Genomic DNA, 256,797 nt, shown 5'->3' with positions numbered 1-256,797 from the left:
AAGCACCTGATTGTTCACTGTGGGAACACAATGCTGGACTAGATAGACCTTTCATCTGATTAGCACAGCGATTCTTAGGTTCTGCATGGAAAGCTGAAGTTTTTGGGGCTTTTTAATTAAGAAAAAGAAAGGGGTGGGAGGATGATGGAGGTTTATAAACTTATGGAAGGTAGACAGAGAATGGGTAGAGATAAAACATTTCACCCCCTGTCATAAAACTAGAACTTGGAGTCACCCAATGAAACTGGGCAGCCATAAATTCAGGACAAACAAAAGAAAGTATTTCCTCACATAATACATAGTTAACTTATACAGTGGTAGCTGGTGCCCATTGTGGCTGGCAGGGCAGAGCGCAGGGCATCTAAAAGTAGGCAGAGCTAAGGGCTCACAGTAGGTGGATCGGGGGTTGCAGCAAGCAGAGACAACAGATCAAGGGCTTCTCCACACAGAGGTTTTTTTATCCCAAAATTTTCCCCAGGCTTCTGCTTCTGGATTCATTGTGGGATTAAGCTCGGCCCTTTTCATGTGTTTCCCTTCACCTCCCCTTTCCCCCCTTTATCTGCGAGTTCTATATGTTTCATTATACAGCCACTAGATGGAGCTGTTGTTACAGTGCCACTTCCTCTTTACACTAGGGATGGCGGAGAATTCCGCCACGGATTTCAGTGAGGCCGAATGCACTGGCATTTGGCCCCCCGAAACCCATGGTGGAATGGCCTCCCCCCCCGCCACCCCGCGGAATCCCCCCAGAATGAAACTTACCTGGGACTCCGGTGGCGGCGGCTCCAGCGGCGGCTAGTCTTTCAGCCGGCTGCTGCGGCTGCCATTTGCGTCCTGCCAAGCTGCCATGATAGGCTACGTAAGTATTTACGTAGCCTATCATGGCAAATAGCAGGGACGCAAACGGCAGCCGCTACGCCGTTTGCGCTGCTACTCTTTCTGTGATAGGCTACGTAAATACTTACGTAGCTTATCACAGTAAAGGCAGCCACCATTTACGTGGCTGCCTTTACCGTGATAGGCTATGTAAATACTTACATAGCCTATCAGGGCAGCCTGGCAGGATGCAAATGGCGGCCGCTCTTTGCGTCCGCAGCAGCCCGGCTGCGGCCAGAACTCCGGCTGCGGCCGGCCCTGACCAATGGCTCAGCGGAGCCGGCCAGGGAGGATTCCGGGGGGAGGGATGGAACGCCTCCCCCCCCCCCCCCGCAAATCACACCTGCGAAAAGGTAAGTGACTTTCGTACATCCCTATTTTACACGGACAAATTCAACCAGATTCAAAGAACTTCTTTTTGTTAGCTCATTATTTCCATTTCAAATTAAGCTGTGGAAATGGTTGGAAACCATGGGAGAGGTGCTGGAGGTTAATGATGTCATGAAAAGGGCCCGCAAACTTCTGTAGGTAACCAATCTCAGTCACAGGATAAAAGTCCCATGTGGAGAAGCCCTTAATTTTCTCCCCAACCTCCTCACTCATACAGATTCTAAGGATATGGAAGCAATGAATTATAGTTAAATAGCCTCTAACTAAATAATACTGTTTTTCCTTGGTTTGGAAGTATTGGGTGCTGTCACACTTTGTCTTGTGCTAGGAGAGAAGGTGTGTGTCTTTGACCCCTCTCCCCCTCAACAGCCACCCCGATCCTCAAGTTAGCCACCCACTCCTTGAATGAGGAGTTTGTCTCCAGAGCTTCCAGAAGTGTAGCTTGTCCAGTCCTTGAAATGAAGCTTGTCAGCAAAACTTAGCCTTGAAAAATGTGTTTGGAGTCAAAAGGGGGGGAAAAGGGGGGCAGTGGGGGGGTAGTTGGAGCAGCCCCCTTGGTTCTATGCAGGGTGAAAAGCTGTGTGGCCTCCACCATCCCTTCTTGCTACCCCAATCCTCCAATTTGGGACACCACTCCTTAGCTTTCCTACAAAACGTTCAGCCCTGGAAAAGGGAGAAGAGGAACACAACAATAGCCATTGCACAGAAAAAGGAAACTGAAGCAAATGACTTTAAGATCATGAGTGAAAACTGGGCAGGGGGGGAGTCCACAGTGAAACACAACAGCACTCCTTTGAAACCATTTTTTTCTACTCCAGCAACAATCCTCATTGCACACAAATAGGGAAGCTGAGGCAAGTGAGTTTAGCATCATGAGTTCAAAGCTGGTGGGTGTGGAGAACAACAAGGAATTGGACTGAAAGAGGCAAGATTCTGTGTCTCCCCCCCCCCACCTGCCCAAACATCCTATAGGGCCGCTGAAGTACGTTGTGGTGATAGCCACTGGTTTAACTGGCTTTAAAGGGTTACTAGACAAATTCACAGAAGATAAGGCTATCAGTTACTACTGGGTATGATGCCTCTGTCCTATCTCCATGTTCAGAAGCAATTTACCTCTGCAAACTAAATGCTGAGGCCCAGGACTGCCCAGAGGGCATATGGGGCCTGAGACAGATGTTGGGGCAGTAGTAGGCCCCCAACAAAGACTCATGCATGTGTGGGGCACTGGCGAACAATTGGTAAAGTACATTAGTATGCACATGAACTGAGTTGGGGTGAGGGACACCTGCCTTTCAGGGCCTGGGGCAAATTGCCCCAGTTGGTTATCCCCCCTTTTAGAGCAGCCCTACTGAAGACAAAATGGGGAATAGGGCTCTTGCCTTCATGTCCTGCTTGCAGGCTTCCCAGAGGCATCTGGCTGGCCACTGTGCTGGACTGGGTGGTCTGGTCCACCAGGGCTCTCTTTAAGTCCTTCAATAAAATAGTCACAAGATTCCATCATGCTCTCATGGGACGAAAAGAACTCAGACAGGGCTGTGCAGACAGGAGCCCATTTATCCTTAAGAGTTGGGAGGCAAAGGGGAGTGGAAGGGAGCACTTTTAATCTCCCGTCTGATGGTAATTGGTCTCACGAAGGTGATTTTTTGCCTGGGGACTGCAGAGCTGAAGGGAAGCACACTAGCCTCTGCCATCATTGGCCAGGGGATCAAGGGCCACTGGGGTGTTGCATCCCCTTTCTCCCAGGAAGAACATAGCTTCCCGGGAAGGGCCATAGCTCAGCATTAGAGCACCTGCTTTGCAGGCAGAAAGCCCCAGGTTTGATATCTGGCATCTCCAGGTAGGGCAGGAAAACCCATGCCTGAAACCCTGGAGAGCAATTGCTGCCTGTCAGTGTTGGCAATACTGGGCTAGATGGACCAAGGGTCTGAGTCAGTAAAAGGCAGTTTCCTATGTTCCTAACATCACTGCAAGTGGGAGACCAATTTGTCCCTGTCTGTCAAGAAGAGAAAGAGCAGCTGCAAGAAGCTTGTTTTCCCCCTCCCTGCCAGAAAGAACACTCAGCTCTATCCTCCAGTTGTCCTGTGACTGCAGAGGAGAAGGGCAGCACACTTGGGCCCCATCAACCAAGGGCCGCTGGGTTGTCTGGTTTTTGTGTTTGTGTGCATTATTACAATCTGCTGGAAGCCACCTTAAGGCTCATTTGACCAAAAGGTGTGATATAGATCTTCTGAAATGGGGATGCACAACTTCACTGCATCCCATGCCCTGGAGACAGCCTTCTCTCCACCCCCCCCCCACCCCCCATGATCCTAATTCCTTACTGGTAGTAGTGTTGGGAAAAGAGCCATCTGTATCAGGATGACTGGGAGAAAGTATGGAGAGGAGGCCTTGGTCCCTAGCATTTGGTATTTAGAGGTAAACTGCTTCTGAAAATGGAGGATTGCTGGGGGAATGGATGGACAGAAGGCCCTTCACTCCCCCCACCCCCCAACGATCCTGATTCAGATTGCTAGACATGGACTGGTAGCCAGTGCAGATGGAAAAGTACTAGCATAATATGATCATATTGTCCAGGCCCCATTAAAAATCTTGCTGCCCTGTTTGGACCAGCTAAAGTTTCCAACTGTTTTCAAAGGCAGCCCCACATAGAACGCACTGTAGTGACCCAGATGAGAGGTTACCAGAGCATGGACAACTGCAGCTAGGCTATCACTGTCCAGATAAGGACGTAGTTGGTATATCAGCTTAAGATGATAAAAGATGCTCCATGCCACCAAAGCCACCTGTGCCTGTAGTGACAATGCTGGATCAAGAGACCCCCCCAGCTATGAACCTGATCCTTTAGGAGGAATGCAACCCCATCCAGAACAGGTTGAACATCCCAGGCAGATGAACCACCCACTAACAATATCTCCGTCTTGTCTGGACTGAGTCTCAGTTTATTGGCCCTCATCCAATCCATTACCGTGCTCAAGCACTGATTCAGAACAGCCACTGCCTAACCTGGATTTGATGAAAAGGAGAGATAAGAGCTGGGTGTCATCCACATATCGATGTTGATGACACCTCACCCCACCCCTCTGGATAACCTCTCCCAGTGGTTTCATTTAGATGTTGAACAGCATGGGAGATAAAACAGAGCCCCGTGGAACCCCACAGCATAGCTGCCAAAGCACAGAGTAATAATCCCCCAGCACCACTTTCTGGAATCAACCATCCAAGTCAGAGCAGAACCACTGCAATGTAGTGCCTCCTGTTCACAACCCACATCACCTATCCAGAAGGATACCATGGTCAATGGTATCAAAAGCTGCTGAGATGTCCAACAGGGTCACACTCCCCCTGTCCCTTGCTCAGCAGGGTGACCAAGGCAGTTCCGTTCCAAAACCAGGCCTGAAGCCCAATTGAAATGGGTCTAGATAATGGGTCTAGATAGTCAGTTTCATTCAACAATGCCTGGAGTTGACCAGCAAACACCGACTCAAGTACCTTGCCCAGGAAGGGAATGTTGGATACTGGCCTATAGTTGTTAACATCATCTGGGTCCAGGTTAGACATTTTCAGGCGTGGCCTAATCACCATCTCCTTTAAAGAGGCTGGAACACTCCCTCTCTCAAGGAGGAATTTACCATCTTCTGGACCCAGCCAGACATCTGCTCCCTATTAGATGTAATAAGCCATGAAGGGTAAGGGTCAAGCACACAGGTGGTTGACCAGACTTGGCCAAGAACCTTGTGTGCATCCTCGGGTCTCAGTAACTGAAACTCATCCAATAAAACTGGACCAGACGGTGTTCTGGACACCTCTACTAATGGAATTGCACTAATCGTGGAGTCCAATTTGTGATGAATCTGAGCAACTTTTTCTTCAAAGTGCCGTGCAAACTCTTCACAAGGTACTACTGAGGGACCCACCATTTCTCCCCCCGACCCAGAGTGTAGCAGGCCATGGACCACTCAGAAAAGCTCTTCTGGACAACACTAAGAAGATGCAATGGTGGTAGAAAAGAGCTCTGTTTTTGCCATCATCACCACCACAGAGTAGGCTCGATAATGAGCTCTTACCTGTGTTCAGTCAGACTTGGCATGGGTTTTCCTCCACCTGTGTTCTAGCTGTCTCCCTTCTTGCTTCATTGCCCTCAGCTCAGGTGTAGCTCACAGAGCTGGCTGGTCTATGCTCAGAGGGAGAGGGTGCTTGGGCGCAACTGTGTCAACTGCCCGAGTCATCTCTTCATTCCATGGAGTGCCCTGGGCTTTGACAGGAGCCGCAGCTCTGTCAGCAGGAAAATCCCCCAGGACCCCCTGGAATCCATTGGAATCTATTAGCCACAGTGGGCAGTTTTAGTAGGTCTCCCACAGTTTTAATAGGTCTCCCAGCCTTGCAGAGGGGAAAGGCTCCTGAGAGTCTAAACCTCAAGAGGTAATGATCTGACCATGACCATAGGACAGAGGTTAATTCCCACACTTTCAGATCACCATCCTCCCACCCCATTGAGAAGGAAGATCTAAAATTATCAGGCTTAAAACAAATACAAGGAGCAGGAAGTAAAAATAAAATAAATAGCAACAAAGAGCAACGATATGAACAAATGCATATTGATTGATTGATTTAAAATGGATTCCTCTTTTAAAAGCACACGCCACACTTCACCTTCCTTCCTTCCTGCTTGCGATTTATAAATTGCCCTATGGCAGAAGCTCTCAGGGCGATGTACATAATAAAGGCAGGACCAATAAAACTAGTGATAAAACCAATAATAAAACACATTAAAAAGAATCATTTTAAAAGCAGCAAAAAATGCCGGTATTTAAGACATAAATAATTGAGCAGCTAAAATCAGAAAAGTTGTGGAAATCATGTGGAAGAATCTAGATTATTTGGATAACCCTGTGAGCCATTTCAGCGGCTGAGGCTAAAAGGTCATTATACAGATAGGATGAGATCCAAACAACTGTTCAGCTAGTTACATGCAGAGGCTTTATGCTTGTGTTTCTGGAACGTCAGCTATGCCACACAGCAAGCACTTTTGAAACTAAAGGAACTTCCCATAAAAGCTTGTGATACAGCCTGGGAGTCTGCTGCTCAAAGAAGAAAAAAGGGGGGGAAATCCCACTAAATAAGCCCAAGGCCTTGAGCATGCCTGATGTAGTTCTTTGGATCCTGGCCACTCTTGCTTAATTTTGGAGCATGTGAAATCTTGCCAGTGAAATTGGGCTTGGGGGCTAAGCTCTTGTAAGCTCTCATTTATAGTACATAATAATAATGCACAGATCAGCTCAATCCATGCTAACGTCATTTTAATGGGCCCATCATAACGTGGAAGCTCACTGTACCATTTGCTCACTTTACACTGCAGTTTCCATAGAATCAAGGGATGGGTGATTTCCCAGTTCTTAGAGCAGCCTTCCCCAAGCTGGTGTACTCCAGATGTGTTGGATTACAACTCCCAGTATGGGGATGTTGGGAATTGTAGTCCAACATATTTGGAGGGCACCAGCCTAGGGAAGACATTAAATGGTTTTTCTGGATTTGGCCCACTGAACTAGCAAGACTGATGTCTGCTGGTTCTGATTGGCCAACATCTCATCCCCAAAGTTAAACAACGTGAATTGCAAGTTTTCCTTCTTCCCGAAGGTGGCACCCGCTGGAGCAGGACTCTAGCAGAATGTTGGCTGAGGAGTGTGGGAAACATTTATTGCCACACCCGGTTTATTGTCACACAGAAGCATCCCACCCTTATTTGGGGTAGAGCGTAGGGGAAAAAAGCACCCATACAGATACGGCGGTTCACCAGTTATCTGCCAGAAAGTTGTTGGAATGGAGCAAGAGTAAAATAAACACATGCCCAGGCTGTATTGCTCAGAATTGCATCAGTGCCACTTGGACTGCTTCAGAAACTCCTGCTTCCTGTGTGCCCAGTTACAGCTTTTTGGATGTTAATGAATCCAATACCTACCTAATAGGCCAGCTTTGCTTTTGTTATTTCGGGGCAAACAACTCTGACCACCTTCTTGGCCAGAACACAGGTAGTGTGTTTTCCAAAGACGTGTGGCATAGTTACGCAACAGGAATCGTAAGTGACACAGGCCGTGGGCATTTGATGGGTGCCTGAGCAGGAGGGCCCATTGCAAAGCTGGGTCTGTACTGCCTGCTCCCTGCCTGGGTGGACTAGAAACGAAGCAGCTCAAGGCATGTGTGTGCATGCTTGCTCTGCATATAGTCTGCAGTAGACACTAGACTGGCATAGGCTCATACTTAGGACTTGACTTGAACCACATTCCACCCCCAACCCCCACCCCTGTCCCTTATAATAGGGTTGGGCTTGTTAGTCTAGGGCAGGCTTCCCCAACCTGGTGCTCTCCAGATGTTTTGGACTTCAACTCCCATCAGCCTCAGCCAGCATGGCCAATGGTCAGGAATGCTGGGAGTTGTAGCCCAAAGCAGTTGGAGGGCGTCACATTGGGGAAGGCTGGCATAAAGTTTAGCTGTGGTATAATGCCTAGGGTTGCCAGCTCTTGAAATCAAGGAGTTGTTAAACCCCTAGGGGCATGTTTCTCTCTTTGGGTGTGAGGGGTCCTGGGTTTATTTCCCAGACAAACCCATGCACTAGCTGAAACAGGGGGGCACACCTTTAGAAAAACGAGTCGACTGCTACTTGTGCAACAGGACTTCGCTATCTCTACTCCCCCGCAACACTCCCATGCCCCCCATAATCTACTATATAGGGTCCTCCAAACCTCCAGAGCAGATTATAGGGGGGCACAGGAAACTGCAAGGGGGAGGGGGAATCTGTTCTGCTGGTTGACAGTCGCCATTGGATACAACCCAGAAGATCCCAGGTTTGATTCTTGGCATCTCCATGTACAGCTGGGAAAAATTCCTGCCTGAAACTCAGGACAACCATTGCCAGACTGAGCTGGAAGGACCAATAGTCTTATCTGGTGCAAGGCAGCTGCCTCATTCCCAACACTGAGTTCATCTTTCTCGCTGCCACTGCATGCAGCGAGAAATGTTTTGATTTGGCTCCCCATCACGACTCCACAGTTCTCTCTTGGTTCATCACAGCCACATTCGGACACCCCCTCCTCCATTCTCATCATCCACGCAAAGTTAGGATGTTATTTCATTTGCCCCCATCTCATTTACAACGGACCTCTAGTGCCATTGAATTAACCATTCAGTTTTTACAGTGTAAATTTGCAGCTGTTCTCACCTTGCTTCACCATCCCCAGAGCAACCCCCCTGCCCGGCCCCAACCCGTCAAAGTCAGGAGCAGACCAGAGAACAATGTCTGCCTCAGGAGATCAGGGTTATTCCTGCCACACAAATCTTCGAAGAGGCAGCTGGGTTGATGGCTGTTAATTGAATCATGGGGTGCAATCCACAAAGGGCGGCTCCCAGACTGCCCATCCCCAAGTCCAAATTATGCAGATGCTGAGCAGCACTCCTCCCAATTCGCCGCTTACTTCACTCCATGGCAAGAACTGCCCATGTGTAGGATGGCCATGTGTCCCTACTTAACAGAAGATAGTCCTCTATTTGAAGGGCCGCCCACTCCAAATTCATTTCAAAGATAAAGAACCAGTACCATTTTCCACAATGTTTTTCAACTTCCCTGGATATCCTTATTTAAGGGCCTTCAAGGATGACAAAGACATCGACATGGACTTGTCTTCCTCCTTTGTTCTTTGATCAGCTGCCTGTTGCAACGTGATCTACTCCCCTCATCATTCGAGAGCCAGTCTCTGCACTTTTACTTTGTTTTAGCCTTCCTTGTGGAGCCTCACATTCTTTTTCATGACTAATTGGCGCCCCAGCCACTGGGCCAGTTTACAAGCTCCTGCTCTGCGGATCTGCAATCACCCTTTGGATATGGGCAATTAAAGAGTATAAGGAGATGAAACAGCATTTGCTATGTTTAATGAGTATAGAGACACATCTGTGAATGCAGTTGTAGTAAAACAAGAAAACCAGAGCACTGGCAGCTTAAGTGATGACCTGTCATTACAAATGCTAGGGAAGCTGCATATACTATGCAGTGTGAACAGTGTTATTCAGTTAGCCCAGCTTTCCCAACCTGCTGGCATCCACATATTTTGGACTACAACTCCTAGCATTCCTGATGGAAGTTGGAGTTCAACAACATCTGAAGGGCACAAGGTTGCCCAGTCCTACCATAAAAGATATGTGCTAGGTTCGCACAACGCGCTAACCCACACTCAGTGGTTGAGTACAGGTTGTCGTTGAACTATGGATTAGCATGTTGGCTGAACCCAGGACATTTTCTGCAGGGTGGCTTATTTTTCTCAAACAAGCTACCTTGAGAACCCATGGCTCCTTGCTAGGCTGCTCAGGGTGGTTAACAAGCCACCCTGCAGAAAATGTCCTGGGTTCAGATAACACGCTAACGCAAGTTCAACAAACAACCCACAACTCAACAACCCACACTCAACCACTGAGTATGGGTTAGTGTGTTGTGTGAACAGCCCCAATGGCTGCAACCTCCCAGCTACATAGGAGCCTAGTTTGCACGATCACTGCAGTACGTGGTGGCTTACTGGGATTGCAGCATGTGCTGGTAGCCATTTTGAATATTCACGCTGCAGCGGGCAGTCACCATAGCTTATTATGACACCTGAACCTGGGGAACATGGGCTGTTTTAGAGTTGCGGGTGGTTTGTAAACCATGCCAATAAACTACCCTCACTGGGGTTGGACATCACAATAAGCCAAAGCCCCCACCCACTGCAGCTTAAATATTCAAAATGGCCACCAGCATGTGCTGCAACCCACTGTGGCTTCAGTAAGCCACGGTGGGCTGCAGTGATTGTGCAAACTGAGCCGCTGTGTCCAATGGAGTCAAGTTGCTGATATGTGCTCTACCAGCTTTAATTTCAAGTAGCAGTCAAAGTGCAAAGCTAATGGAGGATGAACTGTACACTTTCATGTTCGTTCTTGTTTTTGTTGTTGTTGTACTCTGTTAACGTGTATTTTTATATGTACAACTTATTTTAAAATGGAAATGCAAAGCTTACAGAACTAGGTATGTTGGTGGGAACAAAAGTTCTGAAATTCCACTCAAGCTATAGGAATTTATTTAAGTCATGTCATTTTGGCCAAGATCAGAAACACTTAACATACCCAGGCTCTACTTCAGATGAGTCTGACCAACCTCACTTCACAGGCAAATCCTGTTCTGTGGTTCGCTGCCTATTCTAAGGTGTGAAGAGCACAGCGGTTGAGCCAAAGACACCCACGCACACTGCACCAGCTTTTACTGACAGAAAGCCAATAAATGCAAGACAATTGTGGAGAGAAAAGGGACCACGGTTCTAGTTAACAGAATATAGAGAAGAAAAAACTTATTTTAGAAATCTAGAACATGTGATGCAACCATGACATACAAGCTTGTAAGAACATAGCTTTCATTCATAACCCATTACAGCTTTCCCCAAAACAACAATGTCAGTAAAGCACACTACTAGAAAATAATCTGAAACACAAAAATCCATGAGTTTATAATTGCAGGACACTCACAAGAAACAAGAAACAAAAAACAAAACACTGAACTAATACATAACCATAAATAAGGATATTAAATAAAAAATAGCATACAAAGATGTAAATATCAAACTTGACAGAACAATAATCTGTGAATCTTGGTATAAATGTAGCTCTTGAACATTACAGGATCCCAGTGTAATCCCATTTTGCAGTGATCGCTTCTTCAGAAATTAAACTGAAAAACTGTGAAAAGTAACATATAACCCATACCAGGTTAAACACTTATTTTTTGTTTCTTTTGAGTGTCCCCACAATTGCAAACTCACCTTTTTTTGTGATTCAGATTGTTTTCCAGTTGCGTGCTTTATTAGCATTGTCATGTTTGAGTTTTGTACAGCTGGTGCCTTATTTTGTTGTCCATTTCAGCTTTCTACTAACAGCGTGCACGCGCGCTCTCTCTGACACAAACACACCAGGAGGCAGGAGCGATCCCATCCTTCCTCTTCCAAGTCTTATACTTTTACCCCCAAAGCCAAGCTTTATTATATTGTCCATTTTAATCAGTGATTGGTCCCTATACTTCTTGTGTCCCTGCCTGTCCTCAGCCGTTTATACCCTCCCGCCCCCACGTTGCCAAGTAGCCATTGTATGTTCGTACTCAAAGCCCCAACCAGCTTCATTGGTTATATTCTTGTACTTTTGTCTAAATCCCCTCCCATCTCTGTACTTTCCTGAGTTCCTTTGTTGTAACTTTTCCAGACCACTCTGCATGCATGCTAACCTAAGCTCCACTATTGTTATGTTGCTGCAGGGCTTTATTCCCTCTGACCTATGCCAAATCCACCACCCTCTCAAAAGCAACATATGCAGCTTTTACATACCTTTAGATTCCTACAAAGGTACCCCCCAGGTGACAATGCAAATAAACTGTGAAACAGTAAGAGCTCAAGCCTGCTGGATGACTCCACAGAAGGGCAAAGTATTAATAAGCTTTATGCCCCTCAAAGAAACAAGCTGAGATAGCAAACCTTTTTTTAAATGGTGGGAAATGTAATCTTTTTGACATGTCTTTGAGATGAATATATAATGTATTACTTCATATATGAGCTAGTTCTAAAATAGAGATCATGCATGAGGTGAGATGGGAAAAGATGCTCATGCTGAATAAGCAAAGGTGGAGAAAGATTTCATTTTTGCTCAAAGAGCAGTTCTTAGGTGCTTGAAGGCCGCACCCTGATCCCTGGAAAGGCTGCTGAGCCAGCCAGTGGAAAGAATAGCTTATAGTTAACTAGCATTCAAGGTCTGAGTAAGACCTATGCTCTTTGAGTCAGTGAATCAGAACTTTGGACTCTCACTTCTTCCTTCTACTTTCTTGTGGTTCAGACTGGAATCCAATCCAATTTTTCTTCTTGATGTTAACTTTCCTATTACTCCCTTTACTTGGTATCTGCCTTTTCTACATCTTTTGGCTATTTTTGTAAAAGTTAATTTTTTTTTATAGACACACTCATCTAAGTGCTTGCATTCTAGTGGTCAGTACAGCATTACTGTAGGACTGTACTTGGTAAGTAGCTTTACCAGTGGGCCACTTAGTGGGGAGGGGGGAGGAAGTGGCATCCCAGCCATGGGTGTGTGTGTGTGTGTGTGTGTGTGTGTGTGAGAGAGAGCGAGAGACAGAGACAGACAGACACTGCCTCCTTGGCTTGTTCACATGGTCCTGCTGTCCTCTCTCTAATCGCTTCTGAGAAATCCAGCAGAATGACAGGGAGGCGAAGGGTTCAAGCCACCTACCCCAGACAAGTAATCGCTAATAATTATTGTAGGAATGCATTTTAATACTTTCTTCTGCTCCATTCTGTTGAGTACTTGCTTTACACGCAGTGGATCTCTGCATCTTAAAACTGGGTTGCAATTTCACACAAAAAATATTGTAGAAAGGAGGTCTCATTTCAATCATTTTCACTGTCAGCTACGACATTAGTGTGCCCTCTACTGGATGAATCCATTCAAAAGGTTGGTACTTGCGGCTAACTTTCAGAGTCAGTAGAAAAAAATAAAAAGTGCAACAAATGCCCAATCATTGTGGGGCATCCAACTGTTTACCTACAAGGAAGTGCTTCTGATCCAAGGAAATGGAAATTTCCTAGAACTTCACTTACTAATATATAATTGCCCAGAAAATGCAATTATTTCCATAACTCAGAGGTACTTTCCAGATATTTTGGACTACAACTCTCATCAACCCCAGCCAGGATTGCCAATGATCAGGGATTGTGGGAGTTGTAGTCCAAAACATTTGGAGGGCACCCTAACTGGCACAGCTGGTAGGGTATTCACCCTCTCATAAACTAGAGCACTCCACCATCCATCCAGTCTTTTAAAAAGGGGATGGGAGCAAGGGAAATGTAGACCAGCACAACACCCTCCCCTGCAAATTCCCCCCCACCAACAGAACCCTCCAATCTATTACTTGCAGATGCACCATGCTTTTGCCTTTGAATCAGAACCATTTCCACAACACGCTAACACAGGGTGGGGGGGTTGCTGCTTTCAAATGATCACCTGTATAAGTAAACCCCCCCTTTCCTCCAAATTAGGGGTGAGGAAGCTGTGGTCCTCCAGATGTTGTTGGACTCCAATTCCCATCATTCATGCTGGCTGGGGATGATGGGGCCTGGAGTCCAATAATATCTGGAGGGCCAGAGCTTTCCCACCCCTGCTCTAAATTGTTGGGATTAAGCCTCACATTCCACAATCTCACTGTAACTTGGCCTCTTTCCCCCCTAACCCTGCATTGTAAGCCAGGTATCCCACTGAACATCACTCTGCATCCACCCCACCCTGCAGCAGGATAGAGGAGACTTCAAGTTTAGTCACCATCCCATTTTTACATCCTTGTTCCTTTGAGCAATCTCTTTTCACAGCAGGTTGGAGAGAAGCTGTAAAGATACATAGCCTGCAGGTGGCACAGCAAGCACACACACAACAGAACACTCCATTTCATTTGCAAGGGAATTTCCTTCAGGCCAATATGTCCAAGTTACTCTTGTAGGGCAGGGATGGGGAACTGATGGTCCATGAGCCAGATGCAGTCCACATCCCCCCTTGTTCCCTGAAGCTGATAGGCCTGAAAAAAAAAAAATCCCACTGGAGCCAGTAGAAGGCGTTTTACAAGCCTAATTGCGGGGCGGTGGGGGGAAGATGGGAATGTGTGGATGAAAGAGTGTGGATGGGGTGCAAGGCCCTTGGAAGCTTACCCACAGGAAGGAATGCAGCCCTTGGGGTGAAAAGATCACTATCCATTGTAGATGATGGGGGATGTTCACCATATTATATCCTTACTTCCTTCTCCAGGCACAGGTTGTATCCAGTGGTGCTGTTCCATCAGTGGGAGGGAATCATGGGCAGAACAGATTTCCTCCTCTTGCCAGCAGGCCCCCACATCTGCTCCAGAGGGCTGGGGGACCCTCTGGAGAAGATTTGGGGCATACACTGCGGTAGCACAGGACAGGGAAGTCTGGCACATGACCAGACTTCCACTCGTGTGAGGGTTGGATCCAACTTACATAGAAGTCCAACAAAAATGAATAACCACCACCACATCCTACCCTCCTCTTACTATACAGCAATCTTCCCTTTGCAAACCTTGGTAGATGACAGGGTTCGTGCTGTGGCCTCCTCTGAGATAATGTCAGAATGCCGAAGCCAGGCAGGAGCAAGCTTGTTCACTGCACTAGGGATTGCCTTGAATTCCGCATCTTCTAGTCCTAACAAGATCACCTCCACAACCAGCTCTGTAATATCTCAAAAAGCTGAATTGAAGGTCAAGTCTATGTCCTGTTTCCTGTCATGAAAGGGCATATTAAAGTTTAATTTAATAAGAGCAAACAAGCCATTTTCATTGCCAGCTGATATTTAGAGTCATGATGAAAAGGGGGAGGAAAATATGAGTAAAGAAATTATCATGCCTGGACTCAAATGGAAGAGGATGAAAAGAAAGTGTCTGCATGCAGCCCCTACAGCAGTGCTGTGGGGGAATACCTCAAGAACCACCTTATTCCAGATGAACCTGCCCAAGCCCTGCTGTCTATCCCATCATTAAAAAGACTTTAAAAAGTAGGTACAAGTTCCTTTTTGGTGGTGGCACTGAAGCTCTGAAATGCACTCCCCGTGGAATGTCTGGTTTCCCACTATTCAAATAGGCTTTCAATGTATAGCGATCTGCTGTTTTAAACACTGTATTTACAGTAAAAATAGCCTGATACTGCTGTCTTATAGTTTCAACCATAGATTTTGTGACTGCATTTCTGATGGTTTCACTATTCTAATCTACTTTTTAACTTGTTTTTTGTAAGCTGCTTTGAGTATAATACAGAAGAAAGATACAAATAGAATAGTAAGTGTCTCTCCTTCTAGAAATGCAAACAGAAAGTAGTGAGTGAACAGCACAGAACTCCCCCCGGTTAACTGTGTATTTGAGCCAGGGGAACATTTGGCTATTGTGTTGGGAGGTACTTTATATAAAGGATGAACTAGAGACGTAAAGGATCCTAAGCAGAGCCACTGTAAGTCTTGAAAGTCTTTACCACAAAAGGAAAACTTCCTGTTCATACCAATTCCAATACTTTCATTCTTGCCGCAATCCAGTTTCTTAGCTTTATGTCAGGCACATTATTCACACACACAAAAACCAAACAGAGGCCACTAACAAGATCATCCTTGGCTGATATGAACTCGGGTCCAAATCCAACACTGCCCCTCTTGGCTTTTCTTGCCCCCCTCCCAATTCAATAGGATAATGCATGTTAGGAAAATCAGGTTATTTATCCAGTCATTATACAGAGTTATGCCTAACTTCAGGTAAGCCCACAGCAATCCCACTGAGTAGCTGAATAAAAGAAGACTGATTCCATCTTGTGCCTGCACTTTATTATATGCAGAATGACAGCGAATGTCAGAAAACCACAACAACATGGAGGTACAAGGTAGTGAGCAGGCCCAAAGGCTACATACCCACCTTGGCACAACTGAGCAGCGTAATTTATACAAGCACTTTAATAAATACATAATAAACCATAAAAAGACAAGCAGCAATGACTGATTTTGGGATAATGTGGCACATTGAAAGTACTGGAAATGCCAATATTATCCCATAGATCAAGCACACCACAGCAAGGTGGGGTGGGGGGACCAAGGTTCATCCCACCCCTAGGATAAGTGGTGTATCCTATTCAGGCACAGACAGGAGCAAAATGATTTGATTGGCTGAGCCAGTGAAACAGTCGGGGGGGGGGGAGTCATTATGTTCCTGCCTCTATACAGAGGCAGGAATGTTTGGAAGCTGTTATCACTACAGGACTACCAAGACGAAGTGACAGCCAGTTTAGAACACCATGGCACAAAAATAGTTCTACGCAGTTTATTTTGTTGCTGCTTCAGCAGTCCCATATTCCAAAATTAAACTGGATTGATAAAAATTATGTTACCTGAGAAAGTTCTCAAGACAGAAAAAAACATTCCTTCATATTTAATTCACAGTTAGAGTTGTACATACTGTAGGTTTGCCCTCTTTAAGTTCCTTTTGACAAGCCACATGACAATTTTGTCCTGCACAATACAGCCCGATGGAGTAATTCCTGTGGATGAATATACCAAACAGTGGAAGGATGGGTCATATACGTAGCATGCATCAAAAACCCAGCCTCAGCAAAATTCCATTTTGGGCAAGCTGTATAGTTATGATGAACACCCGCTTACATATACACCCAAAGGAATTATCCCAAAGGGCCATTCTGTGGAGGCACAATGTTATTTCTCAACTGACCTCTGATGTTCCCTTTTTCACAGCAGGAGTTCTGTGTCAAGAAGCCCAAAACTGGCATGGAATGGCAGTGGCAGTAGGAGATATAAATAACACTGGCACAAATGTTGCCTCATTTAAGCTAGGGAACAATCACCACAACAAGCACATCACTGTGCTTCAAAACAAAGCAGGAGACAACAGTAAAAAGGCCACTGCTGGCAACAGTAAAAGAAAAATAATTTAAATAAATAACCGCATCATGCCAAGAGGTGGGGGAGAAATAAATACTGGTTTGGCCTGTAAATACCCCACACTTTTACATAAGATTCCCTGTTCCCTTGCAGCTGGCTAAAATAAAACAAAGAGCTCAAAGAATGAATGGGGAACTAACACCCCATTTGACCAAACACTGGAACGTGATGAGCCTGGAAACAAGGAGAGAGGGAGACAGGAGTAGGAAAGGATGGCAGTCTGGAATGTGACTAGGACTTCTGCCCACCCACATTTCCCTTTACTCATCCAGGCCTGGTATCAAGTCTCCAATACTGTCCACATAGTAGTGAGGCACCAGGTCTTTTGCAGCTGGGCTGTCGCTGGCCATGTACGCCTGTGCCTCCTCGAGGTGCGAGACGCCTGTCAGGGTCAAGACCGTATCAAGGCCACAGTTCTTGCCAAACAGGATGTCTGTCTCCAGTCGGTCACCCACCATGAGCATGCGGGATGGATCCACACCAAAGCGCTCCACAATGCACTCAAACATGTATGTGTTTGGCTTCCCAATTACCATTGCCTTGCGCCCAGATGCTGTTTCAACTGCAGCAGTGAGACTCCCTGTCCCTGAGAGAGAAAAGACACACATGTACAAGTCAAAAGATAGTTCTCCAGTAAGATAGGCCATCTTGACACAGGGCATAGCCTACTCAATAATGAGATCAAGCTGCACTGGCCTGCTGAAGGTTGAGCAAAAGAGCCACTACTAATTCTCACTGAGGTGGCAATCCTGTGCTTGGCTCTACCAGTTCAGATGGGGACTCACATGATTAAATGTTCCTCTATACCAAAAAATCCCCCTCTCCGTCTAACAAACTATATGTCAGGGAGAGGGGTTCTAGTCTAGACTTATCCCCAAAGTGATAGCTTTCTAGATGGAGAGAGACCTTTTTTGTATGGAGGAGCATTCAATCTACACCTGCAAGTTCCCACCTGCAGCCAGTCAGGTAAGACTAGACACACTGCCAGCTTATTAAGAACATGGTTCTAGTCAGGGGATCAAAGCATGAACCAGATCCAGGATGATAGAACCCTGAGGTGGCTCTAAGGTCTTGATGAACAGAGGATCCCACCCCCCTCCCAGCTTTTCAGGGATTGACCCAACTGAACATACTGCATGCTTGCACTTTATTCCATTGTGTCACGTAACTTGTTCTAAATTTATCGTTTATCTTGTTTAGCTGTATGATCTCTAGTTAACTTCTCTTTGATTTATTAAAACTGCCACAAAGTGATGTGCAAACTGAGGTAAACTGGTCAAGTTTGGGGCACTGAGCTTAATAGCGGAGATTTCCAAAGAAAGAATGAATAACTATGTCAGCTGCCTCAGGAGTGTGGAATCAGGATGTCTGGGAATAGAAACACTGATTTCAAGTACTACAGCATATGTAGTACTTTGCCAGTTCTTTTACACACCATAAAAGGTTCCAGGCTTTGGACAGATACGTTGGGGGTTCCCTAGGAACCCAAAGTCAACCTCATAAAGACCAGAGAGGAGTTTGCTTCTGTTATCAGTATGGCTGTGGTCAGAGTTTGATGTCCAGGGCAAGGCAAGTGGATGGTCACTAATACTGGTTTGAGGAACTGCATGGCTGACTAACCCACAGTACTCAATCAAGACTAGTGCAAGGTTTCTACTTGCAGGCCACCTTATCAAGAGTCCAGATACAGGTAGTACCATACTACTGTAGTGCCCAAATACTTAACCAGCAACCTGAACTACCTTATTCAGGGGACTACCAAAAAGGTTTGAATATCTGGGCTGTGCCAAGGCTAATATTTTAGCATCTAATGAGCAGTACCTAGGAATGAGCTGTAGGAACATGGGTGTTTGACAACTGACAACATAATGTACCAAGAGTTCCTCCCATAGGGTAATACCATCACTATACCCAGGATATTCCTAAGAAGCTTCACAAAGTATAAAACAGATGCCAGTAACTGGACAAAAGAACAGCATCCCTGCAGTGCGCGGGGGGGGGGGGGGGATTCTTTAATCTTTCCAAAAACCTTCTTCAGTCTCCCGTCCCACCCTTATGGCCTCACAGTGTTGGCTAGTTAGACTTGGGTTCAAACCCTAGCTCAATTCACCAAGTGTCTTCAAGCAAGCCATAGTTTGGTCATCTATAATGAGAATACCAGAGCGAGATAGAATACCAGAGCGAGATGAAATACCCTTCAACTTGCACCTCAGGAACATGGCAAACTAAATACAAAAAATAAAGTAACCCCCAGGTGGTTTGAGGAGCCCAAAGAACCTATTGCCCCACTTCTAAGCACAATTACCTAGATTCTCTGGGTGCTTGCTTCCAATTATGAGTACTTAACATCTGAACCTGGGACACAGAATACCACTTTGCCTCCTTTTCCTTCCACCCCTAATTAAGCCCAGGAAGTAGAGACATCCGATTTCACTACGGTTGGATTCTGTGTCCTTTTGGCCTAAAAGCCCCCTCTCCAAACCCAGCCATTTGGGGGGGGGTGCGGGGGGAGAACAGGACTATAATTCCTTCGCGTGAGGAAACGGGCCCTCTGCTTACGCTCAGAAGCACTCTCCTCACTTAAGGCATAGAGGCCGCAGAACTGAGCCCCGCTTTTCCTGGGGGCGTCCCGCCGCCCCTCACTCACTCACCCGGCGTGCGCTGCCCATTGCTAAGCGGATGCCAAGGGTCGGGGTCGGTGGCCACGAGCAGGCACTGCGGGTCGCGCAGGTAGGCGCAGGCCTCGGAGAGCTTGGCGAAGGTGAACTGGTCGTCGTAGCCGACGACGACGGCGCGCACCGGGAGCGTCCCCAGGCCAGGCGGCTCTTCGCCGCCGTCCTCGCCGCCGCCGCCGCCGTCGTCCTCGCCGGCCAGGCGCAGCCCGGCGTCCCGCAGCTCCCCGCGCAGCCCTTCCCCGCCCAGCACGAAGACGCGGCCCGGGGCGGCGGGCGGCGAGTCGCCGGCACCGGCTTCCCCGCCCAGGAGACGCTGGCGGAGGTAGAGCGCGGAGCAGAGCGCGGAGCTGAAGACCTGCTCGCCGCGCACGCCGCGGAAGCCCAGGCGGGAGAAGCGGCGCTCCAGCTCCGCCACGGAGCGGCGGCTGTTGTTGGAGACGAAGAGCGCGGCCTTCCCGTTCTGGCTGAGGCGCTCCAGCAGCTCCGGCGCGCCGGGCACCGCCCGCTCCCCGGTCCACAGCACCCCGTCGCAGTCGAAGAGGACCCCCTGCGCCTCCCCCAGCACCTCGCGCAGGGAGGCGCCGCTCAACCGCCTGCAGCTCGCCATGCTGCGGCCGCACTCGCCCCCCCGCCCGTCTTCTCCGCGGCAGCCAATCGGAAGCACGCCGCGGCCTTGAAGGACTGAAGGAGAGCGCAGGGGGCGCGGCCGCAGGGCGCCAATCGCGGCGCCCGGCGCCCGGATGCGTCGACGCGTCCGAGCGAAGCCGGAGGGGGCGAGGCGCGGCCACCAACCAGAAGACGAGAGTAGCTATGAGTGGCGTGGCGGGGCGTGGCGGGGCGGGGGGCGGAGACGGATAGCGCCCGCCCATGGTGACTGAAGGCAGGACTGTGTAGCCTTGGCAACTCGTTGGAGCGGTGGCGGCGGGGAGAGGAAAGAATACAGATGTGCGTTCACAGCAAGGCCTCTAGAAGCGCGCTGGTTCGGCTTTCTAAGCGGGTGGGAGGGGCCAAAGGTAGGAAGAGGAAGTCAGCGCGGCACTGGAAAGCCCGCCCCTGCGGTCTTCGCCTATTGACAGAAAGAAAGCAAACTCGGAGGCGGGCCAAAGCAGAGTGACACTTATCGTAAACCTATCAAATAGAAGAATGAAGGCGCGATAGAGCTGGTAACCCGTAATACATGGCGGATGTGACTCAGGGTGTTTTTAACCTGAAAGGAGGAGGAAAGCGAGACTAAAATGGCAAGACGGGCGGTGACTATAGAGCCAAGTAGTAAACAAACGAACTAGGTGGGTAGGCGGGCGGAATGTAGCCTCACCCCTAATGTGTTGTGGTTACCTCAGAGTGGCAATGCAGTTATAAGACTACCGTTGGCCTCTGCACGAGGTGTCCAACTGATGCTTGTGCGCGTGTTAAGTCTTAACCAGAGTTACTCCATGTTTGTTCACAGGCTCACCCTGTTTTGGCTCCGACAGTCTGTATGCAGCAGATTGCAGCCTGCCAGCAGCCTGTTCCGGGAGTTGCTCCCCAGGGAAGTGCAGCCCGCAGCCTGTGCGACGAGCTGATTGTACTTGGTGCAGTGTCAACAGCTGACACAGTCACCCTACCCAAGGAGGGAACGTCCAGCTTCGTTCCAGATAACAGAATGTGTGCATGCCTCCAGGTAATGTGTCTAGTACAACATGCTAGAGCTCTGCCTATGTGTGATGTATTTGCCCATATAAAAGTCTGCCCCACTGAATGTTCAGGGCTCTCTGCCCCTTTGCTGACAGTGCCTCCGAGTCTTGTAATAAAGGCGCTAGATGCAGAATTCTTACCCATGTCTAGTGGTTTCATTGGGCCTCCGGCTAGGCATCGAACCAGGAGCATGTTCCGCTCATGTTACAGGCAGGCGGGAGAAAGAATAAAGGACTGTGAAAAAGACCTACGATGGTTTCAGAATGAGAAAGGAGGCGGGCCAAAAACGGTCAATAGTCAATGAATGCCTTGCTCCCTCACAAAGTGGTGGCTTCTCGGCCACCACAGCAGGCGAAGGATGTGTTTGGCGGCGGTTGTGGATCGCAGAAGGTGGCATATGGCGGGGTCCTTCAAAACTGCTCTCCCTCTTTCGCCTTCTACAGGTGGAACAGACGACTGAAATCCTAGTCACCCTTACCCGGGAGTAGGAGGAAGCCCCACTTCTGAGCTTACGTGCACTAAGACAGCCTTTCCCCAATAGGGTGCCCTCCAGCTGTAGTGGACTACAACTCCCAGCATCCTCCAGCCAGTATGGCCGAAGATCCGGAGTGCTGGCGCCATAGTCCAAAACATCTGGAGAGCTCCAGGTTGAGGAAAGCTGCACTAGGATGGCACCGCAGATAGCTGTACCCTGCACTGCAGAGCCTGCACTGAGCAGTGGGTTGGACTAGATGACCTCTGAGACCCCTTCCAACTCTATGATTCTATGGAAAGGTCCCACCAGAAGTTTAGGGTGCTGGAATATCTAATGGAAAGAGTGTTCCAACCCTGGATTATCACAGCCAGCCACAACACACAGGATGATGACAAGGACTAGTTTCCACAATGGGATAATTCCTTTATTAGGATCAACCAGAATGTCACACAATACTGAGCAAGCTTTTGGAGACATTTTGGTTAGTCATAGGACGCTTCAGTATGGATGGCTCTTAGCACTACGAATCAAAAGGCATTATACAGCTTTCCTGTTTTCCCCTCCTGGAATGGATTTTCTGTGGTAAGAAAAAAAGATGAGGTGTGTCCAGATGAGGCTTTTATCGTGCAATTGCCCTGCCTCATTCATGGCATTTTAGACAGCGTCCAAACGTTGTCTTCTATTTGTAACCCTCCCATGCTTTCCCACCACTTCTGTCTTTTTCTTACCATGGAAAGGTTAAATCTAAACATGAGGTGCTTCCAGACAGAGGGTTCTTGGCATTAACAATCAGAAGGCACTGTAACTGCTATTCCATCTTTTTTTCATTAACAGATTTTCCGCAGTAGGAAAAAAGATGGAAGAACCAGTGGGAAAACATGGGAAGGGTCTGAGTGGAAGAAATCGTGACACCCTGTAAAATTCTGTGAATGAGGCAGAGCCATGAATAGTTTACACAAGACCTTTTGACTGGTAGCGTTAGAAGCCCTCCATCTGCGAGCACCCAATCACTGATGTAGATTTGAGAGAGTTCTTTGAAGGTCCAAATCTGTGTTTTGCCTGCTGTGTGTGCTAGAAATTCCACCAGTTTAGTGGGTAGGCTCAGAAGCAAAAAAGCAGCTGTGTGTGTTGAGGGTTGTTAGATTTTGCAACTTACAGTACCCGCACCAGTATGAATCTATCCTGATCTGTCCACTTATAAATAAATTCTTTTTTACAGAGTCGTCATTGTAAGACTGATGTTCTTTTCTCCACAGTTGACCCACAAAGTCTATCCTTTTCTCTGCTTGGTGAATAGGAGAAGAAAAATTGTTCCCACTTTTCCACAAGTGTTAATTTGATTTGCATTGTAAGATTCTATGCTACCATATTCCAGAGATATAATGGGGAACAGGGCTCAACCATCATTTTGGGGGGTTCAGTACAAACTTATAACACAGTCACCCACTCATACCATGATACCATCTCCTATATACAATTTCATATTTTAGTTTTTTGTTTAACCTCCTTACTGTTCTGGCTGCTTGATTTGTATTTCTAGACAGACATGGCGGTATGGTGGGTATGGGTATACTTACTAGACAGTTACAAAAATTTTGGGCACCTAAATCCTACCAGCACCACAAGCTCCTACTGTCCCAGGGATCAATATCCCAGACTATAATGGACTTTTTATCACTTCCACCAGCCACCCCTTCCTCCTGCCTTATGCGTAAAGAACTCTGGGACTGGTAGTTCTTGACAGAGCATGTTACATAGGAAAGCACAAATCTTTCTGTATCTCAAAGTACAAGTCCTAGTTTAAGTGCACAAACACTTGTCTGTTCTACAGAACAGCTTGTAGTACTACTACACCTCAGCTAGTAGTAACTCACTGTTTGTAGTGTTTTTTCTATCCTAACACTGCTTTTGATTAAACTCCAGCATATCTGGCTAAACGATATACAAATAGAGGGAAATAGGTTTTCATAAATATCCTAAGATATGATCTCCAATTTAGTCACAATATTTCGCCCATAGTAATAGGGTTGAAGCCTGGGACGTCCACCCCCTACCCCATATTTCTGGGTCTGCCCCTGGTACAGTGTACCCTCTCCCTCTCCCCCCACCCCGCTTCCCATGCATGGGCTGTGATGGGAATCATACAATCCAATACACTCATTTCTTCACACAGGTTGATACAGCATTTACACCATAGTGGGAGACTCCACACTGCCAATATTTGGTGATACAAAATAAACTCTTTATGTATACAGATACTATTAGAAAGAGGAATGCTGCAAAGTCCTAAAGGGAAAAAACAGTACCTATGAAGTTGTATCTGGTGAAGAGGAGTTTGATCCAAGAAAGCCTATGCCACAATATATTTATTAGGTTTTAAGATGCCAAACAACACTTGTTGTTTTCCAGGGGGTTTCTCCAGAACAATCCAAGAGCTAAATTAGATGTAAGCAAAGCAGATGTGTTCTTAAAAAATGAAGAAACATACTCTTCCTCACATTAGCCATAAATATGACCCTTCATTTAAGAAATAATTTTGCAGTTACGTATAAAAATATCCCTCCACCCCAAGGATATTAATGTCAAGGGATTCTTAGGGCATATGTGCATAGCAATTGCATGCTCTCTTTCAAAGAATCCTGGCAATTGTACTTCTTTGGGCTACTACACATCTCTTTCAAAGTATTCTTACGAAAATGTAAGTTACATAAGGGACATTCCTTTGTGTTGACAGCAGTCCATTATCCCTCATCTATGAACTCACGGTTGATTCAAATATATATGTGTATTTGATGACTTGCATGCATGAATGTGATGGATGTGTGAGGTCCAGTTAAGATTGTCATATCATGTCAAACACAATGTTTTTGAGCTAGTCAGTTCATGCATCCAGTTCAAGAAACAATGTCTAGGCTGTCCATAGCATAAACCGTAACTAGAGTCCAACCCCAAAAAGGACTCCTGTACTTTTAAGAGCTGCATAGAAGGGAAGTCCACCAAGGATAGCTTCTATTGTCACTCCAGCAGCCTTCCCCCAAACTGGTGCCCTCCAGTTACTTTGGACTACAACTCCCAGCATTTCTGACCACTGGCCATGCTGATGGGCTGATGGGAGTTGAAGTATAAACCTTCTGGAGGGCACCAGGTTGAGGAAGACTGCACTGCAGTGCTATGATGGGGAAAGCTGTCCCTGACAGTATTTTCCCTTCTATGCAATTCTTCAAGGTACAAAATGGAATGCCGTCTCTTACCAACCATAACTTGCTGCCTTTTAAGACTGATTGAGTTAATGCAGGATGTAGTGCACAACTGAAATAAAGAGGCTGCAAAAATGTGGTTGTCTTCCTTTCTTCCCTGTTAGCATTTACTCAGATCCTGAATTTCAGAAGCATCCCCAGCATCTCGTGATTAAAAACAAAACAAAAGCACTAGCCATGAAAAGCAGAATGGAATGGTAGACTGAAAGGTAGAATTCTGGACTGTACCACATCAGACAGCAGATGGAGTAGCAGAATTCTATATCTACACCTATTACAGAAGGTGTAGGGTTAGCTCTGCTCTGATTGCTCCTTGGGAAAGGAAGTATCAAGAAGAACAGAATGCAAAGGAGAAGAGTCATTCCTCATGATCAGGTAAAAGGGTGATGAGAAGAAGAGGGACGAGGAAGAAGAAAGTTGCTTTTGAGGTCGCGGACATGAGTCCTGGTTTCCAGTCCCAAACAGTGACAGTCAGGGTGCACCTATGTCCCAACAAGAGCTGCTAGGCATGTGTGAATGGATCCAGCATTATACCAGATCTTACACCTTCTCCTTAAAAATCTGCAGGCAGAAACAATGCCACTATAACTCAGTCATTCTCCAGGGTCTCAGCTTTCAGATCAGGTGTGGATGGAGAGCTGCTGCTTCCCACGGAGGGTGGCTCATCGGACTCTGTTGCCACAGGGGTGGAATCTTTGGACACTTCTATACTGCCGTCACCAGGAGGAGGTTCTTCAGCTGCAGCAGCTGCCTCATTGCCCAGAGTTTCTGGAGGCAGCTTTGGGGACGGCAGAGCACTGCGACTGTGACGCCTGGCTGGCTGGGGTGGAAGTGGTGGCGGCACAGAGGGAGCTCTCATGGTTCCTCCTACTGTTCTTCGAGGCAGGGCTTTAGGGGCAGAGGGAGACTTGGGGGCAGGCAGCTGGGTTTGAAGGCGCACAGGTGGCGGGGTCCGAGGCTGGACTAGGGGTGGAGGCACTGTGGGCCGGGGTGGAGCAACCCGCTTTGCTGCAAAGCAAAACAGTGAAACAAAATCCAGGTTTTGAGAAACATTTCTCTTTGTGGATATCAATAATTATCTATATGGCCCTCAATTCTGCACCATGCCCTTTTCTCTCCCCTGCCCCCCAATGCTAATCCCCAAGTGTATTTCCATAACGCCACTAAAATGTCACTTCTGCAGCTCCACTCCCCCCCCATCCCCTGCAAAGTGATGCTTGGGGCCTTTCCATACAATCAGTTTATAATGCGGGTTCCAAGCAAGAGAGCCACCCACATGTAAAGGCAACATGAATCCAGAGGCACAGGGCACTTCCACTCTAGGGCCTTTTAGAACTACACAAAACAATGCTTTTCTCCAACCCTCTGGAAGTGGAATTATAACTGTGGTTCTTCTACACAGTGAGGTCTTTGCCCACAACCCCTCTCCATGTTACAAATGCATAAATCAGGGTGGCAAACCTTTCTTGGCCGGGGAGCTAAATTCGAATTTGGGAAGGGTCTCAGTGGCCATATTCCCACAGTAGGCGAGGCTAAGGGCATAGGGTGTGGGGCCAAGGATACAGTAGGAGGGCCAAAGCAAAGTGGGCAGGGCCCGATGTAATTCTTACCACTGTGGACATTTTCCGACCAAGAAGAAAAAGCATAGCTCAATTCTATGCATGTCTGCTCAAGAGTAAACCCCAGGGCAACAACTTTCAGGCATACAAAGCACAGCTCAACTCTACATATGTCTACTCAGAAGTAAGCCACAGAAATTGACTTTTAAAACACAAGCCTGTCTCCTTACAGGGCTGGTTTAAATACCTTTAACTGTTAAAGGTATTTAAAGAGCAGGATATTTAAAGTTTAAAAGGTAAAGGCGTCCCCAGCCAGTCATGTCCGACTCTAGGGGGTGGTGCTCATCTCCATTTCTAAGCCCAAGAGCCAGCGCTGTGGGCATGACTGAACACCGAGGTGCACGGAACACTGTTACCTTTCCCGCCAAAGCGGTACCTATTTATCTACTTGCAATTTCTTGCTTTCGAATTGCTAGGTTGGCAGGAGCTGGGACTGAAGATGGGAGCTCACTCCGTCACGCAGCACTCAGGTCTTGAACTGCTGTCCTGCTGACCTTCTGGTCTGCAGTTCAGCATCTTAACCACTAAGCCACCACAGTCCCACTTAAAGTTTAAGTACCCTTAAAAGAGCAGGGTATTAAATTTTAAATGCCCTTAAATCTCTTCTTATCTCAGATCAGCGGAGTTTCCTGCACAGGGCACAAGGGAGGAGCAAGGCCTGTAGAAGACACTCACAGGCCAGATGAGGAACCCAGCAGGCCAGGGGTTCCCCATCTCTGGCATAAATGGACAACAGAATACTGGTGGCCCTATCAGGTATGTTACTGGTGGGCAGTACCCCACCCTGTTGTGTTTCCTTTGTTTTGTAAAGACGTGCACAAGCACCACTACACAGTGTAGCTCCTCACAATTAAAACAAGAAAAGAAAAAAAAGAATAGAAAGCCACACATAGTCACAGTTGGAGTAGGCCCATTGAAATCAATGGAACTTAAGTTAGTCATGACTAATTTGTCTCAATGATTTCAATGGGTCTACTCTATGTACAATTCAGTCTGGATCTAACACATTGGGCTTTTCTACAAGAGGCTAAAAAAACTCTAAAAAAAAAATCTCTAAAAAACTTGCCAAAAGTGCTGCTTGCACACAGAAATGAAACTGGAAGGTCACAACATTGTCTAAGGAACCCATAAACAACTGTGAGTAGGGAATGACAAGTGCACAATAAACGCCTCTCGTGTAGAAAAGCTCAGTGTCACTAGTCATGTCACTACCTGTTTGACAGAATACCCTTCTGCAGAAAGCAAGATAGTGCTATGCAAGTCTACACATGAAAGGATTGTGCTGCAATCCCATCTGGAGCCCCCACCCCATCACCATTTGTGGAAGGACAATGTTGTGACCTTCCAGTTTCATTTCTGCGTGCAAGGCTGCAAGCAGCACTTTTGGCGAGTTTTTTAGAGAGGGGAAAGGGGGGGTATTTCCGAAAGTGAAAGAAAATGCTGTTTCCACTTGTGCATTTATGTTATTCCACTATATCACAGTGCCACCTAGAGGTTACGTAGGGAAAAAGCGGGAAAAGAAATGCTCCTTGTGTAGTGCTCGTATCTCAATTCTGCGATGAAACTGAAAGTAGATGTAGCAGATTAACAGCCTCATGTAGAAAAGCCCAATGTGTTAGATCCAGACTAAGTCATACATAGAGCAGGGGTGGGGGGACACAGAAGGACAATGGGGGAAAAATATACTAGTATGCAGTGGTGGGAAGCAATATCTGGATTCTGCAGAACTGAGCGAGCAGATGGTATAAATTCCAGAGAAAATGGCTAATGTGGAAGCATCCAGAAGAGTAAGACTTACCTTTCCGTGAGGTGGCATCATCAGCAGGAACAGGGGTAGGCAAGGAGACTGCTGTTTCAGTAGATGGTTGGGCCACCTTTGAGGAGAGTATTCCTGGGGTCACCTCAGGATTTTTCCTGTCACTGGGGGGAAAGGCTTGTCAGCTATTTATATTCCTGTCTGTCGGCCCTGAAAAGGTACACGCCAGCAACTAGCCTACAAAGATCTGATAGATATATGGTCTTTCCACACAGGGTGGCCACTTGCATCTCCTGTTTTTTGGCAATACACATCACCAAAAAGGACAAAAGAGGACAGATTTGCATAGAATTTGCATGTGCTAATTTATATGTATCAATGCCAATTTAGAAATAAGTACTATAATTTAAATAGAAATATAATACAGCTCATCATAGTGAGAAGACTGTGACCAAGAGACTTGTGTGCCTCCTCAGACCACTGCCCTGGTGCTAACTATTGATGGGAAACTTCAAGGCCCCTGCTCTCCCTTCTTAAGGCTCTTTATCTTTATGCTGCCCTTCAAAGAGAGGACACCTCCAAAGAGAGGACTGTCCTCTGTAAAGTAGGACACATGGCCACCTTAGTTCCACACTCTGCTCCCCCTGCCTCCCTGGAAGGTCATCATGGCAAGGGGGAGATCAGCCTGGCAGATCCGTCAGCCAATGAAGGAGCAGCTACAGGGAGCTTACTCCCCACACCCCCTCCCCCAGAAAGAACACTCTGCTCCAACAGTTGGCCTTGGACTGCAGAATGAAGGGCAGCACACTCTAACCTTATCCCAGGGGTCCCCAACCTTTTTGGACCCGTGGGCACATTTGGGAAACCACTGTGGGCACCCCCACAAAATGGCTCCAACGGTGGATGTGGCTAGTTATATAATGGCTGCTGTGGGGGCCTGGCTAGCCAAAAGTGAGCTAAGGAGGTTGCAGGGAGAGAAATAGTGAGGCTACAGGCTGGGCGGGAGGGGGAAATAGCCAGGCAAAGGGGTAGAGGGGAGAGAAAGAGCAAGGCCAGTGGCTAGAAAGGGACAGAAAGAAGACCTCCCTAACATTTTCCAAGGTTTTTCTTAAAACCATTTTTTTAAGGGGGCAAGGAGGGGAGAGCTTTGTGGGTGCCATGTTGCCACATCAGGGACCCCTGCCTTATCCATTGGCCAAGGGAACAAGGGACACTTGGAGCCTGCTCCCCCTGCCTACCAGGAAGATCAAGAGGGGAGACCAACTTGGCCTCACAAATCAGCCAGAGAAGGAGCAGCGGCAGGGAGCTTGTCTGGCTCCTCATTGCCAGAAAGAACACTGATGGTGCTTCCAGACAGAATTAGTGCTAACAAGGAGAAGGCTTGTGAGGGCCCTTGACATAGTGCCCTCTGTCCCCCCCCTCTGATTGGCACTGTGTAACCCCCACTCCAATTGGCCTGCCCCTCCCCAGTCAGGACCACCATTCAAGATTTCCCACAATGCCCCAGAGACACGCTACACTGAGCGCTCTGCAACATTGTGGGAAATTTTAAATGGAGCTTTTAGCCATATACCAAAGGTACCCAAAGCAGGCATCGGTGTTGGTGGGCCCTGCCGGGCTGGTGGTCCCCCAGCTGCTGCCTAAGTTACCCCTGGAAAGCAGGAATGGCACTTGAATTTTCCCTGTTTGGTGCAAGTTGAAAGAAAGAACCTGATTGATGGGTACCGTATATGTGATTCAAGACTGTTCGACATTATCAGAATTCATAGAGGGGCAAGCACTTCCAAACAAAACTTGATTTTGCAGCTTTTTAATGGTAAATGGGGTTGTATTTGGCATGCTAGAAGAGGAGGGGGGAATCCTGAATTTTCAGGAAACATTCTTGAAGATTGGTATTGAGGTGGTAGTCAGACATATACGATACAACCTTCTGAGATGGCTGGCACCACACTTTAAGTGCCAGGAGGGATAGGACAAGTGTAGCATGGGGTGGACAGCTGCAGCATTCCACCCCAGCCTATCAAATTTCCTTGTGTGTTTGTGTGTTACTGTACCAGATCTTAGGAGCTTTTTTTGTTTCTGCATTCTGAAATGATATCAAATATTCAACACAAACTGTTGAAAATCGAAGGATTTTCTTTGGCCACAAAATAAAAGGCGCTTGCATATAATGGCGTTTTAGATTGTACGCTTCTTGGGATAGGGATTTGACTTCTCCCTGTCAAATCCTTTCTTTCTAGTGCTCCATGTACATCGATGGTGATATATAAATAACAACAAATACTACTACTACTACTAATGGAAAAATCTATCTCGCTCTTCCAGGTAAAACTGTGCCAAGGCAACCACAACACATGCTTGCACTTACCAATCCCCCAGCAATGGTGAAGTAGGTTCAGGAGGGAGAAGCGAAGTGGGTTCTTCTGCTGTGGGGACTTCTCCTTCTTTGATGTCTAGCGGGGGAGTGAACAGGCCGGAGATATTGAAGTCAATATCTTAAAAAAAGAAAAAAGAAAAAAAATGAACGAGACAATCTGAAAGGCTGAAACCATACCCATTATGAGATTTTGAAGTCCTCCCTTGTAGCCAAAGATTCAAGTTTGGGTCCTTTCTGTCTCTATAACTCATTCTCTGTACAAACTCTATGATCCATGAGTGTCAAGTCATCTAAAGCCAAGAAGAGTCCTTTCCAATTGACAGAAGCAGGCAAAGTTAAACTGCCTCACCTCACACAGGGCCAACAGACATCAGCTGCCCCGTGGGAAGGAACATCAGATGTGGGCTCATACTCAAATGGAGCTGGTTGTATTGTTCAGTTTTGGTTTTCTGAGCATGTGGTTCTTGGTGTGTTGTATTTTATAAATATTGTAAGCCACTTTGAGGACTCTAGTCAAAAAGTGGGGTATAAATATACAAAACAAATGAATAAATTTCATTCATTCATTCACTCATTCATTCCTGTACTGCCCAGTAGCCGAAGCCCTGTGGGCAGTTCACAAAAATTACAAACCAGAAATACAAATACAAGTTAATAAAACATAATATAACATCCTTAACATACAAAATACATAAATATAGTAAATAAACTGGGTGGTTAGATAAACATGTGAACCCATAAAGGCCTTCTTAGTGGCAGCCCCAACTTTATGGGGGTGAAGAAGACAAGCATAATGGACTTCCGGTTAGAACCAATGGCGCTCTGTGGGAGCTTTCTCAAACAACTTTTTAAAATGTTGAAAAACCTTTTAATTCCCCCCTGGAATTAAAAGGGGGGGGCAAGGCAACATCTGGATAATATCTTGGAGAAAAGTACCCCCCTCGAGATAGTGGGGGGACTGGATTCCAGGATTATCTCTCCAGAGCTTTACCAATGCAAAAAACTGTACTGAGACTCCTATTTCATAGGAGAAAACAGGGCTGACGTGTTCCTTAACAATATATGCTTAGGAAATATCAACAACTTCTGAAGGATGATTTAAGAAATGTTAACAATATTTGAGAACATCTGAGGACCTGCAAGATCTGTTTGAGAGAAACATGTCTGTGCCGAGGAGAAGAATGGAGCTGGCATCAACTTCCCCTGCACACCCTGTGTCAAAAGTTTCGAGAACAGAAGATATAGGGGAATTATTTACTCTGATAAAGACTTTATCTTTGCAATTTACGGAGCAAGCCAAAAGACTGGATTTAATCCAAAATTCCATCACCGCCTTGCAAGGAGCTGTCGATTTAATTAATGCGTCATGGCAAAAAATGGAGACGAAAATTAGTGAGCTAGAAGACCGAGTGGCAGGAAATGAAACTACGACACAAATTTGTTTTAAAAATGCCTCTGATAGAATTTCTCAACTGGAGGCCTTCACGAGGAGATTCAATGTACGTATTATTGGGATTAAAAATCTGTCTAATGATGTAAAATTGCCTATTTTTGTGGATAAACTTTTGCATGAGATACTCCCTATCCCATCTGATTGTTTACTTGATATTGAGCAGGCATTTCATGTGCCAAATGCTAAAGGGACTGATTACATGATCATAGTCCAATTTGCAAAACTCTCCACAAAGAATTATATCCTGTGTTTGGCAAGAGAGGGTAGAAGCCTTTCCTGGAAACAAGATAAAGTTATGTTATTTCCAGACTACATCAAAGAGGTGGCGAATAAAAGAAGGCAATTTATCAAAGCAAAAATATGGCAAAACAAATGAACTTACAATATTACTTAAAATATCCTGCTACACTTTGTATTGTGTCTGAAGGTCAGATGAAGAAGTTTCTAAATCATGAAATGGCGGAGGCATGGCTGAACGTAAAAATGCGTGAGAATTCTGTTACAACCCCATGACCTGGAATCTTTAAACAAGCTTTGTTAACTGCTTGTGTTTTGTCTACATGATCCAGGCGAGGTCAGAAGATAAATGATTATACATATATTCGTTTATTCTCTTTTATCTTTTTTTTTCTTGCTTTTCTTTATATTTTTTATTTCAAAATAGATATGGTATGCTGTATTTAAATTTATTGTTTGAGGGTAATTGTGCACATGCTTTTATATATAAAATATATTACTGATGGTTGAAGGTTTATTTTAAGTTTTATTATTATATAACACCATATTTCTTTTAATTAGTATTATTATTATTACTATTACTATAGGCTACTGGGAATGAACTGTAGACCTGTTTCTTTGATATAAGATTGATGATATGATATTGAAATGTAAGGTTGTTTATTAAACTGTAAGATTGTTAAGGTTATAGATATAGTTTTTAAAATAAAATGGCATTGGAGGTCAGGGGGTATTGGAGTTTAAACTTAATTCTTTAAAGGGGAGGGAGAGGGGGAGGGAGGGGGAGGGGAAAAGAATCTTCTTTTTTCTTCACTTCTTTTCCTCCTCCCTTTTCCTTTTTTCTTTTCCTTTTTCCTTCTCTTTTTGTTATTGTGGTGTCCTCATCAGAACAGTCTATTGTTGGGAAATTGTAGTAATGATCAGGTTGTTGGTAATTTTGGTATTGTTTATTTCATTTATAAAGATAAAATAAATAAAAATATATTCAAAAAAAGAAGAAGACAAGCATAATATGAAATGAGAACTCACAGCAGGTACCTCAGCCTTGCTACAAGCACAGCTTTCTCTTGGCTTCATCACAATTTCACTGGCAGATGTAGATATGAGCAACCAACGTGGTGCAAGCTCTCAGTTTCTCCCCTCATCTCATGCTCCAGGCAGATTGCTCAACATTTTTTTGTAAGTACTCCTCCCTCCGAAGTCTACAAAAGCTAATGCCACAATAAGTCTGTTGGTCTTTAGGTCTTCACAACATTCTATCCACTAATTCATTGCCTTATTAATTAAAAATAACAACAAGAACAGAAACGGCTTTTAAAATGCAAAACTTTCTTGGGGATGTATATCATAGATCCATTTCAGTCTAGCTTTAAGCCCGGATTTGGAACAGAAGCTGGTTTGGTCACCTCTGGGGATAACCTGTGCTGGGAGAGGGGCAGAGGAGTGCAACCCTGTTGGTTCTCTTGGACCTCTCAGTGGCTTTTGATACCAACGACCATGGTATCCTTGGGCTGTCTGAGTTGGGATGTGGGGGCACTGTATTGTAGTGGTTCTGTTCCTATTTTGATGACCAACCCCAGAAGATGGTGCTGGGGGATAATTGCTTTGCCCCATGGCAATTGTGCTATGGAGTTCCTCAGGGCTCCCCATGTTTTTCAACATTTACATGAAACAACTGGGAGAGGTTATCTGGGATGTGTGCTGAGATGTCACAAATATGTGAATGACACCCAGCTCTACCTCTTCTTTTCATCTAATGCAGGTGAGGCAGGTAATGTTCTGAACTACACCTGGACAGGGTAATGGACTGGTAGAGGGCCAATAAACTGAGGGCTTCATCACATGGAGCTTTTATCCTGCGATTGAGATTGCTCTTTCATGGAAGTCTGCGGGCTTTTTTTTTTACCCTCCTGCACTAAATGCCCCTTGTTCCATTTTTAAATAGAACGCAGATAATGAGCTATCAAATTACCCCGTTGTGTTCCGCGTCGGTTTCCTCCGTGCAAAGAGGAGAAGCGGCAAGAAGAGAAGCAAGATCAATAAAAGATAATGGAAGACTCAGATACGGGGAGAAGAGGGGCGGGGGAAAGGAAGGGCGTGTAAAGGGAGTCAGTGGTGATCCTGCATTTAAAAAGGAAGCAGAAAGCCCCGTTTTAAATGAAGGATTTTAGGCTGGTGTAGAAATGCTCGGAGACTCAATCCAGACAAGACGGAGATACTTGCTATGGGTAGTTTGTCCCGTTAAGTGACATTCAGCCTGTTCTGGAGGGGGATGCACTCCACCCAAAGGAGCAGGTTTGTAGCTTGGGAGTGCTCTTAGAGCCTTCATTGTCATTAGAGGGATAGGTGGCCTCAGTGGCTCAGAATGCCTTTTATTAGCTTAGGCTGATATAGCAACTATGGCCCTAGGTGGACAGAAATAGCTTTGTAACATTTATTCATGCTCTGGCAACACCCTACTTAGATTATTGCAACGTGTTATACATGGGCCTGCCTTTGAAAATGGTCCAGAAATTTCGTAAGTTCAAAACTAGGCAGCTAGACTGCTAACTGGGACTGGTTGACATGATCATATTATGCCAGTACTTCTCCATCTGCACTGGCTGCCAGTCTGTTTCTGGGCCCATTTCAAAGTGCTGGATTTAATCTTTAAAGCCCTAAACAGCTTGGACGCAGATCACCTGAAGGAATTTCTCCTCCAATATTTACATACCTGGACATTATCATTTGAGGTCCTCCTCCAGCTGCCCCACCAAATAAAGCAAGGTGGGTGGCTAGTAGAGAGAGGGCCTTTTCAGTGGTGGCACTGTTTGTGGAATGTTCTCTCCAGAGAGGCTCTCCGGGCACCTACATTATGGGCTTCTTAGCAACAGGTGAAGACCTTTTAACTCTACCAGGCATTTTAAGAACTGCTTTTAGCGTTTTTAGTACTCTATTCTGCTGCTGGTTTTAACCTGGTTTTATGATATAATGGTTTTATTCTTTGCTGCTGTTTTTATTTTTGTTTTATTCTGTGCTGTTTTTATTTTTTGTTTTAATATTTCTACTGTATGTTTTGAATGTTTTGTACACCATCCAGATAACTTTGGTTATTGGGGTATAGTATGTAAGTAAGTAAGTAAGTAAGTAAGTAAGTAAGTAAATAAATAAGATAAGAACAGGCTCAACAGCACCATCCATAGTAAGCTTCTAGTGTAACGCTGCAACACTTTTTTTTTTCAGACTCAGCCCTGAAGTGGAAAGACACATTTGGATGGAATGCCATGAAGGCACTTTCTGCGTATTTTACTAAGGGTGCAATCCTATGTATGCTTAGACAGAGAAAAGGCCTACAACTCCCAGCATGCTCCAGCATTGCTGGCTGGGGCATGCTGGGAGTTGTAGGTCTTTTCTCTGTCTAAGCATACATAGGATTGTGCCCTAAACAGTCTTTAAGGTGCCACAAGACTCTTTGTTGTTTTTGCTATAACAGGTCCTCCTTTGGAAATTGTGACAATTCAATGAAGTTATGATTCCTATGCAGTTCTTGGTACTACCTCTAATGTAAGTCCTTCTCCAAGGACAGTTTTTCAAACAGCTTTTCGGCTGTACAACTTTAAAAAAAAATCCACCTCTGTGCAGCATCTTGCTTTTAAGATGCTTCACAAATAACAAAAGATCACCACGAACCTTGATAAGAGTGTTAAGATATTATTTTCTGCTGCTCTCATTCTGCCCCTGGATAATAAGAGCCTTAACTACTGTCGTTTACATATGGATTGCAATCCCTGTTCCTTGATAATGAAACTTGAAAACAAGAGAAAGAGAACTCTATGGGATATTGCAGCACATCATTACTCATCAGAGCACACACAGGCTTTTCCACAGTCAGTGCTGGTTCCAGGTTTTTGAGGGTCGGTGGCAAGACACCCTCAATATCCCTCCTCCCTCAGCAAGTCTACCTTCTCATTGCCATTGTCACCAGCTACGATTGCTCCTCATCTTCTTTCTCATTATTGCTACCATTTGCTTGTCTGACTGGCAGAGAGTCTGTGAGCAAGTAGGCCGTGGCATCTACTGCTCCTCCTTCTCACCATCTCTGTTGTCTGGGCTGAAGTGGGAGGCAGGTGAACAAGCAGGCTGCAGTGGTAGAGAGGAGGAGCAACTCTAGGGAGCTCTTGCCAGTGGGCCCCTGCTGGAGTGTGGGCCCTTGGCAGGTGCCTGATCATGCCTACCTTTGATGCTGGCCCTGTCACAGTAACTATGGCCACAAAGAACCTTTTCCTATTCCCAGTCATACCAGCATAGCTCTAATTGAGTTGCTCTCAGTCCCACTAGGCAAGGTCAAATATTTCAGGCCAACAAATACCTCCTGGGAAGAGGATCTCAGCATTTTGTATCAGGGGTTCCACAACTCCCACAACTTGGATGGAGGAAACAGAAGCCATGTCTAACTGCACCTGGCACCTGGTTAAGAGAAGCCAACATGAACAATGTTAAGCAAATGATGAAGCCAACATCCCACATGGTCTGTTTGTCCTAAGTTCTCCTCTACGGTTTCGTCACTGACATACTTTGCCAATTAGTCACAATGCATAAAACTGCACAGAAATGAGAATTTAATCCATTGTAGGGTTTTCCATTAGAGAGAGTGCACCCAGTGGAATTCTGCATTCCACATATAAGAGACTTTTTAGTGTTCAGATCTGACAACCCTGCTGGAGGTGGAGGAAAGATACTAGGGTACAACTGTAGATAGCTTTGTACTGCCCTGTCCTTTCCCCCATTCTTCCCTGTTCTTGCATATAGACATCTATCTTTCCTCCCCTTTTGACCTAATTATCTCAAATACTTTTGCATATAAATATTTGCAGATAAGCACACACACACCCCGCCCTGACCACATTCATTACATTATTCATGTGCCAGTGTTTTAAGAAACTGCAGAGCTGGGGATTATATGTTATAAGAGAGTCATGTTAATTCATGTGAATAACTTTATATGGTACTAAACTGACTCTGCTCCTTGGTTCAGTGTAGTAATGGCAGGTTACTGCAAGAGGCAGAGATGCAGAGAGCCAGAATGCTGCCTTCTCCTTCACAACAGAACAAAATGGCTGCCACATACCCAGGCTTCAGGAAGTAACATCTCTCAAGTGGCTTCTGCTTTCTGAATTTTTATGGTTTTCAGGGGAAGGAGAAACTCAGCAGCTGAGCCAATAGGGTGGCCATGTGTCCTATTTTGCAGAAGACACTCCTCTCTTCAAAGGGCTGCCAGAGGACTGTCCTCTTTTTGAAGATCTGTCTAGTCCAAGTGCAGTATAAAGATAAAGATCCATCAGAAGGAAGAGCTGGGTCTTACAGTTGCCCATCAGCAGCACCTGGACAGCAGACTGAGCAAGGCACACAGGTCACCTGGTCACAATCTTCTACACTGTGGTGAGATGTGCTGTATTTCTATTTAAATTATCATTATTATTTCTAAATTTGCATCTATACATATAAATGAGCATATGCACATTTTATGCAAATCAATGTCTTCTTTTGGGGGGTGACGCAGGTCTTCTTCTTTAGTGATTCACAAGTGGCCACACTATGAGCCAATCTGGAGCAAGGAGCTGACAGCAATATTCTATCCTGAGGATCAAAAGAGACATTACTGTATCTAGAAGGTACATCTTTTTTATTTTTACTCTGGAGCAGGCACAGGGGCCTCAATCCAGATCTTAAAAGCCTCCCTACCCCCTATGCTGGGGCTCTGAACCAGATCTGGCCCCCTGCACTTGTTGTTGTTGTTCAGTCGTTCAGTCATGTCCGACTCTTCGTGACCCCATGGACCATAGCACGCCAGGCCTTCCTATCCTGTGCTTTCTCCCGGAGTGTGCTCAAGTCCATATTCATTGCATCGGTGATGCTATCTAGCCATCTCATCCTCTGCCGTCCCCTTCTCCTTTTGCCTTCAGTCTTTCCCAGCATCAGGGTCTTTTCCAGTGACTTTTCTCTTCGCATTAGGTGGCCAAAATATTTGAGCTTCAGCTTCAGTATCTGTCCTTCCAATGAGCAGTCAGGGTTGATTTCCTTTAGGATGGACTGATTTGACCTCCTTGCAGTCCAGGGGACTTGTAAGAGTCTTCTCCAGCACCACAGTTCGAAAGCATCGATTCTTCGGCGCTCAGCCTTCCTTATAGTCCAGCTCTCACAGCCATACATTACTACTGGGAAAATAATAGCTTTGATTATACGAACCTTTGTCGGCAAGGTGATGTCTCTGCTTCTTACTATGCTGTCTAGGTTTGCCATAGCTTTCCTCCCAAGGAGCAAGCGTCTTTTAATTTCATGGCTACAGTCACCGTTTGCAGTGATCTTGGAGCCCAAGAAAGTAAAATCTGTCACTGCTTCCATTTCTTCCCCTTCCATATGCCAGGAAGTGATGGGGCCAGATGCCATGATTTTAGTTTTTTTAATGTTGAGTTTCAAACCAGCTTTTGCACTCTCCTCTTTCACCCTCAACAACAGGCTCTTTAGATCCTCTTCGCTTTCTGCCATTAGGGTGGTATCGTCTGTGTATCTGAGGTTGTTGATAATTCTCCCGGCAATCTTAATTCCGACCTGTGATTCATCCAACCCAGCATTTCTCATGATGTACTCTGCATATAAATAAAATAAGCAGGGCGACAATATACAGCCTTGTCATACTCCTTTCCCAATTTTGAACCAATCGGTTGTTCCATGTCCGGTTCTTACTGTTGCTTCTTGACCCTCGTACAGGTTTCTCAGGAGACAGGTAAGGTGGTCTGGTACTCCCATCCCTTTAAGAATTTGCCACAGTTTGTTGTGATCCACACAATCAAAGGCTTTAGCGTAGTCAATGAAGCAGAAATAGATGTTTTTCTGGAATTTTCTTGCTTTCTCCATGATCCAGCGAATGTTGGCGATCTGATCTCTAGTTCCTCTGCCTCTTCGAAACCCTGCTTGTACTTCCGGTAATTCTCGGTTCACATACTGCTGAAGTCTAGCTTGTAGGATTTTGAGCATAACCTTGCTGGCATGTGAAATGAGCACAATTGTACGGTAGTTTGAGCACTCTTTGGCATTGCCCTTCTTTGGAATTGGAATGTAAACTGACCTTTTCCAGTCTTGTGGCCATTGTTGAGTGTTCCAAATTTGTTGGCATATTGAGTGCAGCATTTTAACAGCATCATCTTTTAGGATCTTAAATAGCTCAGCTGTAATACTGTCATCTCCGCTAGTTTTGTTGTTACTAATGCTTCCTAGGGCCCACTTGACTTCACTCTCTAGGATGTCCGGCTCAAGTTCCATGACCGCACTATCATGGCTATCAGGGACATTAAGATCTTTCCTGTATAATTCTTCTGTGTATTCTTTCCACCTCTTCTTAATCTCATCTGCTTCTGTTAGGTCCCTGCCTTCTTTGTCCTTTATCATGCCCATCTTTGCACAAAACATTCCCTTGAGATCTCCAATTTTCTTGAAGAGATCTCTAGTCTTTTCCATGCTATTGTTTTCCTCGATTTCTTTGCATTGTTCATTTAAGAAGGCCTTCTTGTTTTCTTGCTATTCTCTGGAACTCTGCATTCAGTTGGGTATATCTTCCCCTTTCTCCCTTGCTTTTCGCTTCCCTTCTTTCCTCAGCTACTTGTAAAGCCTCATCAGACAGCCAATTTGCTTTCTTGCATTTCTTTTTCTTTGGGATGGATTTCGTTGCTGCCTCCTGAACAATGTTACGGACCTCCGTCCATAGTTCCTCAGGCACTCTGTCTATCAGGTCTAATCCCTGAAATCTATTCCTCACCTCCACTGTATATTCATAAGGGATATGATTTAGGCCATACCTGAATGGTTTGGTGGTTTTCCCTACGTTCTTCAATTTAAGCTGAAATTTTGTGATAAGAAGCTCACGATCTGAGCCACAGTCAGCTCCAGGTCTTGTTTTGACTCACTGTATAGAGCTTCTCCATCTTTGGCTGCAAAGGACATAATCAATCTGATTTCGATATTGACCATCTGGTGATGTCCATGTGTAGAGTCGCCTCTTGTGCTGTTGGAAAAGAGTGTTTGCTATGATCAGCGTGTTCTCTTGGCAAAACTCTATTAGCCTTTGTCCTGCTTCATTTTGTACACCAAGGCCATGCTTGCCTGTTATCCCGGTGATTTCTTGACTTCCTACTTTAGCATTCCAATCCCCTATGATGAAGAGGACATCTTTTTTTGGTGTTAGTTCTAGAAGGTGTTGTAGGTCTTCATTGAACCGATCAACCTCAGCTTCTTCGGCATCAGTGGTTGGGGCATAGACTTGAATTACTGTGATGTTGAATGGTTTGCCTTGGATTCGTACTGAGATCATTCTATCGTTTTTGAGATTGTACCGCAGTACTGCTTTTCCCACCCTTTTGTTGACTATGAGTGCTACTCCATTTCTTCTAAGGGATTCTTGCCCACAGTAGTAGATACGATGGTCACCTGAATTAAATTCGCCCATGCTTGTCCATTTTAGTTCACTGATTCCCAAGATGTCGATGTTCAATCTTGCCATCTCGTGTTTGACCACCTCCAGCTTACCTTGATTCATTGATCTTACATTCCAGGTTCCTAAACAATATTGTTCTTTACAGCATCGGATTTTCTTTTCACCACCAGACACATCTACAGCTGAGTGTCCTTTTGGCTTTGGCCCATCCGCTTCACTCTTTCTGGCGCTACTTGGAAATTCCCTCTGCTCTTTCCCAGTAGTATATTGGACACCTTCCAACCTGAGGGGCTCATCTTCTGGCATCATATCTTTTAGCCTTGTGATACATTCCATAGGGTTTTCTTGGCAAGAATACCGGAGTGGGTTGCCATTTCCTTCTCCAGTGGACCACATTTTGTCAGAACTCTCCGCCATGACCTGTCTGTCTTGGGTGGCCCTGCACGGCATAGCTTATGGCTTCACTGAGTTACGCAAGCCTCTTCACCACAACAAGGCAGTGATCCATGAAGGGGCCCCTGCGCTTACTCTAAAATAAAAATGAAAAGGTGTAGCTGCTAGATCCCGATTTAACATAATGTCTCTTCTGGCCCCAAGACAGAATGTGAAGGGAGATCTAGTTAGTGCAACAGGAGGTGGTAGGAAAAGGCTATCCATGGCTACTGGTCATGAGGCTACGTATATGTTACCTCCAGTACCAGAGGCAGTATGGCTTTGAATACCAGTTGCTAGGGAACATGAGCAGGAGGGTGCCATTGCACTCATGTCCTGCACATGGGCTTCCCATTGGGGCATCTGGTTGGCCACGGTGGGTATAGAATATGCTGAACTAGATAGGCTTTTGGTTTGATCCAGCATGGTGCTTCTTACAAGAGAATTAAATTCAGGGATGTTTTAGGGCATGGTGGGCAACTTGTGGCCCTCCCGGTGTTTTGGCCTACAATTCCCATCATCCCTCATCACTGGCTACGGTGGCTAGGGATGATGGGAGTTCTAGGGCAAAACATCTGGAGGGCCCCAAGTTGCCCACCCCTGTAAATTTAGGAATTAGATCTTTAAGATTCAAGGAGGAACCAGTCTTTGAGCGGTATGCTGCACCATCCCCAAACAGAGTGCAGCCATGATGTATGCATATTTCTAGAATTGACATTTACTTAAAAATATGTGAAAGAAATAGAGGACATGGTCTCCCAGGCACTTTATACATTACCCATCAGTCTGTTGGGGCCACAGCAGGTTAGGCCCTAGGACAATGGCAATGTTGCTAGGAGTCATTTTATTCACTTCCTGATGTTCAGCCAGCTTGGCTAAAAACCGGATCAGATACCTGTTAGGAAAGTGTAATTAGTACAACCAGGGAAAGGTTAACTTGATTTTCTTGCAGGGCTCCTGTGCCACTGCTGCATGCCAAACAGAAAATGATATGGCAAATGACAACACTGGGATAAGCACGACCTAGTTCAGTCTTCCCCAACCCAAAGTCCTCCAGATGTGTTGGGCTGCGACTCCTGCAATTCTGAGCCTGCAATTATGGGAGTTGCAGTCCAATATCTGGAGGGTGCCAGACTGGGGAAGACTGACCCAGTTTATTTATTTATTTGCTTTTATGCATGTATTTATTTGAATATTTATAAGCTGCCCTTCTGGACCCAAGTGGTGAACAAAAGAGAAACATAGGGCTTCTTCACATGGAGCTTTTATCCTGCTAATGAGATTGCTCAGTCACGGATCCTTTTCATGACGTCATCAACCTCCAGGGCACATCTAGAGGCATTTCCTGGTTATTCCATCACAAAAGGATCCAGAAATAATGATTTAAGTCAGATTGTTATGGAGCAGTTTCATTGATCTCTATGGAACCTTGAAAATTAAAACTTCCCCTCTCAGCAATCACACGGTCACTGTGTGGGAGCCGACTGTAAATGCGGAAACGATCCACAATGGGAGGACTGTCAGGCTTTTTTCTTTCTTTTTTTTAGGGCAAAGGCAGCCTCAGAGACACCCAATAATATAATATTGTTACAACATTATAGTAAAACTTTTAAAATTAAAACTTATTCTTTAAAGTCTTAAATACTGATAGGTGTGCCACACCTCATGTTGTTGTAGTTGTCCTTAGGGAGACGGTTGCAAGTGTCCCTGAGGTACTCCAGTCGAGTCTCTGGCTCTTTGAGGCTGAAAAGGAAGAATGTGGAAAAAGAGGGGGTTATTCCCCTTTAAGGAGAGGGGAGAAGGCCAAAGCAGTTTCAGAAGGAAAGGGCATTCCCCCACTAGGATAGTCTTTCCCAAGCTGGTGCCCTCCAGATGTGTTGGCCTACAACTCCCATCATCCTCAGCCAGCATGGCCATTGGGAGCAGTGGTGTTGGGGGAAGGGTGTTCAACCATTTTTCTGTGCCATTTTCCTCATCAATCCACTCTCCATGTCTAGGGGGGGAGCCGTGCTGTGGCCAAACGGACAGAGTTTTCTCCAGTGGGGCAAATAGCAGCTTTTGGTGGGGATGGGGTTTTAGGGTGCAATGCTATGCATGTTTAGACAGAAAAAAGCCCTACAAGTCCCAGCATTCCCCAGCCATCTATGCTGGGGGATACTGGGAGTTGTAGGACTTTTTCTGTCTAAAACATGCATCGGATTGTACCCTAAGATTGGGAAAATAGTTAACGGGTTAAAAAAAAACCACACCCCTAGTGCTCTAATCAAATCTGGGACCATGCCTCAGCCCCTACTGTAAAGCATAAACAGAAATGTTGCAAGATCCAGTGTAGTTATCCTGCATATCATGTAGTTTGGCCCTCAGAAGTCAGTTTCACTTTGTTCAAAGGGGCTTACTCCCAGGTAAATGTGCACAGAACTGAAGCCTTAAGCCAAGTACGTAGCGCCCATTTTTAAAAACCCAGTTGGAAGGTGGACTCATCCTTCTTAACAGCCTTATACCTTGTTCACTTATGAGAACATTTGCCCCTCTGCAGCACAGTGCAGGCCGACCTGTGCAAATTTAATTTCCAGTGTGGTTTGCAACTGGTTCTAGTTGTTGCCAGCATAGGCAACAATACAGGGCATTTGCTAGTTATATTAAGCTCATCTTAGCATTGAGATGAAACCATAACGAGTGTAACCTGTAAGAAGAACACCTGTCTCTCTAGTTCTAACTTACCTGGCAACTTTGAGCCAATCATCATAGAGTTCAAAGGTCATCAGAGGCTGGGGCAGTTCTCGCAGGTAACATTTGAGGGCACCTGAGAGTGGAAGCAAACAGACATGGATTCAGAGATGGATCACACATGCTTAGTCAGAGAGAGAGAGAGAGAGAGAGAGAGAGAGAGACTGAGTCATGCTGCTATTTCTAAACCAGCCCTCCAGATGTGTTGCTGTACAACTCCCAGCATCTCCCAGTCAGCATGGCTGGCTGGCAGATGCGGGGAGTTGTACTCCAACACATCTGGAAGGCACCAGGTTGAGGAAGGCGGTTCTAAACTTTTCAGTCCCTACCTGCCACAGCATGAGGGTCTGTATAGAATTCATCCAGCATGCTTGAGCCAAGGGCAAGACTATACTTCAGTTTCTTCAGCACTGACGCTCCAGCTGCCAACCGGAAGAGCCCCTAGAGAGTGGAAAGGAGAACAGGGGTGAGGCCAGGAGATCTGTGGCAAAGGAAAGACTGGGCAGAGTGGGCGGCACCTCCTACCTCTTCCTGCATCCCCGATGTGAGCAGCATCATGACACAGGCTTCAATGGGGAGAGCAATCTCCCGCCCAGAAGCCTTCAGATGAGTCTCCAGCGGCATCCCATACACCCCGGGCACGGCTGCATCTCTTGGGAATGGGGAGTCTGGAAAACAGGAGGAAGGAGGGGAAGGAACCAAGCATGAGGAACAAGCAATCAATATGTGGCTTTTGTTAGTAGGAGCCAATGGTGCAGCTACTGCCCACACATGACTACCCAGAGAGTGGCAGCTGACGCGGGCATCAGGGTGGCAGAAGCAAATTCCATTTTATTCCTGTAGTCGGGATTTAAGTGGGTTTAAAATGCAAAACTGCATACACTCAGAGTCTTTCTTTTTTATCAGGACTGTCCAACTTTTGTTTTTGTGTTAACATTATCAGGAACATAGAAGCAGTGGTAAAACATGGAATGGCAGTGGGGGAGGAGGGGGAAGGAGATAAATGCTCATTGTGCGCTTCACAGCTGAATATACACAGCTTAAGGGCCCCCTCCATAAGATCATTAAGCCCATGGTCTAAAATTACCTAGCCGCACCACAGGTAAGCTGCATGGGAGACACACACAAGCCATTCCTCCTCAGCCATCATGGGGTGCCATCTTTCAGGGCAACTGCCAAGCCAGGCTTTCTACACTACAGGATCCATAAGCAGAGGTGTTGCCAGGCAATGTTTAATTGGGGCCTAATCTTTCCATTGGTGTCAATGCAAGGTGTCTTTCCTAAGCTAACCACCATGAGAAGGGGGCATTTTGGGGGGCCAGAGTGCACAGAGGAAAGAGGGTAACCTTTCCCTCCTTAACTGTGATCCCCATGGAAATTCCCCCCCCCCCAATAGCTAACCTGAGGAAAAATATCTCATTGGCACCAGTGGAAAGATTATTTCCTAAGCTTAGTTGCCTTGTGTGGGGGCGGGGGTGTTGCAGCATGAGGTAAGTCTATCCCCAGCTGCAATCCTCTTTGAAAATTGCCCCCACTCCCCAGCATGGCAGTTAAGCTGAGAAAAAAAACCCTTTCCATTCACACCAATGGACACTTATGTCTGTGGGGAATAGATACAGGGCCATCGGAAACCGATTCTGGGCCTGGGCCTAGCAACACCCGTGCCCACAAGTCCTCCTGTCTCACATGTTTTAAGCCCTTTCCAGTGCTGCACCATGGAGTGACAAAGGCTGCTGCCTTCCCATACGAAGCTGCTATCAACAGTGCAATCATATCTGAATCACCAACACCATTAGCCAAAAGAGAAGACAGCAGCATCCTTGGCAATGGAGGCTGGTGGCTCCGATGTCAGTGGGGCAGGGAATCCGCCCCAGGTTTCAGTCAGAACCAGTCAGAACTCTAAAGGAGCCATCCAAGGTGCTTTGCACCGTGAATAGCTCCTCTAGAGTTCTGACTGGAAACCTGGAACGGATTCACTGCCCCACTGACATCGGAGCCACCAGCGTCCACTGATCCTTGGGGTAATCACATGTTCATCTCACAACAAGCTGTAAGGCAGGATAGGCTGAGGACTGGGTGTCTGCTCCAAGGTCACCCAATGACCCTTTTAGGGTTGAGTGAGAACTTGATCCTGGGTGTCTTAGGTCCAAGTCCAATATTTCACTGGCTTGTAAGAGTCTATTTCAGGGACATGACCACACATCGTTCTGCAGGATCAACCCTCTTTGGATCCTAGGTGAATGAGAGACCCCTCATTGTGCTGTGTACATACCCACAGTATGTCACCCCCCCCCCCAAGAAGCTGCATCCAATGCCAGCTTCCATCATGTGAAGACAGTGTACAATATTCACATTTATTCTAGCTTTGCCTCTACAGTTCAAGATTACAGAGCTGTGGCTGTTCTTCAAAGTCATGCAAAAATCTATGATCTGTCACAGGTACCCAAAAATCTTCAAAAGAAGAAAAGCAAATCTCTAGACCTCATGGTCAAAGAGAGATGTTCCCCAACATGCAGGGGTACAACAGTGTCTGCAGGAGAAGACTACAGAACTCGCGGGCAGAGATTTGTACTTTGCATGCTACCTGCGCCCTTCCCATCTTCCTTATGCCGTTACCAAGGCTTCCTCATTCATGACAAATGCCCCACATAGAAGGGCAGTTTTGTCTAAGTGACAGCAGGTGATCCACCTGTAATGCACCGTGCACACAAGTGGTGTAGTGGAGACACGGCTCACAGAGACACCACACCGGCACGTTTCTGTTAGCAGACGTGCTGAAATCTGCCCTCCCAAGAATTCCCTGTTCCTTCTGAATGTAGCTACAATCCCCACAGTAGCTGGGGCTGGGGGTGCGGGATGAATTTTCCCAACAACAAATACATTGTTCCCTGTTGTAATGCAAAGTACCTTGCAGTGGTTTGGTCTTGAATGGACAATCAAGAACCATGAGCTTTACAAAAGATCTGCTCCTGGTGGATATAAAATTATTAGAAATGGTTTGTTCCTATGAATCAATGCATCTGCCTGGACTCTCCTCGGGGGTGTGGCTATGGGAATGGTCATGATGAATGCCTGCACTTCAAAATCTATCACTACACACAGCGCAATACAACGCCCATCCATGAAATATGATGACGTACATACTGGAGGAGATAGAAGACACCTCCAGCAAAGCAAGAACAATTGGACTATTGCCAATACACACTGCACTTGTAAGTCCTTCCACTCCCATCCCCAAATTCTGCACTGACACAACAGGAACCAACTCATCCCCAAGGTGCCACATCAAAAGTTGCAGCTTAGCTTGTACCTGGCTGGTTGTGAGTCTCCTTCAGCTCTGCCAAGGTAGCAGCCAGAGAGCCCAGAGACTTCTGGTGGTATTCGGCTTGATTTTCCAGCAACTGCCAGATAGAAAGTGTATAATTGTATTCATTCATTCATTCATTCATTCATTCATTCATTTCTATAGCACCCTATAGCTGAAGCTCTCTTTATTTATGCTTTATTTATCAGCTTTATTCTGATTGGTGTTTTTTCTCACCTGCAAGTCCCATCAACCCCAAGAGAGTGGGTCATCTTCAGGAGGTATGGCATGAGATCAAAGAGGGATTAGATGGATGGTTATGAGGATGGCTCTTTTCCAAGTAGCGGCAGATGGCAGGGGAAAGGCCTTAACGGAAGACCAAAAACCAGCCCAATCCAGCCCCCTAGGGTTTCCCCAATGGCTACCCACCCTTCCCCTGACCCCACCCCTTTTCCCCAACCACTAATCATTTGATTAGGGACTTTTCTGCTGTCCCCCCTTTCTAAACGGTTAAAATGCATACCCTAATGCTTACTTACTGGCAGTCTGGCAGTAACAGCGTTAAGCTACAATCAGTGGAGGCTGGTGGCTCCAATGTCAGTGGGGCAGTGAATCTGCTCCGAGTTTCAGCCAGAACAAGTCAGAACTCCTTGGATAGCTCCTCTAGAGTTCTGACTGGTTCTGACTGAAACCTGGAGTGGATTTACTGACCTACTGACAGTGGAGCCACCAGACTCCACTGGCTGCAATATGCTGATATTTTTTGTACTTTGGGGCCTGTCCCTTTTGCTTTCACGCCCCATGCAACCCCCCAAATGCTTCACTGAAAATTAATTTGGTCCTTGGGCTAAAAGAGGTCCAACAAGGTTCGAGATAAACTCTAGTTAAATAAGGGAAAGGAAGGAAAGGTTCCTCCTGTGCAAGCACCAGGTCATTGCTGACCCCTGGAGGGACACCGCTTGCGCTGGCGTTTTCATGGCAGACTGTAGCGGGGTGGTTTGCCATTGCCTTCCCCAGTCGTGACTACCTTTCCCCCAGCAAGCTGGGTACTCATTTTACCGACCTTGGAAGGATGGAGGGCTGAGTCGACCTGAGCCGGCTACCCGAGACCCGGCTTCCGCTGGGATCGAACTCAGGTCGTGGGGAGAGTTTCGGCTGCAATACTGCCGCCTACCACTCTGCGCCGCATGAGGCTCTGGTTAAATAAGACAATGGTGTATATACACAGTTTCACGTGTAAGGATAATGCTAAAGGAAGAACAGAGATAAGCAAATTGACTTACCTTGATAAAGTACTTGGCATAGCTCTCCTCCTTGGTTGAGAAGTGATATAGATCTGCCATGTACTCATCCTAGAGGACATAATGTGGGAGTGTTATACTTTCCTCCTGTCATAATGAACTAAGCCTAGAAATTTCTTGCCCCCTCTGTGTTGCATGAACCTCACAGTGGAGGCTGGTGGCTCCAATTTCAGTGGGGCTGTAAATACATTCAGGGTTTCAGTCAGAGCCAGCCAGAACACTAAGGGAGCTATCCAAGTCTCTGAACCCTACCCCCAACATAGGTTCAGCACCTAAGATAGCTCCTTTAGAGTTCTGGCTGGTTATGTCTATAACCCAGAATAGATTCACACCCCCACCAAAATCAGAGCCACCAGCCTCCACTGGAAACAGCCTATAATTTATCATCATCATAATCATCATGATCATCATTGACTCTGTTATATCTCCCACCACATAGAATGGTTAGGTTGGTGTTGTATGTCCCACTACCTAGAATGGCTAGGTTGGTGGGTACAGGGCCTTTTCAGTAGCAGCACCCTAACTGTGGAATGTCCTCCTAAGAGAGGCAAGATTGGCGCCTTCCTTTTTCTGCTTTAGACAGGCAGTAAAGACTGTTCTGATCCATTGGGCTTGTAATACTGTATGATGTTTTGACACACTTCAATTTTGATGCTGCTCTCAAATTTTACTGTATGGTTTTTGCTCCTGTGTTTCTTAGTGTTGTGGTCAGTTTATTGATATTTTTATTGTACATTGTCCTGGGCACCTGCTAGGGGGCAAATGCAATTTATACATTAAATAAATAAATAAATAAATAAATAAATAAATAAGAGTAACTACGTTCCATCCCATTATGACATATTTAGATGGTGGCCTATTACCTTTATATAGCTAGGGATGGGAGAAGCAGGGATGTTCGAGCTCACTGAAATTTTCTGAACTTTACTTCACTTGGCTCATTCCCATTTTAGTTTGCAGCCTGTTTTTCAGTTCATTCGAATGGAAAAACTTTGCATTTCTGTGTGGATTTTTCAAAAGTGTGCACTGTTCCCTGCATTGACTAAAGCATAAAAATGGATTTTTAATGTGCATTTCAAAGTGCACGTTTTAAAAAATGTGCATTTTTCAAATGCAATCGCAAGTTTGAGAATGCGCAAACACTTTTGGAAAAAAGGCACTCCTGTTCGTGTTTGGGGTTCGCCACGTTCAGATGAATTGTGAAATGACATTTTTATACAACCCAAGATACAGCAGCGTGAATCTCAGGACATGCATACGCTGCCAGTGGCAGCCAAGGAAGTCTTAGGCTGCACATACACATCCTACTCCAACATAGTAGCATTGCAAGGTCCTTGGTACCGTCTGAAGTAGGAATATAGCATGATGCAGGATACCTTGCACTGACATACCTCCAGATCTCGTGCAGCATCTGGGAGGACAAGCCCATCAGCAACTGTCCTGCTTAGCAATTTGGACCTCACCTGTGGCTTCCAAACAGCAATCCACAGCACAGTATAGATGGTACAAGGCTGGTTGCGCATCACTGAAGAGTCACGGCAAAACTGATCCAGGGATTTGCATGGCCATGTCTACACCAACACTCTTGTCATGGTTCTTTCCATTTCACTTCTTACCATTTCTCCATTAAACTTCTTAGTTTCTCCCTCACCTTCACCCCAGTCTTAGTGCATTTCCCATACAAATGTGCTTCCCTTTCCAGAGCTGGGAAGGGAAATTTTTATTTTAATCTCCAGGAAAACAGCTTCAACCTACACCTACCTTACTCTGCTCAACCCTCCTCCTCATTTCTTCTTCCTCCTCCTTCAGATTTTCCAGCTTGATGGCGGCCGATGACCCTGCTGGACCAGCACCAGTACTGACGGTGTTACTGGAATTCTTGGCAGCTTGGTTCAGACTTCAGATTTCCGAAGAAGGGCCAAAGGTGAGGATTGATGGCATCCAAACATTAGGAAGCAATGTATTAGACAAGAGACTGATTACATGTCCGATACACACCATGCTTTCTTAACAACAAGTTTTCTACTGTCACGTGGCGAGCTATCGAGGTTGGTGGCGCCCCATATGTAAGCAGCTGTCTCCATATGCACATTTTGCTACGTGTGTATGTGGAATGGGAAAACCAAGCATGAGCTAACCCAGTGAGAGGCGGCATGGTGAAGTGGTTATAGCAGTCTCCCTCCATCCTGGTGCCCTCCAGATGTTTTGGACTTCAACTCCCATCAGTGCCAGACAGCATGGGCAATGGTCAAGAATGCTGGGAGTTGCTGTCCAAAACATTTGGAGGGCACCAGGTTGGGGAAGGCTGGGTTAGAGCATTGGACTAGGATTGGGGAGACCCAGGTTCAAATCTCTTCTTGGCCATGCAGCTCACTGGGTGGCCTTAAGCTAGCTGCCACCTCTCAGATTAACTTACCTCACAGGGTTGTTGTGAGGATAAAAGGGAGGGTGGGAAGAACCATGTATGCTGCCCTGAGAGCCTCTAATGAAGGGCAGGATAAAAATTAAATAAATAACGAGTAGGGCTGGCATGATGAGTAGGCATGGTTGGACACATTGAGAGTGTCTTGCCAGTGGCCCTCCAAAACCTGGAGCCAGCACTGACAATGAGTATCAGGGTTGGACCATGGCAGGGGTTCCCTTATCACTTAGATCATTCCAACCCAAGAACCTAAATACAAGGCAGAAGTGGGGTGTGAGCTCCAAAACACAAAAGGGCTCTTTGGACCCCAAATAAAGATGGTGCTGAAGGGCAGCCCTGTGCTTTGCAGCATACCAGCCGCCCAGTAATTTTTTATTTTTTTAAAAAATTCTTATGAAATAAAAGAAAAATCAGGAGGGGCAAAGAGTCTGGCAGGCACCTAGAGAGGTGTTTGCATGTTTATTTATACTTTTACGTAGTATTTATCTCTTTATGCATTATTTATATTTTTCCTGCATATTTTTATGAGTGTTTATATTTTGTTAGGCAGTGAAAACAGACAGTAATAAAGCATAGCATGTGCTGTGGTGCTGACTCACACACACACAAAACAAGACTATTATTTGACACACAGCTAAATAGGCAGGTAGGTGAAGACAAGAGACATGTACAATGGATCCAGTATATTTCAGTTCAATTTCCAGAATGATCTAGTACTGAAAGAGTGTGAGGCCTCCCCACTTCTTCTCTTGGTAGAGTTTACCCTGTCCTTCTCTCTTCGGGTTCGCTTGCTTTTAGAGAGAGGATGACTAAAACAAAGTCACAAGCTTCATCAGTTGGCCCTGGGCAGAACCATCTGCATCAGCCTACGATCCTCCAGCCCCCTACAAACACTGACTCAGCGTTTCTCTGCCTTGAATAGCAGAGAGTGTTTAGAGCCGAGCTGATGTAACAGAAAACAGCTTCGCAAACACAGGATGGACCTGAGCAAGGGCTGCATTTCAAGGACTCTGAGCCATTTCTTCTCACATGCAAAAGCAGCCAGTTCCCCATCTAGATCCCTTTTTGGAAGATTCATCAAGCTCCCCCAAGCTCTCCCCTTCCCTCACAGCCCTCTCTCAGTACCGGCTTTTGATGGCATTCCAATCCAGAATATGTTTCTGAAGATTCTTCTTGTGTTTCAGGATGATGGGCAGTTCCTCCTGAAAGAGATTAGAATGGGGCAGTTAGGCCTGTCCACATTAGCCTTTTTGTCCATTACTCTAATGCCCCACTCACTTGTAATCCGCACAGCAACAGCCAGCCTGTTATATCCCCAGGATTTCTGGCTTTTTTATTCCATCTTTTTCCTGACCTGATTTGTGATTTTCTCTCTCTCCTGCGCAGTTGCTGTGCCAGTGTTTGTGGTATGGACGACTAACACGCTATGGTCACACTTGAACAGTGGAAGAGGTTTTAAGTGTACAGAACCAGTTTAACAACCTTTCTGCCCCACCTTTGACAGGGGGGATATGGCGCTGTGGGAAGGAAATAGGCGACTTTCCCTTCATTCATCCCTGACTTTTCTCCACTTGACCAGAAAGTCAGCCATGAAAAAAAAGAAGCAATTATTTTCAATGTGGACCTACACATCAATGCAGCTGTGAACTGTGCTGCCTTTTAAACGTTCTATAAATGCGCATCTGCATAGCTGAGCAAAATTTTGCAGAAGGCTCTTTTAATTAACACTTCATACTTTTTTCTGGGTCTGGTGCAAGCAGCACTAGCAAAGAATGAGGAGATTTTGTATCTTTGGGACATTTGGGGGAACACAAGATTCAAGAGGAATTATGTGCTCGTCACCATGATGACTCCTTCAAGATGACAAATCGTCAGCCATGGTCACAAATGCACTACAGTGAAGTGTCACCCTAAAACTGGGGTGGAGAACCCATGGGCCTCCAGATGGACTCCAACTCCCAGCAGCCACAGCCAGCAAGACCAATAGTCAGACATGTTGGGAGTTGTAGTCCAACACCTGGTGGGGCTACAGGTTCCCCCACCCCTGCTCTCAAACAAACTATATGTGGTTGGAATATCAGCATGTTGTGAAACACAACTCCACATGTGAGAGAGACACAGGTACCCGCCTATATGGTGTAGAGCTCCAGCAGCAGAGGTACTAGAGACAGTCTCTAGTTCTGGTACCCATCCCTGGTAAATCATTCTCACAACAACACCCATAAAATGCTCTGCACATCTGTGCAGGTGCACAGGTGTCAACCTGAGAGAGGAACAAAAGAGCACCTCACACCCCAAAACAAAACCATTTCTCATGCACCACCTATTGTAAACACTGCTGTGTGGCACAGAATTGCACAATGTCGACAGGGTATACAGCACCCCTGTACAGGTGTGCATTTGTCAACCTGAGATGGAAAAAGAGCGGCCAGGTGATAGGCCAGATGGGCAATCAAGAAATTTAATAAATAAATACATTTAATAAATAAAAAGGGTTGTACCCAAGAACAGCCCACATGAACTAAAAAAACCCATCACCCACTTCTCATGCACCATCCACTCTAAACATTGCTGTGTGGAAACAGAGTGGCGGTTTTATTTTTAACAAATAGCAGCATAGCGATGCACCAGAGGTTCTTGTGCGGGCAGCTCCTTGCTCCAGCAGCTCTTGCCAATTTGTTAGAAAAGACAGTTATTTCTGTTACCTATGGCATTCTGAGGGGAAAAATAGGAAAGCCCATGTGGTGTAATGGTTAGACTGTTGGACTGGGACTCAGGAGATCTAGGTTCAAGCCCTCACTCTGCCATGAAGCTCACTAGGTGACTTTGGCCAGTCACTGACTCTCAGTCTAACCTACACCCCAGGGTAGTTGTGAGGATAAAATGGAGAGAAGGGGGATCATGCAAGCCACCTTAAGTTCCTTGGAGGAAAAAAAGACAGGATATAAATGTAGTAAATAAATAAATAAAGGAGGAGAGAAGGAACACTCAGAACAAGCAGAAAAGAGAAGTGGAGAGGAGAAAAGTGGAGAGAAATGAAGGATACCTCACTCAGTCTATTCAAGGGTTGTAGGACATCTCGCTCAAGGGCTATTTCAGACTCAGCAAGGATCTTTGCTAGCATGTTCTGAATGAAGCAGCTCATTTCTAGAGCTCTCCTGTAAGCAAAGAAGGAAAGAAAGAGTTATGGCAGTGTATTTAACCTGAGTTAATCCCTTTCTGTTGGCGTGGAAGGTGAGGAGTGTGACTCCTCAGTGAGCTCCCTACAGCCAGGGGCAAAAAGTTAAATTCCCCCTCCTGCTGCTGTGGTCCTGATCTTCATCCCCACAGCAGCAGATATTTACGAAATAAAAAGTGATTGATCACTGGCCCACCTAGTTTCACCCAGATTCTGAATCACTGCACTCGGACATATAGAATACACTAAGGGCCAAAACAGACACTACTTTGAATTGGTATCTAACAGCTGCACCTTCCACCACCTCCATTTTACTGTAGAGTAGGCACAGGATCTGGATCCTACCATGGGGGGGGTAGGGGGGCTTTTAAGTTCTGTATCATGGGCCCTGGGACTACTCTAGAGTAAAAATATGAGCGAGACATAGCCGCTAGATATGGATTTAAAGACATGTCAGTTTTGACCCACACACAGAAGGTTTAATGCAGTCATCAAGGTCTGATCCACGACCCTTTCGAGAAACTCACTTCCCAGGTGGCACGTCATGTGAACGGCAGGTAGGCACACCAGACATTGGTAAACCACACAGGGACTGCACCTATCCACCTAAGATCCACCTATGTGATGTGTTTGTTTGTTTATTTATTTATTTATTAATCGGATCAGGTTTTTAAAATCACCTTGACTCTTGTAAATGAGGTTTCTGATTTAAAATGCGATGGTGATTTTGCAAACCATCCTGGCAAAATAAGTATAGAGATGGCAGCCGTCATGCGAGCCTCAATGCTAGCAAGCTGGGGATGTACCCAATGTTAGTCCTACTGAGAATTGACTAGGGGTAGGCAACATGGTGGCTGCAGGCACGAGTGTGCCCTTGGACACCTTTCTTGGCATCCAACATGATGCCCTATCCCTCCCACTTTTTAAAATAAGCACATTTTTTTACTGGTAGCTGAGACTGAAAACTGTGGGTTCGAAGGAGTTGTTTAGTTTGTTGAGGTTCAGAACCCACCTCTGCCTTGTACTTAAGCCTTTGGACAGGTTACTTGCCCTTTGTCTCACCTTCCATGGCAGCCATTTTGTTGTGGTGCCCAGGACAGTTTCCTCAAATTGCCAAATGTGCCCATGGGCCCAAAAAGGTTGCCTACCCCCGGAATTGACCCGTTGAAATGAATGGGACTTAAGGTAGACCAACACTGCAAACAACGCATTGGATACAATTCCTGGAAAGTATATTGCCTGCTTATGATCTACAGATGAACATTTTCTATGCAGGCTCCTTAATTCATGAAACACAGTGATTCTTACCCAAGGCTGGAATCGGTGTCTAGTTCCTTGAAGCTTTCAGCCATAGTGATGGACAGTGCCATCAAGGGCAGCTTTTTCTGCAGAAAAATCAGAAAATGAGAAGAGACAATGAGCAGACAAGGCAAATCCCCAGCCTTTTCCTGAAACAGAGTGAAGCCCAGCTCTGAAACAACACCTGCCAATATCTCTGACTACAGTATTTTTCACCTACATGATGGGATCTTCTGGTTGAGGCAGAACTTTCTGCTCTCACTATTGGCATTAGAATCATTAGTAACTATGGGCTTTCTACATGAGTCTGTTAATTTGCTACATCTACTTTTGGGATCATTGCAGAATTGAGATCCAAGCACTACACAAGGAATGTTTCCTTTCCTGTTTTTCCATTACATAACTTCTAGGTGGCATCGTAGTATAGTGGAATAGTGCAAAAACACAAGTGGAAAAAACATTTTCTTTTGTTTTAACAAATAATACCCCATTTTCCCTGCTCTAACTTGCCGAAAGTGCTGTTTACAATCAGAAGTGAAACTGGAGGGTCACGATATTGTCTAAACAACCTGTAAAAAATGATGAGTAAGGAATGACATGCGCACAATAAATGCCTTGTGTAGAAAAGCTGTATAACAACTGGTGAGACACAATAAACAGAGATGGACTTGACTTCTCCCCACTTATCATTACTGTAGTATTAGCTCAGCTGGCAATGGAAGCTTGTATAAACATACATAACTTTTATAAACATAAACATAATTGTATAAACATAACAGAGGAAGGAGCCTTTTTCCTAATTCATAACTGCAGCGGCTTCCTCTAGTCCTATTTACATGTCAGGGGAGTAGTGAAATTGACTAGACTACAAAAGTACTTGATCTGGTCTAGTCAATTTCATTTCTGAGGGAAGCTTTTGAGATGTCCTTGAATGTGATAGAGATAGGAGCAGGCACAATCCAAAGAAAAGTGGAATTTAAAAAAATAAATAAAATGTTCTTGAAGTGCTGGCTATTGTGTGGAAGCAGGAAGTTTTGATTTGTATCCAAAGGACTACATAACAAATAGTGGGTATCCATCCCCTGCAAGCGGGTGAATGCAAGGAAAAAGAGAAGGGCCCATTGAAAGCATTTTTCCTGAGGGCCATCTAAAAGCTGGAACCAGTACTGGGCACAGACTTACATGGGAAAAAACTACCCAACCGTGGAGGGGACAACAGATGACAGTTCACAGAATGTGTTGCTGATAGTACCAGTCTTTTGTGCCAGTTATCAGTAACAGATTGCAGATTACAGAACATCCAAGTATCTCTATATACCTATAGAGATTATGTTGTCCACCTTATGTCCATCCCTGGACCAGATCCAAGAGGATCATCCCATTCCCTAACTGGAATGCTAACTGATTACAATCTGCAAGAGATTTGAAACCTCAAGACTAAGAACACAAGACACCTGGCCTCACTGCTTCTTTAACATTTTAGAGAAGCTTCTCCACCTATCTACAGGGGCAAATGAACAAAACACACACACTAGCACAGGGGCAGGACAGACCTTGGACTGAAGGGCCAAACTCAATGTTATGTGAGACCTCCATGATTAGAGAGCCAGTCTGGTGTAGTGGCTAGAGTGTTGGACTGGGACTCAGGAGATCCGAGTTCTGGTCCCCACTTGGCCATGAAGCTCACTTTGGGCCAGTCACTGACTCTCAACCTAACCAACCTCACAGGGTTGTTATGAGGATAAAATGGAGAGGGGGAGGAGGAAGATCATGTATGCTGCCTTGGGCTCCTTGGAGGAAAGGCAGGATATAAATGTAACAAATACATCAAGAAACATGTAACCAATAAATAAATACATAAAATTACAACTCCCCCTGGTTTTCTCTCTCTCTTAAAAAGCAGCTGGGAGGGAGGGAATTTGGATATGGGATGTGGCACAGCAGGGAGAGAGATCTAACCCTTTGCCCTCATGCTGCAGTCCCAATCCAAATTGCCATCCAAAATCGCAATTAGATGTAGAGGAGTGAAATTTAACAGGCACAAATTGTGTCCATAGGGTTTTTCCAGCAGCTTCTTGGGGTATGTGGGTGATTTGGACAGAGGAATTGGCTCAGGGCAAAGGATGAGATCCATCCACATTGCCCATTTTAGAAAGAAGAAAAATGTGGGGAGTTCCAGCCACATGCATGGTCATGAAAGAAGGAAGGAAACGAGGCAAAATCCCTGACATACCACCCGTTTGTCCATGTCTGCTCCGTACGGCCCCTGGAGGCAAGCCACAAGCCTCTTGTGCACATTGTGTGCTGCTCGCTTGGCTGGCTCAATTCTCTGTTCAATCTAGTGGGGAGGGGGGAGGAGAGAGAGTTAAAAACAATACAGTGAAAGAAAACAAGGACATGCATTCCCCACACATCCATTCGTGTTCAGAAGGTGTTTTCTTTCTCCCCAAGAACTCCTGTTGTGCCGCAGAAGGAAACGTTTGGTGCTGCTCACCATCTCCCATGAGATTCTGTGCAGAATTCGTTGGTAGAAGGAACAGAATGTGGGTTTCTGAAAATCTCATTGTTTGTAACACAGATGTGGCGCTCGCTCAAGAATGCAAAGCGCATAGACAAGGGTCTCCACCCCATCCTGAGGTGCTGCTCTGTCACATTCAGTTTCCCCAGGTCCACAGCAACTACATGATTCATTTAAGTCAGAGATGTTGAACCTCTTTCAGCCTGAGGGATGAATTCAGTTCCAGAGTAGCTGGGGGGGGGGGAGAGACTGCATTCCTGTGGATGGGGGGGGCCAAGGCAAAAGGGGGCAGGGTCAAAATAGCCCCAACCCCAGCATAGTTTAGCTTAAAGCTCTCACTGCCAGTAATGAAGCCTTTGGAGAGGCATTTCAATCTTTTAGAATGGGTGGGGGGAACCGTGCAAAGCCGGGAAGGCACGAAACAATAGCCTGTCATGGGAAAGGGGGTGGGACTAGAAGAAGGGGACATGGCCAGGTGGGGAACTCTGGAGGACTGCATTGGGACTCCAGGTGGGCAGGATTTGGCCCACAGGCTCAGGTTCAGTTCTTCCGATTCAAGTAAAGAGACCCGATCTACACACACGTACAGTGCATGTGTAGATCAGGTTCCTCTTCAGAAATGAAAGGGCAAGCTTACGAGCGCAATCCTATGCATGTTTAGACAGAAATAAGTCCTAGAACTCCCAGCATGCCCCAGCCAGCATAGCTGGCTGCAGAATGCTGAAAGTTTTAGGACTTTTTTCTGGCTGGCCGGGGAATGCTGGGAGTTGTTGGCTTATTTTTCCTGTCTAAACATGCATAGGATTGCACCTTAACCATGTGAAACTCTGTGGATCAAGGGGAAATGTCTTTCAACAGTCCCCCTCAAACCAAGCTTTTATGCCGTGTATGAAACTTTTTTCATAGCCACTAGAAATGCCCTTTCCTGCCCACAAATCTCTTCTGCCCCTCCATTGCCTACCCCATTCCTATAAAGTCTTTGTCAAAATATTCTGAATTCCACAAAACCCCAAACAGCTGCTTCAGAGTAAAGCAGTGGTAGCCCACAACCCTTGGGGAACATGCGCTGGTCCAGTGTACATGGCAAGACATGTTTAACTCCAGCATCCACCATGGGCTGATTTTGCTTCTGGTCTACCACACTGAGGTATAGATTCAGATGGCAGTACAGTGCTGGAAAGGCAGCCCTAAGTGTAGCCTTGGCTTTATATGCCATAGCTGGGCCCACAGACCCTTCCACTCCTGCCTAGGCCTGCCACAACCCCCTGTGAACCTGGGCCAGTTCTGGCACCATGCTGCAGATCCGCCACCTGTGGCTTAAAGCAGCCTTCCCCAACCTAGTGCTCTCCATTTGCATTGGATTGCAACTCCCATCATCCCCAGTGGCCACACTGGCTGGGGATAATGAGAGTTCTCATCCAACACATCTAAAGTGCATGAGGTTGGGGAAGGCTGGATTAAAGCACGGAAAAAAACAATGCAAATGTATGCAAGCAGGTTTATTTGGGCACACCTTTCTTCTATGTCATTGTATGTGCATTAGCAGCCTGCAGTATTCGCAGGCTTAGGTGATGGAAAAAGGAGAGCAGATTTTGTGGTGCAGAATTTGGGGAGGGTTTGGAGGGTGGTGGAGGGGAAGTGAAGCCATCAGTTCAGAATCAGTGTGATCGTGGTTTTCAGGTCTGTCCCTAGCTCTCAGTTATTACTCTAGTGCTTGAGATCTCCTGGGAACCTCCCACTTCCAACTGTAATAGAGTCTGTTGCTCTTATGAAGCTTGAAACTCTCACTACAATATCTGGCTCATTCTAGGGAGAAGGTGAATCCAATCCAAAGCTGTCCTGTGACTCAGACATGAGCAGAGAGAAAACAAATTACATACTAAGACAAGAGACGCTTTCTTTCCACGCCTGCAGGTACAGGTAAGCACATGCCTGCAGATCAGACCCACGCCTCACCTGTAGCAAGTCTTCAGTCAAATATTCAGCTGTTTCTTGGGTTCTAGGGAAGAAGGAGCAAGGGAGGAAAGAGTCATAGATACACACCATACATATGCATTATATTATTAGCACCTTCATTTGTGGCTGCAGCAAGTGGGGAGGGATTCAGAACAAAGCTAATTCAAAGTAATAGATTATGATTTGGGGTGTCAAGCCCCATTTCTTTTATCTTTGTAGGATTAGGCATAACTCTGTGGCCAAATTATGTGCTGCATTATATTAGAATTTTATATTTTGCCACTCTTAAACACATCAGCACTGAAGAGTAAGAATGAGAGCGAGTGTGGTGTAGTGGCTGGAGTGTTGGACTGGGAGTTCGGAGATCTGGGTTCTAGTCCCCACTCAGCCAAGGAAGCTCACTAGGTGACTTTGGGCCAGTCACAGACTCTCAGCCCAACCTACCTCACAGGGTTGTTGTTGTGAGGATAAAATGGAGAGGAGGAGGATTGTGTACGCCGCCTTGGGTTCCTTGCAAGAGGAAAAAGGCAGGATATAAATATAATAAATAAAAAAATAAAAAAATAAGAGTTTATGTCTGTCTATTACTTGCATATGTTATTTATCACATTTGTATCCTGCCTTTCTTCTGAGGAGCTGAAGGCAAGTTATGCGTTAGGTATCCTATTTTATCCCCACCGCATCCCTGAAAAAAAGATAATTATTGGCCCAACAGCATCTAGTGAGGTTTGTGGTTGAGTGGGGATCTGAACTCAGTGCTTCACTTTTGAAACCCAACACTCTGTCCACTACCTGTTTATTATGTACACATTTATTTTACAAATATATGTAAATAACCTTGTAGTTATGGCTTTCACAATGTAATACATCTAACCCAGGGCTCCCCAATCATTTTGGGTCAGTGGGCACATCTGAAATTTCGAGAGAGTGTTGTGGTTACAAAATGGCTGCCATGGTGGGGGATGGACAGACTTGGTCATTTATAGAATGGTTACTGTGGTGGGCATGCCAAGTCACAAAACACTGATTTCCCAGAAGGCAAACTGGTGAGACTACAAGAAAAGTAGCTTACCCATGAACCTAAGTACAAGGCAGACGTGGGAGCTGAGCTCCAAAACACAAAACCACCCTGTTGAACCCAAATAAAGATAGGGCTGGGGGATAACACTTTGCAGCATGGCAACCTCCCAGTTAAAATAATGGTAAAAAATCTGAATAAAAATAAAAATGGAAGGAGCAGAGAGCCCAATGTACACTAAAAGAGGTATCTGCAGATACGTTAGTGCCCATGGGCACCACACTGGAGAACCCAGAAGAAAATGTAAATACACACACACCTATATCTATATCATGTCATTAGTCTCCTCATGAAAAGGAGTTTTTTCCCTGCTAGAACACTGTCACCATTGTCTGTTAAGTAGTTTAAAAAGATGAATGGTAACGACGGATCATGATTTGATTGCATATGACCTATGACAAGAGAAAGTATTCCCAAATAAATACTGGAGCATTTAGCACAAAGCGCATATACTCATATAATGCAATAGATTAGATGCAATTAGCAAAAGCACCAGAGATTCTTGCAGCCAGACCCAAAGTGCTTCCAGACAGATGGTGCTTACTGCTAATTTTCCGCTGGAAGCTATGAATGGAATTGCAATCGACTTTCCACACTATTAGGGGATATGGTGCATTTTCTGTCTATACATTCTACTATGTTCTGTCCATACTGATGCTCTTAGTGATACTCTTGTCCTTTTTTCTTTCTTTTTTTAAAGAGTCATGGTTTTGATATGGGTGCTAACTTATCACAGGTTAGCATACTTCCCCTATACCTTTTGCACTGGGTGATATTTAATTACATTAAATAAGGGAATGCCTCTTAAATGACTGTTATCATGCACACACACGCGCACACGGAAAACCATTCCAAGTCACCACCGTTTTAACAAGGTGGTAAATGGTTCTGATTGGATAGGTCTTTTTTAAATGATTTTTTGAAATTAGCATTGTAGGGATATAGAGCTATACACCTATAAAGCTAATTAAAAACAAATAAACTTTTCTGGTCACCACCATTAACTACCTTGGAAAGTGGGTTTTTCATCATTTTTTTAAAATTCTATACATTGCATTATAGCAGGGGTAGGGAACCATAATGGGCCAAATCCCCCCCCCCCCCGATCTCCCTGTTGACTAGATGATGTCAGCGGGAACTGGGGGTGGCCCTGATGTCAACAGGTCCCTGGCTGAAGCGCCCTCTGGAGCTCCTCCAGCCAGCGCTTGGTGCTTCAGTTGGGGAGCCAGCTTTGGTCCTCCTTCGCCTTCCTCCTTGGGACTCAAGATGGCTCCTGGAAATGCTAGCTGAGCGCACAGTTAGCTTTGCTCCACCTCCGCCTTCCCCACACAGGGGAGGCAGAGCAAAGTGCTCTCAGCCAGTGTTTCCAGAAGGTGACTGAGTCCCAAACTCACAACTCAGACAGCTGCTGAAAGCAGCGGCTGAGAGCACTCCTCCTGCCTCCTCTCCCTTCCGAGGGGCAGGGCTTCAAGGGTTCTCAGGGGCTGGGTGGGCTGGTGCGGCAGGCCAAATTGGCTTGCGGTTCGGAGGTGACCCATCCCTGCATTATGGGGTTAAAGCGCTATAACACTCTTTCACTTTACTGGCATTTTACTGTTATTTTAGGTTTATTTTTAAAAATATATACAGCCAGAAAAAGTTTTAGCATGAGTTAAAAGAACGATTGAAATAAATAAATAAACGGATGAGAAAAATGGTGTGCATCACAAAGATACCGGTTGTTTGCTGAGCTTCGATAGGTCCCCGCCAATGGCAAAACCACATGATGAAGAGTAGCGCTAAGGGCTAAGAGATTGCGTTACTCTTCCATCATTCTCAAGAACTTGGACTTCCTCTGGTAATTGGAAAAAAGAGAGAATTGGAAGAAGCACTGGGAAAACATGGGAGGATTGTGAATGGATGTTTACATTGTGTGGACCCCTCCCCACCCGTGCAAAATATGAGTGGATGTTCCACAATCAATCCCCATCTGGAAGCAGTCCCAGGAACATGACAGGCGCTCCGCACTGCCACCATGGAAGTTTGCCAAAAGAGGGAGCCACTGGCTTACTCGCTGCGCTCTTTACGGCCGGTGAGGGCAAGCCTGCAGATGACAAGAGAGGGTGAGGGCATTGCTAGGCCTAGGTCCATGGGCCTCACATCTATTTCCCAGGGACAAGACCGGAAGCTATTTTGCTGCCTGAAGTGCAGAACAAGATGGCGCCCTCTCCCATTCCATGTACAAAAGCTGACTAGACTGGTGATTAAAGGTTTCTGCAACACTAGTGATGGGACAATATCCTCTACAACATTGGAAGGCAGCAGACTCGCTTAGGGGGCGCAGGGCAGGCTGTGTGACACACAGCTCTCTCCTCTTAACACCTTGCTGCCGCCTCTCAGTATCTGCCGCCTGAGGCAACTGCCCCACCCTGCCTAATGGTAGGGCCGTCCCTGCCCAGGGCCCAGTTCTATTCCACAGAGCTCTGAGTGCCCATCAGTGACAACGGAAGGTTTTCTCCTCCTCACCTTAATTGCCATGCAGGGGGCAATTTTCAAGGAAGTTTACACCTGAAGGGTTTTTTTTACTCCCTACATGCTGCAACACACACACACACACACACACACACACACACACACACCATTTTCCCCTCTGCATGGGAATTAAGCTTAGGAAAAAAAACTTTTCCCATTAGTTTGGGATGGTGTGGGGTCAGGGCACAAATTAACTGAAGAATTTATTTTATTTGAGATGTTTGGATGAGAAGTTAATTGGCTACCTTTGCCTCCTGTGAAATTTAAATAAATCCTAGTAGTTATCTCTAAGTGGGCATACACAGATATAAATGAGCATATGCAGATTTTATGCAGATTCGTATGGGTTGGGCCCTGGATCTTTTAAATGCCTCTCAGGGCCCCTGAGGGAGGGCAAAGGAGTTCCACCCAGGCCCTCATTCTGAGCAACTTCCATGTGTATCAACCATTTGTTAAGAGGCCTCAGACAGCTTGCTCTAGATTCTGCCATTGTCTGAAGTATGGTGGGGGGGTTATGCGGGACAGACTCCCCCACTATGGCATCCTCTGTGGAAGAAAATTCCATGAGCCATTAATCAGGCTCAGATTTGCTCTGAACCCGCGTTTCACTAACCTTGCCTGTATCAACGTACAGTAAACAAAAGCAAGCAGACACCAGGCTTTTATCCTGCGATTGAGATCACTCCTTCATGGAAGTTTGCGGGCTCTTTACATGACGCCCTAAATTCCCCTTGTTCTATTTTAAATAGATCGCAGATAATGAGCTATCAAATTACTCCCCCATTGTGTTCCGCTTCAGTTTCCTCCGTGAAAAGAGTTAAAGTGGCAAGAAGAGGAGTGATATCAATGAAAGATAACGGAAGACTCAGATATGGGGAGAAGGAGGGGGAAGCGCATATAACGGGAGTTAGTTGTGATCCTGCATTTAAAACGCAGAAAGCCCCGTTTTAAATGCAGGATTTTAGGCTGGTGTAGAAATGCCCTAAGAGTCTGGGTGAAAGGAATTGTTGGAGTAAGAGGGGAAAATTCCAAGCCCCAAGCTTCAATGCCACCTGACAAGCCAAGATAAATCCTGAGCAGTAAGAACTGCTTATCACACTGACAACTGAAGCTTATTGTTTTGTTATGTGGCAGTTACAAACAGAAGTCTTATATAACTTGTCCCGCCTCTGTAATGTTCTGTATCCAATCAGTGTTAGCCAAAGTTGTACCTTGTCATACATTGTATAAAAGCTTTATTTGAAATGTAAACAAGGAGAACCTCCTTACAAGAATTTTGGAGGAATCTCCACATACATATGCTTTCTTTTCTGTCCTGTGTTTTCGTTGAATAAAGATGTGAATACTCAGAATAAGCAGTTACGTTTTCTTTGACACGTCCAGATGTACAACTCTAAAGTACAACTCCCATCACCCTCAGACAGTGTGCCTGTTGGGTGCACAGGCCACGGTGATGGGAGCTGTGCTTTCCAGATGTGTTGGCCTACCAGGTTGGGGGAGGTTGACTTGGGATACCTGTCCTTTTCTACAGTAGTGCCAAGCCCTGGCACTCCCTCCTAGGAGGAAGTTGGTTCCACTTCCACCCCTTTGCTGTTGGTCTTCTGGTGACAGGTGAAGGCTGATGTAGTTTTGGAGGGCATTAGGAGCCTCTGAGTGTAGAAGGGATTTCTCTCTTAGTTGGGAGCTGAGCTTCTCCTCTCTTTGCTGGTTTTAGCTTTGCTGTTTATTTGATTATTTAAGTGTGCAGTCCTATTAATTGTACCCTCAGTGATCAGAAGCCCCTGAACACAGGCTTCCGATTATCCAGTGCAGGGCGGGAGGAGGGGTGGAGGCGATCTTCACCTCCCCAGCCTCCCGCCCTGCATATTTTGCTAGGGGGAGGGAAGGACGCTGGTGGAGGCTCAGGATAAGTCATAACCTCGTGTCTCCAGTCTCCTCCCCTCCCTGCCACCCAAACACCCCCCTTTTCCCCTCTCCAAGGTCGACTTTCTGACCTTGGAGGGCAGCTGGCTCAGTTCTTTCCGCACTGGCTGCGAGGGGCTGGGGAGGGGGTTCGGGTCTTTGACTCCCTCTTTGGAGGTGGGAGTGCTGTCTCCAGCCTTGGAGGGGAGAATCCCCAATATCCTGTGGCCCCTCAGGCAATGTCTAGGAGCCGTAGGATTGCACCCTAAGCATGTCACTCTTCATTGCTGCAATTCTTGTATTGCCTTCTAATCATTGTTAGCTGTCTTTAAGGGCCACTGGCACAAAAGGCAGGACAGAAATATTTTAAATAAGTTCAAACAAAAATTCATCTTTTGAGTAAAGAGCAAGCTGTAATCAATTTGCACTGTCCCTACCTGCTTCTCAGCTGCCTGGCTTGCCAGCTCATCTGTTTGTCGGACTCACTGCCCTGATCAGTGAGGCCTTCACAGAAAGGTTGGCTAATCCAAGTGGTTACACACAAAAGCACCACAGAATAGAAATGGAGTAACTTTAAAGCCATTGCCTCAAGTGCAGTCTATTCAACATCATCAGTCAATAGTAGGACAGCTCCTTACACATCAACCCACACACTCACCCCCCCCACCAAAAGGGGAGGGGAGGAAATGTAGCACAAAAAAAGAGGACAAGAGAGGCTGCATGCTTGCATAAAACTTGCACATGCTAATTTACATGTATAAATGCAGATGTGGAAATAATTACTAGAATTTACGTAGAAATACAATACATCTCTCCATAATGGGGAAGAATGTGATGAGGTGATCTATGGACCTGCTGCTCCGTCTGCTGTCCAGTGCTCATCCTTAATGGGTATCATTGACTTCCAGGCTTCTGCTCTCCTTTCTTAGGGTTCTTTACCTTTAAACTGGAGTCTGGATCAGACAGCCTTTCAGACAGAGGCAGGCTGGGGAACCTCCAGCCTGCAAGCTTCTTCTGCTGTTATCTCCCATCAGCGATGGGAGGTAAGGGGATATTTAAAGACCTTCAAATAGCCTCACCTCCAGTCGCTGGACTGAGCTATGTACTCGCAGGCATGGCCATGGTTGCACTGGGGCTTACTCCTGAGTAGTATGTTTTGCACACTTGGTGAGAAAATGTCCAAATTGCTAATTACATGGAGCCCCGCCCACTTCACCTTTGGCCCTGCCCACCTCTGGAATTCTGCCACCAAGAGCTTCTCAGAAATGGAATTTGGCCCTTGAGCTGAAAGATGTTCATCACCCCTGAAACAGGGGACACCTTCAAATAGAGGGCTGCCCTCTGTAAAATAGGACACACAGGCACCCTATCTCAACCTAATCTTTCCTGCAGCTCAGGTTCTTCTCCTTTCAGGGACAGGGCTGCCCCCAGAGAGGAGGTTAGGTGAAGATGATCAGTCATCAGCAGAGGAGTAGTGTGTGTGGCTCAGCTAAGAGAGGCTGAACTCCAGGATAAAGTTAAGGGGGACGAAGTTGCCCAAGGCAATGGGACAGTTTGCTAAGGAGGCAAAACCTCCCAGTGCTTCAGGTTTACAAGGCCCTTCCTTCGTATCATCAGAACTGGTCAGCCCTGAACGGGCAGCAGAGAAAGTCATTTCTGCAGGTTGTAAACTGGATATTAAACTCATGCTCCTTCTTGCCCCTTTCAATTTATGAGACAACTGCAATTCTAAAACATTTTATGTTCATTCTATCTTCCATATGAAGTGGTGGTATTCTGAAAACTGTTATTTCAAACCACATGGAGGTGGGAAGGTACGTGAGTGCAAATTGATGCACGGCGGGGCAAAGAAATAAAAATAAATCTTCATTCATGCATTGGTGGGGGTCTCAGCTGGCAGCAACTAGCCAAGAAAGAAATCTTGAGGTTATGGTGAAGAGCTCATTAAAAATGTCGAGCCAGTGTGAGACGAGTAACTCATTCTCACTCCATCCGACTAGAATGTTTCTCAAACTTGAATGGGTGTATCTGAGATTCACCTGATCAAGAGAGAATACAGTGGCTTTAAGGACAGACCACACTCAGTGACAAATTTGTTTATCTTTATCGAGTGTTTTGGGCTTCAAAGAATGAATATATGGGCAGTGGTCCCTGAAACTTCTCTCAGATTTGACAACACAAATTTGGTACCAAAGAATATATATTTATTGCCCAAACAGTCTAAGAGAATAACATGCTTTTGCTATGATAAGGCAGATCAAACATCCCTAAATATACACAAGTTATATTCATTGAAAGTATACTGCAAATAGTAGCAAGCATATTGTTAACACAGTAAAATCTTAGCTCCTGTCAGTCTAACAGTTAATATCAGAATTTCATGTTTACCTAAATGGAAGGCATGGTGGCAAAGTCAGCCTAAGCACGGATGGCAGGTTTCTCGTTCTCCCAAACAAATCAAACCCTTGTCTTTTATAGTCCACATGATGTTGATGACCTCATCCTCAGTTTTGGACCTAGCCATACCACTATTTCCCTTTGTCCCAATGTAGCCATTGATACCAGTAACACCTAGATGACAGTAACTAGATGACAGACACTAGTAACAGCTAGATGTGGCAGCTTCCCTTCATTTCCAAGAAGACATTCCAATCCATTACTCATGGTTGCCTCACAACACACAGAACGAATCACACTGACACAATACAATAAATTATTATCAGTTTCACTTGATATAACACATTCTGCTACAAGTGGGCGGCAGCTATGAACAGGGCAAATTCCATGCTAGGGAACATTAGGGAAAATAAAACTGCCAATCTCATGATGCCTTTATACAGATCTGTGGTGCAACCACACTTGGGATTCTGTGTACGACCCTGGCTGCCCCATCTCAAAAAAGAAATTGCAGATCTGGAAAAGGTGTAGAAAGGGCAACCAAACAATCAGGGGGTTGGAGCAACTTCTCTACAAGGAAAGGCTGAGCAATTGTTAGGTTAACTCTTGAGTTGTTTAACCTATAAACAACCCAGGGTTTCTGGGTTCACATTGCACAAAACAACCTAGGAATGAGGCATTCCTAGGTTGTTAATTGAAAGTGGAAACAATAAGTGCACGGGAGGCAGCATGCTTGGTACTTCACTCATGCCCAGCAATTCCTGGGTTAAACAATGTGTAAACAACGCAACCCCAAGACGGACAGGTCATGGCAGAGAGTTCTGACAAAATGTGGTCCACTGGAGAAGGAAATGGCAACCCACTCCAGTATTCTTGCCAAGAAAACCCCATGGAACGTATCACAAGGCTAAAAGATATGACGCCGGAAGATGAGACTGAATTTAATTCAGGTGACCATCGTATCTACTACTGTGGGCAAGAATCCCTTGGAAGAAATGGAGTAGCACTCATAGTCAACAAAAGGGTGGGAAAAGCAGTACTGGGGTACAATCTTAAAAATGATAGAATGATCTCAGTACGAATCCAAGGCAAACCATTCAACATCACAGTAATTCAAGTCTATGCCCCAACCACTGAGGCCAAAGAAGCTGAGGTTGATGGGTTCTATGAAGACCTACAACACCTTCTAGAACTAACACCAAGAAAAGATATCCTCTTCATCATAGGGGATTGGAATGCTAAAGTAGGAAGTCAAGAAATCACTGGGATAACAGGCAGGCATGGCCTTGGTGTACAAAATGAAGCAGGACAAAAGCTAATAGAGTTTTGCCAGGAGAACACGCTGATCATAGCAAACACTCTTTTCCAACAGCACAAGAGGCGACTCTACACATGGACGTCACCAGATGGTCAATACTGAAATCAGATTGATTATGTCCTTTGCAGTCAAAGATGGAGAAGCTCTATACAGTCAGTAAAAACAAGACCTGGAGCTGACTGTGGCTCAGATCATGAACTTCTTGTTGCAAAATTTCAGCTTAAATTGAAGAACGTAGGGAAAACCACTAAACTGTTCAGGTATGACCTAAATCATATCCCTTATGAATATACAGTGGAGGTGAGGAATAGATTTAAGGGATTAGACCTGATAGACAGAGTGCCTGAGGAACTATGGACGGAGGTCCGTAACATTGTTCAGGAGGCAGCAACGAAATCCATCCCAAAGAAAAAGAAATGCAAGAAAGCAAAGTGGCTGTCTGATGAGGCTTTACAAGTAGCTGAGGAAAGAAGGGAAGCGAAAAGCAAGGGAGAAAGGGGAAGATCTATCCAACTGAATGCAGAGTTCCAGAGAATAGCAAGGAGAGACAAGAAGGCCTTCTTAAATGAACAATGCAAAGAAATCAAGGAAAACAACAGAATGGGAAAGACTAGAGATCTCTTCAAGAAAATTGGAGATCTCAAGGGAACGTTTTGTGCAAAGACGGGCATGATAAAGGACAAAGAAGGCAGGGACCTAACAGAAGCAGATGAGATTAAGAAGAGATGGAAAGAATATACAGAAGAATGATACAGGAAAGATCTGAATGTCCCTGATAGCCATGATAGTGCGGTCACTGAACTTGAGCCGGACATCCTCGAGAGTGAAGTCAAGTGGGCCCTACGAAGCATTAGTAACAACAAAGCTAGCGGAGATGACAGTCTTCCATCTGAGCTATTTAAAATCCTAAAAGATGATGCTGTTAAAGTGCTGCATTCAATATGCCAACAAATTTGGAACACTCAACAATGGCCGCAAGACTGGAAAAGGTCAGTTTACATTCCAATTCCAAAGAAGGGCAACGCCAAAGAGTGTTTAAACTACCTCACAATTGCGCTCATTTCACATGCCAGCAAGGTGATGCTCAAAATCCTACAAGCTAGGCTTCAGCAGTATGCGAACCGAGAACTACCGGAAGTACAAGCTGGGTTTCAAAGAGGCAGAGGAACTAGAGATCAAATCGCCAACATTCGCTGGATCATGGAGAAAGCAAGAGAATTCCAGAAAAACGTCTATTTCTGCTTCATTGACTACGCTAAAGCCTTTGATTGTGTGGATCACAACAAACTGTGGCAAATTCTGAAAGAGATGGGAGTACCAGACCACCTTACCTGTCTCCTGAGAAACCTGTACGAGGGTCAAGAAGCAACAGGAAGAACCAGACATGGAACAACCGAGTGGTTCAAAATTGGGAAAGGAGTACGACAAGGCTGCATATTGTCACCCTGCTTATTTAACTTATATGCAGAGTACATCCTGAGAAACGCTGGGTTGGATGAATCACAGGTCGGAATTAAGATTGCCAGGTGAATTATCAACAACCTCAGATATGCAGACGATACCACCCTAATGGCAGAAAGTGAAGAGGATCTAAAGAGCCTGTTGTTGAGGGTGAAAGAGGAGAGTGCAAAAGCTGGTTTGAAACTCAACATTAAAAAAACTAAGATCATGGCATCTGGCCCCATCACTTCCTGGCATATAGAAGGGGAAGAAATGGAAGCAGTGACAGATTTTACTTTCTTGGGCTCCAAGATCACCGCAGACGGTGACTGTAGCCATGAAATTAAAAGACGCTTGCTCCTTGGGAGGAAAGCTATGGCAAACCTAGACGCATAGTAAGAAGCAGAGACATCACCTTGCCGACAAAGGCCCGTCTAATCAAAGCTATGGTTTTCCCAGTAGTAATGTATGGCTGTGAGAGCTGGACTATAAGGAAGGCTGAGCGCCGAAGAATTGATGCTTTCGAACTGTGGTGCTGGAGAAGACTCTTACGAGTCCCCTGACTGCAAGGAGGTCAAATCAGTCAATCCTAAAGGAAATCAACCCTGAGTGCTCATTGGAAGGACAGATACTGAAGCTGAAGCTCAAATATTTTGGCCACCTAATGCGAAGAGAAAACTCTCTGGAAAAGACCCTGATGCTGGGAAAGACTGAAGGCAAAAGGAGAAGGGGACGACAGAGGATGAGATGGCTAGATAGCATCACCAATGCAATGAATATGGACTTGAGCACACTCCGGGATAGAGCGCAGGACAGGAAGGCCTGGTGTGCTATGGTCCATGGGGTCACAAAGAGTTGGACACGACTGAACGACTGAACAACAACAACAACAAACAACGCATGATATGTGAACCGGGTTGCATTGTGTGAACCCAGCTGCTCTAACAAACCATGGTTTGTTAACCATGAACAACCCAGAAAGAGAACTTGTAGTTTGTTGCTGGGTTATGAACTCTGAGTTATGCAAACCCAGAACTCTGGGTTGTTCAGCCAGCCTAGAGTGGCAGCAGGCAAGAGTGGTAAAAAAACAAACCCAGCCACTCTATGTGCCAGTATCACAGCCCTGCAAAGACATTTGGGATACAGGGAGGGAGCAGGCTAAGGTGGGGGGAAACAACCCAGGGATTGAGACAAAGGAACCATGGCTTGTTCAACTGTCTGCCAGACAAACTCTAGGTAAGGCAATAAACCATAGGTTAAATGAACCATGCCCGCCTCTTCTACTTTACAGCAGAGTCCACAATTAGCTCTTTTATAGGTTGTGCAGTGTAATGTGTAAGCCTGGACCACTGGGTTGCTTAGGGGCTACAAACCATGGGTTAATCACTGGGTTGTTTAGCCCCGAAACAACCCAGTGGTCCGGGCTCACATGTCACGCTGCAAACCTGGACCACAACCTGCAAAGGAGCTGATTGTGGGTTGTGCTGTAAAGCGGAAGAGGCAGGCGAGGTACAGGCAGTGTGTCCCCGACAACCCACTGGTTTTTAAACCAATGGGTTGCCGTTACTTGTGAACCAGGTCATTGTCTTCTTCTGCCTTCCTCTGATAAAAAAGGAATTAAGGGCTTGGTTCTGGTAGCTTGTCACCAGACTTATATGTACACTGCATTTTAAAAGGTCAAAATTCTACACCAGTGCAATGCAAACTCTGCAGCAGGAAAGGTCTATAACTGTATAGAGCCCACAAATTAAACATATTGAATATATTTGCTGATTTGGCTAGCCAAAAGAAGAGGGTGAGAGCTAGGTAGAAAAATGAAGCCCAACCCTGCAAATTCCACTCAGCCTTCCCCTCTGTTGCTCCTACAATTGTGAACCCTTTGTAGCCTTAAGGACTAGAAACACACATTTGCTTTTTATTTAATCCTGAAAATGGAGATTGCGAGGATTTCTGAATTCAGCATCCAAGAACAAATTGTGCTTCAGAGTACAATTTCAGAATCTGCAGCCCCTCCTTTACTCCTTGCTGTTAAAAACCACCAATTTTTTTTTCTGAGTAATGGAAAACACTTATGTCTGCACTTTTTTCTTCTTCCTGTTGCTGTTTTCATTCAATTCATTCACTTCAAAATATTTTACAAGGTCTCTGGAGTTGTGTGCTGCTCACCATAAACTGTGTAGTAGAGACCTAAACACTCTTTTGCCATGTTCAATATTTGGCCCAGTGAGTGCCCAAATAGAACTAAACTCTTACCATATAGCTGATCTCTTTAAGTATTCAAAGCACATCATGCACATTCTTTCAATAAGAGCGTAATCTTATGCACATTTAGACAGAAAAAATCCCCCCAGCATTCTCCAGCCTAGGGAATGCTGAGAGCTGTAGGCTTTTTTCTGTCTCAAAATGCATAGGATTGCACCCTAAAACTTATAAACTACCATCCTGTAAGCTGGGTCAATACTATACCCTGATATTGGAGAGGAGGGGCTGAGGCAGAGAAAGTGTTTGACTAAGTCTCCCAAACGAGTTCATGGCAGAGGAGAAAATTGAATTGGGGGCTTCCTGGTTAACAGCTGTCACCTCTGCACTATGCTAAGTTGTGCCTGGTTAGCATTTCAGGAAAAAAACAGGAGGAGAGGCTGTGGAAAAGGGCTGAGACAGCTGAGTCCACACTGCAGTTCAAAGCACAGGAGTTCTTATAAATGCGGCTGTAACACTCTTGTGCAGCTATGGGAGGCCCAGTTCACATGTCACAATTTGGCCCTGGTTTGGTCATCACGAACAGGCTTCAAACTTGAGTGCAGGCCCAGTGTGAGCATATGGCAGCTTCAGGAAGCTGCCGGGACTCCAGAGCTTCAGCACAGTCTATCACAACTTCTGCCCTGGGCCTCCTTTTGAAACTATTACCCCTGTCTCCCCACCCCAGCACTCTAATCAGCTGGATCTGGAAGCTGCCATTTAAATTTCCCAAAATGCCCCCAGAGCAAAACTATTTGGGGGGAATTGTGGGAAATTAAAGTAGCAGCTGATAGACCCAGCAACCCACACTAAACACTGCTGCCACCAGGAAAGCCCAACTGAAGCCCACTAGCCAGAGTGCCCCTGCAAATTTGGAACTGGCCCTTCCCAAGTGCTCCCTCCTCCTCTTTCTCCTCCCTTCATGCACTAGCATTCCCTATGGTTGGCTGTGACTACAGTTTGAACTGGGTTTTAAATTTTGGTTTGGAGGAAAATTATAGTTTACAATAATCACAGTGCATCCAATTTGGATTTCACAGCAAACTACAGTTATTGTAAACCAGGAAATTAAGTGTGTATGTGTGGGAATTCGAATGTATGAGAAGGGGAGGAGGAAAAAGGTGGAGTGCACAAGCCTGTGGCCGTGATGTCTCTGAACTTATTGGCCACAACGAGGGACACACGAGCCTATAGAGTGCAATGTCTGAACTGAGCTATGTGGAAAGCAGCTATAGCTGTCAAAACAGTAAAAGAGAAAGTATATGTGGACAAAACAAACATTCAATCCATTGTCCCCCCCCCCCAACAAAAGAAACCTTCCATCTGGATGCATCCTAAGGGGATGACTGTCAGGGTGGAAACTGAGCCCAGAGAGCCCCAGAGCAGTTCTGATTCTGAGGAGGAACAGCAATCTGTGGGAGTGGAGCCAGCTCATCCCTCACAGGCTCAGCACCTGGCAGAGATTCCTCCTGCTGGCATTCCAGAGCTGGTTGGTGACCCAGGTAGTGAGGGAGTGCAGGAGGGGGGCTTCTTAGATGCTTGACGCAGATGCAAAGACCAACGTGCGATGGAGGGCGCGGAAAGGAGGCGTAGCGCCCGTTTGGCGCGCAAGCAACGGCCGCCTCCCATGGACCCAAGGGAAAGAGGGAGGATCTCTCCCTAGCCCGTAAGTTCTGGGTCTTCAAGTAACTCTTTCAAACAGGGATCAACTGCCTGCCTGCCTGCCTGCCTGAAGCTTAGGCCACACTGCTGTTCCTTGCTTTAGCCACTGGTGATTAGCATCTGAGAGAGTCATTAAGTTGTAATGGGATTAAAGCCTTGATAAGAATTCCCTTTTGTCTGTGTCTTGAGTTGGCTAAGGCCGCCAAGGTGTTCCTGACTATGACTGGCTTTGCATGACACAACAACTCACCATGGGCAGCCAGCTATGGTGGGTTGTCGTATCATTTGAACCCAGTGCGTTCTCTGCAGGGTGGCTTAATTTTTGAGAACAAGCCACCCCGAGATCCCATGGCTTATATCTATACTACAAACCTGTATCGGGTTTATACCAGTTTGACTATCAAGGCCTTCTTCAAAGAACTGAGGGAACTGTAGTTTGGTGAGGGTAATGAGCCTTGTGTTAGAGATCCCTAGCTCCCCTCATACAACTGTGGTTCCCAAGTTTCCTGGGGAGAGGGAATGCCTGTTAAATATTGCTCACTTCTTTAGCCTGTCTTTCGTGCAAGGAGCGCAAGGCAGTATACATGATTCTCCCTCATTTTATCCACACAAGCCTGTGAGGTAGGTTAGGCTCAGGGACAGTGACTGACCCAAAGTCACCCAGTGAGCTTCACAGCTGAGTGGGGATTTGAGCCCGGCTCTCCCCAGTTTGAGCCCAACACTCTCTCTTACTACTTTGTAAGTCTGCAGGGTAGAGAAACATGTAATAATGTTAAGCAATGGAACCAATTACCCAGGGAGGTGGTGGGCTCTCCCACACCGGAGGCATTCAAGATGAGGCTGGACAGCCATCTGTCAGGGATGCTCTGACTTGGATTCCTGCATTGAGCAGGGGGTTGAACTCGATGGCCTTATAGGCCCCTTCCAACCCTACTATTCTATGAATCTATGAAGCAATGGCAGAGCCAGATTAGCAGAAGGACCAGAGGATGTGAAGAGAAGAGCAGGCCTTTATTTTCAGCGGGGTAGCCATGTGAGCCAGTTGCAGGAAAAAACAAAGGGTTGTGGCACCTTGAAAACTAACAAATTACTGTCTCTCTGCTATGTAAGAACAGGAAACCATTAACTGAGAGAAGGAACTCCTCTGATAATAGCGGGTATGGGGGGTGGGGGAAGAGAACAGAAGGAACAGTTGTAGCAATAGATGTAGCAAGTGATGCTAAGAACAGCTTTAGATCTGGAATATACCACTTGTGAATGTTGTTATAGGGGTTGGAAAATAGAAGAGAGACCTATACTTTTTATAGCTCTTTCAGTTGTCGTTGTTTTAAAGTGAGGTATATTCAACAATGATTCGAATTTAATGATAAAAATCCACACCCTGAAATTTTTGTTAGGGTTATTTTTGCTTATAGTCCAGGAGTACAACTACACAGAGATGTTACCTGGGATTTTCCAAGGCTCCAGTGTTAAAAAACTAAATTCTCACCCATCGGCACTGGCCATATTCAATAAGTACAGCTATTCCCAGCATGGAGAGGACCATGTTGTGCCTGCCTGCTGTGTAGCTGTTAAAGATGAGGAGTCTGCCAGAAAAAAAGAGGTGGCAACCCCAATTCAGCACCACAAACCTGATTGAATTCATAGGGATTCAAACCCAGACTTTGAAGAGCTAAGCTAAGATAGATCTTGCTTTATTCATTCAGGTCCCCCTCACCCCCGCAATCTCAAGTTCTTTCCATCCTGTTTATGAAGAAATTTGCACATTTTGCCAAGTTCTCATAAAAAAATTGAACCGAATGAAATTCTTGCTCACCTTTATGGATGTGCGATGCTGGGAATTCTATTCCATTTAAGCCTGATGGGATTCCACAGTGTTTCCATTTGGGTAAGCGGCGGTGTACTGTAGCAGATTTTTTTTTCTGATTCTGGAAATGTTTTGTGCATTTTTTCCCAGGTCCCTCAATTTGTGCAAATAGTAATTTGCACAAATTAAATCCTTTTTTGAGAGGTGAGATCTTGAAATTTGTGCAAATGGATAATTCTAAAAAATATTTTTAAATTGGTGATCTTGCACAAGTGTGCACAATTGCAAGTCTGCCTATAGCCCAGCAGAGGCATATTCCCCTCTTGTAAATATCCTTGTCAGTTTCATTCTCTCCACACACTCCTTCCTTTAACACTGCAGAACCATATTCCCTACTTGTCAAAGAACTTGTCAATCCCCCCCCCCCCCAACTTCGCTTGGGAAGCAGTGAAGTGGAGGATGAAATTGACAAGGGACAAACTGGAAAAATCCATTGAGATTTCACCCCCAAACACAATTCTCATACATCCCTACCCACCCTACACCTGGAACTTACTTTTGAGCAGACATACTGCTAAAAATATGTGTATTGAACTGTTAATAACTGCTTATCTCAGCTTTATCCAACCTGGCGCCCCCCAGATGTGTTGGCCTACAACTAGCAGCATACCCCAACCAGCAGAGCTGGGAGTAGCTCCATTTAAATAAATGGGACTTAAAGACATCGGATACAACCCAATGTGAAAAGTTAGTCATGACTTCATTGGGAATTAAGTGGAACTATGCCTGGATCCAACCCACTGTGTTCACTTTGGGGGCTAGTACTCCCTCTTCCCTTCCCTCCCTAATACACAAAAGGGTTAACATTGAAAGCACATTCTGTTTGGTGTAGCTTTTTCCATGAAGCAATTTATTTAAATGTCACTCGTGAAAATGGCTTAGGTGAGCCACTGCCACTCTGGGAAAGTTCCTCCTCACCCATCCTGGGGTAAGATGAGTAACACCAGCCTCCTGACACATCACAAAAACGAGACAGGGAAGACGGGAAAAGCAGCTCTGGGACACCCAAGACATCAGCCCAGCCCTGCTGCTGATGTCATCCTCAGGTTTCAAAAGGAGAGCAGGTAGGGGATAAAGTAGACTCAGCCAGGGAGAAAGCAGTAAAGTTTTAGAAACAGGAAAGGAATTTTCACTCAAAGAGGGACTCTCTCCCTCCATTGGACCATTCTTTAGACTGTCTGGCGGAGCGTGTTTTTTTCTTGCCACTGGAAGACCAGCGTTCAAATCCCATCCAGCTATGGACTTGCTGGGTGGTCTCAGAGCAACCAGAAGGCACAAGAAGAGGGAGCCAAACCTCAAGCTCATACCAAATTAAAAGGCTTATTCTTCCAAAAAAGGATTCACCTTACAGGGCTGTTCTGAAAGATAACAATAACTGCACATGGAAACACCTTGGAACACTCTAAAGCAGCCTATTCTAACCTGGCACTCTCCAGATGTGTCAACTACCACTCCCATAATCCCCAGCCAACCTGGCCACTTGTAGTCCAACACATCTGGAGTTCCAGATTCCAGGTTGGGGAAGGCTACTTTAGGGCACTATATAAAAGCTTATTATATCCCCCCCCAAGAATATTTACACTTCTTTGAGCAAAGATGATAACATTAACATCATCCCATTCTTGTTCTTCTCTGCCTTACAGGTTTCCCCCCTCCATTTTAAACGTTTGGCTAAAATGAAAACAACAACTGATCCCTTTCTTATGAAGCCATAGGTGGCAGGATTAAATCTTGGTGGTGCCACATCTTGCATCCTCAATGCCCAATTTAGAGGCCTGCAAAATGTCCAGGTTTTAAAAATCTCGGATGTACTTGCTCTCCAACACCCCCACCCCAAGAGGGCTGTTTTTAACTATCAGCCTTCCATTAACACCAGTCCTTTAATGGCCCAAGGGAGTGACTAAACAGCCAGTTTGTATGACCTCTGCTTTTCTAAAAAATCAGGGCTGTATGAATTGCTGCAATTCCATACAACCACAGAACGTATTGAACACAGAGCTCACCTGAGAACCTCTGCTTTCATTTAAAGGAAAGAGCAAGTTTCTATCCCTCATCATCGTTAAAAACAGGCTTAAAATGTATAATCTCAAAAACAAGAGGGCTTGCTGAATTTAGCCAGAATGATGATGGGTATTACTATTTTTCTTCATATTTGTATCCCACCCCTCCTCTGTGGAGCTCAGGGTGGCGCACATAGACACGATAATAAAGTGAGGCAACCCACAAGCCCAGAGTGCACATCTCCCCCAAGGTCACTCAGCAAGCGAATGTGGCTGAGCAAGGACTTGAATTCAGATCTCCTCAGCTGAAATCCAACACTCTAACCATTACACCAGCATCCTGGTGTTTTGGACTACGAATCCCAACATTTCTGATCATTGACTGAGCTTGCTGGGGCCAATGGGAGCTGAAGTCCAAAATATTTGGAGGGCACTAGTTTGGGGAAGGTGACACTACATCATGTTGGATAAGGGTTTTAGTACCCTGCATAGCTTCCTTGCACTCACTTCTTACAGAGGTAGAATAAAATGATGCGCAATAGTAAAATTGCAGCATTTTGATTTTAAGAACACCGCAGAGTATACACAGTTCTTACGGACACAGTGTTTGCCCCAGGTGCAAAGCAGTGTAAAAGCACTGAACTACTATGGTCTCCTCAATGCTTGGATAGTCTAGGACCATACATGTCTCCCACACATCTGCCTCCTGAGATGATACCAACAACCAGATTATCAAGGGTCTACAGGCACAGGCTGCTCAATGACCATCTGTTACCCCAGCCTTCCCCAAACCCGGGGCCCTCCAGATGTCTTGGACTTCAACTCCCATCAGCCCCAAACAACATGACCAATGATCAGGGATGCAGGGAGTTGTCATCCAAAACATCTGGAGGGCACCAGGATGGGGAAAAGTCTGTGCTACATGGCCACCTAGTCTGCTATTGGTGGCCTGGTGAGGTTTGTTGTGGAAGTGGTGGCCCTTAACTCGGTGGAAGGTCCAGCCAATGGCCCAACTGTACAGCAGCTGCTTAAAAGCCTGCTATGCTATGGCTCTCATAGCATGGGAAGGTGGCCATCTGTAGGCCACTCTGATACTTGGATGCAGGGGTGGGGTGGGGTGGGGATCGACTCACCACCTGGCTGGAGGCTCCAGGTGAGAACCTCACAGTGCATTTAGAGCTGTCCCAGTGGCAAGTTTCAAAGGAGCTACCACCCCGCTTAGACATCACCTAAACCCAGATGATGATTTTGTGAACATTCCGAGATGCTGCGAACACCCAAGGGGAGAGTTAAGTGGCAAGTCCCACAAATTTGGCCAAGAGGCTAGTCCTTACCGTCCACCGATGCTAGGGTAACTGAGCTGCTGCCGCATCCGGTTGAACTGTCTCTTCATCATCTTGAAGGAAATATGAAATAATCCCACTGCAATGGCCAAGCCAGCAGCTTTCCCCCCCTCCCTCGTCTCAGCACACCATTGGTTGCTCCCTCCTCCTCCACTTCTACAGCAGACTTGTCCCTGTCACTTCCCTGTCATTTTCTAGCCTGCCCTCTTATTCCCCCCCCACCCTCCCTCTCTTTTTGTGGCTTCACTCCTCTCCTCCCATTTCTACTTCCTTCTTTACTTCTCACTGATTGCCTCCGTTTCCCCTTGCACTGATGTCCTTCACTCCATCTGGTTTCTACTCCTAAGTTCCCAGCTTCACAACCCCCTGCTCCTTCTCCCTGTCTTTCTCTCTCTCTCTCTCTCTCTCTCTCTCTCTCTCTCTCTCTCACGCCTCTGCCACTACCTTTCTCCGCCTCTGCCACTACCTTTCTCCGATGATGATCAGGTAAGATCTGCTGCTGCTTCTCTCAATTCCTGTCACCACCCATAAAAACAAAAGGAGTATAAATAACTTCAGCCAAGCCTTAAAGGGGAAATATTATTACAACAAACATGCAACAAGGCAGAACAAGCTCACGCTGCAAGAGCTGATGCTGTAGTACTTCCTACTTTCTCTCTGTGTGCTACGCTCGACAGCATGGGGGGTTGTGACACTTTAATATAGCTTGAGGTTTGGGTGAGGAAAACCGTTGACTGATAAGTATCACAGCAGATGAGGATGGAAACATAGTTTGTTCAGCAGAATCCCAAATGGGGTCTCCCATTGGACCAACCATAATTACTGGTAAGAGAAAGTAAGCAGTTTTTTCAAGAGCTTGGACCTCTTCCTTAGGCAGTAAAGTTTGTGGCTTCTGAAAACTCCTACAGTTCTGGGCACCACCACACAATACACCAGCCTTCTCCAACCTGGTGCCCTCCAGATGTTGCTGGACTACAACTCACAGCATCCCTGACCATGGGCCAGTCTGCCTGGGGCTGATGGGGAGGACACCAGGTTGGGAAAGGGTGAAATATACAGTGATAAAGACTAGCACCCTGCCCTCTACCGAAATCTCAAATTGCATCCTGCCCACTACAGACCAGCCTCCAAGCCTGTGCATCCCCTGCTTAAAGAACAAGGGGGGAAAGCCACATCAAAGCAAAACTCTACACCAAAGAAATGCAGTGCAAGCTGTATTAGTTCTTTAGCAAGGTGCATTTCCCCCCTCACTTGCCCACTGATTCATCCTATTCAGCCTTCACTTTGGCTTCTGAGATTTCACCATGCACACTGCTTTCTGTTCTCTTCTATCAGCCACAAGGACTAGAAACTTGCTTTTGTGTGTGTGTTCTTTAAAAAGCTTTGAATATACCACACATCGCATCAAATTCAGCACTTGCCTGCATGATGTGCATGTGGAATTGTGTAGATCTATATAATTTCATCAACCTCTATGCTCTTCCATGTCCATTTTCCAGTCCTACAAATGCTAAGCTAGAACGACCAATGGTGAGACCCAGTATAAGGCAGCTTCCTAGATTCCTATGAATTAGATTTCTCCTACCTTTCCGACTGTTACTCAGTCCTGAGTTCAGTAGCTTTTCTATCTCCCAACTGTTCCATTCCATATGCAGCATTATAAGTATGTGTTGAAAGATTCTCCCTCATATATACTAGAATTCAGGGTCATCTAATAACAAAGTTGACTAGCAGTACATTCATAGCAGACTAAAGAAACAAACTTGGTCTTATAGGCCCCTTCCAATCCTACTATTCTATGAAACCTAATCACACAATGCATCAGTAACTCATGAAATTCACTGTTACAAGATGTGGTAATGGCTACTATCCAAGATAGGTTTTAAGACATTACAGAAATTTAGGGATAGGTCTGTCAGAAGCAATTCACCACGGCAGCTAAATGTAACCTCAGGCACAGAGGCAGTGTACTGGGCATGAAGAACAGCAAGTGGCCACCTCCTTCTTGCCCTGCTTATAGCCTTTCCAACAGCCACCATGGATCATCTGCCTCAAAACAAAACTTTCCTGTTCTTCAAAAGACCCAAAACTTGCCATGTTGGCCATAAGAAAAATCCCAAGATCTGTATTAGGGTAATACCTTTATTTAGGCCGACTCAAAGGTCACCACAAACGTGCTAGCTTTTGAAAGCGTGCAGGGTTTTGGTGACCTTTGAGCTGTTCTCTGATAGCACCTCTGACTATGCCTTTTCACTGGAGGCAGTTCGCATGTTCCACTGCGAGTCCGAATGATAACTTTAGTGTATGTTACGATACAGAGTCATGTGCACTCATGCCTGAATCAGCCCACGGTGTTACTCTTCTAAAACGTGCAGTTACCTTCCTAGATGCCTGATGTGCACCCCAGAGGGAACCGACTGACCGTGCTGCTCCCCCACTCCCTCCTGTCCATCTGTTGTAGGCAGTCTCCCAATTACTAGCCATTTGCAATTTGCTTGCGATACAGAAACCACACAGGCAAAGAATTATAGGAGGCACAGGTCACACTGTATTGAGAAGTGGGAGAACTGAAGTGAAAGTAAGGCAAGGAAGTGGTCAGGATATATTCATGAAGAGATAACTTCTATAGCTGAAAATGATAAAGGAGGAAAGAGCTTTTATTTCACGAAATGGGTCTTGGTCCCATTTAAAGGTGTTTTGGATTGCATTATGACTGCAAGAGAAGGGTGGGGCATACATTTTGTAAATAAATAAATGGCACCCTAAGAATTCCACACCCAAAGTTCTCAAACCAGATTATACACATGAATACAGTATTTAAGCATTTGTATAACTCCAACTGCAGGTATTGCATCACCGTCTCTTCTGGGACAATTTTAAACTTTTGGCATAACCTGATGCAGTGATGGACAGCTTGGTGAGGGCACATCACTCTGTGAGAAATTTTGAAAAGGAGGAAGTGGCAAGTCACTGCTCCTCCCAGCCCAAGGCAGGCTGAGCAAAAGCAGCTTCTGGGTCCTAATGCTTGGTCCTCTAGAGAAATTCTGCCCCCAAAATAAATAAATCTGTGATCAGTACATTGCACAATCCTCTGAGATCTGACAAAGCGTCTCTATAGCAGTTGGGATCTCAGATTTTTAAGACTCGCTGCAAACATACATATAGCACAAAGCTGACGAGCTCATTTGTTCATTACAGAGACAAGGTCAGTGGTGAAACTTGGATGCAAATAGATTGCTGATGCTAATTCATTACCAGGGTAGATTTTTTGGATTACAACTGACATAATCCCAGACCAACCTAAGTATTCCTTTCCATGTGGAGGAGCCACGCTGGTCATTTTCAGCTCCCTTTTTGTAACCCACCACCCCTTTTCCACTAAGACACCCATTCCTAGCCTTCAGTTGTGTTGGCCATGCTGGTGGGGATAGTGGGAGTTGTAGTCCAACACATCTGGAGGGCACCAGGCTGGGGAAGGTTGTGCTAAGGTACAGGGATGTCTTCTCTTACCGCAGAGCACCCAAACTGACAACAGTTAAGCCCATATGACTGCAAGGTGCACTGCAGGGTATGGAACATGAAAGCTCGCTATAGACTGCAGCAGAGTTTGGACTCTTTATGAAAGGAGAGAATTCTGAAGACAGGCATCACAGCTTCTAATCAGGGGAAGGAAAGAATATCAAGTCCGCAAAGAAGGCATCGACCTGGCCTCCAGCTGCCACTACACACCACAAGCAGCTACATTTTCACCACTCCCACCCCTGCTGGGCCGGGCCACTGCTGAATCCAGTTTTGCATCACATAGCAGCGATTGCTGCAAAGGCCCCTGCAAACAGGAGTGGGAAGCGGGGAGAAGAGGAAGTGTGAGCTATTAATGTGCACACAACAGACCTAGCCGCAAAAGACAAGGCCACACTCACATCAAGCCTGGCTGCCTGCAGCAGCAAAAAGAGGTTTCCCAGGGTTAATACCTTGGTTAGCATTTGTAGCAACCCCATGCCCCCACCAATTTAGAAATACTTTGCCCTGGCTGGTGTACATAGCATCCCACCACCATCACCCTACATGAAGTGGGGGGTGAGGGGGGTACGACTGTGGTTGGCATAGTCACATCTTAAAAGCACACTGGAAGTTCCTGGCACAGAAACAGGAATTGAGAGAGAGGAACAGAAGCCAGGATAACTGGAAATGGCTGTTGTTGGTCTTATTCCTCCACTAAGCCAAAAGGTTTGCAGAGAAACGCTGCAGAGGAAATGGTCTATTTCCCATTTGGGAGACGAACAGAGTTAGTACTTGGGGGTTACCCGGTATGCCTGTATGGGGGTTACCTGGTATGGGGGTTACCCAATTTTCATTTCAGTCACCCTCCAGCATGGATTTTGAAGTAGGCCATTTACAGGTGTGGAACTATGGCCAGAGCTGCTGCATATTCCATGATTACATTGTACAACTCCAGAAATGGGTACGGGGTATAGATTTCAGCATCTTGAGAATCTCAGTGTTTGGTTATTTTAAACAGCTTTCTCGCCCTAATGACTCAATCATGCAGGCGATGGCACCAAAGCAGAGGGCAAAATGTCAGTCCCCTCGTTGCCAAAACTAGCGGAGACAGTAAAAATTATGCAAAAAATGAGCAAATCTGCATAATACACGTGGACCATAAAATTCATCTCATTAGCACAAATTAAACATTTTTGATTTTTTAAAAGCACAGAGTATGCATAGTACTGCTTGTGCCTGCGATTGTGATGATCAAGGCAGGTTACTGAGCCCATACTGGTTAGGATGTGAACATTGGTCTTCTTGGTCCAAAACAAAGAGATCACTGAGCCATCTCAGTTGCAGAGGAAGCTTGTATGTTACCAGCTGAGGAAAGACAGAGGTGTACACATCAGAGATAGGTAAGGCACAACAGTACAACTTGACATAGGGTCCTCCAGCCCTTTCATTCGGTCCCAATGTTTAAGATGCACTTCAGGGAAGAATTTTTTTTTTATTTCCCATTAATACAGCAGATTTCACACAGTCTATTTTAAAGTCCTTTGTCGTGTGCTGAACTTGCACCCAAATATATATACAAGTCTGTTTCAAGAACCAAACCGAACCAAACCTACAGAAAGGAGGCAAAGATCACCCTGAAAGAGAGGCCAGAAAATAAAAGCATCCAGTCACAGCAGAACCCCGCATGAGAAAGGCCTTCCCACCAAGAACAGCCCATCCCTGTCTGAAGCAAGTGCGCAACCCACCGGGGTAAAACACCATTCTCCACCACAATCCCACCCGCTGTTTTTGTCAAGAAAGCTTAATTCCACCTCCCATGGAGCATCCCATCAAGAAACTAGTCAAGCCCTTACTCCCAGTAAGGGAGTATTTCCATGGGTACTTTCCTCATGGGAATAAATCAGACAGACAGTCATATGGACTGCATGCTTCCTGGGCCAGAGCCTGTGAGCACACCACTCTGTGAGTGGGAGAAGAGGAGGAGCTACGGCTGGGAATGAGTTGTGGGGAGAGATATAGTTACGGCAACCTTTCCCCCCTCAAGACCCTCCTCCCGGCACTGTATCTTGATGGGCCACAGAGACTGAGCTGCTGGAATGCACAGTACTGAGTGGTATAGGAGCTTCGTGTACAAATCAGTGAACACAGTTCAGGAAGTGGACCTCTTGTCTGTCTGCATACAGCCTTGTGGTACCGTCAGTTTCCTTCCCCATCAGAAAGAGAAAGCATGGGGTGGAACAGTCTCAAGACGTCCACTGCAACCGCCCTCTTGCGACTGCACAATAAGGCTGCAGCACGAATCCTTCTCATGTAAGGCATATTAGACCAGGCACACTACCTGCCTTCTGTGCTCATCCCATCAGTTCAGCCAGGCTCAACAAGCATGATGAGCATTAGCCCATGCCCATCCTCCAGCCCTGGGGCAATCAACCAACTACCCAACTACCCTGTAATCTCAAGGCTGTTTTGCTCATGGAGTCATGAATGGGCCAACTAGGTCTCCTGTGACCAGTCATAGGACAATAATCAAGCCTTGAGGAAAGGGAGCAAGGGGTATTGCTCCACGTATCAACCTAGTAACAACCTCTCAGGTCTGTCGGTTTGCTTGTGAAGAGTGTGGAGTGGCAACAGAGCTGAAGAGTGGGAAGGTATAAGGTCCAATATAACCTTAGCAGGAGGGAGTGGGGGTAAAGAAGATCCAAAGAGTCTATTCCCTGGAGTTGGGTTTCTCAGAGCAGCATCAGCTGATCATGGCCACCATTCCATGGAAGGAAAAGCAGAGCTGGAAGAGCAAGATGAGGGGATAGGGGCTCAGAGACCAAGTTAGAAGAACAGAGAGCAACTCACTCAATCATTCCTGCCCCACCAACCCCAAGACAGGCATCCCCCCTCTCCTCTGCCTGCCATCCTCCACCCCACAGCATATTGCTGACTGCTAGCATTCCAGTCTGAGAGCAGAGTTTGAGCGCTAGCCAGCCCTAGGAAGGCTCTTGTCCTAGGGGAGGCAGAATCTTTAGAAGTCTGACACAGCATCCCCACCGCAGCACTAGAGGTTTCCCCATGATTCTGGAGGGGGGAACTGGTCCACGTCACCCATCTCATTGTAGGTTTGATCTGCCATGGTGAAGGTCAGCTTGTATCGTAGTCTCACTTTCTCCTGGTCAGAGGGAAAGATGCACAACAGGTAAGGGGTGGGGAGGAGAGGATGAGATTTCCTTCTCATGGGTGGCTGATTACAAATAAAGGGGTGAGGAGGCAAAAGGGATTGTGGGGCACTAGCAGTTCTGGGAAAGGGACACCAGTAGGGTAAGAATCAGACCACCCTACTATCTACAGAGGTGCTGTTACCTTCTGTGGGTTAGCAAGCAGAAGGACTTGGGTGATTGCCGTGGGGGGCACAATTGGGTTGAATGCTGGGAGTTCTGTCCCCGATGGTGGCTGCAGCTTCACTTTCATCACCTGCAGAAATGAAAGCATATTGGAACGATTCAATGACTTCGCTATTAAGACTGCAAACCGGAGGATCTCAAGAACCTGCTTCTAAGCAGACAGCAAGATCCATCTGGTTAAGAGTGCCTTCCAGGCTTTTTCTTTTTCCTGGATGAGGAGGACTGATATACAAACTAAAGCAGCAGCAGTGAACCACTGACTTGTGGATGAATTTTATTAATGCCGCTCTCAAATAGCTCCCCTAGAGTCTGAACCTTGATTAACGTAATAACTAGCTGTTGGATACTTGGGTTTATAATTCTAAGAATCCTGCCTCCTTTGCAGCCTTGAGAAGCCATTTCGCTCCTGGCCTTTGAAACAGTGGACAGCAGGGAATGCGAAACCAACCAATACTGTGACTCAGCCTTCCCCAGTATAGTGCCCTCCAGATGTACTGGGATAATAGTTATATTCCAACACACCTGAAGGGCATCAGGTTTGGGAAGTTTGCTGTTCCTGATTTTTGAATAGTTCACCAAACGTAGTTTAGGGGGCAGGGCCCTCACAATCGGTGTGCCAAGGACAGAGTTGGCCTTCCTAGCACAGCTGCTGATACACAAAGGAGTACATGCCATTTGGGATCAGCAGTGAATGACACCCCCCTCCCGCGATCAACATATGAATATAAGAAGCTGTGTTATCCAGAATCAGGCTGCTGGTCCCCCTAGCTCAGGTGCATCTACTCTAACGGGCAGTGGTTCTCCATGGTCTCAAGCAGAATTTGTTCTTAACCCTGCTGTCTTTTAACTGGAAACTCCAGTTCCTTTTAACTGAGACTCTTGGGATTCAACCTGGGGCCTTCTGAATGCAAAGCTTGTTCTCTGCCACCAAGCTGTAGCCCTTCCCCATCTCAAGCTGTCCAACTGGAAGCATGAGGCCTGGAAGGAGGGAGCAGAGGTCATGGTCCAGGGATACTGGCAAGTCACTCTTAGAAAAGGTAACTGACCTGCTATCTCCCTCCACCTGCTCAATGCAGCTAAAGCAGCTGACCAGAGATCTACTGTGTTAGAAAATATTTTGCCTGAGTAAAAAGCATTAGGAACCCAGCTCCTTTGAGGGGTGGGGAAGAACATTATTCTCATTTGTCCCACCATGAAAACATTACCTTGGGGACAGCAGACTGAAAGATGATGTTCTTAATGGGCAAGGGGGCTGTGCTGAGCATGGAGATGACCACCACCAGCACATCAGGCCGGTCAGGTAGGGAGTCCTTGGCAAAGTGGAAGAGGACACGGAAACCATGCTGATCGTACACAGTCACCGGGAGGATGTTGCCTGGATTGAAGCAGCACCAAGGAGGTAGCACAAAACAGAAGAGGATTGGTTCCTTCCACAGAGGCAGTCAGTCACCCATTGACTAAATGCAAGCACATGCAGCATTCTACCCTTGCCCCTCCAGAGCCCAAACAAACTCAGAACTCCTTATAACTTCATCTCCACGTTTAACACCACTTAAGTCAATGCTCCACTCCGTCTCAGATACTCAAGGCTGGTAACAACAGATTTAAGAAACACACACACACACACACGACGTGCTATTACATTTCAACTCAAATAGAGAAAAGGAATCAATAATCCCTTCCCCTCAACATCCTCTTCCCAGCTTAACCTTAGCCTACAAAAGCCAGGGCAAATTAAAAGCACCTTACAACATGGGAAGATGACATTAAGCTTATGCTATTTTCAAGGATAAGGACTTCACCACATGTGGGCAACTACTGCGATTACTTCTCTTCTCTCTACAGCTTTGTCATTTGAATTTAGTACAACGATGGTACCCTTAAAGTACTCTTGGCTCTTATCGCTGATTGGGATGGAGACACATGGAAGTCTCTTTAGATATGCAATCTTCCCTACTGGTCCACCACAGACCCACCCTGATCCAACAACTCGCTGTGAGGCAGGACCATCAATCCGCCAAGACTGTCCCATCTCAGTCAAGATCACACCCTTCCACAAATTGGAAAAAAGGTGCTTGTAAAGTGAATGGCTCCAAATTACTTGAGCAACAGCACCAAGCAAGATGCTTCAGGGTAAGGCCATCCCCCAACCCTCTGCCCAAACTCACTTGGTTTGATAGATTCCAGAGGCACAGTGACATTCGTCAGTGAGATTTCCCGCGGGGAGGTTGAAGCAGGGAAACCTGCTGGAGGAACTGTGGCTCCAGAAGGTGTTGGCAGCCCTCGAGGGACGACGATGGGTGCTGGATGCTCCGATGACAGGGGTAAAGTGGTAGGAGGGTTTGAAGGGAGTGCCGGGAAGAGGGGCGGGGTGTTGCTGGTGCTCACAGACGGGCTAGAAGTGCTCTTGTTTTGGAGGTCGCGCAATGTCAACCGAGGTGGGGGCTGCTTCTCCCTGCAAGGTGGGCAAAAGAGACATGGACTATCAAAGAGAAGGAGCAGGAAGCCTCGCCTCCACCTCGCCCAGACGCGACTCCATCCTTGGAGTCCCTCCCTGCCCTTCCCCACCTTGCTTCCTACCATCTGACTTGCAGAGACTCTGGGGGAAGGGACTGTTGCAACAGGGTCTTGCCCAGCAGGTCCAGGTCATCCATTCCGCTAGAGGCCACAGGAGGCGCCGCTGCAGGCAGCCCAGCATCAGCTTTCCCCACTGGGGCTGGTGGCACCGAGGGGATGGCGACTTCAGGGCTGTCAGAGGACTGCAGTGAAAGACAGGAGAAAGGAGCAATGCAACGAAGAGCAGCCAACCCAGCCAGCAATCAAGCACCCCTCCACCCTGCCTGGATCCAGCTCCAGCCAAGGGTCCCCTCCCTCCTGCTACCGACTCTTACTGCTGAGGCCATCAGAGGCAGGGAAAAGGGACGGAAACAGCAGCCCTTCCACTGTGTCTATGACCTGCTGAAGTTTGCAGCTAAGAATCTAGTACCTTAATTGGCTTTTTCCTCCTCCCTCCCAATCCCCTTTCCTTTTGTGTCATGTTTTTTTAGATTGTAAGCCAGTGGGTAGGATGCGTCTTTAGAAATATCTTTGTAAGCTGCCTTGGGAGCCCTTTTGGCTAAAGCACAGGATAAAAATGTTAGAAATAAGTAAATAAATAGAGCCATCGGCAGGGAGATAGCATTATCACCATGCAAGACACAGGATACAGTAAAATCCACAGCCATTTCACATATGTTGATGGCACCTGCAAACTACCACAATTCTTCCAGGTGCATCCTGATGAGAGTCCATACATTTCTGCATGTAGAACAGGCTTGCATGGGGCCCACATTGTGTGCACAACGCAAGGAATGATGTGGGTTTTACTTCTCCTCCTGAGTTACAGGGTCTGGCACTAAAGCATGGACCTAAAAGGGGATCCCATACAGCTCTACCAACGACACAGCAGACAGAGATCAATGAACATTCCAGAAAAATGAGGGCTCCACCTCTTCCCCACAGCAATAAATTCCCACTGGCCTTCAAATATTTCAGATGCATTCCACCTGACAGAGACCTAGCTTTCCCACGGTTATGCTTGTAAGGAAAGATGGTGCCTCATGTTGTTTGGGTCCTTTGTTCTCCACGCCAAGAGAACGGGGTCTCCCCTTCCTCCCACAAGACTGTTGGAGGAAAAAGGGAGGCTTGCTTCACCTGCAATGAAGCTTTACTCTGATCTGACCATAGCCTCAGTCACCCTACACCCATTTCCCCCAACTGAAGATCCAACACTCTGGAGTTCAAGTAGATGCTGAGAACTATCCCATGTGTCACAGGATTTCATCATAGAAGTCACTTTCACATGGAAACTGCACACAACCCCCAGAGACGGCCACACAGGATCATCATCATCATGTGCATGTGTGTGCATGCGCGTTTTCAACTTGCCAGAATGTGCACACTGAGCAGATCATCAGTTGTGATAATCTACATTAGGGGTGGGCAACTACTGGAGGTCTGGGGGCTGTTTTTGCCCTTGGATCCCACCCTGGGCCACAGTCTGCAGGGTCCCCTCCCCCCAAAGGAAAAAAGTGCCTAAGCCTCCAGTTTGCTGAGGAAATTCCACAGCAAACTGCTCTGTAATGCTACAGAGAGCAACAATGGTTAAAAGCAGCTTGTTTCCAAACTAAATTTAACCCTTTGGGCGCCTTGTTGCATCAGAAGAACTAAATTTAGTTTGCAAATAATCTAGATTTGGCCATTTGGGCACTCCATAGCTGCTATGGATGCCATTTTTTTTAAATGAAGAAAATATTTTGGGGGTGCAGCATGGGCTGCACATTGCCTAGCCCTGACCTATGTGCATGTTTCACAGACAAATTCAACGAAAAAAAATGAATCCAGTTTGTCAGAGCCCTTACATTTTACCTGTCTTTCTCCTGGCGGTCTTTCTGCCATTCCCAGTATTAATCATTACAACACCACACAAGTCTGAAGATTACAGCCTCAGCTGAAACCCTTCCCCTGTCTCCAGGCCCAAAGGTTTTAGACTATTGTGCTCACGTCCTGCTTGTGGGCTTCCCATAGGCAACTGGCTGGCCTTTGTGGGGACACAATGCTAGACTTTCTGAATGTCAAACAGAATGCCAGCCCTTGGTCGGATCCAGCGGAGCTCTTCTTATGTTCTTAGACTGTCTCAAGCAATAGCATTCTCATACCTTTCACATAACCAAGCCCCTTACCTGGAAATTGTTCCAGCCACTGTTATCTGTACCCTGGGCTGTGGGAGTTGCTGGGTCATTAAGCCCTAGAGAGGGGAATAGTAAGAGCATACATGAGGTGACATGATTCCAGGGCACAAGGAACCCAAGCAAGCTCTGACAAGGGTAGGCATGATTGGAAACCGCAACTTGCAACTCTGCCAGTACGTAAAAAGCATAGAAATTGGATAAGAGAGAAGAAAGCCCCAAACCTCCTCTCCCACCAGGTTTATTCATTCTAATTTTAATCAAGTTCTCCATCCTGCTGATGTGCTGGGAAAGATCCATGGGATTTTTCAAAGGATTCATGTGCTCAGGCCTTGAGAGAAAACAAATTCAGACTCATGGCAGGACAGTGAACCTACAGCCTCCACATGCACACATTCCAGAACCATTTATCTACAATATCCTTAGATCTATACTCCTATAAAACCAGGATGCAAATGTCTGTTCCCACATAAACATATTCTAAATATGTGAGGGGAAAATCTATTATTTTAATTCAATTTAATCATTTTGATTATGCTTATGAGAAGCTGACTGGTGTATATTTATCTGCATTGAATAATCTTGTACATGTGTCTTAAATTGGAAGTCCAAAGATCTTTTTGTTTTAGTCACTCTGTTTGTGGAGAACATCTCAATGCTTTGCCAAGAAAGAAACATTTGTTAGAATGTATTTCTTCTCAGTATCTCAAAAATATTAAGGAAACACATATCCACTTGGCCAGAGTCCACACAGTAGGAGCTCCAAAGCATTCAGAGTTAAAATCCAGTAGTGTGCCACGACTGCAGAATACAATCTACAGAGTCTTGCAGACAGCTACTATCCCTTTAAATAGTGGTCGTTTATGAAGTAAGGTTCTATTCAAATGCTACTTCCTTGGACACAGAAGTTATTCCTGTACCTACAAACAAAGGAACACTGACTGTGTGAGCTACTAATATATAAGTCTGTGCCACTAACAGGCTGTCCAAATCTGGAATTTCTATACAGATGCAGAATTGCAGACTGAACCTCCACAGAACTGCAGACTCACAGTATGTTTTTCCTACATGAATAACTGCTGCATCTACAAAAAAGTCAGGTCTGAATTTCCCAAAATACTCTGAGATGACTGGTAGGTAGGTATATTGATGTTTAGGATACAGCAGCAGCAGCAAGGCCATATTATGCCACACACTAATCTCTTTTATTGCAAATACAGGAGGATTATTTTGGCAGCAACTTATTTCCAATAATTCAGGCAGCCCTAAAAAGAGACAAGCCCACCAACAGCGTTCAGGAACTTGAATAAAACTTGCAGATCAACCCAGAATTGATCTACCCCCAGAACAGAGGCTACGTCAGGAGAGGAAATGTATTTATTTATTACATTTCCATCCCACCTTTTTTCCTCTTTAAGGAACCCAAGGCGGTATACATAATCCTCCTCTCCATTTTAGCCTCACAACAACAACCCTGTGAGGTAGGTTGGGCTGAGAGTCAGTGACTGGCCCAAAGTCCCCTAGTGAGCTTCCATGGCCGAGTGGGGACTAGAACCCAGATCTCCGAACTCCCAGTCCAACACTCTAGCCCCTACACCATGCTGGCTCTTGGGTATGAGAAAGGCTTGCTGTGTGCTTGAAAATCCTAGACATTCTTGCTGAAGACATGTTGCTGAGATGACAGAGATTTTTCTTTAAGCAAACCAAGAGATTCAGAAACTAACCAGATTCCCCTACATTTCATGATAGCAAACAGCTTTCCACTTGGCCTGCTCCATTCCACATACTTTTATATCAACTACTTTCCATCCTGTATTAGCTTCAGGGCATCTCCTGGACTCACCTAATGACATGAGTTCATCATCCAGCAGAGAGACAGAGCTGCTTTGCTCTGGCACTGAAGCTGCTGACCCACCACCTGAGAAGGTTGGTAAAGCTGGGTAGGAGGGGCTTGTGATTGGCATGTCGAGCCCTGACAGATCCAGAAGTGCTGAAGTGCTGCCTAAGAGGAGAAAAAGTACATAGCCCAGAGGAATTGTGGGGCAGCAAACCCTGCTACCTAGCAATCAGTCCTTTATGCTAGGCAATAGGTTGTCCCATCCCCACACTTGCACTCTTTCCCATATTACTCCTCCACTAATCCAGCCCTAAGATTTCAGGCTACAACATCACAAAAGAGGGCACCTAGGCCTGCTTTCTCTCACTCTTTTAATTGTAACTTTGGATGCCAAATCAATTCCTTCCCTGTAGTACCTGAATTTGAGGTTTCTACTTTGGAAAGAATCGAGTGCATCTTCCTCTTAAGTCAGCCCCTATTTCTCAGCTTCCTTACCTCGGAGAGGACCAGCCATGGTCTCACCGTTGATCTCCTCCCCTTTCACAACCTGCTTGTACAGGTTGATCACTTGTGTTAGGTTGTCGTTGGCTTGCAAAATTTCCGCTGCAACAAGAGGAGACAAAGGTAATGAGAGTAAGGCTTGACAGAGTACCTGAACGTTCCATATCAGCAGGGACGAACTCTAAAATTAAGTGTTCTGCTACAACAATATATCATACAGATAAAGGAATTATTTTTAAAAAAACCCTGTGATTAAATTATACACTCTTAGCTGAAATTGTTGAATTATCTCGTTATAAAATTTGGAATCTTTTATCAAGGACTAACCAGGGTGGATAGAAAAGCTCGAGGAACCTAGGCCAGTGTAAGGCTGGAAGCCAAGGAACAATACTGCTTCTGAAAAAAGCTCCATCCATCTGAGTAACCTGTTCTGAAGAGCAGAGAGGTATGAATGCTTAGCATGGCTTGGGGGTGAGGAAGATGTGTCAGAACTGGAAGAAATTTGAAGGTCAACTGTAGTCCAGTCGGATGCCCTTAGGCAAGACTGCCCACAAATTAACTCAGACATTCATGATTAGAGGGACCCACAAAGGAATGTTAAGGAACTCATAGTCTCTTTAGATTCTACCTGAAGGCATCCTAAAATATAGTTGCATGCTCCTCACTGGCTTGATATCATAATTGAAGGTGGGCTACATTTACCTAGTGCCTCATCATTGTCCTCTGTGTCACTGGCAAGCCGGAAAAGCATGGGCCTCATGCGCTCACAGCGCTGGTACAGCTCCTGTAGTGGAGGGAGATTGTGATTCAGAACCGTAACGTGTATTTCTAAGAATAGAAACTTAGTCAATTATTCAACGTATTTTTGTTCTTTTGACTTCTGTTAGGATATTTTTGAAATTACTAGAAGGGGAATTTGTGGAAGGGGAAAGTAGAGGGGAAATCAAGGTAGGCAACAACAGTATTCAGAAGGGGCTCCTCAGTATCAATAGCAGAGAGGGCTAGTATGACCTAGGACAGCCTTCCTTGACCTGGTGCCCTCCAGATGTGTTGGACTTTGTCTTCCATCAGCCCTAGCAAGCATGGCCAATGGTCAGGAATGCTGGGAATTGTAGCCCAAAACATCTGGAGGGAACCAGGCTGGGGAAGGCTGACCTAAGAGGACAGATGAGTCTTCCAAGGTCAAATTCCTTCTCATTCTTTGAGACATCGGGCCAGTCTGCATGATTGCAGCAAGGGAAATAAACCATGGTGGCTTATTTCCTACCCACACACATGCCAGTTGGATTTCCCTAATTACCTTCACTGTTATGTCATCCGAACCCAGGAGGCATGGCTTGCTAGGGGTGGGGGCACAACCCAGCAACACCCCATGGGTTATGTGAGGGTTGCTGCCCCCTCCAACCAGGCATGCCACCCGGGTTTGGACGACACAGCCAGCTGCACCAGTGAGGGTAATTAGGGAAATCCGGCTGGCACGTGATAAACATGTGTGGTAGGGTTAACAAGTCAATGTAGCTTGCTAACCATGGCGTGATCGTGTGAACTGGGTCACTATGTGAACTTGGGCAAGTTGCTGCCTTTCGGCCTTAGCTCCCCTTCTGTATAATATGGATCAGCAAGGGGCATTCTAGCCCCACCTGGTGGCTAGCAGAAAAATTATCTAATCAATTTCCATTACTGTCCATCATACAAGATAGGTTAAGAGCATAATAATGACCACAAGGTAGCTGTGTTAGTTTGTTGCTGCAAAAACATAGATCCTTGTTGAACCTTGAAGAACAGCAAATTTATTATGGCATACGTTTTTTGAACTAGAGCCCACTTTATCAGGATTAATTTGTCTTTAAGGTACAACTAGACTCTTTATTTCAGTAATAATAAATGCTGGGATGTCCTCAAAGTAAAGTTACTGAACATATCAGTCAATAACGTATTAACGTGGTCACAGCCCCACTGTTGGCAAGTGTTATCAGGCAGTAATTGACTGATCTACTCTCATGTCACACCATGGCTTAGGGGCGGAGAAGGCATCACTCCTTCAGCTGTCACTGGCTAGGGGAGAGTGGGACAGCATTCAACTAGGCAGCTGAGCACCAAAGGGGAACTGGGTAGCCTTTAGAATGAGAAATTCCAAGGTCAGTAAGCAGCTCTGTTAAATTAAGTCATAAACATCACCTCCGTGCCACAGGCATTCAAACAACACCTTGTGAGTGCACACCGAATTAGCAGTTTCAGGTTTTTAATGTAAACAGGAAAATAATGCTTGCTGCTTACGATATGCAAGAGGGATACATATATAAGGAGTAAGTAATTAAAATCCTCCACCAAGTTCTGCTGCAGCTAGTACAAAACTCTCACAACTAGGATGGCTCCTTCCTCACTTTCATGAGGTCCTCGCTGCTCTCCGTTGTTTCTCCCTTGCTGTAGTTGGTCACCATCTCGGTCAGCAGCTTCACATTGTTGTTCACCTCCTCAATGGCGTTCACCCTCTTGGAGATCTTCTCCATTCGCTTTTGGTCCTGGAAGAAGAGGAAGGGTGAGAGCAGCCTGGTTTTCCTCCTTACCCTCTGGCGACTGGAATGGCTGGAATACGTAAACACAAAAGCCCAGCTTCCTTGAGTGGCTCCCCCACTTAGAATGGCATGACCAAGGCCATCTGATATGACACTGCCAAGGTCACCACATGCTGAGAGAGTGCAGCTACCACATCTTGAGCAGTCCCAGACACTAGGGTATGCCACTGAGCTATACCACAGAAAACCATTATAGCTATTTTCACATCCACTTCAACAGCAAACTTTACTTCTGGATCCCAGGAATTGCCACCCCCCAGTGCAAAAGGAAAGAAGCCCCTTGGAAAGGGTAAAAAATACAAACACACAAGCCATTTTCTTCATCCATTCCAGCCATGCATTTTGCAGTCTCTCTCTTCAACCCCGTGTGAGAGCCAGCATGGGTGCAGTAGCGAGACTGTTGGGTTTGGATTGGGGAAATCCAGGTTCAAATCACTGCCAGTTATGCTACTGACTCTCCTCAAGCTAAACTACCTCACAGGGTTGTGGTGAGGATAAAACTCTTCTCTGAGATCCTTGGAGAAAGAGTAATAAAGACGTGATTGGTCGGAGCCAATGTCGCCCTTGCAGCATTCCGCGGAGCCTCTGCGGGACGCTATCTCGAACAGCTTTTTAAAAGGTTGAAAAACCTTTTCATCTCTCCCCTGGAATGAAAAGGGGAGGCATGAGCAGCTCTGGATGAAGTAGCTCTCACTGCATAGTAGCAGGGGGGCTAGACTCTGGGGCTAGTCTGCCAGAGCTTAGTAATTGCTCAAAGCTGTGTTGAACCTCCTATCCATTTAGGAGAAATTAGGGCTGACGTGCTCCGTTGTAGTTTATGGATTAAGAAACACCAACAACGTTTGAGGAATGGATTAAGAAATTTCAATAATATTTGAGGACCTGCAAGATCTGTTTGAAGAGAAGGATGATTACACCAGGGTGAAAAAAAGGATTTCTGCCTACTCCCCCCACACCTCCCTTGGCAAAGGCTCCGAGAAGCAAAAATGCAGAGGAGTTACTTGCTCTGATACAAACTTTGTCCTTGCAATTTGCTGAACAGGCTAAGAGGTTGGATACAATCTAAAATTCTATCACCGCCCTGCAAGGGGCTGTGGATTTAATCAACACTAAAAAAAAAAAATGGAGGCGAAGGTTAACGAGCTGCAAGATCAGGTGGCAGGGAATGAGACTACGTCACAATCCTTTTTCAACAATTTTTCGGTTAGAATTTCTCAACTGGAGGCTTTTGAGCGCAGGACAAACGTACGTATCACTGGTATTAAAGATTTACCTACTGATACAAATTTGTCTACTTTTGTAGATAAGTTCCTGCATGAGATATTCCCTGTGCCATCTGATTATTCATTTGATATTGAGCAGGCATTCCGTGTGTCAAATGCCAAAGAGACTGGTTATACGATTATGGTCCAATTTGCAAGGATCTCCACAAAAAATTATATCCTGAGTTTAGCAAGAGAGGCTGGAAACCTTTTTTGGAAACAAGATAAAGTTATGCTATTTCCGGATTATGCCAAAGAAGTTGCTGATAGAAGAAGGCAATTTACCAAGGCGAAAAATATGGCAAAACAAATGAACTTACAATATCACTTAAAATATCCTGCTACGTTTTGCATTTTTTCTTAAGGTCAGATGAAGAAGTTTCTAAATCATGAAATGGCGGAGGCGTGGCTAAATGGAAAATCGCATGAGATTTCTGTTCCAGTACCATGAACTGGAATCTACAAATACGTTTTGTTAACTGGCTATGTTTAGTCTGGAAGAGTTAGGCTAGGCCAGAGATTTTTTTTTCTTTTCTCATTTTTTTCTCTTTCTCTCTTTTCTTTAAATCCTTTCTTCTTAAAATGGATACGATATACTGTACTTAAATTTACTGTCTGAAGGGTGTATAGAAATGTGCACACTCATTTATATATCAAGTACAAAATATATTAGTGATTGTTGTGAGGTTGATTTTAAGCTTTATTATTATATAATATTATACAATTTATTAGTGATTTGTTATTATTTATCCTTTTAAATTTTCTTCCTTTTTATTATTACTATCATTATTGGTTAGTAAGATTTTTGGCTGGTCAAATTATTAAGTTTTACTATTATATGTTAGCTGAAGGGCAATATATGGTTACTGGAAATGAATTGTAGGCCTGCTTCCTTGCGATAAGACTGATGATATGATGCTGAAATATAAGGTTGATTATTTATGCTGTATTGAATTGTAATATTGCCAGTGTTATAGGTATAATTTTTAAGTAGAATGGGGTTTGAAGTTTCTGTGTAATGGAGTTTAAATTTAATCGTTTTAAATAACTTTTTATATAGTTTTTTCATGTTTTTTTCCGTCCTTTTTTTCTGTTTTTTTTCTTTTTCTCTTTCATTATTGCGGTACCCTCTTAAGAATACTGTATTGTTGGGAAATTGTAGTTATTGAGTAAGTTGTTGGTATTGTATAAAAAATAGAATAAAAAGTATTTTTTTAAAAAGAGAAAGAGTATAAAGACACACAAATGACCGAAACTCAGCTGACAGATGGAAATGCTTCTCGTGTGGAAAGCTTACCTCCTGAACCATCTCTTTGATGAGTTTGTTGGCAGCCCGGAGGTCCTCAGGGTGTGAGCTTTTGAGCAGGCGAGCCAGCATCTGCAAACGCACACAGATCAGAGGAAAGCAGGCCTAAGGGCTGCTTTGGAGGTATTTGTTTACAACGGAAGAGTTTTTTCTGAACGGAACAAGTATGAGAATTGCAGAGCAAACAGGTACCACCTTCAACAGAACTCCATTTTTACCACCTCAGAAACCGCAGCTTTGTGCATTTTGACAGACACCAATGATAGGCTGGGAGGTATCGTATTATCAGAGATAGGATGGGAACCTACTTTCCCTCTAGGACAGGTCTGTACAGTTTGTGACCCACCAAAGCACAACCGTCATATATCCACGCCTGCCAGAAGTTTGAAGATCCCCTGTTTTTGCAGTTCCAGGCAGGTAGCAAAAACAAGAGCTTTACTGAGCCCTTGATAGGCCATCACACATGGCTAGTGCATTACATTTGGCTTGATGGTAGCTCTGGGAACTTGAACAGGAAATTCAAATGTTTTGAAAGGAATATAGTAGAGCATTCAGCCAGTGTTGCAGGGGCCTTTGTCTCTTAGCGTAGAGGAAGCAAGCTGCAGCAGATAGGGAGTTGAGTACATACACCTACTGACATTTGCATGTTCAGGGGGATTGATATATGCTCCTTCCCTCACCTGAACTACCTCCCCGAGCCTATGGCACTTTAACCTCAGCTCCCAAAATTACTACCCCTTGAACTATGAGAAAAAAACCAAATTGGAACTAGCTCATATGTTAATACTTGCCTTCATTTCACTGATATTACTAAATCTGTACTAAAAACTAGCACCATTAACATGTTTTAGTGCTATGTTAATAAACAGCAGGATTCTTGCTCTGCACATTCTAGTTTTAACTGATGTCCAGACTGACTCCTGCAGATTTTAATCTGCAAAGGAGCTGAGCACATGCAAATGGCTCTGACTTGATCTGCGTTGATGGCTGCTGCTAATAAAAACAAAAACAACAACCATGCTCTGCTGTAATACAGGTGTTAAATCACTCCATGGTTATCCCTAATTCTTCCACATATTGGAGACGTTTGTGCCAATTAGTGTCAGCAATATGATACTGAACGAGTCTAGCCATGTATGATAGATAGCTTCGGTGCTTAACCCTATCCCAAACATACTGAAGGCAGCTAGTGTTCACTGACTTCAAAAGATTTTTTTTTTTTTTAAAGATCACATTTCACTCTCCGCCCCAACTTCCTTTCGAGGTGTTAAGCTGCCTTGAGAAAGCAAACTCCAAGTCTTGGATGACTGAGCAAAAAGAAATGCTTCTAGGCATCTTGCTACCTGAATGGTCCTTACCTTGGACTTCTCTTCATCATCAAAGATCACATTCTTTGGCCTGGGGGGAGGCAGTGGGAAGGGGGCATCGTCTGGCAACTTGGGGTCACATTTTACAATCCCTGCAAGGAAAGGAAAGACTTTAGAGAAGTACAGGCCTCTCTGTATTCTCATCAAGGGTGAAAGTGGGTCGAAGAGGATAGCACTACTATTGCTACCCAAACAGAATAGCAACTCTTCCCGAATGACCTGCCATGGTAATCTCTAGGGACGCTAGAGCTGGGAATTTCTTGCTTTATTTTGAGAGCTTAGAATACACTTCCTTTAGCACAGCTTTTCAAACTTTGTCCAAAAGAGCTTTCTGGAATTTTCTGCTCCCCACCTGCTCTCAACTAGCTGTGATAACTTCCATCCACTCTCTAAATTAAGGTAGACAAAAGGAGTGGGAACCACTCTGAGCTCACAAAATGCACCATGATCAATAAGAGTGGAAATCTTTGTTTTTTAGATTGTCTTATTTTGTATTACACTAATTTCATGTAAGCTGCCTTGCGTACATTTCCTAAAAATGAGGGATATTAATGAAACTAATAATAATAATAATGCTACTAATAATACTCCAGGAAACAAAATGCCCATGGGCCATACAGTTAATCTATTAATAATCAAAAAACACACAGCTGACCAGCCTGCACTGACTGGCCAAAGGCAAGGGTTTGTTATTCTAATACAAAATTATTTTTAGGTCACCTTTAAGGGTAGAACCCTCAAGGAGTACAAGATAAAAAGCAACACAAAACTATACAAATATATATACAGTAAAATACTATAAGCCCACTATAAAAAACAGATAATAGCAATAAAATCCGCAGCCAACAGACTATGGGAGGGCCAGCAAAAACAAGTGGGCCTTCAGAGCCTTCCTGAAGACCTGCAGTGAAGGGGCCTGATGAACCCCTGACAGAAGCTGATTCCAGAGGTGTGAGGCCAGCACTGAAAAGGCCCTTGTTACTGGACAACTGCTGGACAGCCCTATCAAGCCAGATCAGTGAGCCTCTACTCCTTTCTCTGTTACTCATAGCAGCTGCCACTGCTCCAGTTGACATGTTTTCACGGGATACTGCACATGCATGTGCACATGCACAACGCCAGAACACAGTGCTCAGTATTAGCATGCCAGCAGCCATCAAGAACAGCTGATGCATAAGACATGTGAGCTGGATGGATTGGCAGGCAAAAGGCAAGCTCAGCCATCCCTTAATTTGAGTAACACTGCGTGCCACTTCTAGGAGACATTTTGTACTCTGGTTCCAATACCAGGGTGATGGGATTTCTAGGATCTTACTGATCTAAATTTCTAGGACCTTACAGACCTAAACCTTAGGATCTAAATTTCAGAGAGCAAACTATTCACAGCTTTTGCCATTAGTTTTATCTGGGGCTTGTCATTCAAAATACTTGCAAGCAACTGACCAATTTTTTTTCAAGTCACTGCTCGCATACTGAAGGGAAAAGCTACCAGTTAGGAAAACAAGATACATAACAAGGGGGTCAGTACTCCACCTCTTTGCCCCTTCAAGATCCACACAGCTGCTTCAGGGGCTAGTATCGGCAGGGGATCAAGATGATAATGCTAACCGTACAATAAATAAAACACTGGGCAAGAGAGGTGCACTCTTTTCATGGAACCTACCCATGGCCCTGGGAATCCGGCAATAGACCTATGTATCCAAACTGTCATCACTCTTGCCACAACCATTGTTCCATCCCATATGACAACTACTGAGGTAGACCAAGAGACCAACTCTGTGTCCATAATACCCAGTCACTCTGGATTTTGGGGGGGTGGGGGAGGAGGGTGTGCCCAGCTCTTAACATTGCCCCTGCTATGCAGGGGTTGTGCAGACCATGGCCCAAAAGGTTAACCCAACTTGGCAAGCAGCATCCATCTTCATCAGCACACAAAGCCATGGATTCTCTGGGCTAGGAAGGGATCTCTCACCTTGCTTTTTCAGCATCTGATAGGCCTCCGTAATCTTCACTTCATGGGGCAGCCCCAATGTCCAGCTATACATCAGCTCCAAGATCTTGGCTTTCACTTTCTCTGGAGTCCTGTTTCCTAGATACTGAGGGGGAGATGATGACACACTCGCATCAAAGATGAAGGGATTCAATGGAAGATGATCATGGAGCCTTGCACAGTGATCCCAGGGGGGCTTCGTACCAAGTTCAAGCTGAAGCTTCATGTGCTTGGTTGAAGGTGAGGAAGACATGCGACCCTGGCACTCTCAGCCAGGAAGAGACAAAGTCACATTTAAAGCCCAACAGTGGTGCAGCCAAGGCTGAAATCCAGCCACAGCACCTGGGCCAGCATGGGATGATCGGCTGGGCATGTACATGGTTTTGGATGCTCACTTTATTAGTTCTACTTTCAAAATATATGATCCTTTTCTACAATAAATTGTGCTTATTCCCAAATAAATGTGTTTAGCGTGAGGCCAGCTGAAGAAAACTCCATTTCACTTCTGTAGTCATGATGGCGCCAATCAGTTTAAAATGCAAAACTGCACATGCCCAGAATATTTCTTCTTTTTAATCAGGGTCGGCATACAGGGGTGGGTGTGCTTGCTCTAACGTATCATGAATATAGAAGCAGTTGTAAAGAATGGAATGGTGGTGTGGGGGAGGAGATGAGAAATGCTGTGTGCTTCATAACTGAAGTAATACACACGGCCATTTAAAGGGCCCCCTGGTAGGACTATTAAGTCCAGGGTCTAAAATATCCTAGCTGCACCACTGAATCCTACTCACTTCCCATGCCCAGTCACTGACACCGGAGGCACTGGCCACTCACATCATCATGAATAAGAGGCTTAAAAAAAGGGAGATCAGAATACCAGATCTTCTCAGCGGTGTCAATCGGCACAGTGAGTTGGCCTGGGAGAGGTGCCATTTTGCCATACCCTAGAAATTAAGGATTGCCTTGGAGGATCAGACTCACAATCTATATAGTTCAGCACTCCATCTCCATGGGCACACAAGCACCCTCTAATAACTGGCAACTCCAGCTGGTCAAGATGTTAAAATACATGAGGAGGAGGAAGAGAAAGTGGAGTTGAGAGCAAGACAAATTCATCACACTTCCTAAATTCACATTAGTGCTCCAAACCAGACATATGACTAACTTATTATCCTCCTGTGAGGGAAACACAATGTATGTGAATCATTCTCCATCCATTTTAGAATACTGAAGGGAGCCTACCAGCAGTAGCCTCACCCTTTGCTCCCAGAGAGAAGCCCTGTCCTCATCTTCAACAGGAACAGGGACGGTTCCTACCCCTGTTTATAACTGCAGTATATCACTTAAACATGCAAGGTGATGTACTGTGGCTTTAAAAGCAGCTTGGGGTGCTGAGAACAAGTACAGGGCTCCTCCTTTCTGGGAGAGCAGGATGAAGCAAGGACAGTGGTCCTGTAAGCCTCTCCAGACCCAGCCACCTGTAGTGGTGGCTGGGAGAAGGGAATCTGCTCTCTTCTCCAGCACTGCCAAAGATGGAAGGGGGGATCCAAAAGCCCCTGAGGCTTTTAAAAGCATGTGTTAGGATATAAACTGAACTAAGATACGTATTCTCTCATTAGAAGTGAATGTGTGAGACAGTCCAGAGGCTCCTGCACACATAAAGGCAATGCTGCAGCAGCTCCACATATGCATCTCCTCTATGAGTAAAGAGCTTAACAGTGGAATGAATGGGGAACCTGTGCTTGCCAGACACCCCCTGTAAAAAAAGCATCCATGAAACCTGGGATTTTCCAATTGTGGGTCATTACTGTTATAAAGCCAACACATATCCCTTCTACTGTTTGCATGCCATGCTCTTGAAATCCACATGGCATAAAACTGCTCCAGCTCTTTGCCATTTCAGCACAAGTTATGCCACCCCACCGCCTCTGACACTGCCGCACCAGCAACAGGACTCACCTTGGGCGACACCACCTTGATGAGCTCGTTAAGGAAGCGGAACTTGCCCACCTCGTCGTGAAAGCGCTTGCCACAGTTTTTCATACAGGCCTCCAGCACCTGCACACATGCAATAGAGAAGAGGGTACGCATAACAGTCCAAGCAGCGGAAGCCCGTATCATCCCATTCTCTGTTTCAGGATGCAATAGAATTGGAGTGGGGTGGGGTGATACTATTTAGAAAACCATGTGCACAGCATCCTGTAAAGCAGGAGTGCTGGACTTCTTTCAGCCCGTGGGCCAAATTCAGTTTCAGAGAAGCTCTCAGGGACCACATTCCAGTGGCGGGTGGGGCCAAGGGCAAAAAGAACAGGGCCAATAATACCAGCATATTTTAATCAAAGGCTCTTATTGCGAGTAACTAAGCCTTAGGAGAGGTATTTCAACCTTTACGAATGGAGGAAAAAATGCACAAAAGCCAGGAAACCAAACTATTACTTGTCAGAGGTAAGGGGGCATGGCCATTTGGGGAACCCTGGAGGGTCTGACTGGGACCTCAAGTGGGCTGGATTTATCCCCCTGGCCCTATGTTTCTGCACCCCTGCTGTAAAGCATACACATCTGAATACATCAAACGTGTTTCTCTCTACTCAAACAATATAAGGCTTGTTTCTCTGCAGAAAAGTACAAGCAATGATTACAGAAAAGATCATCTTTGTCCTCCAGATTCCCAACCCCACAGCATGCCCCATATTGTTTACCCTAATAGCAGGCCATTTCTACTTCTGGTTTTGGTTGCATCAAACAAGCAAACCCACCCACACAACTGCTATTAATAGGGTCCCACAACGGCTTATTTTAGGCTCCCATGTGGCTTCTTGCCAAGGGTGGAAATGATCAAAAGGTCATTGCAGAATTTGCTACCCTGGGGCAGAGCTCTCTGCTGGGGCTGCATCTCCTTATATTGACATACAGAAAAGGACACAGCCAGACAATGACATGCAGATGCAGGCTTAGAAGCCAATCCAGGAAATTGGTGCTAAAAGTGGCAGACTTTTCAGTGTGCATAGGTGAGAAGAATTTGTTAGAAACAGTATGTGCGGCAGGCGTGTCCTTATTAGACACCTGATCCAAAGTCCCAAATGTCAATAGGCCCATAGTCAGATGAGGATTCTCTCTCTTTCCCAAGTGGTTATGTATAGATCATGTTTACTCTTGCTAGAATCAGAAAGTGCCTTTAAGAATCAGCAGGAGGCCCTGATCAGAGTCCCCTCAATTTGTCATACAAAATCAACATGAAGAATCGGGATATGTGGATGTTTTTTCAGTATGCGATATTTCTAAGAATCCCATGTTATTATTTAGCACTTTTATTTAAGATTGGCATTTCAGTTCATGTATTTATCTGTCAATATTGCTTTTACTGTTGTCAGCCACCTAGAGGAACTATTTTGCATGGATGGGGAAATTTATGCATTTATTTTAATTACACTTTTATACTGCCCAATAGCTGAAGCTCTCTGGGTGGTTCACAAAAAAAGGTTAAAATAATAAGGTACACGAATAAATCATAACATAAAAATTACAACAAATTAGAACAGCCACAGAATAAAACCATCAGCAGAAGATAACAGCAATGCAAAAATCTAAAACACAATTTTTTAAGCTGAAAGATAAAAAACCTGGGACCTAAAAAGGCCTTCACCTGGCACTGAAAGGACCATAACATAGGCACCAGATGAGGCTCTCTGGGGAAGGTATTCTATTACTGGGGCACCACCACCAAAAAGGCCCCCTCTCTGCTAAACTAGAACGGTAATAACCAATTTACAGAAAAACTAAATTTCTAGATCTCATGGCTGTAAGGAAACCTTCAAAATCAGAACTGCATTTTGTCTAAAAAAATGCTCAAGTGGTTTCTTCAATGCCTGCGATTTCAAGGAGGTGCCTTCTGCCTCTGAAGAATTAGTATGAACAGTATCAGGACTAGAACCAGGCATGTGAAAGGCGACTTGACTCATTTGACATCATGCCAAAATTGCTCACTTAAGATGAAGCCTAAAAGATGGTACTGCTTGTGTGGCATCACAAAAAGTAGAAAAATGTGGCTGTGAATTACCTTTCACCGTATTCAACCAATTATTTAAAGGCATCTGTTGATGTCCAAGAATTAGTAGTTGTAAACCACTGACTCACAATGCTTTGGTGCATGTCCAATAAAAGGAACATTACTAGGCCATAGCATGCACTGCTTTCAACTTTTCTACCCCAGAGCCTAAATACTGTCATGGCAATACCAATTAAAAACTTGACATTGAAATAAGGTTTTGTGATGTAAAATTCTGGAACATCTTCCTTAGATAGTCCCAAGTGAAAAGAATTACACTGGATGAAAAATGTAATTGGTTTGAATACTTCACAAAGACTATTTTAGGAAAAAGCCTCTTCCCTTTTATCTGTGATAGCAACTGCTTTATATGCAGATGGGATGTGTTGGGTGGAAAAGACTGTGCCAGAAGAGCCAAAAAAATTAGAGTGTGTGTGTTGGAGTTTCTCAACAACTGCTTTTCGTTTCTTGCTTATCCACCTCATAGTCAGAAAGCAGCTTAGGAAGTCTTCTATTAGCTACCGATCCTACGTTAGGTGGCAGGGAGGAGAGTTGCCTCCCCTACAAGGAGGTTGGTTCAGTTGTTTGTTATCTGGATTATTTTTGCAGACTTTTCCTTGAATTGGGCATGGATAATCCTTTATTAGGCCCTGATTCTATATTAATAATGTGTCCAGAATGACACAAACTAGCTGTAACTTGCAATACGTTTGATAGTGGCCATTGGTTTGCACACGTTGTACACCCCTGCTCTGAGCAAATGCTTCCTACATCATTCCTGAAGCACTGCTGGGGAATTTTTTTTTAAAAAATGGAGCCAAGGTGTCTCTTTCGAAATACTGACCATCCCTTGAAAAAGAATGGCATCTGGCAAAGCTATTTTCCCTTTAGGGCAATCATCAACCCTCCTGAACCAATTGCTCTCAGCCTTCAAAGAGGATACTATTCGTTTTCTTTAAATGCATTCTGACCCATTAAAACGCTGCATCCAAACTGAAGAGTTAGAACATCTCAGATTTAGATTTTAACAAACAAACTCTGCTCCCCCTCCCTCGGTCAGTCTTTACCCAAACCAGCAGAAAGAGGTTCATGTCTTCTTACCGTGAGAGCCTGAATGGCTTCCCATTCTTGTGGAGATTGGATCTTGTGGGCTAGGAGCCTGGTGGCAAGTGGTGGGCTGAATGGTAAGACAAAGGAATTGTTATGGAAGGATCCACTGCTGTGATACAGACCCTGACTACTGCTATACATGGAAAAAATGAACTGCTCTTCTGTGTGCACTGATGTTTGTAAGACCTGGCTGCTGCCTTCTCTTATTCCTTTCTTTATTTCCTAGCCCAATTTGCCCCCTCACCAAGATCACACTTTCGATGCCACTTGGTTTACAGCACTCTTGTGGTAGTGGTGGGCTAGCAGCCAAGACAGGAGTCCAGCCATCGCCTGCTCCTGCTCCTCCTAGCTCAGCTGAATTAGCAGGGGCTGTTAGCACCCAGAGGCTGGGCATCGATAGTTCCTGACGTGACTGGGGATGCCTGGTCTCTGCCCTTGATGGACAACGAGTGAATGTGGCATTATTTTGAAAGGGTATACATAATCCTAGTTTCCCAGAGCATAATTCCAAGACTTCAGCTCTGGAAGGTGTGGTTATTTAGCAGTAGTAATAAGGAGTCATAATGACCTTATCCAGGGGGCTTTTCCCTTGCCACAACAACCAACATCCACTCACTGGATGAAAGGTTTTCAAGCCAGAGGCTATGAGGCTAGATTTCTAAATAGGCTTGAGCCCTGGCACCACAATCAAGTACTGACTGAAAAAAAATTGGGGGTGGGGAGATCAGACTTCTAGAAAGTCTCACTGGTTCTGATGTTTTGCAAACATTTTATACTGGTGCTTTTAAGATATTTATTTATGAACCAGGGCATTTTCACACATAGGCATCTGGTTGGCTACTATGGTAGCAGAATGCTGGATGAGATAGGTCTTTGGTCCGATCTAGCACATCTCTTCTTATGAATCTGAGAGATGGCGACATGGTTCGCACATAAAACCAGCCCATGGTTTATTGTCCTACCCAGCGTTTGTCAGCAGACGATCAAACAAACCACGGCTTGTTTTCTCAATCCCTGGGTTGTCTTTTATGCTTGTCCTTTGACACTGCCTCCTTGAATCCCAAATGCCTTTGCCAGACTGTAGTACTTGCATGTAGAGCAGCTTTGTTTTTTAACCACTCTTGCTCACCATCTCTGTAGCCTGGTGAAAAAAGCCATGAACAACCTATGGTTCTAGGTTCACATGGAATGACAACCTATGGTTTAAACAACCCACTTCACAACCCAAAAACAAACCATGGCTTCTCTTTCTGGGTTTTTCATGGTTAACAAATCATGGTTTGTTAGCATGGCTGGGTTTGCACATCGTGACAACCCAGAATCCAAAAAAAAAAAAAAAGGGTTAAATAAACCATGGGTTAGCATTATGTACGAACCAGGTCACTGAGCTGAACAAGGTCACCTAAGAAGGTTCCTGACTGCTAGATCACACTAGCTGCTACCATCAGAATCTGACTATAACATTAACCTCACAAAATCATAACTCTTGCTTAAGATCTTAGCCAAAGATCCCAGTAACCCAGAAAGGCCATATTGGAAAGTCTGACTCACTATTAATAAAGAGAAGAGCAGCACCTCCACATTTCCTTAAATATCCTCCACTTATTATAGCTCGCCCACCCAGGGAAGTAGCCCTTTCATCCAACTGGCTATACCCCATAATGTCTGTGTAAATGTACCCCACACAATATACCCACCCAAATGATGACTCACATTGTATTATCAGACCTTTCAAATTTGATTTTGTGCATTTCTACCTATTCAACAATATTTTAACTAATTGCTTCTGGTATTTGTTTGTTGCTATCATTCCGTAACTCCTACCTACCTCACACACACCTCTCATACATTTCCCCACCCAGTTTCTTTACAAAAATCTCCCACACCCCAGCAAAGTTATTGGTATCTCCAGGAGTGATTTTTAAAATAACTAGTAAATCCCAAAACCTGACACAAAGAACAGCCCCCTCATCTCAAGGGGAGAAAGCACATTGTGTACAAGAAATAAATGAACCAAAGTCCTAGAACATTAAGTACAAATGGAAGGAAAAACACAAAATCAGAGTAACTGAAACAAATGGGTATTGAGCATCCAGATGCTTCTTTTGAGCACTTCTTTAGAAGCCTCTCATTCAAGCAAGTATTTGGACTGACTCAGCTTACGTCTTGAATGATAACCCCAAATAAAACAGTGTAATCTAGCCATATTTTGTGGGGAAAGAGGTTGGGCATACTAACCCCTCCAGTTCCTTATTGAGCTGGTCACAAAAAGCATTGATGCTGTCCCATTCCAGGTCCTTGTTCAGAGGGTTTGTAGCTCTGTCTGAATTGAGAGAGAAAGGCCTTCCATCAAGAAGAGATCCTACTTGCAAGCAGTAGTGAAGAACAACAGTTATCACATCAAGTCTCCCAGAGGCTCTTTGCCAATAGTGCCCCACAAAAAGGGAAGTAAAAAAAAACCCTGTTTCTTGCAGGAGTGCCACCACACACCGTGGAAATAAAACAGGAAGGTACCATAGCTCAACAATAGAGCACATGTTTTGCATGAAGTAGGTCCTAGGTTCATTCTGTGGTATTTCTTCTTTAAAAGCTCTCCCACAACAAGGCTGGGACCTGGGAGTGCCATTGACAGCCAGTGTAGACAGCACTGGGAAAATTGGACCAAAGGCCGGACTCAATACGAGGCAGCTCCATAAGGTCATGAATGGGATCTAGAGACTAAAACATGGAGTGGTGGAAAACACAGAGTCTGGTTCCTGGGCCCTTGGGAAGATGCCATAGCCATATTTTCACCATCCTACAGTACTGAGCAGCAGGTGAAAGCATAAATACATAAAATTAAATGCAATCTTCCAACACCACAATGCCAACTTGGGATCTTCCCCCAGCACAGCCAAGAGAGTGAGTTTCTTTTTTGCTTATAACTTGGTATACCCACTCAACATTCTTCCCTGCACAGCAAAAGAAGAATATGGCTTATTATATTGAGCTACTAACGGTAGGATGAGTCAACCCCACAGCCTGAATCAGGCCAGAAGGGAAGGAACAGATACCAAAGGCCCTGGAAGATACTCTGGAAGAAACATACAGGAGTACTGTGATGCCTTAAAGACTAATATTGCATGGGTCAGAGCCCATTTCATCTAATGAAATGGACACAGGCATTCAGAGGGTAGATCACTTACAGCTAGATCCTAGCAACATCCACTTCAATGTATCCTTGATTGTGATGGGCGTTATACCTGTCACTAAACATGTTAAGGGCTGGAGTCCTTCTTTCTTTTTGACTCAAGCCCACTAGCAAACACATTTCAAACCACCCTTCAGTACTTGTCAATCTGCAGAGTGGATAGATTGTGGTAAAAAGGGCAGCTCTTTCCCAGTCTTTCAATGGGTGTTCATACAGAACTAAGGGTTGCATCCAATCGGTAGTATCGAATGTTGGACTAACTTACGCCCCATTCACTTCAATGGGACTACTCTAAGTAGCATTAACATTGGATACAACCCTAAAATCGCGGCCTGTCACTGCAGGTACTGCGGGCAGCAAGCCCCATTGAATTCAATGGGATCTCCTTCCGAGGAAACATTGCAGGGACGGTCCCGCACGTCCGCGCCGGGGCTTGCGCGAGTCCGCAACCAGCGTGGGCTGGACAGGGGTGGGAAGCGCCCTGGATTTATGGGGAAACGAAGAGAAGAATGCCCGTGGCCTCTTGGGTATGGCAGCCCCTTTACTCCCAGCCGGCCCCGGGAGGCGGCATCTCTCTGTCACGGCAGGACTTCAACAGAAAGTCTCAGGCCAAAGGCAACGGACGGCCACCGGGGCGACGCGCGAGGGCGGGTGAGGCGGGAAAGCCGGTTCCCCTCACGACCAGCACCTCCTGCTGGTGCGGCCGAATCCCCAGGAGACCCCTCCCACTCACTGATCTTCGACTCCAGCGTCTCCGTCTCCATCTCGGGCTCCATCTGCTCCCGGCTCAGCTGCCCCTCCTCCCCGCGCCGCGGCCTCTCGGTTTAAAGGCGCAACCACCCTGCCGCCCTCCCGGTCCGGCGGCGCGGAGCCATAGAGAAGAAGCTCCGAGAACCGTCTAGGAGGGCACTTCTGGCAGCTATAGAGGTACGGAAGTTACGGCTAGAACGCCCTCAGGGAGCGGTACAAAACTTGTCCACAACTTCCCCCTCCGAGTCACTGAGGTGACCAGGATCCGCCTAGAATGTCGACAAGGCGGAATTGGAAGTTGCCACCGAGAGTTGACGATTCTGAATTTGGCTTACGCCATAGGCTTAGACCGTGTAAACCGGGCTTCCGGGTCCGTGACGGACACATTAGAAAGCCGGAAGCCCCGTGCAAGTCTCCTCGAGGTTGTTATGGGGTTGTTGCTCATTCCATCTCTATGATATTGTTGTTCAGTCGTTAAGTCGTGTCCGACTCTTCGTGACCCCATGGACACGCCAGGCCTTCCTTCTCAATGATATAATGCAATGCAAATGGCGGGATACCATAGAGAGCAGCGTTAAACCGCGCTAGAACGTCTCAAGCTTGCCGCCTCGTGATTTACCGCCGCTTACGTCAGAACGGTTGGCGGCCTTTGATTGGAGCATAACGCGACATAGGCGCAGCTTTCGCTTTGGGCCCCGTGTCGGCCGAAAACCTAAAGAAGGGCGCGTGGTTGCCATAGTGATAGAAAATAGATGGAGGAGGGATTATAGTGTGGTGTATTCTGGGAGGCACGGTCTCATTGGTCCATCAAGGGAGTGGTAGGCGGCTGTCGAGCGGGGTCGTTCGGCTGTTTTCTACGCGCGGCTTATGAGCAGAGTAATTAGCTCCACGCTCGGAGGTGAAGCGCCCTCGGCCTCTCTAGGCCGCTGCCCCCAACAGCTGCATGGCCGCGTCACTGGTGCCTTCGGAGGCTGAGGCGGTTTCCCTGTCCTTCGCCTAATAACTGGGCGGCCTTCGCAAAGCACCGTTTAGAACGCGTGGGGAGGCCGGGGGAAGCCCCTCCCCCAAGGACGAGCGCGTGACTGAGGGCGGAGCCAACGGCCGCTGTGACACGAGTGAGGCGGGGTGGGGGCGCTGGCGGACGGCGCTTGTTCGTAACGTCTGAAGGCGCTCTCGGTGCACGGTTCTCTGTGGCGAAGAATAAAATGAAAGGGCGTAATCCTATGCATGTTGACACAGAAAAAGGGCGCAATCCTATGCATGTTGGAGGGCTTTTTCTGTCTCAGCGTGCATAGGATCGCGCCCTTTTTTTCTGTCTCAACATGCATAGGGTTGTGCCCTAACCCCCCCCCCCGCTGCCTTTTTCAGCGCATTGTATCGTTTTATAGGGCCGGTTATGTCTCCTCCCCGCCCCCCCTCCTTTGATAGCATCCAATATTCACTCTTTTGGTGACTTGGAAAGGAAAGGTTCCTCCTGTGCAAGCACCGGGTCATTACTGGCCCCTAGAGGGACGCCGCTTGCGCTGGCGTTTTCATGGCAGACTGTAGCGGGGTGCCATTGACTTCCCCAGTCGTGACTACCTTTCCCCCCAGCAAGTTGGGCACTCATTTTACCGACCTCGGAAGGATGGAGGGCTGAGTCGACCTGAGCTGGCTACCTGGGACCCAGCTTCCGCTGGGATCGAACTCAGGTTGTGGGGAGAGTTTCGGTTGCAATACTGCCACCTACCACTCTGCGCCGCACGAGGCTGCTGTTTGGTGCCAGGCAAATGCCTCCCGCATGTCTTTTTTTCCCCCTTTCAAGTTGCAGTTCTGAATTGGAGCTGTTTTTTCCCCCTCCCTCCTTCCCTGGTGTTTTAGTTTTCTCCTTTTCCTTGTGATTTTGTATTTTAGGATGTTCTTTTTAACTTGGAAGTTTGTAAGCTGCCTATATTTAAACAGTGGGATTTATTTATTGCTTTTATATCCCACCTTTTTTCTTCCAAGGAACCCAAGGTGGCATACATAATCCTCTCCCATTTTATCCTCACAACAACAACCCTGTGAGGGAGCTTGGGCTGAGAGTCTGTGACTGGCCCAAAGTTACCCAGTGAGCTTCCATGGCTGAGTGGGGACTAGAACCCAGATCCCCCGACTCCCAGTCTGGCTGTGGCATGCCTGGAGTTGTAGGCTTTTTTCTCTGTCTAAAACATGCATAGGATTGCGCCTTAAATAAACAAACTCTTGAAGCCCAGCCTTACTTCAGTGGGATGCTGTTTGCTGCTCTGACTTCCTTGGAAGAAGAGCATGTTAAAAATGAAGTAAACTTTTAAACGTAGGTGTGCTTCCTGAGTTATGCACACTTATTTATCTCATAGATTGTTATACTGCTTTTCAACAAAAAGTTCCAGGGTGGTTTAAAATAATACAGAGCTATTCTACACAATGCTGTTAATTTGCTGTATCTGCTTTTGGTTTCATCGCAGAATTGAGGTCCGAGCACTACATGAGGAGTATTTCCTTACCTGCTTTTCCGTTACATAACCTCTAGGGGTTTTCCTACATGAGGCTTTTAGCCTGCCACTTTACTGAGGCTTCTTCCAGATTCTTTGTGGGATTAAGATAGTCTCCTTTACTCCGGTTTTTTTCTAGGGTTTTTCTCACTGCGTTTCTATATGTTCCATTACACAACCACTAGGTGGTGCTGTGGTATAGCAGAATTGTACAAATACATTAGGGTTTCATGCAGCCATTCATAGATATATACCTGACATTCCTCCTTAGGCACCCCCTCCTGCTAAAATGGTTGCAAAGAACAGGAGGAAAGCACCCACAAACTACTGTGAATGAGGAAGCAGAAGCGCACAATACATGCCTCATGTAGAAAGGCTCTAGGTGGCACTGTGGTATAGAAGAATAGCAGAAACACACAGGAAGAAATTGCAAGCTTTGCACAATTAAATGCTGCATTTTCCCTGCTCTAAAAAAACTTGACAAAACTGCTGGTTAGACACACAAGCAAAACGAGGGTCACGTTGTCTTAAGAATCCATAAACAACTGTTAGTAGGGAATGACTGTACAATAAATGCCTCATGCAGAAAAGCCCACAATTTAGGATGCTATCTTAGGTGTCCTTACCTGGGAGTAAGCCCCATGGAAGTCAGTGGGGCTTCATTCTCAGCATTTTGGATTCTGCTGTTAATTATTTTTCAGGCTGCCCCCTGCTTTAAAGCTGGGGAAAACATAGGCATGGAGGGGTTAAACATTAATTTTCTTCCCTCACCTTACTGCTTCAAGTAGCCTCCTCATTTAAGTGGGTTATTAAGAGTGAAACCTGGAGTTTAGGCCCCAGGCTGCTTCCAGACAGAAGGCTCCTAGTGCTACCAATCAAAAGGCGTTGTACAGCTATTCCATCTTTTTTATCAACAGATTTTTTCTGGTTTAAAGAAAAAGAAAAAGCAGTAGGGAAACATGGGCTGGTTACAAACTGAAGACATTGTCTGGCCCCCCTGTAAAATCCCATGTATGAGGCTGCGCACAATAAAAGTCTTGTCAGGAAGCACTCCAGTCTATAGTTTGCAGTAATATGAGAGAGATGAAGGTTGAGGTGCTTTTAGGTCTGGGTACATTATGTAGGAAAGCAGATATAAATAATAAATTGATTATTACTATTCCCTTTTCTCTTGCACTTTTGTCAGGACACTATTTGTTTCTGACAGACCAGGTGCAGTTCTATCTGGTTAGCATTTTTGCTGAAATACTGTATACTAACTTTTTGGAGGCAAGCAGGTATAGTTGAACTCTTCAGGTTTGATTCTGTATAATAATTCCTTAGCTTTCTTCACCATGCGGTATCTGAGAGCTCAAGCAGCTAGGATCATATCTGATGCATCTCTTTATTTCCCTTAGTATATGATAGTAATGCTGCTAGTATTATTTACTGCAGTAATTGAGAATGATGTGGCTGAGACCTTAAATGAACCAGAAGCTGGAAATTGGAAAGTTAAGCTGGCAGCAGTGCCAAATTGGCTACTCTGTGCTTGTGTATTAAAACATTCACAGCATCTGCAAGGCTATAAAATGACTCCTCCTGTAATAGATGTGCAGGGGACTGCGCCACATGCTTATGCAGCCTTAAAGGGATGCTGACCCTATCAGTTGAGCCAAATGAGTCTATAACAATTTCAGAAACTGAGCTTGCCTTGGCTTGCCAGCAAATTGCTTTTAGGAGGCTTGCCTGCCTTTCAGAAGGCTGTCTTCTTGCCTTCCTAGTGCTGTAGGAAAGGGCCAACACAAGGTTAAAATGATGGAAAGAAATAACATGGAATAAGTAATAATAACCAGTCAGCTGTAAGTGAAGCAAATGTGAAAAAGAAGTGGGAGGAGGGGATTAATATGAAGCTTGAGTGTTGCAGAGAACTGGGGTTACTGAAATCTTGAATATCTCAGACCTTCACAGAATCTGAAGGTCTTTCCAAGGGTTCTGATTTCTGTGTTGAGAGATGTGGTAGTTAGAGACATAAGAAGCTTTTTTATACTGAGTCAGATTGTTGGTCCATCCAGCCTGGTATTGTCTACGGTGATGGAGCAGGTGGTGTCATTGCAGTTGCAGGCATTCTTGGAAAAAGCCGATTATCTGGATCTATTTCAATTGGGCTTCAGGCTTGGCATGAGATAGAAATGGCCTTGGTGGATGATATGGGGAGGGCTCTGGATAGGGGTGAATGCTGCTTCCTTATTCTCCTCGATCTCTCAGCGGCTTTTGATACTGTTGACCATGGTATCCTCCTGGACTGCCTGGAATGGTTGGGCATAGGGGATACTGTATTCCCATGGTTCTGTTCCTTTCTCTCTGGCAGGTACCAGAGGGTAGCTCTGGGGGAGGAGATTTCAAACCTTTGGCTGCTCACTTGCGGGGTGCCATAGGATTCTATTCTCTCCCCGATGTTATTTAACATCTATGTGAAGCTGCTGGGGGCTATCATCAGGAGGTTTGGGGTAGGGAAGTCAGAGAATTCCATCACAGACTCCAGTGAGGCCGGATTCTTTAGAATCTGCCTCCCCAGAATCCGTGGTGGAACGGCCTCCCCCCCCCCGCCACCCTGCAGAATCGCCCCGGGACGGGGCCTACCTGGCGGCGGATGCGGCGGTGGCTCTGGCGGTGGATGTGGTGGCGGCGGCAGCAGCTCTGGCTGGTCTCCTGGCTGGCCGCTGCCAGGCTGCTGCGGCCGCAAATGGCGGCTGTTATAGCGGCTGCCATTTGCGTCCTTGCGGTCAGCCGTGCTAGGCTACGTAAGTATTTATGTAGCCTATCACGGTAAAGGCGGCCACGCAAATGGCATAGCAGCCTATCACAGCTGCCTGCAAGGACGCAAATAGTGGCTGCTACGACGGCCTCCATTTGCGGCCGCAGCAGCCCGGCTGTGGCTGGAACTCTGGCTGTGGCCAGCCCCGGCTGGCGGCTCCACAGGGCCACCGTGGAGCGGAGCCGGCTGGGGAGGATTCGGGGGGGGGAGCACCTCCCCCCCACCGTGGATTGCCCAGCACGGAGCCAGGTAAGACTTTCGTACATCCCTAGTTTGGGGTGTGTGTCACCAATATGCGGATGACACGCAACTCTACTTCTCATTTAAATCCTCGCCAAGGTTGGCTGTAGAAGCCCTGTCCAGGTGTCTGGAGTCGGTGAGTGGCTGGATGGAAAGGACTAAGCTGAAACTGAACCCCGACAAAACCGAAGTACTTTTTGTGGTAGACACGGGGAGGTTGGGGGAGGTTGACCTGGTGTTCAGTGGGGTCCAGCTGCCCCTGAAGGTCCAGGTCCGCAGCCTGGGGGTCATTTTAGACTCCCAGCTGTCCATGGAGGCTCAGGTGTCAGCCGTGAGCTAGGCGGCACTGTGCCCCTACCTCCCTAACCATCTGTGCCCATCAGTAGTTCATGCCCTGGTCATCTCTTGCCTAGACTAGTGTAATGCGCTCTATGTGGGGTTGGCCTTGAAGATGGTTCGGAAGTTGCAGCTGGTGCAGAATGCAGCAGCCTGCCTGATTAAAGGCAGCTGTCAGCAAGACCACATCACTCCAGTGCTGAAGGAGTTGCACTAGTTAACAGTTGTTTTCTGGCCCAATTCAAGGTGTTTGCATTGACTGTTAAAACCGTATGTGGTTGCAGCCCAGTCTATCTTAAGGAGCATCTCCAACAACGCCGCTCAACGAGATCGGCCTTGGAAGGCCTTCTGTCTGTCCCATCACCCAGGACAGCTAGGCTGGTGAGGACTAGGGAGAGGGCCTTTTCTGTGGAATACCACTGTGTGGAATTCCCTCCCTAGTGACCTCCGCCATGCCCCCTCTTTGATGAGCTTCTGCTGGGCTTTGAAAACCTGGCTGTTCAGGCGGGTATTTGGGGTGGGTTAGGGTTTTTTAGAACAATGTTGTTTTGTTCAGTTGATTACGTAAATTTGTGGTATTTCGTACACTGCTTAGAGTGGCTGGGTAGCTGGCCAGATGGGCGGCTAATAACTAATAAATAAATAATACTTTAGTAGCAGTTCTTCAGGGGCTCAAGCAGAGGTCATTCACAACACTTGCTGTCATGTTCCCCAGCCTTGACCCATCCTCTGGCTCCGAAGAGGATTCAGTGGCAGAGGAGACTCCCACTATTAATCCAACTGCTGCTATGCCAGGGCCTTCCAGACCAGAAGATGTACCTCTACTAGGGATGGCGGAGAAAGCCGCCACGGACTCCAATGAGGCCGGATTCTTTAGAATCCAACCCCCCCAGAGTCCATGGTGGAATGGATTACTCCCCCCCGCGCCACCCCGCAAAATTTTCCCTGGACGGACCCTACCTGCCGCCGGCCAGTCTGGGTCCATCCGTGGCCGTCCGCTGCCCTGGTCTGCGGATGCAAATGGCATCCACTACGTCATTTGCGTCCCTGCTCTTTGCTGTGATAGGCTACGTAAATATTTACGTAGCCTATCACGGCTAAAGCAGGGACGCCATTTGCGTCCGCACCCCGGCAGCGGATGGAAGTCTGGCTGCGGATGGGCCCGGCCGGCGGCTCTGCGGACTCGCTGTGGAGCAGAGCAGAGCTGGCCAGGGAGGATTCCGGGGGGAGGGACGGATCGCTTCCCCCCATGTGGATGCCCCGGACCGGACGGATGAGTGGGGTTCGTACACCCCTAACATCTACCTGACTCCTAAGGTGCAGAGGACAACCCTCTGTTACAGCCTTCATTGGTAGCTACAAATCAGGCAGTAGCCCTTTAAGAAGCAAACGGCTTCTCAGAGTGGGTGGAGCTAACTGCAGGTCATGAGCAGCTGGCCTTTGTAAGGCTGCAGAAAGGCTTTGATTGTTGCTGAATCAACAGTTCACCTTGCTGGAGTCTCAGCTGACTTGGAGCTGGCCAAGGTCCTGGAAGATCCTGGGTGGTCTAACTTGTCTGGCTATTCATCACCCCAAACTGGCCTTGACCTGACTTGCCAATTCCTTGCCTGTATATGTCTTGCTGGTTTTAGTGCCTCTGGGTGCCTTAATTGTATTCAACAGGACACCTGCTACTTGATCCTTTTTGCTTTTTCTTTTAAAATGGCTCTACGACGGAGCAATGGTCTTCCCCATTTTAAGCATATTTGGAACTAGGTTACGTGTGTAATATAGGTGCTCTGCTTTGCCTTAAGTTCTATTTATTTCAAAGAGATTTAAGTGTCTCTAGCTCCCTCTGGAAGGCACACATTGGCTAGTCCTGTGAACCCACACCTTGCAGATGTTGCCATTTTCTGTGGCAGTGGATTCCAAAGATTAGTGGTTCACTGTGCAGAAAAATGTTTCCATTGGTTTGTTTTGGACTGAGGTGTGAGCTGGATGATCTCCTGAGGTACCGTCTGACTTGGTTGTTGATTCTAAGGGTAGTATTCAGTGTTAGCCCTATGTAGAGGAGACCCGTTGAAATGAATGACACTTAAGCTGGTTGTGACTAATAAGTCTCATTCATTCTAATGGGTCTACTCTATTTAGGACTAACATTGGATACTACCCTTAAGAGAGAGGGAATGCCTGAAACCTGCCAGGCCCAGGCAGATAATATGGCCCAGGCCATCTGTTGTTAGGTAAATTGGTGGAGTTAGCTTGCCATGGGAATTCAGTGGTAGGCTGATCGCTCTTAATGACCAGCAAATAGCGAAGTGCAATGTCTGTTCCCCCTCCCTGTTATGGGTTTGTCTTTTGCTGAGTATTTGCAAACTATAGTTCCAGTATTTAGGAAGCCTTTGTCTGCCAGTTGACTACCCATAGCTGATCAAATCATTTCAAACAAAGCATACACCAAAAATTATTTTAGGTGGATTTGTTTTGGTTTTGTATTAGCAAGAACTAGTAAAGGAAGAATCTTTTGAGCCATCTTTTATTTTTATTAGACATATACTTGTAGCATCACATCAAAATATAACTTGCATAAAATGACATTAAAACATTTTTGTTGTTAAACAGAGCTTTGTTAAATATTCTTAGACCTTAATGGCTTAACAGGAAATAGAATTTCCTAAACATTTCTTGTCCTTAGACTTCTAGTTTTAGGGCGCAATCCTAGTCTTAGGGTGCAATCCATGCTGGCTGGGGAATGCTGGGAGTTGTAGGTCTTTTCTCTGTCTAAACATGCATAGGATTGTGCCTTTAATAGCTTAAAAAGGAGAGATCTCAGTTTTAATACAAGTTCCCCATTCAGTACTGAACAAGCTATTCAGCTGACAGGTACACAGGCCCGGTGAGCTTCTAATAAGCTCCTGCATTCTAAAATCAGCACATATTTATACTTTTCTTGGTGTAGAAATTACCTTATAGCTAATATCTGCTGTCTCCTAAATTAGGGCTCACATTAGTTCATTGTGATTAAACATTTCTTAAAAAATTAGAACATACAAAAAAGGCTTACACCTACACCTTTCAGGCTAGATAAGGTCAATTTTGAATTATAACTTTGGGAAGATAACTCCTTACTCAAAATTTTCCAATTAAGCTTGTCTAGAAAAATTTATAGACATCTGTATATCAAGTGTTTTGATGTGTATACCTTGCACAATATTTTTTGCTCATTAGCTGATAAGCGAAAGCTTTACACATTTGACCTGGAATAATGCAGTCTCAAACCTGTTCATTACTCAAATAATGTTTTGGCCCAAGTGATAGGGCTTTAACTCAGCATTTTCTCTTTGAAAACCATCCAGGTCAACTTGACCATTATTTTTTATGCCAGTTACCTATAATTCATTGTGAATCTGCTTGTGTTTTTGTGTATTTTCTGTTGAATACAATTACTACTTTTTACTTATTTTCATCATTAACATTTGGCATTTGCATTTCATAATAAGAATCTCATATTGTTTTAAGAGAGGTGGGTTAGCATTTTCTCAGTAGTCTTTCCAGCAAGTCCAATAAAGCAAAAACAGCCTAAAAGTCCAGGACTTCACCCCCTAAGGAATGTAGTCATCCAAGGGCCTTTAATTTTTTTTGAATTCTGGTTAGATTGGACCAGACTAAAAAAGACTCACAGAAAGCTGGGCCGGGCTCTGCAAGGATCTTAGGGTGCTATCTGCCCACCCCCTAGAATTATGATGGGACAGCAGCGAACTTCGGGACATATGTTGGAATGTTTAATGCTGTAACTCCAGCCTGTATATAAACACAGATATTACCAAATGTCATATGCTCCCTGTGACTGTCCGAAGGAAACCAAACTCAGTTGAACACTTAACCTCTGAAACCTCTCGCCACTTAGAGAACTGGGGTGCGCATAACAGTATTAAGCGTGCATATTGATTTCTTTCAAAGCCCTTTAGCTCTAGTTCTATGCAAGGAGTTCCCTATCTACCTTTCCAAATAATTAAAAATTATTTTAGCTCACCCCATATGTACACTACCACTCTTACATTTAACTAGCTCTGTAAATAGTCCCATTTTGTTAAGAAAATGGGTGTTTCTAACATTTAAGTCCTGAAGGGCACAATCCTATGCATGTTTAGACAGAGAAAAAGCCTACAACTCCCAGCATGCCCCAACCAGCAATGCTTTTTCTCTGGCTAAACATGCATAGGATTGCACCCAAAATGTGTTTTCCTTTTTCTGGCTCAGAAAAGTGGCTGGCAACTGCCCATTATCTTCTAATTTGGATGGCATTCTTGCTCCTCTTTATTAGAAGGAAGGGGAGTTAAGCAATCCTAGGGTGGGGGGTACAAGCCCTTTAGACATTTAAATGGCATTTGTCCTTTTTCTCCTTGGTGCCTCAATAATCTAGTCTGGCTGTAATTATGACACTTGATAATAATTACTTGCTTTTGCTCTGCTCTGGCAGTCTTGGAGGAACATTGCATGTGTGGTGCTTTTAATTTAATGCTTGGAGAAGGTGCCAGCTTGACAACTGCAGAGTCCTCTACATGAGGAGTGACACGTCCTAATGGGTAGAGGAGGGTGCCAAAGATCTCATCTGTTTAGATCTGATGGAGCAGAATGCAGATCCAGCACGATAGCACTGACATATCTAAGACCTGTTCAGTCACAAAGGAAGCAGCCCTTCACATCCATCTGAGACAATGACCTGGTTTGCACAGCAAGGTAAGCCACCATAGGTTAATGAATCCGTGGGGCTCCAAGACACGTGATGGCTGCCATTTTGAATATGCAAGCTGCAGCAAGGGGAGGCCACAGTTTGTCATGATGTGTGAACCTGGGTGCCATGGGTTATTTGAGGTTTAAACAACCCTCAAATAATTGTACAACAACCCATGGGTGAATTAACCCACAGTGGCTTATTCTGACATGTGAACCAGCCCAGTGTATGCTACCTTGAGGTCCCTTGGGGAAAGGCAGGATAGAAATGTAATAAATATCATAATTTAACACACCCAGATCTAAAACTGTTAGTCAAATGTATTAGGTCAGGCATATCAGAAGTGCTGTTTCCTCTCTGGCGCAGAGCACCAGAATATATTGGTGTCGATTTTGCACTTATTCATCTGAAGAAGTGGACTAGGGATTAGCAGCTGGAGGTAGCTGGGCAAAGTTCAACTCTTTGGGGGTTCCTGTTTGGCCTCCCAGTTGCCAATCCAGAGGCAAAAGTGATGTGAAGAGAATGGCAGCTGCATGAATGGGCTGTGTCCATGCAGGCCATTGAGGAATGGTGGAGGGGGGCTTGGCCCAGTCCCTCCTTCACACTCTTTTCAAAGTGGTCCACAGGGTGTGGAGGCTGGTGGCTGTGAATCCTTTTTGGGTTTCAGTCAGAACTCTAAAGTAGCTATCCACGTGTACCTTGGATAGCTCCTTTAGAGTTCCGACTGTTTCTGACTGCATCCTGGAGTGGATTCACTGCCCCACTGACATCAGAGCCACTAGCCTCCACTGTCCACAGGCAATCCTAGTTGTTGACAGGGGAAAATAGGTTCTTGCTCACAAAAGCTTCTCCTCCAATAACAGAGCAATCCTATACTCCCAATTACACTGGAGGGGGAGGGGGAGATTCTATGCTGGGTGGAAGAGCTGCCCTATCCAATACTTAGACCAGGAGGTCAGGAAGGGGGAAAACAACCTGCTTGGAAAATCCCCAAATGGTGCAAAAATGGTGGACGCCCTCAGAGTCCCTGGGAACATTGCCAGTGCCCCTAACCAGGGACTGTGCTGACAATGCCATTCACACATGTAAGGAGCAAATCTCTGCAGGTGGAGCTGGGTTTTGTGTGTTTATCATGTCACCATGCCCTCAACAGAAGGAGTACAGACAGTGGCTGCAGGTACAGTCAAGGGAGTCATGTGATGCTGATGCCTTGTAGAGCAGAAACACACTCACAAGACCACTGGTTCGAATCAATACAGGGGGAAAAACACCTTCTCTTTCCTCCTATAGTCATTGTTCATAGAAAAGCCTGTGAGAATATGGCTACATTTGGACAGAACAGTTACAGAGACGCACAGGTGAATGCATACAGACATATCTGTCTTCATCTTTAGGGCTTCTCCACACCAGGCTTTTTATTCCACAATTTACCGGAGCTTCTGCTTCTGGATTTTTTGCGGGATTAAGATCAGTTCCTTATATGGGTTGACACAGGCTTTTTTCTGGGACTTCCTTTGTCTGCAAGTTCTACATGTTCCATTATACAGCTACTAGATGGTGGTGTGTTATAGCAGAACTGTGCAATTTCACACGGCCATTAAAGCAGATTAACATTTACTACTGCATTATCCCCGATCTTTTAAAACCAGGATAAAGGTCAGAATGCTCAGGAGATGCCCTGGAGGTTGACAACATTGTGTAAATGCCCTGCAAACTTCTGTGCATGACCAATCATGAAGGTTCAATAAAAGCCTCATGTAGAAATGCTCTCACTCATTAAAATAATGGGATTAGGGGGTGCTGCTATATCTGAATAGAAGCTAAAACCTACTGTCTGCGAGCACTGGTAATGCTAGTCTCTAGCCCTGCTGCTTATCAGTGCTCTTCCCTACTACCTGTTTGTTGCAGTTGTTCACTTTCCACGTGATGAGGAGCCAGCCTTAAATTGACCAAGGGACAGGCTATTAGAAACTCTCATGTGCATCATCACTGCAGTTAGATATTCTTGTGCTCCCTTCCCATCCTGCTAATAATCAGTCACTGCTGTTCAGATTGGCTTAGTTAGTGGTTTTCATGTGAGACCAATTTTGTGTGGTGGCAAGAAGTGACCAATTTTTCAGAAGAAAGTGACACAGAAATCCCTGCCATAAGCGGTGCTGTGATAACCTGCCCTCAGAGAGAGAGAGATCTCTCTCTATATACTAACTAGAGGTTGGCTTAAGCACAGAGCGTTTGCAGCCCTTCTAATGCTTCTGCATGCTTTAATGGCATCTCTTATAGCTTGGGGCATTTCAGTTAAATAAATACAAAACACTTGAATCTTGTCAGATTCTTGGTCTCATGGATAACTCTCATGGCAATGATTGCCATTGTTGGCTCCTGTTTAGGTGGAATTACCTGTTCTTTTCCATTATGTGTTTCCTTCTTTTTTGTGTTTGTTATGAGGGAATGCCCACATGTCCCCATTGATCATTCTCCTCTTGGGTCTGGCCATTAGGAAAAGGCTTTTTGACCTTGCTGCTCTTCTTCTTGGACAGAGTAAATGGAATCTTTTTGCTACCCTATAGCCCAGGAACAATGAATTATTATGTGGTTACATGAATGTAAAAATGTTTAGCTTGCAGTCATGAACAGTGGACAGAATTCTTATTAATAATTTGTATAGTGTGTATTTATTTATTTAGAAATATTTTCCAGCCTATCCCAATGGTTAATGATGGATGATTTACTCCTTTTCATCCTCAAGAAACCCTGTGAATTAGGCTTAGGCTGAGAGATAGTGAGCATTGTGGCCAAGCAGAGATTTGAACTTACCCATGCCTTTTATGTTGAAGCCCTGTTACACTTTTCATCACACCACAGTAGCTCCCTTTTAATGTGCAAAGGGCTTTACTGTTCTTATCTATATTCATAATGACCCTGTGTAAAAGATGCACATTCCACCCCCCCCCCCGACATTTTAAAGGTGGGGGAATTTAAGGCTTGCATATTGTAATGAGATGGGTGAGTTGAGTTGAATAACCTCAAGGTCCCTTCCAACTCAGTGACCTTGTTTGCATAATGACTCACAATAAGCTGAGGTGCCCGCCAGTGTCACTTTGCATATCCAACTCCCACTTGGGGGTTGTTATGTAGTGTGACCCTGGTGAGTGTGGGTTATGCGAGAGTTAAACAACCCTTGCATAACCCATGGTCTGTTCTAGGGTAATGCGAGAGTTGTTTAACCCTCACTTAACCCATGCTCACTGGGTTCACATCATATGCAAAATGGTGGCTGCACACACCCCTCGTGTGCCGCCATTTAAATAACCAATGGTGGGCTGTCATGTGGTTCTATGATTGTAAAGTTGGTGTCTGGACAATAGAAGAACTGCTTAAGTGGTCAAGTTGGCCAAAACAGGTCTGGTAAAATGGTGACCATGTACCTTTCCTTTTTTGAAGGAGATGCGTTTATACAACTGGACTCTTTTGGAAAGAGAGAACATTTTGGGAATCAGGACTTAGCTCCCTTCTTCCTGCAGGAGAAGCTGTTGTCAAGTCTTTTGTGAAGAAGCTGCAAGTGTATGTTCTTGAGAAAGGCAGATGTGCAACTTGGGTCAGACTTGGGCAAGATCAGGCTGAGTGTCAGAAAACTTAGTTGGAGCTTTGGAGTTAGAATGCAGAGACACCCTGGAAACCTAGTGGTGGAGCAGTATGTTGGAGTGTTAATGCTGTGAATCATAGAACACAAAAGTAGGATTGGAAGGGGCCTATAAGACCATCGAGTCCAACCCCCAATCCCTATCTATGCTCAGCCTGTATATATGTATACACTAGCCAGGTATCACAAAAATGCCATAAGCCTCCAGTGACATCCTTCTAAACCCTGGGCAATACCCTGGAGCTGTCACCACTCCGAGAATTGGGGTGTGAAGGTGTGAGAATATATTCATTTGTTCAAAGCCACCAACTGAGTTCATCGCTAAGGGAGGACTTGAGTTCAGGTCAAACACTGTTCAACAGACCACACTAACAAGGCACACATCAGAAATATCAGGGCTCAAACCTCTGTTGCATCTATAACTCCCCTACCAGCCTACATCTTTATGTGTTTTACCTGTTTTATGTTAAATGTTCTGTAAAGACACCAATGGTTCTTCTTTATATTTAGGAAACATGTCAATCATATGTCCAAATTTTTCAAGAGTCACTTCTGGCCCTATCCTCTGTCATATAGGAGTAAATAACACAAACCATCTCTCTTTAATTCCATAAAAAATGTTGCCCTCCAAACTTATTTTATTTGTTTCTTTGTTTCTTTAATAGATTTATATACTGCTGTCCATATACAAAAATACCTATAAGTGGTTGCTAGCAACCTGGCAACTGGCCAGTTAAGTTTCCTGCAACCTGGGATGGTTTCTTACTATTTGGAAATATGGATTAGGTCACTCCAGACAAGTGACAAAGGTCATGTGAACACATTGCATTTTAATTCTTTGTGTCTGTACCAAGATGTTCTGTTTGCTTAGAAGTAGCTGCAAACCCACTTCAAAGCAATGGCTAAATTCAGTGGGAGACCCAAAAGGGGAATTGCAGCTTATGCTTAGTGTAATATGGCAGCAGATGATCCTGAGATCAAAGGAGCCTAGCTGAGGGTAAAACCTACAAGAATATAGTGTTTTTGTAAACCCTTAAACATCTGTACTAGGAAGTAACCTGCCTGTTTGTGTAACTCTGCCTGCTTAGCTAAACTTTTACTCTGCCTGAATTTGACAAATATTTCTTTGTAACTTGAATGCTTTTATACTTGTTCATCAGCTGAAGTTGGTCCAATTTTTGTTTCGTTTAAAAGGAAGTATCATACTATTTGGTAGTATTAACACGACAGCACATGTGGAAGGCAGCCATTGCTGCTATAACCTTTTATTGGTCTGTTTATATGGCAGGATTTTTGCTGAATCCCAGCACACATGAATATGCCGCAGTAAGAAATGTTACATTTGGGACAGTTGCACTTGTGTAAAGTTATTGTATGCAACAGGTGGGCCTGCTCATCTCAGCTTTGTGCACCATTTATCCGGTATTGCTGGCTTCCATTTTCTGACACAGTCCCTTTGCGTTTTCCCTACAAGATGCCTGAGATGTTCATAGTCACACTGAGATGTTCATAGTCACACTGGCATAGTCACATTGTCTCTTTCCCCAGTTTGTTTCCTCCCTTCTCTGCATTATGCTCTACGGCAACAACGGCTCATCTACTGCAGTGCTTTTGTTCTATTTTGCCAATTTTCCTGTGCTAGCTGACTGCAGTAGAAGGGACCCTGGGATTCTGTCTGAGTCGTTTTTTTTCTGCTTTCCCTTGAAGTAGGGCCGAACATCTCTTCTCTTGACATCAGCCATACTCATGTTTTTCCTAATGCAGGCCCCCTTAGGTTGAAGTTGCGGTTGGCCCAGTCCTATGCATGTTACTCCAGGAATAGCTAACACTGACTTCAGGGGAATCTCCTCTCAAGAGCAGATGTGCAAAGGATTGCAACCATGGTGTTCCTCAGGGTTCCCCTCTCTAGGCCCATGGGCAGAAAATTCTGTAGTGGCAGTGGGGGGCCAGTGCAAGAGGAAGGGCATTGCAAATCAATGTGAAACAACAAAGCAGTAAATACAAGAAGTCTAATGTGCTTGATGTTTATGACGTAGTTTTAATAAATAACTGCACATTATGTTTGCACTCATGTGCAAGAAGTCCAGAATCCGTTGCCAGGGGGTTACTGCTCAGCCCAATTCTAACATCTCTGCTCTCTGTGCTCTGCCTAGAGGCTAGGGTGGCACATAACAAATTGCCCCAAAGAGAACACAAGTTTGCATAACATTTTTGTATGCTAATTTATACGTATAGATGCAAATGTAAAAATATAATTTCAACAGACATACAGTAAATCTCAGCATAATGTGGAAGACTTTGACCAGGTGACCTGTCTACCTGCCTGCCTGCCCATTCAGTTTGCTGTCCAAGTGCTAACTGGTTGGGCAATACATCTTATGTTTCTTTATCTTTAAACTGGACTTGGACAAGACAGCCCTTCATATAGAAGATGCCTTCAAACAGAGACGATATTTCGGTAGCCCTCTCTTTTAAAGTGAACAGAAGGCCACCCTAAGAACAATCTGTCCATCCTGAAGCAGTTTCCTGGGTGGGGAGGAATAAGGAGAAGGTAATAACAGAAAGAGAAAAGAGGGTGCCGTCCCACCCACTGCCAGCATGTGGCACCCACCAGATTATCCCTGAGGTAATAGGACCCTTTCTTCAGCAAAGGAGATCGTTACCTTGTCGTGGTGCTGGAGCTTGAGCACCATAATGATGTCATGAGCGAAACCGTGAAGGGACACCCAAGACGGGAAGGTCATGGCAGAGAGGTCAGACTAAATACGATCCCTGGGGAAGGAAACGGCAACCCACCCCAGTATTCTTGCCATGAAAACTAAATGGATCAGTACAACCAGAGATATGTTGGTATACCATCGGAAGATGGGACTCCCAGGTCAGAAGATGGTCAAAATGCTACTGGGGAGGAACAGAGGATAAGTTCAACTAGCCCCAGATGTGCTGACGCAGGCAGCTAGCTCAAAGCTGAAAGGATGGCTAGCAGCTGATGGTGCTGGTGGTGAACGATGAATCAACGCACCATAGGAACCTGGAATGTATGATCTATGAGCCAGGGCAAGTTGGATGTGGTTACTGGGGAGACGTCAAGATTAAATATAGACATTTTGGGTGTCAGTGAACTGAAATGGACTAGAATGGGCCACTTCACATCAAATGACCACCAGATCTACTACTGTGGACAAGAGGACCACAGAAGAAATGGAGTAGACTTCATAATTAATAATAAAGTGGCTAAAGCAGTGCTTGGATACAATCCAAAAAATGACAGAATGATCTCAATTCGAATTCAGGGTAAGCCATTTAACATCGCAGTGATCCAAATATATGCCCCAACCACAGATGCTGAAGAAGCAGAAGTAGATCAGTTCTATGAGGATCTGCAGCACCTACTGGATAGTACACCAAAAAAAAGATGTTATTTTCATTACAGGAGACTGGAATGCTAAGGTGGGTAGTCAAACGACACCTGGAATTACAGGCAAGCATGGTCTGGGAGAACAAAATGAAGCAGGACATAGGCTGATAGAATTTTGCCAAGACAACTCAAGGTGCATAACAAACACTCTCTTCCAACAACCTAAGAGACGACTTTATACATGGACTTCACCAGATGGTTGACACCGAAATCAGATTGACTACATCCTTTGTGGCCAAAGGTGGCGGACGTCTATGCAGTTAGTAAAAACAAGACCTGGAGCTGATTGTAGTTCAGATCACGAACTTCTTATTGCACAATTTAGAATCAGACTAAAGAGAATAGGGAAGACCCACAGATCAGTTAGATATGAGCTCACGAATATTCCTAATGAATATGCAGTGGAGGTGAAGAATAGATTTAAGGGACTAGATTTAGTAGATAGGGTCTTGGAAGAACTATGGACAGAAGTTTGCAACATTGTTCAGGAGGCGGCAACAAAAAACGTCCCAAAGAAAATGAAAACCAAGAAGACAAGATGGCTGTCTGCTGAGACACTGGAAGCAGCCCAAGAAAGAAGGAAAGCAAAAGGCAACAGTGATAGGGGGAGATATGCCCAATTAAATGCAAAATTCCAGAGGTTAGCCAGAAGAGATAAGGAATTATTTTTAAATAAGCAATGCGCGGAAACGGAAGAAGATAATAGAACAGGAAGGACAAGAGACCTCTTCCAGAAAATTAGAAACATCGGAGGTAAATTCCAGGCAAAAATGGGTATGATCAAAAACAAAGATGGCAAGGACCTAACAGAAGCAGAAGAGATCAAGAAAAGGTGGCAAGAATATACGGAAGATCTGTATAGGAAGGATAATAATATTGGGGATAGATTTGACTGTGTGGTCAGTGAGCTAGAGCCAGACTTCCTGAAGAGTGAGGTTGAATGGGCCTTAAGAAGCATTGCTAATAACAAGGCGGCAGGAGATGACGGTATCCCGTCATCTGAAATGTTTAAATCTTGCAAGATGATGCTGTCAAGGTGATGCATGCCATATGCCAGCAAATTTGAAAAACACAAGAATGGCCAACAGATTGGAAAAAATCAACTTATATCCCCGTACCAAAAAAGGGAAGCACCAAAGAATGTTCAAACTATCGAACAGTGGCACTTATTTCACATGCCAGTAAGGTAATGCTCAAGATCTTGCAAGGTAGACTCCAGCAATTCATGGAACGGGAATTGCTAGATGTACAAGCTGGGTTTAGAAAAGGCAGAGGATCTAGAGACCAAATTGCCAATATTTGCTGGATAATGGAGAAAGCCAGGGAGTTTCAGAAAAACATCTATTTCTGTTTTATTGACTATTCTAAAGCCTTTGACTGTGTGGATCATCACAAATTATGGCAAGTTCTTGGTGGTATGGGGATACCAAGTCATCTCGTCTGCCTCCTGAGGAATCTGTATAACGACCAAGTAGCAACGGTAAGAACAGACCACGGAACAACGGACTGGTTTAAGGTTGGGAAAGGAGTATGGCAGGGCTGTATACTTTCACCCTACCTATTCAACCTGTACGCAGAACACATCATGCAACGTGCTGGGCTTGATGAAGCCAAGGCTGGAGTTAAAATCGCTGGAAGAAACATTAACAATCTCAGATATGCAGATGATACCAGTTTGATGGCTGAAAGCGAGGAGGAGCTGAGGAACCTCATAATGAAGGTGAAAGAAGAAAGTGCAAAAGCTGGGTTGCAGTTAAACCTCAAAAAAACCAAGATTATGGCAACCAGCTTGATTGATAACTGGCAAATAGAGGAAGAAAATGTGGAGGCAGTGACAGACTTTGTCTTTCTAGGCGCAAAGATTACTGCAGATGCTGACTGCAGCCAGGAAATCAGAAGACCTTTACTTCTTGGGAGGACAGCAATGACAAATCTTGATAAAATAGTTAAGAGCAGAGACATAGAATCATAGAATCATAGAATAGTAGGGTTGGAAGGGGCCTACAAGGCCATCGAGTCCAACCCCCTGCTCAATGCAGGAATCCAAGTCAGAGCATCCCTGACAAATGGCTGTCCAGCCTCGTCTTGAAGGCCTCCAGTGTGGGAGAGCCCACCACCTCCCCAGGTAATTGGTTCCATTGCCATATTGCTCTGACACTCAGGAAGTTTTTCCTGATGTTCAGTCGGAATCTGGCTTCCTGTAACTTGAGCCCATTATTCCGTGTCCTGCACTCTGGGATGATCAAGAAGAGATCCTGGCCTTCTTCTCTGTGACAACCTTTCAAGTACTTGAAGAGTGCTATCATATCTCCCCTCAGTCTTCTATTCTCAAGGCTAAACATGCCCAGTTCTTTCAGTCTCTCTTCATAGGGCTTTGTTTCCAGTCCCCTGATCATCTTTGTTGGCCTCCTTTGAACCCTCTCCAGCTTGTCTGCATCCTTCTTAAAGTGTGGTGCCCAGAACTGGACACAGTACTCCAGATGAGGCCTAACCAGTGCTGAGTAGAGGGGAACTAGTACTTCCCGGGATTTGGAAGCGATGCTTCTATGAATGCAGCCCAAAATAGCATTTGCCTTTTTTGCAGCCACATCACATTGTTGGCTCATATTCAGCTTGTGATCGACGACAATTCCAAGATCCTTCTCGCTCGTAGTGTGGTTGAGCCACGTATCCCCCATCTTGTAACTGTGCATTTGGTTTCTTTTTCCTAGGTGCAGAACTGGGCATTTGTCCCTATTAAATGCCATTCTGTTGTTTTCTGCCCAGCACTCCAGTCTATCCAGATCACTTTGAATTTTGTTTCTGTCTTCCAAAGTATTAGCTATCCCTCCCAATTTTGTGTCATCTGCAAATTTGATCAGCATTCCCTGCACCTCCTCCTCCAAGTCATTAATAAAAATATTGAAGAGCACTGGGCCCAGGACTGTGCCCTGCGGTACCCCACTCGTTACCTCTCCCCAGCTTGAGAAGGTCCCATTGATAAGCACTCTTTGAGTCCGATTCTGTAGCCAACTGTGGATCCACATGATCGTTGTTTCATCTAGCCCACTTCGAGCTAGTTTGCTCATCAGGATATCATGGGGCACTTTGTCGAAAGCTTTGCTGAAGTCGAGGTATATGATGTCTACAGCATTCCCACGGTCTACAAGGGAGGTGACTTGATCAAAAAATGAGATCAGATTTGTCTGGCAGGACTTGTTTTTGACAAATCCATGTTGGCTTCGAGTCATCACTGCATTGTTTTCAAGGTGCTTCCAGATGGATTGCTTTATCATCTGCTCCAGAATTTTCCCAGGGATTGATGTTAGACTGACTGGTCTGTAGTTCCCAGGTTCCTCCTTTTTACCCTTTTTGAAGACAGGGACAACATTAGCCCTCCTCCAGTCATCTGACACTTCCCCTGTCCTCCATGATTTCTCAAAGAGAATAGACAGCGGTTCTGAGAGTTCTTCTGCCAGTTCCTTTATTACTCTAGGATGAAGTTCATCCGGCCCTGGAGATTTGAACTCATTCAAAGTAATTAGGTGTTCCTTGACCATATGCCTATCGATCTCAAGCTGCAATCCTGCCCCTTCAGCCTGTACTTCGCCTTTGCCAGGGGGGTCATAGACCCTCTTTTGGGAGAAGACTGAGCCGAAGTAGGAATTGAGCACCTTTGCCTTTTCTTTGTCATCTGTTATCGTTTTGCCATCCTTATTTAATAGCTGAACCACCATTTCTTTCCTCTGCCTTTTACTATACACGTAGCTGAAGAAAGCCTTTTTGTTGTTTTTAGCATCCCTCGCTAACCTCACCTCGTTCTCAGCTTTAGCCTTCCTGATGCCATGCCTGCAATTCTGTGCTACCTGCCTGTACTGTTCCTTTGTTACTTGGCCTTCTTTCCACTTCCTATATGTGTCCTTTTTTATTTTCAGGTCATCCCTAAGCTTTTTGTGAAGCCACATTGGCTTCTTCTGTTGTCTTCCACCTTTTCTTCTTGTTGGAATTGTTTGTGATTGTGCCTTGAGAATTTCCTATTTTAAAAGCTCTCACCCATCTTGGACTCCTTTTCTCATTAGCGTCACTTGCCATGGGACCTTACTGATCATTGTTCTGAGTTTAGTAAAATCAGCTTTCGTAAAATCCAGGGTACGCGTTTGACTACACTCGGCTTTTGCTTCCCTTAGAACCAAGAACTCAAGTACAACATGGTCGCTTTCCCCCAGAGTTCCTGTAACTGCTACTTTATCCACTAAGTCATCTCTGTTGGTTAGGATCAAGTCAAGGATAGCCGATCCTCTAGTTCCTTCCTCTACTTTCTGTAGGAGGAAGTTATCTGCCACACAAGTCAGGAATTTCCTGGAGGGGCCATGTTTTGCAGAATTTGTCTCCCAACAAATATCGGGGAAATTGAAGTCCCCCATTACTACTACATCATGCTTCCTTAAAACATTGGCTATTTGCTTTTCAAAAGTTTCATCCTCATCTTCTCCTTGGTTGGGTGGCCGGTAGTAGATTCCGACCACCAGGTTCCTTTTATTCTTTGCTCCATTTATTTTGATCCAGATGCTCTTGATAGGGCTACCAAGCTCATCCTCCTGTATTTCTGTGCAGAGATATGTATTTTTCACATACAGTGCAACCCCACCTCCCTTTCTGTTCCTCCTGTTCTTTTTGAACAAGTTATATCCTTTAATTGCTGTATTCCAGTCATGAGAGTCATCCCACCAAGTCTCAGTTATACCTATCAAGTCATAATTTCCCTCCTGTATTAAGAGTTCAAGTTCATTCTGTTTGTTTCCCATACTCTGGGCATTAGTATATAGACATCGAAGACCATGTGCTTCATAGTCTGGCTTTCTTCCTACATGTGTCTGAAGACTATTATTGGGTGCTATCAGAGCTGTTCTCTCCGTTGCAGTGCATGCACCTACATCCATTGTTACCCCCAACATTACATCTCCCTTCCCCGTAGGATTCAGTTTAAAGCCCTCCTGATGAAGTTCTTCATGCTGTGGCCAAACACATTCTTCCCATCCTTTGTGAGGTGCAACCTGTCCCTTCCCAACAGCCCATCTTCCAGGAAGTATAGCCCGTGGTCCCAGAATCCAAATCTCTCTCGTCGGCACCACCTTCGTAGCCAGTCATTCACCCAGAGTATTCTTTGTTCCCTTTCTATCCCTCTTCTAACTACTGGAAGGATGGATGAGAAAACTATCTGGGCCCCAAAGTTCTTGAGTTTCCTTCCCAATGGAAGTTTTCTTCCAGTTTTCTACTGGCAAAACGTTGCCAGTTTTCTGATGGATTTTTATCAGAACTCCTTCTGGCTAGATGCAATTGTGTGTAATGACACATTTTGGACTGGTAGGAGTGTGATAAAACATGCATGACCTGATTTATATTCACTTTTCCCACCTTACTACAAGGGATGATTCCAGATGGTGCTTTTAGTGTGCGGTTGCCCTGCCTCATTCACGGAATGTTACAGGGGTTCAGATGTCATCGTCTTCCACTTGTAACCTTCTTGTGTTTTCCAACTGCTTCTTCCATCTTTTTCCTTACCATGGAAAATACGTTAAGAATGCAGTCTTAAAGGATTGATGCATTAATGACAGAAGCCTCCGAGATCGGAGGCTTCCCAGAATCCTATGTGGGCAGGAGGAGTGATGGATGATTTTCACCTCTCTGCCCTCTAAAATGCCATTTTCTGCTCCACGGGCTTCTGAGCCTGTCTAGCTGCATTCTACTTCTGAGGACCGGCCCTGAGAGGTGCTCTGAACGGAGAGAGGGAAAAATGGCAGGGTGGCACCTGATGACATTATGGGAAGGGTGAGGCTTTGAGACAGGGTCCCACCTCTTTGGTATCATCCAGCTTGCTGGGTTTGGTCTAGGGGGCAATCTGGCCCCCAGACCAAAAGAGCCTTTAGGGAACCATATTCTTCTTGAGGATTGTCAGTTGCTAATCCCTAGAACAAACTTAATTTGTGTAATGTACTCTGAGTTTCCTAGATGCCAAATATGCTGGGTTCTTTTTGTTGTAGGTTCAGAAAACGCAACAGGCCAGGTATAGGGTGTTTTTTATTCATTGGGGAAGCTCTCTTTCTCTCTCTCTCTCTCTCTCTCTCTCTCTCTCTCTCTCTCGTATTTTTTTTCTTAGCAGCTTTTTCATTTCAGTCTCCACCATTCAACTCTAGCTTTGTCATTTCATTTTGATGACCATCAAAGAGAATGTGTTCAAGTTAGTGTCATAGCAACATATGGTTTTTGGCTTGATGTTCCACCCTGCAGGTGCAGCTATAATTTTAAGGCTGATCTTGCATGGTGCAGACTTTCGCAGAAGGTGCTGGAACTTATGGACCCCTGGCACTTTCCAGACACCCTCAGCACCTCACAAGCTCCAGCCCTTGAAGTTGGTGATATGATGAATAGGAAGAAAACATATTTTCTTTCTCCCTTGCCTTTCCTTTTCTGCTCTATTTTTCTCTCTCTTCTCTTCTCTTCTCTTCTCTTCTCTCTCTTCTTTCCTAACTAGGCAAAACCTTACAGCTTTTTGGAATGTATTCTTTCTAGTTGGAAATATTTCTGTGTTCTTATTTGACAAGGCACCATGGATTTTTTGCTCGCACATGACTAAAATAACACAATTACTCCTTATTGAGAAGTTCACAGTCAGTTATCAGATGATGTCTGTATTTATTTGTCAGTGCTGTTTTTGTCTCATTGTTGCACCACTATGATACATGGTCAGTTTGATAACGGAGGACTCATTGAGCACATACATGTGCCGCATGTTTAAAGAGATTTGAAACTAGTTTAGGCTGCAATCCTAAACACAATTACCTGAGAGTACATCTCCATTGAACTCAATGGGACTTCAGAGTAGACATGCATAGGATTACTCTGTGCAATATCATGGTTTCTTCCAAAGGTGCCTAGGATTTGGTTTTTTGACGGTGCTGAGAATTCTTCTGTTGCTTTCCCCTACAGCGTTTTTCAGTATGGTGTCTGGTATACTGATTCAGCAAGACCAAAGGAGACTGTGCTGATCTCTGCTAGTCTAAACAGCAGACAGGGAACTAGTAGGATCTATGAGAATGGCACAGTAAAAAAGCCTCTTATTGTCAGGGGCCTACCGGAAACCATTTTGCAGCAACCCTCTTGAACCTGCTGTTGTGCTACCAGCTTTGTTAGTAGCTTGTTGAGGGAACCAATTTATTTTATAGCTACATACTGCATACAGCAAGGGCACAAACAATTGGATTCTGATAGAAATCTCAGTATAAACTAAAGCTCTTCTGTTTACTCCAGTTATATTTATTACTTTTTCTCTCAGAAATGCATGCTCCCCCACCCGCCCAATTGGGGGCTAGATATCCATCACTGGAAATATGTTATCTGCAGTCTCAGATATGGGAGGAAACATAGCATACTTTGGATAATGGCTATCAATCACTGTGGACAGAACAGTCATATTTCAAAACCAAATGCTAATTCAGCTCCAGCATTTAACCATGACTGGACTCAGACAGCATTTAAGAATAAATCATTGCATTATTCTTGTGCATTGCAGGATACATGTTTGATCATTTTGCAGATGCTCAGAAGAAAAGCTCTTATTTCTTTTCCAGAAATGTGAAGGGTGTCATTGAATAATCAAAGTTAAAATTATTTTTAAGACCCATTGATTTCACTGTCCCACTGAAATCAGTGGTACGTCAAGAATGCACTCCCCTTCATGGATCACTGCCTTGTTGTGGTGAAGGGGCTTGCGTAACTCAATGAAGCCATAAGCTATGCCGTGCAGGGCCACCCAAGATGGACAGGTCATGGCAGAGAGTTCTGACAAAATGTGGTCCACTGGAAAAGGAAATGGCAACCCACTCCAGTATTCTTGCCAAGAAAACCCCATGGAATGTATCACAAGGCTAAAAGAGATGATGCCGGAAGATGAGCCCCTCAGGTCGGAAGGTGTCCAATATACTACTGGGGAAGAGCAGAGGGTATTTCCAAGTAGCACCAGAAAGAGTGAAGCGGCTGGGCCAAGGCCGAAAGGACACTCAGCTGTGGATGTGTCTGGTGGTGAAAAGAAAATCCGATGCTGTAAGAACAATATTGTTTAGGAACCTGGAATGTAAGATCAATGAATCAAGGTAAGCTGGAGGTGGTCAAACATGAGATGGCAAGACTGAACATCGACATCTTGGGAATCAGCGAACTAAAATGGACAGGCATGGGCGAATTTAATTCAAGTGACCATCGTATCTACTACTGTGGGCAAGAATCCCTTAGAAGAAATGGAGTAGCACTCATAGTCAACAAAAGGGTGGGAAAAGCAGTACTGGGGTACAATCTCAAAAATGATAGAATGATCTCAGTATGAATCCAAGGCAAACCATTCATCACCACAGTAATTCAAGTCTATGCCCCAACCGCTGAGGCCGAAGAAGCTGAGGTTGATCAGTTCTATGAAGACCTCCAACACCTTCTAGAACTAACACCAAAAAAAGATGTCCTCTTCATCATAGGGGATTGGAATGCTAAAGTAGGAAGTCAAGAAATCAGAGGGATAACAGGCAAGCATGGCCTTGGTGTACAAAATGAAGCAGGACAAAAGTTAATAGAGTTTTGCCAAGAGAATACGCTGATCAGAGCAAACACTGTTTTCCAACAGCACAAGAGACGACTCTACACATGGACATCACCAGATGGTCAATATCGAAATCAGATTGATTATGTCCTTTGCAGCCAAAGATGGAGAAGCTCTATACAGTCAGTAAAAACAAGACCTGGAGCTGACTGTGGCTCAGATCATGAACTTCTTGTTGCAAAATTTCGGCTTAAATTGAAGAACATAGGGAAAACCACTAAACCATTCAGGTATGACCTAAATCATATCCCTTATGAATATACAGTGGAGGTGCGGAATAGATTTCAGGGATTAGACCTGATACAGAGTGCCTGAGGAACTATGGACGGAGGTCCGTAACATTGTTCAGGAGGCAGTAACGAAATCCATCCCAAAGAAAAAGAAATGCAAGAAAGCCAAGTGGCTGTCTGATGAGGCTTTACAAGTAGCTGAGGAAAGAAGGGAAGCGAAAAGCAAGGGAGAAAGGGGAAGATCTATCCAACTGAATGCAGAGTTCCAGAGAATAGCAAGGAGAGACAAGAAGGCCTTCTTAAATGAACAATGCAAAGAAATCAAGGAAAACAAAAAATGGGAAAGACTAGAGATCTCTTCAAGAAAATCGGAGATCTCAAGGGAACGTTTTGTGCAAAGACGGGCATGATAAAAGACAAAGAAGGCAGGGACCTAACAGAAGCAGATGAGATTAAGAAGAGGTGGAAAGAATACACAGAAGAACTATACAGGAAAGATCTTAATGTCCCTGATAGCCATGATAGTGCAGTCACTGGACTTGAGCTGGACATCCTCGTGAGTGAAGTCAAGTGGGCCTTAGGAAGCATTAGTAACAACAAAGCTAGCGGAGATGACAGTCTTCCAGCTGAGCTATTTAAAATCCTAAAAGATGATGCTGTTAAATATTGCACTCAATATGCCAACAAATTTGGAACACTCAACAGTGGCCGCAAGACTGGAAAAGGTCAGTTTACATTCCAATTCCAAAGAAGGGCAACGCCAAAGAGTGTTCAAACCACCGCACAATTGCGCTCATTTCACATGCCAGCAAGGTGATGCTCAAAATCCTACAAGCTAGGCTTCAGCAGTATGCGAACCGAGAACTACCGGAAGTACAAGCGGGGTTTCGAAGAGGCAGAGGAACTAGAGATCAAATCGCCAACATTCGCTGCATCATGGAGAAAGCAAGAGAATTCCAGAAAAACGTCTATTTCTGTTTCATTGACTACGCTAAAGCCTTTGATTGTGTGGATCACAACAAACTGTGGCAAATTCTTAAAGTGATGGGAGTACCAGGCCACCTTACCTGTCTCCTGAGAAACCTGTACGAGGGTCAAGAAGCAACAGTAAGAACCAGACATGGAACAACCGAGTGGTTCAAAATTGGGAAAGGAGTACGACAAGGCTGCATATTGTCGCCTTGCTTATTTAACTTTTATGCAGAGTACAAACGCCAGGTTGGATGAATCAGAGGTCAGAATTAAGATTGCCAGGAGAAATATCAACAACCTCCGATATGCAGACGATACCACCCTAATGGCAGAAAGCGAAGAGGAGCTAAAGAGCCTCTTGTTGAGGGTGAAAGAGGAGAGTGCAAAAGTTGGTTTGAAACTCAACATTAAAAAAACTAAGATCATGGCATCTGGCCCCATCACTTCCTGGCATATAGAAGGGGAAGAAATGGAAGCTGTGACAGATTTTATTTTCTTGGGCTCCAAGATCACCGCAGACGGTGACTGTAGCCATGAAATTAAAAGACGCTTGCTCCTTGGGAGGAAAGCTATGGCAAACCTAGACAGCATAGTAAGAAGCAGAGACATCACCTTGCCGACAAAGGTCCATCTAATCAAAGCTATGGTTTTCCCAGTAGCAACGTATGGCTGTGAGAGCTGGACTATAAGGAAGGCTGAGCGCCGAAGAATTGATGCTTTCAAACTGTGGTGCTGGAGAAGACTCTTACGAGTCCCCTGGACTGCAAGGAGGTCAAATCAGTCCATCCTAAAGGAAATCAACCCTGACTGCTCATTGGAAGGACAGATAATGAAGCTGAAGCTCCAATATTTTGGCCACCTAATGCCAAGAGAAAACTCTCTGGAAAAGACCCTGATGCTGGGAAAGACTGAAGGCAAAAGGAGAAGGGGACGGCAAAGGATGAGATGGCTAGATAGCATCACCGATGCAATGAATATGAACTTGAGCACACTCCGGGAGAGAGCGCAGGACAGGAAGGCCTGGCGTGCTATGGTCCATGGGGTCACGAAGAGTCGGACATGACTGAACGACTGAACAACAACAACAAGAATGCACTCCTATATACTGTATGTCTGCTCAGAAGTAAGCCCCATTGAGTTCAGCTTACTCCCTGGTTATGTGTGTGTTGGATTGAAGCTTAATTTTTGCTGGATCATGTCCATTGTGTGTGTTTTTTCTACTTGCAGTGTGCATGCACATACCATGTTTATTTATTTATGACAGTTGTACCCTGCCTTTCCATAAAATATGCCTAAGGTAGCTAACAACAGTAAAATCCACAATAAAACACACACATAAAAACAATATAAAACCATTGAAACATTATCAAGCCACCTCAAAATCAAATATAAAAATAGCAGCCAGTTGTTGCAACCTTTCATAGAAGTTTTTTTCATGTTTTTTCACCTGAATCTAAGTTGGCCACAGTTTCACCAAATATGGACACAACCCACTCACCCACTCAGAGGATGCCTCAAAGCTACAAGTCCCACCTCTTCTGCCTGTTCTTTGGCTTTGATCACCCCTCTGGCTCACAAGCAGACTCCAAGGTGGAGGAGGAATAATCCATGAGCTATCGGTTGTTACCCCAGGACCTTCCAGGCCAGAGGATGTACTTTTACTAGGCTCCTTGGATGTAAAGGGCACCCCCCCCCCGATGCAGTTGTCACCACCCTAATACCGGAGGAGTCAGCAGCTGCAGAATCAGGCAATGGCCCTTCAAAGGCTCCTCAGCAGGGGTGGGGCTCCTCGGCCTTCATAAAGCCTCACAAGACCTCTGCATGTTGCTGAGACAATAGCTCTTCCTGAGTAAGTCCCAGCCAGGATAAATCTGTCCAGGGTCCTCACAGACCCTGCCTGGTCTGACTTTGCCTTGCCTTGCCATCCTGCATAGCAGGACTCTGTCCCCTTCTATTAACTACAACAGCTTTATTGGCTCCCCTGGGAGGCTTGAGCTGAGCTAGACAGGACACTGCCCCTCCATTATCACATAAGCTGCACAGTTGTGGTTGCAGTGGCTTGGGAAAAACTACCTGACTTTTCAAAAATGTACATTTGCACACTTTCGAATCTGAAAAAGCTTTTCTACACGACATACAATTTAAGGGTGGAAGTAAAATAAGGATGGATACAGATGGAACTCTCTTAATCATGGTCGCAAGAAAATAGATGGAGAAATGGTCTGATATTAAACCCTGGATCTGTCAAGCCCTTCTGCCTTTGCTCTCTGCTGTGTAAACAATATTTTAAGGTGGCTTTTATACACATATGCATCTATATGTTGTTGTTCAGTCATTAAGTCATGTCTGACTCTTCGTGACCCCATGGACCATAGCATGCCAGGCCTTCCTGTCCTCTGCTCTCTCCCGGAGCGTGCTCAAGTCCATATTCATTGCATCAGTGATGCTATCTAGCCATCTCATCCTCTGCCGTCCCCTTCTCCTTTTGCCTCCAATCTTTCCCAGCATCAGGGTCTTTTCCGGTGAGTATGCATCTATATACATTTACATTAATCTAAAGAAATAGAAATGAATATTGTAATTGTAATTTTTATTTGTTATTGCAATCATGAAAATAAAAACATATATCTGACAAAACTGAAAACGAAAAGAAAAGGCCTTTAGAGTTCAAATAGATACATGGGGTGCTTCCAGATGGAGAGTTCCTAGCACTACCAATTAGAAGGCATTGTGCATCTGTTCTGTTTTGTTGTTGTTGTTGTTGTCCTTAACAGATTTTCCAGCAGTCCCTATAAAATTCAGTGAATGAGACAGTACAATGGCATGATAAAAAGCTCATCTGGAAGCACCCATAGTCGGCCTACAAACTTGAATATTTTGTGTTCCCTTTTTGGATAAAAAGGAGAGGAGGAGGATCATGTAAACCATCTTGGGTTCTTTGGAGGAAAAAAAGGTGGGAATAATAATATCTAGTTGGAGGCTGGGTTTGGGGGGAATCACCCTCCACATTTCTAAATATGTGGGTGATACAGTTTTGCTTTGATTAGATGAGCATAACTTCCAGATGAGACTTTTACTGTGCAACCTCCCTGCCTTATTCATGGAATTTTACAGGGTCGAGATGAAACCATTTGTAACCCTTCTGTGTTTCTCCACTGCTTTTTTCTTTCTACAGAAAATCTGTCAAGGAAGATAAGATGGAATAGCTGCACAATGTATTTTGATTGACAGTGCTAAGAGCCCTCTGTCTGGAAGCATGCTAGGACCAGAGGAAGATAGAACATTAATGATTTCAGGAGGTCTCTTGGCAGCATACATCTTTGTCCATTTTAAGAGAGGTTTTGGCAGGAAATGTTCAGTGCATTTCATCCTTGTTTGCTGTATCCTTATTACTTCACTTTTCCAGACAAAATGTAGCCTTTTGAGCCAAGGTGGTCATAGAGAGGGACACAAACTGGTGGCTGTCTTCTTTATTGTGGCACTAAAGCTTGTGCCACAATACATTTAAAAACATTTTTTTAGTGGCTACAGGCCTTTTTGCAGTTTTAAAAGCATCAACAACTGTGCTTCAGGTATTGGGGTACAGGAGAAGATGGTTGGTGATGTCGTGACTGCTACTCAATAGACATCTGCTACATCTGACTTTTCCCAAACACATTGGAAACTTGCACTATGTTTATTTTCAGAGCTTTCTCCAGGACACGTGTATTTTCAGAATGGCGAAGGACTTTCAAACCACTTGGCACACTTAGAATATTACATCTGTCTTCACCATTCATATATACCCTTCATCTTCTTTATTTGTTTTCTGGATGCTCTGTGCGCCACTCATTACCATACAAGAGCTAGAAATACAATTCTAAATATGGAAATTCTTGCAAAATACCCTATGATACCATTCATTTATTTCTAGCAGTTTGTGGCTTGGCACACACATTTAGGATCTTTTAAACATTACTTTCCCTGTGTGTAGCATCACTGCAAGTATAACTTTCCTTCAGCTTGGCACATGGGAGATCTAAACCAATCCTTTACTCATACTAGCTAGAGCATAACAAAGTGATAACACTTTGAGAGCTGGTGGTTATATAATGAATACATTCTGGGCCCAGCACTATACCATATGCTGCTATAGTTGTGTCCATATTTAAAATTTTCACTTAGGGCCCATTCACACAGAATTTGCACAATAGGGCAACGGCCCATGTGCCCATCACTACACATCTGACATACATCCATATATTTATTGCTAACATATCTATACTGCCTTATCTGTGAAAACCCCATTGTGGCAGTATACAATTTAAATCAATAAAATCTTGCAACAATTACAATGAGAACATTAAAAACGGTAGAAACAGTAAAAAATTAAAAACTACACAGTTTAGAAAAGTACACCAAGATAAAATTGAAAAGATGTGTCTTTATACATGGTATGCCACATTTCAGCAACCTTTCAATACCGTTTTAAGGTTGTCCTCTGCCATTCACATCCAGTGTTTCTGCATTTCCAGCCATGTGACTCTTTAGGAATCTCCTCCAGCAAGTCAGGCCTGAGTTCCATCCTGCTGCTCCTGTCTACAGATCCTGCTTGATGTGTAACGTGGATTGATCTATGATGCGTAATGTGGATTGATGTGCTACATGGATTGATCCAAGAAACCCAGTGGAGGCTGGCAGCTCCAATGTCAGTGGGGTGGTGAATCTGCTCCGGGTTTCAGTCAGAACTCTAAAGGAGCTATCCAAGGTCCTTCCACACCTTGGATAGCTCCTTTAGAGTTCTGACTGTTTTTGACTGAAACCTGGAGCGAATTCACTGCCCCACTGACATCGGAGCCAACAGCCTCCACTGAAGAAATCTAATGCCATGAATTTGTTAGTCTTAAGGTGCCACAAGATGTCTTGTTGTTTTGGCTTGACAGCTATTTCTGCCATAGCGGCTTCCCAGTTCTGAGGATGAGCCTAGACCTTGCTAACAGTTGCAGAGTGAGAATTAGAAATGGGTCTTGGTCACAGGCAATTGTCCCAACGAGGGTTTCCCCAAAGAGTCATGTTGACAGCATGCCCCTTTGTGGTGGAGATTAAAGGGATGGGGTGTGTTTGTGGGGAGTGTGGAGGAGAGAAAATAATTTTGGTTTAAAACCCAGCGAGCTCCAACCCATGTGGCTTTACTGATCCCCTGCAGCAGAACCTCATTACTGCTAATAAAGTGGAAAAGAGGCAGTGTTGGTTCTACAAAGGATATGGATCTTTCAGTGCAGCAGGAGTTTGAATCCCATCCTATCCTGATGCACCGGCTATTTTGATGCAAGTGGGCTGTTGCTAGTGATATACAGCCCAATTTCCTTTCCATTCTCCTCCTAAGATTTTTTCAAAAGTGTATTTAAAAAGAAAAAGACTGATTTTGTCTTCTTGTTGTTGTTGTTCAGTCGTAGGTGGTTTTAAATATGTATTTCAATTGTGTCTTTCATTGCTGTATAGGCTGTCAAGCCATGGGGTATTCTGGTATTTGGGGAATGAACCTCTGTTGGTAGAAGATAAGGAGGAGCTGGGTGTTTTCTCTCATGATCTCTCTGTCTAAGAAGAGATGGTGGCACAGTCTGCATGTAAGAATGAGGGATATGTCAACTAGGTATAAAGGGGTGTGATTTAAAGCAGAGAGGCAGCAGGCAAACAAGGGCACTGGACTCGCCTTCACCAATCTACATTTTTTCCCTTAAAACCTCTTCCAGGTACTTTTCTCCTGGTTGGGCTTACTTCCAGTCCCAGAGAAAGCCAGGAGAAACATGCTTAGGAGGGGAAGATTTCAGGGGGACAGTGCATTTAATGGAAGGGTTCAGCACCTCCACCCTCCTGACCATCCTCTTCATGGAATTCCCTCCCTGCCTGAAAATATCCATGCGGTGGTTATCCATCTTGATGTAAAACACAGGTCTGCCATCATCATATTTACTTAAACCAGGGTGGGCAACCTGTGGCCCACAACCTAATTTCATGTGGCCCTCAGCCTAATTTCAAAGACCCTCTGCATGCCATCAGTTCAAACCTCTGGCAAGAGCAGCGTGTCCCTCCCATGGCAATCCACTGCATAGGAAGGGTGAGGGAGAGAGAGGAAAACGGAGTGGCAGGAAGAGAGAAAAGGGAGTGGAAAAAAGAGAAAAGGGTGACCCATCCACTTTTGGCTGTGGCCTTGCTCATCCCTGGTGTCAGGGGTAGGCATGGTTGGGCTCCTTCTGAGGGCCCACACCCCAGGAGGGGCCCACTCACAAGAGCCCCTGGAGTTGCTCCTCCTGTTCACCTTCTCAGCCTGCTTGTTCACCTGCCTCTCACCTTGGCCCAGACAATGGTGGCGGTGAGGAGGAGGAGCAGTAGATGCCGCTGCCCACTTGCTCACTGGCTCCTTGCCTATCAGGTAAGCAAGCGGTAGCAATGATGAGAAAGAGGAGGAGGAACAAGAGCAGCTGGTAATGAAGGTGGCAAGAAGGTAGACTCACCAAGGGAGGGGGCCCCATTGGGGGTGTCTTGCCCAAGGGCCCTCAGAAACCTGGCACTGGCACTGACCATTGCCATGTGGCCCTCGACAGATTGCCCATGTGGCCCTCGACAGATTGCCCATGTGGCCCTCGACAGATTGCCCATGTGGCCCTCGACAGAAAAAAAGGTTGCCCACCTGTGCATAAGACCCTTTTTGGTGGAACAGGCAGTAGGACTGGCTACCTCGGCAACGAATGAGAGAATCGCATAGAAGAGGTCAAGGCTGGTCCAAAACATTTTAATTTCTGAGGCACAAAATCCAAATGCCTATTATATCTGCACCCCCGCCCCACATGGCAGACATTTTAATGATACATTCAATGACAGGCAATTTGCCACTCCTCAGAGGGATTCAAAATCTGCTACCTGCAGTTGAAATAGCTGCCTCCTTCTGCCTAATGGTTAGGCTGGCTCTGCAGGGGGTGAGATGCCTGGAAACATCCGGGAAGGCCAGGTCGTGCCTCCTTGAGATGATCTACAGGTAAGTTTCAGATTGCCCTATCGCTGGGCGTGTAATAGTTGGTGGAAACTGTTTTGAACTGGTCTTCCACTCTCTCTCCTCTAGTTCCTATTCAGCACTACTGCTTGTCTGATTTCTTTTTCCTCATTTGCTGATAAGACCTGTCCACTGTCTCTTCACAGGCTTCCAGTCTTTTATCATATTCAGTTTTTTGCTCCTTATTTTTAAAGTGCTTAATCTCCCTCCCCTCCTTTCACATTTATGCTCCTTGGCCCTTCCATTCTTTTCTCCTTATCAACCCACATTTCACATTCATCGTTTCCTCTGTTTCTGTTTTCAGCATGGGACTCACTTCCTCTGCTCCTTGTCCAACCTCTTCTCTCTTCTTTTAAGACATTTCTAAATCTCCCATTTTTTTCTTTTTAGTTTTTCTCCTAATCCATTCTCACTTTATATCCTTGCATCTTTAATTTAAAAAAAAATCAAGATAAAATAGCTGCTACCTTTTCTTTATGCAAAGCAAGTGTACCGGGCTTATCGTGCATCTTTTTGTTCCTCTTTTGTTCCCTCTTCTCCCTTTGTGTCATGCCTCTTTTGATAGCCAGTGGTTTCTTTACTTTTTAAACTCAGGCCCTACTTGTGCTGTCTCCCTGCCAGGTGCTTCTGCAGTACTGCACGTTTAGTGAAACAACAGTCAACGGTAGGGACGGGTGAGAAAGTTGCTCCATTGAGGTTTCTTTTCTGGATCTATCCAATTTGCACCTCCTAGAACCACATGCAACCCTAATGCTCTTTGCAGTTGGACATCTGTACATTTTTGAGCTTGCGATGCACTTCGCAAAAGAAAAAACATGGTTGACAACATACACGCATTCGAAAAAAGCACAAAGAAAAGTGTGTACATTTCTAAAATGTGCACAGACACACTTTAGTCCAATGGAACAATTTCTAGAGGGTAGTTGTGTTAGTCTATCGCAGTAAAAGCAGTACATTGGTCCTGTGGCAATTTAAAGACTAACACATTTATTCTGCCATAGGCCGTTGTGGAGTAGTCCACAAATAAAATGGTCAGTCTTTTAGGTGCCACTTTGTTATTTTAGTCAAAGGGGTGCAGGTGCCCCAAAATGTGTACAGTTGAAAAATGTGCAGAAAAAATGCACACATTTTGAAAAATGTGCACTATATATATACACACACACACACACATACATATACATATATATACACACACACACACACAAATTTATGTGCATAAGAAATAAAAAAGCATGCACAGAACTGGGGCAGAATGAGAAGGACTTCAGTGAGATCAAGCTTTAGGCCATCCCTTCTTAAGAGCCATTCTGTGCCATCTGAAAGTACCTCTACTCTCCCTTGTAGTACCCCTAGACATAATTGGAAAATCCAGAAAAAGTTAGCTTTGTTTCACATCCTATTGAAATAACTGGGACTTGTTAGATCCAATGTGATGTAGTAGATAGTGTGGGATGTAGACTTGGGAACCCTAGGTTCAGGGCTTTTCTAGATGAGTCTTTTAACCTGCCGCTTTACTGTGGCATCTGCTTCCGGATTCTCTGTGAGATTAGCATCAGATCCTCTACACATGTTTTTTCTCAGGGTTTTCTCTGCCTTTCTATATGTTCTGCTACATAACCTCTAGGTGGCACTGTGGTATAGTGGAATTGCACAACTACAGTAGGGTTTCATTCTGCCATTCCCCAATATAATGGGCTTTCCCTGATTAAAAAAAGAAAATGCAAAAAAGCCTGAAAAGCACGGGGGAGGCCCTGGGGGCTGTGGTGACATCATCATCTAAAGAGAGGTTCAGCTATTGGGTGGTATAGAAATGAAATGAATAAATAATAAAACACCTGCAAACTACCGTGAATGAAGAATCATGAGCACACAATAAATGCATTATGTAGAAAAGCTCTCAAATACCCATCCATGAAGCTCACTGTATGATCTTGGGCCAATCACTATCTTCCCTCATAGTGTTGTTGTGACAATAAAGTGGCAGGGGGAGGAGTCACATATGTCACCCTGTGCTCCTCAGAGGAAGAGTGGCATACAAATGTAAATAAATAAACAAATAGTTGCAACTTGTTCTGTTCTACTGCTTTCAGTGGGGCCTGGGCTGCTTCCAGAGGGCTCGTAGCACTATCAACTAAAAAGGTGTTGTGCAGCTATTCTGCCTTTCCCTCTTTACCAGATTTTTTCTGATAGGAAAATGATGGAAAAATCAGTGGGAAAACCTAGGAGGATTACCAATTAAAGATGACATCATCATTCACATTCCGTGAATGAGACAGGGTGATTGCACCACAAAAACCTCATCTGAAAGCACCCTTGGGGCATTTCTACATGAGGCTTTCATCCTGCACCTTTACTGGGGCTTCTACTTCCAGATTCTTTGCAGGATTAAGATTGGCTCCTTTGCACATGCTTTTTTCTGAGGATTTTCTTTCTCTGCGTTTCTATATGTTTCATTATACAGCTACTAGATGGTGCTGTCGTATAGTGGAATTGTGCAATTACGGAGAGTTTAATGGAGCCATTATGAACCCCCACCCCACTGCAGTAATGCTTGCAAAGCGCCCTGGAGGATGACAACATTGTATAAAGGACCCGCAAATAACCATGAGTTAGCAATCATGAATGCACAATAAAAGCCTCGTGTAGAAAGGCTCTTGGTCATAATTCACTTATGCTGCATTATGCTGAATAAGGTCAGGCCCCAGGTAATCCAGTTTCTCACCTCCTAATGGGCCAGCTTCTCTACCAGCTCAGGTGTTTCTCCCATGTCTCCATACCCCTTCTCCCCCACAGTTTTGTAACTGAATGTTCCAACACCTGACCATCAAGATTCAATGTATACCTTCTTGGCTGGCTAGGAGGCACAGTGTATAGACCTCCATCCCATATGCCAAGCGGTGTAACGATGGCTGCTGTGTGCTCCCCTGCTTTTGCTTGGGGGGGGGGCATGCAACACAACCATTCCTGTTTGTGGAAGGTTTTTATTGCGGTTTCTCGGCTCCCATAAAGCTCTTCTTTGTTATGGATCGTGTGCAAGCAGAGCACAAGGACAGGATTTGTTACTGAGCACAGATCTGAGCTTTCATTTTAACATGAAAGTATTCCTTACGGCTACAAAGAAATGTTTGGAAGTATGAGTAATCTCAGGATGAAATCTCAGAGGCCAGGAGGGGACTGAGTAGGATTTCCCATGATCAGGTTTTCATGGCACAGAATCCAAGTTGTGTTGATGAAGAAATCTTTCTTTCCATAGTGTGGACTACCCTTTCACCCTAATACTTGGCCAGTGTATCTCTCGGCTCCCTTACTTTCCGATTGATCTATCTAGCCCATTGACAGGAACAAAGTGAGTTGCACTGTCTGTGTCATCTTTGGTTTGTCGTCTTTGATGCCTTCACATGCTTACTTGCATGTGTGTTTAACTTGGGAGGCTCACAGTGACAAGAGAAGCCCAACATGGGATGTAGATGGGAGGGCAATGATATCCCTATCATGCTATGCTGGCACTGAGCTCATAATCCGGTTTACTACTCTCTTTTGTTAGACATTGATCATATGGACACTTGTTGCATGGCAGATAGGATCAGAAGCAAAACAAACAACCCAAAGAGCTACTGACTATTTCCTCTTCCTTTCAGTTTGTAATCCCTTTCTTGAGGGGACATGTGCTGGTTAAAACTGCCCGATGAACACAAGTTTGAATTTCCAAACAAGGCCACCCATATGAGTGTAAAGCAGCCTTCCCCAACCGGGTTCCTTCTAGAGGTGTTGGACTTCAAGTCCCATTACCCCAGCTGCTGTGGATGATGGGAGTTGTCATCCAACACATAGGGAAGGCTGCTTTAGAGAGTAACAACTCAGCCCACATCCAGCAGATGACATCATTGTTGTTGTTCAGTCATGTCCGACTCTTCGTGACCCCATGGGCCATAGCACGCCAGGCCTTCGTGTCTTCCGCTCTCTCTCGGAGTGTGCTCAAGGATGACATCATACCACTTTCCTAACAGCCATCCTCTACTTGGTTGTTTGTCTGGCGCAACAGCAGCCTTGTCCTCTGTACCAGGCACTGCAGTTGGGGGAAATAAGCACCCAGGTGTTGAGTGCTTTGAAACACATCAAGGGAAAGCGTCTCCCTTTTATATTTCCTTGGCCTCTCTTTATCTCTAGGGAAATTCCAGCCAGGTTAGCCATTAACTAAATCTCGCCATATCTTATCTTACTCAAACCTGGGGAAAGAACGAGAAACCTCTGACAGCTTGTGTCTGCCACAGGCAGCATCTAGCAAGCATCGGATGAAGCCTTAGCAAATCCCTCCAGCCTTGAGCATTATTGGTATTACAGTGTGCCTTCTACTTCCCATGTCGTATATAGCGCTACCAGAGGGAGGGCTGCTAGCGCTACCAACTAAAAGGCATTGTGCAGCAATTCCATCTAGATTTTTTCTCAACAGATTTTTTGCAGTAAGAAAAAGAATGGACGTGGTGGGAAAACATGGGGGGGGCATGAGAGGAAGACATTACCGTCTGGACCCCTGCCCCCTGTAATAGTCTGTGAATGAAGCAAGGTGACGGTGACACTATAAAAGCCTCATTTCAATTTGGCCCTCTTTCGTCTTGGAATGAGAGCCAAAACAGACGTTACTTTAAATGTGTGTCTAGCGGCTATGCTTTTTTTTTTCTTCATTTTTACTCTGTAGAGTAGACACAGGGGTCCTGATCCAGATTGGGACCCTAGCATGTGTGGGGAGGTATAAGGCTTTTATAAAAATCCAGTTTGGGTCCCTTGCACTTACTCCAGAGTAAAAATGAAAGACATAGCTACTAGACACACGTTTAAAGTAATGTCTGTTTTGGCACTGAATCTTTGCACATTAACAGTACATACATGCTTGTTCCTCTGGGGATTGTGGACTTCAGTGTTTCCTTCTTTTGTTCTCTCCATTAAACACCCCCCCCCCCGCCCTGCTGCCGCTGCAGCCAAATGTGCCAATGCTCAAATACACATATTGGGTCAAAACGGTGGCTGTCTTGAGATGGGATCATGAATCATCTGGCTTGTGCATCTTTTAAAAAGAATGTGTTACTTCTTTTGGTAACTCACTAATGCAGGATGTCTAGGCAACAACCACTCAGGCTGAGGACTAGAAAGACTAGGATGATTTTCAGGGGGATATTAACATTTGGAAATCAGGTTAGCTAAAAAAAGGGGGGAGCAGAATTTTTCACACTGCGTTGCTGCAGGAATGAAGAATGTTTCCTCCTTCTTTTGCTTTGATTATTTGGGCTACTAAGCTCTGGAGCACCAAGTATTAGAACTAAGGTGCACTGCAGGTTCATATGGGCCTCTTCCTAGGAGTCTGGTAGAGTGATTAATGATGCTTCTTTCCCAATTGAAACACAGAGACTAGTTTAGGAAAGGAGGAGGAAACTGGGTTGCTAGGCAACTGTAGGAGGAGCTCTGAAATGGCACAACATATATATAGGTGGGGGGTGGAGTGTGTGTGTGTGTGTAGGCATAGCATGACGTGGCGGAAAATGCAACAAGCCAGGGCCTTCATTCTACACTCCTAAAGTTGGCCTGTTGAATTGCACAAGGCTTGAAGGCTGAAATCCCAAGAAAAGAACGATCACATCATCAATCAGTATAGGTATAGATATATATGTATAAAAAATTGTAATAACGAGAACATTAATAAGTGCAAGGCGTACATAGGAGAGAGATGAGTGGGATTTTTGGTCTGAAGCATATCAGATAATCCAGAAATAGCTGGGAGCGATATTTGTCAAGAGGGTACCCTCACTCTTTAAACTTATAGAAAAATGGTGGGCAAACTCTGAACCCTACAGTAGGTATCTGTATTTTCACAGATCTATTGATCCCTGTCTTCTTTAAGGCCAAACCAGACATGGTGTTAAATGAGTCTTTGCATTTAACTTGGGCCTTTAAAAAATTCAAATAGCCATATGTGTTGTTGTTTTTAAACTGGGATTGCAGCTGGTGGGGAGGGCAAGTTTATCCTTTCTTCCCCTGCTGCTGGCCTGACAAAAAACGCTCCTCCAAACCTATGATTTTTCTTGGGAGGAAATCCCCCACTGGTGCCAAGAGTTCAGGGCAGAGCACCCGCTTTGCACATGAAAGGTCCCAGCTTCAATCCCCAGCATCTCCACATAGGACTGGGAAAGAACCCTGTCTGAAACCCTGGACACCCACTGTAGCCAGGCCTGTCCTGAATGGACCAATGGCCTGACTCTGTATTAGGCAGCGAGTGTCCTCCTTTTAAAAACATATGTGTGAAACACAAATATACATTTCAAGGTCACATGTAGTTTGGCCAACGCTTCCTAGGATCCGGCCCTAGCAATCAGGATGACCAGCCCTGGGGTAAGAAGGAGCACTGAATCTCCCCAGATCTGTCATTTAAGGGCGATTGCTTGTAGCTCTTTATATTGTTTAGGCAGTGGGTTGAGGTCAGCAAGTTATAACCAACAGCGCAGGGAACAGCACTTGGCTAGGCCTTCCCACACAGTGCTTGTTTATTATATTTCTCCGATTTCCTGCTCCCTGCTCCTTCCCAGTCCTGCCACGTAGATCTCATTGGTAGCGATTGCCAGAATGGGCTTCCTCCAGCCACTGCCAGTTTGCAAACAATCAGAGTGCTGTGAGGGACAGCTCAGTGACCTCATCTCCCAGCAATCTCTGCCTTGCCACAAAACCCTTTCTGTGTGTCAGGGAGAACAGGCTCATGCCAGAGAGACTGCGTGGCCAACATGGGGATGCCTGAATGCTCTGATCCAACGCTCTGGGCTGAGCAGAGACATCAGCAAAGAGAGGCAAGGTTACGCAAGGATCCCCCGACTCCCTAAACCTTTAGAAGAATGGTGTGCTCTTTACTCATTCATATTCTTGAACACAGCTGGCAGTAAACAGACACTTGCAACGTATTGCACCTTGTTGGACAGAATTGTGCAGAAAAGACCTCCTGGAGGGGTATATATCAGGGGCAGGCAGAAAGTAGAATGGGATCTACTGGTAGGTCTTTGGGTGATTTACCACAGATCTCCACAGGTTTCTGAGTCCTGATACTTAAACAAGAGCAAGCGAGGAAAAACCCCTCTGCAATGGCTGGCCTTGTGCTAATTGCTTATCTCTTACTCTCCTCTCTAAAATAGGGCTACTAATTGACCAGGTTTTTAATTGGTTGCTTTTGTTCAGCTCTGCTAACATTTAGAGCGTTGTGTTCAAATCCCTGATCTCACATGCAGATTTGTATATATCGCAAGCCCTATTTGGATGTTTAAGGAAGACTTAACCTGTACATGCAAGCAGGGCCATGCTGCATAAAGCCCCGCCTCCAACACTGTACACATTATATAGGGCCTCCCCCATCCCCAGGTTTTTGCCTAAATAGCATGAATGCCTGCAGAAGGGAGGCCTACTCATGTACAGCTGTGGGTGAGTAGCCTCCCTTCCACAGACATTCACACTTTATGCGTAAATGCTTGGTGAGAGAGGCTACGTAATAACATAAGGGGCAGGGCTACGCAGTGCAGCCCTTCTCCCTGCTTGTCTGTAAAGGGTTGTTTTCTTTTTTTTTTAAACACCTGAATAGGGAACCAGTGTATGGTTCATGGGGTGTCATAGACAATTGACTCCCCCCCCCATTTTGTGTCTAGCTCTGGTTGGTAGACTGAAGGCACAATCCTAATGCTGGGAGTTGTAGGACATTATTCTGTCTAAACCTGCATAGGATTGTGCTCTATGTTTAGACAGGACATTTTTCTGTCGAATTGTGCATAGGATTGCACCCTTAAGCATTCTAGTAAAAAAAAAAATAGATCCTGCAAGCCTGAAGTCTGCCCATTCCTGGTATATCTTATGGGATTTAGGAGAATCTTTTATCTTATCCCGCCCCCCCAACACAAACCATTGAGGAGAAAGGCTGTAAGACCCCATTCTGAATGGTGTTTGCTTTGGTCATCATAGCTATATGCATACCCAAGTGAACAAATCTCAGGGAACCGTTTTGTAGTAACCTGGTCATGGAGGAGGGACAAAATGCATATTCCTAGGCCTTTTAAACTTAATTTCTATGGATCCATCATCACGTGTGATGCATCCTGATTCGAACTGGCAGCCATATTAGATGCTGTGGCATGATTTCTTTCTCATGGCTGGTATGTCCTCTGAATAGCAAGAATGTGCTGTCTGGCATCCACCTTATCCCTTTTGTTTCTCGTCTAAATAATTCCTTGAGAGCAGAGTGATTTGACCATGGAAAAATGCAGATGGGCGATTGGGGGTTGGCTGTGTATGAGTATCTCCCAAAGTATTTGTGTGTGGGGGTGGGGGGGTGGGAAGAGCTGGACTAGGAACCTGATTCTCATGTTGTCACTGTGTTAGAAAATCATTACAAACCCACTCCGCCCGGCCCCACTTTCTGTCTGACGGCCTCTTCAAAATGTACATAATGAGGTGGTTCAGACTCCTCATGTTTCAGACAAGGTGTTTCTTTGAAAGCATCTCTATGTGAAAATTGCCATGAGAGTAATTCACCACCTCCTAGAGATGGCTTGATCTAGTCCTCTCTTTCTGGTAAATTGTTGCTGTGGCAGCAAATTTCGCATGGAGGCATTTTCAAATTAACTTCTCCCCCTTGCCCAAATGAAACCTATGGGAATGCAGTCTCCCTCAAGGACTATACTCTAGAGTAAGCATAGGTGTGTGTGTGATCTGGATCGGGACCCTTGTGTGTGTATGCTGGGGGGGCAGTTAGGGAGCTTTTGTGATCTGGATGGGGGTCCTTGCCCCTACTCCAGAGTAAGAGTGAAAGATGCAGCTGCTCAATATGGGTTTAAAGTAATGTCTGCTTTGGCCCTCAGCATGTGGGGATGGGGAGGTTGTGCTTCCCCATTGCCCAGCTGATTGGCACTGCAAAACAGTTTTTCCCAGCACCAATCAGCTGGGCAGTGAGGGGGGAGGATGTGATTTCAGTGGGGAGGAAGGTCCATGGGAATGACTTTCTCCACATATTGCCCTCCTCCATTTACAACACTCAGTGTAGTGAGGCTGGCTGGATATGCCCAATCTGATCTGATCTTGGAAGCTAAGCAGGGTCAGCCCTGGTTAGTACTTGGATGGGGGACCGCCTGGGAATCAGACTTCCTGCAGTGAGCAGGGGGTTGGACTTGATGGTCTTGTAGGCCCCTTCCCACCCTATGATTCTATGGAGTGGCAGACTGGGTGGGGTGTGGGGAGAGTCATCCCCATGGGCCTTCTTCCCCATGGGCCTTCTTCCCCATTCTCATTGTGTTCCACACCTCCTGCCACTCAGCTGAGTGGTCAGCTTAAATTGGCCAGCAGTCTGGGCACCTGTGTGGCCTCTGAGTACCACAGGTTGCCCACATATGCTTGAGGACAAGGTAGGCATGTAAGGAAGGCCCATGGGCTATATCTATCTGGCTTTCTCTTGATAAATATTTTCCACTCGTTTTCTTCCAGAACTTGAAACCTGCGGATGAGCTACCAGAGCAGCATTGTGGGGGCTATGAGTGCTGGGGACCAAATGAGAAAATCAGGTACCTACACCTGCATTAGGAAGTCCACAGAGTGGGGGACCAAATGAGAAAATCAGGTACCTACACCTGCATTAGGAAGTCCACAGAGCGGGGTGGAAAGAGGTCTCTCTCCACCTCCCATTTCAGTGAACTGAATTCCTATTTCCTACACCTTTGCAAAACAAGAGAGAGGATCCTGAATTCCTGTGAACCCCCTGGAAACAGGATGAAAACCAACGTCATAGGTAGGCTCCCCTGGAATGGACTCAGGGTGATGCCTTGTAGAAGACCAGGATTACATTTCCTCACTAGAATGCAAAACGAAGGATGGATAGACGTGGTCTAACCCAGGTTTCAATAAATGAAGAAATGGATGGAGTGTCAAAGAATTGTTTTTAGATCCAATCAAAGTCTGGTGTTCCTTGTAAGCAGAGGCGAGGGAACATCCTGGATGCTTTGGTGTCAGCATATCTGACTGGAAGAATAGCACTGCTGGTCTTTACCTCCAGCAGAAGTATCTCTTGATAGCTGGGTGGATAATGTTACATCAGGACTGAAGCAAACCTCACACTGTGAGTTCTCCCCTGTTCTTCCTAGACCTCAGGTTTGCTCCTTTTGTTGTTGTGGTAGTCCTTTCCTTCCTATATTTGTTTGGCAGAACTGTGGAGGGTCTTGCTGGCTTTTCTCAAGGATAATTTCTTTCTCCCAGGGAGTGGAGGGGTCATGGCACAGTCTGCAGTGACAGTATCAGTCAGCCAATGTGGGTGAAGGAAGTTGTGACCTTCTTGATGCCTTTAAACGTTTGCTGCTACGCAGAGCAAGAAGAGCTGGACGCCCTGCTTGGTACGGTTCTGCTTTTCTTCCATCCCTTCCTCTAAACTCCTGAATTGAGAAGGAGGGGGGAGCAAGGCGGAGAAAAGAGCTCCTTCCTTCACCTGCTTACCATCTTGAAAGAAGGCGAAACCTGCGAGTGCACACACCCCTCATGCTGTCAGCATGCAAGCTGCATTGTTCCCTTAAATGCTAGCATCCCCTAGGAATGTGATGAGAGGTCACAAGAGCACTTATATAGCTATTCAAACCTTAACTTCATCTTCCTCTCCCTCATCAACATATTCAAAGGAATCACTGTGCCCCTCTTTAGCAACAGTTGCCCTATCTCTGTAGGACTCCTCTTCTTCTTCCTCCTCTTCCTCTTCTTCTTCCTCCTCCTCCTCCTCCACTCTTTGGCGCCACCCAGTCTCACGTTCCTGCTGCTCTGCCACTCCTACCTTCAAGCGCCACGTGCTGGCATCTGGGCTTTCCCATGAAGCTTGACTTCTTGACTGTTCTTGCTGCTGCAGGCCGCGGTAGGTACCTCCCATGCCATAATGGCAAGCTAAAACCTTGGCTGCTTGGTTGAATTCCCTTGCTTCCATGTTGCAGTCCTTCCAGCGCCCTTGCCAGTGGGTCTCCTTTGGCACTGCTCCCAGGTCAGCGCTTGCGTTCTTTCCCTTAGAACATGGTGACCCTTCCTGAGACAACTCTATGGACTGAGAATCTCCATTGGTACATACTGAGTGTCCCAGTGGCAAACTCTCCTCGGAGTGACCCCAAAAGCTTGACACAGCTTTGCTTCCTTCCCTGTTTGCCTGAAGAGACCCTGATCTCTGAGGTGAAGAGTCCTCCGCCCAGGTGCTCTTTGGGTGAAGAGGTGAGAGAGTGTCACTGTTGGCTAAGGTTTTGCTTTCCTCTCGTTCCTCCTCTTCCCTGTTGCTGTGGCAGCCATCTCCCGAGAAGCTGATGACATGGAGGAGTTCGCTCATCAGGGAGGGGCCAAGGTCAAGACGGAAAGACAGCAAAGAGTCCGAACGCTTCAGGGCCGATTCGGCAAGGTGGGAGCTGTCCTGAGACTTCTCCGAGCGAGGAACACGGGGGATGGTGCAGAATCCGGATTCCAATCCTGAAAAGGCCACAGAACCGATAGTGAGAGAAAAGCATATACTGCTATGGGAGAACCAACCTTTTGTACTGCACTTGAGAGAACCCCAGAGGGCTGGATTTGGCCCCTGGGCAGCCGACATTAACTCAGCCTGAGGTTTAGCACCCCTGCAATAGCCTCTGAACATCCTCCAGCTCTTTGCAAACCCCATTATATTAAAAGCAGAATGAATTATGCGTCAGAGGCACTTGGCCTGGGCAATGAAATGGTAGGGTTGGTTACACTGCAAATATACGATGAGCAATGGGACCGCAGGCTTGATTACGCCACAGTATTGACTGGACGAACTGGAGGGACCAGGGAACTAGGTTCATATTTAAATGACTGGTTAACCTTCTCTTTTATGTGTTTTGCTCATGAAGCTGGAATTGATCGGGGCAAAACAAAAAGAAGACGCAAAGATGATATAGCAACAAAGCACCGGCGGTGGCGGGGGGCTTGAAATCTGTCCACTGCAACCGCTGCATGGCTCGCAATGTTCAACAGAGGGCAGCATTGCCCTGCATCTGTCTTGCAGCAGCAGCACAGCAGGGAGAGTGCCAGCAACGCCAGATAGACAGGGCAGGGAGCTGGGAAAGGGCCACTCTGCAGCAACAGGAGCTCAGAACAGAGACGGTTATTCATGTCCCTCCTAGCCCCATCTCAGTGCAAATGCTGTAGTGTAGATGCTTTTGTCCCAGAAGTGCAGAAGCGACAGGCAGAGCAAACAGCCTCTGTGTTTGAGCAATGAAAGCCAGAATCCTACCCCATGCTTTGAGCTCAAATCGAAATTCAGTTGGACACTTTTGCTATGTTGGTTGGGATTGCAGGGGAGGGTCTGGACTCTCCGCTTAAGGAGGATCAAGCAATACATTGACCAGTGTTTAGCCCTAGGTCAAGCTTCCCCAACCTGGTGCCCTTCAGAGGTGTTGAACTACAACTCCCATCATTCTGGGGAAGGCTGGGCTAGGCATTAGAGCAGGTCTGCCCCATTTTGGTCTGCATTCCCCTTCTGCCCACATTACTGTCACCCTTTCCCCCATATTGCCCTGTCTTCCACTCTGCTCTGACAAATATGCTGCACATTCCTTCCTCCATACACAGCCCTCTTTCCTAACAGCTGCTTGTTTGGCATTTCGTGCCCAAGAGAAACATCCCAGCTTAAGACAAACAGACAGGCATTGCCAATACTTCTGGAAATGACTGCTCTCCCCCATTTCTAAATGCCACCTCACATGTGCAAGTGTATCTGCCAACGCATGACAAAGCAGGGGATAGATTTACAGCCTAATCCTAGGTACATCTGCTCAGAAATAAGGCCCACTGCATTTGTTCGTTCAGACTTCCTCCCAAAATAAGTGTGTGTAAGACTGCAGCCTTAGACCTTCCCCTTCTGCCCTGTAACGCCTCTCCTCCCACACTCACCAGACCCTAAACCATGGAGAAAGTAATGTCAGTAAAATGTAGGCCAATTCTTATCATATACATTGGGCTAGATTCAGACTTAGTCATGCTTAGAGTAGACTCAAGGAAATCAATGGGACAAATCAGTCCCATGGATTTTAAGGTTCCTGTTTTATTGCAATGTATACATTTTATCAGTCTTGGTTTAGTATTGTTTGGAATTGTTGGGCAGTATCCAAGCATCCCACTGCGCTCCCATTTGATCTGTTGCGCAGGGGGACCCACTGCTCATGCAGCGTGGAGGTAGCAGTGCGAAAAACAACCCTAGAAACAAGCAGAAACACTTGTGTCTGGATCGGGACAGGTCAGCAAACCTTCCTTCTGCAAGCTCCGCAGACCTGCCTGTTCTGGGAACTAGTTTTTCCACTCATTTTGGATTTTTTTTAGAACTGCTAGTTCCTCATTGCACAAGCAGTGTATCTCACTAGCACGGGGACAGCTTTGGATACTGCCTGTTTTATTTTGTTGTTTTTATGGTTTTATTGTAGATCACCTTGAGTGCTCATTGAGTGGATGGGCAATCCAGAAATATATAAAATAAATAAATAGGTCCCATTTATTTCTGATCTAAGCATGCTGACCCTTTTCTCTGTCTGTCTGTCTGTCTCTCTCTCTCTGGCATGTTTATTCTGTTTTTCTGCCAAAATGGCTCCCCAAGCAGCTTCCAACATGACATAAATAAAAAACAAAACCTCTAGTTTGATTCCTTCATTCAGATCTCAAATCAAATACATTTTAGAAACAAAAACAATAGGACCTTCTTCGTGAGTTATGAGAAATGTAGGGGGTGCAAGTGGGATTACGCTGGCTGCCTTTGCTCCCATTCCCTGCTTGAATTCAACAAAACGGGAAAAGACGTACACACATACACCTGTATGCATGTATGTTAATCGGAGCAGGGGAGATGTCATTTCCAGGGGTACAGTTTGTACATGTGTAGGCTTTTTCACAAGTTATGCTGAAAATATGGAAGGGGCAGAATGAAGACAGCGGCATGGACTTTCCTTCATCTCTATGCCTATTCATTGTAACATTTGAAGAGGGTTAGTTAGGACACTTCATATTGCTATTGTTTAAAGGTGAGCAATAAATTATGTCCCCTGCCACCGTTCTACCCTGCTTTTACATTTGAATCTTATTTTACTTGCTCATGACCTCTGCAAAGCTGACCTTGTCCCTCTTAATTTTTTTTGCTCTTAATTTCTACCAGTTCCACTCTTGCAAAGCTTATCTTGCCTACTTGCCAGAGTAACATGGTTTAAGACACCCCACTGAAAAACTACAAATTGTAGGGCAGCACTTTGATCTAAAGCAGGGGTGGGCAACTTGTGGCCCTCCAGATTTTTGACCTGCAATTCTCATCAGTCCTAGCTAGCATAGCCAATATTGTGAGATGATGGGAGTCGTAGGCCTCAACATCTGGAAGGCCAGAAGTTGCCCACCCCGATCTAAAAGAAACCGGAAGCAATAGATACGAGTGAAAAAATAGTAAGCAAGTGGATGACCCAGGAGAGTGAAGTTACACTGCCTACTGAGAGTGAATCAGTAGGTGTCATGTGTGAGACCCTATGCCAGCTTTCCCCAACCTGAGGGCTGACTGATGTGTTGGACTACAGTGCCCACCATCGCCAGCCATTGGCCATGCTGTCTGGGAATGATGGGAGTTGTAGCCAAACACATCTGGAAGTTACCAGATTGGGGGAGGCTGCCCCATGTCCTGCTTTGACCCAGTGCTTTCTCTGAGGAAAATAAGATGCCTTTGGCACAATTAGTCATTCTCGAAATATCCAGGCTCTTTGCTATACTTTCTTCCATCTGGTTGTACTCACCAACAGCATGCATATTTGCAATGGAAGATTACTTTGCCCCTTCCTTTTCTTTTCCTTTTTTAACCACACTTCCCATTACCAGTCTTTCAAACCCTCTGTGGAGAACTGGGTAGACCAGAAAATGGATGTTGCTATTTCTGGCCTCTTCTTTAAGAGTGCCCAGAGAATGCCAAATGCACTCTGGGATTGAATGACTTGGCGGAAATATCACCACTTGTAAACCAGAGGAAGGCTATTGGAAGAGCCAATCACAAAGAAGTGGACGAGATCTAAAGAGCATCCTTAGATGCTTCGCTACCACTTCTTGGCTGAGAGGCAAAGAAAGGCCATCTGAAAGCATTCTGAGAGTGCTGGAGAGTGACGTCCCAGCCAGAAATCCTCAATTTACACAGTCTTTCATTTTACTCCGTTGAAAGACCTTCTAGACCTAAACACTTGCACAGTCATATTTGCCTGCGATGGCCCTGGAACAGCTCCGCAAGGCTGTCATTTAATGTTGTTTATAGCAGGGCTGGTCAGATTTCAGGCTTGCAGGATCTACTTTCTTTTTTTGTTTTGTTTTTTACTAGAACCCCCAAGATCCACCAACTGGAGCCTGGTGCAAAAGACATATATTAAGGAATTCTGAACCCAGAAATTTGAATAGCAGACTTGAATGGTGCTCACAGTCCTGCCAGACAAAAGTCATCTCCTGGTTAATTTCCTCCAAACTTTCTGCAGTTCGACAGCACAATTTAGGGAGGGAGGGGTGTCTTTTTGCAGCTATTGTTAAACAACTGAGAGTCAGAAATCCTTGACAATCTACCACACATCTGTCACTACATCCGGATCTACCTTTTAACCACCTCTGGTTTATAGGACACTGCAAAGACTCAGGAGGCAGTACTCCCCATCCAAAGCACCGATTTGGCAGCACAGCTCCTGGTTTGTCAAACATTGTAGGACTGTGTTGTGAGTAAAATAACTGAAGACTAAGAACAGAGCATTACTGGAGCAAAGGTTCACAGAAAGCATAGTGGAGAATAGGTATATTATGGAAGAGGTCACAGAGCTGCCCTTTTATCTGGGGTTGGGAGGAGAAACTGCTTTCAGCCTGAGAGCTGAATTCAACTTTGGAGAAGCTCTTGGGGGCCGCATTCCAGTGGTAGGCAGAGCCAAAGGCAAAAGGGGCAGGGCCAAAACCCAGAAATACCAGCATATTTTAGCTTAAAGCTCTTACTGCCATTAACTAAGCCTTAGGAGAGGTATTTCAACCTTTTAGAAAGGGGAAAAAACTGCAAAAGCCAGGAAACCACCACATAGCTGCTCAGGTGAAAAGGGATGGGGGCAGGGGAAGGGCACATGGCCGTTTCGGGGAACTCCAGAGGGCCAGATTGAGACCCTAGGAGGGCCAGATTTGGCTCCTCCAGGCCTGCCTTAAATATACCCGGCACATATGCAGAACTGTCAAAAGGATTTCAAAAACAGGCATTTGTGTATGTCTGCAAATGTCTCCATTGCACACCCAAGGAAACTGTGGCACTGCACAGGCCGAAGCCTGGAGCAAGGTACCTCCCATTCCACCCAGATCACCTACCCCCAAAGCCACCTACCATAGTCGGAGAAGCTGTTGGGGGTGCTCTTGAAGGCAAACGTGACGCCCAGGCCATCCCTCCCGTAGCCGGCCTCATTGAGCTGGGGCAGCGACACGGCGTTCTTGATGATGGGCGAGATGGCGGGAGGCAGCGGTGAGGCCTCCTCCTTGCTTCGGCTCCCCCGGTTCCTTAGTGGGCTCCTCCTCACGTGCCGCAGCGTCCGAAGAAAGAAGTTGTCGGGCTTGGCTTCCTCCCCGCCGTGGTTCCTGAGGAAGGACGTGTCTCCGAAGGCATCGCCGCCTCGCCCCACGTGCATGGTGTGGCGGAAGTCTCCCAGCGGCGGGCTGATCATGTCTGGCGTCAGCTCCGTCTTGAGGCGGCGCTTGCTGTGGGAGCCAGACACCCAGCCAATCACTGGGAGCTTCCCAAGACTCATCTCCTAGCCTGTTGAGTGGAACCCCGACTTGGAAATGCAGTGATGTCTCCTTCAGAAGAGGTGGACTCCACTCCAGAGGGGTGTGTCTGTGTGTGTCTCAGTGACTGGTCACACTCCAGGATCCCCCATCACTTTTGTTTTTCTTCTTCCCTTGTGCCCTTTTTCTTCCAGGCTACTTCAAGAATGAAGACCAAACTGTCAAGGAACTTCTGGATTTCCTGCAGGGAAGGGGTATCGAACATCCACCCGTCTCCCTGGTCCCTTTCGGTAGTGCCCTGTTGCAGCTTTCATGAAGCCACCAAGATAATTGGTTTCGTGCAGGTCTGAGCCTTCAGGAATGCAGAGAGGGGATGACTGTAGATGGGAATCCTCGTTTCTCACCTTGGGCAGGGGATGAAGCAGTGACCCAGGAGTCTGTTGTTAGACCGGTGGCTGCTCTTGTCTGGCTGGAAGTGAGCAAAGCTGGAGGATTAATGTTAATCCTGTGGACTCTTCTTCCGCCGTCTCTCTCTCTCTCTCTCCTTCTCCCCACCCTCTCTCATTCCACCTCCCACTTGTGTGGGAGCTGACTAACAGATGCGGGCAGCAGGTCACAGGAGCCACAGTGGGAAACTCAGGTCAGACGCTTTGATCCTGGATTCCTGCCATAAGACATTCTGGAAAAGACAGATGGAAAGGAAAGGTGAGGCCCCCGAGATGAGACTGCCTGAAGGTGACGACTTCAGAAGTGAGACAAGCCTTCTTGCGCTTGTTGCCGACCTGCAGCAGAAGCACAATGGGCTTTAGCACAGTGGGCTTTGTCCATTATGCTAAGGCAAAGTTACATGGTTAATTAAACAGGACTCTTTCTTGTCTCCCACCAGGTGGCAGAGATGGGTGAGGTTTTCTGTTTGTTACGCATAAGGGCTATAATGATTTCTATCGAATGCAATACTGTTGGTCAACCAGCTCTGGAGAAGGTACAAGCCCTTCCAGGCTATAGGCAGAAATGACTTTCTTCCTTACCTCCCCTCCGCTAACATAGACCAGGATGGCTTTTAAGACCAGCTGAAATGGGATGCGATGGTAAGGAGGTTTGATTTCTCTGTACCTGTACAATCATATGCCTTATAGTAGGGATAGGCAAACTAACCTTGTACAACCTGGTGCTTTCCAGATGTTTTGGACTTCAGCTCTCATAATCCCTGACCATTGGCCATGCTGGGTGGGGATGATGGGAGTCGGGAGTCTTAACAGATGTGGAGGGCAACAGATTGGGGAAGGCTGATCAATGGAATGTTGCTGCTCTGGAAGAGGAGTTCTTTGTGGTGCTCTCAAAGACACAGATACATCTGTATTGGTTGTGGTGGGGGTTGGACACACTCTATAAATGTTTCTGAGCTTCCATAGCCATGTAAGCCCTCAATTTGCACAGGAGATGGGCATAATAATGTGGCCAGCAATGACTGTCCACATTACACAGCACAAGTCTCTTATGCTTATGGGGTCTTCCAATGATGTGCTTTCTTTTGGGGGATAACTTCCCTTATATTTCTGGTTCCTCTGAGAGTGGAGATGTCATCGTGTAGATGTGCTTATGGGTTCATTAGCTCCCCAGTATTTAAGTCCTGAATCTGCATTTCTTAAGTTGTGGTGGTGGTGGTGGTGGGGAATTAATGGTTCCCACCTGAGCAATTCTTTAAAAAGCATCACTACTTGTTGGAGAGGGGTCAGAGTTTGCCAACTGGCTGAGGGTTTTTAACATTGTTTAACTGCTAGGCAAAGGGCAATTGTACATGTAGATTCAACTGGATGCTGAATCCATTCTTTGTTGCTTGGCTTTGAAAAAACTGGCAGGCCTAGCACTAATAGGCTTAGGCCTGAAGCCTAAATAAAGCACAGATGTTTTAGTGTACACAAGTGAGCTTCTCTGATCCTGACAGTGGGACTCTTCGTTAGTCTACAGCAGCTGTCTCCAACCTGATGCCCTCCAGAAGTTTTGAACTTCAACTCAGCCCTAGCAAGCATGGCTAATGGCCAGGTGATGGTGTTGTAATCCAAAACATCTGGAAGGCACACAGCCACCCCAATAAGCTATCCTCCAGACGCTTTGGAGTACAAGTCCCTTCAGCCCCAGTTAGCATGGCCAATGGGCAGGGATGATGAGGGTTGTAGTCCAAAACATATAGAATGTACCACGTTGGTCTACACATGCCTATGTTGGCCTGCTTCATACATGACGGAATCCCTACATTGATGGTGCTTCTGTGGAGGAAGATCTATATAAACCATGTGCAGTTTGTCATGTGCAATGTTCCCACATGCATCTGTTTTGCTCGATGTTCAGCATTTCAAAAAGCTAGAGATTTGAAGCGTTGCCAGATTTCAGTACAAACTTTCATTTCCACACATTGCCTCTGAGAAAGGCGCTTGTACCCATTTCTCAGCCCAAGACTTCCATTTCCCTGTCCCAGCCTTGCCCACAGTCCATTCAAGATCTCCACTCCCCCACCCCCACCCATCTCTGTTCTCCATCTTGTGGATCACCTTGGAAAGAGCAGATGCCAGGGCAGGCTAAAATGGCACAGCAAGATTGCCCCCCCCTTCTCGGTTGCTGTGTTCTGTGCCAATCCCATGCCACGTGTCTTTCTGTGTCCTGGCTTTGTTTACTCACTTAGGGCCCCTCTTATCTACTAGGGTTAGAAGCTGGCAAAGGAAAGATTTAAAAAAAACACTTCTTATCTACTAGAGTTAGAAGCTGGCAAACAAGGTTTTAAAAAAACACTTTTTATCTATTCCAGTTAGAAGCTGACAGATGTTGGCTGCTTTTTTTCAAGAGTGTGTGTGTGTGTGGGAGCACCGTTGCCCTCCATTCCTTGGACAGCCAATGCCCCTGCTGTGTACACAGAAGGACATAGGATTGTTGGTCACCCAGACAGATGGAAAAAGGGGTATAGCCACAGTAGACAGATCACACAAAGGCCCTTCCAAAATACCAGATCCCCCACAACCTGGTGTGCTTTACATGTCTTAGCCCCACCAAGTGTCAGTAGCATTGCATCCTGTCCCTACATCGGGGTGGGGAACCTGTGGTGATGGTAAAGAAAGACTGACATGCTGAATTCTGCCCATGATCCAGCTTTTAAAGGTACAGAAGCCCTAAAATACAGTCAGTGTAAATAAGGATTACCAGCTTTTTCTTTCTTAGCAGTGCTCTCACCAATTTAACAGCAGTGTGACAAGCAGAAATTCAACAGCCCAACCCTTTTTCCATTGCTATATCTTCAGGCTGGGAAAATTTTCAGCTGGACTCTGGTTGTTACCCAGTAATTAAAGACACAGGAGCCCTGCCAGAAACAAAGGTGGCAATCCTACTGTATATTCATCTTTCTTTTAGTCTACCCGTCTCTCATACCACAGAGAGATTCTCCATTGTCTATAGCAGGGGTGGGCAGGTAGTACTTTTCCAGATGTTTTGGACTTCAACTCCCAGTATTCCTGACTATTGGCCATGCTGGCAGGGGCTTCTGAGAGTCTGAAGCCCCAAACCCATTTCTCTGTTATTCCCACCCCCTTCTGTCTACCTCTTCCTCCCTGCTGTATGCCGCCCTTGGGCTGCAGGGGTGCTCACCACTGGTCTACAGCCTTCAGTAGGTGACAACGCCTGAGAGGAGCAGGCAGAGGGAGATGTATGTTTAAGCCTGGGTTCCTTTAGAGCAGGGATGGGCAACTTGTGGCCTTCCAGATGTTTTGGCTTTCAACTCCCATCAGCCCTAGGCAGCTTAGCCAATGGTGAGGAATCATGGGAACTGTAGGCCAAAACATCTGGAGGGCCATAAGTTGCCTGTCCCTGCTAGATTCTTCTCTCTGCAAGCCAAGAGCAGACTTGGGAAATACCACATGTGCCATTTTAAAGGAGAGAAAAAGATATGCTGGTTAAGGTAGTCACCTAAGTAGTGACCAGATGCGAGAGAGAACAGGGCTCCTGTAACTTTGATACCTCTGTAAAAAAAGTAGCATTTGTTGTCGCAGTGTGGCGGGACTGAGAAAAGTTATGCCTGTAGAAATTCTCCCACAGACACAAGTACAAAAGTCCTGTCCTCCTATCTTGCAACCGGTCAGTTTAAAGCTGCCCATTTAGCTTTTTCGTTACGCCATTTTCAAGGGCAGACAATGGACAACTCTAAATAAATCTACCTAAGTTTGCATATAGGACATTTTATAACTCTTTGGGATGGGGGCAAAATGACAGTTTTTGTGGGAAGCTGAAAAAAATGTTGTAGGTGTTTGGACTGCAACTTACACAGCTTCATATGGTAAAAGTGCCTGGTCAGGGAGAAAATACAAGCACTAACCTCTCTCTCCCTTTTCTCTCCCAGTCCCCTATATGATTGTCTCATTTGTTTTAGGTCAGCCTTCCCCAACCTGGTGCCCTCCAGATGTGTTGGACCTGGGGGTTATGGGAGCTGTAGTCCCAACACATCTGCAGGGCTCCAGGCTAGGGAAGGCTGTTTTAGACTATGAACTTGAGGGCAGGGACCTATTACATTGATTCATGTACAATGCCCAGTATATTTTAGGCTCTTTTTTAGAAACAATATATGATGACGATGAGGATGTCCTTTTCCCTCCCTGCTTGCCAAACTCAGCTGCCCTCACCACGGTTCCCTCTCTCATTGAGGCCCAGAGGTTTTGTGGGCATCTCCACAGAGGTAGTGAGAGGGAGGAGGGAAAGGGAGAACAGAAAAGGTACTACTAGCACACATTCTGGCTGCGGTCAAGAACTGTTCCTTTGTTGGCACAGTCCCTGGAAAGGACTTTTCTCCACCACACAATCCCTGACAAAAAGAATGAGCTCAAAGTCGAAATTGTAACTCCTTTAGAACTTGCTGCCCTTGTTGCCAAGAGCAAGTCCTTCCCTTCCCTACAGAAGGCCTCAGGCTTCTGCCAAAACCACAGTGTGCCACAGGCTTCTTGGGATGCCTTATCTGCCATCTTTGGCTTGGCTCCGTCTTTCCTTCTTCTCCCTGCCAACCAACCTAGGCTGCTGCTGCTGAGACTCTACCAAACTGTGCTGCCGAGGAACAACAGCGGCAGCAGAAAAAACCCTTCCCACTCACTTGAATTCATAGCCCAAGTCCAGTGATTCCTTTGTTTAAGGAAAGCTCTCGTGACTGTCTGGTCAACACAGCGACAATGGCTTTTGTTCACATCCTCCATCTGCCTGGCTATCTATTCATCTGTCACATGTGCAGTGGAATCCTAAGCATGTTTACTTGGTCCTACTGAGTTCAGTGTTGCTTACTCCCAAATATATGTGTGCATAGGATTGCAGCCACTGCTTGACAGCCCTTCCGTCACCCCTGCTTTCAGACTAGGGCCTGCTCTCCAGATGTTGGATTGGCTGGGGATGACAGGATCCTCAGTATACTGTCTGGGGATGGTGGGAATTTTAGCCCCACATATCTGGAGGGTCCTAGGCTGGGATAGGCCTTAGGCTGGGGGTGGGTAAGTTGTGGCCTTCTAGATGTTTTGACCTACAACTCCCATCAGACCTAGCCAGCATAGCCAAAGGAGAGGGCTGATGGGGGCTGTAGGACAAAACATCTGGAGGACCACAATGTGCCCATCCCTTTTCTGGGCACTTTCCCCTATTTCTCTAGCATCTCTTGAACATCCAGTTTTCTTTCAGCCCAATCTTGCCGGTTAACAGAACCCCAAAGAAAGTGTTGAAACCAGAAAATGGTAATTACACCTCTTTGCCTGCTTCTGTTCCTTCATTAGGGTTCCTGTGCTCCTTATTTCAGGAGATTCCTGGCTTATGGTAGTCCAGACAATTATAGTTACACAGAACAGAGGGAGCAACCCTATGGGGATAGTCTGCTACCCCCGAACTCGGAGGTGACCACCTATCCAATGCAGGGCGGGCAGAGCATGGAGCTGATCTCCATGCTCTGGCCATGCTGCATTCATGGCTAGATGGCCAATTTTGGCTGTCTAGCCATGGGACTTCGGAGTTGGGGGGGGGGAGGCCAGAAAACACATAGGAAGCATCGTACCAGCGCTTCCGTACTCCCCACGCCTAGGAACGCCCCCTTTTGCCCTGCTCCACGCTGCTCATCCAAGCGCAGAGCTCAGGAACTATCCATGCCACTCCGAGGTTGGTTCCGGGAAACTGAACCATCCTATGGCCATCTAGCTGCTCTCTAGCGGCCCTAGGATTGTGCCCTTAATGTATCAGATTAGCAACACCAGAATGCTTTTTAATTTTGATCTGCCAGGTTCAAAAGGCTGGTTACCAGAGACACTGCATATTCTGTTTGAAAGAAATAGAAGGAAAGGTTTGAGGTATCTTCTTGGCTGGGACTACTAGAATCCAAACTCAGGCTCCCTAAAAGATAGGCATACCCAAAGCAGAAAGAGATAACTCAGGGTGGGTTGAGAACAGAATTAGGACTGTTGAGTTACAGTTTTGAGTGGAACTCAGTAAGGTTCCATGAAAAAGAGTTCTTTCCCATTTCACTAGTAAGTCATCTGGAACTGGAGCCACCAAAGGCCTGGAAGACCTCCTGCTGGGGACAGTCCATTTTTGCCCCCCCCCCCCGATGATAGGTCAGCTTCACAAACCTTGGATGAAAAACGAGTCATACACATACACACACACACAGCACATGGGGGTGGTGGTTCTTCAGAAAAATTTAGCTAAGGTCTTAAATACCAATGATTTAAATATTAAATCACATACACTTCTCCTGCTCCTTCCTAAAAGCAATTCCCATTCCCACCTGAAAAACCTAAGTAGCTCTAGTCTGGGAAAGCATGGTACAAGTTCCCAACAACTTTCATTACCCCCACCCTCCGCACTACCCCTCCTTCAGCATCCTCTCTTTCCCCCCTCCCGTGTTGGGCATGGCTCTCTCTCGACTCGCCCACGATCGCTTCTTCCCTGCGTCTCGGCTCCTTCTTCCCTACCGAGCTCTGTTCCCTCTAACTTCCCCACAGCACCATTTACTCATCTCTTGTCATGTCTTCTCCTTTCACGCTGAACTTGTACCCTATTCCCCACAAACGCCAGTTCTTATCACCCTCCCTCCCTCCTTATTTTACATTCGCTTCTTCCTCCAATAAGTTTCTCTCTCCCATCCTCTTCTTCTCTATTCCCCATTGCGTTGTCACTGTCCCCCTTCCTCTTGTTTTCTTCATCACCCCCTCTTTCACATTTTCTTCATCGCCCCCTTTGTCCCTTCCCCGCAACCCCTTTCCCCTCCTCTTGCCATCCCAGTCTCTCACTCCTCATGATGGCCTTAAACTCAGTGCGACTCGACACGCGAACAAAAATGAAAACTTTTGGACTTTACCTTTGCTTGAAAAAGGAGGGTGGAGGGGGGGGGAGATTGCCTTTCTGCTCTTTCTAAGAAGCTTGCTTTTTTCTCTCTTCCCCAAGAAGAGTTGCTGGTCGCGCTACATCAAGCGACTTCCTCCTAGGATCCCTTTGGCCACCACAGCCGGGAGGGCTCGTGTGTGTGTTCGTGGGAACGCCGGTGCCGTTCTAGAGCCCCAAACCGTTCTATTCCCCGGTGCCGTCCCTTCAGCGCGGGCATGAAGCCGTGGAGCGAGCGAGCCCGAAGGAGGCAGAAGAGGGATGTGGCGAGTAGTGGGTGGAGTTCCAGCAGCGGCTGACCAATCCTGAGCCGTCAGGGACTGAAGGCTAGAGAGGACTGCATCGATTTCAAAAGTCCGGCCGAGGGAAATTAACAGCTCCGGATCCCTCGGTCCTTCTCTCCCCGCCCCCCGTCTTTCCAGATGAGAGTCCTTCCCTCTCACAAAGAGTCTGGGAGTTGGAATATTTCCCCTCCTCAAGAGGAATGAGCGGGTTAGCCTTCTCAGTATTTGCTAGGCTCATCTTTCCGCTCCCTCTAGCGACTTATTCCTTGGGGCTGGGGGTATATTAGCTTTGGGTCAGCGCCCAGCGACCAATATATACATGCACACTTCTTAGCAACTGCGTGAACGGCGTACTGGGAGTGGGACCGTGTTCCCATGTGTAAAATCCGCTCGGAAGCTGTACTCCCAATAAGTGAGAACAGGGCTGCAGCCTAAATTGCAGGCGCGGGGCACCGATCCGGGCGGAGGAGGGACGGTGAAGTGGTCTTTAACTCTCCTCCCAATCAACCGACACGCAGGCGATGCGATGCGCGTGACGCGGCACAGTAAAACAAAAGACCACCCGTAGCGCATCCAGTTTATATATTTATATATTTATATAAACATTTAAAGATGTAAAATGTATAGATTTAAAAATGTCCAAATATATATAAGCAGATTTTAAACTGTGAAACGTTTCAGTATAAAACACCAGCATCAGTCGCAAATAAAGAGTATGCTATAATTCCACTTATAAGCTGAACCAGAACCAATCAGAATTAATCTTTGCTCCCTGCTTCTGGTATTTACATGAGTCAAAGTTCCCACTGGCACTCGCGCAAATCTATGGACACTGACCTGGGATTAAGCCACACTGAATACAGTGGAACGTAATTCCGAGTTAATATGAGCCAGTGTGGTGTAGTGGCTAGAGTGCTGGACTGGGAGCTGGGAGATCCGGGTTCGAGTCCCCACTCGGCCATGGAAGCTCACTGGGTGACTTTGGGCCAGTCACAGACTCTCAGCCCAACCCACCTCACAGGGTTGTTGTTGTGAGGATACAACAGAGAGGAGGAGGATAATGTAAGCCGCCTTGGGTTCCTTGCAAGAGGAAAAAAGGCGGGGTATAAATGCAATAAATAAATAAATAAATAAATAGGGAGCTGCTTCGTGCTGAAGTGGTCTATGTAGCCCAGTTATGGCTGACACTGCCTGGCAGTGGCTCTCCAGGGTTTCAGGCAGGAGTTTTTCCGGCCCTACCTGGAGATGCTGGGGATCGAACCTGAGACCTGCATGCAAAGCAAGTGCTCTGCCACACATCCACATCCCTTCCCCTAAACATGCTTAGGCTTCTGCTGTGAATATTTCTGTATTTATTTTGCTTACAATTCCAAGCCAGACATCATTTTAACCAAACTATTTATATGGGATTGGTATTGTTTCAGAACTACACTTTCTGTCAGTTATATTGTGTTTCAGAACTAGCAGCTAGTTAAAGTGTGATATATTGAAGACGAGGCAAAATGGATAAATGGGTAACATTGTTCTCAATATGGTTAGCAAGCGTATACAGATATATATGATTAGGCATTATATATGCCATTTATTTGTTTCTTACAATTACTTATCTGCAGCCTTTCAGGATACAAAACCTTCTAAGGTGGTTCACAAGTAGGACCAAAATATATTAAACAATAAAAACGTACAACCAGTTATTGAGATCCTCCCCACAGGGCAGCTGATGGCAGAAGGCCCAGTGGGGGGCAAGGAGGAGAGTCCAGGTAGAGCAGGCCCTGATGTCTTCCTCGCCTTCTCTCTCCTGGAATCCTTAATATTAATATATTTAATTTTAATATTTATGCAGTGTTGTATGAACTTCTCCTTCTCTTTCCCCCCATTTCGGTCCTCTTCCCAGTTTCCCATAATCATCTTTTCTCTCTCCACCCTACACTTAGGGCTGTCAATCAGTTAAGTATTTTTAGTTGATAAATTATCTGTCTTTCAACCAATCCTTTAAAAAACTCGCATATTATCAAAACTACAACATAAATGCCTCCTTCTCCTTCTCTTTTGACATCCTGAATGAAGTCCAAGATATCTTGTTGTTGTTCAGATGTTAAGTCGTGTCCAACTCTTTGTGACCCCATGGACCATAGCACGCCAGGCCTTCCTGTCCTGCGTTCTCTCCCGGAGCGTGCCCAAGTCCATGTTCATTGCATCGTTGATGCTATCTAGCCATCTCATCCTCTGCTGTCCCCTTCTCCTTTTGCCTTCAGTCTTTCGAGCATCAGGGTCTTTTCCAGAGAGTTTTCTCTTCGCATTAGGTGGCCAAAATATTTCAGTTTCAGCTTCAGTATCTGTCCTTCCAATGAGCACTCAGGGTTGATTTCCTTTAGGATGGACTGATTTGACCTCCTTGCAGTCCAGGGGACTCGTAAGAGTCTTCTCCAGCACCACAGTTTGAAGGCATCAATTCTTCAGCGCTCAGCCTTCCTTATAGTCCAGCTCTCACACCCATACATTGTTGTTGTTCAGTTGTTCAGTCGTGTCTGATTCTTCGTGACCCCATGGACCATAGCACACCAGGCCTTCCTGTCCTCCGCTCTCTTCCGGAGTGTGCTCAAGTCCATATTCATTGCATTGGTGATGCTATCTAGCCATCTCATCCTCTGCCGTCCCCTTCTCCTTTTGCCTTCAGTCTTTCCCAGCATCAGGGTCTTTTCCAGGGAGTTTTCTCTTCACATTAGGTGGCCAAAATATTTCAGCTTCAGCTTCAGTATCTGTCCTTCCAATGAGCACTCAGGGTTGATTTCCTTTAGGATGGACTGATTTGACCTCCTTGCAGTCCAGGGGACTCGTAAGAGTCTTCTCCAGCACCACAGTTCAAAAGCATCAATTCTTCGGCGCTCAGCCTTCCTTATAGTCCAGCTCTCACAGCCATACGTTACTACTGGGAAAACCATAGCTTTGATTAGATGGACCTTTGTCAGAAAGGAGATGTCTCTGCTTCTTACTATGCTGTCTAGGTTTGCCACAGCTTTCCTCCCAAGGAGCAAGCGTTTTTTAATTTCATGGCGTTTAGTAAACACAAATTCCTCAAGGAAATGCCATCTATAGTATTTAGATCCATCAATCCATCTCTGGCTTTTTCACATTTCTTTATTGGGCCCTGAATCTATTTGAATCAGAATGAGTCCCTTCTTGGTCCAGGAACATCAGGTTGAACCAAGGAAATATGAAATGGGAACCAAATGGAGGTACCGTTGATGGGGTTTCTGGTGATCCAGGAGGAGATGTACACTGTACAGCCTACTCTGGATGGGGTTGCAACCAGCTTGGAGCACCAGGTTCACATCACAATACTCAAAGCCAACATGCATTTGTCAAGAACAAATCCTGCCAGACGAATCTGATCTCATTTTTTGATCAGGTAACCTCCCTTGTGGACTGTGGGAATGCTGTGGACATAATATACCTCGACTTCAGCAAAGCTTTTGACAAAGTGCCCCATGATCTCCTGATGAGCAAACTAGCTCAAAGTGGGCTAGATGAAACAACGATCCGGTGGATCCACAGTTGGCTACAGAATCGGACTCAAAGAGTGCTTATCAATGGGACCTTCTCAAACTGGGGAGAGGTAACGAGTGGGGTACCGCAGGGCACAGTCCTGGGCCTAGTGCTCTTCAGCATTTTTATTAATGACTTGGAGGAGGAGGTCTAGGGAATGCTGATCAGATTTGCAGATGACACAAAATTGGGTGGGATAGCTAATACTTTGGAAGACAGAAACAAAATTCAAAGTGATCTGGATAGCCTGGAGCACTGGGCAGAAAACAACAGAATGACATTTAATAGGGATAAATGCCCAGTTCTACTCCTAGGAAAAAGAAACCAAATGCACAGTAACAAGATGGGGGATATGTGGCTCAACAACACTACAAGCAAGAAGGATCTTGGAATTGTTTTCGATCACAAGCTGAATATGAGCCAACAATGTGATGTGGCTGCAAAAAAGGCCAATGCTCTTTTGGGCTGCATTAATAGAAGCATAGCTTCCAAATCCTGGGAAGTACTAGTTCCCCTCTACTCAGCACTGGTTAGGCCACATCTGGAGTACTGTGTCCTGTTCTGGGCGCCACACCTTAAGAAGGATGCAGACAAACTGGAGAGGGTTCAGAGGAGGGCAAAGAAGATGATCAGGGGACTGGAAACAAAGCCCTATGAGGAGAGACGGAAAGAACTGGGCATGTTTAGCCTTGAGAAGAGAAGACTGAGAGGGGATAGGATAGTGCTCTTCAAGTCCTTGAAAGGTTATCACAGAGAGGAAGGCCAGCATCTCTTCTCGATCATCCCAGAATGCGGGACATGGAATAATGGGCTCAAGTTACAGGCAGCCAGATTCCAGCTGAACATCAGGAGACACTTCCTGACTGTTAGAGCAATACAACAATGGAACCAATTACCTAGGAAGGTGGTGGGCTCTCCCACACTGGAGGCATTCAAGATGAGGCTGGATAGCCATCTGTCAGGGATGCTTTGACGTAGATTACTGCATTGAGCAGGGGGTTGGACTTGATGGTCTTATAGGCCCCTTCCAACCCTACTATGATTCTATGATAGATTAGTGTAATGAGCTTTAGATGGGGCTGCCCTTCAAGACAGCCCAGAAACATCAATTGGTCAGCTACCAGGTTCTGTCTGGAGCAAGCAGATGAGATCATATTACAGTCATCTGTTACAAGCTACATTGGTTAGCAATTTGTTTCTGGGCTTAATTCAGTTCAATCACAGATTTCATCTTGACTTATTTGGCCCTAATTCCTTCTTATTTGAGGGAGTCCTGTACTGGCATTTGAATGTGTATCTCCTATAGGTTGGCTCAGAAAACAGTCTTCTCTCTCAACCTTTACCCTGGACAATTGCAGCAGCTCCTACCATGGTTCAGGCAGGTTCTGTGTGCTAGAAAAGTTTGTTAAGTCTTGAGATAAAGTGGCAGTATAAAGAAATCAGAGGAGTGACTCCTGGTAAGGTCTTCATGGGAAATGGGGGAATCTCCTCTGTTGCAATGAGTTGAGTCCTTGGTGCTGTTGGGATGGAAGCAAGGAACACATGGCCTTGAGGTTTGAACTTATGATCCTGAGTGTGTGGGTCGCCCTACACTCTCTGCCAGAAACCTTGGGAAGCAGTGGTGGTGACACAGCTTCCTCATCCCATACACCCATGACAAGGAGGCGTACTCTGCATTAAGGAAGTTCATATTTCTACAGTTGGAATCAATTTGGGTCAAGGGGCTTGTAGCCTGACCCCTTGCTCTTGTGTGTTGCAGCAGCAGAACATGGCATACAACTGGATACTAAAACCCAAATCAGTGTGATGTCTTTATTAGGCCAACCCCAAACTCAGTAAAAATGTGCAAGTTTTTGAGTTCTCCAGATCTCTTCATCAGGCAAGAGGTTAAAAAAAAAGACAAGTTGGGATGGGTGGGGGGAATAGGGAAGGAAAAAAATCTGACTAGATGGTAAAGTCACAGTGTCTGCATGTTCAGAGTCCCAAGATGAAGTGGGGGAGGAGGAGTCTGCGGACATTCAAATTAGGCACTGCAAGTCATGTGATGGTTACTGGTTGGACCTGCAGCTGCTCCTAGGTTGCTGGGAATCAGAAAGGGAAAAAGTTGGACCCCCATCCCCATTTTGGAAATATAAAATCCAGCCATCCTTGGGTGCTACAGGCTCTCCACGGGGCTTCTCTACACCAGCCTAAAATCCTACATTGAAAACGGGGCTTTCTGCTAAATGCAGGATCACAACGACTTCCTTTTTCATGTGCTTCCTTTCCCCCCTCCCCTTCCCCCCTCCTTCTCCCTGTATCTGAGTCTTCCATGATCTTTCATTCTTGCTCTTCTTCTTGCTGGTTTTCCTCTTCTCACGGAGGAAACTCAAGAGGAACACAACAGGGTAATTTGATAGCTCATTATCTGAGATCTATTTAAAAATGGAACAAAGGACATTTAGTGCAGGAGACGCCCTGGAAGGTCATAGTGTCAGGTAAAGAGCCCACAAACTTCCATCAAGGAGCAATCTCAATCACAGGATAAAAGCTCCATGTGAAGGAGCCCACAGTTTCTACTGCCAGGTCCTAAGGGCCATTCCAGTGGACCCCTCTCCCTACCCAAAGAGGTGGAGCCTGTTTAATAGCAACCGGGGCAGAGGTGACCTTTAAACTGAGAGCCAGTGTGGTGTGGTGGTTTGAGTGTTAGACTGGGACTTGGGAGACCCAGGTTCTAGTCCCTATTCACTCATCCATGTAGCTCACTGGGTGACTTTGGCCCAGCCACAGACTCTCGGCCCAACCTACCCCACAGGGTTGTTGTTGTGAGGATAAAATGGAGAGGATGCGGATTATGTATGCCATTTTTAGGTTACTTGGAGGGAAAAAGGCAGGATATAAATGCAATAAATAAATACATAAATAAACATGGGGAAAACATAGGAGAACAGCAGTCTGATGACAATCTCATATCTGGGGCAAACAGACTTCAGGCTTGTGAGATCTGCTTTGTTTTTTTTACTAGAACCTTGAGGTCCACCAGCTGGAGCCAGGTGCAACATAGTAGCTCAGGAATGGGGTGGAGGACCATAGGAGACATAAGATTAAGGAACAAGGGTGCCTCTGAACACATGCTCAGCCCAGGGTTTGTTTTCAGTACCAGGCCTTTCACACAAAAATCCATTCCTGGCCCTCTGCCTCAAGCTTTCTTTCATCTCAACAGCCCAGTTTAGTAGGGAATGCCTTTTTGTTCCTGTTCTTAAAGAACTGGGGGTAAAAAAACCCATGCTGATCTACTACAAATCATCCAGAGATCTACCAATAGAACCCGATCTACCTTTCAGGGCTAGTCCTGCTATCAGACAGAGTGAGGCAGTCACCTCAGGTGGCAAATGCAGGAAACCGGCAGCAAGAAGTTGGAGAAGAGAGTTGTATGCCACACAGCCTACCCTCACACCCTAAGCTAGCCTGCTGCCTTCAGGTGCAGTGAAGGACATTGTCCCAAAGCCAGTGTTGAAGAAAGTTTCAACTGCCACTCCAGATAGCTTTTGTACCTGGATTGCACCATCTCGTTCTTAGCTTCAGGAAGCAAAACTCCTGATAATGTGGACATGTCCTGTAAAAGTGAGTGAACAAAGACTGACCATTCTGGAATAAATGCAAAATATGGAAGCAGCCTAATATTTTGTGAAACGTAACTGATAATTGCCTCTAGCTGATTCTTCGTCCATCTTTCTTTCTTTTGGTGTAACAGCAGGGCTTTGGGGAAACTTGCTGAGTCCCATTAGTTATTTACTTATTTATTTAGAATACTTCTATTACAATTCTTCTGTGAGGCCAGACTTGCTAGGCCAATTTATTATTAACATGCAGGAGCACTACATTCTCCTGGCCTTTATTGATGGGGTGGGGCTTTCCGCCAAACCCACGGATCTGGGTGCACTAGGGCGTGATGTCTCAGCAACTCCTATCTGAAGAGCAGCTGTTCATTCCCTTGGGCTGGAGGAAAGCAGGACCAACCCACTCATTCATCTGATTAGCTTATACCTGGGGGTGCTGTGTAACCCACCCCTGTCATGGAACATAATTTCAGCCTGTGTTTTGCCTGAGCTGGCAGAAAGCTCAACAGAGGTTAACTTCAGCCAGATGAGTATTTTCCAGCCCTTTGCTAGAGAATCATGGGACAACCTCCCCCCACCCTCCCCAATTCCCTCATTGTTGTGAGGTGGGGGAGCTGATTCCAAAGGAGCCGTAATCATCCCTGCTCGAGAATGCAGAACAAATCTCTTCCAGATTTCGGTCTGGTGTGTGAAGGGTCCTAACATGCTCCATAGGGAGGGGCTGCAGGCACTTTCCACTCCCCTTTCCTCTCCACCATTCTCAGCATCTCTGTACTCCAGGTCAGCAAGAAAAAATTGCTGTGTTTTCCAGGCAAATGGATGGAACTCTCCCTTGTGGTCTTGCGGTCAGACCACCTGGGGTTGTGACCACCTGGGGATCCTTTATCTTTTTAGTTAAGAAGCCTTCTTTCATTCACTCCTGACATAGGGGACCTCCATGGATCAGGCCACTGTGCAACTAACATTGGTACTGAGAAGTCAGTACAATCCATTAGGATACTGTGAGGTGCTTTGTCGTTCCATTTAAATGGCAGCGGTGTGGAACTTGATATTTTCCCTGAGCAAAAGAAGAGCGCAGATTATTTCAGAGAAAGGAGAATCTAGTACAGTCACCAATAGGGTCGCTACTTATGCATCACCAGAAAAAGAAGCGGAAATGCATTAGCAAAAAAGATGACTAAAGGTGACAGATTTGCATGAAAACTGTACCTGCTAACTTATAGGTATAGATGAAAAGTTGGAAAAATTGCTATAATTTAAATAGGAACACAATCTATCACACAATAGTGTGGAAGAGTGTGTCTAGGCCCCATCTACATGGTACTGCTTTTGCCCCCCCGCCCCCGGTTGCAACTGTTCAGCATTGCAGCTTTGAATTGGCTTCTGGTGGCATACACTCGCGTTCTACTGCGCACTTCCCTAACAGACTCTGCTGTGCCCTTTTTTTTTGCCATTATACTTTAATGCACAGCGGTGCAGACCTGTGAATGTGGGGTGTGACACCGCAGTGGCTGTTTTGTATTTTCGGGGTTCTGTTGTGTCTTTCGTCCCTTGTTCGCCATCTGTTTGTCAGTTCCCCAGCCTGAGACTCTTGCGATGGTTTGCATGAGCAGTACATGCTTACCCATCACTCCGAAATGGAGGCCGGAGTGAAGTTGGTCCTCCCCCAAGACCTCCCCCACCAGCCCTTGGGCACTGAGTCCAAAAGCAACCTTTGCAAAGACAGGAAGCTGCAAAAATGTGCGAAAGTGTGATTAAATAAATGAAAATGCCTCTCTGTGCTGTAAAGGGGTGTCTCAGGGTGACGCAAGCACACCTACAACATGCCCACCGCAAAATGCAAAGTCGGTTCGGGGAAGGGACAGACGGCTCGCAACAAACCAAAAGAATCGCAGCAAACAAAAAAAAATCGCAGCAAAACGCCTCCTCGGAAGCCCACATTTTCCGGGAGAAAACCACAGGTGGCTGCAAAGTGGCGACCGCGTTGTATGTCCCGAGGAACCTTGACTCACAGCTGCCCGGGAGTAAAAGCCTGATGTAGATGGGGCCCTGTGACCTGTGTGCCTGCTCAGCCTGCTGTCCAGGTGCCAACGGTTGATGTGCAACTTCTACGCCCTTGCTGGGTCTCCCTTCTTTATACGGTCCTTTATCTTTAAACTGGACTTGGACCATACATCCCTTCCACTCAATGCTGGTTCCAGGTTTTTGAGGGCCCTTGGGCAAAACACTCTCAATGGGCCCCCTCCCAGAGTGAGTCTACCTTCTCAGTGCCATTGTCGCCAGCTGCTATTGCTCCTCACCTTCTTCCTCATCACTGCCATTGCTTGCTTATTTGACAGGCAGAGAGCCAGCGAGCAAGGAGGCCATGGCATCTACTGCTTCTTCTCACCACCACCGTTGTCTGGGCCAAAGCGACAGGCACATGAACAAGCAGGTTGCAATGGGAAGGAGGAAGAGCAAGTCTAAGGGGCTCTTGTCAGTGGGCCCCTGCTGGGGTGTGCTCTTTACAGCAAGGTGTTATTCCACCTTGCTGAAAAGAGGTAGTGGTAAGATCCTCGTTCAAAACACACACAAAACATTCTGTGAATCCCACTGCATTGGATATTTTCTGGCAGGTCTCCAATATTCCATTCTTGGACAAGGTGCTGGAGCGTGTGGTGTCTTCTTAGCTCCAGGAATTTCTGGATGAGGCTGATTATCTAGTTCCATTTCAATCTGGCTTCAGGCCTGGTTATGGGACAGGGAGTGCTTTGGTGGCTTTGGTGGATGATCTACACCAGGAACTGGGCAGGGGAGCATGTCCCTGTTGGTTCTGCTGCACCTCTTGGTGGTTTTCTGTACCATCAACCATGGTACCCTTCTGGGGCATCTGTCTGAGATGTGACTGGGAGACACTGTTATATGGTGGCTGCAGTCCTTCTTGGAAAGGCAATTTCAGAAAATGGTGCTGGGGGAATTCCTGTTTGATACTGTGGCTGTTGGCCTGTGGTTCCCTCAGGATTCCTTCTTATTCCCCATGCTCTTTAACATATACATGACACTGCTGGGAGAGATTGTCTGGAGGTTTGGGTTTCGGTGCCACCAGTATGCTGATGACACCCAACTCAATCTCTCCTTCCCATCTAAGTCTAAGGAAACTGTTCTACTTCTAAATTGGTGTCTGATGTCAATAATGGACTGGATGAGGGCAAACAAATTGAAGCTTAATCTGGACAAGGCAGAGGTACGCCTGGTCAGTCAAAAGGCAGGTCAGGGAATAGGGACTGAACCTGTGCTGGATGGCATTACCCTCCCCATGAAGACTCAGGCTTGCAGATTGCATGTACTTCTGGACTTGGCCCTGAACCTGGATGAAAAGGTTTCGGCGGTGGCCAGGAGTGCGTTTGTGCAACTGAAGCTGGTGCATCAACTGCACCCATTCTTAGAGATGTCTGATCTGGCCATGGTCACACATGCCTTAGTTTCATCCCATTTGAACTACTGTAATGTGCTCTACGTGGCCCTGTCTTTGAAAACTGTTCAGAAACTTCAGCTGGCCCAGAATGCTGCAGCCAGACTGTTGACTGGGGCTGGTTACAGGGAGCAAGTGAGTCCCTTGTTATGATGGCTTCACTGGCTACTGGTCTGTTTCTGGGCAGAATTCAAAGTGCTGGTTATTATGTATAAAGCACTAGACGGCTTGGGACCAGGTTACCTGAAAGACCACCTTTTCCCATATGAGCTTTCCCAAGTCTTAAGATCTTCCAGAGAGGCCCTACTTTCAATACTGCCACCTTCAGAGGCACGTTTGGAGGCAACGTGGGAGAGGGCCTTCTCGGTGGCTGCTCCCAGGCTGTGGAACTCCCTGCCAAGGGAAGCAGGCCTTTGGCGCATAAGTGGGTCCATTGGGTTGGTGCTGTTTTTATTCTGTTTTTGTATTTTTATTGTGTTTTAATGCATTATTTTATTATTGTTTTAATCAAGTTTTATTTATGATTGTAAGCTGCCTTGAGTGTCATTTTTCTTGATAGAAAGGCGGGGTACAAACAAAATGAATAAAGAAATGTGTTATCCCAACACATCTGGAGGGCACCAGATTGGGGAAGGCTGATGCAAAGTATATTCAGTACTATAAACCGAACAAAACCTGCATGTCATAAAATGACATCAGTATGTATAAGGCTATGGCAACAAAGAAGGGAAACTAGCTACTATATTTTTCAAGATGCTAATGTGTCTGTTCAAAACTACCCGAATCCCCAGGCCAGCCTTCCTCAACCTGGTGCCTTCCAGGTGTGTTGGACTACAGCTCTCATCAACTCTAGCCAGCATGGCCAATGGGAATGATGGGAATTATATTCCACCAGGGTGGGGAAGGCTGCCCTAGGCAACCAAACAGTGCATCAAATATTAAGCGCTCCCCTGCTGTAATGCATGAGCACCCTTTTGTCATATCATAATAAAAACAGGAACGTAATGCCAGATTATCCCTTTCCTCTGTTGTGCTGCTTGTGGTAATATCACACATACATTAAAAAGTATTTGGGGATTAGAGATGTTTAAGTGCTTGCTTTTATAGTTTGGGTTGGTTTTACGTTCATAATAGAAGTGCTTATTGTACATTGCCCTGGGATCTCTAAGGAGGGTTTGTAAACCTGAAAAATTAAGAGATGGACATAAATACAAATACAAATCCACTGTCCAGAAAGGCTCTCCTTCAAATTTAAAACCAATTGGTAGCATGTGAGATATCACATTAAAATCATTCACAAATGCACTCCACTAACCTGAGAGGGGCTGGCAGTATAATCCCTACATATGTCTACTCAAAAGTAGGCCCTGCTGAGTTCAATGGGACTTACCCCTTCATGGATCACTGCCTTGTTGTGGCGAAGGAGCTTGTGTAACTCAGTGAAGCCATAAGCTATGCTGTGCAGAGCCACCCAAGACGGACAGGTCATGGCGGAGAGTTCTGACAAAATGTGGTCCACTGGAGAAGGAAATGGCAACCCACTCCAGTATTCCTGCCAAGAAAACCCGATGGAACGTATCACAAGGCTAAAAGATATGATGCCAGAAGATGAGCCCCTCAGGTTGGAAGGTGTCCAATATGCTACTGGGGAAGAGCAGAGGGAATTTCCAAGTAGCTCCAGAAAGACTGAAGCGGCTGGGCCAAAGCCGAAAGGACACTCAGCTGTGGATGTGTCTGGTGGTGAAAAGAAAATCCGATGCTGTAAAGAACAATATTGTTTAGGAACCTGGAACGTCAGATCAGTTAATCAAGGTAAGCTGGAGATGGTCAAACATGAGATGGCAAGATTGAACATTGACACCTTGGGAATCAGAGAACTAAAATGGACAAGCATGGGCGAATTTAATTCAGGTGACCATTATATCTACTACTGTGGGCAAGAATCCCTTGGAAGAAATGGAGTAGCACTCATAGTCAACAAAAGGGTCGGAAAAGAAGTACTGCGGTACAATCTCAAAAACGATAGAACGATCTCAGTACGAATCCAAGGCAAACCATTCAACATCACAGTAATTCAAGTCTATGCCCCAACCACTGAGGCCGAAGAAGCTGAGGTTGATCAGTTCTGTGAAGACCTACAACACCTTCTAGAACTAACACCAAAAAAAGATATCCTTTTCATCATAGGGGATTGGAATGCTAAAGTAGGAAGTCAAGAAATCACCGGGATAACAGGCAAGCATGGCTTTGGTGTACAAAATGAAGCAGGACAAAGGCTAATAGAGTTTTGCCAAGAGAACACGCTGATCATAGCAAACACTCTTTTCCAACAGCACAAGAGGCGACTCTACACATGGACATCACCAGATCTCTTCAAGAAAATCAGAGATCTCAAGGGAACGTTTTTTGAAAAGACGGCCATGTTAAAGGACAAAGAAGGCAGGGACCTAACAGAAGCAGATGAGATTAAGAAGAGGTGGAAAGAATACACAGAAGAACTATACAGGAAAGATCTTAATGTCCCTGATAGCCATGACAGTGAAGTCACTGAACTTGAGCCGGACATCCTAGAGAGTGAAGTCAAGTGGGCCTTAGGATGCATTAGTAACAACAAAGCTAGCAGAGATGACATTCTTCCAGCTGAGCTACTTAAAATCCTAAAAGATGATGCTGTTAAATATTGCACTCAATATGCCAACAAATTTGGAACACTCAACAGTGGCCGCAAGACTGGAAAAGGTCAGTTTACATTCCAATTCCAAATAAGGGCAACGCCAAAGAGTGTTAAAGCTACCGTACAATTGTGCTCATTTCACATGCCAGCAAGGTGATGCTCAAAATCCTACAAGCTAGGCTTCAGCAGTATGTGAACCAAGAACTACCGGAAGTACAAGTGAGGTTTCGAAGAGGCAGAGGAACTAGAGATCAAATCGCCAACATTCTCTGGATCATGGAAAAAGCAAGAGAATTCCAGAAAAACGTCTATTTCTCCTTCATTGACTATGCTAAAGCCTTTGATTGTGTGGATTACAACAAACTGTGGCAAATTCTGAAAGAGATGGGAGTACCAGACCACCTTACCTATCTCCTGAGAAACCTGTACGAGGGTCAAGAAGCAACAGTCAGAACCAGACATGGAACAACCGATTGGTTCAAAATTGGGAAAGGAGTACGACAAGGCTGTATATTGTCGCCTTGCTTATTTAACTTATATGCAGAGTACATCATGAGAAACGCCAGGTTGGATGAATCACAGGTCGGAATTAAGATTGCCGGGAGAATTATCAACAACCTCAGATACACAGACAACACCACCCTAATGGCAGAAAGCGAAGAAGATCTAAAGAGCCTCTTGCTGAGGGTGAAAGTGGAGAGTGCAAAAGCTGGTTTGAAACTCAACATTAAAAAAACTAAGATCATGGCATGTGGCCCCATCACTTCCTGGCATATAGAAGGGGAAGAAATGGAAGCAGTGACAGATTTTATTTTCTTGGGCTCCAAGATCACCGCAGACGGTGACTGTAGCCATGAAATTAAAAGATGCTTGCTCCTTGGGAGGAAAGCTATGGCAAACCTAGACAGCACAGTAAGAAGCAGAGACATCACCTTGCCGACAAAGGTTTGTATAATCAAAGCTATGGTTTTCCCAGTAGCAACGTATGGCTGTGAGAGCTGGACTATAAGGAAGACTGAGCGCCGAAGTGATGCTTTCGAACTGTGGTGCTGGAGAAGCCTCTTACGAGTCCCCTGGACTGCAAGGAGGTCAAATCAGTCCATCCTAAAGGAAATCAACCCCGACTGCTCATTGGAAGGACAGATACTGAAGCTGAAGCTCAAATATTTTGGCCGTCTAATGTGAAGAGAAAAGTCACTGGAAAAGACCCTGTTGCTGGGAAGGATTGAAGGCAAAAGGAGAAGGGGACAGCAGAGGACGAGATGGCTAGATAGCATCACCGATGCAATGAATATGAACTTGAGCACACTCCGGGAGACAGCGGAGGACAGGAAGGCCTGGCATGCTATGGTCCATGGGGTCACGAAGAGTCGGACATGACTTAATGACTGAACAAGTGTAAATAGGGTTGCTGTCTAAAGCTCATTTTTCACATTACTTATGAAAATGCCGCAAAGCTTTGACTCCAGGCCCTGTCCACCAGTTGCTCACCTCTGGTCTGCAGATCTGACAACTTTCAAGAACATCTCGTACAGCCCAATCTGCATGTTTATTACGAAGGACAGAGTTCAACAGAGCTTACTCCCATGGAACTGGGCACAGGACTGCAGTCTTACTATACATTTTTACTCAGAAATAAGTCCCACTGTATTCAGCGGGGATTACTCCCTAGTAAGTGCGTCTAGGACAGGATGGCCGCTTGTGCAATTGCTAAGGAAGATGGAGTGCATCACCAAGAAAGAGGAGAAAAGAAGACACAGATCTGAATAAAAAACTGCATATGCTAATACATGTGCAAATTTAGAAATGATTACTATCATTTAAATAGAAATACAATATATCTTGGCATAGTGAGAAAGACGGTGAGCAGGTGAACTGTGCACCTGCTCAGTTGGCAGTGACGGGCAACCTAGGGTTCTTTAATTTAAAACCAGTTCAATCCCTGGTATCTGCTGGTAAGGCTAGGAAAGAATTTTGTCTGAAACCCTGGGAGCCACTGCCAGTCAGTGTCGACAATACTGGACTGGATGGACCAATGGTCTGACTCAGTATAAGGAGCTTCCTACGTTCCTAGGATGCGTTCAAATGGAAGACTTTCCTCTGGCAGCCCTTCAAATAGAGGACTGTCATCTATAAAGTAGGACACATGGCCACCCTGGTTGCATGCAGTCTTAAACATACTTACTAGGGAGTCATTCTCACTGAACACAGTGGGACTTAATTTCTGAGTAAACAATCATTGGATTGCACTATTAGTCTAGTACCTTGGTCTTCAATTGGTTGGTTGTGGCCTATTACTGGGTCACATCCAGACATAAGGTAGATTGTGGCAACAGGAACATCACAACATGAGTCTGCTCAAGAATGTCATTGTATCTTTGAGGCCGTGCTGCGATATCCCCGTTATGAAGTACAGCAGGTGGATACCCAGGACAGGGACTTTTCATTGGTGGTGTTGAAACTCTGGAATAGCCTTCCTAGAGAGGCACACCTGGCCCCTTCACCAAGGCCAGCCCTAGGCAAGGCCTAGGCAGAGTGAGGCAGCCACCTCAGGCAAGAGATGCTGGAGAACAGAGAGTGGTGGTGAGATGTGGGAGGACAGAGCTGTATATACCATGTGGCTTGCCCTGTGCCCCTTAAGCAAGCCTGCTGCCCACAGGTTCAGTGGAAGGAATTTCCTAGTATCAAAGTAAGATTCAGTTGCCAGTCTGTTCATTTTCTGTACATGGAATGGGAAGGGGCGCCATCTTGTCCTTCACCTCAGGCATCAAAACATCTTGGGCCAGCCCTGCCTTTCAGTGCCTCCTTCTAGACAGGCAGCAAAATTTCATCAAGCTTTTACAAATCATTGCCCTTTCTAGCTATTTTGTCTGTTTTCTTGGATGAGTGTACATTGTTACTTGTTTGTATGACTGTGTATTGTTTTACTTCTCTCGCGTAGGCACCTTAATTATTTTATTGACAAGTGGGATATAAGTTTTGAAAATAAATCCATTCATATTGTTGTTATTTAAGGTGACGGAGAAAGAAAGAGAAAATAGAACAAGAGACTAAGAGGAAGGAAGGAAAGCCAGACAAGACAGAAGCAAGAGGAAAAAGGTAAGAGCGTGGCGGGCCATAGAGGGAGACAGATATTTACAGCAAAGCAAGCAGGGTTGGCATCAATAGTAGGCATGGCTGGGCGCCTGCCAAGGGCCCACAACCCAGCAGGACCCACTGTCAAGAGCCCCTGGAGTTGCTCCTCCCCTTCACCTTCGCAGTCTGCTGGTTCACCTGCTTCTCACCTTGGCCCAGACAACGGTGGCGGTGAGGAGGAGGAGCAGTAGATGCTGCTGCTCACTTGCTCACTGGCTCTCTGCCTGTCAGGCAAGCAAGCGGTAGCAATGATGAGAAAGAGGAGGAGGAACAAGAGCAGCTGGTGACAATGGCGTTGAGAAAGTAGAGCCACTGAGGGAGGGGGCCCATTGGGGGTGTCTTGCCCTCAAAAACCTGGAGCTGGCACTGAAAACAGGGCTGTGCAGAAGGTAGATCAAGAACCACTGGAAGATCATGGGATGATTAGCAGTAGATCAGCAAGGGGTTCTGACTTGGAATTGTGTAATAATAGCAACAAAAATCTGCCCCCCCATCCCTAAATTAGACTGTTAGAATCTTTGATTATTAGTAACTCAGATGTAGATTTGTACTTATAAAGGGCGGGTGGGAGGGGGGTCATCTCGGTGCGTGGCTCATGGTGTACAGAAGGTAACTGATTCCACCTCCTGAGCCCATTTTGCATCAGGCTCCACCCCTCTCCCAGTCACCATTTTATACCTGGCTCCAGTTGGTAGACCTCAAAGTTCGAAACAAAACAAAAGCACAAAGTAGTTCCCAGAGGTCTGATGCCTGCCCACCCTTGCTGTTAAATATTAAAAGTGAGGCCCATGTTGCAGGCTGGATTTAAAGGAAACGCTTTGGTTTGAAAATGTTGGACCATTTTGTTAGTTCTTAAGGCTTGACTATCTGATTCTAGGGCCTGCTGAGGCACCTGGTTCCCCAAGTGTAGGGTGGCCATGTGGCCTACTTTACAGAGGACAGTTCTCTATTTGAAGGCATCCTCTGTTAGAAGGGCTGTCTGGTCCAAGTCTGGTTGAAAGATAAAGGAACAGAAATATAATAAATAATAATATGCTGACTTTTGTATATTGCTTTAAGCAGTGTTGTTTTAAGCTGTGTTTTATTTTTGGATTTTTTTAAAAAAATGTTTTTAGTTCAAAGTTGTTTTTAGCTGCATGTTGTCTGTATATATTGTCTATATGTTTTCACGTAAATGGTTTTTAAACTTTGTATTGTATTTTAATGTTTTAACTTTTGTAAACCGCCCAGATAGCTTTGGCTGTGGACAGTGTAGAAATATAATAAATAATCATAAAGGACCATAAGAAGGGAGAGCCAACAGAGGCCTTGAAGTTGCCCATCAACTATTTGCACTTGGACAGCAGAATGAGCAGGCACACAGGTCAACTAGTCACAATCTTCCCTTCTACAGTGAGATGTATTATATACCTACTTAAATTATAGTGTTTGTTTCTAGATTTGCATCTATACAATATTGATGGCTTTCAGGTACTTAAACCCCCCCCCCCCCAGTCCTGAGCAAGGGCTCCTTTGTGTTAAAGCAGGGGTGGGGCAGAAAGTAGATCTCCAGATGTTTTGGACTTCAACTCCCAGCATTCCTGACCGTGGACCATGCTGGCAGGGGCTTCTGGGAGTTGAAGTCCAACACATCTGGAGATCTACTTTCTGCCCACCCCTGTGTTAAAGCTTTCTTTGCCAACTGAAGGGCTTTTAACTACCTATTTAAAAATTATTATCATGAATGCAACCTGGACTGAGAGGGGAAGAGTGGGTTGAGCAGAAGTGAGATGAGGTGGGGTGGGGGGAGGAAGAAGTGATGCTGAGGGTAGTAGAGGGGGTACATAGTTTAGCGCATGAGAAGCAGATATCCTGTTGCTGCCCAGGGCTCACTCCTGGCTCATGTTTCCTCATTAACTGGGAGCGCTGTTTGGTTGCAGGCGACAGCCAGATGTTTCCATTCTCCTCGCAGTAGCTGTGAGGTTGTTATTGAATGCATAGGGAAAAATCTCCAGACATTTAGGGAGATATATAACCACTACCACCCTGCCATGAGGAAGGGGGAGTAGGTTTTGGGGCGCTCCTACTCCCACAGTTCCACAATGGAAACAGTCTGCTCCATCTTCCCCCAATCATCTCCATCCTCACATCATTGGTCCCAGACATTTCTCAGAAACCATTCGACCCTCATTTTTTGTTTGTTTCTCAGAGAATGAGCACAGGCCAGGGCTTTGTGGGCTAGGAGATGGCAGGCACGACCTCAGTTTTCCTGGGTTCTTTTTCTTTTTCTCATGAAATGAGGAGCTCAAAGAGCGCTGCCTTTCAGTTTAATTATCTGTTGCCTCCACCACTTTGAGCTGAGGGTTTTGAGGCAAAAGTTCCCCTATTCCTGGGCATCAGGCCCAGTGGAAAGGCAAAGGCCTGTGCAGCTGTATGGCTTCTGGTCTGCATGCTTGGTGCAGAAGGGAGCTGGCATTGGTTAGACCTCATTTTGTGTAGCTTGCAGAAGCAGGATGCTACAAATATATATAAATGAGAACAGTAGGTCTGTTTTGCATGGGTGAGTTATTGGGCTGGGGAGCGGGGATACAGAACACTCCATTCCTCATCCAGCAGCAGCAGGTCCAGTTGTGCTGCTGCCAATGGTGTTCTGCTAATGTGCGTGTGTGTGTATGAAATTTTCCAGGGTGGGTGTTCCTACTCTTTCCCACTTGTAATCAGTGCCTACTCTTCTCCACTGTGTATGGCAGTTGTTCGGGATTCTTCAGAGCTGCAAAATGACCCACATTGCTACTTTATGCTCAAGTGCCTATGGAAGTGGGGGTTGACCATCGCTCAAGAGCAGAACACACGCTTTGTATGGAGAAGGTCCTCAATTTAAATAGAGTCTCTTGCATCTCCATTAAAAAAGACCTGGTAGCTGGTGATGTGAAAGACCTTGCCTGAGACCCTGGAGAGTTTTTCCTAGACAATACTGTGTTAGGTGTGCACCAGGTTAGTTTGACCTGGTATAAAGCAGCTTCTTATGTTCCTACGTGAATGGAGTTAATGTGTCAGGGTGTAGCAGCCATATCGGGGATCAGACTAAGTAGCCTCATGCAGTCTCATGCTTCATGTTCTTGCTGAGCTCTTTCTCCCTTGAATATATTGTTGTAAGCTGACGAGACACAGGAATTCCTTATCTTGTCAAAGGTCATACAATTGTATATCTTGTTCTCTGCTGTTCTCTTCTGTTCTCTCCTTATCATGGCTACCCTATAACCCAGTTCTTGTATTATAAACAATGGTGCTAGGAAGAAAAATGTTGAGGATTGCAACCCCATGCGGGAGGGAGAGGAGGAGCCATTTCATATATGTCACAATGTCTATAAAACCAATGTGCTAATGTAAATCGGGGCTTCTGGCTCTTTGGAAACGATTCCAGCCTTAAGCCCGCGCGTTAAATAAAGACTCTCTTTTTCCTTCACTCCGTGGTCTCTCTGACTCTGGGTTCTGCAACATAAATGGTGCCGTGACTCGGATGTGGCAGGCTCTGAGCCAGACAGGTGGCAGTTGCCTGCTCTTGATCGCCGCACCGGGAAGACGAGCTCGGCGCATGCCTCCCTTTCTTGGCGCCACCGACCTTTTTGTCGAGTGAATGGGAGAAAGCCTGCACCGGGATCGCCCAAACGGCAGCGAGCAGCAAGAGAACCTTGGGAAGCGGAGGAAGGAACTTGAGCCCTGCCTGTATCGCAGCTGCAATTGAGTTGAAACCCACATTGGAAGCCTTCAGGAGAAAGGCAAGTATATGGGAAAAAGAGGGCCCCGCCTTTAGGGAGAAAGGCCACTGGGCAGAAAAAAAGAGGGCCCCGCCTTATGAAGAAGGTCAGTGTTGGTGGTATACGTATACAAAAGAACCTACTCCTTGCGGGTAGAAGGGGGGCCTGATCACACCCCCGAGTGGGCGCCAGTACCTAGCACGCCAGTACTCAGTAGGAAGCTGAGGAAGCTGGGGAAGCCGTTTTCCGCTCTGGTAAAAAGTGGGAAAAGTGGGTGGCAGGGACATATGGATGTAGTGGAGAGATTGATGATTGTGTGAGTGGCTACTGCGGTTTCTGAAGCATACCGTTGACCGTCCGGGTGCCCAGGCCAGTAGCAAAGTGCGTGATATGAAAAATCCTCTTGTGTCGGCCAGTGAGACCCCTTACTCACTGACCAATTCCCATTCCCTAATTGTGTCTGTCTTCAATTTAGGAGAGAGGCTATGGGTGGTGGAGGAAGCAAACCTTGCACCCCCTTGAGATGTATGTCAAACAAAGAAGGAAAAAGTTTTTTTAAAAAAGATTCAGAATAGAAAGAGAAAACAGCAAAAAGCTCAAGGTCGAGCTGAGAGAAAAAAAAAAACAAGATCTGAGGCTGTTAATTAGAAAAATGTTGCAGGACAGTCTGGCTTTTAACAAAGCGTGGGAGCATGAGAGTGTAAGGCCGAAGAAGTAGCTGTTAGCCTAGCGCGCCGAGAGGGGGGGGGGGGCAGGAAAATTGCCCACAACGTTCTGAGTTGTGCAACATCATCACCTCGCCTAATTGAGATAAAATCCCTAAGAAATGGAAACTGAAAATGAAGACTCAGAAGATGAAGGCAAAATAGAAAATAAAGGTGAAGAATCAGCCCCCAGAGCACAGGCTAGACCCCTCTTCGAGTGAAAAGTGTGCCATAAGACTGTCCCAAAGCAGAATGAAGCGGAAAGACCACGTTGAAGATCTGTCAAGGTAACCATGTTTAGCTTTAAACTGTGTTAGAATTGCATAGAGCCTGTAGCTACTGACCATCAGCTATATGATTTCTGAAGAGCGTAACCATTAAGCTTTTGCCGTGGGATTCCCTGCAATAAAGAAATCTCACTGATTTGAGTGTCCAGTGTTACACTGCCTAAGTGTGTGTGCTAAAGAGACCGAGAAACCAGACAGCATGTTCCTGGCCAAGCCAAAATCACGCTACTGCCATGCTCCTGAAAGCTGCAATAAACTGTGTAAGCTGGGAGACCCAACCTGATTGAGAAGAAGATATTGGAGCAACTGTCTTAAAAAACAATGAGATCTGTGTAGCTGGCTGGCTGACGCTGTCAGTGATGTTACAACTTTAAATTAAGACTGTTTTCCTGTTTGAGACCCCAGCGAAGAAAGCTGACCTGAGTTATTTGTTGCCCGTGCCAAAGCAAGAATTTAGCTGCCCTGTACCTCATCGTGTCCTGTTTTAAGCTTGGGATTTACAAATACAAACAAACTGAGAAGCTTGCCTTTGAAGTCCTGCAAATCACCCCACCGCCTCCCCGAAGATTAATGGCTGCCTGAAAAATGCAAGTATAAAGCGATGCCCATCACCCCCCAGCGTCCTGAGTTTCGGCACTCAGTGTTTCAGTGCTTTCGTGTAGCAGGTTAGAAAAAAAAAAAAAGACTAAGTTTTTAAAATGTCTGTGAGAGAACCTGACAGAAATAAAATAAAATTTACAAAGGAGTTGCCCAGGTTAAAGTGTCACGGCTAGAGAGCTGAGCTGTGCCGCTCTGTTTAGACAGAAGCCTTGCTAAAAAGTTAAAGGCCCTTGTCTGTCAGAAGGGGTGTAGGGCCACACTTCCCCTTTTTAAACTGATGCAAAAGTGGAGAGCCTTTGCTGGAAACATCGCATCTTCATTGCCCAGAGCCTTCTCTGTTTGCCTCCATCATCATCTGGGCTTTTTAGAGACACTCTGCACATGAACTAAAATTTTAAATTGTCACAAACTTGCCATGGACAGTGCTATGAAGCTTTTGATAAACTTGAACTCTCATCGCTGTGGACCGTGTGTCTATGTTTGTAGTCAGCTCAGTGTACAGCAGGCTAAGTTTGATCTGTAACTTTTAAATTTCCTTCTGCCAGAACTCATGCAGCATAGAGTTGCCGATGCAAAAATGGTGACCTAGAACTCTGCGTGTGTGGGTATGCCCGTCCCTTGATTTTAATGAGCCCTGAGCTTTCAGCCAGAAGAGCAGTATGATTGCTGGATCTGCTCCATCATGCCTTACCATGCAAGAAGTGTTTTCCATTCATTGTGTTAAATTGCAGAAAAAGTTTGTTGTATATATTTTATGATTTCTTAAATATCATAAAATATATGTGATATTTGCAGATTAGTGTTAGTTGCAACTCCAAATAATACTAAGTGTGGTTCCCAATAGATGACAAGAAAAGAAAGACAAAAGCAAGTAAAAAAGAAGGAATAAAGAAAGTAGAAGACAGATAGAGAAGAGAGAAAAAGAAAAGGCAAAAGGCAAAAAAAAAACATTTATAAAAAAGAAGCATGGCCATAGTTGCCCCCAGGGTAAATTAAAAGCAGCTGATTGTGCCTGGAGCTTATTACCTAGAATAAAGTAGCCACAATAATGTAATAGTTCTTTAAGATGAAGAAAATGTAACTAGAAGGAGAAGAAGAGCCTATCCCAAATGTGTGTCAGTGGGACTAGTGTAAGGCAGAAAGGTTTAAGTAAGTGAGTTTAACTTGAAAAAGACAAATAAAGAGACAAGGCTGGTGCATGGAGCAGAAAGTTTTATATAAAAAGTTTAAAACATGATCTGCAATACAGGCAGATCAGCAAAGAAAAAGAAAGCAAAAGAAAGAGAAAAAATTTGTCTTCCCATACTAATAAATAAAAAGTGTTATCAAGCACTTTGGGAAGCGAAGTTGTTTACAGGAAGCTGTGCCTGAGAACCAAGCACTTCTAGCCTATGCTGAAAATGCTTGCTAGTGTTGTGCTGCCTCATGGGTAACATGTATAGTATAAAAACCCATTTAGTGCAATAGCTCGTGGTTCAGAGAAGCTGTCTGATCCAAAAATTAAGTACGCCTGTGTGCTGTAAGTTACCCAATAAAGTCTCCTTGTAAGTAACCCCCCCCTGCTGGAATCCCAAAACACAAGTTGGGCTAGAGCGCCTCACCCAGTATCAAACCCTGCTGTTAAAAGCCATGAAAGCAGGTATAAAGAAGTCAATTAATATGACCAAAGTATCTAAAGTGCTGCAAGGTGCCACCGAGGCCCCAGAGCGTACTTGGAGCATCTTTCAAATGCCTATCGCCAGTACACCCCCCTCGACCCAGAGGCCCAAGAAGACGTAAACGAAAAAAGAAAAGAAGAAGACCCAGCAGAGGCAGAAGATTCTTAAAAAAGAACCAGTGTGCCCAGTGTGGACAAGATGGACATTAGTGGCATGAATGCCCAAATAAAATACATCAAATACACAAAGGAAAAAAACAAAGGGGCCAGAATGGGCGAAGAGGGAGACAGCTTAAGAGGGGCCGTGACATTGACTGTGAGGGGCAGTGACATTGACTTCATGATTGACACTAGAGTGGCATCAAAAGCAAGCAAACGTTAGCCTTAAACAAGAAGTCCAAACACTGAGCAAAGGTCTTCAAGCCCAGCGTCGCTTTGTCTTAAAAAAATAAGCCATTCCCATCACAGAAGTTCATCCTTTCCAACCAAGAGTTAAAGTATGAGTTAAAGAGGGAAAAATAACCCTTTGACTCCCAGATGGAGAGGACTGAAAACTGTCATACTTTCCACCCCCGCAGCTATGAAAGCAGCTAGAGTTAAACCCTAGATACATTGGACACGAGTCAAGAGAGCGAGAGGGGGAGAGTAGACTGTAAACAGAAATCCTGAAAATCCTTTAAAAATCATTCTGAAAAAGCAGTAAGAAGACTCAGGCTAGACCTTACTGTGGACACACCGGGAAACTGTCCCCCTGCGTACGGTCAGACCTGCAACTGGAGAATTGAAGAAGGGGACTAGACCCTACTGCAGCTTGCCAGGTGAATAGCTGCCCAGCGTACGGTCAGATCCCAAAGAAGATCAAACATGCGTGTTGTAGTGTTAGTAGTGTTGCATTGTGTTTCCTTAATAAGGTGCAAAAAGGGGGGTCTGCCCCTAGAAAAAGAAGTTTGTCCCAGTGATTTGCTGATAATTACTGGCTTCACCTGGCTAACATCACGAGAGTAAAACATTTTTGTTTGCCAAGAGGTATACCTGCAAACAGGCTTATTAGCTCTTGCCTAATACCTGTCTGTAGACATCCTGGAAAAATTCAAAAAGATACCATGTTAAGAGTTTATGGTGTAAGTTTAACTTATTCCCAAAATGCTAATTGGGGCGTGGTTGCAAAGATCCTACCCCCTACAGAGTTCACTCTACGCACCCCCATCATTGCTGAAACAAATTCTACGTGTGCACAAATGCTTAATTGTCAAAATTTTTTCCAGAAAATACAAAGCTATCCCTGGCCCCCTTCCACTGTAATAAAATTCAAAACATATCTTTTAATGATGCCCACATACTTTTGCCTCATAGTTTTAAACATGTGGTTCCCGCACTTGGTCATTCATTCCTGCCAACTTGTCTAATAACCACCCATGTTGCCTCAGCCGCCAATTGAACTGGTGCCAATTCTTCCCCTGTAGCCCGAGAAAATCCGTCAACGGCAGCCTCGAGCACTCCAACTAACTAAAAATTGTAATAGTCATGTGCAGTTATATTCTGACTCAGAAAAATTGGCCTTAGCAATGTCACTGGTTAAGGTTCCAGGTTTAGCCTTGGCTGATGGTCTGGAAATCAACCGGTTAGCTTGCAGCTTAGCCAAAAGCATAAATGCAACATCCCAAGCATTGTCATTGTTAAATAAAGAGTTGCGTGATCTAAGAGGTGCAGTTCTAAAAAATAAAGCTGGTATAGATTACCTCTTCCTTCTTCATCATTTAAGTTGTGAGACACACCAAAAGCTCTGTTGTTTTAACTTAACTGATAATGGCAATGCTGTAAATAAACAAATCAACAAGCTGCACAATATAGTAGCTAACAAAACAATAAGACAAAACAATTAGCTCAATTAGTTAACCCCTTGGCTTCCAGATCTTAGCTAGCTTGAAAGCATTGTTCATCCTAATTCTACCAGTGTTGTTCATAAAGTTCTGTTATGTCTCTGCGTTCCTTGTCTTATGCGCTGTTTAACCAATCTGTTTTATGTCTCAGCTAGTAAAACTGCTGCCCTCTATGCTCTAATAGCCCAACAAGAGGCTAAGTAATATGTATGTCACAAAAAGCTTTGTATAGTTATCAGAAATGCTATAATTGTAATGAAATTATGCATTTAAGGGGGGAATGTAGCAGCCATATCGGGGATCAGACTAAGTAGCCTCATGCAGTCTCATGCTTCATGTTCTTGCTGAGCTCTTTCTCCCTTGAATATATTGTTGTAAGCTGACGAGACACAGGAATTCCTTATCTTGTCAAAGGTCATACAATTGTATATCTTGTTCTCTGCTGTTCTCTTCTGTTCTCTCCTTATCATGGCTACCCTATAACCCAGTTCTTGTATTATAAACAATGGTGCTAGGAAGAAAAATGTTGAGGATTGCAACCCCATGCGGGAGGGAGAGGAGGAGCCATTTCATATATGTCACAATGTCTATAAAACCAATGTGCTAATGTAAATCGGGGCTTCTGGCTCTTTGGAAACGATTCCAGCCTTAAGCCCGCGCGTTAAATAAAGACTCTCTTTTTCCTTCACTCCGTGGTCTCTCTGACTCTGGGTTCTGCAACAAGGGCAGCTGTTAATGTGCCATTTCACCCTCATAAGAACATAAGAAGAGCCATGCTGGATCAGACCAAGGGTCCATCTAGTCCAGCATTCTGTTCACACAGTGGCCAACCAGCTGTTGACCAGGAACCCACAAGCAGGGCATGAGTGCAACAGCACTCTCCTGCCCATGTTCCCCTGCAACTGGTGTACATAGGATCACTGCCTCTGGTACTGAAGGTAGCACATAGCCATCAGGACTAGTAGCCATTGATAGCCTTTTCCTCTAGGAATTTGTCCAACCCCCTTTTAAAGCCATCCAAATTGGTGGCCATCACTATATCCTGTGGCAGCGAATTGCATAATTAAACTATGCGCCGTGTGAAGAAGTCCTTCCTTTTATCTGTCCTGACCCGCCCACCACTCAGCTTCATAGGATGACCCCAGGTTGTACTATTTTGAGAGGGAGAAAAATGTCTCCCTATCCACATTCTCCATACCATGCATAATTTTGTAGACCTCTAATATGTCTCCTCTTACTCTCCTTTTTTCCAAGCTAAACAATACCAGCTGTTGGAGCCTTCCCTCATAGGGGAGATGCTCCAGCCCCTAGATCATTTTAGTTGCACTTTTCTGCACTTTTTCCAGCTCTACAATATCTTTTTTTAGGTGTGGTGACCAGAATTGTACACAGTATTCCAAATGTGGTTGCATAGGCCGGGGGTGCAGAATCTTAGACCCAAGGGCCAAATGCGGCCCACCTGGGATCTCTATCTGACCCTCCAGGGTTTCCAGATGGCCATGCTCCTTCTGATAGCCCCACCCCTTTTACCCCAGCCAGCAATCATTTGGTGGATTCCTGGCTTTTGTGTAATTTCTCTCCCCATCCCCACCCCCGCTATTCTAAACAGCTGAAATGCCTTTGCTCAGGTTTATTTAATGGCAGTAAGAGCTTTAAGCTAAAATATGCAGGTATTTTGGCCTCATCCCTTTGGCCCCGCCCAGCCCAGCCCTGAGCTTCTCTGAAATGGAATTTGGCCCTTGGGCTGTGAGAAGCAGGGTGAAATCATGTATCTCCTCTCTGCAAGCAAATGTGTTTGGTATGGTTTTGGGGCAGCTTCCGCATCTGACTATGAGGGACCGATGCACAAGTTCCCACTTTGCACAATGGGACCCTGGAAGCGTAAAAATAAGATGTGCGCTTGTGGACATATTACTGTGGGTTTGCTACCACATCGCATTTTGCCACATGTCATGAAGTCAGTGGAATAATGCACTTAGAAGAGATACATGTGAACAGATCTGTCAGTTTGGATTTTAATTGTGTGGGGGGCAAAGTCGTTTCAGTGGGGAGGGGGAGCAAGGTTCATAGTAAAAGAAATGTTCAAGATTAAATTGCAAAAAAGAAAAGAGTGTGTGTATTTTAACTGCATTTTTGGATACCCTTTATATCTCATAATGAATATAGCAACATTGGACAGTCACCTCTCCTTTTAAAAACAAAGAGTTCTATGCTTTTGGCATGCATGCTTAGTGCAGTGGCCCATTCATGTGTATAATGCCACTTAGGGTATAGACCCGGTAAAATGGCCAAACATATAGGTTCTCTCTTGTGTCGAATTTCAGATTGTAAGCTCCTTGGGGCAGGGCCTATCCTCTTGTGCTTTGTAAAATGTCATGCACGTTGATGGTATAATAATGATGATGATGATGGTGATGACAATGTTAAGGATGGAGTGGGGCACTATGGTTCTGCAACACTGGCAGGCTTGCAGAGAAAGCAACCACTGCTGCTAGAATAGATGCTCAGCCTGCCAACAAATTTATTGATTTTTATTATCTCTTGAGAAAATACATAAATAAAGACATATAAACATGAGAAGGGATGAAAAGGACGAGGTGTCTCTACCTGGAATTACACATGTAGTGCAGTCTGTGGTAGCAGCTAACCTGAGCTGGATAGATTACTGTTAAAGGCATCCCAGGTCTAGGTCTGAGTATGAGAAGTGCATTGACTCTACTCGACCGTCTCCCTGTGCCCAAAAGCCACCTAAGAGAATGTGATGGAATGGGGAGACAGACATGAAGGGCTAAGAAAGAAGATGTCCACAGCAAGAGTCCGAGAGGGCTGGAGAGTTCTGACACAGTATTTTATCTGAAGTGCTTTGGCTCTCCATGCTGCTTGTGTATTTTTGGCTCGCGGAAGTTGAGAAGCCAGGCAGCTAAAAATAGGACCCTCCAGCCCCAAAGTGACTGTCTGTCCATCTGTTTTGTGGGGATGTGGTGGGCAGGGAGTGGTGCAGAGGGGAGCAGGCCTGGTCTCCACCCTGAGCTGTCTGCCTTTGCCTTTGTTTGCATCCTGGCTCTTATGAGGACAGGAAAAGGCCTGGAGGCTGGGAAACAATGGCTTATTCTGCTCAAGTCAATGCCTGGTGCTCTGCGATAGGGAAGTGGGAAAGTGGCCAGCCTGCTGGCATTGGGTCTTACCCCCTCTCTCCAGCTGTACGAAAGGGTGAAGGAAATAATAGTTATTCATGCCTTGTACAACATCAACTCTCCACCTCCCAGACCAGACAGTCTCTCTCTAACTGGGCAGTACGTTGTAGGGAAAGATGTGGGAGAGACAGAGAGAGAGCATTCTCCTTTGCAAATAGTAAAAGCCTGTTAATCCAGGGGTGGGCAACCTGTGGCCCCAGGACCACTTGCAGCTCTCGGCCTAATTTCATGCAATCCTTTTAAAAGTCTTCTGCTAGAGATCAGCTCAGTTCTAGAGCAAGAGCAGATTCATAGCAAGAGCCAGCTGGATAGAGAGAAAGAGAAAAAGGGAGAGAAGAGAAGAGAGGGAGAAGGGGGTGTCAGAAAGAGGGAGGGAGGGATGGAGAGAGAGAGAGTGGTAGAGAGAGAGAGAGAGAAAGAAGGGGTGGCAGAAAGAAAGCGCGAAAAGGAGTGCCCCTACCCACTTTAGCCCTGGCCCTGCCTACCGCTAGGGTGTCAGTATGTCCTATTTGACAGAGGACAGTCCTTTGTTTGATGGTGTCCTCTTCTATTTGAAGGGTTGCCTGGTCCATGTCCAGTTTGAAGATCAAGAACTAAAAGGAGGGAGAGCCAGCGGGGGCCTTGAAGGTGCCCATCATCCACCATCAGCACCTGGACACCAGACTGAGCAGGCACACAGGTCAGCTGGTCACAGTCTTCCCCACTAGGGTGAGATGTATTGTATTTCTACTGACATTATAGCACTTATTTCTAACTTTGCATTTATACACATAGATTCACATCTGCAAATGTTGTGCAAATCTGAGTTCTCTTTTATGGTGATGCATTTTTCTCTTCTTTGGCAATGCATAAGTGCCCATCCGACCCATCACTGGCATGTGGGCCTTGATTACCCTCATAAGAATGCAGCCCAGAAAAGAAAAGGAAAGGAAAGGTTGTCCACTCATGCTGTAACTAGGGATCAGAGTTAGCATTAGTAGCAACCAAAGATTACCAGGTTGTCCTTACTGGTTTAGGTGAACAATGGGCGCAAGAGTTAGTGGGTGCAGGTGGGTGGGGTAGGGTGAATTGGTTATAAACATGGTTGGAATAAGTAAGTAAGTAAGTAAGTAAGTAAGTAAGTAAATAAATAAAACACACACTCCCTCCAAAATGAGGACTCACCAGCGATTAGCCCCAGAATTTATTTTTTAATTGCCAGAGCTCTGCCTCGACACAAGAGAAATAACATTTAAGATAAGAGGATCTTTGAACATATGCAGAGAATCTCTTACTTGCCAGTGGGTACCTACAGCAAACATCTGGGTTGAAGGGGCAATGTATCCAGGACAGTGACTATGGAAGTGGAGCCCTGGCACATCTTGTTTAGAAATGAAGATGAGAAGATAAGAACTGGTGTGGTGGCTCAGGCCAGAGGTGTGGGATACATTGCATCAACCTTCCCCAACCTGGTGCTGTCCAGATCTGCTGGACTACAACTTCCAACACCTGCAGTCAGCTGGCTGGGGTTCTGGGTGTTGTAGTGCAACACATCTGGAGGGCGCCACGATAGACGAGGTTGCTCTGCATGTTATGCAGCAACTATGAAGGAAGCTGCACAAGCAACATATCGTCTATTGCAGCTTCTTTGTAACATGCAAAACAACTCTTTGAGCTTCTGGGAGATCAGCCAGACAGGAGGAAAGAACAGGTTTCTTCTGGAATGAGTATTCTGCAAACAAGTGGAATAGTGTGTCTCCCACTGATATTTGAGATGGATGAGACATCAGTCACACAATTAGCAATTGCATGAATGGCTGTTTTAAAAAGTCAGTAGCAGGTGCAGGGGGCTTAATCTGAATCAGGACCCTGGTGTGGCGTTAGGGGGGCTTTAACCCTTTGCTCCCCTCACTGCAGTCCTGATGCAAATCCAGGCATGGGGGGTGGGGGCTATGCGTGCTATTGACTTTTTATAAAAGTCATTAATGCAATTGTTGAGTGTATCAATGGCATCTTATCTAATCTGGCCCTCAGAGGTATGTCAGTTCTCCGCAAGTGCTGTGATGGGACTTCCCACCCAACCTAAGGAGAAAGAATGTGACTTCACCACACACTTCCTTCTCCTTCAGAGTCTTCTTTCAGAAGATGACCAACTCTCTGAATTGTAGGTCTTCTAATGTTTGGTGGTTCCTTTAAAGCTCACCTCCATCCAGGAGGGCTGTGAGGGTCACTACACAATGGACAAGGGCCTAGTCATGATGACCGGTTCCTCCTGCTGGGAGGAGCAAAGGAGCAGCATGAATTAGCACACTGGCTCCTTCAGGACAATCCACTCTGGGATTGCTAACCAGGTTGTTATGTGCTAACCAGGCTGTTATGTGCTAGGTGGAACAATCCTTTGCAGCCCATGAATAATAACTGGCAAATAAATGTTCCTTGTGTTTATAAAAAAAAAAGTTTGAACACCCCTAGCTTTCATTATGCAGCTCTACTTCTCATTCAAATCTTCACCAAAGTTGGATGTAGAATCCCTGTCAAAACGTCTGGAGTCGGTGAGTGGCTGGTGTCAGGGTGGAAACTGAGCCCATAGAGACCCAGAGCAGCTCTGATTCTGAGGAAGAACAGCAATCCGTGGGAGAGGAGTTCGCTCATCTCTCACAAGCACAGCAGCTGGCACAGATTCCTCCTGCCAGCATTCCTGAGAGAGATAGTGACCCTGGCAGTGAGAGAGTGCTGGAGGAGGGCTTGCTGGATGCTCGGCGCAGACGCAGGGAGCAGTGACAGATGGAGGGCGCTGAACGGAGGCGCTCTGCTCGTTTGGCGCTAAAACAACGGTCGCGTCCTGAGGACCCAAGGGTAAGAGGGAGGATCTCTCCATAGCCCATAAGTTCAGAGTCTTCCCGTGGTTCTCCTTCAAACGGGGACCAACAGCCTTACCTGGAGCTTAGGCTACTCTGCTATCTATCCCCAGTGCAGTTCCTTGCTTAGTTGCTAGTGATTAGTATCTGTAAGAGTCATAAAGTAATAAAGGAACAAAGCCTTGGAAAGAATCCTCATAGTCTGCGTCCTGAGTTGGCTATTGGAGGGGACTGCAAGAGGCAGCTAGGGTGCTCCTGACAGCTGGATGGGGAGGAATAAGCTGAAGCTGAACCCTGACAAGACCGAGGTACTTTTGGTGGGAGACAAGAGGAGGCTGGGGGATGTTGACCTGGTGTTGAATGGGGTATGGCTACCCTTGAAAGACTAGGTCCGCAGCCTGGGGGTCATTTTGGACTCCCAGCTGTCCATGGAGGCTCAGGTGTCAGCTGTGAGCCGGACAGCGCTGTATCAACTCCATCTGATATGGCGGCTGCGCCCCTTCCTTCCTGACCATCTGCTCCCATTGGTAGTACTTGCCCTGGTCTCCTCTCATTTAGACTACTGTAATGCGCTATACGTGGGGTTACCCTTGAAGATGGTTCAGAAGCTGCAGCTGGTACAGAACGTGGTGGCTCACCTGATTAAAGGCAGCCGCCGGCGAGATCACATCACTCCAGTGCTGAAGGAGTTGCACTGGTTACCAGTTGTTTTCTGGGCCAAATTCAAGGTGTTGGTTTTGACCTTTAAAACCCTATATGGTTCTGGCCCAGCCTGTCTTAAGGAGCACCTCCAGCAACACCAGAGAGGCCGCTTAACAAGATCAGCCTCGGATGGCCTTCTCTCTGTCCCATCAGCCAGGACAGCTAGACTGGTGGGGACGAGGGAGAGGGCCTTTTCTGTGGTGGCCCCCACTCTGTGGAACTCCCTCCGTAGGGAACTCTGCCATGCCCCCTCTTTAATGAGCTTCCGCCATGCATTAAAAATGTGGTTGTTCAGGCAGGCATTTGGGGTGGGTTAGGGTATCTTAGAAAATGTTTTTATTGTATAATTTTATTGTTTTAAACTGTTTTATTATATGCTTGTACATCGCCCAGAGTGTCTGGGTGACCAGCCAGATGGGCGATTAATAAATTTAATAAATAAAATAAAATAATTATTGTTGGAAGCATGTCTGTTCAGGAGTGTGAGAGAATCTCCCTTTCTGGTTTGTGGGGAAGTCTATTTATGAAGTCTCCCTTTTTCATTCCCATTTTAGGAGACTTTACTGGAACTTCCTGAACTAGTCAATGACTGGTCACAGCAGATAGAATTTTGCCACCCAACATGTATGGTTTTGAAAGGATGACTTGCCGGCCAGTGACCACATAGAGTAAGCCAGGGGAGGGGGGGGGCGATTAGACTTTGTGCTGAGGGGACCTCTTTCCAAGCCTTTGCTCAAGGTCTCCAATATGTACTGCTGAATTCCTGCCAGAAAGCGCCTTGTTGTTTACTCAACCGGGAGCTGACACATTCAAGGTCTCTGCTGATTCCACTTTCCCACACGCAGCTTGTTAACTGCATTCCTGGGCTGAGGGGACACAGTGGAGTCCAAGAATGTGAGGGGGCTTTTGTCAGGCACCCTGTGGCATTCCTCCTCCGTCCTACACCAGACTGCTGAGATGGAGGGTATGTGACACTCTGGCAGTGTGGTGGGGGTTGAATTACAGGAACTGTTCTGTTGCTGGGATGACGCCAACAAGCAATACTCTGTTATTGGGTAACCTGCTCTACATCGTGACATGGGTGGGAGGCCCAGTCTCCATTCTCTCAGTCTTGGCCAATTTTAATCCCATCATGCTTTAAAAACTCCTAACTGCCCCAGCCCCGCACTGCTACCAGTTTAGTCTTTGTGCTAGACCACGGGCATTTTATCATGTGGATTCATTCAGATAAATCAGCCTCCCCCAACTTGGCGCCCTCACCCCCATCATCCCCATGTTGGCCAGGACTGATGGGAGTTGTAGTCCAGAACATCTGGAGGTTGGGGAAGGCTGAAATAAGTCAACAAATGCAATGGAGCGGTTGTTCTGTGTTTATATTCCTCCACCAGTCTCATGGCTTGTGCTCTCCATGAAGTATGACGTGCACATACATACCCCATTTTATTTTAATTACATATTTATAATAAGCCTAGAGACTTACACAGAGTTAAGCACAACAGATGAGAAGCTTATATTTATACTCTCTTGCTGTGAAGCCTTTATGTTTCATACTGAGAGTCCTTTTCACAGGTCAGGCTGACCTGTGCGGCAGCCAGTTGCTGATAGCACGGGGGAGCTGTTCAAAGTAAGTTTATTGAACACATTGTTATGCTCATGGCAGTTTCTGTGTAGGGTGGCCAATTACACATCGCCCAAAAAGAGGAAACACATCATGAAAAAAGAGGGCAAAACAGGACATCAATTTGAAAAACATTGGCATACGCTAATTTATTAATATAAATGCAAAGTTAGAAATAATTCCTGTAATTTCAATAGAAATACAATACATCTCACCACAGTGGAAGAGGCTGTGACCAGGGCCCAATCTACACGGAAACTGAATGAGAAGCGCTTTCTGGTTATATCTGGATTTTCATGAAATCACTTTGGTCTGTCAGGTCAAAGCAAGAAAAGCGGAGTAGACACTACCTAAAACCCTGCTTTCACATGTCATGCAGCACTTGAAATCCACATACTTCGGGGTTGGGTGGGCGGAGTAGAACTGAACATGATCAGCCCAGTAGGTGCTGCTCAGTGAATGAGAGGGGCTTGTTCCCCGCCCCTGTCCTCATTCCACCGCTCAGGGAAGTTTACTGGAAGCACTGAATTAAGCCCCTGTAGTTTACCCTACACCTTTCCCCTCTCATCCACCACTGGGATATTGTGAAAGATTAAAAGATACTGCACTATTGTGAATAGGAAAAACAGGCTACGTAATCTGAATGGGTAAAGCAGCTACTGTGCTTTTCTGAATGATTGAAACAGCACTATTGTGATGGGGAAATGCAGGGTACATAATATGAATGGGTAAAACAGCTACTGTGCTATTGTGAATCCTTGAAAGAGCACAATTGTCAATGGAGAAAACAGGCTACATACTGTGAATGGGTAAAGCAGCTAGTGTGCTTTTCTGAATGACTGAAACAGCACTTCTGTGCTATTCTGAATGGGAAACATAGGCTGCATACTGTGAATGGGTAAAGCAGCTACTGTGGTATTCTGAGTGATTGAAACAGCGCTACTGCACTATTGTGAATGGGAAAACAGCACTACTGTGATATAGTGAAAGGATGAAACGGTGTGAAATAGCGCTAAGCGGGAAAGAAAGCCTGTGTCCAAAAGTGCCCTACTGCAAATGGGGAAAAAGAGGGAATGGGGGTGGGAAATGGGGTGGTTCCACCCCTTGGCCACATCACTGCCAAGTCACAGCAGCGTGCTCAGGATTCAATGTGGGGCGGGGGGACGATGACAGGGCACACTGCAGCAGAACTGTGCGGGAGCCGTGTTAAAGGACAAAAGACACACAAAAAGGACTTTCCTTTTCCAGAGGGAAGCTGCAGGGTGCTGCAGATTGGCGAAAGCGTCATCTATTGCAAGTGACCTTGCTGTGCTCTTGCCCTGCACTAAATTGGCCGTGTAGATTGAGCCCAGGTGAGCTGTGTGTCTGCTCAGTCTGCTGTCCAGGGGCTGACTGTGGATGATGGGTAACTTCAAGCCCCCTGCTGACTCTCCCTTCTTAATAAGGGTCTTTGCCTAGTCTTGCTTTTTCTCGCCCTCAGCCCCTTTATCTTGCTATTTCTTGCTCCTCCCAGCCCTAGCCTTGCTCTTTTTCTCTCCCTTCCCAGCCCCTTCTCTCGTTCACACACACACACTGAGCCCCTTCCCGGCAGGGGGCCGCTCTGATCACAGAGGAGGAAGTAGTAGCATCGGGTGGGGAATGGTGTGGTGAGAATGGGGCTGAGGTAGGGAAAACGCTTTCTTTCCTATTGGGGCTGGGAGGGCATTTTTGTTTCCTTTGGAACTGGAGAAAGGTGTGTGTGTTAATAGGGTAAGAAGAGCAATCCTACGTAGGTCTACTCAGAAGTAATTCATACTGAGTTCCGTACCCATTTAAGGTTGCCTAGGATGGCAACCTTAAATGGGTGTTTTGTTGTGCTTCTGTGGGGTCAAATATGTGGATTGGCTTTGGTGTTCCTCTGCACCCTTCTACTTGGGTGATTTACTTGTCTTTTGACTAGCCAGGCCCCCATGGCAGCCATTATGTGACTATCCACATCCTCTGTGGGAGCCATTTTGTGGTGGTGCCCATAGTGGTTTCTCAAATTCCTAAATGTGCCCCCTGCTGTAGGGGGAGTCTTTAGGTTGCAACCCGACAACTCTAGCTCCATCTTGGGCCAGCCTCTGGCTGTCTTGTGCCAAGCCTTCTGTTCCACCCTGCTCTACTTCCTTGCAATGAAAGCTTATCTCACGCTCTCCCTTCATTTTAGTCTTTCACTCCCTGGTGGGATAGGCAGTTCCTGGGAGGCATAGTATAATGAGTCTGATCCTTATTCTCTGTGTGATTTTGTGGAAGACTCAGCTTGTTCTGAGTTCTCTTCCTCCGTTCGCTTCATATAATATCAGGACGCATGAGGAGTCAAGGGTTAAAACACGCTGGCCTTTGGCAGACGGTTGGAGTGAAGGCAATCAATCCAGACTGGCAGGAGGAGGAAATGGGCCTCTCCCTTGTGGGCACTTTGGGTGGTGGTTTTTTTGGGAGGCCTTGCAACTCCACACCCTCCTTGGCAGCAGCTCGCACCGAAGCATGAGTGTACAGTTTTGGTAATACTGCAGAGCTCTCCTCCTCCTCCTTCTAAACAAACAAAAAGTAAATAAACGTTGCCCCCCCCCCCGAAAGAGCCTCTAAAATGGACAAGGGTGGGTGGTGGAAGCAGAGTGAAGCCTTCAGCTGTTTCCCCTCGTGCTCCCTTTCGCTCCGTCTGTGGGCCTGATGACCTCATTCAGTTCCCCCTTCTGTCCACAGGGAGCAAACTGTACAAATGGGGCAGGGGTGGTGGTGGTGGTTTCACACGTGGCTGTGGAGCGCCTTCCACGCTGAATCTGTGTACACCGAAGGCCTTTCCCCTGATTCATCTGTCTTTTTAGTGTTATTGAAAGGGATGTTCCTTATTGTACACCATTGGCCCTTATTCCAGAACATCCTGGTGCCATTGAACATAATGGATGTCGCTTATCTCAGACACCACAATTCCAGACTGTCCCTTATTTTTATGTGTACTTTTTTTTTTTTGGTTGGTTGGTTGGTTTTGTTTTTAACTTACTCCCTGTCCCTGCTGTAGAGTAAAGGGGCTTAAGCATCTGTCTCTGGCTGCCTTTTAAACTGCCACAGGAAATGCAGTGAGGTCAGGGGCCAGGCAGCAGTCTCTCCCCTGGGGGCGGGGGCAGGGCTGCACACATACACACAGGGACTTGTTTAACTCTGGAGGGGGGAGAGGACCAGGCATTTCCTGTTTATGCGACTTACAGACCCCAAGAATGGAGAGGGAGGGATGGAGGGAGGGAGGCGCATGATGGGTTTGAGTGGCTGCAGCTTCGGGGAGAGCAAGAATAGCAGCCTTGTGTCCACGCATGTGCTTTGGCAGCCAGAGGCTGGCTAACTTGCTGAGGAAGGACTTGTGAGTGAGAAGCTGCCTCGTGACCAGGGGATCTGGAATTCCACCCTGTTCCGTACGGTCCTTCGCTGGGTCTGCTTCATACCGTATGCTCTGTGTCCCTTGACAAGGGACAGACCCGGTGTTCTGTCCGGTGGCCACTTCGTTGTTGTTCAGTCGTTCAGTCGTATCCGACTCTTCGTGACCCCATGGACCATAGCGCGCCAGGCCTTCCTGTCCTGCACTCTCTCCCGGAATGTGCTCAAGTTCATATTCATTGCATCAGTGATGCTATCTAGCCATCTCATCCTCTGCTGTCCCCTTCTCCTTTTGCCTTCAGTCTTTCCCAGCATCAGGGTCTTTTCCAGAGAGTTTTCTCTTCGCATTAGGTGGCCAAAATATTTGAGCTTCAACTTCAGTATCTGTCCTTCCAATGAGCAGTCAGGGTTGATTTCCTTTAGGATGGACTGATTTGACCTCCTTGCAGTCCAGGGGACTTGTAAGAGTCTTCTCCAGCACCACAGTTCGAAAGCATCAATTCTTCGGCGCTCAGCCTTCCTTATAGTCCAGCTCTCACAGCCATACATTACTACTGGGAAAACCATAGCTTTGATTAGACGGACCTTTGTCGGCAAGGTGATGTCTCTGCTTCTTACTATGCTGTCTAGGTTGGCCATAGCTTTCCTCCCAAGGAGCAAGCGTCTTTTAATTTCATGGCTACAGTCACCATCTGCGGTGATCTTGGAGCCCAAGAAAGTAAAATCTGTCACTGCTTCCATTTCTTCCCCTTCTATATGCCAGGAAGTGATGGGGCCAGATGCCATGATCTTAGTTTTTTTAATGTTGAGTTTCAAACCAGCTTTTGCACTCTCCTCTTTCACTCTCAACAAGAGGCTCTTTAGATCCTCTTCACTTTCTGCCATTAGGGTGGTATCGTCTGCATATCGGAGGTTGTTGATAATTCTCCCAGGAATCTTAATTCTGACCTCTGATTCATCCAGCCTGGCATTTCTCATGATGTACTCTGCATATAAGTTAAATAAGCAGGGTGACAATATGCAGCCTTGTCGTACTCCTTTCCCAATTTTGAACCAATCGGTTGTACCATGTCTGGTTCTTACTGTTGCTTCTTGACCCTCGTACAGGTTTCTCAGGAGACAGGTAAGGTGGTCTGGTACTCCCATCCCTTTAAGAATTTGCCACAGTTTGTTGTGATCCACACAATCAAAGGCTTTAGCGAAGTCAATGAAGCAGAAATATACGTTTTTCTGGAATTCTCTTGCTTTCTCCATGATGCAGCGAATGTTGGCGATTTGATCTCTAGTTCCTCTGCCTCTTCGAAACCCAGCTTGTACTTCCGGTAGTTCTCGGTTCGCATACTGCTGAAGCCTAGCTTGTAGGATTTTGAGCATCACCTTGCTGGCATGTGAAATGAGCGCAATTGTGCGGTAGTTTGAACACTCTTTGGCGTTGCCCTTCTTTGGAATTGGAATGTAAACTGACCTTTTCCAGTCTTGCGGCCATTGTTGAGTGTTCCAAATTTGTTGGCATATTGAATGCAGCCCTTTAACAGCATCATCTTTTAGGATTTTAAATAGCTCAGCTGGAATACTGTCATCTCCACTAGCTTTGTTGTTAGTAATGCTTCCTAAGGCCCACTTGACTTCACTCTCTAGGATGTCCGGCTCAAGTTCAGTGACTGCACTGTCATGGCTATCAGGGACATTAAGATCTTTCCTGTATAGTTCTTCTGTGTATTCTTTCCACCTCTTCTTAATCTCATCTGCTTCTGTGAGGTCCCTGCCTTCTTTGTCCTTTATCATGCCCGTCTTTGCACAAAACGTTCCCTTGAGATCTCCGATTTTCTTGAAGAGTCTTTCCCATTCTGTTGTTTTCCTCGATTTCTTTGCATTGTTCATTTAAGAAGGCCTTCTTGTCTCTCCTTGCTATTCTCTGGAACTCTGCATTCAGTTGGATATATCTTCCCCTTCCTCCCTTGCTTTTCGCTTCCCTTCTTTCCTCAGCTACTTGTAAAGCCTCATCAGACAGCCACTTGGCTTTCTTGCATTTCTTTTTCTTTGGGATGGATTGAGTTGCTGCCTCCTGAACAATGTTACGGACCTCCGTCCATAGTTCCTCAGGCACTCTGTCTATCAGGTCTAATCCCTGAAATCTATTCCGCACCTCCACTGTATATTCATAAGGGATATGATTTAGGTCATACCTGAATGGTTTAGTGGTTTTCCCTACGTTCTTCAATTTAAGCCGAAATTTTGCAAGAAGCAGCTCATGATCTGAGCCACAGTCAGCTCCAGGTCTTGTTTTGACTGACTGTATAGAGCTTCTCCATCTTTGGCTGCAAAGGACATAATCAATCTGATTTCGATATTGACCATCTGGTGATGTCCATGTGTAGAGTCGTCTCTTGTGCTGTTGGAAAAGAGTGTTTGCTATGATCAGCGTGTTCTCTTGGCAAAACTGTATTAGCCTTTGTCCTGCTTCATTTTGTACACCAAGGCCATGCTTGCCTGTTATCCCTGTGATTTCTTGACTTCCTACTTTAGCATTCCAGTCCCCTATGATGAAGAGGACATCTTTTTTTGGTGTTAGTTCTAGAAGGTGGCGGTGGCCACTTATGCATCACCAAATAAGAAGAGGACAGCGATTTGCATAAAAATGTGCATATGCTAATTTATATGCATAGATGCAAATTCAAAAAGCACGACTAGGATTGAAACAGTAATACAACATATCGTGGGGAAGACTGACCAGGTGATCTATGTGCCTGCATGCTCAGTCTGCTGGCCAGGGGCTAACTCTTGATGGGCACTTTCAAGGCCTCTGCTGGCTCTCCCTTCCTGTGGTTCTTTATCTTTAAACCAGACTTGGACTGGACAGCCCTTCGAACAGAGGCTGTCTTCAAAATAGAGAACTGTCCTCTGTAAATTAGGCCACATGGCCACCCTACGCTTGGGGGACCAGACATCTCAGCATGCCCTAGAATCAGATAGTCAAGCCTTAAGAACTAACAAAATGGTCCAACATTTTCAAACCAAAGCGTTTCCTTTAAATCCAGCCTGCAACATGGGCCTCACTTTTAATATTTAACAGCAAGGGTGGGCAGGCATCAGACCTCTGGGAACTACTTTGTGCTTTTGTTTTTGTTTTGTTTTGAACCTTAAGTTCTAGCAACGGGGTCAGGTAAAAAATGGTGATTGGGAGATGGGTGGAGCCTGATGCAAAATGGTGGTTCAGGAGGTGGTTGTAAAACAGGACACATGGTCACTCTAGACCCCATTTCCTCCCCATGAAGTCAGGTACCTTCCCAGAAGTCCTGTTTTTGGTGACAGTGACTATGCATTGTACTTATTTACCTGAGGGACTTATATCCCTCCCTTCAACAATTTACCAGGGTGGTTAGCGTCCCAGAGGCTGTGCCACTGCCATACCACCCTTGTGTGCCTGCGTTTCGATTCTCCGAAGCTGACCTGCCTGTTTAATTAATCTTAAAGGTCAAACCTGGATCAGACTCTCAAGGGATGAACCTCGACCTTCCTGGCAAGGAAAAGCTGGGTGTTTACTCTCAAGGGCTCCAGCACAAAACGTTGTCGCAATAGGGATCCTCCAGCGAGTTTTGTCTATAGATTTTCTTTGTTTGTCTTGGTTTGAATGTGATCTTGTCTCTGTCCTTGGCTGCTCTTGGTATCTGTGGGATGGCTTGCAAGGGAGCGGGGAGGAAGATATTTTGGCTTGGGACATCGAAATAAGAAGCCTTGGGAATAGTCAGGAATGTAGTAGTTAGAAGGAAAGGCATAAATAGCACCAAATGAACAATGAGGTCTCTGAGCACGAATAATCGCTAGCCCTTGTTTTGAACTTCTGTGTTTATAGTTACTAATTAAGGTGGCCACTGACACATTGCCCCGCCCCCCCAAAAGAGGACAAAAGAGGACAAGTTTTTGCATATAATTTGCATGTGCTAATTGATATGTATAGATGCAAATTTAGAAAGAATTACTATGGTTTCAATAGAAATATAGTGCATCTCACTATAGCAGGGGAAAAGGTGACCTGTGTGTCTGCTGCTTGGTCTGCTGCCAAGGTTCTCATCATTGATGGGCTGCTTCAAGGCCCCTGCTGGCTCTCCCTTCTTATCATTCTTTATCTTTAAACCAGACTTGGACTGGACAACCGTTCAAAGAGAGTATGCCTTCAAAGAGAGGACTCTGACAGACCTTCAAATAGACAACCATCATCTGTAAAATAGGACACATGGCCACCCTTTTACTAATATGAACTAAAATAATCACTCAGCACATAAATAGGGACCGAAAGAATTGAGAGAGAGGGAAAAGAGTGGTGATCTGGGGGTGGAGGAACTCCGTTGTTGTGGACAGATTATTACCTGGTGGGGTTTAGACTTGCTGGGACTTGGAGCCTCTGCAGGGGCAGCGGGTCAATTAAGATGGTCTGCCCCAGGAGACTGATGGATCTGGATGGTTTTCTGATGGCTCTTGGGAATTTTCCTGTCATCTCGGCAGCCGATTCTGTCAAAGCCCTGGTTGATCTCTGGAATGGAGAAATGGCAGCCGATTCTGTCAAAGCCCTGGTTGATCTCTGGAATGGAGAAATGGCCCAGGCAGTTGACACATTCGCTCTTGAGTGTCCTCTCCCACAGAGTGGAGCCAAAGAAGCCCCCTGGTTTTCCAGAGCACTCCAGGCACTGAAACAAGTAGAACGTTAACTAGAGTGATGTCGGTGGAAAACTCAGAAGGGAGCTCATTTGAAAGCCTACAGTGTGGTAATGCGGGTGGCAAAGAACTTGTACTTCTCCATCCCCATTGCATCTGCTTAGAGTCACCCAGCAGAGCTTTTTCAAATGTTCAGAGGCCTATTATGCTCCGGCCCACAAGAAGAGGTGGACCACTCAGTAGCCCCCTGTGACCAGTTTGCAGGACACTTTGCAGATAAAATCGATCATATCCGTGGCAATTTGGATGCCAGGGTTGATACAGGTCCAGTGGATGTAAATTTGGCCCCGGCTTGTCCAGGTACAATGGATACATTTCAATTTGTACATCCAGAGGATGTGGATAGGATCTTTGGAGATATTCAGTGGGACACCTTTAGGGAGTGGATTCTGTGAAGGAGGCACATACCAGTTAAGAAAAGGGGATACCTGCTACTCACTTTCTCTGATTTTATCTGGAGCACAGGCAGCAGTGATGTAGTGGTAAATAGCAATGCCCCCAAAGAGAATCCAGCCATTCAGGCAGCTGTGTTGATCCATATCAACAAACCAGTTCTAGCAGTTTTCATCTCCAACATGGCCCCTGTAGATCCCAGTGCGCCCTTCCTTGGATGCCTTCCTTGGCACCCACTGAGGAGCCCTACCCCTCAGGCATCCTTAGGGAATGGCTGCGGGCCAATGCTTTCCTCTGCAGTGTGCCCATTTTGTGGCAGTGCCCAGGGCAGTTTCTCAAGTTGTCAATTGTGCCCATGGACTTAGAAAGGTTGCCTACTCCTGGAATAGAGGACAAGCCACATCTGGTGACAAGAGTTCAGGGAATTGGTCCATCCTGCTCTGTAAAATGTGGATTATGCCCAAAATGGAACTGCATAGAGAACTGTCTGTATAGGGAGGGTTACTAACTAATGGAGGAGGGGGACAGCTTATCTTCCTTTTGTGCCTTTAAACAGCAGCTTGAAGTGTAGAAGTCAGCCGGGGATGTTGTTCACAGCAAGGAGTTAAGTGCAATTGCTTGCTATGGTTTGGCTATTAAGCTGTCATTACAGGCATACCTGTAAGGACCACTTGAAAAGTTGGCAACCCTAGCAGAGATGTGGAATGGTCTGTGTGTATGTGTGCACGTATGTGCAATAGGGCTGGAATTGTGCATGCGTGCCTGAGGAGTCTTAAGAATGGAATACCAGGCAGTGCTGATAGATATGGGTGAATTGTTGCTGCTGCTTCCATGGTTGGAGCTTAGTTCCTGCCCACTGCCTGTATGTGTGCCAGACTATGTATCTGACGCAGGAGGATCCATGAATGGTTGAGAGGAGTCAAGGGGGAGGGGGGCAATTTGGATTGCAGCTTCAAGCTGCAATTTGGATTGCAGCTTCCCCCAGATGCCTGGGGGAGGGATGGTTTAACCTGTTTCCCACAATGTGGTTTCACTCCTCATTTTATCACAACAACCCTAACAAGTAACTTAGGATGAGAGAGAGAGAGAGAGAGAGAGAGAGAGAGAGAGAGAGAATTATGTATTTATTGGGCTTTTCTACACAAGGCTGTTAATCTGCTGCATCTACTTTAGGGATGTCAGAGAATTCCAATCCGGCCCCCCGGAATCCAAGGCGGAACAGCCTCCTGCCCCCCTGCGGAATCCCCCCGGGACAGAACTTACCAGGGGCAGATGCAGCGGCGGCTCTGGCTGGTCTCCTGGCCGGCTGCAGCTGGGTTGCTGCAGCTGCCATTTGTGTTCTTGTGGCTGTGATAGGCTATGTAAATACTTATGTAGCCTATCACAGCAAAGAGCAGGGGCGCAAATGGCGTAGCGGCTGCCATTTGCGTCCCTGCTCTTTGCCGTGATAGGCTACGTAAATACTTATGTAGCCTGTCGCGGCTGCTTGCAAGGATGCAAATGGCGGCTGCTACGACAGCTGCCATTTGTGGCCGCAGCAACCTGGCCGCAGCCGGAACTCCGGCTGCGGCTGGCCCTGGCCGGCGGCTCTGCAGAGCCGCTGTAGAGCGGAGCCGGCCAGGGAGGATTCCGGGGGGAGGGACGGAGTGCCTCCCCCCAACCGCGGATGCCCTGGCGTGGAGCCAGGTAAGGGATTCGTACATCCCTAATCTACTTTCAGTTTCATCACACAACTGAGATCCGAGTACTACATGAGGAGTACTTCCTTTCCTGCTTTTCCCCTACATAACCTCTAGGTGGCACTGTGGTAAAGCGAAATAGCACAAATACACATGAGGAAATCACGCTTTCTTTTGCCAATCAGAAGTAATGCCCTGTTTTCCCTGCTCTAAAAGAACTTGCAGAAAGTGCTGTTTACAAACAGAGGGAAAACTGGAGGGTCATATTGCCCTCTAAAGAATCCATAAACAACTGTGAGTAGGGAATGATGAGCACACAATGTCTCATGTAGAAAAGCGCATTGCGTAGCCCAATGTTACCCAATGAGCTTCATCAGGGATTTGAACCTGGGTCTCCCCAGTCCTGGTCCAACACTGTAACCCAGTCTTCTCCAGCCTGGTGTCTTCCAGCTGTGTTGGACTACAGATTTCATCACCCCTAACCAGTATTAGGGGAAGGGGCCGTGGCTCAGTGGTAGAGCACCTGCATTGCATGCAGAAGGTCCCAGATTCAGTCCCCAGCATCTCCAGGTAGGGTTGGGAAAACTCTTGCCTTAAACCCTGGAGAGCTGCTGCCAGTCAGTGTTGACAAAACTGGGCTAAATGGAGCAATGGTCCTGGAGAGCTGCTGCCAGTCAGTGTTGACAAAACTGGGCTAAATGGAGCAATGGTCCTGGAAAGCTGCTGCCAGTCAGTGTTGACAATGCTGGGCTAGATGGACCAATGGTCTGACTCAGTATGGCAGCTTCCTATGTTCCTATGATGGGAGGTATAAGTCACATCTGGAATGGCAATGTTGACTGGGGATGATGGGAGTTGTAGCCCAACATATCTGGAGGGTGCCAGGCTGGAGAAAGCTGCTGTAACTACTATATCACACTGCCACTCTTAAATGTCCTCTCTAGAAGTATTATTAAGCACAAAAGACAGGTACCTTATTGTATCCACCTCCCCATGGCTAACTAACAGCACTGAGGCAAGGAGTGTGATTCGTTCTCATTGGGGAAATAGCACCGGGGAAAGGGTTGACCTACCTTCCACAGTGCATGGTCCTGATCCAACACCACTCACTATTATTCCCTTGTTTAAAAAACTGCGGGGGATTCTATTCATTCATTACCCACATTAGGGGAGCTTCCAGATGGAGGGGTCCTAGTGCTAGCAATCAAAAGTCATTGTTCAGTTATTCTTCCTTTTCCTCCTTAATGGATTTTTGTTCTGTTAATAAAAAAGCATGGAAGAAGCAGTGGGAAAACATGTGAGGTGAATTAACATGTGAGTTAAAGACGGTGATGTCTGGAGCCCCTGTAAATTTTCCGTGAACCAGGCGGTGCACTTGCACAATAAGAGCCTCACCTGGAAGCACCTTGTGTCCAGTATGGCTCCACTGGGCAGGTTCATTAGATACACTGGTTGTTTTCAGCCCTTCTGGGGTTGAGGGACCCCCGTTACATGTTGTGATGATGTCCTGTGGAACACCAACACCCCCCCCCCATACAAAGTAAAACACACACACTGGCCCTCTTCAGGCGTTCAGTCTTCTGCTGAATGAACGTGTGAGGAGAGGAGTGCTCCAGGGCTCCTTCACACAGAGCTTTTATCCTGCGATTGAGATTGCCTCTTGATGGAAGTTTGCGGGCTCTTTACATGACGCCATGGCCCTCCTGCACTAAAGGCCCTTTGTTCCGTTTTTAAATAGATACCCTGTTGTGTTCTGCTTGAGTTTCCTCTGTGAAAAAAGGAAAAGCAGCAAGAAGAGGAGCGGGATCAATGAAAGATAATGGAAGACTCAGATATGGGGAGAAGGCGAGGGAAGGGGGTGGGGGAAAAGGAAGCACGTGAAAAAGGGAGCCATTGTGATCCTGCATTTAAAATGGAAGCAGAAAGCCCTGTTTTAAATGCAGGGTTTTAGTCTGGTGTAGAGATGCCCCCAGTCTTGCCTCCCTCTGCTGTCACATCCATTGCCTTGTACGCGTGGCGGGTGATGTCTGAACAGTAGAGCCATGAAGGCTCTCCACGTGGTTAAGAACCCCGGAAAACCTACGACAGAGCGGGGAGGGTCTGGAGCGCTCTGCTCATGCGTTCATTCAGCACAGAGGAATGAATGCCTGAAGAGGGCTATAGACACCGTAAAAAGTGGTGCAGAGTCATTTTGTTAAACAGTTACAACCTTCAAAGGCAAACCTTTGCACTCATGAATAATGGCAACTTGCGACAGCATTCAAGATCATTCAAAGCGAAGCACCTGAAGTGAGAGGTCAGAAAGTAGTGGAACTCCCGACGTACACTCACAGAAGCCAAGGAGGCCCACAGAAACTAGGTTGAAAAACATTGGAACAGATCAGCCTTCCCCCAACCTGACCCCCACCAATGTGCTGGACTACAGATCCCAAGAGGCCAGCTGGGGATGATGGGAATTGTAGTCCAAGACATCTGGCAGGGGCCAGGTTGGGGGAAGGGTGGAAGAGACAACTGTGGACTGATCAGCAGAGGGCACTGTTGGCCTGGTTTAGGCACACCGCTGGACTCGAGACTCAAAGCTGGCATAGCATTAGTTCAGGCTCCCTGGTTTTTGAGCCCAGGAATTTCATGAATATTCAAACTCTTCCCTTAAAAGGAAAAATGTGAATATTTTGGCCAATCCTAGTTTTTCCCCACTTTTTTTTTTGGGCTCCAGCTTCATGAAACTTCTTTCCACTCTTCTCAACCAGCGAGAAACCAAGAAGTCACACATATGAGCCAAGTACAGAGGGAGGGAGACACCTTGTGTCCTGATCATAGCAGTGCAAATTCTCCCCCCCCCCCCGCCGCCTGCCCCCCACCCAACTTTTCTTAATTGTGTTCACAAAGCCCTCCTGCAAGAAGCAAAGGGAGTGATATCAGCAGTGGCATAGTGAAGCCAGGACTAGCAGGGACACAGCACCAACACCTTTTTGTTAGCTGGAATGCTGACATCATCTCCCCACTCCCCTTCCCTTTGAATTTAGCTGCAATCGTCCCAGCGACTGGGGGAAAATTAATTTTCCCAGCAACAGTATATTGTTCCCTGTTGTAATGCAAAGTATTCTGAGGTGGCTGGATCTAGAATGGGAATTAAGACCCATTAGCACCACAAAAGACCTGCTCCTGGTGGAGAGGAAAACAGCTAAAACTGGTTTGTTGATATGGATCAACAGAGCTGCCGGCATTTTTGGCTTCTCCTTGGGGGCATGGCTATGGGTACTGTTATGATGAGTGCCTGCAGTTCCAAATTTACCACTACACCACTGGATATTGGTACAAGAGATCTCTCTATTTGGGATTGTACGAAATTGCCATGGGCCATTTCTCAGCTGTTTCATCCACCCTGAAATCAGCTATTTTGCCTCAACAGGGGGTGAAGAGAAAACTCTTTGGGTGGAGGGAAAGGAAATAGAGCAGCCACCAGTTGGTTTTTCCCAGAACGCCGTGTTCTGAAGTGGTTTTTGAATCTGGGGAAATTCACAAGGATGACTGGGCAGATTGTTCCTCCAGCAACTCATTTTATTCGAGAGGACCGCCTGTACCCATATCAGCCTGCCTGCATTTTAAGATGAGAAAGAGAGGCCCTTCTCGTTTGCCCACCCATGAGAGCAGTCTGGAGGGTGAACAAATGTGAGAAGGCCTTCTCTGCAGTGGCTCCACATCTTTGGAACAAGCTGCCATCGGAGTTCCACCATGCTCCGTCACTGCAGCCTTTTAAGAAAGCCTTGAAAACATATTATTTTACCTTGGCCTTCTATTGATATGACTTCAAGTGTTGCTGTTGTTGCTGTTAACATCATTGTTGTTTTTATAGTTTGTTTTAATTGTTGGCTTTTATTGTTGTTTTATCACTTTTAACATTTCAACTGTTTTTATGTATTTTATTGTTGTAAGCCGCCTTGGGAGGGCTTCTGCCCTGAAAGGCGGCCAAGAAATATTTTAAATAAAGAATAAATATAAATAAAATAAATAAGAGGTGCCGTGTTAAATAGCCCTCCAAAGAAAGGGCAGAAGCTGATATTTTAAGGGTTGTTAAAAATATCAAGTCATAGCGTGCCCATCCCATGCAACCTGAACTACTAGGGGAAACGTTTTAGCCGACGCAAAGGTTTAAGAGGTGTCCTATGCTGGAGTGTGTGTTCTTTGTGGGGGGAGAGGGGGAATCTGAGAGTAACAGTGCAATCCTATACACATCTAATCAGAAGAAAGCCCCACTGGGCGGGTTTGCACAGGCTGCTGTGCAGGTGGGCAGCCATTTGGAATAGCCAAGCTGCATGTTGTGTCATCCTAACGCGCTGGATTAAGCAACCCTTGCATAATCCATGGCTTATTTTAGGGTAATGCAAGGGTGTAACCCACCCCCACAGGGTTCGGATCAAATGACAAGCTGCATTCATGGCTTGAATATTCAAAAGCGGCCTGGCATGCACCTCAGCTCACCATGAGTTTTTTAAGCCATGGTGAGCTCTTGTGACTGTCTGAGTTCAATGGGAGCTTCTCCCAAGGACGATTCAGAGAAACAAGTTTGGGGAGGGGTCATTTCACCAAACCATTTCTCCTTGAATTTACACATTTCTCAAAATTTTGGTCGGATCACTGTTTATCCCCAACTCTACTACCTAGCTATTGATGTGCAATATTTCTTTTCCGCCCTTCAGTAAAACTCCCAGGTAAAACAGCAGAGAGCAGCAGCCAAAAATTACCAGTTTCACCACTACCATCCTCACAACCATCCTCAAATTCAGTTGAAAAAGATAAAAATGGAACCAACAGCCAGCTTACATGAGATGATAAAAAGTGCCAGTTGTAGGAGTTATGGGAGTTGTAGTCCAACACATCTGGAAGGCACCAAGTCGGGGGAGGCTGCAGTAGGTAATTGGCTGGGGATGATGGTGGGTGGGTGTAGCCTCGCACATCTGGAGGGCACCAGGTAGGGGAAGGCTGATATCAGAGTTGGTGGCTAGCACTGATTTTAAACAATGAGCACCACTGAAATTCCAGGCCAAATTTTGTTTGCCGTGCAGTCAGTGGAGGCTGATGGCTCCGATATCAGTGGGGTTATGTATCCGCTCCAAGTTTCAGTCAGAACCAGTCAGAACTCTAAAGGTGCTATCCCACTGATATTGGAGCCACCAGCCTCCACTGTGTACAATTGTGTTGAGGGATGGGGAAACAGCTGGGCTCTTGTTTATTATTTATTTAAAATATTTCTTGGCCGCTTTTCAGGGCAGGAGCCCTCCGAAGGTAGCATACAGCACTAAAACACATAATAAAAAATGAGGCGGTATTAAAAAATGGTAACCCCCCCCAGTAAAAACACAATTAAACAGACACAGCAGCAAACATTGTAAAAAACAGCAAACACTAGCATAAAACAAAACTTACAACAGACAATTGCAGTCACAACCCAGTTTGATTGAACATAATCAGGGCAAGGCCAGAGTAAAGTAATATGTGTTTTGTTGTTGTTCAGTCGTTCAGTCGTGTCCGACTCTTCGTGACCCCATGGATCATAGCACGCCAGGCCTTCCTGTCCTCCGTTCTCTCCCGGAGCGTGCTCAAGTCCATATTCATTGCATCAGTGATGCTATCTAGCCATCTCATCCTCTGCTGTCCCCTTCTCCTTTTGCCTTCAGTCTTTCCCAGCATCAGGGTCTTTTCCAGAGAGTTTTCTCTTCGCATTAGGTGGCCAAAATATTTCAGCTTCAGCTTCAGTATCTGTCCTTCCAATGAGCAGTCGGGGTTGATTTCCTTTAGGATGGACTGACTTGACCTCCTTGCAGTCCAGGGGACTCGTAAGAGGCTTCTCCAGCACCACAGTTCGAAAGCATCAATTCTTCGGCGCTCAGCCTTCCTTATAGTCCAGCTCTCACAGCCATACAATATTACTGGGAAAACCATAGCTTTGATTAGTCGGACCTTTGTCAGCAAGGTGATGTCTCTGCTTCTTACTGTGCTGTCTAGGTTTGCCATAGCTTTCCTCCCAAGGAGCAAGCGTCTTTTAATTTCATGGCTACAGTCACTGTCTGCGGTGATCTTGGAGCCCAAGAAAATAAAATCTGTCACTGCTTCCATTTCTTCCCCTTCCATATGCCACGAAGTGATGGGGCCAGATGCCATGATCTTAGTTTTTTTAATGTTGAGTTTCAAACCAGCTTTTGCACTCTCCTCTTTCACCCTCAACAACAGGCTCTTTAGATCCTCTTCGCTTTCTGCCATTAGGGTGGTATCGTCTGCGTATCTGAGGTTGTTGATAATTCTCCCGGCAATCTTAATTCCGACCTGTGATTCATCCAATCCGGCATTTCTCATGATGTACTCTGCATATAAGTTAAATAAGCAAGGCGACAATATACAGCCTTGTCATACTCCTTTCCCAATTTTGAACCAATCGGTTGTTCCATGTCTGGTTCTGACTGTTGCTTCTTGACCCTCGTACAGGTTTCTCAGGAGACAGGTAAGGTGGTCTGGTACCCCCATCTCTTTCAGAATTTGCCACAGTTTGTTGTGATCCACACAATCAAAGGCTTTAGCATAGTCAATGAAGCAGAAATAGACTTTTTTTGGAATTCTCTTGCTTTCTCCATGATCCAGCGAAAGTTGGCGATTTGATCTCTAGTTCCTCTGCCTCTTCGAAACCCAGCTTGTACTTCTGGTAGTTCTCGGTTCGCATACTGCTGAAGCCTAGCTTGTAGGATTTTGAGCATCACCTTGCTGGCATATGAAATGAGTGCAATTGTGCGGTAGTTTGAACACTCTTTGGCGTTGCCCTTCTTTGGAATTGGAATGTAAACTGACCTTTTCCAGTCTTGTGGCCACTGTTGAATGTTCCAAATGTGTTGCTATATTGAGTGCAGCGCTTTAACAGCATCATCTTTAGGGATTTTAAATAGCTTAGCTGGAATACTGTCATCTCCGCTAGGTTTGTTGTTACTAATGCATCCTAAGGCCCACTTGACTTCACTCTCTAGGATGTCCGGCTCAAGTTCAGTGGCCGCACTATCATGGCTATCAGGGACATTCAGATCTTTCCTGTATAGTTCTTCTGTGTATTCTTTCCACCTCTTCTTAATCTCATCTGCTTCTGTGAGGTCCCTGCCTTCTTTGTCCTTTATCATGCCCGTCTTTGCACAAAATGTTCCCTTGAGATCTCCGATTTTCTTGAAGAGATCTCTAGTCTTTCCCATTTTTTGTTTTCCTTGATTTCTTTGCATTGTTCATTTAAGAAGGCCTTCTTGTCTCTCCTTGCTATTCTCTCGAAATATGCATTCAGTTGGATATATCTTCCCCTTTCTCCCTTGGTTTTCGCTTCCCTTCTTTCCTCAGCTACTTGTAAAGCCTCATCAGACAGCCGCTTGGCTTTCTTGCATTTCTTTTTCTTTGGGATGGCTTGAGTTGCTGCCTCCTGAACAATGTTACGGACCTCCATCCATAGTTCCTCAGGCACTCTGTCTATCAGGTCTAATCCCTTAAATCTATTCCTCACCTCCACTGTATATTCATAAGGGAAATATGTGTTTAGGGCCTTCTTAAAAGCCTGCAATGATGGGCCCTGGCAGATCTTGGATGGCAACTTATTCATGAGGGCTTTCTCAGTGGTGGCCCCCCATCTGTGGAACGAGCTCCCTGATGAGATCCGCCTGTTGCCAACATTGTTCTCTTTTCAGTGCCAGGTTAAGACCTATCTCTTTTCCCAGGCATTTGGCAGGACATAATGTGTTTTAATCGGTCCTGGATGTGTCTTTAGTTATGACTGACTGTTCAAAGTTGTGTTTAGTTATATGTTGTTTGTGTACATTGTCTGCTTGCTTTTATGTAAATGGCTTTTAAACTTTGTATATTGTATTTTAATGTTTAACTTTTGTAAACTGCCCAGAGAGCTTTGGCTATGGGGCAGTATAGAAATGTAATTCATCATCATCATCATCATCACCATCACCACCACCACCACCACCACCACCACCATCATCGACACCAGTCTGGACACTAGATCCAGTCCTTCCCTGCGCTTGTTTGGTCTCTGGGTTCTGCATGGTTTCTGCCTTGGGCTAGCAATACTTTCGGTGTGGACTGTCACTTTTCCTTTGCTCTGTCCTTTCCTGTAACTGTGGTAACTAAGCAGGTTTATTATTATTTTTTAAAACTCAGGCACTCTAAGACTCTCGTGTACTCTCCTTTGAAAGAAACTGACCTTGAAAAAGCAGCTCTGAGCTCCCTGCTGCTCCAGAAAGAGAGAGAAGAAAACAATATCTTTCTGAATTTACACATCCAGCTGGAGGACGTTAAATATTTATTTTGGGCCTCGGAAGATGCCAACATGTTTCCGAGTCATTAGTAGAACTGTGCAAGGTGGAAGAACTGCAAATAGCACCAAATCTCTCAGTGAATTCAGCCTCCGCCGATGCAACTGCCAAGTCAGCAGCAAAACTCCTGTGGAGGAAAGTGGAACAGGGTTAGACCCTGAGCCCCACAGATCATCTCACTCATCTTGCCTTATTTACATTGCAAATGCTGAACTTCCTGCATCTGAAGGGTTTTTGTGAGGCGTGCGCACGGCGGGTTGCACAGCGGTGTTATCTAGCCACAGGCTGAAGCAGTGATGTACTGTGAACAAGCTCTGAGGGAAATAGGATCCAACCTTCATTTTGGGCAAAGTCCCTGCTTCTATACACTCACAGCAAAGTGGGAGCTGTTACTTCTCTGCGATGCTTGTTAGGAGTATGCGATGGAAGCAAGCTCACTGGCGAGAACATAAGAGCCTTGCCGGATCGGACCAAGGGTCCATCTAGTCCAGCATTCTGTTCACACAGTGGCCAACTGGCTGTCGACCGGGAACCCACAAGCAGGACATAACTGTAACAGCACCCTCCCACCCATGTTCCTCAGCAACTGGTGTACATAGGCACACTGCTTCTGATACTGGAGGAAGCATATAGCCATCAGGACTAGAAGCCATTGATAACCTCCTCCAGGAATGTGTCTAACCCCTTTTATAGCCAAGTTGGTGCCCATCACTACATCTTGTGGTTGTGAATTCCATAGTTTAACTATGCGCTGTGTCTTTCTCATCTGATCATTACTTTCTCTCCTAGCAGGCAATTAGGCTGAGAAACACCCATGTGTTTGTCCTGTCCTGTGGTCATTTCATTCTGCCGGGAACCGCTGTGGCCAGGATCAGGAACCCTCTGCTCCCTGTACTGCTGCCCCACATGGTAAGCCACCAGAGCTGCGGGTTGGGGCATCTTCTTGGGCAGTGGAGTATTCTCAGGCTATGGACTGGTCCTTAGGTCCTCCTAGGCAAGAAGGAAAACAAGGTTTCCCATTTGGGATAGGACTTTGCTTGAGTGACAATTGTCCCCCTAGCTCTGAAACATAGCTCTGCTGTGTTTCAGTGCATTCCTTGACTCTGACTCCTGGCTTCACCCCTTAGCTCTGACTCCTGGTTCCTGATTCCTGGCTCCCTTCTAACTGCTCATCCCTGACACATTTGCACACTTCTCAGTAGGGCAGGATTGCCCCATAGGGCAGAGGACAAGCCATAGCTCAGTTGGTAGAGTACATAAACATGCACAACGTCCCAGATTCAGTCCCTGGCATCTCCCTTAAAAACACACCCAAGGATATCAGGTAGCAGACTCTGGAAAGCCACTAGATGGTCTGACTCAGTGGAAGGTAGTTTCATATGTTCATGGCCCCCATGTTGCTGCAAGTTATGTGTGAATGCTCCACCCAGTATGTGTGGTTATCCATCAGTGGTTTGTTGGCTGTGTTTGGGAGTGGACACTCATGTTTTCTGCTTTGAAGCATGGTAGATTAATGTTTTGTCTTTTACTGCTTGGTTAATAAAACCATTCAAGGGCCATCTAAGAATTTGTTCACAGCCTTTATAGAGTTCAGCTTTTGATCCTGTAACTAGACCCTTCATGTGTAAGCTTCATGGTACAAACATTTATAAAAGATTATTGTGGCTACTTCAAAAGCTGCACCAAAATAACATTATGCAGGTGTTGGGGGGCATTTGCTGAAGGGTCTTACAGGGATGCATTTTGACTCCTTTTTATTTAATTTTTTAATTAATAATGTCACAGATGGCTTTTTCTGCCCTTCCCCCCATCTATTCAAGGTCCCAATTGATTATTTAGTTTTGCTGCCCATGAACCAACTAGGTTTGTGAAGGATGCTAGTCAAATTCAGCTCCTTTTGTATTAATGAACACCTCTAATGTGGTGGAATAATTCAGATTTTCACAGCATAGGAGCATAGGAAGCTGCCCCATATTGAGTCAAATTATTGGTTGAACTAGACTAGGGGTGGACAACTTGTGACCCTCTAGATCTTTTGGCCTAGAACTCCCATAGTCCCTCACCATTGGCTATACTGGCTAGGATTTATGGAAGTTGTAGGCCAAAACGTCTGGAGGGACACAAAGTTGGCTACCCCTAATCTAGAGCAGTATTGTCAACACTGGCTGGCAGTGGTTCTCCAGGCTTCAGGCAGGAGTTTTTCCAGCCCTATCTGGAGATGTCAAAGATTGAACCTGGGATCTTTTGCATGCAGAGCAGGTGCTCTACAACTAAGGTATGACCTCTCCTACAATTGTGCACTTTTTCAGAAAAACATCGCATTTACACTGGTTGTGGACTAACACATGGCGATCATTTTCAGGTATGGAAGCAAATGGTATTGCATGTGTGCTTATGCACAGCTGATTGTGCTTTATATATTAATATGCCAGACAATGGAACCCATGACCTAGGGAGGTGGTGGGCTGTCCCACACTGGAGGCGTTCAAGAGGAGGCTGGACAGCCATCTGTCAGGGATGCTCTGACTTGGATTCCTGCACTGAGCAGGGGCTTGGGCTTGATGGTCTTGTAGGCCCCTTCCAACCCTACTATTCGATTATTCTATGATTCTAAGTACAGCAGTTTGCACACCCCCTGCAGTTTTTGGTCAGTGGTGTAATGCTTATGTGCTGTCACTAGGTGTCTATCTAACATAGGCAGTGAGGCCTTTGGGCAGAGTGAACTGGCAGTACAGTCCTATACATAACAGTTCAGAGGTAAGAACTACAGAGTTCAGTGGGACTGATTCCCAAGTAAGTGTGTATAGGATTGCAGCCTTAATCTCTTCTGTGTTCTGTACATAATTTAGCATCCTTTTGTGGCTAAATAGTTTGGTGTTAAGCTGTAATCATAGCAGTCATAGCTACAGCAAAGCCCAGCTATGCCCCTGCGAGACTTTGGCCAGATCTACAGCTTGTGTCATATTGATACAATCCTATCACGGTGATGCTATACCCCTCTTGCGTATTTGTACCTTGTAGCACTCACAATGATGACATCTGTTGCGGTATTTTGGAGAATACAGAATAAAAAGAGAGAAATAACGCTAGAAAAGCAGTATACCGAGAACAGTGTGGTATAGTGGTTAGAGTGCTGGACTAGGATTTAGGAGATCTGGGTTCTAGTCTCCACTCAGCCATGAAGCTCACTGGATGACTTTGGACCAGTCACTGAGTCTTAGCCTAACTTTCCTCACAGGGTTGTTGTGAGGATAAAATGGAGAGAAGGAGGAGGATCATGTAAGCTGCCTTGGGTTCCTTGAAGTAGGAAAAAGGCGGGATAGAAATAGCAGCAGCAGCAGCAGCAGCAGTAATAATAATAATAATAATAATAATAATAATAATAATAATGAATGTCTGATGTGCCCCAACACTTATCTGTGCACTTCAATACTGATAAAAAGCACTAGTGTACATCTAGCCTTTATCCCTTCTGTGGCTCTGGTCTGTCTGCATTAAGAAATGGCACCTCCCATTTTATTGTTCTGTTTGTTAGATATCTTTGATGTTGCTACGATTAACAGCTAATGTGTAATTCCAATTTGTGCTTAAAGTCTACAGGGAGGGTTTCAGTTCTCCACTGTTTGGAGGCAAGACAGTGAAGAATCAAACTCTATGTATTTGCTAATAGAAATGGCAGAGTGTATTTCGATTAAGCTGATACACGCTCTCTGAACTATTGCTCAAGGGAGCCAAAGAGCAGAAAGGGAGAGTTAAACTGGATTAAATTGTTAATTTCTTTGATCACTTGTTCAATGTGTGTTCTTCTGGCACAAAAGACTACGTGTTGTTCTGAGTTCTTCCAGAAAAACAAAACTAAGCAGGACCAACTTCTCAGACCAAAAATCACAGATAGGTATTATATTCTGGATGCAATAATTGCAGCACTATAAAAACTTGGGAGGACCATAGCTTGGAGGTGGTGCATGCGCCTCTCATGCAGATGCTTCTTTCCCTAGCATCTCCAATGGGGAAAAAGAGAGGGCCAGGTAGCAGCAGATCTGACAGACATCTGTCTGAGACCGTGGAGAACTGCTGCCTATCAGAGCACTGAGCTAGATGGACCAATAGCTGGACCTGGCATCACTCCTATTCTGGTGTGTCCACATTGCCATGCCCAAGCCCTTTGGATGCAAGATCAAAAGAGCTTTTGAGGGGCCATGGCTTGGTGGTAGAGCACCTGCTTTGAAAGCAGAAAGTCCCAGGTTTGATCCCCAGCATCTCCAGGCAGGGCAGGAAAAAACCTTGCCTGAAACCCTGGAGAGCTGCTGCTGCCAGTCAGTGTCAACAGTACCAGGCTAGATGGACCAAAGGTTTGACTCAGTGTAAGGCAGCTTCCTATGACCCTAAGGGCACAATCCTATGGAGATAGGTAGCTGCCTCCAAACTTGGAGCGCCCCACTTTGGCTGCTCCGTGCTCCTCCTGCGAGCATGGAGCCCGGAGCTGTTCTGCGCTGCCTCCGAGAAAGCGCAGAAGGGGGGAAGGTCAGTTCTCCAGGAACCGACCTCAGAGAGTAGGCTCCGAGGTTGGTTCCTGGAAAACACCATATCCTATGGCTGTCTAGCCACTGACTAGCAGCCATGGGATTGCTCCCTAAGATTCTAAAGATACTAAAGGAGCCAGGGAGTGCTGGCTCCAGGGTTTTGAGGGCCCTTGGGCAAGACACCCTCAATGGCCCCCTCCCTCAGTCAGTCCACCTTCTCACCTCCTTTGTCACCAGATGCTCCTCCTCCTCCTCTTTCTCATCATGGCGACCATTTCCTTGCTTGACAGGCAGAGAGCCAGTGAACAGGTAGGCAGCAGCATCTACTGCTCCTTCTTCTCACCACCACTGCTGTCTGGGCCCCAGTGAGAGGCAGATGAACAAGCAGGTTGCAAGGGAGAAGAGAAGTCTTCGAGGCGCTTGTCAGCGGGCCCTTGCTGGCATGTGGTCCCTTGGCAGATGCCTGACCATGCCTACCCTTGACACTAGCCCTGCACATCCCTCTCTTCCCCCAAGCCCGTCTTTTCCAGGAGGCCTTGATACATCCCTGTAGTCCACATTTCTTTATCGAAACTAAGCCCGGGTATGTGTCACTGAAAACATATTCTTTCCCTGTTACCCTCGGCTAAGATCACAGACAGGGAACCTGTAGCCTTCCAGATATTGCTGGACTGCAATATCCCTCACCATCGGCTATACGGGCTAGGGCAGATGGGAGTTGCGGTCTAGCCAGTGGAGGCTGGTGGCTCCAATGTCAGTGGGGCGGTGAATCTGCTCCGGGTTTCAGGCGGAACTCTGAAGGAGCTATCTACGATGCACAGCTGGTTTTGACCAAAACCTGGAGCAGAGTACCACCCCACTGACATTGGAGCCACGGAGTCTAGCAACATCTGTAGGGCCATGCATTCCCTACTCCAGTTGTAGACTGTAAACTTTGTGGGGCAGGGACCTGTCTTTTTGTTGCTACTCTGTGTAACACCCAATGATAGTGCAATAGATAGAGAAATATGAGATATGTGGCAGAAGAGAGGGCAATAAGAAGGCCTACGTATACACGGACAGTCTCTACCTGTTATGTTTTTGTCTAGCTTTATCGTCTTCAACATACATAATGCTGCCGTAGGACCAAAGGCTGTAATCTTATTTAAAAATCAGCTGGCATTTGCATGATGTGTGTGTGCGGAGACGGGGAGAGAGAGACAGTGGGAATGCTATTTTGTATTTTTTAAATATTTGTGCAAGCATAACAGTATTTTAATAAGGAGACAGTATTTTAATAAGAAGACAGTTCAGAGGCAGAGCCAGGGGTATACCTATCTGAAGATGGAGATTTATGATTTAATTCTGATTCTGGCTTGTTCATCACTGGCTTGAGGGATGGGCCCAGCTTTGCACTGAGAAACGCTTCAGTTATGAAAAATGGATTCCATTTAAAAGGCTGTATCTAAGATTTGATTTTGCTGCAGGCACTTCAGTCCTGCTTTTCTTGTCCCTTGAACATGGTCTGAAGTTCTAATGAATACAGGGAGATACTGGCCATATTTTAGTAACGGTCTCTTACCAGTTCTCTTCTCCTGGGGGACCAGAGAATCATAAAAACTGTAGGACTGCAAAAGACCTGGAGGTCATCTAATTCAGCTCCCTGCACGGAGGCTGGTGTGATGTATCCCAAGCAGACAGTTAGATACAAAGCTGTGCTAGTGAGGAACTCTGGTATTATTGAAGGGCAAGGAAAACCATTAAATCAGGGGTGGATAATCTTAGGCCTGGGGTCAAACCGGCCCTCCTGAGGTCCCAATCTGGTCCTCTAGAGTTCCCCAGAAGGCCTCACCCTCATCCCCTGACCCCACTCCTTTCCCCCAGCCACTGATAGTTTTCCGGCTTTTGTGCAGCCCACCTCCCTTCTAAAAGACCGAAACGCCTCTCCTAAAGCTTAGTTACTGGCAGTAAGAACATAAAAACATAAGAAGAGCCCTGCTGGATCAGACCAAGGGTCCATCTAATCCAGCATTCTGTTCACACAGTGGCCAACCAGCTGTCGACCAGGAACCCACAAGCAGGGCGTGAGTGCAACAGCACCCTCCCACCCATGTTCCTCAGCCACTGGTGTACATAGGCTCACTGCCTCTGGTACTGGAGGTAGCACATAGCCATCAAGACTAGTAGCCACTGATAGCCTTCTCCTCCAGGAATTTGCCCAGCTCCCTTTGAAAGCCATCCAAATTGGAGGCCATCACAGCAAGAGCTTTAAGCTAAAAAATGCAGGCATTTTTGTTTGTATTTTTGGCCCCACCCCTTTTGCCTTTGCATTGGGCCTGCCCACCACTGGACCGCTGCCCCTAAGAGCTTCTCCAAAATTGAATTCGGACCATGGGCTGAAAGAGGTTCCCCACCCCTGCGGTAAGAATTTTAAGCAATAATATGTTGTTGTTGTTGTTGTTTATTGGTTCAGTCGCTTCCCACTCTTTGTGACTTCATGGACCAGCCCACGCCAGAGCTTCCTGTCGGCCGTCGCCACCCCCAGCTCCCCCAAGGTCGTGTCCGTCACCTCCAGAACTTCCAGAATATCATCCATAAGCTATAATATATGGATATATTTTTATATTTTTGTCCCCATCCCTTTTGCCTTCGGCCCTAGACACTGCTTGAATGCAGCCCTCAAGAGCTTATATGTAAATTGAATTTGGCCTTTGGGCTGAAAGAAATCCCCCCACCCCTGCATTAAACAGAAAGAACAGTGTTTCTCAAACTTTGTATAGGCGGGGTGTGATTTTTCCTCAGTGAAAAGTGAAGGCATGCTTCACCCTTCCAGCCAGAATGAGAGCCAGTGTGGTTTTGTAGTGGTCAGGGTGTTGGACTGGGATGCGGGAGATCTGAGTTCTAGTCCCCATTCAGCCATGATGCACACTGGGCAACTTTGAACCGGTCACTGGGTCTCACCCTAACCCACCTCACAGGGTTGTTGTGAGAATAAAAATGGAGAGGAGGAGGATCTCGCAGGGATCTTGGAGGAAAGGGGGGACATGAATGTAACAAACAAACACAACGTCTGTAAGCAGGGCTGGCACGAGATGCAAATGGACCCCCAGAGGAGTGCTATCTGGTGGAGCACCCACTATTGTTGGACGGGCACTCCTGGGCTTACCAGTGGGGAACTCACCATTTTAAATGTCCCGCACTGCCCGTTGTAGCATCGTTGGAACACGGGGAAATTTCATTTCATTTCTTTGATTACATTTTTATGCCACTCAATAGCCAAAGCTCTCTGGGTGGTTTACAAAGATTAACCCCCCTAAAAATACATACTATAAAACAATGTAGAAAAATATAACAATTTTTAAACAATCAACAGTAAATCCCAGGACCCATTAAAAACCTTACCATATGCTGTCAAATGCCCGGGAGCAAAGGAAAGTCTTAACCTGGTGACTAAGACATGACGATGTTGGTGCCAGGGAGATTGTTCCATAATCAGGGGCTGCCACCAAGAAGGCCCTCTCCCTTGTTTCCATCCTCTGAACCTTCCTTCCTTGGCGGAGGCCCTCGGAGGAGGGCCTCAGATGATGAGTGTAGTATAAGGTTAGGTTCATACTGGGAGGGGCGCTCCTTCAGGTATTGCGGTCCCGAGCCGTGTAAGGATTTATAGGTCAAAACTGGCAGTTTAAAATGGTGGGCAGCCTCTGAGACACCCCCGTGCTGCCACCATAAGCCTGAATGGTTGGGGCAGGAGGGCCCCATTGTCAGCACTAGCGGTCCGCCCTCCTGGGGTGCTTTTGCCCTGGCAGCTGCCTGTAGGTGCACTGCTGGGCACTGCCCCCAGCCCTGCATATGGATAAGAATTGCGTGCCCTTGTGTTTCTGCACCAGTTGTTTCTTTGAGTGTGTCACCTGATTGGAAGGAGGCAAGCCTAGTCCACTGACTCATGCAGAGATGCAACGGGCATGGCCTCGGAGGGCAGATAGAATAACAGAGTTGGAGGGGTCTTGTAGGACATTTAGTCCAGCTCTGGGCAGGAAATCCAGAGCTAGGGCATCTTCAAGAGGTGGCTCTCCAGCCTCTACTTGAAGACTTCCAGAGAGGGAGAGCTCCCCGCCCCCCCCAGGTCAGGGGTGTCGGATGGATAATTGGAATCTACTGGGAGATCACTGGGTGATTTGCAGTAGGCAATGGTTTCTGACGCCTAGTCATTGAACAATACCAAAAAAAGAGGTCCTCCCAACCTCAGTTAGGCTGTTAGCATCCCTGCTCTGTACTAACTCAGATGCAAGTCATCATAGTGTATAGGCCTCCAGCTGCAGAAAACCAATGGCTCCATCCTTGAGCTATCATTTTGCACCTGGCCCCACCCCCCTGAGCCGCCATTTTGCCTCCCCTGGCTCTGATTGGTGGACCTCAGGGTGCTGGCAAAAAACAAAGCAGATATCACAAACCTGAAGCCTGTCCTCACCTGCCCTAGACAATTGGTTCCCTTATTGAACACCTCTTACCCGCAAGAAATTTTCTCCTAATGTTCAGCTAAAATCTACCCTCCTGTAATTTCAGCCTACTAGATCTCATCTTGTCCTCTGGGGCAGCAGAGAACAAGTCTTTGTCCTCTTCTGTGACAGCCCTTCAGATATTTCAAAAGTGCTGTCATATCCCACCTCAGTCTTTTTTTTCCTCCAGGCTAAACATACTCAGTTTCTTCAACCTTTCCTCATAAGAGTTGCTTTCCGTATAGCTGGCCATCTTTGTTACCCTCCTCTGTTCCAATTTATCCATATCCTTCTTGAAGTACAGTGCCCAGAACAAGATACAGTACTCCAGATATTGTCTGACTAGTGCAGCATAAAGCGGAATGATAGTTTCTTGTGACTTGGAAACTATGATTCTATTAATGAGCGCAGGACAGGAAGGCCTGGCGTGCTATGGTCCATGGGGTCACGAAGAGTCGGACACGACTGAACGACTGAACAACAACAACAAAAATTGCATTGGCCTTTTTTGCAGCTGCATCACCCTACTGACTCATGTTCAGCTTGTGATCGGCTACAGTCTCGACATGTACTGCTGAAGAGAGTTCTTCTCTGGCTGTGTGTCAGGACTAATCAAATGTGCCAATCACCTCCACAACACCGATGCAAGAGGACTGTAACATCCCCTGCCTCCCTGGTGAAAACTTAAAGGAGGCAGAGAGACACAGTGAGTATGCACTTTGGGCCCACAGAGACCTTTAATGATTTCTTTCTTTTTCTGTCACCGCACATGAGCAGCTCTCACACGCACAGCTTGAGAATTACTGGGACTGTGGGAGGAGTGTAGTTGATTTTAGCAGGTCTTGCAAGAACAGGCACTAGTGTTTGTTGTACACCTTTCCAGTGAGTGTCAGAGAAAAAGTGTGTATGTTTTTTAAAAGTGAGAAAATAGCTCTGTGTGGCTCTGTGGAAAGCAAGGGGGGCACACTGTTTTATTTGTACACAACATTTAGAAGCTACTCTTCAAATCCCCCCCGCCCCCAGCAAGGGTTTCCATGATGGTGCAAAACAGCAAAAATGAAATATTGAAGCAGCAGGACTGCAGTAGAATTCAGTTATTAGTGAAACAGGATGAAGCACCTATTAAAACAATGTCCAAAAGTTCTGGGCAAATAAAAAAAGGCCCTTGCCTGGCACTGAAAGACAACAGAGTTGGTGCCAGCCAAGCCTCCCTTGGGTGGGCATTCCAAAGATGAAATGCCATCACCGAAAAGGCCCTGTCTGGGGTTGCCACCTGTCTCAGCTCAGAAGGGAAGGGGACCCAAAGGACTCCATACATGGACATATTCTTGTGAGAGCAAATGGCTTGAATTACACTGGTCCTGAGGTATACTTGGTCTAAACAAGTTTCTTCCGTGGGGTCTGGTTAGAGTTTAATTTGAGAACTTAGCCTCAGAATTATTTTCAGAACCAGCCCTGGGTATAACAACCAAGAATCTTGTGGTACCTTAAAGACAAACATATCTCTTATGGCCTAATAACCCTCCGTTGACTAGAGTCCATGGCATCAGGTGTATGAAGTGTTCTCCTCAGTGGGCAGATTCTTTACACCAGCTGTGGGCAACTTGTGCTCCTCCAGATGTTTTGGTTGATAACTCCTATCATCTCTCACCATGGGTTATGCTGGCTAGGCCTGATGGGAGTTGTAGGCTAAAAATCTGGAGGGCCACAAATTGCCCATCCCTGCTCTACAGCATGGGTATATAGAGAAAAAAAAAAAGTAAATGGTGGGGGTCAAATGGCAGTGGAATGCAAAAATTACTGTATGAAGCTTAAATGTTTGCCAACTAAGCAGAAGGACCATTCACAACAGCGGTTAATTGGTGATAATGCAAGCATCCTAGCATTGCTAAGCTAATTAACACCTGTAGTAAAGTAGTAATTGAGAAATTAGCCCTCCTGTGTGTTTTCATTCTTTCCTTTTTTTTTTAAGAGGGTAATTTTAATTTTTTTTTTTTACTTGACTGTTTGTATATGCACTGCCTTGGTTAGCAAGCAGCTGAGATCTTGTAAGGAACTAAACAAATGAAGGGTGTGGCTCAGAGGATGTCTGGAGCCCCAGCTCCAGCTGAATGAGAGAAGGCAAACTCCATCGCTTAGAACTTTTTAAAGGCAGAGTAATAAAAAATGACCAGGACTAGCCTCAGGACAATCCTCCTGGAGGGAAAGAGAAACAAACAAGCAGATGCTGATCCCGTGATTAATGAGATATGCCTGTAAATACCTTAAATGGGCATCACCCACTGCTCTCCTAGCCAGGGTGGAGGATGTCACCTGGGTTCCGTAAACCTGACTTGAGTAGGAGAATGCCACCTGGGCTCACTTCTAAGCACACCTTGTCACAGCCGTTCCCAACCTGGTGCCCACCAGATGGGTTGGACTGCAATGTCCATCATTCCTACCCATCTGGAGGGCATCAGGTTGGGGAAGGCTGATCTAGGATGTGCCATTTTTTCATACTCTTAAAGCTGGATTACAAAAGCCAAAGGAGAATTATGTTGAAATCAAATCTGCCTTCTAACCCATGCATGGCCATCTGGTAGTGTGGCTGCTAACAAAGGCATTAGCAGTGGAGATTTGTAGCTTTCCAGGGATGGGTGGGTGGAGGGATTGGCCGAGGGTCTTTTCTGGTGAGTCTTTTATTACACTATCGCCCTGCCTCATTCACAGAACTTTAGGGTGGTAGCAGACTTTGTCATCTTCCACTTGTAAGCCTCCTGTGCTTTCCCACAGATTCATCTTTTTTCTTACTGCAGAAAATCCATGAAGGAGAAAAAGATGGAAGAGCTGCACAATGTCTTCTAATTGGTAGCGTTAGGAGCAAACCCTCTGGAGACACCCCTAATCTTTGGGCTGCCTCACCTGCACTGTACTGCTCACTAGCTTAACAGAACATAGGAACTTCCTTTATACCGAGTTGGACCATTGGTCCATCTAGCCCAGTATTGCTAATGCTGACTGGCAGGGGCAATCCAGGGTTTCAGGCAGGAGTTTTCCCTGCCCTACCTGGAGATGCCGGGGATTGAACTTGGGACCTTCTGCATACAAGGCAGGTGCTCTGCCACTGAGCTACGGCCCTTCCTTAGACTGTAGGCTAAATCATACTGGCACAGTGGTGTGGAGGAGCTGCATATGTACTGTGTTGCTCAACTGGGTGGTATTATCTAAATATATTGGCTTTGACTGGGGGTGCACTTACCATAAAGGTTGGCCCCTGCTGTTCTGTTCTAGTGGATATACATTTTACATTTTGATATAAAGACGCAGGAAATGCAAAAAGCTGATTTAAGCATGAAACGCTGCAGCTGTTATCTTGCCACTGTTGTGTCTGAAATCAGCGGGGGCTTATTTGTGACATTTGAGTAAGCTTGTTTCAGATCACTGACTTAATTTGTACACAAAACCCATGCCTACCCAGCACTCTTGATGTATTTCCATAATCCCCTGCCCCACTGACCCTTCATCTCACGTATAACCTTACATTATTATGTGAGGATAAATTACAAAACTAAGATATAATTCCAACAACAAGGGATAGGATGCAAAAACTGGTCTGTCTCTGAACGTGCTCCCAAACAGACGGCCCCTAGTGCTACCAACTAAAAGGCACCATGTAGCTATTCTGTCTTTCTCTCTTTTTTTCTGGTGAGAAAGAAAGACTGAAGAATTGGTGGGAAAACATGGGAGGGTTACAAATGGATGACATCTGGATCCCCTGCCCCCCCCTTCTGTGAATGAGGCTGGGCGAATGCACAGTAAAACCTTCATCTGGAAGCACCCTGAAGTTTAAGAGATGTTGATCTACAAGTCCAGTCAGCCTCAGCCAGCACAGCCAATGGGTAGGGATGATGGGAGTTGTAGGCCAAAACATCTGGAGGGCCACAAGTTGCCACCCCCTGCTATACTGGGCATATCACAAAACTAGCAGTGAGGTAGTCCAGTATAGGAACAGAGGGGGCAGTGGAAAATAGGGATGTAAGAACTCAACCTAGCTTGGTTTCTCCGGGTGCTCGCCGAAGTGGCGCCCCCGCTTGCACTCCCCCCGGACCCATGCTTGGGCCGCCCACAAGCTCGGTGAGTTCCCTGGGCTCACTGAGATCCCGTTCGGTGAGTGCTGGCCATTTTCGCGCCTTTGATTGCTACGTAAAACAGGAAGTTAAAAAAATGTGCATATTTAAATATGCGCAGTTTGGAGCTGGGAAAGCTAAATAAGCGCAATATTAGAGGTATAATCCCTCTAATATTGCGCTTATTTAGCTTTCCCAGCTCCAAACTGCGCATAGTTAAATATGCACATGTTTTTAACTTCCTGTTTTATGTAGCAATCAAAGGCATGAAAATGGCGGGCGCTTCCTGAACAGGATTGCAGTGAGTCCTGGAGAGTGTGAGTGGGCACGAGTGGGTGTGAGCGAGGGGTGAGCAAGGACAGCGTCTCAGCCGGCACAGTCTGGGGGTTGTGGGCAGGGGGAGCCCGATGAATTCCTGGACCCAGTCAGGCGCCCGCAACATCCCTAGTGGAAAGGATGGTTTGGTGTCAAAGCAGTAAATGCTACAGTCCTATTCATATGTTATATGAAATGTGCATACATCATCACAGTGTAGTGTATGTGTCTGTTGTTTACTTGTATGTACATTCCGTGATTCTCACCATTCAGTGTACACAGACTTACTTGACTTGTTCACGGGTTCAGTCCACTTAATCCTGCATGCTGATGTAAGCAACTTCCCGGATGGTATCCCATTTGGTATCACAACAAGGATGAGGTAGAAAAGAGGCATGCAGGAAACAAAGGAAAAAGCTAATTATTAACAATATTCACTGGGTAGAGAATTCTGCTGGTCTGCATTGCTACCTCTATTGTTTTGAAGTCAGATGACTTCATAGAATCTTAGAATAGTAGTTGGAAGGGGCCTATAAGACTAAACAAGACTTTGTTCGCAGACCTGTGGTTACCATGCACTCTGCACCACCATGTGTGCCTACTATAAGCATACGTACAAGTGAATATGTGATCACCACTACAGATATATTTGGGTTCTCCACATGTGCACACTCATTTTTATGTTGACTTGTTTCGACATACAGTGTAATGTCTGCACAGGGCTCAGGAGGCAAGCTAGAATTCAAATGGTGGGTGTTTGCATAACTTCACTTAAAAAAAATAAATCAGCAAAAAACTTTCCTACCAACTTATCCAAATAAGGGAGATATGATAGCGTTCTTCAAGTACTTGAAATGTTGTCACAGAGAGGAAGGCCAGGATCTCGACTTCTTGACCATCCCAGAGTGCAGGACACGGAATAATGGGCTCAAGTCACAGGAAGCCAGATTCCGGCTGAACATCAGGAGAAACTTCCTGACTGTTAGAGCAATACGACAGTGGAACCAATGACCTAGGGAGGTGGTGGGCTCTCCCACAGTGGAGGCGTTCAAGACGAGGCTGGACAGCCATCTGTCAGGGATACTCTGACTTGGATTCCTGCATTGAGCAGGGGGTTGGACTCGATGGCCTTGCAGGCCCCTTCCAACCCTACTATTCTATGATTCTATGAAATCATTATCTGGACCTTCAGCTGAGACAAAAAACCAATCCAGCCATGCATGAACTGGCCTTTCATGTACATTCATTTGTCTCAAAACTGATCTCAGTTCCAATGGAGGCTGATGGCTCCGATGTCAGTGGAGTGCCGAATCCACTCTGGGTTACAGTCAGAATCAGTGAGAACTCGGAAGGTGCTCCCCAAGGTGGGATGCACTTTGGATAGCTCCTTTAGAATTCTGACTGGTTCTGACTAAAACCCAGAGCGGATTACCCACCCCACTGACATTGGGGCTACCAGCCTCTACTGCCCAGTTCCCTACATTGGCCAGATTCAAGTTTGTTTTTCATGAGATAGGAAAGTAGCAATCATTTCCAGTGAGAATGTTGACAGAAGGAGACGTTGCTCTTGTCCACGCTGTGACCATCTTCTGTCTTGCTGGAATAATGCTACACCACTGTCATCCCCCCCCCCCCCGAAGCTGTAATTCTTTTTTTGCATTTCTTACTTTTCTTTGCCATCTCCTTTAAATACTTGCCCAGGAAATGAACTGATTTTTTTAAAAAAAGTTGGGGGTAAGAAAATGAGAGAAAGAGTGACAGACAAGACAGAGATTCTGGTTGGCCGCTGCAGAATAACTAGCAGCAACAATGGTCAAAGCTCCATTTGGTCTCAGTTCGTTGGAGACAGTACAGCTTGTACTGGCTTCTGATCATTCATTTGAAACTGGCGAACTGATTCCTCTGACTAGAGGCAAAGAAGCGAGACTGGAATTGAAAGCTGACTAGAGGCGGTGGGTTGAAGTTCTCTCTTTTACAGCTGCATCCTAGAGAGCAATAGCTGTATGGTGACTGGCTCAGAGAAGGCAGGAGCTGGCTGGAGCCCCCACCCATTCCCTTCCCCAGGATGAGTCAGCGGGGAGTTCACACCGACTGTGTTAACTGGAGCTTAATGGAGCAGACGAAATGCAAAAAATGCTGAATTGTGCTGCCCAGGAAAACTCTCCATCCCCACCCCTCCTTTTCTTAGGGCTGCACATTACAAACAGTACAGGCTGGAGGCCAAGTGTCTCTGCAGAGTCTATAGGACTGGAGGACACACTGGGGGGATACAAGACAAACTGACTAGGGTTGCCAACTCTTTGACTGGCAGTTGCTCCTGTGCTTTTATGATTGCTTGGCTGGTTTGAGCTTCTCCTCCTCCTCCTCCTCCTCCTTTTTTTAAAAAAATGGATTTTATTGGGATGACTTTGCATTGTATTTTTTTTAAAATCATGTTGGCTTTTGTGTTTGCATCTGCCTTTTTATCATGATGGTTTTGCATTGTTGTGTTTTTAGATTGTTCTTTTCTGTTTTATGGTCCTGTCCGAAATAATTGTACTCTGCCTAGAGAAACTGTTTTATAGGTACCTTATAAATACAAATAATAAATAAATAAGAAGCTCAGTCTGCGGCCATTAGCATTGCAGATGATAATCGCTTATCTCCATGCGAGTAGCTTCACTGGCTCATTACTAAAGTTTGATATAAAGCAGGAGGGTTGGCGGGGGAGGCAAAAGAACATGCCAGGCAGCTTTTTCCTGGTCAGGTAGCAATCCTAGGAGTTATATCCATCCTCCCAAACAGGGTTGCTAGATCACAACCAGGATATCTGATTCCTGTTGGCTTAGACCTTTTGAAGCAGCCTTCTCCAACCTGGTGCCCTCCAGATTTGTTGGGCTACAGCTTCCATCTTTCCCACCCTGGCTGACGGGAGCTGTAATCTAACCCATCTGGTGGGTGCCAGGTTATGGAAGCCTGCTTCAAAAGGTCTAAAGCAGTGGAAGAGGCTGCAGCTTCTCCCTCCATGTCTCCACCAGTCTCTTGACTCACCTTGGAGCAAGCAGGACTCCACGGTGACTCTCTTCCTTCTAATCCAGGGATGGGGAATGCATGCCCCTCAGATGTTGCTGGACTCCAACTCTCATAATCTTCGAGCATTGGCTGTGCTGGCTGTGCTGATGGAAGATGGAGTGCAACAACTTTTGGTGGGCCACATTTTCCCCACTAATCCTTCCTTTTTCTTTAAGTCTTGAGCTCTTTTCACCAACTGAAACTCAAGGACACAACTAGACATGCAGTTGGGGGAATCTGTGATCGGTTGTTGTTATTAAAAAGTTCAATAGCAGGTGTGTGTGTGTGTGTGTGAGAGAGAGAGAGAGAGAGAGAGAGAGAGCGAGCAAGCGAGCGAGAAACTGAATCCCATTGGGACTGTGGTGTTGGGAGAGGGAGGGGTTAATAATGCCCTCTTATTTTCCAAATGAACTCCCTCCCTGAAGTTGTGTGTGGGGATATTAATTGGAAAAATTATTTTATCACTTACTATCCAACTGAATGCAGAGTTCCAGAGAATAGCAAGGAGAGACAAGAAGGCCTTCTTAAATGAACAATGCAAAGAAATCGAGGAAAACAACAGAATGGGAAAGATTAGAGATCTCTTCAAGAAAATCGGAGATCTCAAAGGGAACGTTTTGTGCAAAGGTGGGCATGATAAAGGACAAAGAAGGCAGGGACCTAACAGAAGCAGATGAGATTAAGAAGAGGTGGAAAGAATACACAGAAGAACTATACAGGAAAGATCTGAATGTCCCTGATAGCCATGATAGTGCGGTCACTGAACTTGAGCAGGGCATCCTCAAGAGTGAAGTCAAGTGGGCCTTAGGAAGCATTACTAACAACAAAGCTAGCGGAGATGACAGTATTCCAGCTGAGCTATTCAAAATCCTAAAAGATGATGCTGTTAAGGTGCTGCACTCAATATGCCAACAAATTTGGAATACTCAACAGTGGCCACAAGACTGGAAAAGGTCAGTTTACATTCCAGTTCCAAAGAAGGGCAACACCAAAGAGTGTTCAAACTACCGTACAATTGCGCTCATTTTAGGAAAGCTGATTTTAATAAACAATGATCAGTAAGGTCCCATGGCAAGCGACGCTAACGAGAAAAGAAGTCCAAGATGGGTGGGAGCTTTTAAAAAAGGAAATTCTCAAGGCACAATCACAAACAATTCCAACAAAAAGAAAAGGTGGAAGACAACAGAAGAAGCCAATGCGGCTTCACAAAAAGCTTAGGGATGACCTGAAAACAAAAAAGGACACATATAGGAAGTGGAAAGAAGGCCAAGTAATAAAGGAAGAGTACAGGCAGATAGCACAGAATTGCAGGGATGGCGTCAGGAAGGCTAAAGTTGAGAACGAGCTGAGGTTAGCAAGGGATGCTAAAAACAACAAAAAGGCTTTCTTCAGCTATGTGCACAGTAAAAGGCAGAAGAAAGAAATGGTGGTTCAGCTATTAAATAAGGATGGCAAAACGATAACAGATGACAAAGAAAAGGCAGAGGTGCTCAATTCCTACTTTGGCTCAGTCTTCTTTGGAAGACAGAAACAAAATTCAAAGTGATCTGGACAGACTGGAGCACTGGGCAGAAAACAACAGAATGACATTTAATAGGGATAAATGCCCAGTTCTGCATCTAGGAAAAAGAAACCAAATGCACAGTTACAAGATGGGGGATACGTGGCTCAACCACATTACAAGCGAGAAGGATCTTGGAATTGTTGTCGATCACAAGCTGAATATGAACCAACAATGTGATGTGGCTGCAAAAAAGGCCAATGCTCTTTTGGGCTGCATTAATAGAAGCATAGCTTCCAAATCCTTAATTTTTGTAAACCGCCCAGAGAGCTTCGGCTATTGGGCGGTATAGAAATGAAATGAATAAATAAATAAATAAATAAAATCCCGGGAAGTACTAGTTCCCCTCTACTCAGCACTGGTTAGGCCTCATCTGGAGTACTGTGTCCAGTTCTGGGCACCACACTTTAAGAAGGATGCAGACAAACTGGAGAGGGTTCAGAGGAGGGCAACAAAGATGATCAGGGGACTGGACACAAAGCCCTATGAAGAGAGACTGAAAGAACTGGGCATGTTTAGCCTTGAGAAGAGAAGACTGAGGGGAGATATGATAGCACTCTTCAAGTACTTGAAAGGTTGTCACAGAGAAGAAGGCCAGGATCTCTTCTTGATCATCCCAGAGTGCAGGACACGGAATAATGGGCTCAAGTTACAGGAAGCCAGATTCCGGCTGAACATCAGGAAAAACTTCCTGACTGTAAGAGCAATGCGACAATGGAACCAATTACCTGGGGAGGTGGTGGGCTCTCCCACACTGGAGGCCTTCAAGACGAGGCTGGAGAGCCATTTGTCAGGGATGCTCTGACTTGGATTCCTGCACTGAGCAAGGGGTTGGACTCGATGGCCTTGTAGGCCCCTTCCAACCCTACTATTCTATGATTCTATTCTTCATTTCACATGCCAGCAAGGTTATGCTCAAAATCCTACAAGCTAGGCTTCAGCAGTATGTGAACCAAGAACTACCGGAAATACAAGCTGGGTTTCGAAGAGGCAGAGGAACCAGAGATCAAATCGCCAACATTCGCTGGATCATGGAGAAAGCAAGAGAATTCCAGAAAAATGTCTATTTCTGCTTCATTGACTACGCTAAAGCCTTTGATTGTGTGGATCACAACAAACTGTGGCAAATTCTTAAAGAGATGGGAGTACCAGACCACCTTACCTGTCTCCTGAGAAACCTGTACGAGGGTCAAGAAGCAACAGTAAGAACCAGACATGGAACGACTGATTGGTTCAAAATTGGGAAAGGAGTACGACAAGGCTGCATATTGTCGCCCTGCTTATTTAACTTATATGCAGAGTACATCATGAGAAACGCCGGGTTGGATGAATCACAGGTCGCAATTAAGATTGCCGGGAGAATGATCAACAACCTCAGATATGCAGATGATACCACCCTAATGGCAGAAAGTGAAGAGGATCTAAAGAGCCTGTTGTTGAGGGTGAAAGAGGAGAGTGCAAAAGCTGGTTTGAAACTCAACATTAAAAAAACTAAGATCATGGCATCTGGCCCCATCACTTCCTGGCATATAGAAGGGGAAGAAATGGAAGCAGTGACAGATTTCATTTTCTTGGGCTCCAAGATCACTGCAGACGGTGACTGTAGCCATGAAATTAAAAGACGCTTGCTCCTTGGGAGGAAAGCTGTGGCAAACCTAGACAGCATAGTAAGAAGCAGAGACATCACCTTGCTGACAAAGGTCCGTATAATTAAAGCTATAGTTTTCCCAGTAGTAATGTATGGCTGTGAGAGCTGGACTATAAGGAAGGCTGAGCGCCGAAGAATCAATGCTTTCGAACTGTGGTGCTGGAGAAGCTTCTTACGAGTCCCCTGGACTGCAAGGAGGTCAAATCAGTCCATCCTAAAGGAAATCAACCCCGAGTGCTCATTGGAAGGACAGATACTGAAGCTGAAGCTGAAATATTTTGGCCACCTAATGCGAAGAGAAAACTCTTTGGAAAAGACCCTGATGCTGGGAAAGACTGAAGGCAAAAGGAGAAGGGGATGACAGAGGATGAGATGGCTAGATAGCATCACTGATTTAATGAATATGGACTTGAGCAGCACGCTCCGGGAGAGAGCGCAGGACAGGAAGGCCTGGCATGCTATGGTCCATGGTGTCACGAAGAGTTGGACACGACTGAACATCAACAACAAAATTTCTTAGGATTCTTAGACACCTTTCTCAAAAAAGACTCAAGGCTACTTACAACAAACATTTAGAGTTTAAAACGGTTAAGCACAATTATCCAGTAAAATATCAGCACCCCATAAAACGACTAAAACATCAGTGACAATCGTAAACAATTCAACTGATGTGTTTGAGGCCATCATATGCCATCAAATGCTGGAAATAGATGAATATCTTATCCTTGTGCTGAAAATATGACAATGTTGGCACCAGGCGAGCTTTGCTGGGGAGAGCATTCTACAATCGGGGGAATTGGGGGCTACCACCAAGAAGGCCCTCTCTCTTGTTATTCAACTCCGAGCAACCCTTGGAGACTCAGACGAGGCCTGCAGATGTTGATCATAGTGTACGGGTAAGTTCATACCGGGAGAGGCACACCATCAGGAAGAAACACTTCATCAAAATGGCATCGAATGCTTGCCTGTCGCTCGGTCCTCATAGTACTCATTCAGCCCAGGCATTTGTAAAGCAGACTTTGAGAATAAGTTGTCAGTTTTGTCTACAGTAAGAAATGGGCCTCCTGCAACACTGCTCTAACCAGGCATGGGCAGGCTTGAGGGTTGTGGGATCTCCTTTGTTGTTTACCAGCACCTCAAGGTCCACCGATAGGAGCCAGGTGCAAAAAGGTAACTTGGGAGTGGAGTCAGATGCAATATGTTGGCTCAGGGGACGGAACCAATCACCTGTTCCAACCCATGAACCATACATTGGGATTACCTGCATATCCAAGTGCACATCTACATGTGAGTTAATACAGATCAGGGATTCTAACAACCTAATTTAGAAGCGGGGAGAGCTCTTTCGTTGTTGCCAAGAAACACTTACTGTAAATCATCAACCCAGAAATCTACCAGTAGAGATCCCAATCTACTTTCTGCTTATCTCTGTTCTAAACTTCCACTGGGGGAAAGGAAACACGATAACATATCTGGAGCAAGCACCATTGGTCTATCACCTCCCCTGGCCATTGACCTTTAGTGTCATGGAATCTTCACAAACATTCTAACATCCCAGTGTACTAGGTCTGGAGAGGAACAGTGATTCGACCAAAAATACGTGACACTGACACAGTAATTTGGAGGGAAACCCTTTCGTGAAATGGTTCACCCCATAACTTTGTTTCTTCTAATCATTTTGCTGATTCCTCAGCATGTTTATTGGGAAGTAAGTCCCATTGAACTCAGCGTGGTGTGTTTCTGATTATACATATATAGGACTGCATTGTCTTGTTTCTGATTCCTTTTCCCCACCCCACTAAAAACACTATGGGATGCCTTTTAAACCTTTGGGCCTGCTTTTGAATAGAGCATCTTTATTTTTGTGCTTTTTTTAATTGAGGCATTCTTATATCAAAAAGAAGAAATCTCACTGCAAAGATGTTTTTTTTCCCTGGTAGTTCAGCTTTTAAAATAGGGTTGCATGGAATAGCACACTGACTTTATATTTTTAACAAATCTGGTTCAATGATCATCCTTTCTTTGAAAGAATATTTAACACTGCATCCCTTGAATAAAATGAGCTCCTGGAAGAAAGACCTGCTCATTCTTTTCTGTAGATTGGGGTGGGGAACCTGTGGCCCTCCAGCACAGATTCCAATTCCTATCAGCCCCAGCCAGCATAACCAATGGTCAGGGATGATCAATCATAGAATCATAGAATAGTAGGGTTGGAAGGGGCCTACAAGGCCATCGAGTCCAATGATGGGGATTGGAGTCCAACAACATCTGGAAGGCTACAGTGTCCCCATCTCTGCTGTAGATTTTCAACTGCTGTCTACTATAATGGTGACCCCCCCCAATCAGTGGTAGGCAGCCATTTTTTTTAATGACAGTAGCCATTTTGAATTTCCCCAGATTCAAAAAGCACCTCAAAACAGGGATTTCTGTGGGGAAACAAAATGGCAGCTGCTCCAATTCTCTTTCCCCACAAAAGAATTTTGCCTTGCTGCCGAAATATAGCCAAAATAAAACAGCTGGTGGATGAAATGGGTGAGAAATGATCCCTGTCAATTTGGTATAGCACTGCAGTGTACAGATGTAAGCAACAAATTACAGCCAAGCGGTGTAGCTTCCCTGTTGGAAATGCAAGACCTAATTGGCTTGGAGAATGGCATCACATGAACACAGGACTAAGAGGAGTTGTGCACTGTTGGCCAGAAATGGGAGACTCAAGGAAGGGTTCTGGGCCTAGCAAGTGCTGATTTGGTGAGTCCCATGAAGAATCTGCAGGTAGGTGAGCTATAGGCCTGTGAAGCCAGAAGGGATGGAGCAGAGTAGGCAGTGAGCTAAACAGCAGGGATCTGAGGAAAGGGGGCTGGAGAACAGGAGGGCAAAGGAGACATCAGAGCTGTGAAAATGATGGGCTACGAAATAGTGCCAGGGCCAGGTTTTGGGGGGCCCTTGGCCAAGATGCTCTCACAGCCGCCCCCCTCCACAATGGCCCATCTCCTCTTCACTGCTGTGCACATGCTTGCCCTCTCCTTTGGGCCCAATCTGCACCACGGCCCAGAGGGAGACGACGAGGAGATCACAGGCTGCTGCTGCTCCTCCTCTTCCTCCTGTCACTGCTCCCCTGCTTGGAGAGGACAAGTGGATTTGCAGTGATGGTGGGGAAAGAGGAAAAGCAGGTCTGGGGGCGGGGGGCAGGCTGTGGCCCAACAATGCCAACCCCTGACGCCAGACCTGCTAAGGAGGAAGTGGGGCTAGTGACAATCTTGCAAGGTTGAGAGACAGAAAGGGCTGTATCCTGTGGGCAGGAAGGTTGTAAGCACCCCCCTCCACGCCCACACAAAACAAGGCGGCTTGGAAGGTTGTGGGCTAAACAAGGGAACTATGGAGGCTATGGGACTATGGTCCACAAAGCAGAGGACCAAACAAGGAAGAGAGAGGAATGGGGCTCAGTTTCTGATACCAATTTGAACCAGCAAGCCAGATCTTTGGCTGCAGGCCATTAGCTGAAAATATTTGAAGGACCAAGGCTCCAATCTTGTGTACGCTTACTTGGAAGTAGAGCCCATTGAATTCGGTGGATGTAGGGCTTTTATACAGGAGGCTGTTAATCCGCTGCATCTACTTCTAGTTTCGTCACAGAATTCAGATCTGAGCAAGGAATGTTTCCTTTTCCCCTTTTCTGCTTTTCCTCTACATGACCTCTAGATGGTACTGTGGTATAGTGGAGTAACGCAAATACATGAGGAAATCATGCTTTCTTTTGCCATTAGAAATAATACCCCATTTTCCCTGCTCTGAAAAAAACCTGCGGAAAATGCTGTTTACAAACAGAAGATGAGGTCACAACATCGTCTAAGGAACCCATAACAACCATGAGTAGGGAGTAATGTATGCAAAACTAACTCCTCATGTAGAAAGGCTCATACTTCTGGTTAAATATGCATTCAATTGTGTTGCGCATATTCAAGCAAATCTGTATGTATGTACTAATTTTAGTAGTTGCTAATATGTTTGTGATGTCTGTGTTCTCTCAGAAAGATGGGATGGTGGGGGGAGCTGATCACACATCTGAAGTTAGAGAGGGAGAGGGTCATGCACCCCCCACCAGTCTGGTCTTCTACTGTAGACATGGGCTTTGGGGACTTCTTTAATCTGCCCTAGGCTTTTCTGTACGAAATAGAGGTAACTGCATAAACTCTTACAAAAAAAAGAGCAAATATCATACCCTGTGACAGGCAACACATAACAGTGAACTTTTGCATCTGTAAAGTAAGCTTGTCCATATGTTCTGGGTTTTCAGGACCCTTTCCAAGTAGTGTCAATGCAGCCTTGCAAGTAAATCTGCAATATATACTAGCCCCCCAAATGTTTCATACCCTGCCCATCCAGAGATATAACACATGTTAATCATTTGTGGCTAGAAAGAAAAATTATCCAGTTGTCTTCCAATTTACAAATGCTTCTTTGGTCACCTAGAGGCAATTCTTATTCATCACAGGTGACTAGGAGAATGTGTTTTTACAACCCAGTGTTAATGGTGATCCATTGTGCACGGACAGGTGGTCTCCTAGACCAGGGGTGGGCAACTTCAGGTGGTCCAAGGGCCAATTTCCAGCCCCCAGAGCTCCCTGGGGGCCACACTGCTGCCACCACAATGCCTGCAGTAGCAGCAAAAAATAAAATAAAACAAAATAATAAAAAATCCCGGTTTACCACCAATATTCAGTGGCAAACCTCTGTTTTAGCTTGAAAACAAGCTAAATGTGGCACTTTTGAGTCTCTGGAGTACAGCCTTCCCCAACCTGGTGCCCTCCAGATGTTTTGGACTTCAGCTCCCTTCAGCCCTAGCCATCATGGCCAATAATGCTGGGAGTTCTAGTCCAGACCATCTGGAGGGCACCAGGTTGGGGAAGGCTGGCATAGTGGTTTGCTGCCGAATTTTGGCATCAAACTATCAATTTCTTTGCAGCAGCACTGCCAAATTCCAGCAGTGCAAGGGCAGCAGCAGGGGTGGCGGGGGCCACATTCAAGGCCATAGAGGGGCACATATTGCCGAACCCTGCCCTAGACAATCTCTCACTCCCTCCTGCTTTCCAGGATTTGGTTATGGGATTGGTATAGGAACATAGGAAGCTGCCCTATACTGATTCAGACCATTGGTCCATGAAGCTCAGTATTGTTGACACTGACTGGCAGCAGCTCTCCATGGTTGCAGGACGATTTCTTCCTAGTCCTACCTGGACTGGAGATGCCGGCGATTGAACCCAGAACCATCTGCATGCAAAGCAGGGGTTCTACTGTCACCTACAGCCCCTTTCTCCATCAGCGTTTTCCCTTAGTGGTCAACCGAATGCCTCAGGGAAGCCCACAAGCAGGTAACAGCCCTCTCCCACTGTTCCTCCTCTAAAGTAACCCAAGAGAGTGCCTTCCCCCTTACCAACCTGCCTGGTCACCGAAGTCATCAGAGGGCTTGCTCCTGGTGGTTCTACATGGACCTATGGCCCGATTGGAGTCCACCAAGAGAAAAGCCTTCAGTGTGGTAGCCCCCATTCTTTGGAACTCCCTGCCCCTGGAGATCAGGCAGGCACCAACACTGTCGTTTCTGGTGCCTCCTGAAAACCGCACTATTCCAGGAGGCATTCCTTAATTGACCAGTCACTGTTTCTATTGGCATTCTTTTTTTTTTTTTTAAAGCATGATTTTAAGGTGGTTTTTAATCTTTTTATTCTTTTACTATTTTATCTTTTGTGTTCACCACTCTGAAATCTGTTTTAGATATGGAGTGGTATACAAATATTGTAAATAAATAAATAAATATTCAGGGGCATTATGCTTCTGAACTGGGAGGTTCCACTGGTTGATAGCTGTTGATAGACCTACCCTCCATGATTTTGTTGAATCCCCTTTTAAAACCATCTATGCGACTGGCTGGCACCATATCCTGTAGCCGCTGAATTCCATAACCTGTTTTACATTTTTCCATAGGTGGTTCATTCTGATTTGGCATTGCCGCCATTCTCTCTGCAGCACCCTTGTCAGTTTTTCCAATATGCTGCCATCTCCTCCTCTTCCTCCTCCTCCTCCTTTCCCCTCTTTAAAATGTGCTTTCCTTTCTGGCAGCACACACATTTTTGCGTGTGTGGAAAGCAAACATATTCTTTGGCTGAATCTCCGTAACTGTAAATTGAGCCTCCTAATTAACTAATGGGCACGCATCCACTCGACTTTCAAAGAACTGCCACTTCGAGTATCATGCTTTAAATTTCACAAATTGCTTCATGGAATAAGTCCCCAGGTTCACCAGCCATCCTTTCGTGACTGTGCGCACTTATGCAAAAGCTGCTAATGTCGTCTCATTTCAAATATGGAAATCAGCTTGTGGCCCTGGCTGCTGAGCAAGTTGCCCACCCCCTGAGAGGGAACATCCCTCCTCATTTCAAACTCTCAAAATGGGCAGTTTTCAAAAAGATGTATAACATTCATCTGCTAAAACCTGGGGGCATGTGTGCCGAACGCTGCGGCTAAGACTGACCCCAATATGTGTTAGTACAAAAGGGGAACAACTCCTAGACGTCTGCAACAGTCTTTCTCTTCAGTTTAATTATAGAAACATTAGTGCAGGCAATTAGGGACAACAAAGGAACAGAGGGAATATAGTTAGAGGAATACAGAAATAGAGCTCAAAGTTTCTCTTTATGCTTTTATTAAAAAAAAACCACACTAAACCTGAGGGTATGTCTAAATTAGCTCATTTCCATGCAATTTGTACCTGGAAATATTATGAATGGCTTTTGAAGTCCACGCTTAATTCTTTTGCAGTCTGTTCTGATCAGTGTTCTGCTTCCAGTATTCTTCACATGAAAGTTAGGACATCCTTAAGCAACAGAAACTATTCTTCCCGCAGTGTCAGTTGCTTATGTTTGGAAATAAATATCAAGATGAACCTCAGCTAGTTCATTGTCTTGCATGTTCTCCTTCACATCTATTAAAATTAGTTGATTTTCTACCCCATTGGAAATTTCTTTCCAATTTCTTCTCCTATTAATGTTCTGTGACTGTACATCCATGGAAACTTTGCAGTGTCCTGGGCATCTCACAAAGTCTTCAACACCCTCCCTTTTATTAGTACACAACAAAGTTATTGGTATTCATAGGCGATGGGGTGTGTGTCTGTTGTTGCACATTTATCTTTAAAAAACCAAACAGCTTAGGAAGTCTGTAAAGAGAGCTAGTGTAGCACAGTAGTGTAGTGGCAAATTCAGAAGTGCAGGGTCCCTTGGTGACAGTCACAGCCATGCCCCTTCACAGCCACGCCCCCTTCTAAAGATGATAAACCTTGTAAGATACACAGCCTTCAACTGGGATCCAAAAACAGTGCAGCTGAGAGTGAGGCAGTGGTGTTTCAATTGGATGTCTGAGAAAAAATGCAGCGGTGTTAAAATCCTTTTCACTCACTCGCTCACCCACTCAAACACAAACATTTTAGGTTTTCAAAATATACTCTATGGAAGCTTCACCCTCTCAACTCAGCCCTCATGGACAGATGCCTTCTCATTTAAAAAGCCCCCTTGCACACTCCCTTAGTGTCCCAACAGTACCTATTAGCCTTCCCTAAGATCCTTCCTTATATTTCCCTCCTCCCCCTCCAACAGAAACATCCACACACTCAGCTGGATTGAACTACACACACACACACACACACACAGAGAGAGTGGTGTAGTGGTACTTTTGGAAATGCAGGAGCTCATTGTGACAGTCTCCGAGGGCAGTCCAAAAATTTCAGGCAGCTGTGTTGATCCATATCAACAACCCAGTTCTAGGAGTTTTCATCTTCACCAGGAGCACATCTTTGGTAAAGCAAATCGGTCTTAATTGCCCATTCCAGACCAAGTACTTTGCATTCCAACATGGAACAATATATTGTTGCTTGGAAAATTCATTCCCCCCTCAGCTACAGTGAGGATCTCAGCTAAGCTCAGAGGGAACAGGGAATTCTGAGGGGGGTGGCAGATGACATCAGAGTCCCTGCTAATGAAAAAGTGCTGGGGCTGCATCCCTGTGAGCCCTGCCTGCACTATACCACTGGTGTAGCATAGTGACTAAGTGACTGAAGCAGCAAGCCTCTAGTTCAGATCTCGTCTCTGCTGCAAACTCTCACAAAAACTGCTGTCCTCTGAATAGACACATACAGGATTGCCAGTAGCTTAGGCAAGCCTCGGGCCCTCATCTGAGACTGAGACTTGGGAGATCCAGGTTCTAGTTCCCACACAGCCATGAAGTTCACTGGGTGACTTTGGGCCAGTCACTGACTCTCAGACTAAGCTACTTCACAGGTTGTTGTGAGTATAAAATGGAGAGGAGGAAGATCATAAGCTGCCTTGGGTTCCTTGCAAGAGGAAAAAAAGTGGGATATAAATGTAATAAGAAATAAAATAATAAATATGGGGATAATAATGGAGATCAACTTACAGGGCTAAAGACTATTAAAGGCTCTTGAGATAATATATGTGGAACACTTTGAACACACAGAAGTGCTATAGAAATGCTGTTATTGAATCACCATGGTATAATGGTTAACTAGTGTTGGACTTAGCGCAGGGAGATCTAGGTTCAAATCCCTGCTAAGCCAGAAAAATTAGTGGGTGACCTTGGGCCAGTCACTATCTCTCACCTTGTAGGCCCCTTCCAACCCTACTATTCTATGATCATAACCTACCTCACAGGGTTGTTGTAATGGTAAATGGGGGGAATCATATATGTAGCCATGAGTTCTTTGGAGGAAGGATACACTAAAATGGAGTTTAACAACTTAAATCCAAGAAATCCTCAAAGGATAACAGGTGCCTATCAAGAGAACATCACTAAAAATCAGATATATGGGGCTCGTTGCTTTATAACAGTAAGATGAGCTTGCTTTTAAAGCTCTAGTTTATACCAGATTAAAGCTGCAGATGGACCTGGGAGTAAGCGCCACTAAACATGGTGGAAATTCCGAGTAAAGATACTATCAGGATTGCACTGCACGATATACCTTGACCTCAAGAAATGGAGATGATTCTCTTAAGAAACACGATGACCTCTGAAGATGGATGCTATCATTCTCTCTAATGCTGCTTGGCAAAATTCAGGTTTGGTGAAGGCTGCACAAAGGATCAGTCTGTGCTGACCTAATGTGGTGGGTGGAAGAAATTAGGTTATAAATTTAATATAATATATAGTTGGGTTTGCAGTAAATGTGTTATTATTCCATTAAGTGTTTTATGAAGTGTTTTATGGGGAGTCACACTATTTATGGGATTATTTTATCCAGTTATCTTCGCTGTTTATTTTTACTTTTCTCTATTACTGTTGTAATTTGTATTTTATCTTTTAGCACAATGATCAATGGCCCAGTCACTGGTAAATATATATGTAAGTGTTAGTCCATGAAAACCTTTACAGTAAATTATTGTTTTCTCCAAGCATACAGAAGAGAATCAGCTGTTTTCCCCTCCCTGCCATTTAATGCATTATTATAACAACTTCACAGGATGCTGATTGCTTTAACAATGTAACTAAATAACTCTCCAACCTGGCAGAATGTAATTGTTTTCCCCATCTTGGAAAGTGCTGAGAGGTTATGATTTCCATAAAAGAGCACAGAATTAGTGTAGTGGTTAAGAGAAGGAGCTATATACCAGATAGTTCAAATGCCACCTTAGTGGTGAACTCCTTAGGAGTGGCCTTAAGCAAGCCACTGACAGGGCTCACATGATCACTGCAGCCCACCAGGGCTTATTTAAGCCATGGTGGGTTGTGGTGCATGCCGGCTGCCATTTTGAATATGCAATCCACAGTGGTCGGTCACTGTGGTTTGTTGTGTTGTGCAAACCTGGATGTCATGGGTTAAGTGAGAGTTAAACAACCCTCATATAATCCTAGAACAACCCATGGCTCTAGAGTCTCCTAGCTTCTGCCTATGTATAATATGAGGTTAATGCCATCCTACCTTATAGGGTTATTGTAATGATTACTAAAATGACATAAGTGAAGGACTTAGGAAGAATGCAATATACAACTGAGGGTAGCATCCAACAGAGTGCTTACACCCCCCACCCCCACAATTGTGTTGTGCCCCACAGATTCTGTTGTGCAAGTGGTGGGTCCCATCGATTCCATTAATGCTTCCCAGAGGAAGCTCCAAAATGAGTGGAAATGCTGGTTTCTGGATCAGAACAGGTCGGCAGAGTTTCCTTATGTGAGCTCCGGTGACCTGCCTCATTCCAAAAACAAGCATTTTTTCTTGTTTCTGTTTGCCCCCTGAAGCACTAAATCTCCATTCTGTAAGCAGTGGGTGCCGCTTTCAGATGGGAATTAGTGGGATGCAAGAGAATCGGTGGGGGCCAGTGGAGGCTGGTGGCTGTGATGTCAGTGAGCCAGTAAATCCACTCTGGGTTTCAGTCAGAACCTAAAGGAGCTATCCAACCTTGGATAGCTCCTTAAGAATTCTGACTGAAACCCAGAGCAGATTCACCACCCCATTGATATCTGAACCATCAGCCTCCGCTTGTGGAGGCATAGCTGCCCCACTGGATGCTGTCCTAGATTTTATTATCATTAGAATGAGCTGCATGGCAAATGATTTCAAATACACAGCAACATTAAATAAACCTTGCCCTTATGAGCTTTGGTCGAGTAAAATGAAACTGATACCACACAGTTTCAAGCTGTGGCAACTGGTAAAATCTGTCAAGAAGTAAGCACTGTAGAGCTGGGACATTCTCTCAGGGGTCATCTGTCTCTTCTCTGTTCAAGTGTCTGTGCAAGTCAGACAGGAATATCTACATCTATTTTTATTTAAAAAAAGAAAGGAATACCTACATCTAGAAGAGCATTCTTCCACACCCAGGCTCCATCTTGAACCCCCGTCTTCAAAATGGGACTTGATTTTAGTCTTTATTCTTCTTTTTCTCCTTCTCTCACTCTCTGATTTTCTCTTCCTTCTCGTCAGGCCCTTCCTTTCCTCCCCGCAACCCCCATTTAGATCCCAGGTTAATACCTTCCTTCCTGTTTCCAGAAGCTTTTAATAGTTATTGCTGCTGGTTTTTAAATGTATTTTAACACCATAGTAAATGGTATGTGTGTTTTTTGTTGTCATTTTAATGTTTTAAATGTTTAGAAAGAGCAATCCTATGCATGTTTAGACAGAAAAAGGTCCTACAACTCCCAGCATTCCCCATTGTAGGACTTTTTTCTGTCTAAACATGCATAGGATTGCACCCTCAATTGTTTTTTTTGTTCCTCCTAAGTTGCCTTGGAAGCTGGCCGAAATGCAATTCCTAAATGTGAAAAATCAATACATAATGAGTAGCCAGTATTTTTCACTGCCTACGAGGGAAGGCCCTCCTATTTGGCAGATTGAGTTGTCCTGTTTCAGGTAGCAGATTTCTTTGGGGGTATTATTAAAAGACAGCAAGTGGTGGGTTATTTACTGTATTATTACATTGTTATCATAGGGTGTGCGCCAGTTGTATTTTCTGCCTCAGGCACCAAAATGTCTTGGGCTGCCTCTGCTATCTGCTGATATGCAAGTGCTCAGTGGCAGCCATTTTAGATTTCTTCTTGACTGTGTCCCCTGTCCTCCTGAGGGGGTGGCAAGTCTTCCTCTCAGACTCTGTCTTTTTGTTAATGACTGCAGTCTCAGAAGCCCTTTCAAACGTCTTGTCTTGCATAAGGAAAAAAAAAAGAGAGAGATTTACTACCAATACTAACCATTAGTCAATATTAAGAGAACCAGTGTAGTGGTTAGTCCTGGATTGGGATTTGGGAGATCAGGTTCTAGTCCCCACTCGGCCATGAAGCTCACTGGGTGTCTTTGGGCCAGTCAATGACTCTCAGCCTAACTCACCTCACAGGTTGTTGTGAGGATAAAATGAAGAGGAGGAGGTCTATGGAAGCCACTTTGGGTTCCTTGCAAGAGGAAAAAAGGGTGGATATAAATGAAACAATAAATAAAAATAAATAAAACACCTGACTATCCTGGCAGGGGCTGATGGGAGTTGTAGTCCAAAACATCTGCAGGGCACCTGGTTGCCTACCCCTGCTCTAGGTTATGTGTGCGTGTGAGAGACTGAAAGAACTGGGCATGTTTAGCCTTGAGAAGTGAAGGCTGAGGGGAGATAGGATAGTGCTCTTTAAGTACTTGAAAGGTTGTCACAGACAGGAAGGCCAGGATCTCTTCTCGAACATCTGAGAGTGTAGGACATGGAATAAAGGGCTCAAGTTACAGGAAGCTAGATTCCAGCTGAACATCAGGAAAAAATTCCTGACTGTTAGAGCAATACGACAATGGAACCAATTCCCTAGGGAGGTGGTGGGCTCTCCCACACTGGAGGCATTCAAGACGAGGCTGGACAGCCATCTGTCAGGGATGCTCTGACTTGGATTCCTGCATTGAGCCGGGGGTTGGACTCGATGGCCTTGTAGGCCCCTTCTAACCCTACTATTCTATGATTCTGTGTGTCTGTGTGAACCAACCAACATACATACAAGGTTATGGAGAGGAAGATCTCTCTGTTAGGCTGGAGTGATTATCTCTTGGCCTGACTTACTTCATAGGGTTGTTGCAAGGATAAAATGGATAGGAGGAAGACCATGTAAGCCTCCTTGAGCTCCTTGGAAGAAAAATGATGGGATATAAATGTAACAATAAATAATACACAAAGGAATTAACTATTTAGAAGATGTATAGATTCAGAAAAATAAGCTGGTCATTCATTGGGCAGCCTGATTTTATTCTCCTCCAGTGTAGCATAGGATGAAGCTAGTGCTTGATGAAAGCCAGGTCTCCTTTGGCCTTCAGTCAAAGCCTGGGGTCAGTCTTGGGATATTTGCTTCCAGGTAGTAGGTGATGGGAAAGAATTTTCTCTACCTGAGACCCTGGAGAGCAGCTGCCAGTCATAGTAGAGAACACTGGGTTGAATGGACAAATAGTCTAACTTGGTATAAGGCAGCTTCCTATGTTCCCAGGGCTGGCGTCAAGGGTAGGCATGGTTGGGCACCTGTCAAGAGCCCACACACAAGCAGGAGCCCACTGACAACAGCCCCCTGGATTTGCTCCTCCTCTCCAGTGTTGCAACCTACTTGTTCACCATCCTCTCACTCTGGACTTAGACAATGGTGGTGGTGAGAAGGAGGAGCAGTGGATGCTGCTGCCTCCTTGCTCACTGGCTCTCTGTCTGTCAACTAAGCAACTGGTAGCAATGATGAGAGAGACGGTAAGGAGCAAGAGCAGCTGGTGACCATGGACTTTTCTGCATGAGGCATTTATCATACGCTCGTCATTCCCTACTCACAGTTGTTTACATATCCTTAGATGACATAGTGACTCTCCATTTTCCCTTATATGTTTAACAGCACTTTCGCAAGTTTTTTTTTTTTTTTTTTAGAGGAAGGAAAATACGACATTCAATTGTGAAAGTGAAAGAAAGCACAATTTCCTCTTGTGTATTTGTGCTATTCTGCTATACCACAATGCCACTTAGAGGTTACATAGTGGGAAAGTAGGAAAGGAAATGCTCCTTGTGTAATGCTCAGATCTCAATTCTAGGACAAAACCAAAAGTAGAAACAACAGATTAAGAGCCAATTAACAGCCTTGTGTACAAAAGCTCAATGGTGGTGAGAAGCTAGACTCATTGAAAGTGTCTTGTCCAAGAGCCCTCTAAAACCTTGAGCCAGCACTGTATGTTCCTGTGATGGGAGGGAGAGAGCACAGTGGCAGATCACAGGCTGTGCATGCAGAAGGTTGTAGGTTCGGTCCCAGGCATCTCCAGTTATTTGAACGCCTTACACAAGCTATTCTTTCTCAGATTCAGCTTCTTCTCTCCCAAATCTGCAATATGGGGTTAATAATAATCAGTGATGTAGAAGAGGGAAGGATGCAGGAGAGTGTAGCTCTGGGATGCTTTTTCAGAGCAGGTGCACTGATATCATCTGCTGGAGAGCCAGGACTCTCCTGGCTCTGGCAAGTGAATGAGGCTTTCAAGTTTTGCTATGGTTCATGACATATTAGCATAGGCCTTTTCTACATGAGGCTTTTAACCTGCACCTTTACTGAGGTTTCTGCTTCCAGATTATTTGAGGGATTAAGATTGGCTCCTTTACATGTGTTCTTTTCCAGGGTTTTTCTTTGTCTGCCTTTCTATATGTTTCATTACACACCCACTAGGTGGCACTGTGTAATGGTGGAATTACACAAATACACAAAGCTTCTATAACACCACTGAGAAAAATACCAGACTTTCCTCATTAGGAAAAAAACCCACAATAATGGTTGCAAAGCACAGGAGAGGCTCTGGAGGAAGATGACATCATGTAAAGGACCCACAAACATCATGTAAAAGACCTGCAAATCATGAGTGCACAATAAAAGCCTCATGTAGAAAGGCTCATAGCCTAGGAGAAGTCAGAGTATGGGGTGGTGGTGGGGAATTAAGGAGTGTCTGAATACTTCTTTTATTTGATGGGGTTCCTACCTCAAGCTAGCAGTTTCAGTGGGAACACTTCTTTGCAAGATTGATTGCATTTCTAGTTAAAAACTAAAGGCTGCATTCTGGCTGGTTGAAGAATATCTTTTGTTAAAGCTCAATGTGTTTTATGCATTGAACCAATGCAGAACTAAGTTTGTTGTTGTTGTTCAGTCGTTCAGTCGTGTCCGACTCTTCGTGACCCCATGGACCATAGCACGCCAGGCCTTCCTGTCCTGTGCTCTCTCCCGGAGCGTGCTCACGTT

At 45.7% G+C, this 256,797-nt stretch overlaps 5 protein-coding genes and 1 long non-coding RNA gene across 13 annotated transcripts; 2 read left to right on the top strand and 4 right to left on the bottom strand.

Moving 5' to 3' along the window:
* Positions 1-16,321: 16,321 nt before the first annotated feature.
* Positions 16,322-20,121, bottom strand: PDXP (pyridoxal phosphatase). Its single transcript, XM_084809755.1, has 2 exons — positions 19,476-20,121; positions 16,322-17,410 (listed from the first exon to the last, which is right to left on the bottom strand). Exons 1-2 carry the CDS (start codon positions 20,104-20,106, stop codon positions 17,085-17,087), a joined length of 957 nt encoding a protein of 318 aa, XP_084665881.1. The 5' UTR covers positions 20,107-20,121; the 3' UTR covers positions 16,322-17,084.
* A 133-nt stretch (positions 20,122-20,254) lies between these two features.
* On the top strand, positions 20,255-33,028 carry LOC146339604 (uncharacterized). 5 transcript variants are annotated; one of them, XM_084809757.1, is made up of 4 exons: positions 20,255-20,444; positions 20,947-21,159; positions 27,140-27,280; positions 30,606-32,193. In XM_084809757.1, the coding sequence occupies exons 2-4, from the start codon at positions 20,977-20,979 to the stop codon at positions 30,666-30,668; spliced, it is 387 nt and encodes a 128-aa protein (XP_084665883.1). In that variant the 5' UTR covers positions 20,255-20,444; positions 20,947-20,976; the 3' UTR covers positions 30,669-32,193. The 5 variants fall into 5 exon arrangements, 3 of the variants coding, with proteins under 3 accessions (XP_084665883.1, XP_084665884.1, XP_084665882.1); XM_084809758.1 differs by having other exon boundaries at positions 20,314-20,512; positions 30,606-31,228; XM_084809756.1 differs by lacking the exon at positions 20,255-20,444 and adding an exon at positions 20,638-20,785 and having other exon boundaries at positions 30,606-33,028.
* On the bottom strand, positions 22,807-80,375 carry SH3BP1 (SH3 domain binding protein 1). 3 transcript variants are annotated; one of them, XM_084809750.1, is made up of 19 exons: positions 80,152-80,375; positions 79,699-79,760; positions 59,952-59,994; positions 57,711-57,815; positions 55,487-55,563; positions 54,047-54,158; positions 52,126-52,202; positions 50,340-50,475; positions 48,561-48,629; positions 47,284-47,374; positions 44,499-44,641; positions 44,303-44,414; positions 43,968-44,049; positions 42,909-42,989; positions 42,025-42,141; positions 36,696-36,793; positions 30,649-30,775; positions 28,323-28,444; positions 22,807-25,913 (listed from the first exon to the last, which is right to left on the bottom strand). In XM_084809750.1, exons 2-19 carry the CDS (start codon positions 79,758-79,760, stop codon positions 25,495-25,497), a joined length of 2,073 nt encoding a protein of 690 aa, XP_084665876.1. In that variant the 5' UTR covers positions 80,152-80,375; the 3' UTR covers positions 22,807-25,494. The 3 variants fall into 3 exon arrangements, with proteins under 3 accessions (XP_084665876.1, XP_084665874.1, XP_084665875.1); XM_084809748.1 differs by having other exon boundaries at positions 80,174-80,345; XM_084809749.1 differs by lacking the exon at positions 80,152-80,375 and having other exon boundaries at positions 79,699-79,853.
* A 3,983-nt stretch (positions 80,376-84,358) lies between these two features.
* On the bottom strand, positions 84,359-111,804 carry GGA1 (golgi associated, gamma adaptin ear containing, ARF binding protein 1). 2 transcript variants are annotated; one of them, XM_084809751.1, is made up of 18 exons: positions 111,242-111,804; positions 109,557-109,641; positions 107,310-107,385; positions 104,123-104,221; positions 102,146-102,269; positions 100,165-100,265; positions 98,798-98,878; positions 96,047-96,184; positions 94,365-94,446; positions 93,657-93,764; positions 93,168-93,326; positions 91,319-91,383; positions 89,178-89,356; positions 88,766-89,052; positions 87,803-87,972; positions 86,557-86,667; positions 86,248-86,365; positions 84,359-84,573 (listed from the first exon to the last, which is right to left on the bottom strand). In XM_084809751.1, the coding sequence occupies exons 1-17, from the start codon at positions 111,282-111,284 to the stop codon at positions 86,255-86,257; spliced, it is 2,019 nt and encodes a 672-aa protein (XP_084665877.1). In that variant the 5' UTR covers positions 111,285-111,804; the 3' UTR covers positions 84,359-84,573; positions 86,248-86,254. The 2 variants fall into 2 exon arrangements, with proteins under 2 accessions (XP_084665877.1, XP_084665879.1); XM_084809753.1 differs by lacking the exons at positions 84,359-84,573; positions 93,168-93,326 and having other exon boundaries at positions 84,683-86,365.
* A 265-nt stretch (positions 111,805-112,069) lies between these two features.
* LOC146339601 (uncharacterized) lies at positions 112,070-155,677 on the top strand. The gene is made up of 4 exons (XR_014784286.1): positions 112,070-112,156; positions 121,580-121,839; positions 125,276-125,395; positions 155,249-155,677. It is a non-coding gene; the product is annotated as an uncharacterized LOC146339601 (long non-coding RNA).
* CDC42EP1 (CDC42 effector protein 1) lies at positions 153,311-170,164 on the bottom strand. Its single transcript, XM_084809754.1, has 3 exons — positions 169,905-170,164; positions 162,150-163,223; positions 153,311-157,246 (listed from the first exon to the last, which is right to left on the bottom strand). The coding sequence occupies exons 2-3, from the start codon at positions 162,565-162,567 to the stop codon at positions 156,381-156,383; spliced, it is 1,284 nt and encodes a 427-aa protein (XP_084665880.1). The 5' UTR covers positions 162,568-163,223; positions 169,905-170,164; the 3' UTR covers positions 153,311-156,380.
* Positions 170,165-256,797: the final 86,633 nt, after the last annotated feature.

This window comes from Heloderma suspectum, chromosome 7 (assembly GCF_057233095.1).
Source record: "Heloderma suspectum isolate Gila_16-S chromosome 7, 16-S_ref, whole genome shotgun sequence".
In the NCBI taxonomy this organism is placed as follows: Eukaryota; Metazoa; Chordata; class Lepidosauria; order Squamata; family Helodermatidae; genus Heloderma; species Heloderma suspectum.
The sequence above is the reverse complement of the archived record's forward strand: the minus strand, read 5'-3'. Positions and strand labels throughout refer to the sequence as shown.

Bases quoted from the DNA above. Each gene is read 5' to 3' on its own strand.
- CDC42EP1 (XM_084809754.1), bottom strand. From the start codon at position 162,567: ATGAGTCTTGGGAAGCTCCCAGTGATTGGCTGGGTGTCTGGCTCCCAC. The intron at 157,247-162,149 runs GTAGGTGGCTTT...TGGCCTTTTCAG, and splicing joins CAACAGCTTCTCCGACTATG to GATTGGAATCCGGATTCTGC.
- GGA1 (XM_084809751.1), bottom strand. From the start codon at position 111,284: ATGGAGCCCGAGATGGAGACGGAGACGCTGGAGTCGAAGATCA. The intron at 93,327-93,656 runs GTAAGGAAGCTG...TTCTCCTCTTAG, and splicing joins CATGGCTGGTCCTCTCCGAG to GCAGCACTTCAGCACTTCTG. The intron at 89,357-91,318 runs GTAAGGGGCTTG...CTTTCACTGCAG, and splicing joins GTGGCTGGAACAATTTCCAG to TCCTCTGACAGCCCTGAAGT.
- SH3BP1 (XM_084809750.1), bottom strand. From the start codon at position 79,760: ATGATGAAGAGACAGTTCAACCGGATGCGGCAGCAGCTCAGTTACCCT. The intron at 54,159-55,486 runs GTAAGAATCACT...CTTTGCTTACAG, and splicing joins GACACCGATTCCAGCCTTGG to GAGAGCTCTAGAAATGAGCT. The intron at 42,990-43,967 runs GTAAGTTAGAAC...CTTCCTTTTCAG, and splicing joins GATTGGCTCAAAGTTGCCAG to CCTCAAAGAGCCAGAGACTC.
- LOC146339604 (XM_084809756.1), top strand. From the start codon at position 20,977: ATGCAGCAGATTGCAGCCTGCCAGCAGCCTGTTCCGGGAGTTGCTCCC. The intron at 21,160-27,139 runs GTAATGTGTCTA...TTCTTATCTCAG, and splicing joins GAATGTGTGCATGCCTCCAG to ATCAGCGGAGTTTCCTGCAC. The intron at 27,281-30,605 runs GTATGTTACTGG...TCGCTCTTCCAG, and splicing joins AATACTGGTGGCCCTATCAG to GTAAAACTGTGCCAAGGCAA.
- PDXP (XM_084809755.1), bottom strand. From the start codon at position 20,106: ATGGCGAGCTGCAGGCGGTTGAGCGGCGCCTCCCTGCGCGAGGTGCTG. The intron at 17,411-19,475 runs GTGAGTGAGTGA...TTTCTCTCTCAG, and splicing joins CAATGGGCAGCGCACGCCGG to GGACAGGGAGTCTCACTGCT.